Genomic DNA, 242,677 nt, shown 5'->3' on the forward strand with positions numbered 1-242,677 from the left:
ATAAGAGTAACGACCCTTAACCTTATTAAGATTTCATTTTTAAATTGTCTATTTTACGCTCGTTTCACAATAACTTGTTCGTAAGTTTTTGTCGCACAATCATTTAAGTACCGTTTTTTTATACAAGTTTTTATGGCTTTGAATAATTGAAATAAACCACTACTTAGTACTAATAAAAATGAATTATGTGACATGATTTCTTTGAAATATACATTCAAAATAATAATCTGCAATCTATTGTACAGTTATTTTCAATTTGAGTTATTCCAATTTAACATGCGACAAATCTTTATTTCTTTTGGTTTCTACGAAGATTGAATATTGGTGTTTGGAGGTAAAAGTTCAAAATTGTTAAAATATAGCAGAGCAAAGCGAGACAATTCTTTTGGATGTTTTTATGGATAAAAATTATATTTTTTATCCAAAGTACGCCATCTGAATCCGCCACTGCACACTGTATATGAATTCTTGAAGCGTGTAAACAATACGTGAGTTTTGGAGCATTACTGATTTAACTTAAATATCATCATATTCTAAGCATACATAAGAAACATTATATCAATGGGAAAGTCACAATTACAGATAAAAAAAAAACGCCGTCAAGAATAAAGACGGTATAAAGATGAAAAGTTAAAGATATCCTACATACAAACAAAAGATTTATTGATGCAAACCTTTTTAAGTAGATAAGCCCAGGAAATCCAGAATGGTCACATTCCTGCTTTCCGACTGATGACATCCATAGTTTTATGTTTTACATATGTTGTTGGAAGGGACATGACTTTTATTAAAAGCAAAGCTTAATCTGTGATTATTATTGTTGAACTATGCTACATCATGAATATTTTGTTTCAGGTTTGCAATCTTGTTTACATAGTTGAAATTGCGCCACGCTCTGTTAACAACTGTAATACAAGTGGGAGGTTTAGTTAGCTATAAAACCAGGTTTAACCCACCAATTTCTTAGAAAAATGCCTGTACCAAGTCAGGAATATGACAGTTGTTCTCCATTCGTTTCGTTGGTTGATAAAACCTTACGTTTAATTTTGTTAATTTTTATGGACTATCGTTTTTTGTATCTACCACGGTCATAAGAGCTCTGTATTTTGGTTAATACTTTTGTCAACTTTGCGTAAAGAACAAAAAAAAACCTTTTGTCGCCAGATTCATAACAAAAAAAATTGGCGTAGATTCGGTAATTGCATTTTTCCTTACATTATAGATCGACATAAAAGGCAGAGTTGAACATTAATCTGATTCATGTTCGTTTCGATAATTTATGTTTATAGCTAGTGTTTATGTTTGACAGTAAAGTGATTGAAATTTTGAAATGAAGAAAAATAACAACAACAAAAATTGAAAAAATTAAAAATGACTGTGTTTAAAATTGTGTCCAAAGTTGTCATTTTTGTTTTATTGGATCCTCTAGATTTTGGGGTCTGAGGCATAAAATAAAGACACAAAAATATTCTAAAAACTCTTATGAACTTAAATTATGGCGACTGTAGTTTACGTATGCCCAAAAGACACAATTCAAGGAAAACAAATAAAAATGTGGCTAAACCAAAAAACGTAAGTCAAATGTAAGTACTTAATTATCATTTTGTTAAACATTTAAAAACTTTTTTTACTGCATGTTATGTGTAGGTTATTAGGATATTAAACAAGAAATTAAATATGATTTTAATGTTCATAAAAAGAATTATTGCAATACACTTAACGTCTCTCTTCATAATATGGTTAATCATCAATAAATAGACTTGACAGAAACTAGTTTTACCCCGCCACATTCTGCATGTGCCTGTCCTAAGTCAGGAGCCTGTAATTTAGTGATTGTCGTTTGTTGCTGTATATCATATTTGTTTTTATCGTTCATTATTTTGTACATAAATCAGGCCGTTAGTTTTCTCGTTTGAATTGTTTTATATTTGTCATTTCGGGGCCTTATATAGCTGACTATGCGGTTTTACTCATTGTTGAAGGCAATACGTTGACTTATAGTCGTTAATTTCTGTGTCATTTGATCTCTTGTGGAGAGTTACCTCATTACCAATCGTACTACATCTTCTTATTTTTATATTGACAGGACTAGTTTTGACGTGTGTATTTTTTCTCATTTTCTAATCTATGTCATGAATACGCAAGTATGAATCTTTCTAATAGATTAATATCACGTATAATGTCAAGAATAACAAATACCAAGTTACTGAACTATGAGGTACTATCATAAAGTCAATGTCAGTGTCAAAAAGAAAGAAAGACAACAAAATAAGACATTTTTTATATAAATTTGATGCGTTTGAAGCCTATTTCCCAATTCACCTTCATCGATTAAACATTGAAAACCACAAAATCAGAAAGCTAAGGATTTATAAAAAAATAAGCTAGTTATAGGAAATGCAAAAGTACTTTTTTAAGAGTAAATCTTTAATGTGGTTAACCTAATTAGAAAGAAAAAATGCTTTGTGTATTTATTCATCGCACAAAATCTCTACTCGCGTACTTGTTTGTTTAAAAATAAAAATCCGATTTACAACGCATTACCAATACATGGAAGTCAATTTAAAAAAAAACACTGTCTCGACTTAATCATATTGAATTATTTTAGGAGCTGAATAACTAAGACTATAATTACAAAGGCTTTCATACTTCAATAGTTATTTCTGGAAATTGTGATAGATTAGGTAAAAATTAACTATATAGATAATTGTTGTTTCACACCAAGAATTTGTATTTAGTTAATTTTAAGCTTCCTTTTAAATGTTATTTCTTTCGAAATTAACTAAAGGAGATTTAAGCTCTTTCGTGATATATTTCATTGCCATTTTTTATTGATTGCTCACCACCTACATAAACATTATACAAATTGTATATTTTATATTATATTATACTTATTTTACTGCCCCTGATGCGCAGTTTGAAAATAAATATCTTCAGTGATGCTCGAGGCCAACATACATTAAATCCAATACCTAATATAAACGTGGAAGAGCTGATAAATAACCAAAAAGCCCAAAACTATGGCCAAACCTAGACAAGAATGCAAACCTATTCATTAGGGAGATATAATGCTTAATTTTCATTCGAAAGTTTATTCGATTTGAATGTCACAATGTAGCAGTAATATGGTGAAATCCTTTCAAAGTTATAATAACTATTACATAGGGAAAACAATGGGAAGGACAGATTCCAATCTTATTGACTTCAAAGTAAAACAATATTGACTGGTAGCCTAATCATTTACTGTTTTCAGTATCAATCATGATAATACAAACCGATGTCCATGAGCGATAATTTCTTGGACAAAACCATTAAGAATGTTCAATAGAACATTGTGGTTACCTGGATTAGACTACTATATACAGAGTAAACATTGAACGATATATGTAATTTTCCTCAGTATTTTTTTGAAGAAGCTTTTTTAGTTTAGAGTGGTGCTTAGATCTGATGGTCAGTTTCTATGATAGGGATGTTGTTAACCTTAATAGAAATTAAAATGAATTTTGATTTAGTAGTAGTTGTTTTACATTAAAGCTATCACGTTGATAGTTACACGTCTTACTTTTTTTATTATGCTTCCTTCGAAATATTCAACCGATTGAAACGTTAGAGATTAAAATAAAACTGGGAGGTTTGGTGATTCATATTTAAACAACTCCCCAGAGGGTGAAGGTGGGCGCCTGTTAAAACGTTTAAACCCGCTGCATTTTTATTCAATTATCCTAAGTCAGGAGCATGTTGCTCAGTGTTTGTCGTTTGTTGGTTTGGTTCATAAGTGTTTCTCGTTTTTCATTTTTTATATAGATTAGACCGTTGGTTTTCCTGTTTGAATGTTTTACACTAGTCATTTTGGGGCCCTTTATAGCTTGCTGTTCGGTGTGAGCCAAGGCTCCGTGTTGAAGGCCGTACTTTGACCTATAATTGTTTACTTTTTACACATTGTGACTTGGATGGATAGTGGTCTCATTGGCACTCATACCACATCTTTTTATTTGTATCAACAATAGATTACCTAAGCTCTTTTTGAAAAAACTTTCGGAATTAAAGATGCTAAATGTTCTTCAACTTCGGACTTTATTAGCTTTTTCACTTTTTTATTTGAGCGACTTTTTTAGACGAAACATTCGGCTGGCGTGCAAAATTATAAGCCTGGTATCTTTGATGAGTGTTTTGCACCAAGTCTCAAACAATTTAATCGGTAATTTGGTATAAATTGCCGATGATTTTGTACTTTGTATTTTCAACTTTTCTTGGAGTTAAAAAACGTCTTATTCATTATTCATCAGCTAGCAGAGCAAGTGTGTAACTGAATTCTGATGAAGTGCCTATTATCTGAACGTTTTATATAAGAGAGGGACGAAAGATACCAGAGGGACAGTCAAACTCATAGATCGAAAACAAACTGACAACGCCACGGCCAAAAATAAAAAGACAAACAGACAAATAATAGTACAGATGACACAACATAGAAAATTAAAGACTAAGCAACACGAACCCCACCAAAAACTGGGGGTGATCTCAGGTGCTCCGGAAGGGTAAACAGATCCTGCTACACATGTGGCACCCGTCGTCCCAACATAGAAAATGAAAAAAATCAAGGGAAGTTCATATGAAATTAAAGAGGAGAAGTTATTATTCTTAGTAGTTAACTGGTTAAGATTTTATATAAAATGAATTTAATTTTGCAAGATATATCATATATATTTATTAAAGTTAGAATATAAGTCATGACATATGTTAGACAGGTTGGTAACTTGAGTGGTAAACACCTATTCTGTTAAGAAAGAAACTATTATCAAATAAACCACATTGATATTTCAAAAGAAAAGTAATGCAACTTAATAAAGTTATTATATTCTTCATTGTGTTTGAAGCCTAAATTTAAAAATATCATATTTCTTGAAATTAAAACTCTACAACTCTTTGTCTCTGGAGTCTCAAAATACAAATAAGATGTATAATATGAAATTCTAACCACTTTAATACGGCATTCAACATTACATTGTTTATATAATTATTTAATTTTTCAAATACAAATGTTCAGAAATCTGAGAAATCTTAGTGACAATTTTGGTATTTAAATGAGAGCTTTTTAATGATAGAATTTAACATTCTGCAGGAAAATCATTTTGAGACATCCTTTTATCATAAACGTAAAATTTGCTATAGTATCATTAGCATTTGATATAACATATTAGTATAAAACAAAAAACAAACATATATATTCGAGTGCGACTGATAAGTCTTATGTAGTATAATTTTTTTTAAAAGGCATATATATTCGGGTGCCACCGATAAGTTTTATGTAGAGGACAAGTCTAGTATCGTTTATCAAGCTATGGGCATACGATACGATACAGAAGTAATGGCAGATACATATGCATCGACATTTAACGCTTTGGATTCGCAATTTTGCTAATGAACAGCATATAAAACTAGCGGGAAAATCACCCACGTCATGATAACGGTTGTGACGGGTGCCACATGTGGAGCAGGATCTGCTTACCCTTCCGGAGCACCTGAGATCACCCCCAGTTTTTGGTGGGGTTTGTGTTGCTTTGTCTTTGGTTTTCTATGTTGTGTCATCTGTGCTATTATTTGTCTGTTTGTCTTTTTATTTTTGGCTATGGCGTTGTCAGTTTGTTTTCGATCTATGAGTTTGACTGTCCCTCTGGTATCTTTCGTCCCTCTTTATGCAAAGTTGAAAATATTTGTAATGGAAAACGAATGTGATCTCCAGGATTTAAAAAACTCGATTTTCTATTTCTAGCTAAAAAATTAGTAAATGAACTCTCATGATTTTCTTTTGCAATCGACTATGTACTACTGCGAGAATGTTATATCAAAACTGCAAAAAAAAATCAAGGATAGGAATTTTTCTATATGCATTTGTATAAGAAAAAAATTGTCTGCAACTCTTCGACCTATTAGTAAAAAAACTGACAATGCTATGGCAAAAAACAAAAAAAAAAACATCAAAAGACAAACAACAGTATACAAAACAAAACGTAAAAAACCAAAGACTGAATCCCTCCAAAAAGCCGGAGGTAATACCATCAACAGTACAAATTGTACTGCTCAAGATGCACATTTCTACAATTCAAAGCAAAATTCAAACGATTAAAATGCTAATAAAACCAAACAGGACCAAGAGTAAAGGCCAACTCGGAAAAGGAATAAGAGCTATGTATGAACCCCCAGGATTTTCTTTTGCAATCGACTATGTACTGCTGCGAGAATGTTATATCAAAACTGCAAAATAAAAATATCAACGATAGGAATTTTTCTATATGCATTTGTTTTAGCAAGAAAATTGTCTGCTGCTCTTTATAACCGACAATTGTCTGATATAACAAAAATTTAAACGCAATAAACCTTAATTTCAATAAATGCATTACATGCTAGTAAATTAAAGATACTTTATAAAAACCAGATAATTTTTTTTTTTGGGGGGGGGGGAAGTATTGAAAAATGACATTTTGTGTTTTTTACATTTAAAACTGAAATATCTCGAAAAGTCAGTCATGATGGTATATATTATTTTGCATATTTCGATAGTACAAAATCTTAAAGCAATGCGATAGCAAAAAACAGAAACAAAAAACGATCAAAAGACAAACAACAGTATACAAAACACAACATAAAAAACCAAAGACTGAACCCCACCAAAAAGCCGGAGGTAATAACATTAACAGTACAAATTTTACTGCACCAGATGCACAATTTTGCAAATAATATCTCTAAAGTGATGATCGAGGCAAACTCAATGGAAAATTAAAAGCATAATTCAAACGTTGAAATGCTAATAAAACCAAACAGGACCAAGAGTAAAGGCAAACTTGGAAGAGGAATCAGAGCTTTGTATGAGGAAGATGCATTCCTTAATCAAAAATGATTTAGAAATTTTAAAACGGCACATTAGTTAATATCATTATTGCCAGTGAATCAACCATTCACCAGAGTACAATCAAACGTTATTTTATGAGTTATCTTTGTATAGCAGGGACTGTTTACGTTGTCAACGAAATGGTCTCACCCTGTTTGGAAGTCATGTAATTGCAATAGATGTCACTCTCATTCTTGGCTTCTCTTATTCTTTTTATTAGATATGAATAAAATTCAATTAGATTATCTTTACATTAAGTAAATCCTGATGTCTGTTATTCTAGTTATCTGAAAATGATACTAATACTAGATTTCATAGATCCTATAACACGGGGTGGGGGTCTCAACATGGGATTTTTGGTACAGAATTTCGGATAGGATTTCAAAAACATCCCAATTCATATATTGAAGACATGAAAAAAATCACATATATCCCATATACATTTTTTTTACCTATTAATTTTATGTAAAAGGATAACACAGAATATATACAGATATCTAAGAGAATAATGAAAATTACTGACCTATTCTCATTTAACTTTGGTGAAATTGCAACCCTTTGAAATATTTGACATATCAAAAAGGGGACCCATGCTAGTGGAACGTCTATGTATACCATTTTACAAAAAGAGACCCCCGTGTCCTACATACGAACATCTCTTACTAGCAAAATCTACAAGGGTTTGTTACTTACCTGGTCCAAATGAAACATCAATATGGTGCTTGTAATATATATCTGCAAATGCCACTGCTTTCTCATTGGGACTGCATCGTGGTCCAAAAGTTGTCCGTATTAAATTTAATTGGAATGTGTCGTTGTACATACTGTTCACTTTCTCCACTCCCATGAAAATAGCGGGAAGTTTATAGATACCGAAACTATCTTCTTGTTCCATCCCAAGAACGTTTATTATCTGCACACAACTTCCAGCATGAAGAAAACATACCCCGACAAGGATCGCACAAGTTTTTAAAAAGGTCATATTTCTGATGATTTTGCACCTATAGAACGAAATAATTTATTTAAAACAGTCTTTTAAACTCTGATATCAAAACATGGTTATCCATTTTCCCCAAAGACAATGTTAAAAAAGTTTGAAAAAATCAATACAAAGTTAAACATTTTCGTCATAAATATGCATCTTAAAATAATTTATACATATTAATTTCTTGTACAATTATCAAAAATTTAATGGACTTTTACAAAAGGAAAAATGGTTACTTGAAAACAAAATTATTTAAGTACCATGTTGACTTAAACAGTGGGCAAATATCGAATAATGTTCCAATATATTTATCGGTTAAACAACAAAATGTAAATGAAAAGAAACTTGCTTATCTCAGAATCTGCATACATTCCAGATCGGTATTGAATTTGATGTTATAGATAATATTGCAGTAACGTTAGAAACGAATGAATTGTCGACTAATGATGCGAATTCAAACATACCTTTATTTTTATTCAAATACGCATTTTCTGTCTTTCCTACAGTAATCAAACTCCAATATTTTCCCTTAAAGGCGATTAAACGGTTAGTAATCTAAATAGGAGAAAAACTACATCACGTGTAAATATATCATTGAAGTTAATCTGACTAAAATTCAGCATAATTATCTTGCTTTATCATTTTATTATTTGTTGTTGGGTAATGTCCATTTTCATATATATTTTCTCCGCATCTCGTTTCCTAATGGACATTCCCATATATCATGATCTTATTAGAAATTAAAATTTAAAGTATATTGACCAAAACCAACACCTGCCTGTCGTGGAAAACAGAATGCTGATCAAAAAACTTTTATTTGAGAAGGTTACATGCTCATTGACGGATATCTCAAAGGTTTTTATTTCAGAAGGTTGCATGCTCATTGACGGATATCCCTTCCAAAGGTTTTTATTTGAGGAGGTTGCATGCTCATTGACGGATATCTCATCCAAAGGTTTTTATTTGAGAAGGTTGCATGCTCATTGACGAATATCCCTTCCAAAGGTTTTTATTTGAGGAGTTTGGATGCTCATTGACGGATATCTCATCCAAAGGTTTTAATTTGAGAAGGTTGCATGCTCATTGACGGATATCCCATGTAAAGGTTTTTTTTATTTGAGAAGGTTACAAGCTCATTGACGGATATATCATCCAAAGGGTTTTATTTGAGAAGGTTGCATGCTCATTGACGGATATCCCATCCGAAGATTCTTATTTGAGAGGGTTACATGCTCATTGACGGATATCCCATCCAAAGATTTTTATTTGAGAAGGTTACAAGCAAAAAATATGAACTGTGAAAGATGCTTATGGTTTGGATAATAGCTATATATAAAAATAGGACTTAAAGGAAGAACTTATGATACAAATGATTCTACTTTAAACCCTTTAGAGTGATCGATGATGGCATGTTTAAACATTGACAACATTGCAACATTTATCATTTTATTGTTCTAAGCTAAAGGCCGTACGGCTGTGTGCTATGATATATATGTGTGTATATCCTTACGATTTCCAATAAATGTTTCCACATGTCAATGAAATAATTAGTCTGCTTAATAACTACATAACCTACTAAAAATCGATAGTATAAGTTATATGGTTTGCTATTGACCCCCTACGGATTCATAGAGGGTTATTAAACAATAGGGATAATGCCGTAGGCCGAATCCCCTATGGATTTTACTAACCCTCTATGGATTCGTAGGGGTTCAGTAGCTAAACGTATAACGAATTTATCGCACAGGGGACTTTTCCTGCCAATTTTTGTATAAAATGTTAAAATTAAACAATTCAATACTAAACAAATAGTGAGACCTGACACCATTTTGCCCCCATTAAATCTACAGACCCCTTTATGGATCCATAGGGAATAACCAAACGACAACGTTAAACCGATCACATCTTCACTAATTGTACAAGGTGCGATACATAACAAGAGATGTCTGTTTTGACCACAATTTAGTAAGAACAAGGAGAGATACAATAAAATTGAGAATGGAAATGGGGAATGTGTCAAAGAGACAACAACCCGACCATAGAGCAGACAACAGCCGAAGGCCACCAATGGGTCTTCAATGCAGCGAGAAACTCCCGCACCCGGAGGCGTCCTTCAGAGATACAAATCCACTTGATCATAAAAATAACTGAAGACGCCAACGATCAGATATACTTAATTGAGTTTGAACGTTTTAATAACTTTATGTATCTAATTTATGTCAGTTGTAAGCTGTAAATAAAATAAGAATGTTGGAAGATACCTATAATGGGCCTGTGTCGCTGACCTGAATCGATGTTTATTTTCAACAATGGCCACTATTTATTATTATAGACTACACATTTAACCTTTCTAAATAGGTAAGTAGTCCTCACAGTATCATACATTACGTCAACATGAAACAATTATTGTTGATCGAGTTCTTATTACGCATACTGTAATTCCATTACTTATCTTCCGTATTTAATATCTTCTCATTTCCAGGAGTTGTTCCAAATTTAGCTAATAGAACCTTCGCCACATCATAAGGCAACCAAAAACAGAACCGATATGTGTTAATTATTAATTTCAAGATGGCGTGAATATCGAATCAAACCAATAGCTGCGAACCGTGATGCGAGGCAAAAACATAATTCCTGACTATATCTTCATTTTATTTATCTTTTTTTCTGTGTTCGTGTTTTTCTCAGTCTTTTATATTTGTTTCCCCAAAACCAAAATAAAGGGCATACATCGTCTCTAAAGGAATAACTCCTATTGGAAGTGGAATGACAATTTTGCCAATGTTGACCTATTTCTAGATCTTGTACTGCTGAACCTATTTATTTTCCTGTTTCTCTCTATCTACAAAAGTGTTTATCGAAGGCGCAAATACTGGCCAAAATCGTCATTAAAGAGCAGTAACTATGAAAGGAAATAGACTGAAAATTTGTGCAATTTTCGATCGAAACCTTAGTTTCCAACGTTTTGTCTTTCTTTATTACATATATACTAAAATAGTTAAACTGAAAAAACGAACTCAGTGACGACTTATAAATTACGTAAATGTTTGTGGCTATAATATTTCATGCTTTTATATATATATATATATATTTGTACGACAGGTTTATGAGAAAAAGCATGTTTAAGTTCAAACTATTCAATACTTTTGTGTGGCATTGTTGGCATCCTATGCATTTGTACTTCTACAGAATATGAAACTTGCTTTGTCTCCAAAAATAACTTTTTTCGATTTTTGTATGCAGTTAAAAATGTCCTAGTTGCTTTCAAAATCTCATAAAAATCTATGAAATCGCACATTTACGTACATGTAACCTTAATAAAATATTGAAATTTATATATTTGTAACGTTTCCTGACTGCAGATAGGAATCAATTGGACTAATTCTATATTTTGAATTATGTTTGTCTAGATCGGTATTGCTTTGACAAGTCCTTTGGGCCGATTTCTCTATGTTTAGGTTCTTAATTGAAGTATTTAAGTTTTTTTGTTATTTAACTAATGGGTATTGAATACCTCAAAGTGTATATGTGGTACATTCATCTCTTTGAAGTTGATATGTTTAGATAATACATTATAAACAACCCTTTTTATATCCAAGTCAAAGTAACTTTGTTTCATCTCTATTATATAAGATGTATAGGTTTAAAGTTTCATTTGACGTAAGGATTATATCATTCTAAGGTTTCAAATCTATAGCCTATGGTAAATATAAGCCTTCATCTTTTCAGAATCTTTTTTCGTGCACTGATCTTACTGATAAATGAAAAAAAAATATATGATTGAAGTTCGGCAATGAGAATGACACTTTAGAAATGTTGTGCTTTCAAAGCGCGTTTATAGATTAACCATCATCAAGTTTAAAAGCATGGATCTATAAATACCTGAATAAGTGAACTCAAATGTGACCAAACCATACCTGAAAAAGAATATAATCAAACGACATAATATTAAAAAGATAAAGATTAACACACCCTATATAAGGTCCTTCATTTGAGACAACAGTAGTATGCCAATGTTCAACTCTCGTAATTCTATTTGGAACATAGAATTCAAGATAAAAACAAATACTGAGTGAATCAATTGAGCTCCAAGCAGAGCGGTATAGGGTGCATCTACAGGCCTAGTATGAGCATAATGCAAAAACCGTTAATTGGCATATTTTGGCGTGGGGATGCATGTATTTTATGCGCATAACCCCCACATACCCAAGGATTAAACTTTTGGCCCTTATTGTCAACACCGATTTGATTTTTTGTTTTGTTCAATAACAGTTGTTAGGGACTAGTTTATATGCAAAATTAGAAACGTTTTGACAGCTGTAACATGTGTAATATAGCAGAATACAAAACACCAAGACAAGTGCAATCAGGATAATTAGCAGAATGAATTATTCCAAAACAGATTATGTTAATTGTAATAATTTGACATTGAAAGTGAATGTAAATTGACTGAAGTTTACATTTTATTGATTTATGGTGTTTTTTTTTTTCCATAATCAATCGATCTTGTAACCAAGAATAGTTACTCTATATATTTATAAATGATTATCGACAACTTGCATTAATCTTGTTTGGTCCTGAACATTCATGAACTATTTGCAACTGGACGTTTTGCAAAAAACGATGAACATACGGTTAGAAATTGGAAGTTGACAATTGGAAAGCAAAACTAAGCTCGTATGACATAGGTTCTAGTTTGAAATCGTCCATTTGTGTAAATATCAAAGAAAAATGTCAATTGTGTATATTTATTCTGATATCTAGAATGGTATTTAACAACCTGTGCGGGTGTCACATGTGGAACAGGATGTGTTAACCCTTTCGGAGCACCTGAGATCACCCCCGTTTTTTGATGAGTTGTTATGCTCAGTCTTTTGTTTTGTATGTTGTGTTTTGTATACTGTTATTTGTCTTTTGATCTTTTCTTGCCATGGCGTTGTCATTATGTTTTCGACTTATGAATTTCAATATCTTTGGTATCTTTAGCCTCTCTTTGGTAAATAATCACAAATCAAGGAATGCTAGAATGGCACGTGTTTGTGTAGTACTAGTATGCCTGTTTAAGCCTTAATATGTCCTTTCAAGTACCTCCTCTAAATGTTAAGGTCTTTATAATCATATTATCAATCGTCCATTTGTCTTCTTTACTACAACAGGCACTGACCTATAATTTCGTAAACTGGACACAATTAAAGTTAAAACTTTGCAATCATAATTGTTGTTTGGAGTTTTAACTTTGCGATTTGCGTTTAATATTTACATTATATTTATATTACATTTATATTAAACGGAGACGCTTGATCAAGTGTGCGCTTTATTAAATTTATACGACTCTATCCTATGGCAAATACTCTATTACCCTTCAAGGACACGCTTGATCAAGTGTGCGCTTTATTAAATACGGATGGTTGTTATGTACGAGACGTCATAGTTTATTACTTTGAATTTGAAATTTAATCGACAGTAATAACAGAACATTCAGTATAATAAATTAAATAACACATATCTGAGAGGGTGATAGAGCAGATTGTTATCCCTCGAAAAGACATTGTCAACCTTGGCTTCGCCTCAGTTGACAATGTTTTCTTGGGGTAACAATCTGCTCTATCATCCTCTCAGCTATGTGTTATTTATATATCAAACCATTAACATAGTTGATCGCCTCTCCAGAAAAGTAAGGTAAATTACTTACGAACTTTTGGAACCCGAGAAATTTTATGTTGATCAATTAATAATGAAAACCTAAAAGAACGCTTAGAAAAATAAAGGTAGAAAAGATTTTTCATTTAATTAACATGAGTAAAGCTTCATAAAAGCTGTTTACTTCCGATTCATATATAAAGTATTGCTTAATTCACATTATCCAATATTTTCAACAAATCAAGTCTTGTTACGGTTTCTTTGATAATAATTTTGCAGGAAACACTCACTAATTTTAATCATATTCGTGTCTCAATACTGTTTTTATCAAGTTAAGAAAAGAACTTCTGTCCTTTATATGTAAATATATATTGAGGTGTCTATTTCAAATGCTAAAGGTGTTGCTAGTGAAGTAATTCCTTAACATAACTATAATACCTTCGCAAAAACACTATAAGTACAATCTTCCGATAATTTTCACGCACAAAATATTAGTTCAATCTTTTGATGATGTTCACACAAAAATATTAATACAATCTAATATCTTTCCCAAATCATATCCTCACTATTCCATAAACTGTTGATTCTGTTCTGAATAAAAATAGGTAACTTATTCTTGGTATTGTTAATTACTCAATACTTGAACCGTTCTCTAATTTTAAAGGCAAAAAAATAGCATATAAAGGAAAAACGAAACCCAAGTGTGCCGTTTATTTGAATGAAATGCCAGAAAATATACAAAGGGTATTTATTCAAAATCTCTTGGATCAAACCCGTACGTATCCAAGCTTTCTTTTCAGTATTTGTAAAACTAATTTCAGAAAATGATTTAACACTGCATTTTATGATGTTTATAAACTTCAACATATAGTTTCTGCAATGACAGGCTATTTAAGAGACAATGCAGTGATACTCTTTCATATATTTTTTTTACAGTCCCATCCTCCATTTTGAAACGGTGGTTATATAGTTCCGTTGAAAACTTCATATCCCTTCACACAATTGTCAGACACACAGATACTAAGTAGTAATCCTGCCTTGTATAATGCACACTATCATGTTCTAATCTGAAACTACTAAACAATTCTTACTAAAGAATATTCCCTTTAAATCATTATGACAAAACATAAGTACTTTTTTATATCATATACAGCTTAAATATGTGGATATATTGTCGGAATTTATTTATTCTTAATCAGAATCTAATCTTTATCGTTGTTAGATATTTAGATATGAAAATAGACTTCAATTTGTTCATTTACCGTTTGTGTCCTCTTCCGTATTTTGACATTTTACAGAGCCTGAATCGGATTCGCAAGGTCTAAATATATTACCTAATCTGTATTTGGGAAACCTTTATGACATGTATGATTTAGGTCCTCAATTGCACATCAACTTCGTACTATATTTGGGGTTCTTAACTTTTTTCTTCGGGTGTCACTGATGAGTCTTTTGTAGACGAAACGCGCGTCAGGCGTACAAAATCTTAATACCGGCATCACACATCAGCGTATAGCACCGACGTACGCCGATCGTGGTCAAAAACATGCATGCAGCCAATACGCTTGTAATTTTGGAGCCATTCAACTTATCAATCATATCTGTATCGTGTGTACAACGAGCAATAGGCGTACATAAGCGTTTATCAGGCGTTCAAGTAACGTATGTTGGCGTATATCTGGTGTTTGTCTAACGTAGATGAAATGCACGCCACGATGGAAAAACGTGCCGTGGACGTATTTGAAGCGCGTCCCGGTCGTACCTTGGACGATTATCCGTGCTTTCGGCGTGTCTGTGACGTGTAATTATGGGGTGTGTGTACTACTTCCGAATACACATGGTCTTGTGTTCCCATAACATTTCATTTCGCAATGCCATCCAAAGGAAGAGGCAGAGGTAAATCAGTTCCTGGTCGTGGGCTGAGACGTGGAATGAGGAGAACGTCAGGAACAATAATATTCTGGATGTGCCACAGGTAAAGTCGAAACGTTACGGAAAATAATCTTACGCTGCCACAACTTTTTGGAACGGCCTTTCAAACCAGTTCAAGACTGAAAATAGTTTTTCACATTTTAAAAGTCTTATTCAGTCCTGGAATGGTTTGGAATGTCGATGTTCTGCTTGCAGATAACTCTTGAGCTGTTTATTATTTATTTTGCTTTTTGATGTTGTGGACTAGTACTTATGTATTTCTTCATAAATTTTTTATTTATTTAAATTATAGTTACTGACACTTATTTCCAGAAATTGGGTAATCAATGCATGTTGAAAATATTTTGTTCTTTGAAATGTCTGTGTCTCGAAGCATACAAGTATACTATAGTAACTTTTTTATTTGATTTTTTAAAAAAATAATCTATTTATTTAAATAGTTACCATATTTTTAATCTAAATTTTAAAAACTTTTAAATAGAAAAAACATATAGATAAATGCTTTATTTCATTATAAATTTGCTGCTAAATTTTTTATTGCATGCTATGTGTGAGATTCAACTTTGTATTGCAGGTTGTTTATATCTTGGACTGCTTTTATGTTATGTATATGTTTTTACATTCGGTCAAAAGTTCCTTAGAGCTTGTGTTGTATATTTGGCTTATGCCGAATCTTAATAATTTCTTTTTATTTTATAAAAAGAGTGCAAGAAGAGAATACTGGGGACCAGATTCAAGAAGTCAGACTACCAAGTCTTCCAAGTTCAAGTCGTCCTGTTAGTCAAGTTGTCCCGTCAGTCCTGATAACCCACCTGTCATACAGGAAAACCAACCGTCATCCGAAATTGACAATGAACATGATGAAAACCCTCCAGTACAAACAGTTGTAAAATCTGGAAATCCGAAACCACACGCAGAAAAGCGAGATTGCAGTATCAAGGATCCTGATGTGGAAAATGATCTTGTTACATGGTATAGATATAACCCATTCTTATGGGACATGAAACATGTCGACTTTAAAGATAAAGACAAAAAAAAAAACAGAATCTCCTTGTTACCAAGGCAGCTGAATCTGGGTTAAACAATGAGATGTTTTTCTAATTCACTTAACTATAGAAAAAGTAAATATCATAATCAATATTAAATATAATTTTAAATATAACAAGTTGATTTAATATATCTATTATAAATTATTACTTTACAGAGGAAATCGAAATTTAAAATCACAGCACAACATTTTTAAACAGTAGAATATACCCCTTTCGATTTCGGAACAATTCCATTTGACGTTTCCAAGTTTTTGAACTAAGCCCAGCACGAAGTGTCAATTTTCTACTAGTTTTACATATATATTTCCTCTCGCAACTGGATTTTGTATACGACGCCGCCGTTCGTTCGTTTTTTACACGGTTTTTTTTTTATAAACACTCAGGAGTCAACATCATTCAATGGATTTTGACAAAATTTGATACTTTGTCCTTATCAAGATCTTTAACCCTATCGATTTTCCTGGTTAATGGTCAAAGGTAAAATCACATAGTTTATTGTTTTTATCAAGATCTGAAACCTACATGTAGTGATTTCCAAGGTTATAGCTACAGGTCAAAGGCGGAGGTCTCAATAGGATTAAACACTTTCTGCCTATACTGTTTGAATACTTTGGAATCTTAAACGTCAAAATCCAAGGTTACAGTTCTGAAAATTTGTTGTCCCAAAGAGCATTCGTGTCATCGCGTCAAACATGCATAGTCTATCATTATTGTTGTGCATGACTGTAGCATTAAAATGTCTATTTTTTTGTCAACGAAAATCTTAGATTTGCTGCAGGTGAGGGTATGCCACAATCCATTCTTACGTATGCATAGACCTAGTTTCGTAGTTCTTAGCTATGGTAAACTTTTTTAAAGCAGAGGAATATAATTGCAGACAATGAAGGGGATAATTGCAGCTGCCCAGGGTGTAATGGTGGACGAAGAAGGCACCGAAACGAATGCAAATCGATCCACCGGCAATAGGACGCAGACCCCTGTGTTCCCTCCTCTCTCAAAGGATGTGGCGTAGTACCACTCATATTTTCAACAGAAGGCCTCCGAATCTTCCAAATTGGCAAAGATGAATGAATCGAAGTTGTCAAGCCCTGATAAGGATTCGATGAGAACAGGCTTTGCGCATTATGTGAAATGTGCCTTACTGGATTTATCGGATTCGAACTTTAAAAAAGTCCGGAAAATAATTACCAGAGCGCTGGATCAGTTTATGTATTCATCGGAGGAGGAAGGCGATCTGCCGGATTTAAAGAGAACCCTACACCTGATAACAGTTGAGGACAATGCTATGTAAGTATGCCATGCTATATTTTTTTTCTGTTGTAAATTTGCATATAAATGCTTTATGTTGGGATCATAATTTATAGTACCAATTGTATAATGACAAGTGTCTACATAGTGCGAATAGAGGAGGTCATAATTATTAATGAAACAATCAATTCGATTTCAATATATTCATGTTTGTTGTTAATCAGTTTCAGAATTAAATTGGTTAACAACAAAAATGAATTGATCGAAATCGCATGCATCTATTGTTTCAACAATAATAATGACCTTCCCGATTCGCATATCGTAGACATTGGTACGTGTAAGTAAATAGTCTAATACTTTCCAGCAAGCTAACATTTTACATTATTCATGGTTATTGTTCTGGTCCATTTTGGACCATTTGCTACCAATTGATTTACACTTTCTACACTTTCGAGTTATTGATAGGTCCGTATTTATAATCATATGAACTCACCTCCAACTTTTAAACATTGATGACTTTGGTTAAGGATCAATCATTTTTTTCTATGGGGGTGGGGGTGGCTGGTATATCAAATTTCAAATAAAAAGGCGGGACAGGGTTTCTTGGTAAAAACAAATCCAGGATAAGCAATTAGTCAAAATTAAATGCTTCATTGACCCTGTTGATCCTTTGCTGTTCTAATTTGTGATACGATAACATATTTACTCAGCTACAAAGTACAGTATCTACATTGTGCGAATCATTATTGTTAAAACAATCGATGCGATTTCGATAAATTAATTTTTGTTGTAAACAAAATAAAATCAATATTTGTGTTAACAACAAAAAATAATTTAGGTTAATCGCATCAATTGTTTCCACAATAATGATTCGCTGAATTTAGACACCGACCTATATTATAAGGACTGCCTCTGGCTTACCTAAATGCCAAAACGAGGCAAACCCATTTTAATCCTTTTTTATTGCTTTCCATAGAGCTAGTTACAGTGGACTTAAAAAATCATCACACTGGTCATAGAGTGCAGCCTGGCAGCCGAATTCTAAGCACTGGCACTACAGTCTACAACCAACCCACTGGTTCCGTTTCGATTCGCAAGATCCAGCATATATGCAACAATAATATGGTAACATATTCCAAACTACTTCGTCCGTAAGACATAATCCATCCTTTGATCCAGTGACTCGATAATCAGACAGTCAGACGCTACTATTGCGTACTGATTATTTTACTTTATTCGTAACGACAGAAAACGGAAATTTTTTTAAGCCATAACAAAAATACCTACCGGAACCATATATATTGTTTGGAAACCCGATTTTGGATCCTCTGAAGAATTTCATCGTACATTTCTACGGGCATTCTCATAAAATTCCTGAAAGTGCTCTGATCTTTTTGTCTAAAGTTCAACTAATAGTTGGTCAAACAATCAGAACTGCTTACTCCGTGATACCCACGGCTGCTGCCATAGACGTCTTCGCTGACGCCTTCTAATGACTTGTAAGTACTAGTGCATGTTAAGGTGAATTTGGTCTACATGTTGTAGAGCCATGGTTAGAAAACATGCTCTCATGATTCTCTTCAGGCAATCCATTATAGCAAGTACCCAACCTTTTATACCATTTTATACATGCACTTGTATTTGTAAAATCACGGACATATGCCACTATAAATGTCAGAGCAGGTTTCGTTGAATGTCAGAATACGTTTTTGATACAACACGGGTGCGTTTTATACGTCCACGGAGCGCTGTAACTACGCCAGTAGTATGTTGCAAACACGCCCCGCATACGTCCAATTAAAAGTCGAACGATCTTGAGGCGTATACAATTTGCCCAAAACGTGTCTCAAACTTATCTGTAGCGTTTGTCAACGCGCTTGTAACGTATGCATTACCTGTATGTAGATAACAGGTATACGCTTGACAAACGCTAGAACTAGATGAAAATTGGTATACTGCTTAAAAATTTCCTGGAGTTTTAGCGTTCACCAAGCGTATACCTTTGCATTTCGACGTACTAACTTATGCAACGCGCGTCTAACGATTGTTTAGCGTACCTATTGCGTGCACTTGCGTGCACCTAACGTATACGGACTTAGTAAATTTTCTCAGTACGTCTGGTGCAGTCGATCTATACGCCAATGTGTGACGCCGGCATCATCTTGTTATCTATCATGAGTGTATTGAACTAAAATTAAATATAAACAGTTTAGAGATACATTTTACGTTCCAGCTTACAAAACATTAGCCTAGAGCCGACCTGAAAAAGTTCTTTTAAAACAAAGCGTTTAATGTATACCTTAATATGATAGAAGACAAGACAACTCTTTATTCACCTCATACTCAATAACCAAGGTTGACTGGAGAATAGAAATACATATATGGTCACTCTTGGTCGTCTTCCGACCAGCGGTAAAAACTTTGACAAAGTGGGTCGTCCTTTTGGCTGTGCGGGATGCCAAAGGACGTAGCCACGTCCAGTCAGACTTTAAAACCGATGCATCGTGGAGAGAGAGTTCCATGCTCTCTGCAGTTAAGAATCTTTGCAACAACTCTTTGAGGGGTACGTTGGTGGCCTGTTGCAAAACACAATCTATGTCCCTATCCAATTTATCCTCATTTATCAGTGACATTCAAAATTTCCCCCAACGTTCATCCCGGATGGCCTCTATTACAGGACCTACCTAATATATTTATTGTTGATTGTACACTTTACGTTAAGCAACCAACAATCTCTCAATCAAGTAGTCAATCAGTCTCTGTAATGTACAAGAGCAAATACCTACAATTAATATACATGATTGTATGAAACAAATCATCAACTATGATTTGAAAAGAAATTAAATTATGACTATGTTTGTTTCAAATATTTGTAAATCGAAACATTGGAACAATAATTCCTTATTAGCAGTCTGATGTAGTCTATTCCGTAAATATAAGTTTGAAAATTAACATCGCCGATAGTTGACTGAGTCAGTCCTCCAAAACAGATAAAACGATGATGATATTTTTTTAAATTTATGACGTTGAATTTAACCAGGAGAAATCGTCATACTATTGCACGTAATTGTTTGTTTATTTACATAATATATAATTGATATCGGGGGAAACTTGATGATAAGTTGAAAGCGTCTGGATCTAAAACACTTGACATATTGATACTTCATAACGATATCGTTCATCGTTTTATTGTTCCCTTCATGAACATTTATAATTCTGGTAAATATTCAGTATGATATGATCAAATTAAAATTGAGTTAATTTATCACTTTTTCGAAAGGGTTCATAATCATAGAGCTCAGCGTTATGTAAATAAATAATTCATCCGCTTTTATTAACTCTATTTTGTTTTCAACGCTATCCTAATACAGAATTTAATTAACTTACACATTGACCGACTGTTTTATATATGTCAGACTGGGATTTATTTTTGTACAATAAATTAAACGGAAATTAATTTTTCTCCATAAAAGAAAAGATATTCCTGTTTTATTTCAATGATCTTACAAAAAGGATTACTTAAGATAAATGAAAGGCGTTGTAAGATATACATCAATAAGGAAGCAACCCAACGGAAGACGTCTAGAAGCCAACAGAATGTCTTTGAAATTAGACGGGTGTCAATTCAATATATCATGTGCTTAATCGCTCTGAATTCAAAAGAAATGTGAAAAAATGTTATGCTAAAATATTTCAAAGAACTGCCATCAAACAACAATTCCCCAAAGACAAAAACATTAAAATATGACGGAATGTTTCTGTCTTGGTTGATTTAATACTAGTAGTTGGTTTCAATTATAAATCCTTCTGTAACTTTTTAGCTAATCTACCTCTGCTCTATATCACATTCTTGTTACTTGATGTCTATTATAATAGATATTATGATTGCCATATGTAAAACTGGAATTACACACTGGTTTTAATTATGAAGGTTAACACAATAATGAATACTGATTGAGGGTCTGGATAGGGGTTCCTTACAAGAAAGCTAATGCTGCTTACAAGAAAGCTAATGCTGCTTACAAGAAAGCTAATGCTGCTTTCAAGAAAGCTAATGCTACTTACAGGAAAGCTAATGCTGCTTACAAGAAAGCTAATGCTGCTTACAAGAAAGTTAATGCTGCTTACAAGAAAGCTATTGAACCAAGAGTTCCAAGTGTTGATGTTAAAAATCATCCATCTGAATATTTTACGGACGCCATCACGAGTTGATTGACCGTTATAGGATATCTGTTTCATAGATGATGACGGATATGTTCTAATTGTTGTTACTAGAATACTGTTCTCTTTTCCTCGAATTATACCTACCGAATTAGACTTGTCACCGGGTTTGTACTCACATAAGCAACACGATGGGTGCCACATGTAGAGAAGGATCTGCTTTTCATTCTAAAGCACCTGAAGTCACCCCCGGTTTTTGGTTCGTATTGCCCAGTCTTTAGTTTTCTATGTTATGTTTTGTGTACTGTTGTTTGTCTTTTCTACGTTTTTTTGTTTTTTGTCATGGCATTGTCAGATTGTTTTCGACTTAGGAATTTGAACATCCCTTTGTTATCTTTCATCTCTCTTTTCCTTAATTTTTTTATTATTTAACTTTTATTCCATTTTTCTCTATTCTAAGTTTACTATCACCGTTATTCTCTTTTCTATATATTTCAGAACCCCAATATTCTCTATTTTTTTTTTTGGAGGGCGGGGGGGTGGAGGGGGGATTTTTTCCTATAGTCTTTATATTTTTGTCCCTTTATTCATGTTATTCTGAACATTTTGTTCATTATTCTCTTCCCTGTAAGCCCCATTCAGACCCTATTGGCTCACAAAGTGATACATCCACATAAAGCAATAGCAGATTCTATAATTTGCTAAGGAAACCAAAATAATAATATAATTAGAATAAATGAATCAAGAGAAGGGTGCACAACGACATCATATAGGGAAGATTATGAGAGGGGTTCGCCATAAAGGGTGCCCTACAGAAAGCATTGACAAAGTCTATCATTTGCTAAGGGAAATCCCAAAACAATTCGGGAACAAATTTTAAAATAACGTGCACAATGGCACTATATGGTTAGAGTCTTAGAAGGTTTCTTATATTTCTTAATAGCAAGTTTCGGAGACGGAAAAGGAAACAAATGTGAACGGTACTGTTATAATAATGCCGTATCAAAGAAAACCCCATAAATCATTTAAAATTAATAAATGAAATAGGAGGGGCAAAGGTACATCATGTAAGTAAGATTGTATGAAATTTTCAGTTTTTTGTCAAATGGTTCAGCAGCAGATGCGCATACAAAAAAGGCAAAATGACGAATTGACGAATGAACGAACTCTTCATTACTATATACCGCTCATTCTGAGAGGGATGATTTTATTAGATTACAATATGTGTTTGAAATAAAAACAAAATATTTGAAATAAATAATTTTCAAAAATGTAGAGGTCAACATACGCTCTCACACAATAGACACATGTCCATTTAATATATCAAGTCCTAAACCATCTTTGATTTTTTTTCGGCAAAATGTTTTACCTAGTTTGATATAACTGGAATACAGATGAATGGGTTGTAATAGTTAACCGCACATCTTTAACCTTACGAAGCACCTGAGATCACCCTCTGTTTTTTTTATGGGGTTCGTGTTGCGTAGTCTTTGGTTTTTTCTACGTTGTGTTTTGTAACTACTGTTTGTCTTTTGATCGTTTTTCGTTTTTTGCAATGTCATTGTAATTTTTTTTACCATCTTGGTACTGACATGAATTATAACATATACTTATATAAAATTCCCCGTTGATAAATAAGAAAATTATTAAGAAACTAAGGTCCCAACTCCCTCAGGCGAAGTACAACTTAGATGAATATACCTATTCTGTTTAGGTCCTTTTTGATCATATAGCTCCTAACGTTGCAGCGTATGAACGCATACCTAGCTTTCAAATATATAAGTTTGGGTGCTCTTGATGAAGGTGAAAGATACACTTCGGAAATTTATAAAATCTTTATTTTACTTAATGAAAGGTTATTTTTCCATATATAACATTACTTCTGACTTGCCCTTCCTGCCATAGTTCATGGTTTCTATATTTTTTAACATTTCCACAGACCTTGAAGTTAATAATTTCATTATGTATTTGTTTGCATGTTTCTTTTCCTATTTTTAGTTTCGTTTTGCTGGTTTTGTTTTTTTTTATAATTCTAAGAAAGACATTGACCAAATACTGCGCAGACAATTATCATTTTCGCAAATTAAAATTTACACTTTTATGAGTGATGTAGACAACTACTAGTTATATTTTCTGAAGATAAATGAAATTGTGTACTCAGCATTTCCGTGGTATGATTTTTTTGTCTTGATACTTTCAAAACTTCTTTTTTTCCAGTTAGTCTGAACAGTATGTGATGAATTCAATTACATAGACGCACATGTGCAATGTTATAGATGGCATGTGTATATACTGCCATCAGTAGTCAGACCTTGCTAGTTTAAACAAGTTTTAACTTCAATATGTCTAGTAGCCCGTGTTTCTGAAACGCTTCATTCTCAATGATATCACCCACTGTAATACATATGCTTCAACATTGATAAAATATATACATTCATTTTGTTTTTTAAATAGGTAAAATATTGTTATTCTACTTTTAAATCAGTTAAAAAAAACTAAAGTTTTCATTGAAACATATAGTACAAATGAACGGCACTCTTTGAATCAATAAAATATTATTGGAAATTTGTTCAATTAAAATATATGTTTATAATATTACTTATTTCATATCATCCAGTATTATATACAAATTAAAGTATTATTTCATGTATTGTTTTATTGTCAGAAATACTATCTACAAACAATCGTGACTTAATCTTCCTTTACCAGGATTTTTCAATTGTAATAAAGGATGGAAGGAATTATTCTGGGCTTAACAATAATCAACATTATACGTATTCTGGTTATTTGAGCGTAATCTTTTCAGAACTTGACAAACTATGTGTGGCCAATTTAGAAAATATTCACTTCTCTAAGTAAAACAATTGACGTGATATTATCAATAAAGATAACCGATTAATGTATCGAGAAGCGATTTCACAAAATAGAATGATTTTATAGAGATTTCTTAATTGACTTTGATTTTACGCAGTTAAACGAATAAATCTTTTTTTTTAATACCAATATTATAGTAGAAATATATAATTGAGAGAAACATGTATATCCGATAAGCATGGTTAGATCTGAAAATATAAAACAGTGTTAAAATGACACTCAGATGATATTCAATAGAGTTTACCTTAAAAACAAATTATGAACATAATGAATAACCATACTTGTGTTTGAGGCTAATGTTCAATATTCAAAAGTTTTAAATACATTTTCATTTTATAGTGGAATATTCTTCTTCTTAAGAAAGATAAAATAAAATATCAATACTAATTGTTGGTGTTTTTTATGATATTATTTTGTAAGAGGTTAACCTCAGTCGATGCATTTATTTTTTTTTACTATATAACGAAACAGTGTAACGTTTGAATGATTGGTGGAAACAATCCCCTTTAAATATCTGCCACTAATGTGAACATATTTAAGAAATTGTATTTCCCCTAACAAAGGTACGAAAGTACCTTCCCCTAACAAAATTCAAGATTCTTTTTTTATTAATAAGTCAGGAGTTGTAGTGTACATTTTGAAAATTTTAGAATAAGAAATTAAATAACATTTAAAACAAGTACCTCTACAATTCTGCAATAGATGATCATTATGAATTTCAATAAAATCTGTTCTTTAAATTTCTTTTAATAAAGTAGTTATTAATAGCATGAAAATTAAAGGATGAACTAGCAAAGTTTTATTACAAATATTTGATGTTTTCATTCATGGGAGCTTTTTCCGTCTTCTTCTTTCGTTATAGATATATGCAACAGTAACAATGAGTAATTTACCAATGTTCAAGTCTCATAAATCGATTAAGAAGACAAATCAAAGAAACAAACACAAACGTATAGAATCGCAAGGACTCCAAAAAAAAAAAGAAGCGTGAGCGTCTTTGTCGGCAGGATAAGCGTCTCTTGCTTATTAGGGACTTTCCTTTTTGAATTTTCCTCGGAGTTTTTGTGATTTTACTTTTTGCTATGCATGGATATCCAAGAGTGTTAACATGGCGTTTAACACCAACAATTAATCAATTTGTGTCTTCTAGTTTTTCTTCTTCGTCATCGCTATCGTCGTCGTCGGTGTGTAATCAGTTAACAAATATATGAGATTATTCTTAGAATTTAGATGTAGTATAAGACAAGTGAAAAAAAACTTTTTATTCTTTTTTAGAACCAAAGCAGATATATAGGCCCAATTCTTATTTTTCCAAAGAACTTTTTTAGAGTTCCTCAATCTTTTAATCGAATTTTTTTGTATTGTTTTTTTTTACTATTGTTACCTGTTTTTTTATACTTAACTACATATGTCATCTTTTTTACTTGTTCATTTTAGGGGCCTCGGTGGCCGAGTCGTCTAAGTAGTTACTACTGTTATCACTAGCCGGTCAACACTGAGGTTGTGAGTTCGAACCCCGTTCATGCGGGTGCACTCCAATCTTAATTGACTAGGATTGTCAGTTTTCCTATCGAATGTCGGTGGTTTTCTCCGGGCACGTTGGCTTCCTCCACCAATAAAAACTGGCCTCCACGAAATAGCCTAAATGTGGTGCTTAAAAGTGGCGTTAAAACACCAACAAATCAAAATCAATACTTGTTCATTTTCTTACATTCTGGCCTAAGATCTGGTTTTATTACATCATTATCATAGGTAGAAGTAATTTGTTTTTATTGCTCCATGTGTTTTAGATTAATATTGAAAAATCATGTTTAATCGTCACTCAAAGTGTAATCCCTCAACTTGTTTGTCATCTTTGATAGCGAAATTGACCTGCAACCAATCAATTAAATATCTTTTGATTTAGAAAAAAAACACTCATCGGCATTTAACATATATCAACATTATTTAATTAAAATTTGCCTAAGGTTTATACTGATGTAATTACAATAAGTCACTTTTGGTGATTTAATTAATTTTCATATTTCAAATCTAATAAAGTCGTTGATCTTCGGTGTTATCAGAAGTTTAACCACAAACGCGAGAAGTGTGCTTCAATTTTATTTGTTAACAAAAGAATGGACAGATGGGTTTATATGTTTTGTTCAACACATAAAAACATATATGTTGGAAATTTATGCGTTCTTATGTAAAACCAGGGAATATCAGCAATCAAAACAAAGGACACGACAATGCCGTATTAATTCACGAGATTTTTTAAACTGTGTTCAACTTATTTTTTTTTACTTTATTTGTTTTCACAAGTAAAATTAACATGAAAATATGATGAAAAAGGTATTCTATTAAATAGCATTGATTTTGCTTTTTAGTCGACAAATTCTAAGGTCGTTATGTATAACCGTAGTTTTTCGTCAAAAGTAATATTTAATACATGATGCATTTTGTGTTAAAGTTGCTATTTTTTTTAATCCCAAGTGCTCAAGACATTCCGATCTTGAATATGCTCACTTTAGATAAAGTGGATAATTTTGGATATACTGTATTGACTGTCACCAATATGTCCTTAGATAGAGTGGACAAATTGTATGGAGATGTATTCAAAATAAACTATACATTTAAATATGCTGGGGAGAGATGTACTCCGAAAGGAAAAATGACGACCATAGCGGAGACTAAATATTCAATTGGAATAGACGTCTTCATCGGACCAGGTATATATACGTTTATGTTAGAAATTTGTCTGATTAGAAATGAAAATAAAAACAATCGTTTGATGACGTCACTTGCACGATAATTGCTGGAACGCAATAAGAATACACACGTTGTCTTGCTAAGCATATATTACTATTCGTAATTCAAAGTATCGGAAAACATGAAGGTGTCTTATCGATCCCAAATGCGCACACACATTACAACTTATCACTGTCAAGCGACTGACCAACTATGCAGTTATTCTTTTCAGCAGTTTTAAGGGAAAATGTGACGAATATATTGTGTTTTTTTATTCAAAATTTTTAGAAAAAAAATGGTACCGTCAATCAGGAAGTAGGTGTAGTAAGTAAAAGAAGACTGTACATAGTAACAATTCATCACCGTCAAGCTGCTGACTAATACTTTCAACTTTATATAATTATATCATTCCATAGAGAAAAAAAAATGTTCTCTAAAAGTTCGACTTTGAAACATTTACTCCATATCAAAATACAATTTGGCTTTCAACTTTTTTTTATTCGAGCGTCAATGATGAGTCTTGTGTAAAAGAAAGGCACGCCTGGCGTACAAAACATTATAAGCATGGTATCTTTGCTTAGTTTTTATACACGTACTGCGAACACTAATTTATTGCACAATTCATAATTGTTTGAGATTTTAGTGGATTAATAACGCATTATCCGATCATATTTGCCCCCTTTTGATACAGACTTTCAGGTTTTATAACGAGTGAGAATTAGATATCGCATATGTTCTTTGCCATAGACGAAATGTCGATCATCTTAATCTTGTGAAGTCATCAATGACCTACCGAATAGGCAATTGAAATGTCATAATATCGTCTCAACATGCTGGATTAGCCAATCAAATTCACGCACTTTTCGTATAATTTTTTCGTATCACACGTCGTGCAGTGTGATACGAGAAATATCTCTTCATGTAAGAAATAGATAACAGGCCACAACCATAAGAGAATACCTCTTATTATTCATTTAAATGAAAGGCACATTAAACTGATTTATTTGAGAATATAAAGTTCCTACTGTTATTTTATTCACTCAAATTTCCTTTATTTCTTTTGTAGTATGTGGATCCGATCTCGAAATCGCCGCTTGTATGGCGTCTTCATGGAATATACCTATCATATCCCCCTCTGGTTCCAGTGACTTAGTAACGAATAAGACAGAGTTCTCTACCCTTTCAAACATGGCTTTTACCATGGAGAAATTTGCATTGTTTTATGTTCGTATATTTAACTTCTATCGTTGGCAAGATATTGTATTAATTTACGAAGAAAAGCAGCCTTTACTTAAATTGCTCGCAACAAGTCTGTATGATGTATTCAGAAGAGCGAATATAACAACGACAATCCTACCATTTCAGGAAAGAAACTTTAAACCTTTATTGCAAGAAGGAAGCAAACATTCAAGAGGTACAAATTACTCTTGCGTTCACTTTTTTCTTAATTTTTAGTGATAACTCAGAAGCAATTTAAAAAAAAACAATTTTGTATTTATCGTGACGAACAAGTTTTTATGAAAAATAGGAATGTTTTGTTGGGGCTTTTTTTCTTCATTATACGGACCTCACAAGCAGGCGTTTGCTGTTGAAGCAAAAGCTGCTCAAGTTTTATTCAAAATCACGTGGGATAGTTTCAACCAATGATATGTTGGTTTTGCTATCAATATTTATATACTGTGTTACGAGGAAGAACAGCTAAAATCCACACCACACTAGTTTTACGGACACCATCATGATTAGGATGGCAAATTTACGATGTGTCTGTGTCTCAGCTCACAAGAGACAGGTTTTCGCAGTTATAGATCTTTAAATACCAGTAAAGTTGTCTGATCTGTAATATAAACATTTGTTACCTTTCCTCTTTTATGATTTTATGACGAAATATTTGTTTTTAGAGTGGGCGATGTAAATTAATGTGCATAAACAGTAACTTATACTCATGCTTCGCTATTTTTTTAGTATTTGCAACCATATCCACAGACGACGATTTTCGGAATCTGATTTTAGCTGCACAGTCGTTAGGAATGACAAATGGGGAGTATGTACATTTGTTTATTCGATTTTATGAAGTCGAGCACACCGGACTTCATAGTTGGGAAAGAAATGATGAATTTGATGAGGTATATACATGCTCCTATGATTTTTGTGTGTTAAATAAGGAGGGTTAATTATTTTGCGAATATTTAGGACAAGAAAACATACAAATAAGTTAGTAATCCAAAGTGTTTCAATTGAAATAAGAGGCGGAAAATTTAAACAGCTATTGAGGAAATAGGATATGATGTCTGCAGGCATTTTTTTTTAAACTGCAATGAATGTGTATAGAAAGAATATAAAAATGTGAAACCGATTTCAGTGAGTTAGACACGTGTTCCATGTTCCGTTACGCTCGATACCAAACGTTCAAGAGGTCAAATATGTTACACACCGTGATTATTAAAATCTAATTGCAACCTAGGCTTTGTAATATGAATTTTACAGTCAACATATATATATATCTTTAGAAGTCCATTCATTGTTATTTGAAGTGAAATCTGATGCTGTGTGATGGATAGCAAACAAAACAGAATTTTCTTTTCGAACCAGTGATAAATATATTTGTTTGTTTTCTAGATAGCTAGATCTGCTTATGATTCAGTACTTGTACTGCAACCGAGCAGACCAGAAAGTAAACAGTTCACCCAATTCGTGAAAGATGTTAAAGTGAAGGCATTCAACGAGTTCAATTATACAATGCATAACGAAGAGGTATGAATCAATAACTGTAAACCAACTTATTTTTGCGGATGCTTTATTTCAGTCGTCTTTCGCCCTTTCTAGCCCACTTCGCGGCGATTGAAGTTCGCAATTTTCAACTTGTTCTTGATATAATAGAATAAGGAAAGATCCAAGTTTTACATATTCGAGACGATTCATATTTGCTTTATTTTTTTACTAGCGAAAGTCGCAAACTTTCATAGCTCGAGAAAATAAATCGCTCGCAAAAATAAGTTGGTTTACAGTATTTAATGTACAAAATTAAAGTAAACGTGTAATATTTTCAAATATATATGCACGCTTTTGTATTTATTTCCCTTTGGACATTGCAATTTTAACCTTGAACTATCTAGGGGAAACAAAAACACGAGGGACTTTATAACAAAACGGGAACTTATGAAGATTACCAGTACAAAATAAACAGTAATTTTTCTCTATATTCAATAATATGTCAAGAAAGTGCATTGACATGTTTGTTCTATAATGACAAGATCTTATGTTTCCCAAAATCTGACAATGTCACTATATTTTAACTGTTACACGTCCCTTGTATATAAAAGTGCAAATAAAGCATGAAACAAACATAGGTTGTTAACTTCTACATCATTTGGTCATTGATGGAGAGTTGTGTCATTGGCAATTATACCATATCTTCTTATTTTTGTATAATAACAAAAATGAACTGCAAAAACTATTTAGCATTACTCTACAACTAACTCGTAACATTTCTCGGGAAAAAGGGATCAGTGTTTTCTGGCTTGAAAAGACACGTTATATTAAGTATGTGAAGGAGTTTAATATGTTTGTCTTTGTAAAGTAGAGCAACATCAAAAGAGATTGTTTTTATTCCGAAAGTGAAAAGTGGAATACGCTGGATTTTCCTCAATACATTCATTGTGCCATGGTTATAGATTTATCATATTTCTCGTCATTATTTTTTAAGCCGAGATATATCAGACTATGGTCAATCAAGTATTCTATAAAACTAATATAAAGTTGAAAAATTTATCTAAGCGAACTATCTATAGCGTCAATAGATGTCTCAGGTGTTAAATCCTAACTATTGAATAGTCTTCATTACATTGATTTCAATGATGTATCTGCAATTGGCAAAACGGATTTACGTGCAGTACTAAACACGATTATAAGCAATCCTTCTTTGCTCTGATGGCATTCTTAGCTCCAATGACCAGTTTGCCTTCGACGAAATGCGTGACTAACTGGTGGACTAATTGTAAGGCCTTTAGCCAAGTTAAACGACTCGAACCGAATACATCAGGCATGTTCTACATGACACCAGGAAATATTTTTTGTCCAATTAGGATGCTGCGCTTAAAGTCTTACATGAGACATTGACCATACTGATCCCAGATCAAACACACAGACGCCTTCTCATATGTGTTAATTTCTATTTGATCTGGCACAAACAAACACTATAATTAACACAAGTCATTTACAAAAACAATTTTTGTTATGCCTTCAGAAAGAAAATATTTGATACGTTCAACTTTGTTTCGGATCATATCAAATATGGCGAAATATCTGATTTTAAGCATCAGCATTTGTATTTTGAAAATTACACCTGAGTGACGTTTGTAACAAAGATGAGCAAAGAACAAAATAAAATATCTATTTATCAATACAATTTGTAATAACTAATTTGAGTTTGTTTATATGATGTTTTTTTTTATTATGTAGAAAATTAAAAACAGAAGATACAACGGAATATGATAATATCACAAATCGTACAAACAACAACAAGCAATCACTGCACTTAAAACTAATGATTAAGCAACACAAACCTCAACGAAAACCTTGAGTTCAAGCGCTCTGGCAACGTCAGTGTTTATTTAGATATTTACGATATCAGCCAGATATAGATATGTAGGGAGTTTCAATATTTTACACAAATGAAAACAACAAAAAGTGCAGGAATGTTGAGAGAAAAATATCCGATAGACCAATTTAGAAATACAACTTTCGTCCTCGTAAATACCTTTGTGAGCAAAAATATTACCTGATAATTAAACGTCAAATATTATTGTGTTCTTATACCAGGTAAATATATTCACAACTGCCTTTTACGACTCAATCTCGGTGTATGCTCAAATCATCAATGAAACATTAACCGACGGAGAAGATATCCGAGATGGTCAAAATATAAGTAGAAGAATGAAAGATCGAGTTTTTCATGGTAAGTAGTCATATGTTATGAAAATATTACACTTACCAAAATTTTACAGATAGTAATTAAAGTTAATTTTGATTTTTTGGCTTTATTTTGTGGTCTTTAAGTTGTTAAAGAGTATGAAAAAAGCATATGAAGTACTGAGGAATAACCAAAATATAAACAGAACATTACTTATCAGCATCAAAACAGTTGCTTGGTTTTCAAAGTCTACTAACATAAAGTTCACACTTTACAAGAATATAAGGACAGAATACACGATTTCAAATGTTTTCTGATGGAGTACGTTTTAAGAAATATTTATTGCCACGCCATATGAACACAATGAAATATATGTTTAAATCAGCGTGAAAGGGTTCACATTTTTCCTCCGTTCTTTCGTTAAGATTTCCAAAAGTTCGAGACGTTGATGCTACAAAGAAAGATTCACTTTTGTTTGATAAAATATTTTCCAATCAATATAGTAAAAAGGGTTAATTTGAGGAGTTTATTACATGCTGGGTAACTTGACAGACTCACTCATAAACTATATAAAGTTTGAAGAACGTCATAGATATAAGAAGATGTGGTATGAGTGCCAATGAGACAACTCTCCATCCAAGTCAAAATTTATAAAAGTAAACCATTATAGGTCACAGTACGGTCTTCAACACGGAGCCTTGGCTCACACCGAACAGTAAGCTATGAAGGGCCCCAAAAAATTACTAGTGTAAAACCATTCAAACGGGAAAACCAACGGTCTAATCTATATAAAAAACGAGAAACACTTATGAACCACATCAACAAACGACAACTACTGAACATCAGATTCCTGACTTAGGACAGGTGCAAACAAATGCAGCGGGTTTAAACGTTTTAATGGTACCAAACCTTCACCCTTTTTTGAAACAATAGTGTAACATCAAAACATAGAAAGACACACTATAAAATATCAACTGAAATAGCTTAACTCAATCAAAGGACATATTAACACCATTGAACATACACTGAACAAATAAATTTGACCTATGACACAATGTAAATACAAAATAAATAAACGTGTCTAGTTTGTGCGGGAAATGCAGATGTGGTAAACAGTATTGGATTATTTACAAATAGAATAAACTCCTTTCAAAAGCTCACTGATCATTGAACAGACGATTGATTTTCAATACTGTTGATTCATTATTATTCGTTGGATACCAATTTTCGTGGGTTTCGTGAATACAGGTGAACCACGAATTCAATGTTCAACGAATTTCAAATTTTCTATAGGCTTTGTATGCAGAGATCGACAAAACTACAAAATCAAATATTCACGAAAATTCAAGTTTTCCTAAATCCACAAAATTTAATACCCACGAAAATAAATGAATCCACAGTAGTTTAAGTATACTGCTTGCAATGATGACGAAATCGGTTCTCTTTTCATCTATATTGATTTTGTTGTAGTTCAGTGTTTCTGTTGTTCCGTTGTTTTCCTCTTATAGCTGATATGTTTCCCTCGGTTTTAGTTTGTTACCCGGATTTGTTTTTGCTTAATCGAATTACGACTATTGAACAGCGGTAAAGTACTGTTGCCTTTATTTACTAGGTATAAGTGGGAAAATTTCCATTGATAAGAATGGTGATAGAGAACCGGATTTCCAGCTTTTAGACATGGACATGGATACCGGTGACTTTGTTGTAAGTACATACTGTTTGTAGCATTTAACATCCATGTGTGCTTTTTTTCTTCCAATTCAAGCATATGCTATAGAAATTATCGTGGACGACCCTTGAAACATCTTCATCAAGCAGCAGTATGCAGTTGAGAGAAAAAAATCAAAATATACCCTCATTAATTTTACCATCCTCTTTTTCTTGCTTAACTTCTAATTAAGCTTACTGATCAATTAGATTTGATTTCCAGAAGGGAAATTTCTTTTTGTATATCCATGGCAACAATTGGCATTTTTTTGCTGCAAAAAACTCATCATAGATACTAGGCTTATAGACACGCGTTTCGTTTACAAAAGACTCATTAATGACGCTCGAATCTTAAAAGTTAAAAGCCCGAATAAAGTACGAAATTGAAGTTGACTGAAGACTCAATATTACGAAAGGTAATATATTCCTTGTGTAGGAAATCCTCAGTTTTTCAATTTATTCGAAGTTTTGTAAACAGAATAAACATTGCAAAAAGGGATGTCATATAAATCCCAAAAATATGGCCAATAGAAGAATTTCAATCCCTTTGGGTGATACCTTTTCCGAAACTACTTACATGTATCTATCAAGATATCAACTAAAATTCATATGCGTTTCGTGTCTTTTTGGTAAAATTACAACATAAAGTTCGTGTTAAAAAAGTGTGTTTAAATATCCAATAATGTCTTAGCCTGGCATCCTTACCAAATTCAATACTTCGTCGATAGGTGAGCCAGGATCCCAGGCTAATAATGTCTGAACATATGACAGGTACGGACATTAAAATACGGACTGTTAGACAGAAAATATCCCCTCCCCCATCAAACATATCAATTACAATCTTCCTGTTCATATAAATAATGATTTTTATTGCACAAAAACTTGCATCTAAAAAAAGCCACTAATATATGAAACCACACTCCTAACCGTCTCGGTTGACAACAAAACTTTTTGACGTCACAATAGAGATGATTTCAGCTTCCCAATTGTGAACTTTCCATTTCTATGTAGCAACATTCCAGCAGCGCCTGCATACGAAGTATATATCTCCCAGTTGATACGATATTCCAGGACTTGTATTTCCTATCATGATTTCCTTGATAGAGGGTTGCTCCTCACAATGAAGCTATTAAACCAAGAGTTCCGAGTAGTGAAGTTGAAATCATCCCTTCGTAAATCTTACGGACGTCATCACGAGTTGGATAACCGTTATGGAATGTCCGTTTCACAGATGATAACAGAGATGTTCCAAATATACAATCCCGTCCCCTTTTCCCCGAATGTGACATACCAATTTAGACTTATTACCTGGTTTGTACTAACATGAGCAACACGACGGGTGCAACATGTGGAGTAGAATCTGCTTACCCTTCCGGAGCACCTGAGATGACCCCTAGTTTTTGGTGGGGTTCGTGTTGCTCAGTCTTTAGTTTTCTAATGTTGTGTTTAGTGTACTATTGTTTGTCTGTTGGTCTTTTTCTTTTTTAGCCATGGCGTTGTCAGTTTGTTTTGGTATCTTTCGCCTCTCTTTTGCTATCTATAGTTGATAAGTTGTCGGGTACGAATGATCAATTCTGTTTTGATTATATCAATAAATAACTTTAATACGATAATTATTGAAAGCACTATTTGCTGAAGTGGAACTAAGTAAATCAAGAAAACATATAAAAAACCTCTTGTCCGTATTTAACTGAACACATCATAGTATTTTCATAAATCCAATATTCAATGCTAATAGATAAACTATTATACGGTATTGCGTTGGTGTCTCAATAACACTTTTTAAACATGGTATGACGGAAGAACTTGTTTGGATTTAACTTCATTTTTCTAACATTTCCCTTATATTGTCCGTCAGATATATTCATTTCCCAAACCTCATTTAAATACCATTTTGCAGTTCATCAGGTTACTTCAATTAATACCAATTTGCAGATTGTTGCAGAATATTTTGGCTCCACAGGCACCATGGCATTTACGAATAATACTCCAATACATTGGCCGTCAGATCGAGGTCCACCAAAGAACATTCCAGATTGTGGATTCAAAGGGGATAATCCAGACTGTAAAGAAAAAGGTATGGCTGTTATTTGATATGAACTTGTCAGAAAAAGCGACTTTTTAATAAATAGTATTCCTTTATATGAATTTATAAAAATATTGCGCATAAACAGAAACAGATGATGTCCTCTAAGGTTTTGTGTTGTGCTGTTGTCTCGTTCACAGAAACTCCACATATAAATTTATTCCTATTTTAGAGCATGAAAACCAAAAAGACAAAACTTAGAAAAATCCAGAATAGTCGAAGTCCATTTTGTCCACGGGAGATCCAATCATATGGTAGTTCAAGTGAATAATTTACACATTTAAAACTGCAATTACAATGCAACCTTTGAATTATGATAGTCACGCAGCATTGGTAACAGAACAGATGATATCCAAGAGAACAATAATGATATATATCAAGACAGTACGTTATTAAGGTAGATTCATTGCAAAGCATGGACGAAGAAAAATGAATCACTGAACATAATTGTTTGTATAAATATTTTCCTAAATAATTTTTTTTCAGAATTTAACTCCACCGGACTAATAGCTGGACTGTTTGTTATAGTATTTCTTATAGTAGTTGTAGCAGGATTAGTAATGTACAGGTAAAATATTTAAAACTAACACATAATGATTTAAAATTGTCAACGGAAAAGACTAACGTGCCAATATAAAAAAGTGTGAAGGACAACAAATGTACAATAAAAAACATGGGAAAAAACAGACAACACCGCGCCAAAAATCAAAGAAAGACGAAAAGACAAACTACAATCATCAAAGCACTTTACATACACCATACAAATACCAATACACATAAAGCAGAAATTATTGATTTTTTAATTTAAATCAGTTTATAGTGGAATACAATCTTATTTTTAAGTATTCCATCTTTGGTTTTTTATATCAAATATACGAAATGATATATCAATGAGATTTCTGGAATTTATCAGTTTTTAAAGAAACAGGCTGGAAACATGTGAAAATATGGAGCTGTCAAACTTAGAAAACGTACAATGCACACTTTTTCAATGTTATAATAATTTTAGATTGAACATTCAAAAGTAACATTCTTGTTTGCTTGGATTAACGCAATTGTATAATATTTGTCCATTTATTCATTATATTATTATTATTAATTTTGTCTTGTTTTTTGTTTTTTTTTGCTTTCTCAATCATTTATACAAAATTGTTTATTTATTCCTTGACCACATCGAACACTTACTACTGTTAGTCAGAAACACACTAAACACTTCAAAAACAACATCTTGAAGTCAATTTACAATCTTCAAAGACGTTCTTTTGTCTATACTATATGTGAAAATCCAAACAATAAAAAAAAAAGAATAGAAAAATGTATCACAGTGATCACGACGATAGACAAACAATAGACAACAATGAAAAAAGAGGAAATACAAAATCACACGTAATAAGGTATGATATGATTTATAGTAAAGATAAAGAATGTTCTTCTTATTAGGCATTCGTCGTATTTTAAGTAGGTGACAGGGCAATTAAAAGAAGGGAAGAATTAAAGGCAATTAAAATGTTTTATTGTTTATCTTTTAATTATCAGACGATTAAAAAAGGAGGCTGAATTGAAAAGTCAATGGTGGAATATTCGAACAGAGGATCTGATATTCAGGTCGCAAGTCGTTGGTAGTAGACACAGCAAATTTTCCATGTTGATGGTAGGATAGTTATCATGTACCATGGACATTTGCCTCTTTTGTAGATTACTAGCTTACATACCATTTGTTTTGTACTACCACTGAGTCGGTCCCACTGTTTGTGGACAATCAGACCCTTAAGGAAACATCCGCTAAGTAATCAATCCTTTGTTTGGTCTTCGTGTTATTTATATGAAAAAAGTAAAATAACAAAATATAAAAGATATAACGAAAACAGAACAATGAAATTTAATCCATTACTGAAGTCACTAAAAAGAAGTTTAGACGATGGAATAGAATAAAACATAATGCATTAAAATGTTGTAAAATTGTATTTCAAGAAATTTATACATATTATTATAATATATACATATATACCAGCAGCTGACTACTAACCTGTGTAATCAGTGGAATATAACAGGATACATCAAGAAAAGCTTGGTTTCTTGGTGTAACAATGTAACAAGCATATTTGGTGAATAAATATATAATGTCGTTAAAAAAAAAAAATAACAAAAAAACCAAACTCCAAGGAAAATTTAAATCGGAAAGTCCCTTATCAAATGGCAAAATCAAAAGCTCAAACACATCAAACGAATGGAAAACAACTGTCATATTCCTGACTTGGTATAGACATATGATACACTTTTTCTGTATATTTCAACTTCACAAAAGAATACAATCGTCCCCTTAAACGGTTTGATCACTATTTATAGGTCTTTTGCTGTTCTTTCGAATCATTAGAATATTTTTTTTCTAATTTTTTTCGCTTTGAATCTAGTTCCACGTATTATGCGTTCAGAATTCAAATTACATTTTCTTGACAAATATCATTGAATATTATAAAAATTGTGAAGTGCCTGCCAACGAGCTAACTAGCTTGAATATGAAAATGTCCAATTTGGTTCACAGCCTTTGAAGAAAAAACTATAACTTTTAATAACCGCTAAAACAGACTAAATAACTTATGAAATGATTTATTGCAAATGATTTTGAAAGAATGCAAGGCTTTTCAAGTGAATTAATGATAAGACAGTTTCCTGTTCTGGTTCAACTCAATGTAAGGTTATAATTTCTTAAGCAGGAACTTTTTCTTACTTTCATATTTTTTTTATAATTAATAGCATTTTATTTTTTCCAGAGTACTGATGAGTTACATTCATTGCAATATGAAATAACAAGCACCACAACTGACTTCACATCACATAATAAAAAACACGCTATATATAAGGTAAAGGTGTATGAATTTAATTTTTGGATTCGACAGGCGGATAAGGCATTGAAAGAAGGAGTCGTTTATTATGTCGAAATGTCAGGTCTCGCTATGCGTGGAATGTATGCGATTGATTCGAGTTTTCTCTCTCGGTTAACATATTTCAATGGATTCACGAATTTAAACATTTGTAACGTGTCTTCTTTTTTAGTTCGTGTGCTTAGCTTAAAATTGGGCCGATATAATGATTGCTGTAAATTTTGTTCGCACTCTCGTTTGAAAAAAACACAACATTAAATCTATTTTTCATTTATCTAAACGAGGTTAAGTTGCTTGTCCTTTGTGGAAAAGAGTATCATGTGTATGGTTTGTTTTCCTTGTGCTGTTGAATTGCTGTTTCATTTTTCATATATAACACTATTTACAGGGTACTTTAGTTGCAGTTTTGAAGACTAATTGTCTCAGAATGGTTGTTAACAGACAATTTCTGATAGAATTAAAAACGGTTTGTAATACTCATTATTTTGTTGTTGTTGTTGTTGTTGTTGTTGTTGTTGTTGTTGGGGGATATGTTTAGTATTTTCATCGTTTCAATTTCTTTGAAGGAAGATATGCTATGATTGCCAATGAGACAACTGCCCACCAGAGATCAAATGACGTAGACGTAAGTAATTATAGGTCATCTTAAAACCTTCAACAATGAATAAAACCATACTGCATAACAAGCTATAAAAGACCCTGATATAACAAAGGTAAAACAATTTTAACGAGCAATCTAATATTATATGCAGCAACAAACGACAACCACTGAACTACGGGCTCCTGAATTAGGACTAGCACCGCACAAACTATAAAAAAAAGGTTGAAAAGGGCTTAGCTCATTAGATCGATACAAAGCACATAAACATCTAACAAATACACTTAAGTGCAGATATGAGAGTAGCACAGTTACTCATAGCTAGTTCAAAACCAATTACAACTTACAAAAATTCTTGTATCTAAGACTTTAATATCAATGAGTGCATATCCAATTGATTTAGTGTAAAGAAGTCATAAATAGTCAAAGAAAAACATGATCTTGCGTTCCTCTGATGAAAAGTTCTGACAGATATTTGAAACAAAAGTAATTTTATTATTGCTTTTGCTGTCTAGAATAAATGCAAGTTTAACTTAATTCTGGACATTAAATAATGTTATTGGAAAAGCAAGTGAACTACATCTGAAATTCATGTTGAGTGTATTTCACTTTCACCTTAAGATAATACATTACTATTATTATTATACTGCTTTTTGGGTGTATACTAATAATGTTATAATAACGGGTGTCACATGTGAAGCAGGATCTGCTTACCCTTCCGGAGCACCTGAGATCACCCCGGTTTTTTGTAGGGTTCATGTTAGCTCAGTCTTTAGTTTCCTATGTTGTGTGCTGTGTACTGTTGTTTGTATTTTCGTTGTTTTTCTTCTTTTTTTGTCTCGTGACGCAGATAATCCTCAACACTCAAGTCGTCAGACTGGTTCTTTTTTACTTCAGATGAAAGACCTGCAGTGTAATAATTTGGTTAAATTTATTGGATTATACCGAACACTGAAAGGTGTATTCATAGTCATGGAAGATTGTTCTAGAGGTAGTTTACAGGTATGTCAACATTTCACTATAACGAACAAAATACAAGGCCTTTAAATGGGATGCTAAAAGATGCCCTGCGAAATAGGGATCATTACCTTGTTTTCAGGTAATGTCTAGTTTACAAGAAAAAAAGAAGAAACAGGAATATCAATTTCGAGATCTTGACATCTTATCATGTCATATCTTATCTTGTTGAATTTTGCTTTTCATAGAACATCACTTCCTTGCTAGGGAGAGGTTTAGCTAGCTATAAACCCAGGTCTAATACACCGTTTTCTACAAAAGAAACTACTTGTACCAAGTCAGGAATGTGACAATTGTTTTCCATTCATTTGATGTGTAAGAGCTTTTGATTTTTTCCATTTGATAAGGGACTTTCCGTTTTGAATTTTCCTTGAAGTTCGATATTTTTGTTATTTTACCTTTTGCTAACCTTCGGTTCCAAAATTTTCATCATTTTTGCCATTCATTAAATTTTAGTTTCTAGTTTTTTTAAACTGCAATATGGAAAATACCATGTGTATCTAATTAATACATCACAAATCTTCTTATCCAAAAAGTATTGAAATATATCTCCTATTCACTTATAATTTTTAAGGATCTTTCACTCGAGTATTTTGTATAAAAAAAACGTTTCGTTAAATTATTCATTACCATAAAATTGAGAATGGAAATGGGGAATACGTCAAAGAGACAACAACCCGACCAAAGAGCAGACAACAACCCGACCAAAGAGCAGACAACAGCCGAAGGCCACCAATAGGTCTTCAACGCAGCGGGAAAATCACGCACCCGGAGGTGGTCCTCAGCTGGCCCCTAAATAAAATTGTGTACTAGTTCAGTGAAAATGGACGTCACACTAAACTCCAAAACATATAAATGAATCAAAACTAATAAAAAACATACAAGACTAACAAAGGCCAGAGGCTCCTGACAGGCGCAAAAATGTGGCGGGATTAAACATGTTTTGTGAGATCTCAACCCTCCCCCTATACCATCAAGCAAATGTAGAATAAAGAAACACAAAGCAATACGCACTATAAAACTCAGTTTAAAAGAAGTCCGATGTCAGAATAGGTAACAAAAAAAACTAAGCAAAATGACAATGATACAAAAATGAACAAAAGGACTACTAGCAGTTACTGACATGCCAGCTCCAGACCTCAATTAAACTGATTGAAAGATTATGTCTTCATCATATGAAAATCAAGTACAATCCCTCTCGTTAGGGGTTTAGTATCATACCATCATAAAATATATGAGAAGAACATAACCCGTATCATATATTTTTTTTATCACATCGATTTAAAATTTTTCTCTTTCATACATGTATTGGAATGATGTTTTCTTATATAAAGCTGCAATGTATTTTTGTCCTATAACATAATATGATTGATAGCCAACCAGGAGCTTTATGACAATAAAAAAATATATGAACTACGTTTGTCAGCAGTTGTTGTCAGATAATTGGAAATATTTGTAAGATTTCATTTTCAGGATATCTTACAGAATGACTCATTACGTCTTGACTGGGATTTTAAAGCAGCTTTAGTTACAGACCTAGCCAATGTAAAGTATTTTCTTCACTTTTTTAAAGAACGGTATATGGTAATGGGCTTTATATATTTTGCAAAATATTTTGTAAACGCTTTGTAGTTTTCGTTAATTTACTACTACAATAACTTTGAAAAAATGTAGAAGATTCCAAACTATCGAAGGACGATTCAAAAAGCGAAATCTAAAAAATAAATACACGAACAAAACAATATCAAGCAACAGACAGGTATACGAATCACGAACAGACGAAGGAGAGCACAAAAATAGTTATTGGGTAATATGAAGTCCCATCAAAACTTGAAGTGATATCATGCGCTCTGGAATGGTAGATAGGTTATGCCTTCTTTTTGTTCAAATGGTAAAGTCGGTAATAAACCATATTCGATAAGATTCACATTGATTCAGTTAAGGAACATGGAGCACTGTAAAATATGTCTGTGACAAACTGTAAAACACTTGTGCTACCATCAATCGATAAATATGTCATGGCGACATTAAAATGCATGTTATCTGTTTAGGCTGAATATTTGTCTATCTGAGCAGTTTGAATTCTGTTGTAACGTCACTTATTTCAATAAAATGCACATGTAAAATACGAAACTATCACTAAATATATTTATCGCGTCCGAAGCGCTTTAATTGGGTTAACTTTCACTAGAAACGCTCAAAACTAAAAATCCGAAAGCTGGTGATGCATAAATTAGAGAATGAAAAATCTCTGGTCAAAATTACTGCAGAATGTACCGTATTATGAAGCCCTCAGAAGGTGAATAAATATTTTTGACTTGAACAATATTAATGGAACAGTATCTCTTGTTAAAAGGACACAAATGATTCCAACAGTTTTCTTTAGAGAATGGAAATATTTGAAGTTTTTACAACTAAATCTGTATATCGGTATTATGTTCTCTTTTCATGGCACTTTTGGTCAAGAAGATCAAATCAGAATTTTTTTTCAAAAATAGTATGGTCGACATTTTCTTTGTATGTTCACCAAAAGAAAAAGTCCATTACATTTTAATATAATTATAACATTTTGATTATGCATGTAAATATATTCTCCACAATGGTCTTGATTCTAAAATGGCGAATCGTGTTAATCAATCGATGCCTGTTTCCTCTATATGCATGTTTTTATTGTCATATTCAGTTTCAAATGTGCAAGAAAGAAAAGAATGGTTGGCGAGACATGTTAGAATAAGAACACATATATGCACCAGCTAAATGTATGCTATTTCTCAATTGAAGGGGATGTCATACCTACACGATTCACCAATTTTAGTTCACGGTCGACTGAACAGCGATAGATGTATAATCGACAGTAGGTTTGTCCTGAAAATATCTGAGTTTGGTTTGCCATCTATCTTGGGCAGCAATCATCTCGAAAGCGTTGAAAATGAAAAAGGTGAGAATATGTATCATCGATGTTCTGTTTAAATGTTAATCATAAAACTTAGTACTTCCTGAAAAAATATAGAATGAAAATTCATATGAGACTCAAGTACAGACATACGACCAGACATAAATATAGAGGTGAAGCACAATATATATTCATATGCGCGGGAAATGATAACCACGGTAAGAACAATTTACAAATATATTGCATGTTTGCAATGTTTTTAATATTTGTACTCAATGACTGTTTGATAAAGGAAAGCCTCAACCACACTTGTCCTTGCGTTTTCATTCAAGACATTGGCTAAAAAAAAAAGAAAATAAGCATAAGAATTAGATATGCCTAAACAATTCATGAGGTGTTGGATTTGTCACATTTCATTATTATTCATAAAAGTTTGTCTACAACAGCGGTAACTTTATTTTGCCATTAGATATGTTAAATGTGTGTCATAATCATGAATATGTCTGTAGGCAAATAGAATCAAGTATATCTGAAAAAGATCTTACAAGTGTGTTAGGCTCCAAGATTGGCAGGAGATGACTAGAACTTAGCTCATCCTTATTTTCAAATTGCTATAACACAATCTTCAAAATTATTTTGTTGCGTATTAGGACAAAATCATATTGTATGGTACTATCCCTCATGTTTTGTTGAAGAGCAATTCTGTTACCGACAGCCTTAATTTTTTTTAATTTAGTTTCCCGCAAGCTTTGCAACATCTTGAAACTGGTACGCGACACGTTTTAATTTAATTCCAGAATGTATATGGTTTGCCCCAGAATGTTTGAGAGGAGACAAAGTGTCCCAATCGTCAGATGTGTACAGCTTTGCCATGATAATGTTCGAGATTCTGACAAGAATGTCGCCATTTGAAGAGGAAGCGGAGAATGCATCAATCCACGGTAGATAAATGAGTTGCATGATTGTTCAAAATGTGGCTTTAATTTGCTTAGGCAAGATATCTTGATTACCTCCTAGTATTTCATTTAAAATGTTATTTACCTTTAACAAACTTATTGTTTACCATTTCAACAGACGTACGAACTATCATGTTATTAAAAACCAAGACATATCGATGAAGACTTACACGAATACAAAAATTATTTCAACTATTTTTTTCTTTATATTTTATTATATCGTAGATGTTATTCGAAAAATAAAGACAAAGGGCGACAAACCTTTTAGACCATCTCTCCCAGCAATGTCAGATGACGTGCCTAAGATGATTGATTTGATGCAAGCCTGCTGGGATGAAAGTTTATTCAAGCGACCAACGTTTCGTTCAATCAAAAAACAGCTGAAAGAAATTACCGGGTATGTACATTATTCAGTGTGATGACAGAAGTTGATGTGATTTACCGTCATCGTTTTTTTTTACACATATTAACGTTTTATTTCTAAATATATCCTGTATACAATTACCCTGGTTGTCCAGGTAAGGATCCCTGTTTACAAAATGAACCACATATCCAGGGGTAATAGAAGGCTAAAAATGTAGTCCACTTTTTTACTTTGGATTTACAATTACTTTCAAAAATATATCCACATGTTGCTAGAAGCATCTAACTCTATACCAGTCCTGAACTTCAACATAGTAAGTAATTAATAAGATACCCACACAAAAGATGTGCATTGAATGCGACATACATAGTAGGCTAACACTTTTATATCATTTATATATATATGTATATATTAATAAAATCTATAGTCTTCACAAGTCATGAAAACGTTGACTGTCCATGACGTTAAAACACTAAATCCCTGGGATGTGTTTTAGTTGATTTCTGATGCATGATGCATGATTTTTTATTTTTAATTGTTTTTAGCTTTTAACTAGCTTTCAGTAACTGCGAGTACTCTCAAATCGTACTTTCGTGTTAATTTGTATTTTATTTTTGTTATTTAATTTTTACTTATTCAGTGTTATATCTAGCGCCTATTAAAACATTTAAACCCGCTGCATTTGTTTGCACATTGTCCTAAGTCAGGAACCTGATGTTCAGTGGTTGTCGTTTGTTGATGTGGTTCATTAGTGTTTCTCGTTTCTCGTTTTTTATATAGATTAGACCGTTGGTTTTCCTGTTTGAATGGTTTTACACTAGTCAATTTTGGGGCCCTTTATAGTTTGCTGTTCGGTGTGAGCCAAGGCTCCGTGTTGAAGGCCGTACTTTGACCTATAATGGTTTACTTTTAAAAATTGTGACTTGGATGGAGAGTTGTCTCATTGGCACTCATACCACATCTTCTTATATCTATTATATAATAAAAGCATAAAAAATATAATTTCGTTTAGAGTTTATATTACACATATTACACATATTATTTCGAAATTGCTATCATAAGTTTTATTAAATTCAGAAATTAATGCGTGCATTTATTATTTCGAATTATTATTGTGTGAATTGTGTTTGTTTGTAATCATAACCTAGGAATATATTACTTAAGCTGTATTTGGCAAAATCTATCGAAACGCGCGTCAGGCGTACAAACTTTTAAGCCTAGTATCTATGATGAGTTTATCTCCTTAGTTTAAATAGCTTCAACATATGTATTTCTTAATCAACCATTCAATCGTCAACTATCTTTCAAGACTGCTAATTTGTTGTGTTTGTCTGGATTTTCACAGAATATCAGCTAGTCACAACATCCTAGATGCATTATTAAGACGTATGGAACAATACGCTAACAATCTTGAAGAATTAGTAGGACAGAGGACTGAAGCTTTTCTTGAAGAAAAGAAGAAATCTGATCAATTGCTTGAACAATTGTTACCAAAGTAAGTAATAAAAATATACATACAATTGAGAAGTACAATAACTGAATAAAGACGAAATATGTAAACTAAAAATTAGAACGAATCTCGACAACTGACCCAATGCTGTAATAATTTCAATCACATTATATTCATTGAAATGTCAAAACTACCAATTAGTATTTCATTACAGAACAGTAGCTGACAAGTTGAAGAACAACCAGATAGTAGATCCTGAGGCTTATGATAGAGTGACTATATACTTCAGTGATATTGTAGGGTTCACCTCTCTATCTGCAGAGAGTTCACCAATGGAGGTACATTATGCACCACTTGAAATTAAGAAATTAAAATCCAATCCTTGGAATTTCTAAAATTTGATAAGCAATCTACCGATACATTTAATTAATCAATATAGAATAACGTCAATTTACACATAATCTTAAAATGGGGATTTGGTATCCAACTGATTATTCATTTTGTATATCAATTAGCTTTAATAATTAATAAAAATAATTAAACATTATACGGTATATAAAAAGAAATGCAATTTGTAAAGCAGATTAACTGATAATTGATAAAAAAAAAAACCAAAGTTTTTAAGATGTGCCACTGGATTTTAGAGGTTCGCGATCACAGATTACTTTCACAAATGCGTTCATCATAACAGTTTTCTATTAATCAACGCACCAGGGACATTTCAACTTTTTCATACAGTCTTCATCGCCGGTATGTTAGTCTGATATTGTCATTGGCTTTTATACTAACCACTTGATATTAATCTGGAAGCGTTACTTTTCACTCTATTTGAAATTGCGATTGTTCTACTGAACATCGGTATTTCCCCTTGACATTACTTATATTCGGATATGTACTTGAGTTAGCAACACGACGGGTGCCACATGTGAAACCGAAACTACTAACCCTTAAGAGTTCGATCAACCCCGGTTTTTGATGGGGTTTGTGTTGCTCAATCTTTCGTTTTCTGTGTTATGTTTTATATTCTTGTTTGTCTTTTCGTCGTTTTTATTTTTTGGTTGGTTTGTTTTTATTTGACATTTGATTTTCGATGCCCCCTTGGTATCGTCTCTCTCTTGTGCCATTTTGTTTGCAAAATACAAAACTGTGGCCTTACTTAAATACTCTTAAAGTGACAAGACAGACAAACGAGTGATTTCAATAATGTAAAACAGATATATAAAGCACACAAGAGCACAAGTCAGGAACTTCGCCAGTAGTTGTCATATGCCATATCTTATTGTTTTCGTTATTTGGAGAATTTGATTTTGATGGCAAATTGTTTCTATTAAAAATATTCTCAATTTTAAGACTAGGAACTGTTTGGAGCTTGACATATTGTATAGACATCGGTCTTTTGTAGAATACTGTGTGTTGCCATCTAGATATATTTTGGTTATTTCTGTTGTTGGGTTTCTGTCTCATCGACTCCCTCTTCTTTTATTAATACTTACAACGAATGCCTCTTTACTATAGTATATCTGTATATATTAATATTTTTTATTAATACTTACAAAGAATGCCTCTTTACTATAGTATAAAATTGAGAATGGAAATGGGGAATATGTATCTGTATATATTAATATTTTATAGAACAGTAGTCATAATAAGTACTATTTCAGGTTGTGGATCTGTTGAATGATTTGTACTGCGTTTTTGACGCTATTATAGAACGGTATGACGTTTATAAGGTAAGCTATGGATCTAACAATAAACCGTTAGATGTTATATTATTCGAAAGAATATGCATGGAAATAAACACACTCCCATACAATATTTGCTTGTCAAATAATGCTTATTTTGTCCATTCTAAGGGAATTTCATTTGCTTATATAATTTTTAACTGCAGTCCACATATAAATGAACGAATAGAAGTATTCTAATATGACGTCTTTATTTTGCTTTGTAAACAAAGTCGTGTCTATCAGCACAAAATATATTTGACACATGCGCGCAAACTTACTGTTTACATTCTTGTTATTTTCATTTGTATCCTAATAAAATATATACATTTTAGCTGCTTACAGAAAATATATTATATATTGCTATTCAAACAACATATATTTACCCTGCAATCAGTTTTTAAACTTATCAAATATGAAAATTTAATTAACATACTTCATGGGGAGGAGACGGAAACAGTCAAACATTTGTAAGGTATTTTTGTACGCTTCGACCTATAAAAATACCGTTTTTGTCATATTAGAACCGAAATAATTCCTTCAAAAATATTGCCTACCCATGTTAAAATTAGCATAGAGCATGACATGAAAGAATTATTCTTTAATTCATCTATGAAACAGTCGCCAAAAGTAAGCAGACTTGACATCGTGTCTACTTTTTATTTCACAGTCAGATTTACACATAGTGTTTTATTTAATGAATATGTTATGTGTCTCTATTTGTTAGCCAAACAAACCGTAATAAGTTAAACTTTCCCAGCATTATTAACTTTAACAACCGAAGAAAATTTCCTCCGATTGAAGTTTTTTTAAATCAAAGCTGCATATCTATAAATCCATCATGCAACAAATTAACCTTTTGGAAACACTGTTGCTCCTGTTCAAATGTCAGAAAAAAAATGACAAAACTAGCCGATCCAGACATTTTTTTTCTTATATGCAATAGCTTTAGGTATATGAAAACAAATGCAAAGGAAAACTAATACGATTTTATTATCTGATCATTGAAGTATTTCTGAAACATTATCCAATATAAAAGCACTGCATTAATTCAAATACAAAAGACAACTCTTTCTCCAAAACAAAGCCAATTACACTGATATTTGCCTAATCTGCATAAATACTTCTTTACCATTTTGTAGGTTGAAACTATTGGCGATGCCTACATGGTAGTATCTGGTCTTCCTACACGGAATGGCGACGATCATGTTCGTCAGATAGCCATGATGTCACTAGAAATAGTTCAGAATGTTGGAATATTTAAAATTAGACATCTCCCTGAAAAACACCTGCAAGCTAGGATAGGAATTCATACAGGTATATTATTGGCATGTGGAATTTTTTTCCCCCTCCGTGTGAAAAACAACATTCAAGCGTATTTGTCCTCAATGTAAAAGTTAACCTACCAATAAAAAATTTAATTTTAACAACCAGTGAATGTCCATATTTAATCAGAGAAGATACGTTTTAATTCAACATTTACAATTTCCTATAATTTTTTTCCCCTATTCAACATTTTGATAATTTTTTGTGTCTTAAGTTTTTAATGTACGGCTGAGTTTTAATTAGACGAAACACGCGTCTGGCGAAATTATAAGCCTGGTATCTTTGATGAGTTTTTACAACCACTGGGTCGATGTAACGGATGGAGAACGTTTCGTCCCCGATGGTATCAGCAGCCTAGTAGTAAGAGCACATTTCTGTTGACATTAAAGATGACCGAGATTTTATTTTTATTAAAAAATTTACTGTCTATAAAATGTTGAATTATCCGAAACACTATCGATTGCCATAGTCGTATTCGGCACACTTTTTTGCACGGTTTTTATGCTCTTCAACTTCATATTTGATTTGGTCTTCTTATTGTTTCAATTTGAGTGTTACTAATGGGTCTTAGGTAGACGAAACGCACGTCTGGTGTACCATATTATAAGCCTGGTATCCTTGATGATTTTTTTTTGTTTTGGAGACTATTAAAAAGACTATTTTTTTGTTTAGGAGACTATTTTGAAAATGCCTGTACCACGTCAGGAATATGACAGTTGTTGTCCATTCGTTTGATGTGCTTTATCATTTGATTTTTCCATTTGATTAAGGACTTTCCGTTTAGAATTTTCCTCTGAGTTCAGTATTTTTGTGATTTTACTTTTAACTTTGTGTCATTTCGTCGTTTTCCGTTTGTAGGTATCTCCTTATTGCCTTGATTCTTCCGTTGGTTTCTTTCACCTCTGTTTATGCAATGATTACTTCATTCTATGACATTTAATTAACTTATAAAAAATTCCGTTGCAAAAATACAACACAAGACCTTTTATAGGACCAGTATGTGCCGGGGTTGTTGGAACCAAAATGCCGAGATTCTGTTTATTTGGAGATACTGTGAATACTGCTTCAAGAATGGAATCACATGGAGAAGGTATGCAAAAATAAAATATCAATCATTGATAAGCCTCTTGAAATTCAACGCCTGTTCAATTGTTACTAGGTGCCAATCCTGATTTTTGTTGTTGATTGAAAACGTTATACTGAATAAAAGATATTATGATGAAAAGTGTTTAGGTTATTAAATGAATGAAAATGCTTCTCATATGTTTCTCAATTCATCATTTTGTGTTCTATTTCTAACGATCACTCATCAAAAATACTTCTTTTTACTTGTTTTTTCTTCTTATGTCATTAGTGTTGAGAAATAAATGTTTCATAAGAGGTAGGGCCAATTTTTCCTTTATTTATTTCAAAGCAGGGCGTTTTTAAAAGGTCTTTCGATCTTTACTTAAATTCATACTATCAGAGATTCAGGTGTTGACTTTAAGTTCTAACATATTGAATGTGATATTTCTAAACAAATCACAAAATCATTAACGCATGAAACCAGCTCGAAACTTTTTGAAATTTTGAAAGATTATGGAAAATTTCCAGTATGTATATATCCCGAAAATAAAAAGATATGACATCCTACCAAAAATCAAAATTGTGTTGGGTGTAAATTTATGTATTGTCTTTCGTATACAAATCAATTAATGTTAACTGCAACAAAAAATGTATTCTAATTTTCTATTTTTCATTTAAATGTCTTCAACAGCAACATATAGCACTGATCACTAATTTGATATGGAAATATGTAAAACAAAAAAGTTGAAAATTTTTATAACATGAGATGCTCTTCATTGCTCAATTTCGAATAAGATTTGATAACTTTTACGAATACGATTTTGATCCTGTGAGTGAAACCAGAGACATTGTATATATGTCTCTAAGGAAACAAATACAAGGAATTTGCCTTCCCAAAGTTTGTGTAGGTAAATAGAACCACACTAATTCGATCCGGGTAAGAGAGTACATATATCAAGAAATTATACATATTTAAACAAAGTACTTAAATACATAGCTGAACTTTCAAAACAAAATATTTGGATAGTTTTGATTGGCATGAAATAAAGCTTAAGACCTGGAGTCACTGTTGAACTCTAGTTGAATGCTTATTTTGAATGACAAACAAAATATATGAAACTAAAATAGATGAGCATATGTGTTTGTTTCTCTGATCAGAAGTACCTCTTTTTGCACGTGCTAACTTCCGGGAACCAGTGCACTCTTATATGCAATTAAAGGTGTGTTGAAATTTTAAGCACAAGCCAGGGTATTGTTTTGACATGAAATAACTGTCGATTTATTTAAACATATAACTGACTGTGCAGTATGGGTATTACTCAGTGTTGAAGGCCGCACAGTGACCTATAGTTGTTAATTTCTGTGTCATTTGATCTCTTGTGAACTTTGTCTCATTGGCAATCATACCGCATCTTCTTATTTTTATATCTATATAAAATGGCTATGAATGCTGAGAACTGCAGAAATTAACTTTTAAAGCATGAGGCCATGAATTGGTGGTTTTATTCCTATAGGCATGTGACACATGTGAATTGCGTTTTTTTTATTATCTGAACCCGGAAATTATGCTCAAAGGTAAAATTAAAGTGTGAAGAAAAACTAGAGGCTGTGCTGCTCACCTTGGTCTATGTGCATATTAAACAAAGGACAAACATTATAGACAAGAATAGAATTCATGACAAAATTCTCTGTTTTGGTGATGGTGACTTGTTTGTAGATCTTTCTTTACTGAACATTCTTGCTATTTACAATTATCTCTATCTATAATGAACTTGGCCCAGTAATTTCATAGGAAAAGATTTTTGTAAAAGTTTACAAAAATTTACGAAAAATTGACTTTAAAGGGCAATAACTCCAGAAGGGGTCAATTGACAATTTTCATGTTGACTTATTTGTAGAGCTTACTTTGCTGAACAATTTTGCTGTTTACAGTTTATCTCTTATATCTATTATAATATTCAAGATAATCATGATAATAACCAAAAACTGCAAAATTTCCATAAAATTACCAATTCAGGGGCAGCAACCCAACAAGGATTTGTTTGATGCATCTGGAAATTACAGGGCAGATAGATCTTGACCTGATGAACAATTGTACTCCTCTCAGATTTGTTCTAAATGCTTTGGTTTCAGAGATATAAGCCAAAAACTGCATTATACCCTCATGTTTTATTTTTAGCCATGGTGGCCATCTTGGTTGATGGGCGGGGTCATCGGATATATTTCTTAAACTAGATACCCTAAGGATGATTTAAGCCAAGTTTGGTTTTATTTGGCCCAGTAGTTTCAGAGAAGATTTTTGTAAAAGTTAACGGACGACGACGACGGACGCCAAGTGATGAGAAAAGCTCACTTGGCGATTTTTGCCAGGTGAGCTAAAAAAAGAGAGAATATTTCGAAGCAAGTAATCCAAAGGGATTACAATTCATCTGCGATCAAGTTTGACGGACATAAATTAAAACGTTCGTAGAAAACTGCACTTATAACCTTACAATCTAGCAATGGTACGATCAATATTTATGAAAGAATTTTTTTAGTCATAACGTCTGTACTAATGCAAAACAGTAGTCAGGAGAGCACCTAACCAAAATCATAAAATATTCATTTCAGCCATGAAGATACATGTCAGTCCTGAAACAAAGAGTCTGTTAGACAAACATGGCGGTTTTGTGTTAGAGCCTAGGGGAAATATCGAAATAAAGGTAAGTTATTTCAAAATTATACCTATACTGATTTCCAACAAGTAAGCTTAGTCAAACCGACCTTTTAGGCATTATTGGTATATTTGATACCCAGAAAATTTAAACGCTTTCAAATAGCTACACTTAGCTTTAAAAAGTGTACTATGCAGTGCTTCCAGTTAAGGTTGGTACCGTTGACAACTTAAGAACATCGCACTTGATCTCTTTTCAAAAAAGTGTACGTGTGAAATACTAAAGAAATTAAGTAGCAAAGATACCAATGCATAAAATGTTACAGAGAAAAAAAGATTGATCAACAGGAAAAAGTAAAATCACAAAAATACTGAACTCCAAGGAAAATTCTAAACGGAAAGTCCCTAATCAAATGGCAAAATCAAATGATATAACACATCAAATGAATGGACAACAACTATCATATTCCTGACTTGGTACAGGCATTTTCAAATGTAGAAAATGGTGGATTGAACCTGGTTTTATAGCGCTAAACCTCTCACTTGTATGACAGTCGCATCATAAAACCCAATTTAATTAAAATACGGTGTTGTCAGATCCTTGTAGGCGAAGTGTTGATGCAGGATCTGTATTTTAATCAGATTGGATAAAAACCAATGGTGAACTGGAAGAGAGGGACCCCCAGTCATATTCTTTGAGGGTGGTAAAGGGTTATTTTCGTGCAACGTGATCGCCGTTTTTTATTTCATGTTCAACATGTTTTTACTTTTTTAGTTGACGTTCAGTCGTGCAAGACAGGTGCCTCGTTCCACGTGTTCTGCTTATTTAATTTTACGTGCATCGTGAATTTCAAATGCTTATTTTGCGTGCTCGGTATTTTGCAAATAAATTTCAAACACTAGACAGGGATCGTCAAGTAAAAAAAATGATTGAATTTTGGTTTTCGATAAAGCAGAAAGGCCTATGATGTTCCTTTATTTGCATTTTAAAAGTTAAGAAGATCGTTATATACTTTTTTAAAAGCCGTACACCATTTATATCATACATGTGTATACTTAATCCGGAATATTAAGTAAAACAGAGAGTTTTTTATATACAAGAGGACAGTGACTCAGTCACAAAAGGTTTAATCAAAGTTTGTTGTGTATTTTTCGTGCAACGTTCATGACAGAAATTATTTCACGTTCAACGTGAAATTATGTCTTATTTCACGTTTTTTCCGTGCAAGCACCCCCCTTAACCATCCTCTTCTTTGCATGGTTGTCATTTGTTCATGTCTGCCATATTTGTATTTCGTATATTGTATTATGAATTATGCCGTTAGTTTTCTCGTTTGAATTGTTTCACATTTTTATGTCGGTGAATTTTATAGCTTACTATACGGTATGCGTTTTTCTCCTTGGTAAACTATAATTGCTAATATCCACATCCTTTGAACTGTGGTGGATACTCGTCTCATTTGCAACCATACCATGCCTTCTTCTTCATGACATATAACATACTAGTATCTAAAATCGTCAGCCTTGCTCATTTCAATAACTGTATATCATAATCATGTCAGCTTTGTTGTATTGACAGCAGGCTTCGGGTAATTGTAATCATTAATCAGCTGTAATCAATTACAACTTTTCAAGTAATCATTGTAATCATTAATCAGCCAAAAATCTGATTACATTTAATTTAATTTAATCAACTTCTTTTCAAAATACCTTGTAATCCTGATTACTTTTTGATTACATTCTGATTACAATGAAAACAATTCTCAAATTGTGTTTATGGTCAATATATAACTTGTTTAAATAATTTTGTTTACTTTAAGCATTTTAATTAAGATATTATGAAATATGGACATACATGAAATTTGATACAACAAAATTTTATTTTAATGATCCTTTTTAATAAAACTTTTGTGAGGACATCATTACAGTTAGAAATGATTTGTGTAGCAAGTGAAACTCACTGGTATATAAATTTAGTTTCTCATTCCAAAAGCCTTTGACAAAAATATGCTCAAGACTGGCCATATGCATAGTGAGTTCATATCAGCATTTTTGACTAAATATGTGTAGTGAATTAGTAAATTTACATTGTGAAAAGGGGACCAGATATGTAAAGTAAAGTTATTATTTAATAACATATCAAATAAAATCCTTCCTCAAAAAATGCTACAGTTATAACCTTTATTTATTAACACCATTCAAATAGGTTATTTTGAAATTCATTGTAATCAGATGTAATCATTATTACTTGCCAATGTAATCATTAATTCAATTTAATTGTACAATTGACAAAGTAATTGTAATTTAAATCAGTTACATTGAAAGTAATCAGACCCATCTCCAATTGACAGGTCTTTAAAATATGCTTGTTTCATTAAAGATATTCTCATCTAGGTTATTGAAACTATTTCTATTGTTTTTATTTTATGTCTTTGTTTGCAGGGTAAAGGGTTGATGACAACACATTGGCTTATCAGGGAGATTAGAGAAAGTCAGGTCATCCCAAATCATGATCTAACAAAATACGATCCAAAGATCGTTATCACTGATGATGAAAGTGTGGAAATGCAGCCTCAATTTCTCAACATTGCAACGACTTCAAAACCATTAGAAGAAGATCAAAGATCTATATTCAACGGAATCATATAAGCAAACGGCAGCTCTTACTGGAACATTTATGCTTAAATATGTTTTGATTAACTATAAAGAAACCATTTTTTGTTATCATAGAAACTCAAATAGTGTTTAAGCAGTGGTTTTAGGATTTTCATACTTTCAGTATGTGTACAGATGTATAGACGAATGTTATTTATTTGTCTACATAATTATGCATCCCTTTCCTAACCGGTTAGGTTCATTGTGAACAATTCTTTTGAAATTATCTATTTATAGAAAAGCTATTCCTTTTTTATTTAAAGATAGTCAATATGATAAGTACCAAATGTCAAGAGTCTGTCTAACTCTTCCACCAGATATGATATAATCCTGTATTTCGTTGATGTGTTTGCCTTTGTTTTAATCTTCAGTGTTAAATGCCCACTAGCTTTGGTGTATGAAACTTTGAAAAGACAAAAAACTATTGTGTAACTGAACTAACATTCCTGAAATATAATCGGAGCACCAGCTAATGTTTGCTTTAAATTGCTTTTCAACTTTACAGTTATAACTTACAGCGTGGTCTATAATACCAAGTATAAACAAATAATATTTTCTAGTCAAATCAAGATGGTGTATCCAATCTTATTTTTTTAGACCATTCTTGGTCATATAGCTCTTCAACTGTTTCGGTTCCCATACATTCTTGTTTTTTCAAATATTCGGCTTTGAGCATTCCTGATGAAGGTAAATCCAGAAAAGAGATTTGGACGCATGAAATTTATAACATGTTGTTTTCATTTCTTATGTTCTACTTTTTAATTCCATGATGTTGTGTGTCCTATAGAATTTGACATCCATCCACTGAACACTTCAATTATTTTCAAAGACATTTTTTCAATTGTTGTGATAAAAAGGGCATGCTCAGATAGATGGACATCCTATTGAAGAGCAAACAATAGTTTATCACATTACTTATATCACTAACAGGCCAAAAAAGAAGCAAAGTTAACAGTTAAATGTGTTTATTATGATTAACAAATTATAAACAAACCATCATTAATAACAAGATAACAAAAAACTGCATCATTATCACAATATTGTATAGTTATTAAAGAGTGTTTTATAGCACTTATTTTGTAAAATTTGTAAATTTTTAAGTTCAGAAGTTTTAATTTTTTAAGAACAAGTCTAGAATTTTGAATCTAAATTAAGGATTTTTAATTGAATATGATAAATTATGGTGGTGAAAGTCAATATTTGAGCATAATTTGATTTGAAATGTAATATCATACATATAAATATCATATATATATTATCAACTTCACTAAAATATAGGTAATGTTGTCTTATATGTCTCAAGAAATTTTGTTTGTTGTCTTGAACTAAGTGAAAACAAAGACTATAATAAGTGAGTACGCACTTTTATAAATAATTGATATTCTGGATATTTTTATTCTATGTGATTTCTAGAACAAAAATTATTATTTAGATATAAAGTGTTATTTATAAGTAAAAGTCTTTCACTTCAATATTAGAGTGTTGTTTAATTGTAGCTAAGACATATCCTTAAAAAAATTATTCATATAAATCATATTCATAATCACATTGAAGAATATATTTAAAATTATGAATTCACATGGTTTTTTTTTATCAATAAATACTATACTAGAAATAAACGATATTCTTTTCATATCAACAACTTAAATAACTTAAGAGAAATTAACAACCAATATAAAATCCTTGTGTCCTGCACAAAAATAAAATCAACACTTTTTATGCAGCTTTAGTTTCTGAAAAAAGATTTTCCATCCAAATTTTATTCTATTCAATGTAGATTTCAAAGTAACAATTATCATAGCATTATAGCCTAATTTTTGCCTTTTTACATTTGTAGTACATCCCTCCAGACATTCAGTCATTTTTTTCTTCGTAGAAAAATGATACATTTCTTAATAGTTGTGTTACGTTCGTGCGGACATCAGCTGATTCAATGTGATTGGTGGAAATAAAACACTAGAGACACGTGAAATCTGAGTCAGTTCCTTTGGTAACTTTAGCTTCTCTGGAAATGCTTTCTTAATTTCTACTCTCGGAAGTGATGAATTCATTTTATGGCTTCCCCGAGTTTTCTGAAGAAAACAAAAAATAACTGGTTAAAGATACAAACTATACAGGCATCTGAGAATTATTCAGAAAAATAAGTTCACAAAGGACAAAAACTGTACTATAAATTCCAACTTGCAACTATCAACTATCAACATCACTTTAAAAAGAAATAAAATTGTCTTGAGGATGCAACATTTATTGAGCGAAAGAAATGCATATTGCGGTTGTAATGTCTTCACTGTAAAAATATATATTAAATTTTTTTATAAAATTAGTGCATCATAGCGAGTCTATGTAAAGTCTATGTAGAGCCATGCATAAATAAAGAGCAGTGCTTAGCTCAAGTCTGGTTATATCGTTTACTTTGTAAGTCTATTCCTTCTGTTAACATAACGTTGACTTTAAATGAATAGACTTAAGGATGTACTTAGGTCAGGTTTATGAATTTTTGTCAAATGTTCGGACTCCTTGGGTTTTTCCTACGATACAGGGTAAAATATTTTGCCCAATATCACCCACTTTTTTTCATAGGAGACTGCAACAGCTCATAAAAAGGTCATTACTAAAATTTAAGCAGATTCTAGATTTTTTTCTTACGATTTGAGATCCAAATAATGACAATGCTAAATATAAGGTAAAAGTCATGATCAGAGTCAGCCTATTCCCGCCATTTAATAAAAAAATGAATATCTCAAAAAGGAGTTCCATAACCTATCAATAATTTTAGCTTATTTTGTTCCTTAACTAATGCTCTTCTGACTTATAGTATCAATTTTAAATTCTAGATTTTTTTAATTTCACCTAACTATATCCTTAATGGAAAAAAAAGTTATCGGCCATCACTGTATAGTCAAATATGCCTAAATGGGCACTTACAATTACCCATACTGCAATTCACTGTCCAAAATACACTGTCAATGTAACTCTTCCATAAATACAGCTTTTGAAATAGAAATCATTTTAAATGGCACCATGTAACTTTTTTATCCCTTGCGTGTCTTTGTATAAAGATTTATCTTCAATACGGCTAAGTTGGCTGGAAATAACGATTCCTGGCCTAGCGGTCATAAAACTTTAGAGCATGATTATCATACTCAGACTCAGAAATCAACCAATCAAAATACTGGATTTGGTGTTTCTAGCACAAATTTTGTACTCCGAGTACTGAATAAGGTTTTATGACCGAGGGCCCTGGTGTTTTGATAAAAAGTAGTGTTTAATAACATGCAGTATAATTTGCATGCATTTTGATTTCCAGGTGAGCTAAAGAGTCCTTGTATGAATTAGGAATATAAAGAAAATAAAACACAAGAGGTACATCTGTGCCTGTATTGCTCATCTGGTTAATAACCAGTTTGCTAATGAAGACTTAGTATGCACATACTAGTTATGCTTTCTGTTGCTGATAATTTTTGAAATGTACATGTTAAACTAGCTCTTATAGTTTTTTAGAAAACAGTCAAACCTATAAACAAGAGGCTCTCAAGAGCCTGAATCGCTCACCTGTATTTCAGAGGAGAAGATTTTTAAATGTTAGCAAACTTGATGAACAAATTGTGTAAAATTGTCTTTAAAGGGCAATAACTCCTTAATTGGTCAATTGACAATTTTGGTCATATTCACTTTTTTGTAGATCTTACTTTGCTGAACATTATTGCTACTTACAGTTTATATATATCTATAATAATATTCAAAATAATAACAAAAAACTGCAAAATTTTGTTAAAACTACCAATTCAGTGGCAGCAACCCAACAATGGGTTGTTCGATTCGTCTGATAGTTTCAGGGCCAATAGATCTTGACCAATTAAACAATTTTACCCCATGTCACATTTGCTCTAAAAGATTTAGTTTTTGAGATATAAGCCGAAAACTGCATTTGACCCTTATGTTCTATTTTTAGCCATGGCGGCCATGTTTGTCGATGGATACAAACTTCGGATACAATTTATAAACAAGATAGCCTAAGGAACATTTAGTTAAAAGTTTGAAGGTAATTGGCCCAATAGTTTCAGAGGAGAAGATTTTTAAATGTTAGCAAACTTGATGAACAAATTGTGTAAAATTGTCTTTAAAGGGCAATAACTCCTTAAGGGGTCAATTGACAATTATGGTCATATTTACTTTTTTGTAGATCTTACTTTGCTGAACATTATTGCTGCTTACAGTTTATATATATCTATAATAATATTCAAAATAATAACAAAAAACTGCAAAATTTTGTTAAAACTACCAATTCGGTGGCAGCAACCCAACAATGGGTTGTTCGATTCATCTGAAAATAATTTCAGAGCTGATAGATCTTGACCAATTGAACAATTTGACCCCATGTCAGATTTGCTCTAAAAGCTTTAGTTTTTGAGATATAAGCCAAAAACTGCATTTGACCCCTATGTTCTATTTTTAGCCATGGCGGCCATGTTTGTTGATGGATCAAAACTTCGGATACAATTTATAAACAAGAAATGATTGTAACAGGATGCTGTTACGAAGTCTCCCAAACGAAGCTCCCATAATTCATTATTCCCAGGGTCGCCTGACATTGGACAAAGTCCTGTGAAAATTGGTTTGGTCCAGTAAAGTTATATGTATTAGTGATGCCTGGGGACTAACACTATATATCATTCAAATCATCTTGGCATGACAAACCAGAATATATATGGTTTAGGGGTGGGGATCTCGACCATTTACAAGATACAAGAACATTGGGGGTGGGGGAACCCCTGGGGACTGACCCTAAACGTCATTCAAATGTTCGAGACATGATGAACAGGAATATATATGGTTTAGGGGTGGGGATCACAACGATTTACAAGATATTAGAACACTGGGGGTGGGGGGAACCCCTGGGGACTGACCGTATACGTCATTCAAATGTTCCAGACATGATTAACAGGAATATATATGGTTTATGGGTGGGGATCTTGACCATTTACTAGATATTAGAACTTTCTCAAATGACAGGGGGTCGGGATGACCCCTGGGGACTATCCCTGTATATCATTCAAACCATCTTGGTATGACAAACCAGAATATATATGGTTTAGGGGTGGGGATCTTTACCATTTACAAGATATTAGAACTTTCTTAAATAGCAGGGGGTGGGGTGAGCCCTAGATGCTAACCATGTATATCAATCAAACCATCTTCGCATGACAAACCAGAATATATATGGTTTAGGGGTGGGGATCTTGACCACTTACAAGATATTAGAACTTTCTTCAATGGCAGGGGGTGGGGTGACCCCTGGGGACTACCCCTGAATTTCATTTGATGTGCTTTATCATGACAAACCAGAATGTGTATGGTTTAGGGGTGGGGATCTCTACCATTTACAAGATATTAGAACTTTCTCAAATGGTAGGGGGTGGGGGTGACCCCCTGGGGACTAACCCTGTATATCATTCAAACCATCTTCGCATGACAAACCAGAATATATATGGTTTAGGGGTGGGGATCTTGACCACTTACCAGATATTAGAACTTTCTTAAATGGCAGGGGGTGGGGGTGACCCCTGGGGACTAACCCTGTATTTCATTTGATGTGCTTTATCATGACAAACCAGAATATATATGGTTTAGGGGTGGGGATCTCTACCATTTACAAGATATTAGAACTTTCTCAAATGGAAGGGGGTTGGGATGACCCCTGGGGACTAACCCTGTATATCATTCAAACCATCTTAGCATGACAAACCAGAATATATATGGTTTAGGGGTGGGGATCTTGACCACTTACAAGATATTAGAACTTTCTTAAATGGCAGGGGGTGGGGGTGACCCCTGGGGACTAACCCTGTATTTCATTTGATGTGCTATATCATGACAAACCAGAATATATATGGTTTAGGGGTGGGGATCTCGACCATTTACAAGATATTAGAACTTTCTGAAATGGCAGGGGGTCGGGATGACCCCTGGGGACTAATCCTGTATATCATTCAAACCATCTTAGCATGACAAACCAGAATATATATGGTTTAGGGGTGGGGATCTTGACCACTTACAAGTTATTAGAACTTTCTTAAATGGCAGGGAGTGGGGGTGACCCCTGGGGACTAACCCTGTATTTTATTTAATGTGCTTTATCATTTAGAACATTTTCAATTAAAAAGATTGTGTCTATCACAAACGGTTTTCAATTTATAATCATTTGAAAATTTTAAAAAATAAAATCCCATAGGGTTCTATAGTAAAACCCTCCTTTCTTTTTGCCCCTCAAAGTACCCCTTTATAAACCCTATTGCACAAACAAAACCCTAATTGCACCACTTGACATGTTAGTCTAACATATTGTGAAACCCTAAGTTAATCTGTCAAGCGGTTTTGGAGAACGGGTGCGGACAAGTTCAAATTTAAAAGTGGCGGAAGAAGAAGAAGAATAATAATAATAATAAGAACTGAGCAAAACCAATAAGTCTCTCCAAACTTCGTTTGGGAGACTTAACTAGATACCCTAAGTAACATTTAGTTAGGTTGTGAAGGTATTTGGCCCAGTAGTTTCAGAGGAGAAGATTTTTGAAATAGTTTACGACGACGACGACGGACGCCAAGTGATGGCATAAGCTCACATGGGGCCCTTTGGGCCCCGGTGAGCTAAAAATAGTAAAATCAACATTTCAAAGGCAATAGCTCCAAAACATGTGCTCATTCAAAGATGCCTACATGCTGTATGTTGCATTCCTAAAATTCTACTTTGTTTGAAATAAACAAGATAACATTTTCTTCAGATCCAATTTGTTTTCAAAAGTGAAAACAATCAATTTGAATTTTAAAGGAACATCATTAAAACATACATTGGACATCTAAATTCCAACTATGGGTGGTTGTTTTTGTACAGTGAAACTGTAAGAGAAATTCTACAATTGACCCTATAGACTGTTACCTATTTCCAAGTACCTTCCTGGGGTACAATGTATGTTTAAATAGAACAGCCCCAACCTGTATGATAAAAATTTGGTGCGTTTCCAATTTTGAGAATGTTTAATTGTCATGAAAGTATTATTTCCTATACAAAATGTATTATACTTTTAACAAACTGGTTCCTGGCTTCAATCTTAAGGATGTATTTAGGTGAAATTAAAAAAATCTAGAACTTAAAATTGATGATATAAGTCAGAAAAGCATTATTCAAGGAATAAAATAAGCTAAAAATATTGATAGGCTACGGAGCTCCTTTTCGAGATATTTCATTTTATTTAAATGGCGGGAAAAGGCTTACTCAGACTTTTACCATATATTTGCATTGGTATTATTTGGATCTCAAATCGAAAGAAAAGAAATCTAGAATCTGCTTAAATTTTGGTAAATGACCTTTTAAGATCTATTGAAGTCTTATATGAAAAGAAAAATGGGTGTTATGGGGCAAAATATTTTACCCTGTATCGTAGGAAAAAAACCAAGGAGTCCAAAAATCTGACTCGAATTCCTAAACCTTACCTAAGTACATCCTTAAGTTCTTGATTGTCAATAGTGAAAGTTACTTAATTTTAATTTTGAAGCATTGTGCGAGATATACTTTTTAAACATACTTTATAAAATAAAAAGATGTGGTATGATTGTCAATGAGACAACTATCCACCAGAGACCAAATGATCTAGATGGTAGCAACTATATGTTGCTGTACGCCTTCAACAATGAACAAAACACTTCACCTATTAAAGAGAGGCACATCATTTCTTGGTGAACCATTATCTGATGAGATATAAAAACAAAATAGCTGAGTTGATATTACATTCATACATGTAAAACCAATCCACCTTTCTATGGGGTGTTATGTTTAAATTGAATAGCCCTTAATATGGTAATACATTTTTTCTCTTGTTTATTTCATTTCAAAGTTAGACATCTTTTTCCAATGCTACTCACGTTTATGAATTATGTAGAATTTCCACATTCCTCAAATATCTAGAAATCTTCAATATTAAAGTATATATCATCTTTGAAACATTACTGTCAAGTCTGGTAATTTTGATCATTTGGAAAGTGTGCAATTTCATAAACCCAATGTCAAATTCAATGCTGCATGTGATGGACAAAATGACCAGTCATTACAGCATGTACATTAATGTAGTTGAGAGGAATTACATGTGTCTAGATAAGTGTGACTAAAATGAACTTTTAAATGTACTGATGAGAGGCCAAAAGAGAGAACTGGACAGTCATACTGATGAGAGGCCGAAAAAAAGTACTGAACAGTCAAAATACTGTTAATACAGAAATTATTGCATGCATTTATTATTGCGATTGTTTATGAATGGACACAAATGTGAGATTAATTATTGTGACTTCAGGAGATGCTATGGAAATATAAAATGTGAGTTTTTAATTTTGCGAAATATATACTATCATTATTTTTTCAATAATAAAATTTCTCCATAATTTCTGAATTAACAGTATGAAACATGTGAAACTGACTGTTACAAGTTGAAAAAAATCTAATTACATTTAAACTCGCATTCAATGCTATCTATGGCATTAAAAATACAATCTTTTCAAGGGCACTTTTGCACACTTACACTGTCAATGTATATTTGTTCCGCCTAACAGAAGTTCCACTGGAAACTTTGTTATAAACAATGTCATAATATCTGTTCCTGTTGGAACAAATATTCTATACCATTTATTCCGTTAGGAACATTTACTGTAATATTTATTCCAGTGGAAATAATATTCCAGAATATTGTTTCCATTTGGAACTTATAATTATATTATGAAGGAACTTCTATTCCGTGACAACACGCTTATATTCAATAAACTTACTGATGTGTAATTTTGCATCTTTTTCTTCACTAATGTATAATATTTGCAGTATCTTTCATGTTCTTTCTTTATATAAGGTATACTGATCCGAGATTCCTTTGCAGGGGGTGGTGGGATGGGATAATCCCATTTATAGTCAGGAGTATAGATTCCTCCAGGAAGGTGAGGGAAGTCAGTCATCTCAGAAGTATCAGTCCTGTGAATAATAGTAAAATACATTTATTAATTGCAGCAAATAACTAAGTACATTCATTTTCCAGTTAAATTTTGAAGGAAATTTACATGTGATATCACCAATGTTCTCAAAAACTGGTTGGATCAGTCCAGACCACCAAAAATCGGGCAAGTCTATCAGTATCAAATGTAGACTTTGTCCTGAATGTAAATTATTTTTTTTTTTTTTGCTCGACATTGCTTATATTTCTACCTACTTTAACAGTACAAAATAAACTTAAGACCTGCCTTTAATGAAAGCATTTTGTCCAATTCTAGTACAGATCTATAGTGAAGTTATCCAGTTGCAATTTTTCGCAATTATAAAACTTTGCAAAAATTTCTGAATTTATATTATTGTCAATGCATCCCTAGTTACCAATAACAATAATAACATATCTTTCATTCTATAAATACCTTTCAGATCTTCCATACTTTTCTATAATAGCAGGGAGATGTCTTTTGGATTGAACTGACCGTACAGTGCTGCCACCTAGTTCAGAGGTTGCATCAGACATGCCAGACATGGCAGAATATCTCTCAGGATAAGGGTTATGTGACACAGGTGCTGGAATAGCTGTGGTCCATTGCATTTGTAAAATACCAAATTTGGATTGTCCCTTGTCCCTAGAAAGGAAAGAATCATTTTATATTCTCTGGTAATCAAAACACAACATAAACATTTTAGTCCAAATTACCCAAAGTTAGTATTTTAATACCAATGTTTTAAATAAACCTATGGCTTTTCAGATTACCAAACCAATCAACTTCAAACTATTCTATTGTAAATTTTTACTTAAAAAATAAATGGAGAATGTGTCCATGGGACACAGATGATGCCCCTGCTTGCACATTACATTATAAAGGGGCATATCTTGAGAAGGGTAAAAGTGACGCAACCTAAATTGGAACTTGATCTGTGTTTTGTGTCAATAAGCATTGTGTATAAGTTTCATAGCATTTGGTTCAGACAAACTAAAGTTAAAGAACAGAAACCAATTCTGGGACATACACACGGATGGACAAGGGTAACACTAATTGCCTCCTCAGGTGACAGCATAAAAAATAATCTGCGTTTGATCTTGTTAATCAGATATCAATATGCAACATGAATTTCCAACCATAAAAAATGAAAATAGTGAAGTAGGAATTAATCTGGCACAGCAAGAAAAGTTACAGTGATATAAAAAGAAAGCTAAAACACTTTCAGCTGAGTTTACAAATTTTTAACACTGCTGCCATATTTGCTATGATATGGCAAGTTCCAAATATTTGTTATAAAGGAAAACTCCAAAATAATTTGGATAAAAAATGATAGGATATGCACAATAAAATAAGGCATATGAAAGATTCTCTGAATGAGTCATTGAAATGCAATTTTTGTTTAGAAGCAGTGGATAAAAAGTGTGGATAGACAAACAAAAGGCCATAGAGATCTGCTTTAGTGAACAACTTGGGGCTATTGACTTTGGAAAGTAACATAAACCTTAAAAACAAATAAACATGTTCAAATTGATACATACTCATCCTTTGTATGAACACCTAGTTTCCCTGGTATAGATTCTATCATGTGATGTCTTTCTTCCGCTGGTGTTATAGAACCCTGAAAAAAAAAGACAACATCTATTAGCATGTTTATCTATTGTCTTAAAAATTTATATATCAAATAAAATTAGTAGATTTGGCTAACTAAGTCCTTATAATTGAATAAAGTAACATATTTCTAGTTGAAAATTGTTTTAACGTTCATTAAGCTCTAATTAATAAACTGTTGACACAGAGATATGTCTCGCCTGTCAGCATAAAATTCAGAAAAAGACAATCTGAATGGACAGCAACATTGCTAATTAATTCAAACTCGCTGGACCAACTAGTGGGTAGGGCCTCGAAATAGTTGACAAAATGAGATGTACAGACAGCAATGTAACTTTATAGAAAATATTGTCTATTGTAAGTAGTGACCCATCAAACTAATTTAATCAGAAAACTTGACATTGAAAATTGCTTATTGATTGAAAGTCACTGGACCATGACCTAGGGGGCAGTGCCTTGAAATAGTCATCAAATTATATGTACTGATAGTAATGCAACTCCACACAAAATATCATTGATCTATCACAAGTAATTCCTATCAATCTAACTTAAGCAGAAAACTTAACATTTAAAATTGCTAATTAATTCAAAGTCACTGGACCATGGCCTAGGGGGCAGGGCCATAAAATTTTTGTCAAACTGATATGAACTAAAAGTAATGCAACTTCATACAAAATATCATTGATCTATCAGAAGTAGTTCCTATCAAACTAACTTAAGCAGAAAACTTAACAATTGTTGACACCGTCATCTCAGCCGTCGCTGGAAAAGCAATCCCTATGTCTCGCTTTCCTCAACTTTCTTTACAGGCGAGACAAAAATTGTTTGCTATCCCCTTTTTGTGGTTAATGTAAGATAACTCTGGTTAATTTTCCCGTTAATTTTCCAAACATTTTATCACTATGGGGAGATAATATAATTCGGTTTTCACATATAGTCTTTTTCAAAAAAGTTCAAATGCTTTATGTAGGTTCCAATCATAATTTCTCACTAAAGCATTTGACATATTTTTGAAGTTTCTGGAATAAAGTGGTGGTTATGTTGTTCTGTTTTTGTGTATGTGAGTATGTGTATCTTGTGTGTGTGTGTGTGTTTGTGTTGGTGTTGGTGTTGGGTTGGGGGGGGTTACACAGCATGCATGTGTATGTCTAATGCTTTTACAAGTAGCAGGATCAATGCTGTTGGAGGTTAGACATTGCGGACAACTCAAAACAGTGTATTCTTGACAACAGAATGCTATTTTCATAATGTTACATAATTACCATGATACGGCTTTCAAAGTATACAATTCCAGGATTAGTTTGAGTAGATGCACTATCTAAAGTAACTTGATATGTAGCTAAATAACATTTATAAAACTATGAAAGGTTCTTTATATTGATATATAATAATTTTAAACGTTCCAAAACAAATAAATAATTATAGATATACATAATTTTCTTTAATAAACCAATGATAAATAGTAAGATCTGTTAAATTATAAATTTTGTTATGATTTAAAATTAAATCAAAAAACTATACTTAAAGATGAAATTCTGAACCTGTTCAAGGGAGACAATAAATGCATTATTTTCATTTACCTGTGTTTAAAGTTATTGCAAATGGATGGTATTTTTGTTCGAGCATATTGTTTTTCTTTAATTGTTTAACATTTCTTACCGATATAACATGTTACTTTTACTATTCTTCCCTTAGTTTATTTATTTTGTATTCAAAATTATTTATTTGGTAAAAATATTTCCTTTCTCTATTGGTACTGTACAGGTATACCTAACAACAAAATTATTTTCATTTACCTGTGTTCAAAGTTATTGCAAATGGATGGTATTTTTGTTCGAGCATATTGTTTTTCTTTAATTGTTTAACATTTCTTACTGATATAACATGTTACTTTTATTATTCTTCCCTTAGTTTATTTATTTTGTATTTACATTGTGTCATAGGTCAAATTTATTTGTTCAGTGTATGTTCAATGGTGTTAATATGTCCTTTGATTGAGTTAAGCTATTTCAGTTGATATTTTATAGTGTGTCTTTCTATGTTGTGATGTTACACTATTGTTTCAGAAAAAGGGTGAAGGTTTGGTACCATTAAAACGTTTAAACCCGCTGCATTTGTTTGCACCTGTCCTAAGTCAGGAATCTGATGTTCAGTAGTTGTCGTTTGTTGATGTGGTTCATAAGTGTTTCTGGTTTTTTATATAGATTAGACCGTTGGTTTTCCCGTTTGAATGGTTTTACACTAGTAATTTTTTGGGGCCCTTTCTAGCTTACTGTTTGGTGTGAGCCAAGGCTCCGTGTTGAAGACCGTACTGTGACCTATAATGGTTTACTTTTATAAATTTTGACTTGGATAGAGAGTCGTCTCATTGGCACTCATACCACATCTTCTTATATCTATTGATTCGATAGACTTTTTGGAATTGAAACATAGTACAAAGGGATTTCACTCTTGCATACAAATGACACATCAAATGAATTAATTAACACAACATTCATGCTCCAGCTTCAATGAAGATTCTAAATTATCAATATAACAAACAGTTGTTTATCTATAGGATAGTGACTGCTAACAAATGCTAACCCACATCAAAGTATACTTTTTTGAATTTTTTTTAAACCTACTCAGAAAAATGCACGAACTACTTGATTTTCATTGCTCATAATTAACATGTTTACACGTTAATATAATATAGTCATTAAACATTATTTGCCTCTAACAGTACAAGACACTATACAGATCGTATACTTGCATCAACTTACCCAAATAAAGATTTGATTAAAGCCTGAACATTTTGACATTGTTTTTTTTTTTTATCCGTTTTGGTTTTTTAATATTATCACAACTTCCTGTTAAGATTTGACTAAATACCCATATCTCGATATCGTCAGGTAAACACGCTACATTTATAGCAAAATTAAAAATAGCTCCAAAAATTTTCTTTCAAATCTCAAAACCAATATTTATATAACCTTCCTGCTTTTTTATCTATCATTTCTATTTCACAAAATGGCACCTGCATGTGTCTTGTTACAAATTAGGGGACAACTAACTTTAATCTTTCCTTCTTTTTTAAACTGTAAAAGTCATACATCTTTAATTTTTAGCCAAATTATACTTTTCATAAAAAAATATTTATTCTAAGATAATCAACTTTTGGTTGGCTTGTACTCAAGACTGTTCCATAATATCATAAATGGCACCCGTGGAATCTCAACTATGGGCAGGTGTCAAGTGCAGTGAAAATTAAAATGAAATTCTTAATTTGCCTCTACATAAAACCTGCAGCATAAAAATTAAAAATTTTACATCAAGCATAAAGGCTAAAATGTTAAACTCTACCTACAGTGTTTGGAACTCAAAAGGGATAAATATACTGTTACTAAGAAAGCCATTGGTTGCTTCATAATTTCAAGAATTCATACCTTGTGCCTACCCACTTTGACTGACTTCAGAAGTCTTAACCCTGCCTCACCAGGCAACATGGGCAGGCCTTCACTGATGTAGTTGACAACCAGAGCAGATCCCGGTTTCATCTTGCCTTCATTGAATTCTCTATTGACCATTTCCATTCTCTTTCTCTCTAATGCTGTGGGGGTCTGGAAAAACTTCATCCAATCTGGTTCTATAAAAATCACAAACACAAAAAAATAAGAATATAAAGTTTGCTATATTCAAAAATTTGTTATTTCAATGTTCAATCCCCTGATTTCTGCATCAAAACTCTTCACCAACTCTGTCATAAAAGAACACTTCAAAATATTTTTTTTTAAATTCACAAGAGTTTGTAAACATCCTCATTCTTAATATGGTTGCATGTGTCAACATTAAGAGTGTCATTGTAAGTTTTTTTTTTTAAACTGTGACATTATAATATAAGCTTTAAAATTTCAATCATGGGGCCCAACTGACAAAATGTGAAAAATTTGTATTGACCACAGGGGTTTATCTGGGTATTTTGGGAAAAAGGACCCTGATCAGTTTTGGGAATTTTTTAACGTGATTTTCAATGAAATTGGGAAAAACAACCAATATACCAGATGTTAGTTTTACTGTGTTTAGTTCATTAAAAATTTTCTTTTTTGGTGAAAATAAAGTAAGTAACTATATGAATGCTATTAGTAATTCAAGTTTCTGTTCCTTTTTGTTTTTTCAATTTAACAATAAGACATTCAAGTTTATTTCAGTATCAAAACAATGAGTTCTTAAAGCACACATGTGATACATATTTACCCCCCCTTTTTTTTTATATCAAAGACAGTAACACTAAACATGGTTAATATAATAATAATTTTTTTTTTTAAATCTTCCAGATTTTTACTGGCCCTTCAAAATTTAGAAGAAATTACCTCTTAGATCTTTAGTTATTTGTTTTCCTCATAAAAACATCTAATATCAACAATTTTAAGTGATAAAGAAAAGTATTGTCACATTTTATTTGATTTTGAATTTGTGAACTAAAATAATTTTGAGTTTCTGAATAAAATATTTCCTGTTTCTTTCTTTTTTTTTCATATAACTTTTAGTTTTCAATTTTAATGTTGCTATTTCATAGTTGTCAAAAACTGGATTTTTTTTATTAATTTATTTAGTGAATTTGATCGGCAAACCCGGAATTAGCCTTATCCGTTTCCGGAATCTGATCCAGTTTTGAAATTTTTCTTCAACTTCCTGTTTATGGCAGCCATTGATTGTCAATGTTGTTTTGTCAGTCAAATATGTTTTTACTCAGATTTACACATTACTTGTTGTCGATTTTAGGCCTAAAGCTAGCAGTTGAACAAAATAAACATCTCTGTAATGAATAATAAAGATGAAAATGAATTTTGTGATCGTTTGGGAATTTTGCTCCCAAAATTTGGAAAAAAGTAGGGTTTTTGCCATTGGGAATGGGTCGGAATACCGGACCCTGTGGAATGCTAGAAAAATCCATGGACCATATGGGAATATTCTGAAAAAAGTTAAGGGCCTAGTCAAATTTTCAGTAGCATTGGCAACTGGGCCCCTGTAAAGCTTATTCCCTGTAATATAAGGTCTCCGTAAAGGAAAATTAAATCAGTGATGTTCTTTATATGGCATTATCCTAAAACCTCCTCACTAAATTTGCATTTCTCAAATCTTTATTTCAAAGTGTGATATTTTGCACTCTTCTTTTGTTTGTTGTATACTTGTCTTTAGATGATGTGGTAAGTTTGTCAATAAGACATTAATCATGTTAATCTAAGGACAAGGATTTTTACAACTAGAGTTTTTGGGTTACTAGTAGTATCCCTTATTGGCCTTGAAATGACGAACACAAATATAATTTGTAAACAAAAAATCTCCAAACATGTTACTATATTAAGTAATTGACCAATTGTGTTGTCTTTAAGTGTAGAAGACCAAAGAAGATGTAAAAACTATGAAGTTATTAAATGTTTGCAAAGAATTTCATTGGATCAAATTCTGGATTTTTCAATCTGAAAAGCTGTATATATATATATATAAAGGGTTCTTTAGGCTTTGGTTTATTATGAAAAATTATTTATGGTACCTTGAAAATTGAACCACATATTTGTAAATGTCTCAGCTTCATAATGAGCCATCATACATATCCAAGTTAATGATATGGACAAATATCCAAGTTAATGATAAGGACAAATATCCAAGTAAATGATATGGACAAATATCCAAGTAAATGATATGGACAAATATCCAAGTAAATGATACACACAAATATCCAAGTAAATGATATGGACAAATATCCAAGTAAATGATACGGACAAATATCCAAGTAAATGATACGGACAAATATCCAAGTAAATGATATGGACAAATATCCAAGTAAATGATACAGACAAATATCCAAGTAAATGATATGGACAAATATCCAAGTAAATGATACGGACAAATATCCAAGTAAATGATACGAACAAATATCCAAGTAAATGATATGGACAAATATCCAAGTAAATGATATGGACAAATATTCAAGTTAATGATATGGACAAAGCAACTAAAGAAAATGTTACTATTACTACCTACCGGAAATAAAAAGCACATATGGACCAGATTTTAAAAGTCACTTGCATATTTCTGACATGATTTATTCTCTATTAAAATAAAAAGTCTGTAAGGAATCTCTATAGTGTCTCGTAAGTCTTTATAGGCTGGGTATTGATCTTTGTTTTAACTGTTTTGTGTATTGAACATGTATATTTACTTGTAAGATCAATATGTGACTCTTTTATAAAATAATCATTATCTTATCTTATCTATACCAGAGTGTATGTGCATAAAACGGAGTGCAATAAAATGGTCCAAATGCTTGAATTTCACAATAAATCTTTTAAACCAACCTTGTTCTCTTGGTGTTGACTTTGCAGAAGCTCCTCCAATAGTACTGTTAGACTTGACAGGTGAAAGGTTATGTTTTCTGTGGGACTCCACTCTTGGCCTATAAGATGCAGCTGGAATACATAAATTGGCATAATTTGTAATCATAAAATTCCTGAGTTAATAAATTCTTATTTTTCCAGTTTTTTTAATCATCTGACAAGTAAACAAGAATATTTCTCCATAGTATACCATGCCACATTTGTACCGTCACATTTCTGTGTTCAGTGAAGTGCAAAATATTGGTTAAAACCTTAATTATGCATACATTTTTAAAAGTTCACATCATTATGAATACGTAAACTAATGAAAAAGAACAAGGAATTAAATTATATATGATGCATCTACTTGAAAATGGATCTATTACCACTTCATGACAAATCGGCAATTCCAATGTTTTCAATAAATCCTTTAAAAAAAAAAAGGTCGTCAAATGTCAGCACATTCTCAGACTAAAACCAGTTATCTACCTTAAATTTAGAAAAAAAATTGAAAAAATCAAAATCAAAGTGTGATATTGTTTAAAATCCTGATCCTCAATACCCTGTACAAAACTGAACTGAAGGGCACACAATACAGAAAAGTTCTTGCATTGATTTTTCCTTAAAATTATGAAACAAAGTCAATTTTGATATGCACTATCAAATTAAACAAAGAAAATTATACCTCCTTCATGAATTACTTTTTAGAGGTATTTGATTTTGAAATTTGCATGTTTCATGTTAAAACACAAACTAGAGGCTCTCAAGAGCCTGTGTCGCTCACCTGTATTTACTGATGATTTGGAAATTATGTAAAATAAGGTTAAAATCATAATTAATAGTATTAGATATTAGATATTATAATAATATCTAAAGATAATAACAAAATACTGCAAAATTTTTGTAAAATTACTAACTCAGGGGCAGCAACCCAACAATGGGTTGTCGGATTCGTCTGAAAATTTCAGGGCAGATAAATCTAAATCTGATGAACATTTTTGCCACCTGTCAGATTTGCTCTAAATGCTTTAGTTTCAGAGATATAAACCAAAAACTGCATTTTACCCCTATGTTCTATTTTTAACCAAGTCGGCCATGATGGTTGGAAGGCAGGGTCATCGGACAAATTTTTTAAACTAGATACCCTAATAATTAGTATGGCCAAGTATGGTTAAATTTGTCTCAGTAGTTTCAGAGAAGAAGATTTTTGTAAAAGATTACAAAAATTTACGAAAAATTGTTAAAAATTGACTATTAAGGGCAATAACTCCTAAAGGGTCGACTGACAATTTTGGTCATGACAACTTATTTGTAGATCTTACTTTGCTGAACATTATTGCTGTTTACAGTTTATCTCTATCTATAATAGTATTCAAGATAATAACCAAAAACTGCAAAATTTCCTTAAAATTACCAATTCAGGGGCAGCAACTCAACAACAGGTTGTCAGATTTGTCTGAAAATTACAGGGCAGATAGAACTTGACCTGATAATCAGTTTTACCCTATGTCAGATTTACTCTAAATGCTTTGGTTTCAGAGATATAAGCCAAAATCTACATTTTACCCCTATGTTCTATTTTTAGCCATGGTGGCCATCTTGGTTGGTTGGCGGGGTCATCGGACACATTTTTTAAACTAGATACCCTAATGATGATTGTGGCCAAGTTTGGTTAAATTTGGCCCAGTGGTTTCAGAGGAGAAGATTTTTGTAAAAAGCTAATGACGACGACGGACGCCAAGTGATGAGAAAAGCTCACTTGGCCCTTTGGGCCAGGTGAGCTAAAAATGTAATTTAAAAAACAGAGATATTTCCCCCCATTTTTTTTTTTAGCAAAGTGTTCTTTAATTTATAGGCCTTTAAGTAAATCCCAAAAATGAAGGGTGAATGCAATCAAATTATTGTGAAATCATACAAATATTGGTCATATTTTTAAAAAAAAATTTCATTACCAATAAAAAATAAGTTGCAATTTCCATACAATATTCTGGAAGCATAAGATAGTAGATTTCAAAAGAATAAAATGGGAGTCCATGATTCATTTAAATTTTTAAAATAGCAGCATTGGGAAAACAATGTGTTAAATTAGGAAGCAATATTATCTGCCCTTGGTACTGCACCGTTTGCCCTCAATTTGAAACAATATTCTGATCTTTCATTTCATCAATAGACTATTCATTCAATACATCGCAGTTAATGGTAAATTTGCTCTTTTCTTTGAAAGCATACCTCTAGCTACAATCTTCTCTTTTGACAGGAATGGACTGGCTTTCTGAGATTTGTAGCTGTAAGTATCAGACATATCACGTCCAATTCCTGAGTCCTGGATACTAATAATACCTGAGTCATTAGTGCTTATAGTATCACCAACCTACAAAAAATAACACATTGATTAATTAAGTCTATTATATTTTATCAGATCTGATTTAAAAAAATTGAGACTAAAAATACCTGCTTCATTAGATAAAATAGGGAGAGGGAAATGCTTTTGGAAAACATTTTACACCCCACGACCCACAAATTTTATTTTTAGGTCTAACCCTTTCATAAATTTTTCCTGGAATAACCTGATACTAAATGTATCACAAATCCACAAAATTCAAATAAATGAACTAATCAATCAATTGTATATTCTATCCAATCGCCAAATCCTGGACACTAATAATTTTATTTTTAGGTCTAGCCCTTTCATAAATTTTTCCTGGAATAACCTGATACTAAATGTATCACAAATCCACAAAATTCAAATAAATGAACTAATCAATCAATTGTATATTCTATCCAATCGCCAAATCCTGGACACTAATAATTTTGGAGTCATTAGCCCTCAATGTTTCACCACTTGACAAATATCAATGCACTACTTAAATAGGTGTCAAATATATCTCATCTGCTTACAGTCCTATAACTGTCATTGAATGTTGTTAAGTTCTCAATTAAACACATAACTGGGAATGGTGTATAGTGCGATGGGAAATGGGGAAGAGTGTATAGGGTTGACACCTTTGTTATAAGTTATTATTTAAATTAAATTTGTAATTGCATGCTTTCTCTGTATATAAATTGCATTATGGGTAATTTTGAATGGTGCAATATCAAGTATGACTCAATGGTGGAGGAAGGTAAATGATGCATGGTAAGATGGAGTGTAAGGTGTCATGGAAAATTTTGTATGGTGTAATTGGAAGTGTTATATAGTGTAATGGAGAATGTTTTAAATCTATTTTTCAAGTCTGTTTTGTGACCTTACCTGACTATGGCTATCCAATGACCCAATTTGACTATCTGTATCTTCACCAGCACCAAGCTGGGTTTTACTGAATAATTTACTCATGTTCTTATAACCTGAATTGAAACAGAGAGGAATGTTCTAGCTTTCATGTTACAATTAATAGTACTACTAATTCATTTAATTATGTAGACTCCTTTTTATTGGCTAACTATCATGACACATGATACTGCCACTAGCTTTCATAATGTATGAAAACCTATGTGGAAGCATATACATCCATGGAACAGGTGTACTAGAGATTTACTTGTTGAAATGATATATTTAAAGATTTACAATATTTATCAGGTTTAACCACATGTTTGTGTATACTGTACCTTTTCTAAACTCAGGGCTCAAGACCATTTAAGAAGTCAATGTCCAGTGTTCAATTTATGATAATATATCACAAAAATGCAAAGGTAAATTAGTAATCAAAATCTGCATCTGGTGTAATCAATTTAAGTTGGAAAAAATGTATAAACAAGAATGTGTCCATAGTACACTGATGCCCCGCTCGCACTATCATTTTCTATGTTCAGTGGACCTTGAAATTGGGGGTCAAAACTCTAATTTGGCATTAAAATGAGAAAGATCACATCATAGGGAACATGTGTATTAAGTTTCAAGTTGATTGGACTTCAACTTCATCAAAAACTACCTTGACTAAAAACTTTAACCTGAAGCGGGATAGACGGACGGACGAATGAACTAACGGACACACAGACCGAAAAACATAATGCCCATAAATGGGGAAAAAAAATTAACTCAAGATATAAAAAAAAATGGAAACAACACATTATAAATTTCACACGTTTGAAGGACTTTTCTGGATTTACTTTTATCAGGAACACTCAAAGCCAAATATTTGAAATCCAAAGGGATGTATAAGAATCTAAACAGTTGAAAAGCTAAATGACAAAAAAAAAAAATAAAAAAAATAGCCAAATCCATCTAAGGTCAACTTTGCCTGAGGGAGTTCAAACCTTAGTTTCTTTATAATTTCAAAATTTATAAACATGCAGACAATTTTAGAAAGGATTGTTATAAATCATGTCAATACCAAAGTACTGACTACTGAGCTGATGATACCCTCGAATCTCAAACAAAATCAAATAAATGAGATAAATTATTTATCCGTAATGATTCTTTTCATTTGCTTTTCCTAATAATATTCTTAGTAAGTTTATAAAAAAAAGATCAATAAGTATTTTAATTAAATTTTTTACAATGAAAACCATATCACAATTTTCAAGTTTTATTAATTACTGAATTAAAATCAACAACAATAACAAAAAATTGTAATCTGACCTGCATTGAACCTTAATCACACAGTAATACAGAATATGTTAAGTTTTATTCTGAATCAATACAGATCTAGATCTTTTTAACATTAATCCTATCGAAATATTGATTGAACTGTTTGCAGGTTTATGTTATTAATTATCTGGTCTGTCGTAAAATTAAATCAACCTTCACTTTAAGTAAAACTTCCTTCCATATCTATTGGAAATTTCTTGTATTTAATTTGCAATCTATATTTCCTTCACAAATAAATCAATGTATCTATAATTTCAATAAAATTCATATTCACTTAAGAAAATGTCTGTATACTTTTAATATACAAAAGAAAACTGTAGTTTATCAATTTATAAACATGCAGGACATTTTATTTTAATCCAGAAAAGTAATACCATAATATTTTACAAATTATTAATGGCACAGGCAGTCATGTCCAAAAATGGTATCTATGGAGAAAGGTAAACTGATGTTCATACAATTTTACGGAAATTATAGAACGAAACAGTCCTTAACTGGCCTTTGGCCGAAAGTGACATGAATTATTTGTAATACTATACAATATAAAAGTATTCAAACAGGCAAACAGGTTTTACTTTTACAGAAATCCAAATTCATTCTTTTAATCATAATCATTAATGAGACAGCAACCCAACAGAATAAAAAAAGCCAAACAACATCTAGAGCCCACATTTTGAGAACAAGATTGCATTACAAATTTAAAACTAAATCAATGTTATCTACTTTCAAATATAATTTTATCTCAATTACAGGCAGAATGGATACTTTTTCGAGCATACAAAATGGGATGGAATTTAGGGATTTTATCACAAATATCAAGAATTAAATTTCTATCTTTTAAAAAAATCTTTTCAGAATTTGTTTACCAAAATACAATGATCTATAAGTTAAACTGATGTCACCTTATTTTTTCATAATGAAATTAAAAGTTTCAAATCAGTCTTCTTTTTGTGTAAGTGAAAATTACATATGTTTTCATTAATTTCATTTGTATACACTCCACTCTTTAATTTTCTTTCTAAACAAACTTTTTAATCTTTTTTAATCTATTTTCTCACAGTACGCTGTATATTTTAAAGTGACTTTACAAATAAAAAAAAGTTGATTTCTTTCACTTAATTTTGTTGTAGATCTTCACTAACTGTGATCATTTTCGTTCTTTACAGTTTCTCTAGATATGTATTAGTTTTTAAGGTAATGGCCAAAAATATATCATTTAAGGACATTAGCTCCCATGTTTTGCACAGTGAAAAAAAAGTTTGAGGAAACAAAACTATCATACAATCTTCAATTTCCAATAGGTCCTTAAATATGTTTACTTTAACAGAATAAAAAATCGTCAAAGATAAAATAATAATTTGGTCATCATAAGACTAATCAGTTGTGCTCTAACCAAAATATTTTAAAGGCCAAATCAATAAGTTGAAGAGTATTTGAAAATAAAATTTCAAAAGTTTGTGCCAAATACAGCTAATTAAGGCTTTGGGTAAAACTGTCCAAAAATTGAGATTTTTTTCATACAAAAACTAAAATGTGATCCAAAACAAAGTGGGTCTATTTAAGATTTGACTTACTGAATTTTCCATCAGTTTCTCTTTCTTTGTTGTACCTGTTTTTATAATATCTGTATAAACTAGGATCTCTAGGATCAAACCTGTAAAAACACATGAAATATATTAAAGGAGATATAGGGTTAAGTTCAATACACCTAATCGCTATTTATTCCATTCCGGATAAGTTCTAAAATTACACAACTTTTTCATCCAGTTGAAGCTATCTGGGGCCCTGTTTAAACAATGCACCATGCATGATACTTTTTAATGAGATCTGTTTAAAACATCGTAAATACTTCAAACAAAATATTTTTTTACTATAATTTGAGTTTCGAAAAAGTGGATCATAATCTATCAAAGTTTCGTATTGATCGCTTTCTAAATTTTTCCCTCCCTCAGCTCGTTACTGATGACCTTTGTTGTTTACCTGTTCAAGGCCTGGTGACCCAAACAGGAAGTTGTCTAAATGACTGTTTTTTCCGGATTGGACTAAATAGCGATAAGGTGTATGAGACTAAAAGAAACAAAAAAATTACATAAAAGATCATATACATCTATCTCGCAAAAAATCTGCATTTGACTACCTACCAAACTTTTTCAATCATTTTTGCAGAACCACAACAATCATATTGTTTATAAACAGTAAAAGAAATTTTTACAAAAACTCATATAAAGAAAAAAAAGTTTACTAATTGCAAGAAAAGTGAATAAATATCGTAGGAAACAGTGATAGTTACCATGTTTAAACTTTGTGAAAAGAGGTTTTGGAATTTGATATTAAATTATCACAGAGGTCTGTTATTAAATATCACACTGTGGTCTGATATTAGACTTCTACATAGTGAACAAGAAATGATTGTAACAGGATGCTGTTACGAAGTCTCCCAAACGAAGCTCCCATAATTCGTAATTCCCATGGTCGCCTGACATTGAGCAAAGTCGAGTGAAAATTGGTTTGGTCCAGTAAAGTTATATGCATTAGTGATGCCTGGGGACTAACCCTATATATCATTCAAATCATCTTGGCATGACAAACCAGAATATATATGGTTTAGGGGTGGGGATCTCGACAATTTACAAGATATTAGAACTTTCTCAAATGGCAGGGGGTGGGGATGACCCCTGGGGACTAACCCTGTATATCATTCAAACCATCTTATCATGACAAACCAGAATATATATGGTTTAGGGGTGGGGATCTCGACCATTTACAAGATATTAGAACTTTCTCAAATGGCAGGGGGTCGGGATGACCCCTGGGGACTAACCCTGTATATCATTCAAACCATCTTAGCATGACAAACCAGAATATATATGGTTTAGGGGTGGGGATCTCGACCATTTACAAGATATTAGAACTTTCTTAAATGGCATAGGGTGGGGGTGACCCCTGGGGACTAACCCTGTATTTCATTTGATTTGCTTTATCATGACAAACAAGAATATATATGGTTTAGGGGTGGGGATCTCGACCATTTACAAGATATTAGAACTTTTTCAAATGGCAGGGGGTCGGGATGACCCCAGGGGACTAACCCTGTATATCATTCAAACCATCTTAGCATGACAAACAAGAATATATATGGTTTAGGGGTGGGGATCTTGACCACTTACAAGATATTAGAACTTTCTTAAATGGCATAGGGTGGGGTGACCCCTGGGGACTAACCCTGTATTTCATTTGATTTGCTTTATCATGACAAACAAGAATATATATGGTTTAGGGGTGGGGATCTCGACCATTTACAAGATATTAGAACTTTCTCAAATGGCAGGGGGTCGGGATGACCCCTGGGGACTAACTTTGTATATCATTCAAACCATCTTAGCATGACAAACAAGAATATATATGGTTTAGGGGTGGGGATCTTGACCACTTACAAGATATTAGAACTTTCTCAAATGGCATGGGGTGGGGTGACCCCTGGGGACTAACCCTGTATTTCATTTCATGTGCTTTATCATGACAAACCAGAATATATATGGTTTAGGGGTGGGGATCTCGACCATTTACAAGATATTAGAACTTTCTCAAATGGCAGGGGGTCGGGATGACCCCTGGGGACTAACTTTGTATATCATTCAAACCATCTTAGCATGACAAACAAGAATATATATGGTTTAGGGGTGGGGATCTTGACCACTTACAAGATATTAGAACTTTCTTGAATGGCATGGGGTGGGGGTGACCCCTGGGGACTAACCCTGTATTTCATTTCATGTGCTTTATCATGACAAACCAGAATATATATGGTTTAGGGGTGGGGATCTCGACCATTTACAAGATATTAGAACTTTCTCAAATGGCAGGGGGTCGGGATGACCCCTGGGGACTAACTTTGTATATCATTCAAACCATCTTAGCATGACAAACAAGAATATATATGGTTTAGGGGTGGGGATCTTGACCACTTACAAGATATTAGAACTTTCTTGAATGGCATGGGGTGGGGGTGACCCCTGGGGACTAACCCTGTATTTCATTTCATGTGCTTTATCATGACAAACCAGAATATATATGGTTTAGGGGTGGGGATCTCGACCATTTACAAGATATTAGAACTTTTTCAAATGGCAGGGGGTCGGGATGACCTCTGGGGACTAACCCTGTATATCATTCAAACCATCTTAGCATGACAAACCAGAATATATATGGTTTAGGGGTGGGGATCTCGACCACTTACAAGGTATTAGAACATTCTTAAATGGCAGGGGGTGGGGGTGACCCCTGGGGACTAACCCTGTATTTCATTTAATGGGTTTTATCATTTAGAACATTTTCAATTAAAAAGATTGTGTCTATCACAAACGGTTTTCAATTTATAATCATTTGAAAATTTAAAAAAATAAAATCCCATAGGGTTCTATAGTAAAACCCTCTTTTGTTTTTGCCCCTCAAAGTACCCCTTTATAAACCCCATTGCACAAACAAAATCCTGATTGCACCACTAGACATGTTAGTCTAACATATTGTGAAATCCTAAGTTAATCTGACAAGCGGTTTTGGAGAACAGGTGCGGACAAGTTCAAATTTAAAAGCGGCGGAAGAGGAAGAGGAAGAGGAAGAAGAATAATAATAATAATAAGAACTGAGCAAAAACAATAAGTCTTCCCAAACTTCGTTTGGGAGACTTAATGAAAAGAACTGATTTTAAAATTTCACATTGGGGTCTATCATAAAATACCTCAGACAGGACAAAACTTATAAAATATTTCTACTCACATTGAAAATTTAAATTGACCATGTAAAGTTTGATGTTCAGTTATGAACTTATAGCACTCAATTCTCATATCAACTTTAACACAACTGAAGCTTGATATTTATTAACATTAATGCATTCTAGTGTCAATAAATCTAAGACACTGAAATTTGATAAAAAATATCAGAATGTTAACCAGATATTAGATATAAACACTAATATCTAATTATTACACTTAAAGTTATTATTAATTATCATACTAAGGTCAGATACTAAGCTATATACACTCTGGGCTACAATTAAATCATAACACTACTTTGAAATTTAATTTCACACTGTTTGATACTAAGTTATCACACTGAAGTCTAAATAAAATTATCCCACTATCAAATGATCACACTTATGTCTGATTTCAAGTTAACACAAGGAGGTTTGATATTAAATCACCCCACTGAAGTCTTAAAATTAAATTAGTACACCAAGGTCTGATTTTAAGTAACACACTGAGTTCTGTTTTTAAGTTACACACCGAGTTTGATTTAATTAACACATTGAGATTGATTTAAGTAACACACTGAGTTTGATTTAAGTTACACAAGGAGGTCTGATATTGAATCATCACACTGAAGTCTAACACTAAATTAGTACACCAAGGACTGATTTTAAGTTACACACTGAGGTCTGATTTTAAGTTATACACTGAGGTCTGATTTTAAGTTACACACTGAGGTCTAATTTCAAGTTATACACTGAGGTCTAGCATTTAATTATCACACTGGGCTAATATAAAGTTACACACAAAAGGTCTGATTTTAAGTTACACACTGAAGTCTAATATTAAGTTACCACACAAAAGGTCTGATATTAAATTTTCACACTGAGGTCTGATTTTAAGTAACAAACGGAGGTCTGATATTAAATTTTTTTCACACTCAACCATCCTACCAGTCCTCCTCCTCTGCGCTGTAAGATGTTCCTTCCTTAAGGTGTAAAATAGGCTCATCTCTTGCCAGGAAGCCTTGTCCAGGCAAATTTAATATTTCAGCCTGGCCGTTTCTAATATATAACAAGTTAATCAGTATTGTATTTACAATGCTTTATATTTCTGAAGACTATCTGCAGAATTTAGAAAAATTCCCTTGTTCAACAACAGTTAGATAATAAATATAATCCTAGATTCACAATTTTCTTCAACTTCAGCTTACATTTTCATTTTTAAGTTTCACAATACTGACTCTATAGATTTATGTTGTAAATGATATACTAGTTATCCTTCTTTCAATTCAATTCTCTATGGTATAACCATCCCAGTAAGCTTTATTCCTTTAAAATAGATGTTGGAGGATAAGAATGGTTTTTCACTTCAGCCTCCCCCCCTTTTTTTTCGCAACCAATGTATTTTCTTAGAGAATTTGCTTACATCAAATGGACAATAAAAATTAATAACCCACATCTCATGTCCCAAAAATATCATTCCCCTTCCTACCCTCCCATATTTCAATGGAATATAGCCCTAACATTTTCCCTAAATACCCCCCTATAATGGAATAGCCCCAAAAATTTTCCTAACCTACCTCCTATATATTTGAATGGAATATGCCTTACATTTTTTTAACCTACCTCCTATATATTTGAATGGAATATGCCTTACATTTTTTTAACCTAACCTATATATTTGAATGGAATAGGCCTAACATTTTTCCTAATCTACCCTCCTATATATTTGAATGGAATATGCCTTACATTTTTTTAACCTACCTCCTATATATTTGAATGGAATAGGCCTAACATTTTTCCTAATCTACCCTCCTATATATTTGAATGGAATATGCCTAACATTTTTTTAACCTACCCTCCTATATATTTGAATGGAATAGGCCTAACATTTTTCCTAACCTACCCTCCTATATCTTAATGGAAAGGCCTAACATTTTTTACTTACTTGACACTGCGTCTACTTCTATTGCTGGACCTACTAGATCTGTCTGATAACTGTCCTTGTGTTTTGATTCTATGAAATATACAAAAAAAATACAGCAATTTAAAGCACGAATTTAATGAAGTAATTTTCTGTCCGTCTTTCAGCAGATAAATGTACCAGCAGACTTTGTAGAACCTTCAGGGTCAAGTTTTTTGGGTGTGGTCAGAAGCCAGACAATAAGATGACTACAAATAACAATCACTAATTTGCAACCGAACGTGGTTTTACCCTTGTTTGTAACCAATTAGGTTATTCAGAAATACTTATATATATTTTCATCTTAACATAAGTAAAATAATCATGTGTAAAATACAGGTTTCTACTGTAATTGTATCTAAACTATGTTTAGCTGCTTTGGATATCTTATTCACATACTACACAAAAACCTATATCAGGTACCCAGAATAGCATGCCCTGCATTATGCTGTATATCAATACTCTAACACAAATCCTGTATCAAACTCCTATTTGAATTACCTCTAGATTGATCAAATTCAAATTTGTAATAAAGCTATACATGGTAAAATTTGTATGATATGCTGTACCATCCCTTGATCAATATCAGCCCTCGGGCCTCAGGTTGATACAGCTTGTCATACAAGTTTTGCCAAGTATTGTTCTATTTATACCATTCAGTTGGATATCTAGTTTGTAGATAAGAATTGGATGGGCGGGGTTGACAATTGTAAGTTACAAGTACATGCCCATCTTTAACCATTGCTCCCAAACTCAACAGAATAAATTCAGTTGCATTTTCAGGAAATATGAAAAAAAGTGGGTCCACAAGTTATACTCCAGAGAAAGATTATATGTTGGAGAATTCTTTTGATTTAAATTAAAATCTCTGAGAAAGCTCCCCAGTTTATATACCATGTGAATACCAATGAAAGAAGTTGAGCTCAGCTCACTAATGATATCTTTGCTATATTATAGTATTCGGTAAACAGGAAGTTCACGAGAGATGGAGGAAAAACAAGTAAAACTGTGAGCTACTGCTCACTGATGATACCCCCGCCGAAATACTTCAGTAAACAGGAAGTTGTTGAGTGATGAATCTGAAAACACATCACACGGTATAGCTGACTTATATAAACCCTGAAACCAAATTTCAGAAATCCTTGTCCAGTAGTTGTTGAGAAAAATGAGACGAAAATTTTCAACTTGGCTATCATGTGTAAAATAACACAAGTGTTCGGTAAACAGGAAGTTGTTGAGTGATGCATCTGAAAACGCATCACACCGTATAACTTACTTATATAAACCCTGAAACCAAATTTCAGAAATCCTTATCAAGTAGTTCCTGAGAAAAATGCAACAAAAATATTCATGGGCCAGACGGACTGACAGAAGGACAGACAGAGGTAAAACAGTATATCCCCCCCTTTTTTAAAGCGGGGATATAAAAACATCACACAATAAAGCATGCTCACTTGAAGACAGATTTAAATTACAGAAAAAAATGAAAACAACACGTTATAAATTTCATGCGTCCGAAGCGCTTTTCTGGATTTACCTTCATCAGGAACGCTCAAAGACGAATATTTGAAAGTCAAGGATGAAGAAAGTCTTGATTTGTTTTTCTTGAGAAAAGGGGGACAAAAATTTCATACACAGCGATTATGTGAAAGAATACATTACTATAAGGTAAACAGGAAGATGATGAGCCATGAATCTAAAACATGGATCACATGGTATAGCATGCTCACATGCATCTTGATACCAAATTCCAGAAAATCGGACTTAAATTTTACGAGACAAATGGGACCCAGGTTATACGAGATGGATAGACAGAAACGGAAACCAACATAAACCAGTATACCTCCCCCCTTTTTCCTTTGGAGCAGGGGTACAATAAATACAGGTACATGTATATAATCCAAATGTTTATTCTTAAAAAAGCTTTTGAGTATTAAGAAATAATAATTGACCGATTGAACATTTTGAAGGTGTCTAACATCCAATAGCGAGTACTACATGTATATTTTTGACAACAACATATTACATGCATTAATGAAATATGAATAAGAAATATTATATTCATTTCATAACAAATAATAAATTATGATTAATTTAGTCCTTCGGTCTACAAGAAGAATTCAAATACAATCAGGAAACAAAAACAACAAATAGAAAAAAAAATTTGCTCAACGATTAAAAAAGATATCATATTAATTAATTAAATCTAACAGTCAAAAACAAAACAATTAGAATTTTTAAACTTACAATATAGATCGTTGACTTCGTGTAGACATAATTAATAATTGTACAATTATAAACTCACCTTCACTGATCAATTAAAACAAAAGAATCATTTCTCACCTGGGTGGATTGGCGTAGTATATACATTCGCTTGAAGATTCCAAATAACGTAATATTTTCTCAATTCGAATTTCCATTTTTCTTAACTGAATTTAACTTCACACTTTTATTTCTTGAAAAGTATAATTTTCCTGCTCATTTGTCCATTTTTTAAATTAAGACATTTCACCAATATATCATCCAAAAAGGCAAAAAAATGTCCACAAATTTCCTTTAATAACAAATACATCTTTATACCCTTTGTTTAAGGTTTTTAACATATGTTCTAGTACTATGTATTGAATTAAATAGCCCAGATTTTATCAAGAATATTACAGATTTTGAGATAATTAAGGTGTTTATTTAAATACTTGTTCACAATTCTTTTAAACACACTCAACACTTGTAAATGTCCAAAATACAATACATAAAAGAGCTGATCAAAGTTTACAAAGATACAAAGATTCAAGTGTATTTATAAGTCCTTTTCCATATTTTTATAAAGAAACCTATTTAAACTCTGGTACTTTTGCACATATTATAAAGATTAAGACTTTGGCATGCAAGTGATGGTCAGGAAGTGCGCCAAAAACATCATTTAAAAAAGTTTGAGGATTTACTGATGTATGACTGCTTATTGTTCAGTAGAAAAAAAATTTAGGAAATGAAACATCATTAATGAGTAACATATGACAAGTTTGGAGGACATTTGACATTTTCCTACTAAACAAAAAAACTTTTGATGAATTACTACTAAAAATCTGTGCTTACCCTTCCAGAGCATCTCAGTTCTCAAAATGTTTTTGTCTTTTTTCTCTTTTAGTCATGGTGTGGAGCATTATTCTTCAAATTATGATGTTAATCCCCTCCACCCCCTCCTCCCTTATAACATCCATTTATGTTATGATCAATAATAGTATAACCTGCTAAGCTAAACAACTTTACATCAAAACAGAGATAGAAATTTTAATTTTTTATTTCAACCCCCCTGCAGGAAAAAATGTAACTTTAAAATTTTCTAAGCTGTTCCTGTGTTTAGACCCTTTCTGGTTTTATAGCTCCCAGTGGTGGATTTTTTTATATATAAATTTGTGTTTTCAAAAATTTTCATTACCCATGCCCACCCACACCCTTTTATTATCATCATATTCAAGAATCTCCTTTTCAAAACTTGTAGTTTCTATGTAAAATTTCATTTTCTACATTCATTTTCTCCATAAATTTAATGGTCGATTAATAAGATATCAAATATCTTTATTACTTAACTGGTTGATTTTTACCTATTAGTTCATATGTTACAAATCATCCGGAACTGTTAAAACAAACAGTGGTATAAAATTTCTTTCCTTTATGTATAAAACATATTTTCTTAACACTTTTGAAATCAGATATGTCATTAAGCATGCTTAGCTTTATATATAAATGTTGTATTTGTAAGTACTGTTTTCAAATATTTGTAATACAATAGGATGTATTGTATTTAACGAGTAATTTATACTGCTTTTAAGTAGAAAGCTAATATTGTATTCAAATTTCATATTATTCACAAGAGAAAAAAAATACAATTGTTTCATTAAACCATTCTTTATGTACTGTGTGAAAGTAATTTTCTATGTGACAAATTCACAACACAGGAACAAATCAAAGCACGAAAGCGCTGTAAAGGCAGTTAATTACAGGTTGTGTGTATTTGAAGTCCAGTTATATCATTATCTTGCATAGAACAGTGTACTTATCAGAGGTGGCTTTCAGTATTTAAGATTTAGAGTTCTCTAATGATATTGAATAAGTTTTATGAATGTCATATTCTGAGCACTATATGAAGGCGATTGTTCTCACTTGTTTATGAACTAGTGCATTATGTCCAGTTTGTACCTTTTTTATCTATGTTTATAGTCAAATTAGTTATCAAAGGTACCAGGATTATAATTTAATACGCCAGACGTGTGTTTCGTCTACATAAGACTCATCAGTGACGTTCAGATCAAAATAGTAACAAAGCCAAACAAGTACAAAGTTGAAGAGCATTGAGGACCCAAAATTCCAAAAAGTTGTGCCAAATACGGCTAAGGTAATCTATTCCTTGGATAAGAAAATCCTTAGTTTATTCATTGGCAATCATAACACATCTCCTTATTTATATAATGATCTATATTCAACGACCTCAGGTACAAAAAAAATGTATGTAACTAAACTATGATGGGAAACCTTTGACTTCTTTCTTTATATAAACTTTTGATTTGGTACCATAGAACTATGTAGAGTAAATGTACATTGCAACATGTCAACTCTTTCAACTCCAAGCAAAATTATATTTCCGAGCATAAAGTAATTTATGAATGAAATAAAATGCTCCGCTGGGGCGCAGCTTGATACGACCGCAGAGGTCGAACCCTGAACAGTTGGGGCAAGTATGAACACAACATTCAAGCTTGATTCAGCACTGAATTTGGATTGTAATTAAATATTTGACACAGCATAGGTTTCTGACACAGAATGAAAGTGGTCTAAGATACTTAAAAAAATTTAATTTACCTATTCAAACCATATCATTATTATTTGCTTTTATATATAAATCAGAAATAACCAATTTAAAATGGAAAATTTTAAAGAAAAAAAAGGAAAAAGAATCCCCCCCCCCAAATTTTTTGAACCCCCTTATGATTCATCACCCCAAAACTCAATCCCAGCCTTCCCTTTGTGGTATGGTACCTTGCAGTACAATTCCAGAGAGATCCATACACTTGAACACATGTTATTGTCTGGAAACTAGAAAAATGCTTGTTTTTTTGCCCCTTTTTGGTCCCAAATTCCTAAACGTTTAGGGCAATTACCCCCAAACTCAAACCCAGCTTTCCCTTTGAGATATGGAATCTTGTAGTACAATTTCATAAAGATCCATACACTTACACACAAGTTATTGCCATGAAACTAGAAAAATGCTTGTTTTTTGCCCCTTTTTGGCCCCTAATTCCTAAAATTTGGAGGCAATTACCCCCAAAATCAATCCCAGCATTCCCTTTGTGATATGGAACCATGTGATACAATGTCAGAGAGATCCATAGACTTACACACAAGTTAGTGTCATGAAACTAGAAAAATGCTTGTTTTTTGCCCCTTTTTGGCCCCTAATTCCTAAAATTTGGAGGCAATTACCCCCAAAATCAATCCCAGCATTCCCTTTGTGGTATGGTACCTTGCAGTACAATTTCAGAGAGATCCATACACTTGAACACAAGTTATTGTGTGGAAACTAGAAAAATGCTTATTTTTGGCCCCTTATTCCTAAACTTTTTGGGCAATTACCCCCAAACTCAATTCCAGCTTTCCCTTTGTGATATGGAACCTTGTAGTACAATTTCATAAAGATCCATACACTTACACACAAGTTATTGCCATGAAACTTAGAAAAATGCTTGTTTTTTGCCCCTTTTTGGCCCCTAATTCCTAAAATTTGGAGGCAATTACCCCCAAATTCAATCCCAGCATTCCTTTTGTGATATGGAACCTTGTGATACAATGTCAGAGAGATCCATAGACTTGCACACAAGTTATTGTCATGAAACTAGAAAAATGCTTGTTTTTTGCCCCTTTTTGGCCCCTAATTCCTAAAATTTGGAGGCCATTACCCCCAAAAATCAATCCCAGCATTCCCTTTGTGATATGGAACCTTGTGGTACAATGTCAGAGAGATCCATACACTTACACACAAGTTATGTCTGGAAGTTACAAAAATGCTTATTTTTGGCCCCTTTTTGGCCCCTAATTCCTTAACTGTTGGTACCATAACCCCCAAAATCAATCCCCACTTTCCTTTTGTGGTATTGAACCTTATTTTAAAATTTCATTGAGATCCATTCACTTTAACTAAAGTTAGAGTGCGAAAACTAATGTGTCTTCGGACGACAATGCCGCCAACGTCATACCAATATACGACCACAAAAATTTTTTTGCGGTCGTATAAAAAGGAGTTCTTAATTAAGAAATAAACTGATTCGCTGAGCGCAGCTGGATACACCCGCAGAGGTACTACCCTGAACAGCTGGGGCAAAAATGGACACAATATTCAAGCTTGATACAGGTCTGAATTTGGATTGTAATTAAATATTTGACATATTATAGTTTCTGAATAAATGTAGTCAATGAACTTGAAATCGGTTATATGAATTGAATTTATATTCAATTAAAGATTTCTTGCTGTTGTGCAATACACTGTGCTGTTGTGCAATACTTAATAAATCTGTTGCCAGACTATAAACAAATAAAGTTCAATTTCTTCTCAATGTCATATTTGAAATTTATGAAAATCAATAGGGAGATTACATCAATAGCTATAAATAATTCACCAAAGTTTCATGTGAACTGCTTAAAGCATTTTTGAGTTGTTGTCCAAAAACTGGAAAATCCCCCCTTTTTTAATGAATAAAACCCCATAACTCAGAAATGTAAAATCTAATTTATTTATAAAATTCTAAAGGGAGCTTACGGATTGATAATTTAGTCTTAGATGCAAGATTTTTTTATCAGTTGTTAGTGGCTTTGAACTAGCTGTCAGTAACGGCGAGTACTCTCAGATTTGTACTTAGTGTCTTTATGTTGTTTGGATGAACAACTACCCGACCACGTCCACTTGTATTTGTATTTATCCATCTGATGAGTTTAGCCTCTTTCAACTGATTTTTATAGTTCTTTCTTATATTGTACTGTTACACCACTGTCCCAGGTTAGGGGGAGGGTTGGGATCCTGCTAACATGTTTAAGCCCGCCACATTCTGTATGTACATGTATGTGCATGTCCCAAGTCAGAAGCCTATAAAAGTGTAATTCAGTGGTTGTCGTTTGTTTATGTGTTGCATATTTGTTATATTTGTTCATTTTTTTACATAAAATAGGCCGTTAGTTTTCTTGTTTGAATTGTTTTACATTGTCATTTCTGGGCCTTTTATAGCTGACTGTGCGGTATGGGCTTTGCTCATTGTTGAAGGCCGTACTTGACCTATAGCTGTTAATTTCTGTGTCATTTGGTCTCTTGTGCATGTGTGGAGAGTTGTCTCATTGGCAATCATACCACATCTTCTTTTTTATATTTACATCAACAGATATAAAAAAAATCACCAAAGTCAAGGTGAGACAACAAAACTTAGTTGTAAGATCTCTGAAATTTTTTACAGGGTACGAGTTTTTCTCATTGTTGGAGATTGTACGGTGACAGTAACACCTGTAACTGCTTAAACCCATTTCTTATGCACTTTAGTTTGATAAACTCACTGAATATCATACCACATCTCCTTATTTTTGTATGCATTACAATTTACATGTGCATGTAATTGTAAATATATATATATCAGAACAAAATTCATTGCGTCACTTTTATTTATGCATCCTTTGGCACAATACAAGTTCTAAAATTACACAACATAAAACAACTAAATGTTATTTCAGATGAAAGTTTTGTTTCAGTTCCATTCATAGGATTTATAAGAATTTTGTATGTTTTGCCATGTCCAAATTACACAACATAAAACAACTAAATGTTATTTCAGATGAAAGTTTTGTTTCAGTTCCATTCATAGGATTTATTAGAATTTTGTATGTTTTGCCAAGTCCAATAATTCGCTCTATGTGACATAGAGACATAGTTGACTAAACCACCAGGTGTCGAACATTCAAGAATTTTCAGTGTTTCTGTTTTTATTTGATGAAAAGGTAGCCTGAGCTCTAGGAGCTTTAGGTTTTATCACGGGATATTCTGTGCTGTCAATAATAATCCAAGTCGTAGGAAACTTTAATTTGAAGTTGGATGGTGAAAAATACCTGACTAAACCACTAGATGGCCAAGTGTTAGCCTCACACCACTGTTTAGACATAAAAACAATCCATGTATACACAATATTCTTAACACTAGATTCAATTTAGAATCTAGACAGTTCAAAGTTGGTTGTATGATGTCTCAATTTCATCAAAGTCATAAAAAAACTGATTTTCAACTGACACCCTATCAATTTGAAAATATATGTATCTCAAACAATGTGCTGCTGGACCAAGTGTGGTCAAAACAAATAAAAATTTAGTATACAACTCTAAACCGGTATAAAAATGCATGGCTGTGTCACGTGTCTTCATTTCAAAATTCTCTGTTAAAAACATAGGCATTGATGGTGTTTGCGTAATTCCATCTGTGAAGCTCAACATTAGCTCGGCAGTTGGTGGTGGACAGCCATAAATCCTTTCTGCAGTATGAATGACTTCTTCAGGAAAACCAACTTTACAATCAAAACTTTCCTCTAGATTTCTACTACAATATTCATCAAGTTTAGTTCTTTTGTTTTCACAGGAAACTGCCCTGATTTTTCTTTTTGCGGACGATTCAGTCTCTTGCTTGGTCCAGGAAGATAGGCTGGGAATTGCAGTAGACTTAAGTCTCTGTATGGTGGGTTTGCGCCCTGAAAAAGGTTATAAAACATTAGTTTTTTTATAATTAAATGAACTTCCATTAGCAATGTATACTTTGTACTACCTGGCGAAATATTAACTAGATTTATTCATTACAATCTGGATAAAACTATGTTTGCCTGATTCAATGTATGTTATGTAAATCCAAAGGACAAACAATGAGAGACTTATGCAACAAACGTACATTGTTTGTACCTAATAACTATAATATAGATGAGAGCATGTCATTGTTTTGTTCCTGTTAACATTGTCATTGATATTTTTCAAGAAAGTCTATGAGGCATAGCTTATGCATTCCTGTCATTACTGCATTAGCATAATTACTGCTAAAATAATTCTCAGTATGATATACCTCTTGTAAGAAATCATTATAATTGTAGCAATCACCAAAAAATCTCAAACAGATCACATTGAATCGTAATCCAAAAAATTATGACGTCTTGAATTACCACCCCCTTTTATTCTAAAACGATAATTGCGGTTGTAAACAGACTTTGGTTTATTCGCATGGCGATTACATATATAACTATATATTTCACAAAGAAAATAGAGTTTTACCATGAATAGTTTCCTGCACGTAGTATTTTTCAGTAAAACGTGCCTTGCAAACAACAGCTGATTGAGATGGACTCCACGATATCATCGTGTTCTCGTCCAATCTGCGTATGGGCCATGGCGTTGATCCAACTTTTCCTTCTTTTTAAGTCATTTGGAAATGCATGTCCTCCTCTTAAATGACATCCAGGTACACAACAACAAGTACTTGGCATCGTTAATTAAAAATATAACTGAAATAGTTGCACAGTGCAGAAACCGGAAGAAGAGGAACAGGATCCGCTACCACGGCGCCACCTATTCAGGAACGATAATTTGCTACTTTATATAACTGCGAAAATAACGTTAGACGGGTTCACGTGCATAAACAAAAATGCGCTTTAAATTGTATAATATAATTCATGTTCAGTCGACCTTTAATTATTATATCAACGACTGAAATGATTTATAAACATCTAGATTGCAGATAACACTCGAAATTAACCCGAGCTCTTTCCACACGGAATTCAAATAATTCTAGTTTGTCAATCGGTTGACTGCTTATAATGCAAAATACTAATATATCAAAAGTTTTTAAAACTAACAAAACACAATGATCGTTTCTCTATTTCCCAATGTAAATGAAATGAAACAAAAAACATTTTATATCGCAATAAGAAGAGGAGAGAATTCAACATTTCCGGATCTACTTAGAGTCTAATGACCCCCCACGTAGATAAGTTGGATATCGCGGAAGGAAGGATTAACCCGGCAACTAGAAAGGCATTAAAGCACTGCCTTTAAAAAACTGACTCCTTTCAGCTGGTGGGGGGAGGGGGGATAAAAAAAAATTTGTTTGGTCATTTTTCTATTAAGCTGACTAGCTGTATTTATTTTTTTTTGGTGGGGGGAGGGGTACTAAAGATTAATTCATCAATGTATTTTTTTTATCTTTGAATGATTGTTTGAATTATTGTCTTTATTAAACATATACCCCATTCCTCCTTTTCCTCATAACCAAATTCAAAGCAACTTGGTAAACTTCCATTTCCTTTTGTTCATGCATTTCAATTTCCACACCACACATGTACTTACTTTTCAAGATCTTCTATCCTTAACTGTTCTACATCATTCTCGTCTAATTCCTGTATAGGAGTACCTATAAAGAGATGTGGCAATAAATGTAAATCTGTCAAATATCATTGATATTCTTTATATATATAACACTATAGCATCCTAACACAAAGTATTTTTTTCATTAAGGTTTCCAAGTTTCCTATTTTTTTTTTTTTTCATTAAGGTTTCCAAGTTTCCTATTTTTTTTTTTTTTCAAATAAGTTTTCAAGTTTCCTACCAGTATATTTTTTTTCAAACAAGGTTTCCAAGTTTTGAATTTTTTTTTCAAATGAGGTTACTTTTCTTTTCTTTATTTTAAAAAGGTTACTTTTGTTCTTTTCTTTTTCTAAACAAGGTAACTTCTTTTTAATATTTTTTTTTTTAAATCGTTGGCCTGAATCATTATTGACTGTTTTCTTAAAGCAAAATTTTATTTGAAATAGTGAATAAATTGAAATAAAACATAGCAAGCCAGAATAAGTAATAAAACATAAGAGGAATAGTTACTATAAACCACTTCAACACTAAACCACACATCAATCTAAGTGGGGATCTACTTTGTTCAATATCTATATATATCGTAGTGTGTGAATTGTCACGGTAATGTCACCATGAACTAAAAAGACCTATAGTATTGTTTGAATAATATGATATAATCTTATCAATCATAAACAAAAATATTATTATCTATTAAGTCAAGGCTATTCGACTTGAAGATATCTTCTTTTTAACAGTATTTAAATGTCATCAATTTTTGTTTTGTTTCTTTTTGTTTTTGTTGAGACAAACATGCATCTTCGTCAAAGACAACTAGTTATATTCAATTTTTCAATCAACAAAATTTGAAACAAAAGTATTTAAAATGTTTAATTAATTGTTGTAGAAGTATCCATGCCTCTGAGTTGCAGGGAGCACGGTAGGTCCCTGTGGTCAAGTTTATGTCTTTGTTTTTGTAGTCCCTCCCCTCCCCTTATTGTTTACTTTTAAATAGCTAAGTATGTCTAGTTCCCAATGAATAAAATACATACAACTAAAAAACAGCAGATGTTAAGAAGCATACAAGAGGGTCTGGATGGGGGTCCTTCATTTTTCTACTCTTTATATTTTTTTGTCAATTATTCTCTATTCTTCAATTTTTGGGCCTATTTTCTCTATTCTTTATTTTAGATGCCCATTTTTCTGTAGATTTGGCCCATTATTCTCTATTCTGTAAACCCCATCAAGACCCTCATACAAAAAAGCTGCAAGATAAGAACAAATAGATGGGTAATGTGTCCATTGGACATACGTACATGATGCCGGTGCTTGCATATAACCTTATAAAGGGACATAACTGATCATGAAGAACAGTAAAAGTGACGCTACCAAAAGTTGTACTTGATCTGAGTTTTGTGGTAACAAGCATTCTATATAAGTTTCATAACATTTGGTTAAGGAGAATGAAAACGACAGATTTAGCAATTTTTTCATCTATAAAGGGGCATAACTCAAGAATGGTAAAAGTGATGCCACCTAATTTCAAACTTGATCTGTGTTTTGTGGTACTAAGCATTGTAAATAAGTTTCATAACATTTGGTTGAGGCAAACTAAAGTTTGAAAACAGAAATGAAAAATTCAGCAATTTTTATGTTTATAAAGGGACATAACTCATGAACAGTAAAAGTGACACCACCCAATTTCGAACTTGATAAGTTTTTTTTGGTAATAAGCATTGTGTATAAGTTTAATAATATTTGGTTGTGGCGTTTTGGTAATAAGCATTGTGTATAAGTGTTATAATATTTGGTTGAGGAAAACTAAAGTTAGAGAATGGAAACCAATTTTGGGGACGTACAGGATGGACAAGGGTAACACTTAATGCCCCCTTCGCCTAGCGGCGTGGGCATAATAAAAAAAGTCAGGCTTGTAACTGGTACTTTTCTTTGGACTTCAATACTCTTGTTATCCTTGGAAGAAAGAGAAATTGAGACCAGTAACAAATTTTTTAAACAAAAGAACTTATACAAAATAGCAAACAATTATAAGACAATTTTGTGTCAAACTGATACACAAAACATAACAGCAGTTGCAAGAGGTTTTGTAGGTCATTAAAATAAACTGTATCATAAAGGGAATTGCATGTTGGAAATGTCAATATTCTGAACATAGGTAATTTGAAAATAAGGGCACATAATAAAGGTCACAAAAAGCACAAGCAGTAATCATGTATTCTGATTCCAACTAGTCATTTAGACAAGTACAGAAAAACCGTTTAGCAGCCCACACATAACTAATTAAATTTGTGTAATGTCTGACAAACCTTGGCAACAATACTGCAGAATTAGAACATTACAAAGCATACACAATATATCTAAATTACACATGCAAATACTAAACACCAAGCAACATGCAAGCAAGCACTAAGGATTATAATTCTAAGCATTATCTTGTAGTAAGCATGCATCAATCAACAAGTAGTACACATGTAAGTCGCACGCACATGCTTAGATTCTGTATACCCTCTCGAGCAACTTGATCAGAATCCAGACCATTTGTTTTTTTCTGACTTTCAGAACTGTCCATTCCTTTATCAAATGTCTGTGTAGTTGCATCTTCCATAATGACGTCTTCAGTCATATCCACATTTGAGTTTGGACGATTTAAAACAACTTTATCCTCAATTACAATATCATTGATGTTCTCCATACTCCTCTCTTGAAGAATTTTATCACCATTTCCAAAATTTCCATCATTATTTTCCCTCATCAAATCATTCAAGAGTAAATTTTTAGTATATTCCGGGTCATAGTCTTCTACTATTAAACTTTGACCTTCCTGATCCCTTTGTTTGTAATTTGTCATGGTTGAGTGAATGTCAGCTTCCTCATCACTGTGTGAGTAATCTGACTGGTATTCATCATATCCACTAAGGGTACCAGAAAGATCAGTCAAACCTCTTATTGCTGGAAGAAGTTACACTTTGCATAAACTAACCATGCAAACTACATTTGCTCTTAATCACCCATGACAAATTAAGTATCAACTAAAATTGTTTCATGCCCTAATTATGGTACTTCGAAATGGGTTCAATAAAGCAGAAATCAAAAATTTATTTGTTCCTTGGGTCTCAAATTGAGGAACACAATTATTATCTCTTTTAAAACCTCTATTGGACTTGATGCCAGTTTAGAAGAATTGACTGAACTTGATCATTTCTACTGTTTTAAACTGCAGAGGACCAAATATTTTTAGTAGTAATGAACTATGAATTGTATGATAATCACAAAATTTTGATGTTTTCTGTAGGGAAAGTATGAGGTAATAAAATCTCCTGATGTAAGGTCCAACCCCCTTATCAAATTTACTTGGATTAGTCTGTTACTTCAATTAAAAACAAAAATAAAAGAAGAATGTATCTGAGGACACAAATGCCCCCACTCAAGCTTCAAACAAACAACTAGAGGCTCTAAAGAGCCTGTGTCGCTCACTTGCATCTTCAACAATGGCCACTTTTTAGTAAAAATCATCATTAAAGGGGAATAACTCTATTAAGAGTTAACTGACAATTTCAGTCATGTTGGCATATTTGTAGATCTTATCCTGCTGATAATTTTTCCTGATTAAAGTTTCTATTTATCTATTATAGTTTTCAAGATAATAGGCAAAAAACATTTAAAATTATAATTAAAGGGCAATAACTCCAATAATGAGTCAGTTGCAGATTTTGGCCATTGTGGCTTATTCGTGGATCTTGTCTTGCTGAAATGCAAAAAAAAAGTAAAAATCGTCATTATAAAGCAATCACCCTGATAAGGAGTCGACTAAAGATTACGGCCATGTTGACTTCTTTGTAGCTCTTGTCTTGCGAATCATTTTTGCTTATCAAAGTTTCTATCTATCTATTATAATTTTCAAGACGAAAATTTTGAAAAATGGTAAAATTCATCATCTAAGGGCAATAACTCCTACAAGAAGTTGTCTGACAGTTATGACTGAAATAAACAAAAGGTACAGCTTAACATTCCCAACATTTTCTGCCCTTGTCAGATTTTGTCTTTTCATAGGGGTTTTCAAAATAATATGCAAAACTTGCATTTTACCCCTATGTTCTATTTTAAGCCATGTCGGCAATCTTGGTTGGTAGGAGGGGTCATCAGACACATTTTATCAACTAGATACAATAATGATGGTTGTGGCCAAGTTTGGTTAAATTTGGTTCAGCAGTTTCAGAGAAGATTTTTGTAAAAGTTAACGACAACGACAGACAACACCAGACACCAAGTGATGAGAAAAGCTCACTTAGTCCTTTGGGCCAGGTGAGCTAATCAAAGTGCTTGTAAGCACAGAAGGGTAAAGATTGCTTTAATCTATCAGTGGGCAGTCAAATTAAACATTGCATTGTATAAAGCATTGGTTGTAGTTGATTCAACTACAATTATGGACAAAAGAAGATAACTCCAATTTTAAAGATTACTTTAACAATGACATCATTTTTAGAACAGATATTAGATTCCTGCACCTTGCACAAGTTATGTAATTGTCTTGACCAGTATAACATCATAATTTGTAACTTGAATATCTGAGCATATATTTCATTGATAAATTTCTGGATAGGATGTATAGAATGTCAGTACCATAGGGTTTTGATTGCATTTCATGCTATCTTTACCCAAAAATGGAACGGACAGAAAGACAGACCGTCAAGGTTAACACTTAATGCGCCGTCGCCTACGGCAGAGGCATAAAAAAAGACCCAACTCTTAAAGTATTCATCAGATTTATATAAGAAGTAATATCCTATTATATTTTTGATTTACACTCTCATATAAAGAACAATTTTTCTTTCAGAAGTTGAGAAATAAAAGCCTTAACAGCAATCTATATTCAATTCAAATAACTATGGAAAGAAATTCAGTGGGCTGTTCCCGAAATAATTGTATTGGGGGGTAGAAAGGAACTTCTATAAAAATTTGATGGGTTGCAGTTGAGGAACTCCATACATATCAAAAACTTATAAAGTATCTTATTCTTATACTGTTCTTACAAAGCACTGTGTGAAATATATATGTGCAGTGTAAGTAACAATTTCATCACAAATCAGCATGTCTTTTCATGCTGTTGACCCTCATAAATAATGAAAACTATAAAAAAAATCTCAATAAATAGTATGATATGTAGCTGTAACCACCATGCCTAACATCACAACCTTAAGGTGTATCCATTATATCTGAAACCCCTTTTTTTTTTTGCAAAATCCAAAATACAAACTAAAATTACAATTATCATAAACATTCCAAAGGAGTGTTTATCATCTTGTCTAGATTTTTTTTAAAAGGCTTGATATTTAAATATAATGAAATAAACCAAGATTTTTATAAGAATTACTCTTTGGCCCAGAGCAATTTCAAGGATATATTGGAAACTGGTTTTGAAGATGGCAGCTGTGAATACACCAAGTCTTATGATTTCATAAATTTTTTGGAAATTCTGCATACACTCACATTTGAACTAATAATTTCAAAACCCATAATTTTATATAATCTACTGTAAAAAATATTCTGGCCATTCTATCATCTAGTAGTATAAAAATTAAAGAGATGTGGTATAGTTGCAATGAGACAACTATCCACCAGAGTTCAAATGACATGGATGTAAGCAATTATAGGCAATCATACAACCGTGAACATTGAGAAAAACCCATACTGTATAGTGGACTGTAAAAGGCCCTGAGAGGGAAAATGTGAAATAATTCAAACGAAAAAACTAATGGTACCATAGATGGTTGAACAGGGGAAAATAAATACTTCATATAAAATTAGAAAATAAACACAATTTCAACCGCTTAAATATTGAAAAACAAAATTAAATATTAGCATTTCCATATGGCCAATACTTACGTGATCCTTTACTAAGGAAAGACAACTCTCTCATCCTAGTGGAAGCTCGACTGGCAGATTCAGTAAGGTACAGAGACTCTGGTTTCCACTTACGCTGTCTACCATCCCATGCTTTGTCTATATCATCCAACTACCAAAATAAAAACTGATATATATATTTTCACTATCAACTTATAGTCATTGAAGATACCAATTCATTTCAGACATATACAAAATTAAATGTGGTGTAGACATCAATGAGAGAGTAGTAAACAAAAAAATGAAGCAAGAAAACAAATCTTACAGGTAATAACAACAACCTGCCATGAATACCAAAGTTCATAAAGGGGCACTAGCTACCAGATACATAAAACATTTAAATTCTGATTTTTTTGGTTCAATCATTAATGAAAGTAAAATAATGAAATAATAATTCGCTTTTAGCAGCCAGTATGGTTCAATTTTGTCAAAATAAGCTAAGAAACATCGATGATGAATTCCCATCCCTAGTTTTTCCATGCAGCTCAACTTTTTCCATGAAAAAATGATGGAAACTGATGGAAATTTCGTTTTTTCCATGAAAGAAAAATATTCCATCACTGATGGAAAACTTATATGTGTCACTTATTCCATCATTTTCCATGATAAGATGGAAAACTTTCCATGGAATTCCATGGAAAAAATACTTTTTGGATGGAAAATGGGATGGAAAGTAGACTAATAAAACTTTTTAGATGGAAAAGAGGATGGAAGGTGGACTTAGAATATTTTTGAGATGGAAAAGAGGATGGAATCTTGACTTAGAATATTTTTATCATGGAAAAAAGGATAGAATCTTGACTTAGAATATTTTTGAGATGGAAAGAGGGTTGAATGGTGACTTAAGCATGGAAAAAATGTACACACAAATTATTTCCATGCATTAATTCTTTATCATCAAATAGACATGTGAGCCAGTGAAAGAAATGTAATGTGCCATCTGTTTTTCATTAATCTTTGTGTAGTGGACAGGAATTGATATGAACATACAGTGTGAGGCCAAATGTAGGGTAGCACATGGATTAATACATTTTTGTGCAATTATTATTACTTAAAACATAAAGATGGTAAATGAACAATAAATGGATAATCTTTTATCTAAGGAATGACTGTAATATTTTTTCTGTTTATGAAGAAATAACATCAAAAATGTGGTGCACACTAAATGACCCGCGTAGCGGGTTATTTTAAAGTGTGCACCACATTTTTTATGTTATTTCGAATAGACAGAAAAAATATTACAGTCATTTCTTATAATTTAATTCTTAATTCCATTTTAAACCGGGGTAAATCATGAAAAAACGTTGATGACGTCAAGGTCACATGACAAAATTATGTCTATGAGCTGATAAACAAAACAACGTCAACCAATCGGAAGACGCGTTACATCCAAAATTAAATTATTACAATATATATAAAATATTTGAGATATAGGTAATTAACAGTATTCAATTTGGGCACTTTTCAAAGAAATCAGATAACTCCTTATACAACCCCCAACACATTAAGAATTTGAACTTGCAATGGATATGCAGGCAACAAGCAAAATGTAAAATTAACATTTGATGCAGATGAAATAGTTCCAAATAGTTCTTGACATTAAATTGTGCAGATTTATTTTCTGATGACTTGCATTAACTGTTGGATTTAGGAGCATATCTTTTGGTAAGTACACTGAATTGGATTCCACCATTTTGAATGTGTGCAAGCTCCTTTAGTTCAACATAATAACATAATGAAAAGACCTACTAGATAGTAGATTTACACTTATGATTATGATGATTGTGTAAGACTGTATAATGTATTATAATAACTAACTAGATATCATTGAGATGGGAGCCATCTCTGTGGGCCCCGCTGTGAATAATGTGTGGTAAAAAATTTGTATCTTTATCATTGGACATGGGGTTGTCAACTGAAACTAAAGTTTATGACCTTGACCTTTGACCTAGGAAGTTGTACATAAATTATGACACACCCTCTGGTGTTGGTTTATATACATGTCAACTATAAACTTTGAAATCATAACGGTTCTCAAGATATAGAGCGGACACGATCTTTACCATAGGACACGGAGTTGTCAACTAAAACCAAAGTTTTTGACCTTGACCTTTGACCTAGGAAGTTGTACATACATTATGACACACCCTCTGGTGTTGGTTAATAAACATGTCAAGTATAAACTTGGAAATCATAACGGTTCTCTAGATATATAGCGGACACAATTTGTTACAGACGGACGGACAGACGAACGGACAACAGACTGATCACCATAGGGCGTCCGCCATTCGGCGGTGCCCTAATAATCCACTAATGAAGTAATTTGGTTATAAAATTTAAGATCTGTGGAATGGTTGCCAATGAGACATAGATCCATAAAATTAAAACAGTGTATCTTTATAACAAACTACAGATCAAAACTAAGATCTAAAAACATGGACAATACCCATGATGACATTTATATACAATGATTATAAAACAAATATTTAAGACAAAGGCCGGAACAACCTCTAAACTTCATGCACCAGTTTCTTGGAACTGGTACATATAACACAGAAATGAGGTTAAATGTATTCTACAGTTAAACACCAGTTGTGAATCCAGGATTTTGAAGGGGAAAAAATATTTTGTTAGACATCACACATTCCAAATAAACATTTTCATTTGTGATTAAACCGATTTCTTTTGATTGCATGAGTTTCCCCCATAAAATAAGTATCAAATGAACATATCACCCTCTAAAGTTGATAAGGACATTATTTTAAGAATATTTTATTATTTATTACAGTAAAATTATATTTTTAGGTATCATGAGGAATAAATGAAACTCCAAAAAATAATTAATGCTGTTCTACGAGATGGATCTACTGAAGCCATGTTGACAAAAGTGACATTTATAACCTTAATTTCTTGTAAAAAGGCAGTGCAAACATATATACCAAAGTTTTTACTTGTTTATTTTATTTATCATAATACGTCAAATTAATCTGAATTAAAGGTTAAAATGATGGTTGAGTTTTATTGCTTTTACTGACCAGTGCAAGACTCAAAAGACCTTACCAAACTGAAACAATGCATTGCACCTAGTTTTTTTTTATGTTCATTATTACAGATAAGGTTAAACAGGGTATTTTGCCAAAAGGTTAATTTGAGCAATCCATTTTAAATGGAAATGTTGGAAATATTTCCATGGAATTTTATGGAAAAAGTAACATCATGTAATATATTTCCATGGAAAATATTATTATTTCCTTTTCTCTCTTTATTTTTTTCCATGGAATTCCATGGAAAACAGGTTCCAATACTCCATGGAATTCCATGAAGTTTTCCATGATATATGATGGAAAATCTAGGGATGGGTAATATTCACTTGCAAGTGAATAATTCGACCTCATTGAATCCGTATTCATGTGAACTTCAATTTAACCCCTTAGCTAGAGATGGATAATGCATGATTGATGCATGTTAGGTTAATAAAATAAAAGAATGTCAACATTGAAAGTGAAACAAAGATAAAAATTTGATTGGCTGATTCGATCCACAAAATATCATTCTTATACAGGTAAAATCGAAAAGTAACTTATTTTTTAAACCTTAAACTTGAAATCAAACAGACATAGAAAAATCCTTTTGCACGATGGTTCATATATCCATTTATATTTATGTTTATGTTTATATCGTGTTATGTGACTGTCAGTTGTTTTTGGGGTCATCTCGATAGTTAATTAGATGGCGTCTAGACTAAACTACACAGGAAACAAAGCTACATATTATCGAGCCCATGCCCTGTAAATTGTTTATTTTACACTTTCTATAATTTGGATAAATGTTTTACATTGTTATAAATCTAATATGAGAATTTGAGTCAAATCGGTGAACATGAATTTGACAGCTAGAGCCCTTTAACAGCCAAAAAAAAAATACCAACCCATAATCATTTAGATAAAGGCAACCACTAAAGAGGCCTAAATTTAAAACAGGCTCTGAGAAATGAAAACAGCATATAAGCTCTGGATCTTGACTAAAACATTTTCTGTTTAATTTTTCATGCAAAACTAGGAGTCACAAATTCATACCAACACTCTCCCAGTTATACAGATATGGTATGTGCATCAACCTGCTGAACCAATTTGTTAGATGACTTGGATGAAAAAAAGAAAGAAAAAAATTCTCATATATGAAAAATTCATTATTGTCGAAGGAGTTGCAGATACATGATGCTACCTCTTTCAAATGACTTGGCAAAGTGTTTTGTAATGCAAAATTGTAAAATTTAATCAGATCAAAAACAGTTTAAAGACTCAAAATTCTGTGAAAGATTCCAGTCTCTGGTTAGGGAGGGGTTGCAGACTACAAATACCAGAACAAAGACAAACAGAAGATTAGACAAAATGATCACTAATATTAGATTTTGTTACCAATAACATTTAGGACACCAAATTTGCTGCCACCAGATGGGCATTTGGACAATTATTGTCTCTTCATTGATGCTCCACTTTTACTTGAAACATACCTTGACCTCTGGTTCACTATCATATATGGACGAGGCGTCATCTACCCAGTTGTTGATCCAGTCTGCAAAACTATCAGATCTGTACGGAACATCTAACCTCATGGCCAGCTCCTTCAATGCTTCCTCCTGGTAAAAGAAAATCTGAGTGTCATATCTGTAGGTTAACATGCAAGTTTGAACTTAGAATTGCTTGATTTATATAAAAAGAAAATTTATTATCAGCCTCTTTTTTATGACACCACAATCAGCATTAATTTCAATTTTCCAACAAATTAAAATGAAAACAGGCCAATTTCAATTTAAAGGACCCAAAACACATAACACATGAGATGCAAAAAAGACATGTAACATTGATAGTTATAACAAATAATAACTTGAATGTTTAGTTTGTGGTACCATGCATTAGATTATAAATTTGGTTGATTTCAAGGTGATTTTGTTAAATTAAACTAAAATCTTTATTTTCATTCTATTGTGAATCAAAGTGTCAAAGTTTCATAAGAGAAGTTATACAAAAGTTGTTCCATTTCACTTGCTCACTTGTTCATCAACTTGAACCACCCACTTTTATTTTTGACATAATAGACTCGTTATTGGGGGCCAAATCAGGCCCTTACTGCTCCAACCCTTTAGAGTGTTATTTTTATTTATCTCAAAGAGTAGTTGCAACGGATTTTAAATGTTTAAAGACATCGGCACTCTATCAGCATGAGGCTTTTGATATTACTAGCCCAATCTACCATGAAATTGCTGCATATTTATACATCCACCAGTCACACAGACCCCAAACCACCCCTGTATGGGTCTTACTGCAGAATTGAAGAAGTCCAGGTCAATAATATTTCCATACCTGAGATAACCCTTGGAACCTAAAAATCCAAATGATCCAATACTTTACCTCTGCTTCCTTGGTATCAAATTGTTTTGTCATTCCCAATGAGTTCATCAGTTCAAGTAATTCATCTTTATTCTCCACCCCACATAATGCAGCCAATACTTCCTTAGCTTGCTCTCTAATATCTTCCTATAAAAAAAAAAATATATATGAAAATAATAATACCATATTAATTCCAATAAGTTGAATTGATCTGGTCAAGAAAATTTTAAGCATTATTTTGTGTACTCCTAAAATTCAAACAAGAATGCACATGCTGAAATGTCTTGCTGCTTTACTGAATGAGGAAAAGGAGAAAAACTATATTATAACAATTATTTTTACTTATCCTTCTTATATATCTTGGTCTATCAAATAATTATAAGCAATTAAGATTTCATTTACAAATGTCCATATTTTCTAGGCAGATGAATGGCTTTTAAAATTTTTACTATCCATTAAAAAAGATGGCTTTGACATCTTCAGTTTTAAATTATCTATACTATTAAATGAGAAGACCTCATTTTGTGTGTCGCTTCTCTTATGCATATTAAACAAAGGACACAGATGGATTCATGACAAAATTGTGTTTTGGTGATGGTGATGTGTTTGTAGATATTACTTTACTGAACATTCTTGCTCCTTACTAATATCTCTATCTATAATGAACTTGGCCTGGTAGTTACAGTGGAAAATATTTTGTAAAAATTTACAAAATTTATGAAAATTGTAAAAAATTGACTATAAAGGGCAATAACTCCTTAAGGGGTCAATTGACAATTTTGGTCATGTTGACTTATTTGTAGATCTTACTTTGCTGTACATTATTGCTGTTTACAGTTTATCTCTATCTATAATAATATTCAAGATAATAACCAAAAGCTGCAAAATTTTCTTAAAATTACCAATTCAGGGGCAGCAACCCAACAACGTGTTGCCTGATTGGTCTGAAAATTTCAGGGCAGATAGATCTTGACCTAATGAACAATTTTATCTCAATCAGATTTGCTCTAAATGCTTTGGTTTCAGAGATATGAGCCAAAAACTGCATTTTACCCAATGTTCTATTTTTTAGCCATGTCGGCCATCTTGGTTCGCAGGCGGGGTCATCAGACACATTTTTTAAACTAGATACCCTAATGATGATTGTGGACAAGTTTGGTTAAATTTGTCTAAGTAGTTTCAGAGGAGAAGATTTTTGTAAAAGATTACAAAAATTTACGAAAAATGGTTAAAAATTGACTATAAAGGGCAATAACTCCTTAAGGGGTCAACTGACCATTTTGGTCAGTTGACTTATTTGTAGATCTTACTTTGCTGACATTATTGCTGTTTACAGTTTATCTCTATCTATAATAATATTCAAGATAATAACCAAAAACGGCAAAATTTCCTTAAAATTACCAATTCAGGGTCAGCAACCCAACAACGGGTTGTCCAATTCATCTGAAAATTTCAGGGCAGATAGATCTTGACCTAATAAACAATTTTACCTTTTGTCAGATTTGCTCTAAATGCTTTGGTTTCAGAGATATAAGCCAAAATCTACATATTACCCCTATGTTCTATTTTTAGCCATGGCGGCCATCTTGGTTGGTTGGCTGGGTCACTGGACACATTTTTTAAACTAGATACCCCAATGATGAATGTGGCCAAGTTTGGTCAAATTTGGCCCAGTAGTTTCAGAGAAGAAGATTTTTGTAAAAGTTAACAACGACAGACGACGGACGCCAAGTGATGAGAAAAGCTCACTTGGCCCTATGGGCCAGGTGAGCCTAAAAATTGTCATTTATGGGCAATGACTCCTATAAGAATTTGTCTAACAGTTTTGACAGAAATGGAAAATTGGTAGAGCTCATTATTCTGAACATATTTGCTCCTTTCAGATTTTCTCTATTTATAACGGTTAAAAAATAATGGACAAAACTTGCATTTCACACTTATGTTCTATTTTTAGCCATGTCAGCCATGTTGGTTGGTAGGCGTGGTCATCTGACACATTTTTTTAACTAGATACTTTAATGATGAATGTGGCCAAGTAAAGTAAAATTTGTCTCAGTAGTTTCAGAGGAGAAGACTTTTGTAAAAGATAACAAAAATTTACCAAAAAATTATTAAATATTGACTATGAAGGGCAATAACTCCTTAAGGGGTCAATTGACCATTTTGTAGATCTTACTTTGCTGAACAATTTTGCTGTTTACAGTTTATCTTTATCTATTATAATATTCAAGATAATAACCAAAAACTGCAAAATTTCCTTAAAATTACCAATTCAGGGGCAGCAACCAACAACGGGTTGTCTGATTTGTCTGAAAATTTCAGGGAAGATGGATCTTGACCTGATGAATATTTTTACCCCCATATCAGATTTGTCCTAAATGCTTTAGTTTCAGAGATATAAGCAAAAAACTGCATTTTACCCCAATGTTCTATTTTTAGCCATGGTGGTCATCTTGGTTGATGGGCGGGGTTTATTGGATATATTTTTTAAACTTAATACCCTAAGGATGAATTAGGCCAAGTTTGGTTCAATTTGGCCCAGTAGTTTCAGAGGAGAAGATTTTAGTAAAAGTTAACAGACAACGAGGGATGACAGACCCCAAGTGATGAGAAAAGCTCACTTGGCCCTTTTGGGCCAGGTGAGCTAAAACTAAGAAGATGTGGTATGATTGCCAATGAGACAACTCTCCACCAGAGACCATTAATGACATAGAAGTTAACAGTAAAAGAAATAGAACATTAATATAATGGAATATGTAGACAGCTCTCTCACAAGCAAAAAACCCTAACTGTAAAATATAAAGGTATACACTACAGGAACGGGGACACATTCTGTGTATTCTGTTGACTAAAACATATGCCATGTCATATCATATGTAAACTTGCATGTGCTGTCCTACATACTCGAGTAAATGATAGGTAAATCTATCAAAATTGAAATCAATACTTTTGCTTTTTGTCGAGCCAAAAAGTCTCAGAAAGCTCAACATAGGGATAGTGATTCGGCGGCGGCGGCGGCATTAACCAACGTCTTAAAAGCTTTATATTTTAGAAGGTGGAAGACCTGAAAATTTCATACTTTGTATATAGATGCCTTATGTTATGAAGTTTCCGTCTGTCACATGTCCATTGTCCTTGACCTCATTTTCATGGTTCAGTGACTTCTTGAAAAAAAAGATCAAGATTTTTTGTAATGTTAATTTCTCTCTTATTATGAGTAATAGGATAACTATATTTGGTATGTGCGTACCTTGCTAGGTCCTCATGTCTGTCAGACATTTTGCACTTGACCTCGACCTCATTTCATGGATCAGTGAACAAGGTTAAGTTTTGGTGGTCAAGTCCATATCTCTGATACTATAAGCAAAAGATCTAGTATATTTGGTGTATGGAAGGATTGTAAGGTGTACATGTCCAACTGGCAGGTGTCATCTGACCTTGACCTCATTTTCATGGTTCAGTGGTCAAAGTTAAGTTTTTGAGTTTTGGTCTTTTTTTCTTATACTATATGCAATAGGTCAACTATATTTGGTGTATGGAAATATTTTAGGATGTACATGTCAGTCTCGCAGGTTTTATTAGACCTTGACCTCATTTTCACGGTTCATTGCTCAGTGTTAAGTTTTTATGTTTTGGTCTTTTTTTCTTAAACTATAAGTAATAGATCAACTATATTTGTTGTATGGAAGGATTGTAAGCTGTACATGTCTGCCTGGCATGGTTCATCTGACCTTGAACTCATTTTCATGGTTCATTGTCAATGTTTAGTTTTCTTGGTTAAGTCTGTTTCTTAGAAACTATAAGCAATAGGTCAACTATATTTAGTGTATTGAATGATTGTAAGGTGTACATGTATTTCTCTTTGGTTTATATGACCTTGACCTCATTTTCTTGGATCATGTTAAGTTTATGTGATAGTTATAGTAAAGCTTAATATTTAGGACTATCAACATAATATCAATGGTTAGTAAAGAAGGCGAGACATTTCAGAGTGTGCACTCTTGTTATTATATATATACTTTTGATTTTGTTATATAAATTCATATAAACTGTAAATATAAAAATATAAGAAGGGTTTTTTCAAGAGCTTCAAATGATAAGAAAAATGCTCCAGTGCCGATTAGGATAACTACAATAAAGAAAAATATATAAATAGCTGAACTATGAACTAGTTGATCAGGTAAAAAGTTATAAATACATTTTAAACCAGGAAGTAAATCTGATCATAGGACAGGTTCATTTATTTTCAAAGGGTAATTCTGTTCAATGTCAGTTTATTCTTATTCTAAATTACTTGATGTCTATTACAAAAAAATTAAAATTTGTAGGATCTGAATTAAAATGAAAGAATGATTAATTAAAAGATTATTGAAAAAGAGAAATAAAACTGGAAAAAACTTTTCCGACTTGTTTCACCTTGTATTACATTAAATGATATAGATTATAAGGTACAAAGTCTGAAAGGCAAACAATTCATACGGTATAAAATGGCTCAGAACTTAATGGTTTGTCAATTCTGTGAAACTTCAAATGAACCAAAATATAAATGTGTAAATTGTGATTTAATTCTGTGTGAGGGATGTAAAATTAAAATTCATACTAAAATAAAGAAAACTGAAGTTCACCAGGTGCTTGATCTGAAAGAATTCAGTAACTTGGGAGCAAGTGAAACTATTCGTCATTTTGACCTGAAAGATATTCAATGTTCGATTCACAATGCTGAACATTGCATTATTTACTGCGAGGATTGTAAATTGTTGCTTTGTGCAGTCTGTCTACTAGAATCCCATAGAACTCATAATCTGACAAAAATTGATGAAGTGTATAACAAGAAGGTAAAAGAACTTCAGGAGTTGGATAATAAAATTCACCAGGAACTGCCTTTTTATTCTGACTTTGAAAAGGAACTGAAACAGATTAAATCCATTGAAAATGATCAATACAATGAAATTAAACAAAGTATTTTGAAAAAGGAAAGTGAACTAAAAGAAATCATCACTAAACAAAGATAGAATCTCATCACAGAATTAGACAAGCTGTGGAAGCCTAGGGAAGAAGAAATGTCAAGACAGTTGAAGGATACTGCAGAAAGATGTGACACCCTGACAAGAAACAAAGCTCAAATTGAAGAGACATTCCAATCCCACAATGCAACAGCTATTTTTACAGCTTCTGGTAAACTGGACAATGATTTTCCTACAAGACCAGTGAAAATGATATCAGAACAAAAAATATTGTTTTCAGAAACAAGAATTCTTGATGATAAAAAAGAAGTCTTCGGTACTATATTAACCATTCCAAAGTGCAAAATCACTGGATCATTTACATTAGATGCACCAAGCAGCATCCGAAATATTAAAACTTTTGAAAATAATACTAATATCTTATGTACATTACAAACAACAACACTAAAATCCTTTGAACTTAAAAGTTCAAAATGTATTACTACAAGTATAGCAAATGATACTGAAGTAGATATTATTGACATGACAAAAGCACAGGATAATAAATTACTGTTCACGGTTGTTGAATCATCAGAAATTAAATGTCTATCAACTTTCAAACCAGACAGTAAGATAGAAACTTTTACTTCTATCACACCACTTTATGCCAGAGGAATTCATGCAACTGACAAAAACATTCTAATAGGATTTAGGGATAATGGTGAACGGTTTCCACTACAAGAAGAAAGTAGAAGAGGAATATTTGTGTATGACTATACCTGTAGACATATGAGAACATATGAGTATGACACAAACAATCAGAGATTATTTTCCTTACCACATGCAATAGCAACAAATATAAATGAGGACATCTGTGTAATAGATCTTACAAAACAAATTCCTTGGGAAGGTAGGGTGGTTGTCCTTGGAAAACATGGGAACCTAAAATGGACTTACAATGGTCATACAAGCATTAACACTAAAATTAATTTTATTCCTATGGACCTTGTTACCACTTCAAAAGGTTTAATATTAGTGTCAGACTATGCCAGCAATGCTGTTCACATGTTATCTATGGAAAGTTGTCTAGTCACTTGTCTGAATGAAAGTCATGGTATTGAGAAACCTTGGGCTCTGAATGTAAATCAATCAGGCCAGTTACAAATAGGATGTTCTTATCAAGGAACAAAAGATGGGCTTGGTAAACTACACACTGTTGATATTTCTTCCTAAAGACAATCATTTATTTTATTTAAAGAGGTATTTAAGTGCTCCCTCAACATTCTTTTGTAAAATTTACAACCATAAAAGTATACAGGACTATCAATTCTGTCTACTTATTGCAAATTGTATCATTTCAAAACCAAGAAGGATTTTGGAAATTTACTATGAACGTAACAATGTTGTTGGACTAGTAAAATGTATACAAAAAAAAGGCCTCAAAACCTGTTCAAATGAAAATAAAATTGATGATTTCAATCTCACAAATCATATTTTTTAGTGAAGGCCATGTCTGCATATTCAAACTGGGTCAAAAGTTTCATAAAGTAATCCTGTAACACATATTTCCTCCCCAAAAAAATGCTCCGTGGGCACATCTTGATACGTAAACAGAGGTTGAATCCTGAACAGTTGGGGCAAGTATGGACACTACCCGGTACATCAACCTTGATATAGTTCTGAAAAATTTGAAATTGGTGTTTTGTCCAATATCCAATATCTAAATACATGGCTATGTTCAGCATATCCAAGTCCACCAAGAATTTAATCTATTTATTTATTAAAGGAAAATATTAGCTAAGTGTTTAAAATGCTCCATAAAGGAATTTAGTTTAAGCTGTTATTGGTATGAAACATTTTATTAAATTAATTAAAAACCAATTGTTCTCTGAACAATTGAAGGTCTTTCCACAAAAAAAACAAGTATTTTGATATGAAAATAGTAAAAAGTCGGTTTAAAATGTCATTAACAGCGTCAAATGATAGATTATAGTACGCTGATTCCAAAAATATATGGTTTCTATACAATATTTTTTAAATAAGGGAAATAATTTGTTACTTCCGGTTTGAAAAAGATTACTTCCTGTATTATTTAACTGTTTAATTGACACTGATTCCAAAAATATATGGTTCTATATACTTTTACATTCAAAAAGTACAAAAAAATAGCTACTTCCGGTGTACACAGGGTCACTTCCGGTTCCTTTTTCAAGGTCATATGGCTTGCAACTAAATGCAAAAAGTCCCATGGCTTTATCATGTATACAAACGAGGTAAAAGCAAAGATCAAAATCTAGAACATCAATTTAATCTATGACCTTGGGCTCAATTTCAAGGACATCAACCAAGGACCTCAAATCAAAAGACCCTAGATCTTAATTATATTTGGTTCATGAGTTATATCACCATATGTTATTTTTAAATAAAGAGGGGAGAAAACTCTAATTTTATGTAAGCACACCATTTAAACCAATATGTATGTGTTACGACATGTCGCAACTAACAATTAAGTAAAAATATGTTGTCGATATCTTATATCATGTTTGAAAAGTGGTGAAAATAAGCCAAAATCCAAATTCAGAAATGACCTTGACCTTTGACCTTGACCTTTGACCTTGACCCTATTTTCTTTTTTTTGGACCAAGGACCTCAAATCAAAAGACGCTAGGTCTTTATCACTTATGGTTTACAAGCTACAACTACATTTTTCTTATTAAAAATACAAAAGGGGAAATAACTTCCATATGTAGTCTCCGGACCGCTTTGGTCAAAATTATTTTTAAGATCCTGAAGATATAACAAGCAAATTGGTGAAATAATTTTGTCTTAATCTTAAACAGTTGTGAAGGAGGTTTGTACACAAGAAAAACAGTGTTTGGGGAGATAACTCTTACAATAAAAAGTGTTCAGCTTAAGGCGAAGTGTATGTAATTAACTACTCCACAGAATTTTTTTAAATTTTACATGTGGATTCTGCTTGTAAAAATACATCATACAATAAAATAAAAAAAGGGGGTAACTGTTTTCGTTTTTCAGATACAAGCTGTTGAAATTAACAGCATGATAAGCCAAAAATACAAAGGATATATAAGGAAAATCATAAAAATCGGCAGATATTTTTACTTTATCAAGATTTTCTAATTCGTTGCTCCACAGAATTTTTTTAAAAATCGATATGCGATTCAAAAATGAACGACGAACCCATTGGTGCAAAGAAAGTCCTTAGCAACCGTGCTAGTTTTCAAGCTATATCCTGTGGAAGTTTGATTTCTAGCGGAAAGAATAAAAACAATCGGCGACGTTATTGATGTCTACTGTAACGTCATCACAATTTCTACTTTATAACGCTATTATACCGTACAGTGTCGTAACAAAATCGTGAGTGTGTATAACCCATTTTCCTAATTATTGCAAATGCTCAAGCGTTAATTTCTGTGTCATTTGGACTCTTGTGGAGAGTTGTCTTATTGGCAATCATGCCACATGTTCTTTTTTTATATTGTATTGTTCTAATAATTATGAATCAAATATCAAGTTTAAAATTGTCCCAGTAAACACAGCGTTGACAGAATGATTCTATACGTATTTAAATAATCGGTTATAATATTGGGATCGCGTATACACGTCTTTTTCAAAATCTCATTTCTGCATGTTTGTATTTTAAAAAAGTGAATATAATTTGCTGCATCTTTCATCCTCACCATTTCCGGCGCTATTCGAGGGATTGCGCACAAAGCCCATTTTTTGTCAGGTTCACACGCGTGCACGTGACACAACTCTGCAATTTTATTTAAAAAATTTCCTGTCTCGATTGCTTTCCCTTTTCTTTAACTACATGACAAAGCATGATTTAATGTTTGCTGGAGATTTTAAGTAAAAAAGGAAATAATTTTTTGTTCCATAATTTGTTTAATATCCACATGCACGACTCCCAAAAAATAAGAAAACTGCATCTGCATATTATCTTGAGAATTTTTATGACTGTAATAAGGTCAAAAGAAGAACCCGCATATGAATTTTAGCAAAGTAAAACAGATCGGAGTTTTAACTTCACGTAGCACAGATCATTCCCAGTGTTAGCCTTAGCATTGCGTATATTGTGTATAATGCTAGAGCATTGTGTATTGTGTAATGCTAAAGCTTTGTGCATAGTGATATGCTATAAATTAATGTACTGGTGTAATGCTATAAGAATGTACCAAGAGCGATGCTATACAAGTTTACCTAGTATAGTGCCATACAAATTGTTCCTGTATATAATGCAAATGAATTGCAGTTTTGTTAATATAATATGAACATAAGGAGCTGTGGTATGATTGCAAATGAGACAACTATCTGCCACGTTTAAGGTAGATCGGGTGTCTTTTTCTGAGCGTCCGTTCTGATCATGTTAATTTTAAAACTTTTTTGTTTTAAAAATATTTTACCAAGTATCATTTAATATACAACAAAATACCTAAAACTTGAAGTTTAAAGATTGAACTATCAAGAAATTAAGTGTCGTAAAGTATATTTAAAATTAAAGGATGTGGATGTAAGCAATTGTTATAGGCAATCATGCGGCCTTCAACAATGAGAAAATCCATACCGTATATAGTCGCCTGGTTATAAAAAGCCCCGACATTGTAGAACTATTATTCTTCACCCCTACCCCTTCTTCCCCTTTATACTACTGCTGAATGATACACAAAAGCACAACAAAAGAGAAAAAATTTCGCTATCTCTTCGAAATCGGAATTTGATTAAGAAAAAATAACACGTTCTATTTTTATCATACATGTGTAGTTTCAGTTTCAACCATGGTTCTAAATTTAGATTTTACTTTCCCCAAAAATTGCGGACGGAATAGAAGACACCTGTTTATTTTCTGCACCTTGAAAACTGAGATTTGGATGACATAGATTTTACATATTCTGAGATAAATGTAATAGTGAACAATTCTTAGTTTCTGAGTGTGTAATGTTTTGTGGACGGAATCTGATGGGTTTTTTTTTTGCTGTTGGCTTTTTCTTCGGCTTATAAATGTTGTACTAGTGGTCGATTACCCCTTAGTATCTTTTATACTTTTTACATAAATAATAAAATATAAAAAGTATAAAATTTTCAATTGCATAAAAACGGACATGCCAACGTCTTTCTTGTTCAAGACACAAATTCACATGCAATATAATTATTCGTTACCTACAATTTTACGCTACAGGATCTACAGTACACTGTGCATTTCATTCAAAACTATGGTTTTTCAAAAAATATTATGGGGTCAATTCTGGTTTGATTTTAATGAATTTGATACGAATAGAAGCAGAATTGTCACTGGTTTATTTTTTATTTGGTTATAATTTTGTTGTTTAGGCGTTTTTACCTTCTGTTGAAATAAACACGAGTTGTATTGTGTACCTGCTCCTGCGTGTCTAAAACAAAAACAGTGGTAATAGAGTCAGACTAACTCACAATAGGATACTCAGATTTCTGATTGGAGTCATTCTAAATATTTCTTTGAAGTTTTGAGATAGCACATGAATACTTGTTTGAATTCATGATAGACCGCACTAAGTCATTTCTCTTTCATGTGCCCATTTTTCCTTTCTTGGAGTAGGGGAGATAACCCGCGTAACTAACGACGCACGTTTTTTATCCTGAATTCCGCTAGAGGCGTGCAATTACGTACACTTCGCCTTAACAGGGTCAGTTTCAAAATCAATAACTGTTCAATATCATATGCAAAAAATCTAAGCGACATCTTGCTAAACAAAAAAGCACCGTCAGAAAAAAGTGGCGGAAGAAGAAAAAAAAAAAAAATAATAATTAAAAAACCAATTGTTCAGAGAACTTTTGAAGGTCTTTCCACAAAAAAACATGTATTTTAATATGAAAATAGTAAAATTCGTTTTAAATTGTCATTTCCAGCTTCAAATGATAGCTTATTGTACGCTAATTCCAAAAATATATGGTTTCTATACAATATTTTTTAAATAAGGGATATAATTTGTTACTTCTGGTTTGAAAAATGTTACTTTCGGTATTATTCAAACGTTTAATTGACACTGATACCAAAAATATCTGGTTCTATAAACTTTTACATTAATTAAGTACAAAAAAAAAGCTACTTCCGGTTTACACAAGGTCATTTCCGGTTGGCTTTTCTAAGGTTAAATGGCTTGAAACCTAATGCAAAAAGTCCCATGGCTTTATCATGTATACATATGAGGTAAAAGCAAAGGTCAAAATCTAGAACGTCAATTTAACCTATGACCTTGAGCTCAATTTCAAGGACATCAACCAAGGACCTAAAATCAAAAGACCCTAGGACTTAATTATATTTGGTTCATGAGTTATATCACCATATGCATATTTTCAAATAAAAGAGGGGGGAAACTCTTATTTGATGTAAGCGTACCTTTAAACCAATATGTATGTGTTACGACATGTTGCAACTAACAATTAAGTAAAAATATGTTGTCGATATCTTATATCGTGTTTGAAAAGAGGTGAAAATAAGCCAAAATCCAAATTTAAAAATGACCTTGACCTTTGACCTTGACCCTTTTTTCTTTTTTTTTGGACCAAGGACCTCAAATCAAAAGACCCTAGGTCCCTATCACTTATGGTTTACCAATTACAATTACATTTTACTTATTTTAAATACAGATGGGGAAATAACTCTCATATGGAGTTTCTGGACCGCTTCGGTCAAAATTATTCTTAAGATCCTGAGGATATAACGAACAAATTGGAGACATAAATTTGTCATAATCTTTTACAGTTGCGAAGGAGATGCGAACACAAAAAAAAACAGTGTTTGGGGAGATAACTCTTACAATAAAAAGTGTTCGGTTAAACAGGGTCAGATTCAAAGTCGCAATAACTGTTCGATATCATATGCAAAAATTCTAAGCGACATCTTGCGAAACAAAAAAGCACCGTCAGAAAAAAGTGGCGGAAGAAGAAAAAAATAATAATCAGAAGAAAACCAATAGGTCTTTCCACAGAAAAGTGGAAAGACCTAATTAATAATTTTTTGGTGTTGTTTGATATTGCTACAAGTGGGGTACAGATGGGTGTGTATGGTAGTTGAGATTTATTTGTCATCTGGCAATGATTGAAGCTTTTAAACATAATGTAACGTTGGGTGATGGGCAAGGGGAGGAAATTCATTTTTCTTGACATTGTAAAATTGTTAGAATCTAGAAATTAAAATTGATAATTTAGCAATTTTAGGAATGATGATGTAGTGGGAATGAGATGCAGAATAAGATTATATCTAAGTTTTAAGGATAACAACATTTTATTGTAATGAATAGAAGATTTTTAGATATTTTGGCAAAAAAGGATAATAATATGGGATGAAATTGTGGAATGAAATTGGGCATGAATTGGTAATTGTTGTTTATGGGGTTTTTATTATAAGTGGTTGTGGTGTTATTTTAATATGATTTGTGAATTTGTGTTAGAATTGTTCTGAAAAGTGATAAAAGGTGCCATTAATGTTGTGTGTTTAAGAGTAGATTATCATTAAATTGTATTTGAGTTGTTTCCCTTTGAACAGAAATGTCAATATGGAGGATTGATTGATTGATTGTTGGTTGCTTAACGTCCATCAATATGGAGGATATGTGGGAGATGTTTAAATAATTATTGAAGTTGATTGATATATTTGAAAGAGAATGCATATAAATGGATATAAGTGGATACGACAGTAGCCCCCAAATTCAAATCTTACCTTTTTTGTGGTATGGAATCTTGTGGTACAATTCAATACAAATCCATACACTTATGTTCAAGTTATTGTCTAGAAACCAGAAAAATGTTTGCTTTTAGTTCCTTTTTGGCCCAAAAAAAGATATGACGTCATGTTATTGTGACATCAAATTATTGTGACGTCATAACATTACCAAGGAACTAATCTATAACATCTTAATGATTGTGAAAGCAAAATGTCTACCATGTAGTTAAGAAGGATAATAAAGAAACTAAAGTAGGCCAGTGGCTGAAACGTCTTACAAAATGGTGTATTTACTACAATAATATAATTTGTATTTATTAAATTAAGAATTGAATATTTTTTTATTTTTCCATTGTTTATGACAAATTAGCTTCAAAACAAAAAATCTTTGTAAACAAGGTGTGCAATTGTTTATTTCTTGGTACTTTATTGTCTTGTTGCAATGTAAACAAATATCTGGACTGTAACAGTTCATCAAAAAGATGCAAATTTGCCTAAATTTTTCCATTGCGGAGGGAGGTTGTTGAAATTAAGATAAAATTTAATAATACATTAAAATGAATTATTTAAACAATTAATGCTGTGGTCAACCTTGAAAACCACATTTTTCCTCTCTTAATCATTATCAATTGTTTTGGCCCATTTATTGCAACACGTATTTTTGTAGCTTGATTTTATCCCAATAAATTGTGGCCAAAACTTAAAACTGTTTGTTGTTACTCTTATTTTAAGGTATGGAAGTGCATTTCGAGATATGAACATAAGAAACTAAGGTTCTAACTCCTTCCAGCAAAGTTTACTTTAGATGGATTTGCGTATTTTTAAGGTCCCTTTGGGTCATATAGCGCTTCACATCTTTTGGTCTTATGCATCATCAGCTTTCAAATGTTTGGGTTTTGGGATGTTCTGAAACTTATGATGAAAGAAAACTAATGACTGGACCATTCATAAATGTTGCCACTCTGTGCCCATTCCCATAGTGGACAGTGAAAATGATAAAATCATGCAACCTGTAGGAAAGAATGGACTTCATGATTACACACTTCACATATGTTAATCATACACACTTTGAAAGATATGATTTGAAAAAGGCATCTACATATTGCCACTTAGCTCTTATCATGACATATATTTGCTCCAGTAGAAATGGTATAACTGACTTTATTTAGCCTATTGACACTACTGAATATTTAATTGGCTGATAAAATTGGTATTTGCATTTTATTCAAATAACACAAGTGTTCCAGTAGCTATTCAATTGAGTAAAGTTTCAAACATGTACCTCAGGAAAATGCACATGGTGGATACCAAATAGAAATTAAACCTAGGTTACAGATAGAATAAGAATACAGGGAATGTGCTAAGCATACCACACTCTATGGATCATTGGCAAGGTTGTCAACTGAACATATTAAAAGGACATCCAAATGATGTATCAAGTGATTGCTATAAGTTCACACAGTTCACAGGTTCAAATGAATGTTTAATCTTTTGTAAAAAATCAAATCAAATATTACGCAATATTATAATTGATAATGACTATCATCAGGGTTGATTTAAAATTCAAACAGGGTTTCAATCTAGCCAATAGAATATTTGGTACCTCAAGAAAATAACTGGTTACATTTTGAAATATATATATATTTGGAATCGTTCATTCATTCATTATAAAAATAAAACATGTGATGTGATTGTCAATGAGAGAACTATCCACCAGACACAAAATGACCTAGACACGGTACAGCCCCCAACAATGAGCTAAACTAGTTTTTTGAATACTTCACGTTTAGTTGATTGATTGTTAGTTGCTACACACTCAGCTGAAGGGCTCTGAATAAATAAGATTGTTCTTACTTTTGTAGGTTCTCCAAAAACAGCTTCTTTTTCAGGCATTTTTAACAGTAATACTATGTTTAAAACGGGAGAGCCGGTTGTGAAGTTCCCATTTCAAAAGAATTATTTTTATAAAATTGTAATAAAATGCTCCGCTGGGCGCTGTTTGATACGACCGCAGAGGTCGAACCCTGAACAGTTGTGGCAAGTATGGACACAACATTCAAGCTTGATACACACTGAATTTGGATTGTGATTAAATATTTGACACAGCATAGGTTTCTCACACAGAATGAATGTGTTCTAAGAACTTATAAATTATTAATTGACCTATTCAAACCATATCATTATTATTTGCTTTTACATATAAATCAGAAATAACCAATTTAAAATGGAAAATTTTAAAGAGAAAAAAAGGAAAAAAAATCCATCCCCCCAAATTTTTTGAACCCCCTTATGATTCATCACCCCCAAACTCAATCTAAGCCTTCCCTTTATGGTATGGTACCTTGCAGTACAATTTCAGAGAGATCCATACACTTGAACACAAGTTATTGTCTGGAAACTAGAAAAATGCTTGTTTTTTTGCCCCTTTTTTGCCCTAAATTCCTAAATGTTTAGGGCAATTACCCCCAAACTCAAACCAACAGCTTTCCCTTTGTGATATGGAACCTTGTAGTACAATTTCAATAAGATCTATACACTTACACAAAAGTTATTGTCATGAAACTAGAAAAATGCTTGTTTTTTGCCCCCTAATTCCTAAAATTTTGAGGGCAATTACCCCCAAAATCAATCTCAGCCTTACCTTTGTGGTATGGTACTTTGTAGTACAATTTCAGAGAGATACATACACTTGAACACAAGTTATTGTCTGGAACCTAGAAAAATGCTTATATTTGGCCCCTTATTCCTAAACTTTTTGGGCAATTACCCCCAAACTCAATTCCAGCTTTCCCTTTGTGATATGGAACCTTGTAGTACAATTTCAGAAAGATCCATACACTTACACACAAGTTATTGTCATGAAACTAGAAAAATGCTTGTTTTTTGCCCCTTTTTTGGCCCCCTATTCCTAAAATTTGAGGCAATTACCCCCAAAATCAATCCCAGCATTCCCTTTGTGGTATGGTACCTTGCAGTACAATTTCAGAGAGATCCATACACTTGAACACAAGTTATTGTCTGGAAACTAGAAAAATGCTTATTTTTGGCCTCTTTTTGGCCCCTTATTCCTAAACGTTTCGGGCAATTACCCCCAAACTCAATTCAAGCTTTTCCTTTGTGATATGGAACCTTGTAGTACAATTTCAGAAAGATCTATACATTTACACACAAGTTATTGTCATGAAACTAGAAAAATGCTTGTTTTTTCCCCTTTTTGGCCCCAAATTCCCAAAATCAATCCCAGCATTCCCTTTGTGATATGGAACCCTGTGGTACAAAGTCAGAGAGATTCATGAACTAACACACAAGTTATGTCTGGAAGTTACAAAAATGCTTATTTTTGGCCACTTTTTTGCCCCTAATTCCTTAACAAGTTGGTACCATAACCCCCAAAATCAATCCCAACCTTCCTTTTGTGGTATTGAACCTTATGGTAAAATTTCATAAAGATCCATTCACTTAAACAAAGTTAGAGTGCGAAAACCAATGTGTCTTTTGGACGAAGATGACACCAACGTCATACCAATATACGACCACAAAATTTTTTTGCGGTCAAATAAAAACAACTCACTCAAGTGACATGTGAAGCCATTTGATCACAAATTTTATCAATCCACATTATTAAGACCTTTTATTGACTGAGGGAGCTACCATTTGATTTTTATGGGGGGGTAGGATGAAATTTGAAAAAAATAGGCAGGACAGGAGTTTTGAGTAAAAAAAAAAGGCAGGATGAGACACTGGCAAAAAAAAAAGTCAGGATGACAATTTAGATAAAAAAAAGTCAGGATAAACTAAAAAAAAAAGGCAGGACCGAATAGAGTGAAAAATAAAAAGGCAGGACAGAGATTACAACTAAAAAAAAATGCAGGACAAAATTTTTCATCCTAGCCCCCCCTCCCCCATAAAAATCAAATGGTAGCTCCCTAATATCATCAAAAACCAGGTCATTTTTGTACAGTTCAGCATAAATTACCCTTAATCATTTAAGTAAATAAAAATTTACTTATCAAAATTATGAAAAAATTATTTGATGTTTGTCAGTAAAATTTATTTAGATAAGTTGTGTTTGCATTTTGCATTAGAATTGATCTATTTTCCCCACAACTACTGATTCTTTCTCTACACATAGCTCTATTAGTGGCATAAAGTCCATTCCATTTTGATGAAAACTTATATTTTGGGGTTTCCTGCAGTAAAAAATATGGGTAAAATTTTGAATTTGGCTATACTTTAATGTCCAATTTGGTCATATAGTTCCTCACATCTTATGGAAATTATGCAAACTTCATTACAGTATCTTATAATTAACTAAGTTCCATGAACACTAGACATTACAAAATATTGAAAAGTATAAGTTCCATGAACACTAGACATTACAAAATATTGAAAAGTATAAGTTCCATGAACACTAGACATTACAAAATATTGAAAAGTATAAAGTCTATGAACACTAGACATTACAAAATATTGAAAAGTATAAAGTCTATGAACACTAGACATTACAAAATATTGAAAAGTATAAAGTATTTCAATGGGCAAAGGGCATAAATTTAAGAATTTGTTAATAGACTAGGAGTTGTCTTATTGGCAATCATACCATATCTTCTTATTTTTATAGGATGCCCTATGTATATGTTGATCTTAGAATCTTACAATGTAAAACGTTGCATGGGTGCTTGCTGAAGTATATAGGAGGAGTTGCATTCATTTGTGCATACTCAATAGTAGCAAATTTTCAAAGTTCAGGGAGAGCCTAATTCAGCAGAAACTGAGTATTATCTGTAATTGTACAAAGTTTTGTTTAAGTCTGACAAAGACCTAAAAAGTTTGTTATGACAGACATGTTCCTTTTTCCATTTTTGAACAAGCACTGTTTGTCCTGAAATTAATAATCAGTCAAAAATTTTAATATAAAAATAGAATTCTTTTCCTATCTACCTACCATATTTTTTTCAGCATGCTGGCAGAAACTAGGTATCTTTTTATCAGGTCAAATGAAACCCCAATTTGTTTTACAGTCAGAGTAAGGTTTGTTCTGACATAGACTGATTCATACAATCATGAATATAACCCCCAAACTTTGATTTTTTTTATCCTTTCTATATATTTTAATTTTATTTTTTTCTAAATATTTATTAATATTTACTGTAATATAAGAATTGTATCAGGTTTAAGAAGTTTTAAACTATATGACAAAATGCTCTAGCACATATTAGGATAGCTACAATAAAGGATTTAAATAACTGATCTTTTTTTAAATCTAAACTAAAAATATGACAGTCATGTAAAAAGTTCTCAGTTATTGAACCAGGGAGTAAAATTTTTCAAAAGACTGGTCCATCTTTTTCCAAAGGGTAATTTTGTTTGATATAATTTTCTTTTTCAATTAAAGACTACATTTTGTATATTATAATATAAATAATTGTTAAGGATATCAATTAAAATGATATGGAAAATTTATCCACAGATTACACTAAAAGAGAAATACAACAGAAAAAGATACCTTTTTAACTTGTTTCACCTTGCATTACATCAAATGGAAGAGATTAGGTACAAAGTCTAAAAGACATTCATTTGATTGCAAACAATTTGTACCTTATAAAAATGGCTCAGAACTTAATGGTTTGTCAATTCTGTGAAACTTCAAATGAAACAAAATATAAATGTGTAAACTGTGATTTAATTCTGTGTGAGGGATGTAAAATTAAAATTCATACAAAAATAAAGAAAAGTGTAGTTCACCAGGTGCTTGATCTGAAAGAATTCAGTAACTTGAGTGCAAGTGAAACTATTCAACATTTAGACCTCAAAGATATTCAATGTTCAATTCACAATGCGGAACAATGCATTATTTACTGCGAGGATTGTAAACTGTTGCTTTGTGCAGTCTGTCTACTACAATCCCACCAAACTCATAATCTGGCAAAAATCACTGAAGTGTATCATACGAAGGTAAAAGAACTGCAGGAGTTGGATAGTAAACTTTGTGAGGAGTTGCCATTCTATACAGATCTTGTAAAAGAACTGACACAGATTAAATCCGTCGAAAACAACCAATACAATGAAATAAAACAAAGAATCCTGAAAAAGGAAAGTGCACTTAAAGAAAATATCAGTAAACAAAGAGAGAATCTTATCACAGAATTAGACAAGTTGTGGCAGCCAAGAGAAGAAGAAATGTCCAGACAGTTGAAGGATATTGTTGAAATAAGTGATGCCCTTACAAAAAACAAAGATAAAATTGGAGAGACCTTCCAATCCCTCAATGCAACAGCTATTTTTACAGCTTCTGGTAAACTGGACAATGATTTGCCTACAAGACCAGCGAACACAATATCAGAACAAAAAATATTGTTTTCAGAAACAAGAATTCTTGATGATACAAAAGAAGTCTTCGGTTCTATATTAACTGCTCCAGAGTGCAGAATCACTGGATTATTTACATCAGATACAAAAGACAGCATCTACAGGATTCAAACTTTTGAAAATAATACTAATATCTGCTGTTTTGCAGGGAACTCAACAATTAAATCTTTTGAACTCCAAGATTTGAAAAGTATCACTACAAGTATAGCAAAAGATAACGAAGTAAATATTATTGACATGACAAAAACACAGGATAATAAATTACTTTTCACAGTAATTGCATCCTCAGAAATTAAATGCCTATCAACTTTCAAACCTGACAGTAAGATAGAAACATTTACATCCATCTCACCACTAGATGCCAGAGGAATTCATGCAACTAACCAAAACATACTAATAGGATTTAAGAATAATGGACAAACTTTTACACTACAAGAGAAAAGTAGAAGAGGAATATTTGTGTATGACTATACCTGTAGACATATGAGAACATATGAGTATGACACAAACAATCACAGATTATTCACCTTACCAGATGTAATCACAACAAACATAAATGAAGACATCTGTGTAATAGATTTTATCAATGATAAATGGGAAGGCAGGATAGTTGTCCTTGGAAATGATGGGAATCTAAAATGGGTCTATAAAGGTCATCCCAACATAAACTCATTTGTTTTCAATCCCTATGATCTTATTTCAACTTCAAAAGGTTTAATATTAGTGTCAGACAGGGGGAACAGTACTATTCACATGTTATCTATGGAAGGTTGTCTAGTCACTAGTCTGAATGAAAGTCATGGTATTGAGAAACCTCTATGTCTGAATATAAATCAATCAGGTCAGTTACAAATTGGGTGCTCTGGCAAAGGCACAAAAAGTGGGCGGGGTACACTATTCACTGCAGATATTTCATGTTAAAGACAAATATGTTAATATGAGAGGTATGTGTGGCAATATGTGAGTGTTCCCTTAACTTGCTATGACAAACTTGAAAAAAAATTTAAAGACATTTTTTTATGATTTTCAAGCTCGCATATCAAAAAGTTCTTAATCATGTCTGCATGTTCAAACTCGGTCAAAAGTTTCAAAAAGCAGTGCTGTTACACATATTTTCTCCCTATAATTTTTAATCATCAATGGTAGAAATATCCCATTGTTTTATTTTCATTTTACAGTAACAGCTGCCACCGCTATAGGAATAAAAATATAGCTTATCTTTATTGTACATTTCTTTTAAATCAACCGTGTACCATATAATTAGAACTAGTGGCTCTCAAAAGCCTGTGTCGCTCACCTGTATTTACTGATGCTTTGGAAATCATATAAAATAAGGTTAAAATCATAATTAATAGTATTAGATATTAGATATTATAATGATATCTAAGATAATAACAAACAAGAGGCTCTCAAGAGCCTGAATTGCTCACCTGTATTTCAGAGGAGAAGATTTTTATATGTTAGCAAACTTGATGAACAAATTGTGTAAAATTGTCTTTAAAGAGCAATAACTCCTTAAGGGGTCAATTGACAATTATGGTCATATTAACTTTTTTGTAGATCTTACTATGCTGAACATTATTGCTGCTTACAGTTTATATATATGGGTAAAGCCAAAAAGGTGCTCCAAATTGGTCAAATAACCATCTGAAGCTTAAATCCCAATTTTAAAATATTTAATATATGTTATTTGATTACAACTTGTTATTGAGCATCAGTGACATGATGAAGTAGAAGATTTGATAAATATCAAATATCCGCTAATTCAATGTGTCTTGTTATTGAAGTTTGTCAAACGTAGATCTGTACGTTCCTGTGTCCCAAGCGTGACATGGAAACCCCCTTCTAACAAAAAATATACCTGGTTGTTTTTATGGGCAAAAGAAAAACGGAAAGTAAGTTAAATCGTCAGAAAAGTGTTGTTGCACTATAAATCCGTCAAAGTTTTGCGTGAAATGCAGTAAAATTAATCAAAGAAACGATTATTTCGACAGGGTTAGTAATGTTATATTGACAATAGACTACTATGGTAAAAATAACGCACGGGGTTTTCCGCGATATCGTCATCTGCGGAACATTTGATTGGTTCCTGTCATATTCATGCGCCGTCGTATCTCGGCTGTTTCAAATAGTTCTAATTTTGGTTTCGTATTCCGTTTTATAGGAAGCATAGAATGGCAAGTTTGTAATGTCAAAATACCGTATAACGTACGTAAATGTTTATTCCTTATTATTAACGGAAAGAGTTTATCCAGGGAGAAAAAAATACTTTGTTTCATTTCAAAATTGCTATATATACGAAACTAAATGTAAACATCACTATCATTCATGGATGAAAATGGAAGAAGAACTCGATGGTAAGTTTTTAGCAAAATGTCAAACTAATAACGACCAGGGCGTCAAACAAAGTATAACGACCAAACCATTCTGTCAAATTGACACTGTTTTATATAATTTTTGCCAAAATAATATGCTTAGAATGATAAGAACTAACGAATATAACGCATTCAAGCACCCAAGTCAAACCATTCGTTCACTTTTTACGGTAACATCGATATGACCGTTACTTGACCAATTTTGTCAACCCAGTCAATATAACACCTTGGATGTAGATGATCTTTGTAGAGATATACTGCACCATTCTTTTCATTTAACTTCTATGTCAACTTACAGATAATAAAGGGGGAAAGTTAATATACATTTAAAAAGGGTGAAGTAATTTTCAGTGCTTTTTCACAGGGTGTTAGTTGACAATTATATGCATAGTCAATATAACCAGGGTCATTAAGAGAGTTAGTTGACACCTTAATGTAAGGGTCAATATAACTCCTACTCCCTCAGTAGTCCTAAAGCTACTATTACTACTGAAATATGTTGACTTTGGCTTTTAGCCTACAAATCTCTTGTACAATAAAAAAATTAAGCCTTTTAATGAAATTGTAAGCATATTTCCTGCTTCTTTGAAATAGAGCATAAGTTGACAACTAAAGGATTCAAGTCAATATAACCATGGTCCAAAAGAGAGTTAGTTGACACATTAATTTTATAGATGTAAATACAGCCTTTTATCAAAAGAACATCAACAATAAACAAGAAAACAGAAAATTGTCACAAGACTATAACATGCAAGTTTCTGTCTTGAGACGGTGCAACAAGTTTGTTTTTAAGCACTCAACCTCCCCATACCCTTGAATTTGACAATAAAAACATGAATGTAGACACAATGCAAATCAATGTGAAGTGGTACTTATTTCCAATGCTGTTTTCAACATGGATAACATACAACATCATAAACATAAGAAGATGTGGTATTATTGCCAAAGAAACAACTCTCCACCTAAGACCTAAAGAAGTCAAAAAAACCAATAATAGCCTATAAGGTCACGTTATGGCCTTCAACATGGAGCCTTGACTCACATTTTCATTCATTTCAATTTAAAATCATGTATAAAACTATTTCAACTTTATTTATTTGCTTTTCAGATCTTTGAGATAAATCAACTGAGTATGAACAGTGAAATAGATAGCAGAATGAACTTTAAAATGTTTTTGATTTGTTTAAATAAATGATTTATGGTTTGATTCTTGAATAGTGGTTTAATTATTAGTATTGTCATACATTAATCATGTTAATGTGTTTCATACTTTACTTTCAAAAGTGTTGATTTAATAAGCTCTTGAAAAAAAATTGTTGAAAACAGTTGATCAATAAAGTCACCATCTGACATAGCCAAGAGTATCATAACTGTACATATTAAATGAGCAACCTTTGACCAAAGTACAAAGTCAGTTCAAGTGAGCCTAATTAACAATACTCCTAAATACCAACAGTAAACAATATGTTCCCCTAAAAACTGTGAGTAACTCATTAAGTGTCTGTTTACCATCAGGCTAGGCTAACTCTTGCAGTGCACCGGATAGTTTTATTGGGTTAAAAGTATGTCGGTTAAAAGCTCATTAGAGCTTATGTTGTCTCTGTTTGTATACCTTGCCGACTCTAAAATAAAGCTTATTTATTGGGTTTGAGTTGTTATTTAAGGTTTGTTCTTTTCTTGTTATTTATCTTGATTTCTCCTCTCCCTTTTGGATTTGTGAATTAGTGCACCTTTATTTTTCTTGCATTCTATAGTTGTCACTTTGATCTGATAGATCTCTGATAGTTTTGGTTATGAGCTTGTGACTTCATTATTAGCTGAACAATAATGAACATGAACCCCTGCATGCATTCAAGAATTAAGTTTATATCAAAATAAACATAATGGATCAAACGCTTTGTGTTCAGATGTTACACCAGATTTCCTGTTTTATTTCAGTAAGTTACTTGACATTGTGTCAATATAACAACCAAAAGACGGTAGTGTTGTGAGCAATATAAACATTCAATCATAATTTGGTAAAATGAAAAATAACCATCAGTTACCTAGACAATAGTAGAAAAAAAATCTTTAATAAAAATGATTTTGAAAAAGGTTAAATTTAAACACTATTCGTCAATATAACCTACATGTAAGATATGGTATACAAGATTTATAGTCATCTTCTTCATTTAGAAGATTAAGCTGTATTGGATACGTTTTCCCCTACTTAAAAAATCAGCTAGTGTTGCCCCCCTGTTTTTTGAGTGGCCTGTTTTAAAATTAAGGCAGAAAAACTATCAAAAAGGGTTATTGTCAAAATAACATACATTGAATTTGGATTTAATTATGTCAACGAAGATCTGGGTTTACAACAACTACATAAAATATTTCATTTGAAATATAATAATTATGTTTACAAATATAATTGCTGTTCAAAAAATGTTTTTCACAAGTTACTAGAAGAAAACTTTATTTTGGACATCTATAACATACTGATCTTGCTCAGAGCACTGACATTTCAGAACATCAGGGATATCTCTGTGAATTGGTCTATGATATAATGATGTTGAAAGATATTATGTGCAGCTAAGTATTGATACATTTCATTAATCCCATAAGAAACTATTTAAAACAAAAGATTGCACTATTGTCAATATAACTTACACAAAATATACAAGGAAGGTCAATTTTACAAAAACATAGCGAGACCATGGATTTCAAATAAAAAGAGGTAGTAAGATACAGATGGTTGCTAACAAAATAATGTGAATTGATAGAGATATCAAAAACTTCAATTTTATATCCTAATGTCACACTTTCCAGACCACCTTTATGGCTTTACCCATATCTATAATAATATTCAAAATAATAACAAAAAACTGCAAAATTTTGTTAAAACTACCAATTCAGTGGCAGCAACCCAACAATGGGTTGTTCGATTCGTCTGAAAATTTCAGGGCCGATAGATCTTGACCAATTAAACAATTTTACCTGTGTCACATTTGCTCTAAAAGATTTAGTTTTTGAGATATAAGCCAAAAACTGCATTTGACCCCTATGTTCTATTTTTAGCCATGGCGGCCATGTTTGTCGATAAATCAAAACTTCGGATACAATTTATAAACAAGATACCCTAAGGAACATTAAGTTAAAGTTTGAAGGTATTTGGCCCAGTAGTTTCAGAGGAGAAGAATTTTGAAATAGTTTACGACGACGACGACAGACGACGGACGAAGACGGACGCCAAGTGATGGCATAAGCTCACATGGGGCCCTTTGGGCATCGGTGAGCTAAAAACTGCAAAATTTCGGTAAAATTACTAACTCAGGGGCAGCAACCCAACAATGGGTTGTCGGATTCGTCTGAAAATATCAGGGCAGATAAATCTTAATCTGATAAACATTTTTGCCACCTGTCAGATTTGCTCTAAATGCTTTAGTTTCAGAGATATAAACCAAAAACTGCATTTTACCCCTATGTTCTATTTTTAACCATGTCGGCCATGATGGTTGGAAGGCGGGGTCATCGGACAAATATTTTAAACTAGATACCCTAATAATGATTATGGCCAATTATGGTTAAATTTGTCTCAGTAGTTTCAGAGAAGAATATTTTTGTAAAAGATGCCAAAAATTTACGAAAGATTGATAAAAATTTACTATAAAGGGCAATAACTCCTAAAGGGGACGACTGACAATTTTGGTCATGAAAAACTTATTTGTAGATCTTACTTTGCTGAACATTATTGCTGTTTACAGTTCATCTCTATCTATAATAATATTCAAGATAATAACCAATAAAATGCTCCGCAGGGCGCAGCTTGATACGACCGCAGAGGTCGAACCCTGAACAGTTGGGGGAAGTATGGACACAACATTCAAGCTTGATACAGCTTTGGATTTGGATTGTGATTAAATATTTGACACAGCATAGGTTTCTAACACAGATTGAATGTGGTCTAAGAACTTAAAAATTTTAAATTGGACATTCACCTATTATGGTCCAATATCCAAAATCTAAATACATGGTTAGATTCAGCATATCAAAGAACCCCAAGAATTCAATTTTTGATGAAATCAAACAAAGTTTAATTTTGGACCCTTTTGACCTCAATGTGGACAAAGTTGATAACTGGGCCCAAAAATCAAAAATCTAAATACATGGTTAGATTCAGCATATCAAAGAACCCCATATATTCAATTTTTGTTGAAATCAAACAAAGTTTAATTTTGGACCCCGATTTGGACCAACTTGAAAACTGGGCCCATAATCAAAAATCTAAATACATGTTTAGATTCAGCATATCAAAGAACCCTAAGAATTCAATTTTTGTTAAAATCAAACTAAGTTTAATTTTAGACCCTTTGGACCTTAATGTAGACCAATTTGAAAACGGAACCAAAAATTAAGAATCTAAATACACGGTTAGATTCGGCATATCAAAGAACCCCAATAATTCAATTTTTGATGAAATCAAACAAAGTTTAATTTTGGACCCTTTTGACCTCAATGTGGACAAAGTTGATAACGGGGCCCAAAAATCAAAATACATGGTTAGATTCAGCATATCAAAGAACCCCATATATTCAATTTTTGTTGAAATCAAACAAAGTTTAATTTTGGACCCCGATTTGGACCAACTTGAAAACTGGGCCCATAATCAAAAATCTAAATACATGTTTAGATTCAGCATATCAAAGAACCCTAAGAATTCAATTTTTGTTAAAATCAAACTAAGTTTAATTTTGGACCCTTTGGACCTTAATGTAGACCAATTTGAAAACGGAACCAAAATTTAAGAATCTAAATACACAGTTAGATTCGGCATATCAAAGAACCCCAATAATTCAATTTTTGATGAAATCAAACAAAGTTTAATTTTGGACCCTTTGGACCTCAATGTGGACCAATTTAAAAACGGGGCCCAAAATCCAAAAACTAAATAAACGGTTAGATTCAGCATATCAAAGAACCCCATGAAATCAAGAATAAAACCCCATTGAAATTGGTCAAGAAATAAGCAATTTATAGGAAGTATCTTCTTTTGCACAATCCTGTGCTATTAAACATGTTAAATATTTCTTGCTATTGCGCAATACTGTACAATTGACAATTTCTTGCTATTGCGCAATATTGTGCTATTGGATATTTCTTGCTATTGCGCAATACTGTGCAATTGAAGATTTCTTGCTATTGCGCAATACTGTGCAATTGAAGATTTCTTGCTATTGTGCAATACTGTGCAATTGAAAATTTCTTGCTATTGCACAATACTTATTATATAATAATTTACACATCCTGTTTGGTGTGTATCTCCTACCATATCATTATTATTTGATTTTAAATATAAATCAGAAATAACCAACTTAAAATGGAAAATTTTAAAAGAAACAAAAAAGGAAAAAAAGAAAAAAAAGGAAAAAAAAATAAATCCCCCCCCAAAATTTTTTGAACCCCCATTATGATTCATCACCCCCAAACTCAATCCCAGCCTTCCCTTTGTGGTATGGTACCTTGCAGTACAATTTCAGAGAGATCCATACACTTGAACACAAGTTATTGTCTGGAAACTAGAAAAAAATGTGTTTTTTGGCCCCTTTTTGGCCCCAAATTCCTAAACGTTTAGAGCAATTACCCCCAAACTCAAACCCAGCTTTCCCTTTGTGATATGGAACCTTGTAGTACAATTTCAGAAAGATCCATACACTTACACACAAGTTATTGTCATGAAACTAGAAAAATGCTTGTTTTTTGCCCCTTTTTTGGCCCCTAATTCCTAAAATTTGGAGGCAATTACCCCCAAAATCAATCCCAGCATTCCTTTAGTGATATGGAACCTTGTGGTACAATGTCAGAGAGATCCATACACTAACACACAAGTTATGTCTGGAAGTTACAAAAATGCTTATTTTTGGCCCCTTTTTGGCCCCTAATTCCTTTACTGTTATTACCATAACCCCCAAAATCAATCCCAACCTTCCTTTTGTGGTATTGAACCTTGTGGTAAAATTTCATAAAGATCCATTCACTTAAACTAAAGTTAGAGTGCGAAAACCAATGTGTCTTCGGACGACGCCGGACGACGACGACGACGACGACGGACGACGACGACGCCAACGTCATACCAATATACGACCACAAAAATTTTTTTGCGGTCGTATAAAAATATAGTGTCAAATCTTTCATATGGATTTTTTTGTAAAAAAAAAGATGCAACATTTGCAGATATTTTTACTGGTCTTCCTTTATAAATATGCATTTCTTTAAACATAATTTAAAAGCAGTGTAAGGGAAGTAACCAAAACGTTGTATTTTGATTACCTCCCTTACACTGTTTTAAATTATCTTTATTGTTCATTAACCATTACTTTATACATAATTTAAAAGCAGTGTAAGGGAGATAATTTCAATGATGTATTTGATTTATCTCCCTTACACTGCTTTAAATTATGTTTTGTACTAAAGTATTTGTCCATTAACCAGGACAACCTTGTTTTTCCCCCTTTTTTGCCCCTAATTCCTAAACGGTTTGAGCCATAACCCCCCAAAGCAAATCCTAACCATCCCTTTGTGGTATGGAAACTTGTAGTATAATTTCAGAGAGATCCATACACCGTTCAACAGTTATTGTCTGGAAACTAGAAAATGCTTATTTTTGGCCCCTTTTTGGCCCCTAATTCCTTAACTGTTGGTACCATAACCCCCAAAATCAATCCCAACCTTCCTTTTGTGGTATTTAACCTTATGGTCAAATTTCAAAAAGATCCATTCACTTAAACTAAAGTTAGAGTGCGAAAACCAATGTGTATTCGGACGACGACGCCGGACGACGACGACGACGCCGGACGACGACGACGACGACGACGACGCCAACGTCATACCAATATACGACCACAAAATTTTTTTGCGGTCGTATAAAAACTGCAAAATTTCCTTAAAATTACCAATTCAGGGGCAGCAACCCAACAACGGGGTGTCAGATTTGTCTGAAAATTTCAGGGTAGATAAATCTTGACCTGATCATCAGTTTTAGCCCCTTGTCAGATTTACTCTAAATGCTTTGGTTTCAGAGATATAAGCCAAAATCTACATTTTAAGCCTATGTTATATTTTTAGCCATGGTGGCCATCTTGGTTGGTTGGCGGGGTCATTGGACACATTTTTTTGAACTAACTACCCCAATGATGATTGTGGCCAAGTTTGGTTAAATTTGGCCCAGTGGTTTCAGAGGAGAAGATTTTTGTAAAAGCTAACGACGACGGACGACTGACGCCAAGTGATGAGAAAAGCTCACTTGGCCCTTCGGGCCAGGTGAGCTAAAAATGTATCAATACAAATACAGTTAACTCTCGTTGTCTCAAACTCGGGCGACTTGAGATTTCAGATGAGTCGAAATTTTCCTGTGGTCCCGAACTATTGGTATGAATTTCGACTCCCGATGAGTTGAAAATTTTGGACGACTCCAACCAAATTTACTGTCACAATGTTAACAAAGGCATCTAAATTGCGTTAATTATCTCGAACTTATCCACATGTCAAAACATCACCACGAGGATTTGAATGGATTGAAGAGTTAATCTGACAATACACCTGTAATTAATCTTGTCGTTGACCACTGTATTGATTGATGACATTCTTTTCTAACAAGTGTTTACCTAAGATTTTCGTTGATCACCATAACACATAATTAGTGATACATTGTTATAATCATGAAAAATTATTTAAAATGTCTGTAAGTTAATTAATCGTAATTAAAAAATAATGGGCGTGGTTGTGCATAAAGTGAACAACTCCAAACTACTCAATCAGCATCTTTAATCAATTGTATTTTCCTGCGGAAAAAGTTCAAAATAAAAGAAAATGAAAAGAAATATCAATTTTCTCAAATCTGTTGCATACTTGAATGAACAATGTTGTCAACTGAAAATCCCCCTAGGATCAATTGGAAATTATTCTTTCAGCTAAGAGACAAAAAAACATAATTTTATCATAATAATAAAAGACCAGCACATACAGATACATGGATCTCAAACCAGAATATTGATTCCCTAACCATATAAATCTGGCTTTATTAAAGCCTTACCAATCTAAGCAAGAGTTATGTCCCTAGGTCTGTCAAACTTCATTTGCTGGAGTCTAACTATGGGTATCTCGAAATATTTCTCTGGTCCGGATGACTTCGAGACAACGAGAGTCGACTAAATTTTAATTCATATAATTTATGACCATGCACCAAAATAGAATCGTTATCAACTATAATTCAGAACTAAATCACTACAAATATTTTTCAAAATTTTTGTATTTTAATTTACAATGAAAATGATCCAGACAGCTTTGGGCAAGTATAAACAAGTAAAATCATTAAAGAACAGTCAGTTTACGTCTTAGAGCAAGATTTCAGTTAAAACAGGTTTCACTGTTTATGATGTAAGTAAATTTCTACATTTACCTGAGAGTCTATAAGTCTTGGCAGTACAATAGCTAGAACATCCTGTCTGTCAACACCTATCACCTTCAAGGTTCGCAATGCATCCATTTTAAATGAAGAGTTATCTCCTCCTAGCTGTACAGACAATTTACTGATAATTCTGTCTAGGTAATGATCCTGTATACCTATATCCCTGTAATGCAATAAATAAATATTCTGCGATAAATTTTTTCTCCACTGTAATAGTTTTCCCTCTATTCGCACTTCTGATTACTCACCCTGTATGGAATTTGGACATCAGTGAAACAGTTAAAAGTGCCTTCCAAAAAAATAGCCAAAAACAAACTACCTATCCTTCCTAACCATCCACTTTAAAAACTACCCGACTGTATATATTTCATTTGTTCTCATCCTAGCCTGTATTTCACTTCTTCTTTCAGTTGTAATTTGAACAATTTGTTAAGGATTCACAACTGATTCCAAGTTGTGTGAACTTTGCAAAATGCAGGCCTTAATATGGATATAAAATTGTGGCAATAGCAACATCACACACACTTGGAAAGTTGTGGCAGTCATGACTTCACACAATTTTATCTCATATTCAGCTAATTCCATGTCTTTTTAAAATATTTTTATTATTGAAATATTATGATTAATAGGTTAAATTATTTCAAGCAAGGTTATCTAACCAACTTATCAGTGAATATATTTTCTGGATATGTGTGTAATACCCAGAAATAACTTCTCCATGTTATTTAATATCAGAAATATCTGAAATTGGCTAAACTGTATATAATTACCAATCAAGATATAAATATTAAAGTATTTTTTTTCTGTTACTTCTCTTTCTTTTATCATAAATATGCATACATTTGGAACATAATTTTCAGAATATAATGAATGTGTCAAGGAAAAGATTATCTTAGCTGTATTTCGCAAAACCTTTCAGAATTAAGGGTCCTAAATGCTCTTCAACTTCATCCTTTATATGGCCATTTTAACTTTATTGATTTGAGCGTCACTTACAAGTCTTTTGTAGACGAAACAGGCATCTGGGAAAAAAAATGTAATCCTCATATCTATGATAATTTTATTCAGTCTAGTTGTACTTTACATTGTAGCAATGTACAAATTTGAAATAACGATTGTCTAGAACTTCCTATTTTTAGGTTCAATTGGCATTAAGTACTAAATTGACAAATCAAAATTATTATTAACAGGCCCTACAATTTAAAATGCCAGGAACACCTCTCCTAATTATTACTAATTGTTTCGGCCCATTTATTGCAACAGGCAGTTATTGTAGCTTTATTTTGCCCCAATAAACTGTGATCTTAAACCAAGATTGAAGTGTTTGTTGTTAATATAATTTGGTATCAAACTATCAACTGCTTCCTGAGATAAAAACATTCTGAGGATCGATTTGATACAAGTTAAGCACATATATATATTTGGCCAATTATAACTTAGTCCAGGTCAATTATAGATCACCACTTGCTCCTGTCATCAATCATATCCTTTCTGTTTATGAATATTTGCAAACATGACTGAACATATATTAATCAGGAGATGTGATATGATTGCCAATTAGACAAAGATGAAAGATTAAAAGTCAAAGACAACTGCCTTCAACAATAAGCAAAAGTCATACTCTACAGAAGAATACATTGCTAGCATATTCACAGAATTAACTTTAAAACTAATCCACATCTCATTCTACTTTCTTCACAAGTTTGTTCCATCAGAAACAAAACCCTAGGGAAAATTTGTCAATGAATTTATACACTTATGAATTTACTCCAAATGAAAAGTATACTACTGGGAAAGATTCAATATTACACATACCTATGTATAGAAATGACATAATCACAGATTCTTCTATGGAGTTCCTCGTCTTCTGTATCCAACATTCTGATTAGATTCTGCAGGATGGAATCAAATGAGGCTGTGCCACGTAAATCAGGGAAAAAGTCATCCATCAATTGACGGATTACATCCATATCGACAGCTGGTAACATGCCTTTCCTGTGACCTGACTTACTGTCATCCTGTAATAATATATAATTGAACTGGAGATTCTCAAAATCCATTAGGAAGCAGGAGTTCCTTTGGCAGAATTTTTTCTTTAAGCAAGAATTACTTTCAGGCTTCAGACAAAATGTGCTTGGTCAATTGCATTTACATAAACTGAATCTTGCAAAATCAGAATTCATTTCTCAATTTAAAAGATTTCAGCCATTGCATATTTGTGATAATTGCATAAGAAATAAAATAACATTTTGGTAAACTATGGAGATGACAATGGAAAATTTTCATATTTCTTGATAGCATTTGTTTGCTAAGGTCCATCATACAATCAATAACTGAATAAGGTCAGCACCTCAGAATTGCTCCTACTGTGGATCCAATTATTTTCGTGGATACCAATTTCTGTGGATGGAGAAAAAATGTACTTTTCTTGATATTTGATTTTGTGGTTTTGCCAAAGTCTGCATACAATAGAAAAACAAAGGATATAACATTTGTACTTTGTTGAACCGTTAAATCTGTGGTTCAACTTTACCAACCAAATCCATGAAAAACCTACAATTAATAAGGTCAGCAACTCAGACTTGCTCCTAATAGAAAACAAACAATTGACAAGAAACTGATGCAATACACCAATTCAGAAATAATACTTCCATCACTTTAAATTGCCTCAGATTCCTTTAATTGTAAATGATGTTGAGATCAAACAAACTGTCAAAAACAGTTTTAAGCGTACATTATTTAAAATTCCACTATTCAGAATTTTCAGAACAGGAAATGTCCTAGTGCATTTATTCCTTCCAGTAGTGTGTTTATGCAGTCAGAAATAAAACTGTAGCCAAAAGTTGTCATGGAATTTTTACACTAGTGAATTTTTTCCAAAAAGACACTGCCAGAAAAGATTCACTGTTTATATATAATGACACTGCCAGAAAAGATTCACTCTTTATATATAATGACACTGCCATAACAAGTAAATCTGTGAGCTACTGCTCACTGATGATACCCCCGCCGAAATATTTCTTACCTTGAAATATTGTTCTCCAAGCATTACACAGTACTATTGAAGAATTTCTTATCTATTCAATAGTTTTGTAAAATCATGCAAGTTGTATTTGAATAGACCAGATGTTTACACAGGTGTTAATTGAGCTTCCTCTATAATGCTTTACTTTCCTTTTTATAGAAGTGCTATAGATTTGATTGACATCTTAACTGATCATGATAATTATAGTCACATAAACTGCTGAATAGAGACTACTTAAAAAACTCTGAGCATGCTTGCAGCATGCTCGGAGCTTCCTCGTAAGAATAAATCTATGATCCCTAAGTAAGTTACACCGTGTGATGCGTTTTCAGATTCATCACTCAACAACTTCCTGTTTACCGAACACTTGTATTATTTTACACATGATAGCCAAGTTGAAAATTTTTGTCACATTTTAGACACTGCCATAAAAAGATTCTCTGTTTATACACAGTGACACTGCCATATAAAAATTCACTGCTTATAGACAGTGACACTCACATAATACACCAAAATGATTGAATTGGTCCACTAAATATACTGTACCTTAAAAGTGACATTTGTTGATTGTTCATCTACAACCATATTGGTAAGTCTAAATGATGATTTAGTCCTCTCTCTACTCTTAGTACCTAATGACCTCCGCATCCTGTCTGGAGTCCCCATATCTAAATCTAGTCTGTGCAAATCAAACTTCTTAGCCTTTACTGAAAGATGAATAATCAGGATTATTGTACAAATTCACAGAGATGAGGAGGGGGGGGGGGGGGGTCTATTGCTATATAAAGGTATACATAGATGTGCCACTGGGGGGGTCACCTTTTTAGAATGTCAAATATATCAATAGGGTGTAATTTCTTCGAGGAAATATAACAATGGGTCATAAATATTCATTTTCTGTTGAGATGTCTGTAAAACTGTGTACCAATCTTTTTATCTAATAATTTGAATAACTTCATGTGGTCAACATCTAAATAAGATATCACATGTTGTAGGTCTGATAGGAAGGAAATATATAAATGGGTTAAGATTTTCATATGAAATATATGTATGGGTAGGTGTTTTCACAAAAATCAATATATGAATGGGGCGTGTTTTTTTAAACCCCAGCCGAACGTCTGTACCCATATTTGTATGCTGAGACCCTCTGTGGTCAAATTATATATTGTCTGCATGGAGGCTGTATTTTTTTCTTACAAGCATTCACTGTTTGAATACAGCTCATCAATGGTGGAAATGTTGGGATTTATGAAAAAACATTTAAAAAAATCAATGGTTAGAAACGTATTTAAAACAAAGATGTTAATTCTTTTTTTATGAGATAGCAACCAAACAATACAAGAAAGACATCAAGAAAGATTTGAATATACTGCATGTCTGTTTTTGCTCATATTATTAATATAAAATTTGCATAGACAAATTCTGAAAAAAAAACTGTGCAAGTTGTTGAAATGTCATATTGCATGCTCATGTTACCTTTTATGCTGAAGTTATGAGCATATGCTGTGGCATGAGCAAAATATGTGACATTAGCATATATGATATGAGCATAAGCGGTTACATAAGCCTATGATATGACATGAGCATACAGACCTTCTAAAATTCAAACTGAACATTATTCTGTGCGTTCATCGTGTATCGTGCGTGTAACAATTGTGTGTTCATCATTCATAGTTCCGTGTATTTTCCGTGTAACGTGCGTGCATCGTTTATTCTTAATCGTGTATCGTGCGCTCATCAATCATTCATTCTTAACCGTGTATTGTGCGTTCATCAATCATTCATTCATAACCGTGTATCGTGTGTTCGTCTATCGTGTATAACTGTGTACATCAGATAACGTGCATTTGTCAAACGTTCATCTCTTATTGTGTAAGGTTCATTCATTGCGGTTTTTATATGATAGTCGGTTATAGAGCTCATCAAAGCTTATATTTCATCTCACGGTTAAAGTGTATATATATGTTCCGACTTAAAATAAAATTTACATTCATACTTACTTTCTTGTTAACACTTAATTAACTTCATCATACAGAACGTTCTTACAGATTCATGACTTTTTGTGTAAAATTTATTTATCATCTGTAAACATTTCGTGGTTATTCAGTGGATCTTGACTGGGACTAACACATTTTAATATAATGATACATGTTCTACGTACAAACAATAACATGATGACATTTCTAGGACAGAACAGTTAAAATTGGAATTTCTATTCAACTTAGCGAAATGGGCTTAAAAATATACTGTTGGCCAACTGTTATTTGTTTAAAATATTCTGTCAATTAAAAACAAAAGTGCTTTTGCAAAATTTAGATGTGGGGTAGCTCCACTAAAAATAGAAACTGGAAAGTATGAAAGAAAAAGAGTCCACGAGATGACATGTGTTGTAGCTCTACTATTGAAGATGAACTTCGTGTCATTTTAAAATGCCAATTATATGTAGCATATAAATTATGATACATTAAGCTAAACATTTTAATGAACATTTTGAACTATAATTATCAGATAGCGAAAAATTTATATTTAGTATTTAATATCGACAATGTTGCTGCTATAGTTGCCAAAAACATCAACAATATTTTATTGAAAAGAAACGGCATTTTATTTCCCAGTTCTCAAAGAAAAAAAAAAGTTTTATTTTCATATAGTACAGGTGGACACTGTAAATTTTAAATGTAAATGAGTAAATATATTGTGTCTTAAAAGTCTCTCATTATTCTTTTTAAGATTGGTACATACAATGCAAATGTTTTAATGTTTTATGTTTATTTCTGTGATTCTCATTTTATGTGTGTATGTGGTGAGACTATATAATAAAATATTGAATCAGTATTGAATTAGCGTTCAACTTGAGTCATTTCTCCAATATTGAACTAGGCTAGATTATAATTCTTCGCTTATTTGGCAAATTCATATTCTACTAAGATATATTCAAACATTTAAGTTTTGATAAATACCATTACAAATATCATTTTTGTCTTAGTTTCTGATGGTCACATGCACGTTAGTTTATCCATTGAGAAAATACAATATACAAGATTATCGGGTAAATGTGGATTGCGGATTAAGATGTGAGATGTCAAACTTGAATTAACAAATTAAACTGAGATGAATTTAACACGAATATGTATTTTCTCTTCAACAGTGTTTTTATTCTCTGTTCTTTATTTTCATTTAAACTAAGCTAAAAATGTTTTGTGGAAAATTGAATAAAAATAAACATTATATGTATTTGAAGGAATTTTTTTAATTAAACAAGTATAAGATCAGTCAAATATATCACGTATTCCTTAAGAAGGATTTTAAATGGAGGAACTTTTTAAACTTGAAATAGTGTTTACGAGTTTAACATACATTCTTTTTTATTTAAATTTTTTGATGAAATAGTTAAATAAATGGTATTATCATAACAAGTCTTTATTTGAATGGAATACACATGGAACACTTTCACGGATTCACTTTTCATTGTGTTCATGGTTGCATATCAAGGACACCGTTTTTAATGTATGTCTAAAAGATTAATATCCGAAAAAATTATTCACAATAGTACTTTGTTAAACTTCTACATGTAGGATTATTAAAGAATGACGGATTTTTTTTTACCATGGGGGTATTTTTTGTTCCGTTACTGAGGACATTTTGTCCTTTATGAATCCATATGACAAATTCGACTCCAATAAGAATAAAGTTTGTCTCATAGAAAAATTGGTAGTTTTTATCCGATAGATTTTTTGTTCATTTTTATCGGATATAAAAGATTGAAAACTACAAACAATTAATTGAAGTTTCGTATGCATCTATCAAGATCCAGCAACTTTTGACTAGTATAAAGGGTTGCCTTGGTTTTAAAGCTCAAAACGGTATTATTTGTTTTGCTTTACATTGGGTTAAATAATGAAATGTATGTTTCAGAAATTTACACAAGTTTGATTTCGGCGTTGACTCCCGGGGACACTGTCGTTTACAGTAAAAGACGAAAATCTACACATGTACGTTCTTATAAAAAATAAGTTGTGGTATGATTGCCAATGTTCATAATCATATCATAATTATTATTGTATTCCCCCTAATAATCAATCTATAATATATGCCACTGGACGTTAAAAGATCAACTATTAATTCATCCATCTTATCCTTTTAGTTTTGTGATAATTTGCATATCAAATACATGAAACAACTGGCAGATTTTCACTAAAGTTAGAACGCCGATATTACTGCACATATAAAACTAAACTGGACCCCTGTTGTGTTCACTTATCGATGCCAAGCTATAGATAGAACGGCGGACCAGTTAAATATAAAACAGACAATAACATCGATCCCTACGTTTTGATCCCCTCACAAAACAACACTTTATTAATTTCATGCATCCGTAACACTTTTCTGGATTTACTTTCACTAGGAACGCTCAATGCTAAATATTTGAAAGCCAAAGAATGTATAAAATAGATAGGAGTGTACAGCTATATGACCAATAAAGGACCTATACACATTCACAACATTCTGTGTGTTTATGTGTCTGTCCAAAGTTAAAAGCACGTAGTTCAGTGGTTTTCGTAACATCAATTCTGTTATATACATGTATTGGGGCTTTTTTTTTGTGGCAAGATAGCTTTGAAATAAAGTAGGCCGTTAGTTTGCTCAATTGAATTGTTTCATATTTTTTCATGTTGGGGCGGGGCCTTTAATAACCCTTTTCAGTTTCCGTATTTTTTTCATTATTGAAGGTCGTATAGATATAACTGCTAACATTCCTCTTGATTTGAACTTTCTTGAATGGTTGACTCACTAGCAATTATACCACATTTTCTTATTTTTACATAAGCCTTCAATCCATCAAAGGCCAATTTAGTCTGCTGTAGCTGAAACCTACATTTCTTAAAAACAATCTAAATTCATATACTGACAATTTAAGAATGTTTGTCATAGATTTCTGTTCGTGATATAAGTATCAACATATTTTAGCTATGAAGATGTGTAAACCCTTGAATAAACCTTATTTCTTTTGGCAATACCTACGGGAATTCAAATAATAAAAAACACTATCAGAAAATTGGAATAAACGTGTTTGCAATTATTAAAATCAAGTAAAAAGAAGTGTATATATATATATATATAAACAAGTCTAAATTGAAAACAACGTTCAAACCTATGATTGCATTGGATAAAAACCGCAATTTTTATATGTGTTCATGCAAAACAAATTTCTTGTTAGAGGGGTCTAAATACAGCACAAACAACATTTTCCAAAAGACCAAAAAAGTGAAAAGGTATATTTTAACAAAACGCATTTGACTAACAGGTCGAACAACAAATGTTATTAAATCCTGCTGACTGCCATTGGTGATTGCAAAATAAACGGATCACAAGGTGTAATAAATGGATCTTAACTATAAATTTAATACCAAACAAAAAACAATAAACTTGCGGCAAAGATGGTATACCGCAAACAAAGGTGCAAAGATTTTTTGTACACCATATCGGGATTTCGACAATTAATGTCTCTTCAGTGATGTTAGGAATCGAAACCGTGTTTGGAAAACCATACAATTTACCTCAATTTAGGATAGACTCTTGAATTTTGAGAAGTCAAAATAGGATGAACTGATCATATAAACCCGAAGGCAAATATAATACAAGCCCAAACGCAAAAATATACAACAAGTCTAAATTGAAAACAACGTTCAAACCTATGATTGCGTTGGATAAAAACTGCAATTTTTATACGTGTGCATGCAAAACAAATTTCTTGTTAGAGGAGTCTAAATACAGCACAAACAACATTTTCAAAAGACCAAAAAAAGTGAAAAAGTATATTTTAACAAAACGCATTTGACTAACAGGTCAAACAACACATGTTCTTAAACCCTGCTGACTGCCATTGGCGATTGCCAAATAAACGGATCACCGATGTAATAAATGGATCTTAATTATAAATTTAATACTAAACAGAAAACAATAAACTTGCGGAAAAGATGGTATACCGCAATCAAAAGGTGCAAAGGTTTTTGTACACCATATCCGGATTTCGACAATTAATGTCTCTTCAGTGATGTATATATATATATATGTGTATGACTAGGAGGTGCAATGGAGATCATGAAGTTTGATGGTCACGGGTGAAGTGCGCTGGTCTTCGCCGAAGTGCGATGAGCTGTTCAATGGTGTGCGATGGTTTATATAACGCGGGATATCTAGATTAAAGTCTACAGATGTGCAATTATTTTGAGCAGTATATTTGTTTCCATATCAGTATATAAAGCATTTACTAGTGTTATTGTCAGTTAAAATTGCATACTAATTGAGAGATCGTCCTATTTGATGTTTTGCATGTGGAAATTATTCTTACTTCAACATGTATTTTTACTTAATTTGTTCCTCTAATGAGATCCTCATTTACCGTTTTATAATCATAAGAATAGTTTGTGGACCCTTATGTATTTAGGGAATGACACTCCATCGTACATAAAAACAAATTTTTCGTATATTTCCCATTCACAGTCCTACATGTATACATATTGAATTTTACTCACAACTCAGAAAGTTGATACCAGCGCGAGGTATGCTTAAACCTCTTATTCTAGATGTCAGGTAACTTACTTGTGTTTATGTTGGATAGCTATCTGATTGACGAATACCCGTCATTTTATATACATAGATTTTTTTAAATTTGTTTTTAGGAATGCATCAAGCTGCACCTTTTAATTTAAAATATATTTCCGTGACGTAACCTCAAAAGATAAGTCACTTCAATAAAAAGAAATAATGGAAATGAAACATCTTCTCGCATGTTGCACTTTGGGTAATTGTTCTCTTTGACAAAATACTGCCTTGAACTCAATTTTGGTATAAATATAAAGAAGCCACAATTTGGTTCTTAAATGGATATTTTTTGAAACACCTTAAGATAGGTAAAGCCTATCTCTTGATATAGGCTCTCAAATTCGGCAACATTTAGAGACCGACCGTGCTTGGGTTGTATAGCCAGTCAAGGGCGCTAAACTCTCATTATCCGTTTAGAGATTTTCTGAAAATATAATGGTTTTTGCCTTATTCGAAACTAAAACATTATCAAATATAACTGGTGGCCTTTGCCTGTCATCTGCTCTTTTCGGGTTGTTGTCTCTTTGACATATTCCCCATTTCCATTCTCAATTTTAAAATAACTAAAAAAGTATGATACAGTTGTCAGATCAAAATTCATTTAACAAGCCAGTGCGTTGATACAGGTTATATTCTACTGAATTTACTATATCCGTTATCATTACGTAATATGTATATTAGATTAGTCCTGTGTCCAGGTGAGAAATAAAAATATGCGATTTGTATGTCAGGTGAAAGTGACAACGGTTGGTATGTATACTAAAATGTTTATTGTCTTCCATTAAACATGAGGGTGTGGATGGGAGTTTATAGAATAGAAAATTATTAACAAAAAAATAAAGAATACAGAAAATAACTAGACAAATATATAGAAAAGAAAATGATGGAGGTCCTAGAATATAAGGAATAAAGAATGATCGGCAAAAGGTATAACGAATAGAAAAAAATGCTTAAAATGACAGAATACAGAAATAATGAATCCCCATTCAGACCCTCATAATCTGACAATGACATTTAGCTTTAGGACAATTATGGGCATGAGATACAGTTTTAGACCCACAGTGATTTTTTTACAAAAGTTCACATACAAGCTAATTTTTACAAAATCAATTTGTATATGTAATAAAAATTATATCTTCATGTGCTAAATTTAAAAGACAAATGGGTTTGAATTATTGGACATTCACTTAACATTTTGGTTTCTTGGACACTTCTGTCCTTTGAACAGACATCCTCAACTTTTTTGTTTCAAAAGATAAAGATATGAGGATTTGGGTAAAGAGATTAGGAATATCTTCGTTACAAAATTGGGCTCTACATTTGTGTAACAAATCTTTGTTAATAATTAATTTTTGTTAAAAGAAATTGATTTAAGAAGAAAAAATGGTATTTTTGTTGTATATTTATCTAGTTAAAAAAAGTCGGTAATTTCTTCATAAAAGTTGGAACGAATAATCTTCATACAGTATCAAGCCAAATGTCATTTCTAAAAAGAGGGGGTAACATTTTACGGCAGCAATTTTAAATGTGTCGATAAAATGAACGAATTCTTCAATATTATGTAAATTTCTGCAAAAATCATTATATAGGTAACTATTATTAAGGTCATCCGAAATGTGATAAGACTGATATTAACATACTAATTCAATTTCATGCAATAAGGTTTTAATGCTAGAAGTTTTAGAAGAAAGAGTTTAATGTCTGCTTATTTAGATTAATTCTGCGAATTGTTTTTGTCTGCAAAAACATCAAACAGAGAGATAAAGAGAATCACAACTAATTGAATAAAATGGAGGATTGAAATGGAGAATGTGTCAAAGCTAGAGACAACAATCCGGCCAAAGAGCAGAAAAGGGTGCGTCTAAACACGGCTAAAAACTCCTTAGTGCACTAATGACTTATAATATGCTACTAAGGACTAAAAGGGGTGCTATACCATGTAAACAAATTTCTTATCAAGATAGAGATTGATATTTAATGCATAAATTCAAATTTAATCAATAAAAAAATTACAAATGATAATTGAACAATGCATGTGCCGGTTTTCTTTGATTTTTCCGAAAAATCACTGAACCATAAGACATGTGTCAAATTACATAACTGACAACACTTTTACCTTAAAAAAAGGAAAAAATTAATTATTTGGATAAGAAAATAACCCAGACATTTAGATACATTTACCATAAAAATATTTTTTTAATTTTTATAAAATCATTAAATATTCATCGGTTTATGATTAAATGAAAAAATAAAGAAAATTGTTAAGTTGTTTTTAAGGAAGGAAAATAATGTTTGTTTCGAGAAAAATAGCCCCTCCCCCTATAAATGATAATTAATTAACCTAAGTGGGGCTTAAATTGGAGACCGATCGCGAGGCCTGACTGCAATAAACAACAGATAACGAACAGCAAACAGTGGATACACCAATTGATATGTATGAAAGACAACGACGGACACAAAATGATTGCACTGAATAATTTCAACTACCATTGAGATCGTTTTTTCAAATCTCCTTATCAAATTAGACATGCATTTTAAAAAACCTTTGGATATCTCTTACCGTTTGGTTTAAAATTGGAATTAAAAATTGCATTTTCCCAAAGTGTTTCAGGTAAAACCCTGAGATCACTGATTTTCGGCAATATCAAGGAAAAACCGGCACGTTCCAAATATTGTTCAACTACTCATTTATTGGTGGTTCTTTTTCTATAAAAATTAGGAATTTATGTATTAAAAATCTATCTATCTCTACCATAATATGAAAACAGAGTACAAGTAACACCTCCTTTCTAGTCTTTAGTGGCATATTATAAGTCCTTAGCAGTGTTTAGAAGTTTTTTTTTCCAATCAATGCATTTGAATGGGGACATAAGGTTAAATCCATCCCTTTTATCTAGGGTTGAGAACCCTCTTTTTAAAAATGGCTGGAATCGCCACTCTTTAAAATGTAGCAATTTATAAATATTTTTTATCTTATTTATATTAAGTAGAATTATAAAAATCAATGAGTTTTATAATTTGACAACACTCATTGATATTGGAAATACTATACTACAATCAATTTATTTAAAACATGGAATGTTTAGTAAAACTGTCGACCAATCAACACAGAAAGCGAGATATCTAAAATGTGTATACCCTTATATATTTTCATTATCATACATCAATTTTAAATGCAATTCCAAATAAAATGGCTTTGTGAACCGTGTATTAAGAGCTTATCGTTCATCGTCAATGAATCATTCACCGTGCGTGTATCATTCATCATTCATCGTGCGTGTATCGTGTGTTGATCATTCATCGTGCATCGTGCCTGTATTGTGCGTGCATCATTCATCATTCATTTTTCGTTAATCCTCTGTGTAACGCTCATCGCTCATCTTGTGTGTATCGTGTATTCACCGTGCATGTATCGTGGGTGCGTGTATCAGGCGAGTGGTCAGTTTGAATTTTAGAAGGTCTGTACAATATGACATTAGCCAAAGCTATAACACGAGCACAAGTAGTTACATGAGCATATGATATGACTTCAGCATAAAAGGTGACATGAGCATACAATATGACATAAACCAAAGCTATAAAATGAGCATAAGCTGTTACATGAGCATAACAAGAATGTGTCCATAGTACATGGATGACCCACTCGCACTATCATTTTCTATGTTCAGTGGACCGTGAAATTGGGGTCAAAACTCTAATTAATTTGGCATTAAAATTAGAAAGATCATATCATAGGGAATATGTGTACTAAGTTTCAAGTTGATTGGACTTCAACTTCATCAAAAACTACCTTGACCAAAAACTTTAACCTGAAGCGGGACGGATGAATGAATGGACACACAGACCGAAAAACATAATGCCCCTAGGTGGGGCATAAAAAGAGAGACGACGAGAAGACACTTAATAGAAAATCAGATTGAGCTACATTAAAAAATGGAGGTGATCTCAGGTGCTCTGGAAGGGTAGGAAGAAACTGCTCCACAGGTTACACTGAATATGTTGCTCATGTATGGTAAGTACATATTTGGTGGATGAGTCTCATTCATAGATGTCAGATTTGAACAAAAGCGGATGGGATTGTCTTTATGACAGTTGCCGAGTTGGAACATATCCCTTGTTATCTGTAACAGATACTTTTTTGTATTCTTGTCTTTCATTTTTGCTTATGTGCTTTGTCTATATGCCATTTTGACATTTTTACCTTTTATGTCTGTTTGTTTTGTTCACACATTGTTGTCAATATAATGGAATTTTATGAGACTATCATACAAGTGAGAGGTATAGCTAGCTATAAAACCAGGTTTAATTCACCAATTTCTACATAAGGAAATGCCTGTACTAAGTCAGGAATATGACAGTTGTTTTCTATTTGTTTGATGTGTTTGATCTTTTGGTTTTGCCATTTGATTAAGGACTTTCCGTTTTGAATTTTCCTTGGGAGTTCAGTATCTATGTTATTTAACTTTTTATAAAGGCCCACCTCATGATGGTGTCTATAAAACTTTCAAAGGGTTGACTTCAACTTTACTACTAGGAACAGTTGGTTCAATAGCTTTCTTGTAAGCAGCAACCCTTTATCAAAGCAATCAAAGTATGAAATGAAAGCCCTAGTATATGCTGTCACATGAGCATAAGCTGTGACATGAGAAGTAGCTGAGACATGAGTATAAGCTGTTACAATAGCATAAGATGTGACATGAGAACAAGCTGAGACATGAGTATAAGCCATGACATGAGAACAAGCTGAGACATGAGCATAAGCTGTGGCATGAGAACAAGCTGAGACATGAGCATAAGCTGAGACATGAGCATAAGCTGTGACATGAGAAGAAGCAGACATGAGTATAAGCCATGACATGAGAACAAGCTGAGACATGAGCATAAGCTGTGGCATGAGAACAAGCTGAGACATGAACATAAGCTGAGACATAAGCATTAGCTGTGACAATAGCATACCTTGTGACATAAGAAGAAACTGGGACATGAGCATAAGCCGTGACATGATAAGAAGCTGAGACATGAGCATAAAGTGTGACATTAGCATATGATAAACCTATCTCAATATCTGAGTTTAGAAACTTACGGTCATATTTAGGAGTTGTGGGTGTTGAACGCCTGTTCCCTTTAGGTCCTCGTCTGGAAGAGGATGTTGACTGATTAGATAAGGTAGAACTGGCCCTCATAAAGTTTGACATCTTTCTCCATGGTGTAGCACTATTAGTGGATCTACTTCCATCATCGTCTCCCCAACTTAATGGCCTGAAATCCTTAAATATTTAAACAAAAATGTATTTGTTTGTCTTTTTTGTGCGGACCATGCGAGACCCTCATGGGTAGTCATGGTCGTTAACTTAAACACCCCCCTAGTTGTTTTGTCTTTATAACATTTGTAATTATTGGATCTCTTGTAAAGTTTTGTTTTGGTTTTTCTTCCATGAGAGTTCAGCACTTCCAGTCAACTAAAAATTGTAAACCAAAAAGATTGAACAAGGAGGTACTCCTAACAGTGGAGGAAGATACTAAGAAGTAACATTAAGTGAATATACACCAGAAAACATAAAATTGCATATCAGTAAACTATTCTTTAAAATTTCAGCATATTTTCAACAAAAAAAAACACATTATTAATTCAGTATATTATTGATTTTTTTCTTTATTTAAAAGTACTTGAATAACATATTACATTAAAAGGTCCAGATAGAATTTGGATTCCTTTTCATATGTTCACTTTCAACAACATATAAACACCCAGATAGATTATAGACCTAAATAAAGAGCTGTGCCATGAGCACATGATACGCCCGTCGCTTTTTCAGTGTATAAAGTTCCATAACTCCTCAATGTCACATCAGAAATTTATAAAAAAAAAAAAAACTAAAGGGAGGTTATTTTAATAGATATAAACCAGTCACCAAAGTTTCATGAAAACTGCTCAAAGCACTTTTGAGTTATTGTCTGAAAACTGGAAAATCCCCCTTTTTTAATGAATAAAACCCAATAACTCGGAAACGTAAAAATCAAAAGGGATCTCACGTTAATAGATATAAACAATTCACAAAACTTTTATGCAAATTGGTTAAAGCGTTTTTGAGTTATTATCCGACAAGTTGACGACAGACGGACGGACAACGGTATACCAACATACGTCCCGTTAACGGGCATATAAAAACAGTGAGATAGAGAAGACAAAATGTTTATGATTACTGTACATTCAGAAATTTTTTAGATGCCTTTTTTATTGCAGAAATATGTCAGGATAGATTTCGCAAAAATAAAAACTTGCATTAAAGTTTTGAATATTTATAGCATTATTTGTATGTAGCATTTTATGAAATTGCAATAAATAATCTCACATTTGTTTCCTTTGAACAACAATCGTACTTAATGCACAATAAAATTTCTGAAATTACAGTATTAGATTTGGAATACATGTGGTATGTAAATCATCCTCTCACATATATACAGGGTCTATATCTCTCGAGTGAATACAATAATTATATTACCTTTGTTAAATAAAAATAATTTAGGTAAAGTTGTAATGGTCTATTCCCTAAAAAAAGTAAAACATCAGAACACATTGATATAAGCATCATATAAGCACTAAAGAAGCAGCGACTAATTACAAATAATTATTCTATATGATGCAAGTGCGATGCAGTATCTGCATATTGAACTAGTATCTGCATATTGAACCAGTATCTGCATATTGAACCAGTATCTGCATATTGAACTAGTATCTGCATATTGAACCAGTATCTGCATATTGAACTGACGTAATGTCACCATTATGAAGTCTTCCGAGTTACGAATCATTCACCAAATTTTTTTTTAATTCATTTCGTCTGTGCAGTTTCCCTCCTACTGCATACTTGAGTAGTGTGTATGCATGAATGTCTACTCATGCTTATGTAACTTGATAAGACTGTAGATATGAGGGTGTAGTGCCTTGACTACTTTCTAAAGTTTGTTGTGCCATCCCTCGAGATTATTGGTAGCTCTCAGATCATTTATGGTATATATGCTAGACCCAGTAGCTTTTCATGTTGTCTGTAAATCCAATTGTTGGAATGTTTATGTAAGCACTATATACTTCTTCAAGTCTTTTCATGGTATTTTTTATAAATTTTCATATGACCAGAATTAGCGTCATAAGCCAAATTCATTTCTTCCTTTCTTTACACTCACAATTTGGTTTCAATTCCAAGTTCATGAATTGGCTATTTTACTACAGGGGTGTCTTAAATGCTCCTAACAAATCTATTAAATAGGTGAAAAGATGTTTTAATTTTTGTGTGAATATGTAAGAAATAAATGAAATTTGTCAAAACAAACAGGATGAGGGTTCTACATCACAAAAAACGAACAAAATATGCAATGTTAGTATTGAGCACCAGTTTTTGGTGGGGTTCGTGTTGCCTAGTCTTTAGTTTTCTATGTTGTGTCATCTGTACTATTATTTGTCTGTTTGTCTTTTTATTTTTGGCCATGGCGTTGTCAGTTTGTTTTCGATCTATGAGTTTGACTGTGTCTCTAGTATCTTTCGTCCCTCTACAAGACTAAGAAATTAGAAGCACATTCTAGGTAAAGACATCCTCTACTTCCTAATCTTTACACACTCTCTTGGTCATCAAGATTTATCACATGATGTCATGACCAATGTCTAGTCAATTTTGTTGGGTATTAAGAAAAATTTGTAAGGGTTCCATGGAACCCAGTGTCTCACCTACTTTTGCTGTTAGTCGCAGGCTCAACAAAAATGGGGAAAAAATTATTAAAAATTTTCCTCTAGATACTATCTTTTGATTGTAAGAAGTTCTGTTCAAGTTTGGTAAAAATCCAAGAAGGTTTATGAATCTAATAAATGTTTTAAAAACTTAGACTGTACGTAATGTTAGCTGGAATAAAACTAAGTCCATTTATAAGTAATATACAGAAAAACAAGAAATAAATTTTTACAAAATTTCCTTCTAGATATTAGCTTTTGATCATAAACAAGCTTCTGTCCAAGTTTGGTACAAATCCAGGATAGTTTAAGAAAGTTATTAAAATTTTGAAAGCTTTAAATTAACCACCGAGTGAATGTTATGTTAACTGGCAGAAAAACTAAGTCCATTTATAAGTAAAATACGGATAAACAAGATTTTTTTTTAACAAAATTTACTTTTGAATGCTATCTTATGATCACAAACAAACTTCTGTCCAAGTGTGGTACAAATCCAGGATAGTTTAAGAAAGTTATTAAAATTTGAAAAACTTTTACCACAGAGTGAATGTTATGTTAACTGGCAGAAAAACTAAGTCCATATATGAGTAAAATACAGATAAACAGGATTTTTTTTTTACAAACTTTTCTTCTGGATACTATCTTATGATTATAAACAAGCTTCTGTCCAAGTTTGGTACAAATCTAGGATAGTTTAAGAAAGTTATTAAAATTTGAAAAACTTTAACCACAGAGTGAATGTTATGTTAACTGGCAGAAAAACTAAGTCCATTTATGAGTAAAATACGGATAAACAGGATTTTTTTTTTACAAAATTTACTTCTGGATACTATCTTATGATCATAAACAAGCTTCTGTCCAAGTTTGGTTGAAATGCAGTATAGTTTAAGAAAGTTATTAAAATTTCAAAAACTTTAACCACAGAGTGAATAATTTGTGGACGCCGCTGCCGACGTAATGTAGGATCGCTATGTCTCGCTTTTGCGACAAAAGTCGCAGGCTCGACAAAAAGCTATAGAATTTTCACAAGTAAATGTTTTATACAAACTTTTGACAAGGTAATGTGTTATACAAACTTCGTTGTCTCTTTGACACATTCCCCATTTCCATTCTCAATTTTATTTTGAAAATAATTTTTAGACAAACAAATGCCCACTATAAGAAAATGTGTTATACAAACAAACAATACAAAGTGCAACCATGAGCTTGTGTTAAAGCTACAACAAACACACTTTTGACAATAAATGTTTAGACGAACAAATCATCATAAGAAAATGTTTTAGAGCTATTTTCCTAATGCTTGTAGTTTAAAGGTTTGGTTGGCTTGCTTGCTTTGCTTTTATAAATGTTTGCTCAAGCATTGTAATTAAGATTGACATCTACAATCAATAGATAGGTGGGGCTTCAGCTTGTATACATTATACTCTGCATTATTCTTAACATCCAATAACATTTAAGTATAATGTATACAAGCTGAAGCCCCGCCTATCTATTGATTGTAGATGTCAATCTTAATAACAATAGTTTAAGCCCTGCCTATCTATCAAGCCAACCAAAACTTTAAACTACAAGCATTAGGAAAATAGCTCTAAACAAACAATGACTACAAGTGAAAGCATCAGCTTGTGTTAGAACTACAACAAACACACAAACACACTCCAATACCTTCAAATCAGAGCCAGCACGTAACAAAGAGTATGGACCTCCGACAAAATCCTGACCGATCTCGGCCTCGTAACCAGGAGGAAAGATATCTGTATCTTCCACTGGCTCGCTATCATCAAATTCAATGTCGTCGTCATCACTATCAACAAGCCTGACCTTCTTTTTGCCACGACCTCTGCCAACATTACGAGGTCTAGCGCCACCAACACCTTGCCGAGGGTCTTTGTTATCTCCCTCTAATTCACTATCATCAGATGAGGAAACTTTGTCATCCTCACTGTTATCATCCAGGAATTTCAGATACCTGGCCTTAACCTGTATTATTAACATATTTATCTTAACCTGAATTATTAATATATTTTTACTTAACTAGTAATATTTTTATATTTGACTTAACACTCAAATACTTGAACTTAACTGGTAATATTTTCATATTTTACTCAACCTGAATTATTTTAAATAAATCTTATCTTTACCTGTATAAGTCACTAAACCTGTTTTATTTATATTCTAATTAATAATTTAACTTAACCTGTATCATTAATATATTTTAACTAAGCCCGTATTATTGATATATTTTAATTTAACCTGTATAATAAATACATTTTAACTTAACCTGTATCATTGATATATTTTTAACTTAACTGGTATTGGCAATATATTTGAACTTAGTCTGTATTATTAACATATTTGAACTTAACCTGAATCATTAATATATTTGAACTTAACCTGAATCATTAATATATTTGAACTTAACCTGAATCATTGATATATTTGAACTTAACCTGTATTATTAAGATATTTTAACTCAAGTGCACTTAACCTGTATTATTTATATATATATCTTAACTTAACTTGTATTGTCAATACCTTAAAATTTAAAAATACTTTTATGTTATGTATTGAAAGTTAAGTTGCATTGATATAAATTAATTAACCTTAACTAATACTTTCATCAAGATATCTAAGACAACCTGAATTATCCTGAAGACTGAGAAATCTTTTCACTAAATTTTCAAGGTATGTAGTCCTAAATCTAATTCTAATAATATCTAAAGGACTAAATTTTTAACCTACATGACCAAAATACACCAAAAGTCATATTATCAAAATCAAAAGATTAAAAATATTTCAAATGCAAATAAAATCAACACTGCAAACAATAGTGAAAACATAATCCACTCATTTAAAACTCTGCTTGGGTTTAAATTCAAAGTTTTGCTTGTGCACAAATTTTGTGAATTCAATGGATTTAAAAGTGTAACTGTGCTTAAACACACTAAATCTTGGTGCTGCATGTGTGTACTGTATAGTCATGACAATGTAAAAATAAGAAGATGTGGTATTATTGTCAATGACATAGAAATTAACAACTATAGGTCACCATACGGCCTTCAACAATGAACAAACCACATACTGCATAGTAAGCTATTAAAAGTGCAAAAATGACAAACTTTAACAATGAGAAAACTAAAGGCCTGATGCCTTCTATGACTCAATCACCACTATGAACTAATCTTCTTGCTACTAGTCAGTTCAATTAGAACAGGCTTCCCCAAGAGTGCCAAACCTTTGGACAAGTCCACTAATTATGTTGTCATGCAGACAAGATTGACAGCTCACTTGTCCAAGTGTCCATTAAACAAAAATGTATGGTCCCATATTTAGCAGCCAAAATCAAATTAAAACATTCAAATATCGTTTTTCTCATCACCATTAATTTGATTTAACCTTGAACATTGCATCTGCTGACTTTACTATTCGGGATTTTTTTATGCAAAACAAGGCATAATTCTTTCAACTTTGAAAACTAGGTAATTGAATATTACCTAGAGCCAGTATTGAAATCTTTATTGATAAGCTGAAACACAATTTGCTACAGGTGACTTTACTTCCCCTTTATCAAAGTTCCACCCAAGATGTTTTGGCTTCAATACCCGATATTCAAAAACAGCCTTTCTTAAAATAGAAGTGAAAGGTTGCAAAAACTTCACACTAAATTCTGTGCATCTAAATTCAAGAAATAACCAAAAAAATCCTTATACCATTCTACCCAAACCTAAGATTTGTGACTTTTTTTATCAAACAGTGTGTGCTAAACATCAATGTAGTATAAAACCTTTTATTTTTTCAATAATATTGATATTTCGTGCTTTGTGCAAGAAATACCTTTTTATTTGACCCTGATCTTTGTCTGGGAGGTTCCGGTTGAACAATTTCCAAATCGTAACCATCAAAAATATCAGCATCAGTTATATCCTCGCTATCATCAAATTCAAGGTCATCATCACTATCGTAAACCCTGCTTTGTTTTTTCCCACGTTGTCTGCCATTATTAGGGCGTCCCCCATATCGAGGTGGACGAGATACTTCATGTTCTGATTCTAATTCAGTCTCTGACTCATCCAAAAATTGTAAATATCTGGCCTTGACCTATATCATCGAAATTTCAGGAAACAAATTTTTTTGTATATTGTTTTTACCATTTTACATGTTACCTTACTTTATGCTTTTAATATCTAAATAAGTTTATAAAATGCTAACATAAACAAAATAATAATCATCTTTTATTTAAATTCAACACTTTCTATAATTTAGAAAAAAGAATATAAAATTCTTCAGATGTCAATACAAAGGAGATCTGGGAGAGGGTGTTAAGATTCACTGAGACAGCAAGCCAACAAAAAAAGTTCACCAAAAACATGTAAAATTCATTAGATGCCCTAACAGGCAGCTGCTTAGATATAAGAAGATGTGGTATGAGTGCCAATGAGACAACTCCCCATCCAAGTCAAAATTTATAAAAGTAAACCATTATAGGTCAAAGTAGGGTCTTCAACACGGAGCCTTGGCTCACACCGAACAGCAAGCTATAAAGGGCCCCAAAAATTACTAGTGTAAAACCATTCAAACGGGAAAACCAACGGTCTAATCTATATAAAAAACGAGAAACAAGAACATTTATTAACAACATCAACAAACGACATCTACTGAACATCAGATTCCTGACTTAGGACAGGTGCAAACAATTGCAGCGGGTTTAAACGTTTTAATGGTACCAAACCTTCACCCTTATCTGAAACAATAGTGTAACATCACAACATAGAAAGACACACTATAAAATATCAATTGAAATGGCTTAACTCAATCAAAAGACATAATAACACTAGTGAACATACACTGAACAAATAAATTTGATCTATGATACAATGTAAATACAAAATAAATAAACTAAGGGAAGAATAATTAAAGTAACATGTTATATCGCTGTGAAATGTTAAACAGTTAAAGAAAACAATATGCTTGAACAAAAATATCAGCCATTTGTAATTACTTTAAACACAGGATCCATCTTTTCAGATCATGTAATTATTAGAAGAATAACTGTATTTCATGGAAGCAAAGAGTAAATACTTGTAGGATAGGATCAGACAAATATTGTATTGTACTCAAAATGTTTTTGTCGATAATCATAACAGGGGACTTGTAACATGGCGAGACAATTACCTCTTCCCAATGAAAATCATTACATGGATCCAGTAACAAAGGGAGACAATTTAACAACATATATGTGTTGCGTCTAACAGAAGTTTCCCTGCAAACTTCGTTATAAACAAATATTCTATATCCTTTATTCCACAAGGAACAAATTTGATCCAGTGGAAATAATATTTCATTATGAAGGAACTAGTATTTCCTGACAAATTACCTCTTCCCAATGATTATTATAAAATGTATCCAGTAACAAGGGAGACAATTACCTCTTCCCTATGATTATTATAAAATTTATCCAGTAACAAGGGAGACAATTACCTTTTCCAAATGATTATTTTATCCAGTAACATGGGAGACAAATACCTCTTCCCGATGATTATTATAAAATTTATCCAATAACAAGGGAGACAATTACCTCTTCCCAATGATTATTAAAGGGGTAAATTCAGTAAATAGATATACGTCATCAGGGACCGCCCATTTGGGGGAGAGCTTTCTGTACAAAACTGAAGTCCTGTGCTCTTCTGATTGGTAGATAATGTTTGTAATAAATATTTTTTGATAGATGGATCAAAACTAGAGTTAAAAAAAAATAAAAAATGAATGCTGAATGTACTAATTTTTTTACTACAGGGTTGAAAAGTAATGGGGGCCAGTAAAGGAATTAAGTGTGAATCTTCACTGTTTGTAAACAAGGCCATGTGAATGCCCAAAAATGTCACATGACCCTATGTTTTTATTGTTGCAAAAGATAGGGCTACATTTGTACTTTCATGAATGATATATGAAAGCTTCCAATTTCTTAAGGTAAATCAGGTATAAATTTAATTCAAGACATAGATTAGCATTAAAGTCAATCGGAGATTTTTTACTGAAATTACCCCTATAAAATTTATCCAGTAACAAGGGAGACAACTACTTCTTCCCTATGATTATTATAGAATTTATACAGTAACAGTGGAGACAATTACCTCTTCCCAATGGTGATCCTCTTTTGCCTGTTCTTCTTGTGTCTTGGCAACCGGTTGAGTCGAGGCTGGTACCTTTATCTACCAAAAGAGTTTCATTAGGTTACTCAAAATCAAGCAAGTTGCTTTTATATATAGTGGCAATTTTATTGAGTCCTTTTACTACACACATACCAGTATGTGAAACCTACATAATTTGTTTTATAATGCTAATGACGTTAATTAAGAAAAGTAAGTTACAACTTACAGCAAATCCATTTTTGTTACATTAAGGCTCTGTTATTCTCATGCATGATTTCTGTTTAGCGTGTTTAATGAGAAACTATCTGTATGAAGCAAGATAAAATAATGGTGTATATCTGTCAATTTTATCACAATAAAGCTAAATGCCTTCTTTTAAAAAAATGCTCCTTTACAAATGTACAAAAAATAATAATTAGTATATATTTAGTAACATCTCTTGTGCACAGTAACCATGATTATAATAAACATTAAATAAATTTCAGCTTCCATGTAACATTTGTTCAAGCTCTAAAATTACTTTTTTTCAATGAGAGTTTTAAAAGATAAACATATAAACATGTAACTGCGAGTACTCTCAGATTTGTACTTAGTGTCTTTTTTGTTGTTAGGGATGAGGGATGGATATACCCTACCACTTCCTGTCTGTGTTTTAGTTTGATGTTTTTCTTTGTAATGATCTGATGAGTATCTATATATAACGGTTTTCAAAATAAAAGACAAAACTTGCATTCTAACCCCTATGTTCTAATTTTAGCCACGTTGGCCATCACTATACATATAATGCTGTCAAAATCTCAAATGCAAGTTTCGATATTTGCAAAACATACCTTGCCACAATTATTGCAAAAATGTTTAAATTTACAGTAATTGAAAAATAGGACTATTTGAAGGACTGCTGGTAAAAATGAAAGCATGGTGTGGGGCAACCATTCATAAATGCTTTTTAGGGAAAGCATTATCATTTTTATCATTAGAAAGGAAAATATACTAACAGATTCTATAGTCCAAGTATCTTTTTTCTTTCTAAGTGGTGAAGCTGGAGTTACATATCCTAGTTCTTTCCTTACAGCAGAGTTTGGTATGTACCCTGATAAAATATTAAAAAAAAAACGCTCCTTTACAAATGTTCAAAAAATAATAAACAGTTATATATTACTGACTGTCTATTCCAGCTGTTTCCTGACAATTGATTTTAGAGGTGATATGATGAAAAATGAAGGTGCTATGAACTTGACCCTGATGGACAATCTGGTTGGCATACTAATATACTCAATCAAAACAAAACCTGTAAAATTTAACTTAAATACAAAATCAACAATACAAAACCTGTAAATTTTCACTTAAATACAAAATCAACAAAACAAAACCTGCAAAATTTAACCTCAATACAAAAGCAAAACCTGTAATATTCCATGTCCATCTCCCTAAACTTTGTACGTTTCATGCACATTTACATATTTTGCACAACTATAGCATTATTATGGACATGTTAAAACAATATAAACTCTAATTTTGTAGAGTGGGGGTATAATAAAATTACTTTAATGGCAATACTGAAAATGAAAGACAAACATTGATTTTTAAGTATATAGTTGTCTGACAACTCACCATCTGGGGCTATTATTGGCTTCCGTTTGAACAAGTCGCGTTCCCATTGGGATAGTTTCTCAAAGTATAGCGTGTCACTCTTTCCTGTAAAAATAGAATACTATCAAAACCACTACATAAATTCAATACCATTAAAATAATTTCTGCTAAGATTTGAAGCTATCAAACACTCTAAATAAAGACATTTAAACTGGAAATTTAAAAAATTTTCATTGTGAAAATTGCAACAGGATAGGTTTAGCTAAAATAACAAGAGGCTCTCAAGAGCCTGAATGGCTCATCTGTAATTTTTTGCTTAAATCTTTCATCAATGATTATTTTTGCTTTTCAATATATATTAATGAGTGGCTTAAAAATGCCATTTAAATGTTCTTTGTATCTGTCATATTTTCTTCAAAAGCAAAAAAATGCATTTTACCCCTATGTTCCATATGTGTCTATGTTTCTTGACGTACAAGGAAATAAAAAACAAAATTTATACCAGATACTCTGAAACTCATTCAGCCCAAGATAGGCTGAAATTGATTGAGCAGTTTCAAAGGAGAAGATTTTTTAAAGTAAGCAAACTAATGAACAAATTGTGAAAAATTGTCTTTAAAGGATAATAATTAACTCCTTAAAACAAGGAATTATTTGAATCTGGAACAATTTTGAATTCTGGAAAATTGATTAGAAATGTATGATGAAAACTAACCCAACTAAATAGGGTTAGCCATGCCTGCATGGCTGAGGTTAATTTTACTTTCACTATCATTTCAGTATGAACTAACTAACCCCCCTTAGCCAGGCGCACATGGCTAACCCTATTTAGTTGGGTTAGTTTTCATCATATATTTCTCATCAATTTTCCAGAATTCAAAATTGTTCCAGATTCAAATAATTCCTTGTTTTAAGGGGTCAATTGACAATTTTAGTCATAATAAACTTATTTGTAGATCTTACTTCGCTGAACATTTTTGCTGTTACAGTTTATCTTTATAACAATATTCAAGATAATAACCGAAAACTGCAAAATTTCCTTAAAATCATCAATTCAGGCGCAATAACCTAAAAATCAAATACCCGATTTGGCTGATAATTTCAGGGCAGGTAGGCCTTGACCTAATGAATACTTTAACTTCTTGTCTGATTTGCTCTAAATGCTTTAGTTTTTTAGATATAAGTCAAAAACTGCATTTTACCCTATGTTCTATTTTTAGCCATAATGGCCATGTTTTCTTACGAAACAGAAAATAAAACACAAACTTTACTCTAGATAACCTAAGAGTCATTCAGCTTAAGTTTGGTTTAATTTGGTTCAGTAGTTTCAGAGGAGAAGATTTTTTAAAGTTAGAAAACATGATAAACAAATAGAGTAAAATTGTACTTAAAGGGCAATAACTCTTTAAGGGGTCAATTGACAATGTTGGTCATATTAAACTTATTTGTAGATCTTACTTTGCTGAACAGTTTATCTTTATCTATAATAATATTCAAGATAATAACCAAAAACTGCAAAATTTCCTTAAAATTACCAATTTAGTGGCAGCAACCCAACAATGGGTTGCTAGATTCATCTGAAAATTTCAGGGCTGATAGAACTTGACCTAATGAACATGTTTACCCATGTCAGATTTGCTCTAAATGCTTTAGTTTTTTGAGATATAAGCCAAAAATTGCATTTTACCCCTTATGTTCTATTTTTAGCCATAGCGGCCATGTTTTTTTGACAAAACAGAAAACAAAAGACGGACGTCAAAAGATCGCAAAAGCTCACATTTCCTTTGGAAAGGTGAGCTAAAAACTAGCAATCTAAATTTTGATAGCCTTATTTGCAATCGCAATAAGTAATCTAGCATTTCTAGTGAACGAAAACAATAGAAAATTCACCCTTCTTATGATAGTACGATAGAGTCGAGAATAATCAATAATAAAACAATGCCGATGACAACATTGATCAAAAGTTATTTCTAAACAACAATTGTAAATTTTAAAGAAATTATTTGTCAAAATTAGAAATATACATGCAAATACATGATGTTATATGTTCAGTGTTTATCGAGCTAATTGAATTAGTAGCTTGAGAGACTGAAATCTAAAAGTGTTAATCTTTGCTGCATATTGATAAAAAAAATTTAGAAAAAATCATGTACACCAATTTTGGAGTGTTCCACAAAGTTCTTAGCATGTTACAATTTCCCAAAATATACTAATTTTTCACATCTAAATTTTCAATTACACTGATCTGCTCTTGTCACATGAACATTCAATATAGAAATATTGTCTTTTCGTTTATTTTTTTAGTATTTTTTATACAATTTTAAGAAAAGGTCATCTAGATTTTTGTACATGTATTTGCGGTCTTCTCAATCTATTCACATTCAATGTTTACATCTGGAAAAGGTCCGTTTGAATTTGCGTAGTAACAACAGTCACAGCATACAGTATACAGCCAGCAGAAAAATAAAATGAAATTGATACTCCTAGAATTTATTCGCATAGCAATATTTTAAACCAATTTAACATCAAGCTCCTATAGCCTGCTGTACTCGTCGTTTGCTATATAAGGAGGGAAAATTAAATTAAATATTAAATGGAAGTTTCGATTTTATTTCAACTTATTTTTATTTTTACTATTTACCAGAACGTTTTCCCTTGAATCTATAATAGAAAGCGTCCTTGCTTAAACAAGACAAACATTGAAAAGATCTAGTTTTCTGATTGAATTCTGTCCAGCCGTTTCAAAATTTTCCAAGTAAACCAAGTGTGCATAGACAATGAAAAAGAAGATAGAATTGATACCTCAATGTCTCTACAGCCAAACAGTGTCTGGTGATATACAATAAATGTTTTGCTTATCTTGTCCAAAGTTTTTTTAAGGAATAAATATATCACAAAATTTGTGAATTTACAGTAATACGAATTGTTTCTTATTCCATACTTCTCTCTTCTCTTGCTTTTTCTATCCTCATTCTTTTAGCAGGTACAGGTGTTGGAGCTGAATAACCTCTATCAAACACTGAATCTGAAAAAAAAACAGGACAAAAACATAACTAGACATCATTGAGATGGGAGCCATCTCTGTGGGCCCCGCTGTGAATAATGTGTGGTAAAAAATTTGTATCTTTACCATAGGACATGGGGTTGTCAACTGAAACTAAAGTTTTTGACCTTGACTTTTGACCTAGGAAGTTGTACATACATTATGACACACCCTCTGATGTTGGTTAATATACATGTCAAGTATAAACTTTGAAATCATAACAGTTCTCAAGATATAGAGCGGACACGATCTTTACCATAGGACATGGAGTTGTCATTTAAAACCAAAGTTTTTGACCTTGACCTTTGACCTAGGAACTTGTACATACATTATGACACACCCTCTGGTGTTGGTTAATATACATGTCAAGTATAAACTTTGAAATCATAACAGTTCTCAAGATATAGAGCGGACACGATCTTTACCATAGGACATGGGGTTGTCAACTAAAACCAAAGTTTTTGACCCTGACCTATGAAGTTGTACATACATTATGACACACCCTCTGGTATAAACTTTGAAATCATAACTGTTCTCAAGATATACAGCGGACACGATCTTTACCAAAGAACATGGGGTTGTCAACTGAAACCAAAGTTTTTTACCTTGACCTTTGACCTAGGAAGTTGTACATACATTATGACGCACCCTCTGGTGTTGGTTAATATACATGTCAAGTATAAAGTAAGAAATTATAATGGTTCTCTAAATATAAAGCGGACACAATTTGTTACGGACGGACGGAGGAACGGACAGACAGACTGATCACTATAAGGCGAAGCACCATTCGACGGGGCCCTAATGAACACTCTTTCAGCAGCATACAAAAATACAAAATTATGGTCATAGTTAAGGTATAACCAGATCCTTATTCTATTTCTTTCAAAAATAATAACCAAAAACCAGATTGTTTTATCTTTTTTTGTATTCCTTTTTTTAATTATTTATCAAAATAAACCAATACTAGGTTTAAAATAAACATTTTTCTGTTAAATGGCATAATAATAAAAAAAACAAGGGCAGGCATTTTATGTTGGAGGCATACTAGGATGTCAGTCTAGGATAGTTTTGTTGTCAATTCAACAAAAAATAAACACAACCAATTTCAGAGATAACATCCCCCAAAATAGTTAACAGTATTTCGATACCATCAATGCAATGTTTTCATAAAAACCTAAATTCATGCTATATTTATCGAAAAAAAAACTGTCTTAGCAAGTCACCCTCATGCTGTCCCTCTGTAGTAATAACTATGCATTCTAAACCTCATTTCAGAGGTTATCTTTCTTGTAAGGCCAGTTTTCTCTAGTCCCAAGGGTGACCTTCATATACAGGTTTCAATGTATTTAAAAATATTTTTAAATAGATGTGTATGGTGTGGTGTGTTTCTACTTTGGCTTTGGAGGGTTTTACAAGTTTGAAAGACAATTACTGTGGAGTCATTATTATTCGTGGGATACCACTTTTCATGGATTTCGTGGTTACAGGTGAACCACGAATTTAAATGTTTCAATGAAGAACAAATTTTCTATAGGCTTGTATGCCAACCTTGGCAAAACCACGAAATCAAATATCCACGAAAATACAAAGGTTCTTCAATCCACGAAAATTGGTACCCACGAAAAAAAATGAATCCACATTACTTTGTGAAATGTAATACTGTGGATTCATTATTATTTGCGGGATACCAATTTTCATGGATTTTGTTGTTAAAAAGGAAAAACAAATTTATATGTTCAATGACGTACACATCGTCTTTAGGCTTGAATGCAGATTTTTGCGAAACCATGCAATCAAATATACACAAAAATACAAATTTTTCCCAATCCACGAAAATTGGTACCAACGAAAATAATCCACAGTACGATATCTACAAAAATAACAAAGAAGAACAAAAATGTTCTTACCTTCTTCTTCTTCCTTTCCTGTCAGTTCTAATTTCTTTTTTTTTTCTTTATAAATTTCCTTTTGAACTTCTTTAACATCTAGATAGAAAAAAATTAATGGAGACACAGATGATACCCTCACTTGCAATTTTTCAATTTATAATGGGACATAACTCAAGAAAAGTAAAAGTGACGCCACCCAAATGTCTTTTTTCCAAGATAGTAAGCAAAAACTTAAACAAAAGAACAATGTGTCCATAGTACACGGATGCCCCACTCGCACTATAATTTTCTATGTTCAGTGGACAGTGAAATTGGGGTCAGAACTCTAATTTGGCATTAAAATTAGAAAGATCATATCATAGGGAACATGTGTACTAAGTTTCAAATTGATTGGACTTCAACTTCGTCAAAACTTACCTTAACCAAAAACTTTAACCTGAAGCGGGACAAATGAACGAACAGACACACAGACCGAAAAACATAATGCCCCTCTACTATCGTAGATGGTAAAAAGTATAAAGTTTCTTACATGATGCCTGAAAACTTTTAGTGATGGCTGGTATTTCTATGAAATCTGGCTTTACTAATTCTTCCTCAATTTTAATATCAGGACTACACTGTGGTACCCTGGGGGTTAATTCCAAATCTTCTAAAATGTCCTCTTCTTCAACTGGTTTCTTTTCTTCTGTTCTTTTAGTAAGTGATAGAGAAAATTTTGGCAAGGCTTTTGGATCAAACCTGTGAATGACAAATGTAGAACAAATATCTAATTAGTATAAAATAATGAGATATTTCAAATGAGACAACTATCCACCAGAGACCAAATGACCTGGATATAAGCAACTTTAGGTCATGCTATGGCCTTCAACAATGAGCAAAACCAATACAGCATAGCAATCTATATAAGGTCTTGGGACAGGCACATACAGAATTTGGCTTGGTTAAACATGTTAGAGCTGTTTCATATGTGGTCAGGCTAATGCAATTGAAAGTAGTATTAATGAACCTTTATTTTTTGCATGCCAACAGGTCAAATGTAAAATATATAAAAATATATACAAATCTTTGCATACTTGTTTTAATATGAAAAAAAAAGAAAAAATCATTTAGCTTTACGCTTATTACTGTGGATTCAATTATTTTCGTGGGTACTTATTTTCGTGGATTGAGAAAAACTTGTATATTCGTGGATATTTAATTTCGTGGTTTTGGCAAAGTCTGCATACATTCCTTTAGAAAATTTGTATTTCGTTGAACATTTAAATTCGTGGTTCCCCTGTATCCACGAAATCCACGAAAATTGGTATCCAACGAATAATAATGAATCCACAGTAATAAAAAATACAGTGAAATTTTGCATTTGAGTGTACAACTTCAAATAATGTATAAAATTATCTTCATAAAACACAAAATACATCTTTAAATAAGGCAACAGTGACCTACATTTAAATGGGGTGGGGTGTACAGTCTGAGGCAACAGTAGTTTACCAATATTCAACAAGTAAGAAAGTGCCTAACTAAATTGTACATACCAAGGTTTGATTCTATGGTTGTAAGCTAAAGGAATTTCTCGGACTTCATCCTGAAAAACAAAGTTCATGCATGAAACATTCCAAACAAATGCGTATATTTGTTAATCTATAACAAATGTATATATGTTTTTTCGTCACTTGGAAAAACACCAGTTAATTCTTCATTTGCAGTATTTCTATGGAAAAATATGCTTTTTTATTAGCTTTTAAATGTTAAAATGATTTCTGAACACATGACCAGTGGATGTAATACAAAATTACCAAAAAAACATTTGCAATATGTTATTAACCAGCAATTGAAAAATAACATGTATATCATAAAAAAAAGTTTGGTGTGAGTGTGTACATTTTTTGTTTTTTAATCTATAACAAATGTATAAGCACATAAAGTTTGTAAAAATATCATTCAAAGCAATGAACATGTAAAGTTCTGTTAAAATTCATCATAATTAACAGGGACGGATCAAGGAAACGATATTAAAAGAGAATCAACACAACAGGACACGCAAAAAGTATGCAATTATTTCCATATGATCTTAAAACTGCCTTTTTTCTGTTTATCATTAACTTCATAATCTAAAGTCCCAATTACTAGCCAACTTATAAGGACATTGATTTTTTAGAATATATTTTGAAGTTTGGTATATTCCATATACTCAGAGCTTGCCATAGGTTTTGGCACTAGTAAATCAAAGTGAAATGTCTATTTTTGGAAAGCTAACGTTGCTGGGTTACTGTGTTGTAGAAATTTACTACCCATCACCACAGATCTTACAATAAACAACATTAACGGATAGATCAATAAACCTGTGGCAATGTTGAAAATCCATTGATGTATGTTTCTCACCTTGAACTCTTGTCTTGTAATTCTTTCTAAGTAATTCTTTGGGAAATAACTTGTCAAGGGAATAGTACTGTAAAAGACAATACATTTTGATATACTTTATCACACTGAAAAAGAACTATTTACCAAGTTATACATCAGACCTCAAATTGATAATAAAAGCTAAAAAGCCAAATCTTAGTCTAAATTACAGTAGATTCAATTTAATGGACAAAATACAAACTAACATGATATTTACGTATAAAATTTAAAAAAATTAATTTAAAGCCACCAAAACAAACATTTTTCATATACGTGTATATCTATCAGTCTCAATTTTCAACAAGGTATCTTTACAGTGAAACAAACTGATTGAAAGATTTAAATCACTTTCTTCCTTCAATAAAAGAAACTAGAGGCTCAAAAGGTTCTGTATAGCTCAGGATCGGACTATTCCATTAAATGAATCTCAGAGGGTAGGAGATGAAGTTAATTTTTGGACATGTATTGGGGGTCATTTATGGTACTAATTCCATTTATTGTATGCAAAATAACGCAAAATATGTTGTTTATAGGGGAAATTTGAAAGTCCCTTCCTACTATCCCCATCCATTTTAATGGAATAGCCTTTATATGGATCTAAGTCAATTGTAAAGAAAGAATCTGCCATTCTCCAACCCTATAGATCAGACTTAAATTAACAAATTAAAATTCAGGCACACTAAGGATCCTTCAAATCAAGCTAAGACCATAGTTTTAACCATGAGATTTTCTGTGAAGAGATCTACAGATATTTTATAATTGGTACAGATTGATTGATTGTTGGTTGCTTAATGTCCAGTGGAAAATATTTCATGCATGTTCAAATATATATATTAATTATCTTAGTTTTATGTGTGGATTCATCATTATTCATTTTGATACCAATTTTGTGGATTTTAATCAATTTTAATGTACAACAAAGTAAAAATGTTCTATAGGTCTGCATGGAGACTTTGGCCAAACCATGAAATCAAATATCAATGAAAACACAATTTTTCCTCAATCCACGTTAATTGGTATCTACAAAAATAAATGAATCCGCAGAAAATCAATCCTCTACCCGATACATTTTGGTTCATTTCCAGATCGATAGAAAGCGGATTCATTTTGAGGATTTATTTTTTTAGCAGATAAATTCCATAACTAATTTTATACAATAAGTCCAATTTTTCATTTGTTTCCTTGACAAAAAAAAACTATGGAGTAAAATAAATATTCAGAAATACTGTAGATTCAGAAATTATTGCGAGGTTTTTATTAATGCCAATAATGTAACTAGTTGAGTATCGCAATAATAAGAACTCGCAGTCTCATATCTTATATGAATATCTGTAGGCAGATTTTCCTGAAATCGCATTAATTTATCTCGCATTTTTGTCCATTCTTCAAATATCGCAATAATAAATGCACGCAATAATTTCTGGATTTACAGTATTGAAAAGTATTGGGTCAATAAATTAATCAACATTATCAATCTATAAAAGCTATGAGGAACCCAAATATACAGTCAGAGGTCAAGAGTGTTCCACCAATTAAAAATTATACTCATACATATTTCATTATTTTTTTACCAAAATGTTATTTCAGGTCTGATTTTGATAAAGTTTTAGTGTCAAGCTCATAAATATTTACAATATTTTATGGTTATAATAAAATATTTCAATAATGTGTAGTTACTGTGAAATCAATATTTTAAACAAAAATATTGAAATTTGTTTGATATACTCATACATTTTTTATCGTGCAAGAATTCTGATTTGTCATTAAAACAGTGATTTCTTTAAAAGATTAATTTACACGGTATAACAACATTTCAAAATTAATGAAAGAAACTGCAGATATTTCTGTATTTATTGGTAAAATTTTAATCAAATCGGATTAACTTAAGAACATTTTTTCATAAAAAAATTTTTATATGAAATATATAGTGTATTTTTTGAGTGATGAAACACTTTGACCTCTGGCTGCATATATGCAATGCTTAAGTAATTGTACAATTTGAAACACAATACTAAACTACTAACCACCATTTTAAATATTAATTGCATGCATCTTACCTCTAACTCTAATGAATTAGTCCTTGAAAACGATAAAATATTAGTTATACAATTCTATATTTATCACTAAAAATTGTTGAAAATATCATATTTTACAATAAATGACCATCTAACCTGATTTCAAGAAAATAATCAGTCTTCCCTTAAACTGAAAATCCAACAATTTTTTTTTTCAAACATTCACCCTACTGTTAACAAGCTATAAACTTTATTCTTGTAATTTGAATAAAATATTAAAACAAATATGTACATTTATTAGTAAACTGTATCCATTAGAACTGTAACAAAATCCCCACCCAACCCACATTCCTAAAACAAGAAATACTAGTAATACAGTGAGTTTAAATTTACTATGCAAATCTCATCAACTATTTTAAATTCAAGTTTTGAAATGATTAAATTTCATAAAAACAATATATAAGCTGCGTCGGATAGAAATCGACCTTATGCAAATGAATATCAACACTTCTGTTAACCTATTTCGGTTTGAAAAAATCTCTATAGAAAGTCTGGAACTGTTTCAAAATTGAGTTGTTATAAGAACCATACAAAACAGACAAAAATTTATCTTTTATTTCGTATTTGAATGTTCCAAAATCAATCCAAGTCTTATACTTGCATTTGCACTGTTTACAAAACTTTGAATTTTTGAAATACTAAAGCTTTCCTACCTCAGGAATAGATTACCTTAGCTGTATTTAGCAAAACTTTTAGGAATTTTTGGTCCTCAATGCTCTTCAACTTCGTACTTTATTTAGCCTTTTTAACTTTTTTTATTCGAGCATCACTGATGAGTCTTTTGTAGACGAAACACGCGTCTGGCACAAATACAAAATTTCAATCTTGGTATCTATGGTGAGTTTATTTGCATAATGTCAATTTCTTTGCGACACAGCTCATATGTAAACATTTTTTGTCTTGTGATTGCATTGAAAATAATACACAATAAATATGTTTATATCATCTTAATATTGATAAATTTCTAAATGTTCTCCTTAAATATAAAGACCAATTTAGAACACTGCATTTTATGTATCCCCCATGACAGAAAATACATGAATTTTTGTTCGTCACTTGAAAAAACACCCATGTAGTGTTCATTTGCAGTATTTCTGTGGAAAAATATGTTTCTTTAAAAGCTTTAAAATGTTAAAATGATTTCTGAACACATTACCAGTGATATAATAAGTACAAAATAACCAAAAAAACATTTTCAATATGTTAATAACCAGAAATTAAAAAGCAACATGTAAACCATAAAAAAAGATTGATGCGAGTGTGCAGACAGTTTAAACTTTAGATGATATATAACCCAGATCTGTAAATGTTAGATGAATGGGCCATTAAGTACCAGTTATTTGCAAAATCTATAGTGTTTGGACATACACAGTGGTTAAGAGAACTCAAATTCTCTCTGCAGTCTTAGACAATTATAAACAATATTCTACGATATATTTGAACTGTGTGTAGTTCTGACATTTCATATCAAAATAACATATATAAATCTACTGATTACAATTAGATATTTAAACTGATTGATCAATTTGACTGATAGGTGTCTATCAGTCACCTTATCTGATTTAACCAACAAAGAAACATTTAAATGCACGTAACCTGATATCGTAATCAGTTATTTACTAATTCATTTCATTTATGCCTTGTGCTATTATGTACGTGATGTAAATGTACTTATTAGGAAAAATATAGAATATGTTTGTCAAACATGGACCATAAGAATGCTGTAAATTATGAAAGTATTGGGTGCATTTTTTTTATTGGGATTCAGGAATAATAGACAAATAGATGAAATTTAATTATAAACATTTCTGGAAATGCTTCATACAAATACTGTTATCAAAATCTAAAATGCAAGTTTTGTTTTTTTGTGAAAACTATCTTTTTGCTTTTTTTTTTACAATCATAAAATCATGGCAAAAGTTTCTAAATACAGGCATTAGAATTTTATATCTAATTTAGATGAAGTAAGTAAGAAAGCAGTCAATACTTAATTTGATGAGCTAAAACAACAGACTTGACTGTGTAAGAACTTACCAGATATGGTTTTGAAATCCTATCAATATATCTCCTCTAACGTTGGCAAAACACAGACCATGCATAGGTTCACCAAATCCCATCTCTCGGATCAACTGGTTGTGACGATTCCAAATCTGTACAATTATAAATCATTTATTTGCTAAAAACTTTATAAAAGTACATTGTTGGTCAGAATCTCTAAGAGTCTTCCCATGTACAAAATGTATCCATCTGATGAGTTAAGCCTTTTTCAACTGATTTTTATAGTTTGTTCTTATGTTGTACTGTTACACCACTGTCCCAGGTTAGGGGAGGGTTGGGCGCCCGCTAACATGTTTAACCCCGCCACATTCTGTATGTATGTGCCTGTTCCAAGTCAGGAGCCTGTAATTCAGTGGATGTCGTTTGTTTAATTTCTGTGTATCACATTTGTTTTTCGTTCATTATTTTGTACATAAATTAAGCCGTTAGTTTTCTCGTTTGAATTGTTTTACATTTGTCATTTCGGGGCCTTTTATAGCTGACTATGCTGTATGGGTTTTGCTCATTTTTGAAGGCCGTTTGGTGACCTATATTTGTTAATTTCTGTGTCATTTGGTCTCTTGTGGAGAGTTGTCTCGTTGACAATTATACCACATCTTCTTATTTTTATATTAAGATTGAGGAAATGAGGAAAATATTTCAGAATGCTATTTTTCAACTAAATAAAGCTTACAATAAAACTATATGTATTTTGACATGAATGCATATCGTTTTTTCTCTAATCACAATGGTCAAAATTTCTGAACAACATGAGTTTCCCTTATAATAGTTTGTCAAAAGAATTGTACAAATGATCCAATATCCCTCTTCTTATTCCACCATTTTACAATCACTTACCTTAATATAACCATCTTCACTAGCAGTAGCAAACAGTCCCAGTAGAGGGCATTTATCAATAGCAGTTATCTTAAAATAAAATTACTTTATTCATTTGGTTTATTTACAATCAAAGCCTTAAAGGCTGTAAAAGCAATTGCTGCCATGTTAATGTTTTGGGGACCTTTTCATCCACATATACATGTATATAAGAATTAAACCTGACAGGAGTGTTGTCTAGTGAGAAGTAAGAAGGTTTTAACTTTATATCAATAAAAGACTTTAGCAGAAAGTCATTTTTGATATGTTTTATATTCCACAAGGAGACAACACGTTTACCAGGCTAAAGTTGGGGTCAAATTTACATGTGCTGAAACATATAACTCAAAAAGAAATTATCCCCTGGTAGTGTTTGTAACTGGACAATAATTTCCTTTATTGATTTAATTTTAACAATTATCATAATTAATTTAAATTTAACCATTCAATTAAAACATTTCAACTTTCCAGACGCAAATGTTGAAAAACGGGAAAGAAATAAAATATCTTACAAGACATAAACATGTAAAAAATAAATATATATTTCAGCTTACTAAAAATATTTTCATGTTACTTTGTCTTCATTTCTTAAAACTAACTCCCAAACATTATTGCTCAGTTGATATGTGTCATCCTCATGCGGTACGAGATAACTATAATTCTCATGCAATCCCGAAAAGGGGGGTCATCACAGACAAACATGACATTAAATCGTCATTATACGAACAAGAACAAACAGCTCTTCGTTGCTTTGATATTTATCAATTTTCAGGAAACATTGCGAAAAATGATCTTCAATAATTCGAAAACATGTGAAATAAAACTGCAAACATGGTGGACCGTCGAGTGTCAACACATGTAGTAGACTCGTCCACTGGAAAGACGAGGATAATGGTTTCATCATTTGTCATGCATACCCAGTTTTGATTATGATATCCAAAAGGACGTACTTTTTTTCAATCTATGCAACTAGAAAATTCCAAATTGTAAATATCTCTTCATCTGGACTTGGCATCTATCACGTTTTGACGGGTCCATTTCATTAGTAAGGTGATCGATAAATCTTACGGAGTTATGACAAAAAAGGAAAACGAACTTATTGTTATGTGTTTTTAACAAGGGTTTCGTTCCGCTAAATTATTTGCGCAAACAAATCAACAAAAGAGGTCAGTTAAGTTTATCTATTTTTAGATTACAGGTAATCATTTGACACTACGTATAACCTGTGTAGTGATTTTGATTTTACGATAAATTTATGAATGAACGATAATTTTATGAAAGAACAAGAGCACCTGACCTCTTTCTTAGAGAAACACCAATTAAACATATAAAACCGTATTTAAAAAGAGATAATTCAGTAAATTTTCAATACTAAATCAACAACTGAAATGATTCGATATTTTGTTGAAACATCGTACGAAAGGAGAACGGAATCGCAGGTATAAAAGTGCACTTTTTTTCACTCGGACTTCTATGTTTTTTGATAGTCAAACAGTTGTCCCCCTAAATATAAAAATACATCTACAAGAACATATGCTGAAACCTCTTAAATCCACTAATGTTTTTCAAAAGTTTCAAGCTATGTATTACATTAGAAAACATACATGGGTGTTTAAGAATGACAGACCAGGAGCCTGTTTAACAAAATACTATGGCTTGATCTGGGCGGAGTCTCTGATTTGCGTCACAAAGATGGCCATACACGATGGCATAAAAGCAATTGCTTTAAAAACCTTTGCTTAAATCTAGACATGATTCTGTTGAAAAAAGAAAAAATAAGAATGTGTCCATAGTACAAGGATACACCACTCACACTATCAATTTTTATGTTCAGTGGACTGTGAAATTGGGGTCAAAACTCTAATTTGGCATTAAAATTAGAAAGATCATATCATTTGTACTAAGTTTCAAGTTGATTGGACTTCAACTTCATCAAAAACTACCTTGACCAAAAACATTAACCTGAAGCGGGACAGACGGACGGATGGATGGTCAAACAAACGGATGCACACACCGAAAATCATAGTGCCCCTAGGTGAGGCATAAAAAGAGATCCACATACATGAATCTATTAAATAACAAGAAATGATTGTAACAGGATGCTGTTACGAAGTCTCCCAAACGAAGCTCCCATAATTCGTAATTCCCAGGGTCGCCTGACATTGGGCAACATCCAGTGAAAATTGGTTTGGTCCAGTAAAGTTATATGCATTAGTGATGCCTGGGGACTAACCTTGTATATCATTCAAATCATCTTGGCATGACAAACCAGAATATATATGGTTTAGGGGTGGGCATCTCAACCATTTACAATATACTAGAACATTGGGGGTGGGGAGGAACCCCTGGGGACTGGCCCTATACGTCATTCAAATGTTCATTACATGACAAACAGGAATATATATGGTTTAGGGGTGGGGATCTCAACCATTTACAAGATATTAGAACATTGGGGGTGGGGGGAACCCCTGGGCACTGACCGTATACGACATTCAAATGTTCGAGACATGACAAATAGGAATATATATGGTTTAGGGGTGGGGATCTCAACCATTTACAAGATATTAGAACTTTCTCATATGGCAGGGGGTCGGGATGACCCCTGGGGACTAACCTCGTATATCATTCAAACCATCTTCGCATGACAAACGAGAATATATATGGTTTAGGGGTGGGGATCTTGACCACTTAGAAGATATTAGAACTTTCTTAAATGGCAGGGGGTGGGGGTGACCCCTGGGGACTAACCCTGTATTTCATTTGATGTGCTTTATCATGAAAAACTAGAATATATATGGTTTAGGGGTGGGGATCTCGACCATTTACAAAATACTAGAACATTGGGGGTGGGGAGGAACCCCTGGGGACTGGCCCTATACGTCATTCAAATATTCATTACATGATGAACAGGAATATATATGGTTTAGGGGTGGGGATCTCAACCATTTACAAGATATTAGAACATTGGGGGTGGGGGGAACCTCTGGGGACTGACCGTATATGTCATTTAAATGTTCGAGACATGACAAATAGGAATATATATGGTTTAGGGGTGGGGATCTCGACCATTTACAAAATATTAGAACTTTCTCAAATGGCAGGGGGTCGGGATGACCCCTGGGGACTAACCCTGTATATCATTCAAACCATCTTCACATGACAAACCAGAATATATATGGTTTAGGGTGGGGATCTTGACCACTTAGAAGATATTAGAACTTTCTTAAATGGCAGGGGTTGGGGGTGACCCCTGGGGACTAACCCTGTATTTCATTTGATGTGCTTTATCATGACAAACTAGAATATATATGGTTTAGGGGTGGGGATCTCGACCATTTACAAGATATTAGAACTTTCTCAAATGGCAGGGGGTCGGGATGACCCCTGGGGACTAAACCTGTATATCATTCAAACCATCTTAGCATGACAAACCAGAATATATATGGTTTAGGGGTGGGGATCTTGACCACTTAGAAGATAATGAACTTTCTTAAATGGCAGGGGGCGGGGTGACCCCTGGGGACTAACCCTGTATTACATTTGATGTGCTTTATCATGACAAACCAGAATATATATGGTTTAGGGGTGGGGATCTCGACCATTTACAAGATATTAGAACTTTCTCAAATGGCAGGGGGTCAGGATGACCCCTGGGGACTAACTCTGTATATCATTCAAACCATCTTAGCATAACAAACCAAAATATATATGGTTTAGGGGTGGGGATCTTGACCACTTACAAGGTATTAGAACTTTCTTAAATGGCAGGGGGTGGGGGTGACCCCTTGGGACTAACCCTGTATTTCATTTAATGGGCTTTATCATTTAGAACATTTTCAATTAAAAAGATTGTGTCTTATCACAAACGGTTTTCAATTTATAATCATTTGAAAATTTAAAAAAATAAAATCCCATAGGGTTCTATAGTAAAACCCTCTTTTCTTTTTGCCCCTCAAAGTACCCCTTTATAAACCCCATTGCACAAACAAAACCCTGATTGCACCACTAGACATGTTAGTCTAACATATTGTGAAACCCTAAATTAATCTGACAAGCGGTTTTGGAGAACGGGTGCGGACAAGTTCAAATTTAAAAGCGGCGGAAGAGGAAGAAGAAGAAGAAAAAGAATAATAATAATAACAAGAAATGATTGTAACAGGATGCTGTTACGAAGTCTCCCAAACGAAGCTCCCATAATTCGTAATTCCCAGTGTCACCTGACATTGGGCAAAGTCCAGTGAAAAAAGGTTTGGTCCAGTAAAGTTATATGCATTAGTGATGCCTGGGGACTAACCCTGTATATCATTCAAATCATCTTGGCATGACAAACCAGAATATATATGGTTTAGGGGTGGGGATCTCAACCATTTAAAAGATACTAGAACATTGGGGGTGGGGGGGAACCCCTGGGGACTGACCCTATACGTCATTCAAATGTTCGAGACATGACGAACAGGAATATATATGGTTTAGGGGTAGGGATCTCGACCATTTACAAGATATTAGAACTTTCTCAAATGGCAGGGGTTCGGGATGACCCCTGGGGACTAACCCTGTATATCATTCAAACCATCTTCGCATGACAAACCAGAATAAGTATGGTTTAGGGGTGGGGATCTCGACCGTTTACAAGATACTAAAACATTGGGGGTGGGGGGACCCCTGGAGACTGACCCTATACGTCATTCAAATGTTCGAAACATGACGAACAGGAATATATATGGTTTAGGGGTGGGGATCTCGATCATTTACAAGATATTAGAACTTTCTCAAATGGCAGGGGGTCGGGATGACCCCTGGGGACTAACCCTGTTTATCATTCAAACCATCTTTGCATGACAAACCAGAATAAATACGGTTTAGGGGTGGGGATCTTGACCACTTACAAGATATTAGAACTTTCTTAAATGGCATGGGGAAGGGGTGACCTCTGGGGACTAACCCTGTATTTCATTTGATGTGCTTTATCATGACAAACCAGAATATATATGGTTTAGGGGTGGGGATCTCGACCATTTACAAGATATTAGAACTTTCTCAAATGGCAGGGGGTCGGGATGACCCCTGGGGACTAACCCTGTATATCATTCAAACCATCTTAGCATAACAAACCAAAATATATATGGTTTAGGGGTGGGGATCTTGACCACTTACAAGGTATTAGAACTTTCTTAAATGGCAGGGGGTGGGGGTGACCCCTTGGGACTAACCCTGTATTTCATTTAATGGGCTTTATCATTTAGAACATTTTCAATTAAAAAGATTGTGTCTTATCACAAACGGTTTTCAATTTATAATCATTTGAAAATTTAAAAAAATAAAATCCCATAGGGTTCTATAGTAAAACCCTCTTTTCTTTTTGCCCCTCAAAGTACCCCTTTATAAACCCCATTGCACAAACAAAACCCTGATTGCACCACTAGACATGTTAGTCTAACATATTGTGAAACCCTAAATTAATCTGACAAGCGGTTTTGGAGAACGGGTGCAGACAAGTTCAAATTTAAAAGCGGCGGAAGAGGAAGAAGAAGAAGAAAAAGAATAATAATAATAACAAGAAATGATTGTAACAGGATGCTGTTACGAAGTCTCCCAAACGAAGCTCCCATAATTCGTAATTCCCAGGGTCGCCTGACATTGGGCAAAGTCCAGTGAAAAAAGGTTTGGTCCAGTAAAGTTATATGCATTAGTGATGCCTGGGGACTAACCCTGTATATCATTCAAATCATCTTGGCATGACAAACCAGAATATATATGGTTTAGGGGTGGGGATCTCAACCATTTAAAAGATACTAGAACATTGGGGGTGGGGGGAACCCCTGGGCACTGACCCTATACGTCATTCAAATGTTCGAGACATGACGAACAGGAATATATATGGTTTAGGGGTAGGGATCTCGACCATTTACAAGATATTAGAACTTTCTCAAATGGCAGGGGTTCAGGATGACCCCTGGGGACTAACCCTGTATATCATTCAAACCATCTTCGCATGACAAACCAGAATAAGTATGGTTTAGGGGTGGGGATCTCGACCGTTTACAAGATACTAAAACATTGGGGGTGGGGGGAACCCCTGGAGACTGACCCTATATGTCATTCAAATGTTCGAGACATGACGAACAGGAATATATATGGTTTAGGGGTGGGGATCTCGATCATTTACAAGATATTAGAACTTTCTCAAATGGCAGGGGGTCGGGATGACCCCTGGGGACTAACCCTGTTTATCATTCAAACCATCTTTGCATGACAAACCAGAATAAATATGGTTTAGGGGTGGGGATCTTGACCACTTACAAGATATTAGAACTTTCTTAAATGGCATGGGGTAGGGGTGACCCCTGGGGACTAACCCTATATTTCATTTGATGTGCTTTATCATGACAAACCAGAATATATATGGTTTAAGGGTGGGGATCTCGATCATTTACAAGATATTAGAACTTTCTCAAATGGCAGGGGGTCAGGATGAACCCTGGGGACTAACCCTGTATATCATTCAAACCATCTTTGTATGACAAACCAGAATATATATGGTTTAGGGGTGGGGATCTTGACCACTTACAAGATATTAGAACTTTCTTAAATGGCATGGGTTGGGGGTGACCCCTGGGGACTAACCCTGTATTTCATTTGATGTGCTTTATCATGACAAACCAGAATATATATGGTTTAGGGGTGGGGATCTTGACCATTTACAAGATATTAGAACTTTCTCAAATGGCAGGGGGTCGGGATGACCCCTGGGGACTAACCCTGTATATCATTCAAACCATCTTTGCATGACAAACCAGAATATATATGGTTTAGGGGTTGGGATCTTGACTGCTTACAAGATATTTGAACTTTCTTAAATGGCATGGGGTGGGGGTGACCCCTGGGGACTAACCCTGTACTTCATTTGATGTGCTTTATCATGACAAACCAGAATATATATGTTTTAGGGGTGGGGATCTCGACCATTTACAAGATATTAGAACTTTCTCAAATGGCAGGGGGTCGGGATGACCCCTGGGGACTAACCCTGTATATCATTCAAACCATCTTAGCATGACAAACCAGAATATATATGGTTTAGGGGTGGGGATATTGACCACTTACAAGGTATTAGAACTTTCTTAAATGGCAGGGGGTGGGGGTGACCCCTTGGGACTAACCCTGTATTTCATTTAATGGGCTTTATCATTTAGAACATTTTCAATTAAAAAGATTGTGTCTTATCACAAACGGTTTTCAATTTATAATCATTTGAAAATTTAAAAAAATAAAATCCCATAGGGTTCTATAGTAAAACCCTCTTTTCTTTTTGCCCCTCAAAGTACCCCTTTATAAACCCCATTGCACAAACAAAACCCTGATTGCACCACTAGACATGTTAGTCTAACATATTGTGAAACCCTAAATTAATCTGACAAGCGGTTTTGGAGAACGGGTGCAGACAAGTTCAAATTTAAAAGCGGCGGAAGAGGAAGAAGAAGAAGAAAAAGAATAATAATAATAACAAGAAATGATTGTAACAGGATGCTGTTACGAAGTCTCCCAAACGAAGCTCCCATAATTCGTAATTCCCAGGGTCGCCTGACATTGGGCAAAGTCCAGTGAAAAAAGGTTTGGTCCAGTAAAGTTATATGCATTAGTGATGCCTGGGGACTAACCCTGTATATCATTCAAATCATCTTGGCATGACAAACCAGAATATATATGGTTTAGGGGTGGGGATCTCAACCATTTAAAAGATACTAGAACATTGGGGGTGGGGGGAACCCCTGGGCACTGACCCTATACGTCATTCAAATGTTCGAGACATGACGAACAGGAATATATATGGTTTAGGGGTAGGGATCTCGACCATTTACAAGATATTAGAACTTTCTCAAATGGCAGGGGTTCGGGATGACCCCTGGGGACTAACCCTGTATATCATTCAAACCATCTTCGCATGACAAACCAGAATAAGTATGGTTTAGGGGTGGGGATCTCGACCGTTTACAAGATACTAAAACATTGGGGGTGGGGGGAACCCCTGGAGACTGACCCTATATGTCATTCAAATGTTCGAGACATGACGAACAGGAATATATATGGTTTAGGGGTGGGGATCTCGACCATTTACAAGATATTAGAACTTTCTCAAATGGCAGGGGGTCGGGATGACCCCTGGGGACTAACCCTGTATATCATTCAAACCATCTTAGCATGACAAACCAGAATATATATGGTTTAGGGGTGGGGATATTGACCACTTACAAGGTATTAGAACTTTCTTAAATGGCAGGGGGTGGGGGTGACCCCTGGGGACTAACCCTGTATTTCATTTAATGTGCTTTATCATTTAGAACATTTTCAATAAAAAAGATTGTGTCTATCACAAACGGTTTTCAATTTATAATCATTTGAAAATTTTAAAAAATAAAATCCCATAGGGTTCTATAGTAAAACCCTCCTTTCTTTTTGCCCCTCAAAGTACCCCTTTATAAACCCTATTCCACAAACAAAACCCTGATTGCACCACTAGACATGTTAGTCTAACATATTGTGAAACCCTAAGTTAATCTGACAAGCGGTTTTGGAGAACGGGTGCGGACAAGTTCAAATTTAAAAGCAGCGGAAGAGGAAGAGGAAGAAGAATAATAATAATAATAACTAAGCAAAAACAATAAGTCTTCCCAAACTTCGTTTGGGAGACTTAATTAAACAATAGTTGTAAACTCAATATGGGTTATTCCAGGCAAAAATGTATTTAGGGGGAGGGGTGTGTTGACAATATCTATTAAATACTCCACCACTCATAATTCTTATTTTTATTCTTAACAGAATTGTATTTGCTTCCATCCCTATTAAATATCCACAGAAAAAAATAAAATATGTCCAACTCTCCCAAATATGTTTTCCTGTAATAACCCTAATGAAGTACATGTCATTATGTGTCTGCAGGACACACTATCAGTGTTCAATGAACCTCGAGATCTGGGTCAAAGTTGACATCATAAAGAGCATGTGTACTAAAGTTCAACCGATTCATATCCTTTTCGGTTTGATGAATTTAATATCGACATATTTAATGCATTCTTTGTCCAGGGTGTGCTGAAGTGTTGTTTATAGAACAAAATGAATGTTTAAGTACATGTTGCATGTAATCCATATCCTGTGAATATTTAAATCATTATTTCATGCATGTGCATTAGTGTGTTGTGTTTTGTATGTTTAACAAACAAGTTCAGAGTTGCTTTTGTCATGTGTGTTTTGAGTTGAGACTTGTATATGATACTAACATGTTCAGTGTGATCTTCGTCTTGTGTGTGTTGAAGTGTTGTGATCTGTATTTCTTTACTTTCCTGTCCATCCAATCTATACATGTGCAACTTGCTGTTAAACAATTAAACTGATTAGGCTAAACAAGAAGAAAACTGATGTCAGCACTGGCCCTGCTATCACATTTTTGTTTGAGGCACAAAAACAAATAATTAATACTGATGCAAGCACAGCAAGCACAGCAATTCATATTCATGAGGTACAAAATTTCTTATATCATTATACTAAGAATTTATTCATAGTCTGACCTTTTATCAATACAAAATGTTGGTAAATTCAATTATTTTGACAGTCCTTTCGTAAAAAGTGGACAACAAATACTCTTTGACAAAAGGAATCAATTTCTTAACATCTAAGATTTTTAACGACCTACGTCCCTCCGAAATTATTACAATTTTCACATTGTATATCAATTTTGAATTGCATAATTTTTATAACAATGAGGGGCCTGATGGGTTATTTTCGTTCTTCGTGATCGGCGCATTTTCGCTATCGTGGTCCGTTTTTCTACAGATTTTTTTTTTTTTTATATTTTCGTGATCCGTGATCATGGAAATTTATTTTCTGAGAATCGTGATTGACATAAAAATCAACTCGTGAATCGTGATGAGACCCCCCCCCCCCCCCCCCCCATCAGGCCCCTCAACAATTATTTTTTACATTCAAGCACAAGTCAGAATGTTTCTCAAAATTTCAAAATTTGTCATTCTTTAACAAAAATAATTGTTTTTTCATTTATTTTTGTTTAAATCATCCAATATTGAGCCATCTGAACATCACTATATATTAAAACTTACCCCTTGTCTGAATCATCAGATGTTGACACACTTATTGTGTTCTCATACATACATATGTGTTCTGGCATCCCAACACATGGTATCTAGAAAGAAAAAAAATATATTCTTTGAACTATTGTCTGATATCTTCCTTTTATTTCAAATATAAATTTGTTTTTTCTTTTATTCTCAATATATTTGTTTCTTCTTTTTTTTTATCAATTTAAAGTTTTAAATAAATACCCAAAACAATTTCACTGCCACTGGAAAATGAGATTATGTTGGATAAGGAAAGAAATTTTGTCTTGTATAAGGGCATCTAAGGATCCCTGAGAAAGTTGTTACCGTTAAAAGGCTTGTATAGTCCATGGTTTTATTCTCCAAAACTTAACCTGCCAGAAGGGGTGCGGACAATAGAGTACAATAAGCAATTGAAAATTTAACTGTTTTTCTGTGGAGTAATATTGTATCACACACGATGCAGCGGTCAAATCTATATTTATTTAATCATAATCAATTTGCCTGATACAGTTTAAACAACCAGCGAGGAATTCACCATTGAATTAACAATGTATAGGATTGTGGGTTATTTGGTTGTATACCAAAATAAATACACCATTGTTTAAGATGCTGAAAACCAATCAAAACCTTTTGGTGTACTCTTTTAAAAATATAACCCAGATAGACAAGACCACACAATTATTATTTACCCCACCTTCAGTAACCAAGGGTATACTTAAAGAGTTATTTATCAATTAAATCTTTCCTTCTGCAAAATTTTTAACCAGACTTAACCAGAATAATACAGTTGTTACATTCAACTGCTCTACCTTGGAAAGTTGGATACATAAAAACTGAAGGCCTAGTCAATGAAAAATCATCAATTTATTATTTTCAGAATAAGCTGCGGATATACAAATCTCGATAAGATTAAGCTACCAGCTGATTGGATCTTTCATCCAGAGAGCACCAATAAAATTCCTGGATTTGTGATATATTTTATGGTATAAAGTGTTGAGGCCTTCGGTGTGGGAGAGTTGGTCATAAGGAGGGACTATATCTATTCAGTTTTAATCTGACTGGAACTTGTGATTATAATTTTTATCAGAATACCTTATCCAGATGTCTGGTATCCATACCTTTATCAAAAGCTGTATAAAAATACTGTCAAACAATTGCCCTGCCTTGACACCTATCTCCCAGATTTTGATGAAAAGATCATCACCACCTGTTGCCATTTTTCTATTGGTCTCGAGTAGTTTGAAACCAGTCATCCCAATATCTGTAGCTCCTTCCATGCAGGTGATGGTACCAACATGAGCTTGGACATTTTTTATCATTACAGACTGTGCAGCTTCCAACAAGCAAATCTGAAAAGTGAAGAAAGCATTTAGGTCAGAAAAAAATCTTCCGCTTCTCAAGCAATGTCATAAAAATTCTTTAACAGTCGTTTACTACTCAAATATTATTAATATTCGAGCTAAAATCCATTTTGATAAAATTTATAAAGTAAAAGATTGGAAGAAATAAATATAAATGATTTTCATTATTTTAAATCTAAATTTTCCTTTGCAATCAAGAGCATTTTTACCTAAAAAAAAATTTCAACATTACCTGACCATTGCGCATCCCTCCCAGAATAACTGTATCTGTGACAATGGCCTCTTCCTTCTCATAAGCCTGTCATGAAATAAACACTTATTTTAAACAAGAAGATCATTACAATTAATGATGTAGTTAGGTGAAATTAAAAAAATACTATAAGTCAGAAGAGCATTAGGGCTGTTCAATAAAAACATACATGGGTCCCAGGGAAGGCACTTCCAACTCCCAACTATGGGTGGGTGTCATCTATGTTTTTGCTACTAGTTGTATTTTTCACACAATACTGTAAATTTCGCTAGCAATTTATTTTAGTGACTCTCTAAGAGTAGAAAAATAACACAAATATTAATTGACGCGAAAATGTATAATTTAGGCCTTTTCTTATTTAACTATATCAAGTAAATTTGAAAATTGCAAAATTAAATAGCTGTGACTTAAAGGTTAAACGCGAAATAAAGAATCTGCGAAAATAAGTTGGTTTACTGTAATTCTATTATAGTATTTTTTGGTATCATTGAAAACTTCTAGATTGAATCTAACTGATACCTACAAGAGTTAACTGTACTATCTGTAAGACTTCCTCATCAGTTGTTTGTGGGATCCAGACTTCTACAGCTTTACATGGATTTGTATCACAATTAAATAGCAACACTGAAAATAACAGAACAATTGTCTCTCTGAATGTTCATTTTAATTGAAATAAAACAAGATGACTTAGTATGAATTGAATGTCCAAACCTGCAGTCTAATCTCGAAAGAAATGCAAACTCGACCTGCAAGTCATCATATTATACACAAATATAAAAAAAATCAGCTCCAGATTTACATTTAAAATTAAAAAAAATGACAGAACAATACAATTTTCTTGTATTTTGCTAATTCTAAGGAGAAGGAATAATCTTACCAAAAGCTTAGTATGCCAAAAATAAAACATTTTCAATGCAAACTTCCAGGAAAACTTATAAATTATCTCCCTTGAATGGATCAATTTTAAATACCTTATATTACAACTGAAAAGAATTTGAATAAATACAGGCATTTAATCCATTCTATCCTTTGTTACATGTCATTTTAATTTTTTATACAGGAAATGTGAATACCACATACCTTCTCCATTTTGTAAGACTGAGTGAAGTCTGTTTTTCTCTCGACTATAAGCAAAGCATGACAGTACCTGAAATAATACAGAATGCCGATCAAACAGAACGGCAAATTAGTTGATCATCTTAATCATACCAACAGTGCATGACAAAAAAAAGTTAAAATAATTCTACATGTAGAACTGGCTGAGTGACTCTAACAAAATACCTCCTCGATTCCTGAGTTTGTTAGTCCCAAGTTATTCAAGTCTGTGTGACTTAATTAAACACCACCTTACTTCCAGTTTTTGTTTGCCCAAAGTTGTATTAAAATACTGCATACTGAATAGTATAAAAAAAAATAAGTTCAAGAAATTATCAATACAGAAAAAAAACTTCATGCTTCAAAGATTACACAATAATCTGTTATTGGACAAAGTTTGGTTTAAATTACAAAAAAATATCAAAACGTTTGTTGGACAAGACAGGATGAATCTTATACATCCCAAAAACTTTAAAGGGAGCATGCACATAAGAATTTTCAAAAATGGTAAAATGTAAATGTAGGTTGTTATCTATGATGTAAGTAAAATATCTCAACTTATTCTCGAGTACTGTCACAAAAAAATAGATCCAAGATTTTTTTCCCTATGTAGTAATATTAGCATGTTCCCAAGAGGGAAGAAAACATTACTAAGAAGGTAAAAGAAGAAAAATAATGGGTACCAGAAAGACTGTAATGATGGTAAAATGTGCTGATGAGGGATTATGTTTAAAAACTTGAGTTTTTTTCCATTTACAATTATTGTTAAGTGGCTGTCTCATCTCTGTTTCCCCAAATAAATCAAATTAAAATTAATTTCAAACATTTTTTTGTTATCTTTATTTATGTTACCCTTTTTAGATTCATTACTCAACTTACCTGAAAGGTTGGCATTGGATAGATGATAGTCAGTGTTGCCCCAGTAACAGGAGAAAATAATCTCACAGAGCCATCCTGTAAAATTAAGAATAAATGTTATTTTACTGATGCCAAATATGCAGCTGGGATATCTTTTAGTTTTGATTGTCTATTGTAGGGAACTTACAGTTCAAAACTATCTTTCAATAGTTTATTGTCAGATAGTTCATTTTCAACAGGATGACCATCTTACTGACAAACATAGCTTCTTAATATTGTAATGATGCTTAAATTGTTAACTTATACATTGATATAAACTGCATTTTCAAACTAGCTTTACTTAAGGGTTTCCAAACAAAAACTTGTACAAGATATGTCACCACTAATTATCCAATTATATAAGACTTTCATACCTCAGTAGAAGCGATGATCCTGCTAGGATGACCTTTGACCCCTGAGCTGAGCTGTAACTTGTAAACAGATGATTCTACTGGAGCAAAGAGGTTGTAAAACTATTAAAATAAAGAAGGAAAAATTAATGTTCTCGTATTTCTAGTTGATGGTACTTTGGATTTTGAGATATTTTGGAATTTTTCCAGTGAATAGTAGTTTCGACTTTGAAATGCTTTAGAAAGAAGCAAAAAATATGAATGAGTTGAAATCTATTCTCTATTTTGATTTTGACTGAAAAGTCTGTGAAGTCTCAAAAAAGACAATATTAAAAAAAAAAAGACAACATTTCATTGGAAATCCCTTGCATTAGCAAGCAATTCATTATAAAACTTGTAAATAATTTCCACTTCGAAAATTTTTGTTCTCTTAAATGCAGTTATTTTTTAAGAAAATTGCTTCTCCAATTGATGCAAAGAACAGACTAGAGTTCAAACATATTGCAATTCACTGTTCAAAATTTGGAATTTATAAATCACATTTTAAATTTACAATTAGCTTCTGGTCATCTTATTTGAAAAAAAGAAGAATTTGTCTATGGAAAAGGATGCCGCCATTCAAGCCTGCCTATAATACGTGAAAACACTTTTTACAAGCATTTGATGTCACTGCTAGTTTTTTAAGAGTTCTTTTGTTCTAGTCTTAGGTATTTTTGTGTTGTGCATTATTTTCATATTTTCACTATTTGGTTTTTATTTCTTCTAGTAATAAGTTTTCTGATAAGTTCTGTTGTGTCAGTGCTTAGCATTATCATTATTATTATAAAATTTGCATGAGGCACACTTCAGTTAAGGCGCAGAAATGAGAAAATTTGCAATTTTTCAAGTTATAAAGGGGCATAACTCTAGAACAGCAAGTGACTCAGAAATTCGAACTCAGTTCTTAGCATTGTGTAATATGCTGTTTCATAAAATTTGGATAAGGAAAACTCAAGTTAGAGTGCGAAAAAGAAAATTGGATAGATAGTCAGACTGAAGAACGGACAGTCAAGGGTAACACTTAATGTCCCCTTTGCCTAGAGGCAGGGACATAAAAATATCAATTCTAGGCCAACCTTAAAAATATGTTTGTTTGCAGTTTTCCGACTGTACCTTCAGACTGCAGGGTCGGTAGGTAGGAAAAATATTTTATTTTATCAGCCAGAATAAAGTTTAAACAAGCAGTTTAACACAAACCAAGTTTCTTGTGAAGAAAAAAAACATTTTAAAACAACAAACACTGAAAACCAACATGAAATGAACAGGCATTTTCAGGTAAACACCATTTTAACCAAAACTGAAACTCAACATAGTGTCATTATACAATTTATGACATAAAATTATGGTATTATGAAATACTGGAACACTTATAAACAAGAAATGACTAGTATTGTTGTAAAGAAACATATTCACTGACATATATGCATTTTTACCAGAATGTTTTCATGAATAGAGTATTTGCATCAGAAAATGTAGATATTAAAGATAATTTAGGAGTGTGTTAAAAAAAATCGACCATTGAATCTTCCTCAATTGAAAAAAAGACAACTTAAAAAAAATATATTAGACATCTGACTGTTATTAAGGTTATATTTGGAAAGATATGTTGATGCCAGGCTTTAATAATAACAAACAAAAATCTTAAGACTAGCTTTGGGGTGAAATCCATACCACCCCATTAAAAGTAAATGGTCTGTACTGAAATGTTTTGACTGCATAAAAAAAATCAGAAGCATAGCTCCTAGCTAAGGACATATATCAATTAAATTTACACAGGCCACACAGTTTGGGTACTGATATTTAATACTGTAAGAGAGAGAATAATTGCAATGAGTGGGACAGCCCCCCTTATCCTAAAGGAGCATACTCATTGCAATGGATGATAGATTTGATACAGAGAGAATATATTTATTTCTCAAGCCAACCATTCATTTTCTCTACATCTTTGTGTAGTTTGTGTGGCTTCTTATTGATTTAACATTTCAAATGCGTCCTTCCACCGTACAGGCGTGTTTACAGGTATCCATGAAGTCACGGAGGAGTGGTTTCATCTTTGTCGTCTTCACGACGATTTAAAAAAATATGGCATACTTCAGGCTGCTGTCAAATTGTTGAACCACTGATATTGCATTTGGTTCCATAAAGTCAGTCTCAAAAGATTCTGTATCCGATTCGTTTGAGACAGAAACGGTTATCGTGTCGGTTTTATGAATATCCGCTGCATCATCGTCAATGATATCTGACATCGAAGACATCATTCCGTGTGCAATTCTGCCTGAATCAGTATAAACAGTTTACTATGAAACTTATCTGTGTATTATCTGTCTTAAAATTGACAGAAGACAACAGAATAAAGTACTCCTCCATGACTTCGTGAATACCTGTAAACAATCTCCATGTGCTTTACCATTAAAGGGTCCGATGTACGCTTGACAGGAAGGAAAGAAAAACCGAACTTCAAACATGTAATTGACCTAGACTCGAAATCAATTACGGAAACGACCCGAAATTCCGGATTGAGTCAATAGAAGTATTAAAAATAATTTCTTCAAATTAAAAGCAATAAAATGTTCACAGTCGGGCGGATTTTCGAAGGTCGGTCGGTAAACTGCAAACAAACAATATTTTAATTTAAGCCTTACTTAAAAACAAGAATGTGTCCATAGTACACTGATGCCCCACTCACACTATCATTTTCTATGTTCAGTGGACAGTGAAATTGGGATCAAAACTCTAATTTGGCATTAAAACTAGAAAGATCATATCATAGGGAACATGTGTACTAAGTTTCAAGTTGATTGGACTTCAATTTCATCAAAAACTACCTTGACCAAAAACTTTAACCTGAAGCGGGAAAGACAGATGGACTGACGAACGGACACACAGACCAAAAAACATAATGCCCCTAGGTGGGGCATAAAAAATTCTGAATAATCCAATTCTGTATATATCATTCTAAGTTATTTTTTATGAACTGGTTTTCAGTCTCAAATTTATATAAAACTGATTTTCATTTGATCAAATGTGACCTAAATTAGGCAATAGATTTTAGTCATGTGATTTAAATGTAATTTCTTCTAAGTCTTACCTGATTAAGACTATAGATTTTGATCTGGTTTTCTGTCTGACAGTAGAATTCTTCATCACCAATAAGTTTCATGCTGTATATCTTGTCTCCTAGATCTAATCTCATGAACTACAACAAATTATTTAACCTATAAAGTTCGTCAAAACTAACATCATTATCTCATTTCTTAAGTAAGGAATATATTCAATAGTTCCTTGAAAATCAGTTACCATTCAATCTGTATTAACAATTGCTTGCTTTTATAACAACACATCCTATACTTATTGTAATAATACCAATGTAGGGCTTTTATTGTAAAAACTATCCATTAAAAGGTCTAAATTAATGGAGAGGGTATGGTAGCTTTCCAAGTATTTCCAGAGCTATATCTTTGCCAATTTTGACTTGAGACTTCATTTCATTAAAAAGAAAAATTGTCAGCAAAGTAAAAAAAAAGTCAATCTCTGCTCCTTTGTATCAAAGTCCATGTTATGCAATGGGATACCAAAACATTTCTCAGTCCAAAAAATAAAATAAGAAGTCTACAATGCCATGACATTACTAAAATTTATCAAGAAGCTGCATTGAAATCCTGTAACTGGCTTCGAGTTGTAGATACAAAGAGGATGAATGAATGCACACACAAATCTGCAGACACAGTGATCTCTAAATAAGCCCTACTTTCCTATGCAGTAGGTGTAACAATTCAAAAGAAGATTTTCAAGATTGTTAATAATTATTAACCAATACATTGAACAATACATTTCATTACTTTGTTTACCTTTGAGAAATTATCCATTCTCCATATTTGTACACTACCATCTAAAGAAGAAGAGAACAGCAAAGGGTCTGTTTTGTGGGTCTGCAGAGCTGAAAATATACAAATACAATGCATGATACATAGTCAACAAGCCTATTTAAATGTTTGTTGTAGAGTACAAAAGAAAAAAGAAGTTGTGTTATGATCTTTCAGCTTTCAGACTTTGAAATGTGTGATAAAAAAGTTGACCTAGATTTGATAATTTAACGACTTTGATGCTTTGTGATAAATGTGTTTTTATTTTTATCTTTAAAAAACAAAAGACAAAATTTTAACACCTGGATTTATTTATATGACAATGTAGAGTACTTTTTAAAAAAATGTATGTTTACCTGTTATGACATCATGGTGCCCATAAAACACATGGACCTGAGTAAATACAACAGCATTCCAGACCTGTAGAAGATAATTCTCCAATTTAGAAACTTCTCTTTACAAGACAGACTAAGGAGATAAATCTTAAAGAAGAAATCTCATAAATACTTAAATCACTTGCATTAACTGTTTTGTAAAATTAGATTTAAGATTCATACTTTTATCAAAGGTTGAATCTGCAGTTTTAGAAGTAAAAAAACATGATTTTATTATTTCAGGTGAATCTGTTCTTGGTGATATTCTAACTTTTGGGTTCGAGAGTACCTGATGATAGTTAATCTAGAAACTTTTGTCATTTTTAGAAAATAGGATGATGTTTGTGCTTTATAACATTTACTACATACACCAGTCTTGCACTGTTCACTGAAAATATCTTTTCTTTTTTCACAGAAAGTAAAGGAAAGAGAAAGTAAAGAAAAAGTATAGGGTGGATAACTCTTGTGGTACAAAGGGTAAATAACTCTTACCTTGATGGCTCCATCACCTCCTCCAGTAATAAAGTATTCTCTGTCTTTATAGAAACAACAACTAAAAATTATGAAATGAGTATCATTTTAGTTGTGAAAATTGATATTCATCCTTTTTAAAATATACTGAGAATCCAAGGAATTTAATGGACAGTTATACTTAGCAAAAGAGCAAATTTATGCTGGAATTTAAAATTTACATAACAGATATCCTTAACACATAGAAAAACAAGAGTGCACACGCTGAAATGTCTCGCCTTCTTTACTAATCATTGATATTATGTTGATAGTCCTAAATATAAAGCTTTATTACAACTGTCACATAAACTTAACATAAACCAAGTAAACTAAACATTGACCAATGAACCATGAAAATGAGGTCAAGGTCAGATGAACCATGCTAGGCAGGCATGTACAGCTAACAATTCTTCCATACAACAAATATAGTTGACCTATTGCTTATAGTTTAAGAAAAACAGACGAAAACACAAAAACTTAACACTGAGCAATGAACCTTGAAAATGAGGTCAAGGTCAAATAAAACCTGCGTAACTGACATATAGATCATAAAATATTTCCATACACCAAATATAGTTGAACTATTGCATATAGTATTAGAAAAAAAGACCAAAACTCAAAAACTTAACTTTGACCACTGAACCATGAAAATGAGGTCACGGTAAGATGACACCTGCCAGCTAGACATGTACACCTTACAATCATTCCATACACCAAATATAGCTGACCTATTGCATGCAGTATTAGAAAGAAAGACCAAACCTCAAAAACTTAACTTTGACCACTGAACCATGAAAATGAGGTCAAGGTCAGATGACACCTGCCAGCTAGACATGTACACCTTACAATCATTCCATACACCAAATATAGTAGACCTATTGCATACAGTATAAGAAAAACAGACCAAAACACAAAAACTTAACTATAACCACTGAACCATGAAAATGAGGTCAAGGTCAGATGACACCTGCCAGTTGGACATGTACACCTTACAGTCCTTCCATACACCGAATATACTAGACCTATTGCTTATAGTATCTGAGATATGGACTTGACCACGAAAACTTAACCTTGTTCACTGATCCATGAAATGAGGTCGAGGTCAAGTGAAAACTGTCTGACCGGCATGAGGACCTTGCAAGGTACGCACATACCAAATATAGTTATCCTATTACTTATAATAAGAGAGAATTTAACATTACAAAAAATCTGAACTTTTTTTTCAAGTAGTCACTGAACCATGAAAATGAGGTCAAGGACATTGGACATGTGACTGACGGAAACTTCGTAACATGAGGCATCCATATACAAAGTATGAAGCATCCAGGTCTTCCATCTTCTAAAATATAAAGCTTTTAAGAAGTTAGCTAACGCCGCCGCCGCCGCCGCCGGATCGCTATCCCTATGTCGAGCTTTCTGCGACAAAAGTCGCAGGCTCGACAAAAATTACATAAAAAAATTGTCCTTAAGATCTAATTTTTTTTTTTTTGGTATGGCATTAAATAGTGTTTTAAATTTCGCGAAAATCCTGCTGAGCACTTCAGGGCTATTTCAAGAAAAAATGTTGAGGGGAGTAGGGTGGACAACACTTCTTTTATACCCAGTCACACATTATTTTTATTTTCATTTGTTATATAATCATATTTGCTTCCACCCTACTACCCACATAATAATATCATGTGGTGTCCAACCCTCCCATACATTTTTTTCTAGGAATAACCCTTTACATTTCTGAAATCTCAGGATAAACTTTTGACTTAACAGTATCTGACAAGATCTAAAGCATGAAAAGGCTTAAGGTCAGTAAGACATAAACTTTGAACACATTTTACTTTTCAAAATGAAATGTTATACATACCATCTTAAAGAATTCCCATGTCTGTTTTCTAAGTGATGAGTCTGTTTCATTGTCTGAAGAGAAAATGAAAATCGTACTTTGATCTACACAAGAAAATTATGCTTAATTCAGGGATTTACATAAAGGACAAGGTATGATAAGGGCCGTTTCTGGCCCCCCTTTTTTCGGAATTTTGAAACTTTGAAGTTGAAACCCAACCCGCCTGTGGAATGAACTATAGTATCTGCTCGTGCACGTAGCACCTTACTTTATTGTTTTATGTGCTCAAATCTGTGCAAACTTAGACCTTGAAAAGGCTATGAACAACGAAAAGTGTAAAAAATCTACAATTTTATTCATGTTTGGAGATGAAATTTGACATCAGCGCCAACGTAGACCATCCTAAAATTTTTCAACCATCAACTCTACTCTTATGTATCTTTCATTTAATAAAATATCACGGTGGTCTACGTTGGCGCTCATGTCTAAAATTTAAAAAAATAATCCGATTGTTTACAATTTTGACAAGTCCATATAATACATCAAACGAAACGGCACGGGTTACGAGATTATTCCGTGTCCACAATTAATAGAATATCACGTACGAATAGCTTTTACGTCGTATCCAGTAATCAAGACATGTCACTCTCTTAAAGATAATGTGTTATACGTGTAATTTAACCCAGGCAAAAAAGGTCTATCACGGTGCAAACATAATAGAGTGGTGTCCATTGAAATATGGTGAATTAATTTCCAATCATTATTATTTTCAATTAATCAATTAAATCTTACAAATGAATTTTATAATAAGGTCTGCATACATTTAAACTCTTTTTGTAATTCTGAAGTAAATTGTTCATTTCCTCAAGTATATTTTGCACTTGCAAGTTTTCTATTTTACCATCTACAGAAAAATAGATTTATATATATTGATTTCATCTACTTTCTTTTTACCGACAGTTACCGACCTTGACGAGCCGAAAAACCAACCGTGCAAGGGCTGTATAGCCAGTCAAGGTCGTTAAAAACTTCCATATATTACCAACGGTGCAAGATCCTCGTTGGTAGTCAAGGTCGTGAAAAACTCCCCTCGTCATCTTTTCGAATAGACAAAATCGTTGTGCAATGTGCAGATAAAAATAAAATAATGTAATAATATAAATTACATTCCATGTAAAGTGTAGTTGACACTGAAAGCAAGTTCATGAAACTTCTTAACCTCTACTGTATTTTATATATTGACACCCTATTTATATATCGGTACAATTTCTTTATATATGTATCAACCTTTTGACAAGTTGTATTCATAAAATAAAAGTAACATTTCATTCTCTTAGCTCCTGTTTGGATTTTCAAAGAAAAGATACTACAAAAAAGGCTTAGTTTCAACATATTTTACTTGCATGAATACAAATTGGACAAGACCCAGGGCAAACAGACTAATGAAGTCTGTGCTAAGTATGTGTGAAGAAATATGTGTATTTATTTTTGCCATTTCAAACCTTTATAGATATTTTGTCTAAAGTTCTATCTAAGTGACAATCATTTCATGCAAAACCTATACCTTATCCCGGACTGCACTGGTTCCTAGAAGTATTGTAGTACAAAACAAATACTTCTGACCTGATCAGTCTATAGGTAAACTATGCCCTCTTATTTCAATTTCATATTTGTATGCCCCCCGTGAAAAAATGTGGAGCGGGCATATTAATTTAGACCTGTCCGTCCATCCATCCATCCGTGCTGTACACATAATGGAAGCGTGTATGTCCACAGTTTTTTTTTTAAATACCCTCAGAATGCCAGGTATTTTGACTTAGTCATTTTTTTTGTACTAAAAGTCAGAAAGGGGTAGATGTTAGATATTCACAAAAACAGGGAGTTGAACTTGTTTTCCTTCTCACTTGCTATATAATTGAAAACATGATTTGCACTACTACAGTTTAATGTCCCTAATACAATAAATAAGATTTTTTAGTACTTTCAAATATTTATTCAATACCCGTATCGTCCATATCTATGGTTCTATATCTGTAAAAGCAAAGACTTGTCATCTCTGAGTCAGAAATATGTTAAGGCTTTATGATACCTTGTGAAGTAGCTCTCAAATGTTCTGATTCGAACGTTTGGTTTGTACACAGCACACTTTAATTTTTTTTCTTGTGCTTATATGTATGATATATTTCCGATTGCAGTCATCATCATAAATATGGGCAACTGGTGCAACTATATGCACTTTCATAATAACAAGAAATATGTTAAATTATATCATTTTCTATAATTTGATTTTAATATTTTAGTCCTTTAAGAAGTTGCACTGATGACACTTTTGAATTTCTTAACTGGTTTTTGATGTCTTTGATCAGTTAATCTATATTTTTCTGAAGAAACCACTTGATGGCTTTGTATAAATCAGGACTTTGCATGGTTGTGGTTAAAAGTGTGTCCTGTTACTGTTTCCATTTTCACTAATACTAATTAGCCGCAACTTTAACGTTTTAATGAAGTATGTGTACGTTTCTAATCAAATTCAAATATTTTTGGGTTTCATAAAATATTTCTTATCAAGAACATATGTATATGTTTCCATATAAACATTAGCGTCACATTTTGGATAAAATAAAGAGATGTGGTATGATTGCAAATGATACTATTCATCAGTGATCAATGTGTTAATTTCAGGAAATCTATCGTAGAAATAATGAATTTTCAGAGAAAGTTGAAAATGTTCATAAAGGTCGCCTTCTTCCGTCTACACATCTTTGTGAGTGTTTTTAACTCTGACCTCAACGAGAACTTTGAACTTTGTGTTCAGTATTACTTTATTTAAAATATTGCTTTAAGTGTTAAAAAGTCACAGTATAGGATACTTAAACTGACAAACAATGGCATTGCACAAGCAACACGTATTTGTCATAATTACTTAAACCGTATTAATAAGATACTGATTTTCAATAGTATTTTTAACCGCTTTGTGGTTTTTTTTAATGTAATCATCATGTAAATGTACTGCTAATGCTATATTCATAACTTCTACTATTATTTATGAATATAAGTGTCACTATAAAGCTTTTTTTTTTATTTTACCTAATTTGTTAATGTAAAGATTGTTCATTTCCTACTGTCTATTTTTTGACAATCTGATTTGCATTTATGCATTTTTGTCAAATAATCTGACCAATTCCTTGGTACCTGTCTTTGATTTAATCCTGTTTTTTTCTGTTGTGGTTAACAAGATATGAGTTAATATGCTAGATATTGACTTCATCAAAATAGAATAATGATGCCGAAATCATACTTCTAGTAACAAAAAAAAACATAATTTGACTGTTGCTAAGCACTATTTTGGTTGCTAAATTGTTGATAAGCATGATATACAATTGAATTACTTTCATTTCTTACTGCTAGTTATTCTTATAAACTAATCTGATCTTCTTTTATTCTAATTTGTACAATAAAAAAAAAGTACTTTTGTAGTTAAATTTAATTTTATCTTTTTTGGCTGTTGCTAAGCAAATATAGGGTTGCTATGCTAAATAAGACTACTTAAAAAAGAATAATGATGACTCAGACATCATATATGAATGAAAAATCATTTATGGCAGCTAAATCTTCAAACATTGCTATATTTATACCTCATATGGCAGAAATTACAAATTTTTAACCGTTGCTAGGCAATATTTTTGTTGCTAGGCTGTTGCTAAGCATTTATTAAACTGAAATTGAAGTGACTATTCATTTGCAACTTCAAATTATTATTAAACAAACAACATTATTTTGAATTATGCTAATTTGTAATGAGAAAGCAATGCATAAGTGATAATTTGGCTATTTAATAAAACCATTGCTAGGCAACCTTGCTTTCACCGGAACAGAAAAAAATCCTGTTTTGTCTAGTTTCTATACAAAGGCTATCAATGATCTATATATAAACTTATTCTGGAAGGGGGCCAAAAACGCCCCTTATCATACCTTGTCCTTTGTGAAAAATAGGATTTCAAAGTATGTGAATTATTAGAAATCAGACTTTAAAAAAAAAAAAAATCCCAACAAAGAAATGTTTTACCTTTTTTTTACAATTCTCTACAATGAATTAACACCTTTTATCACAATAAATATAAAGCGAAAGATAATAAAAAATCTACAATTGCATACTTTACTTTAAAGATTTCTCTAACAAAAACAATTCACTGTATATATATCTTGCCCATAGGAACAATCATTTGCTAAATAAATTTTTCTAATTCTTTGTCCATTTATCCCTTTCTGCACCCATTGTATAAAAAAATTTAATCAACGTGTGGTTCGTCTGATGTCAGTTCTTTATTGGTTAAAATCTGATTATGACATCAAATTTACTTGCTTTCCTCTGAATTTCTTATTGTGACAGCATGAAAAAAGGCGACCATGCCTGATGACGTCACATAGAAAGAACACATCTTTTTACAGATCATTCGAAAAGATGGAATAAATTTGCCTGCATATTGTTTGAAAATCATTAGAGAAACAGATTCCACCACCAAATCTCGTGTAATACGATATTTATCCACTCTCGACAGTTAAATTTTAAATATTTAAAACGCTCGACGAGCCTCGCGTTTTAAATTTGAAAATTTAACTGTCTCGAGTGGATAAATATCGTATCACACTCGATGCAGTGGTAGAATCTATATATACCTCATAGTTGACAACATATACTCCTTCGTAAGTGACGGCCATTAACTGTTTATTTCTTGTATCAACTTTGATGTCAATCACCCACTATAAAATAGAAACATTACACAAAGTTAAATGATATGGAGAGGGTCTGAGACTAGATGTAAGATGTGAGAAAACAAGGAATGCTGTTGCTTAGCTTTTAATGAGGAAAAATAATGCATCCAGGACATGAAGGAATGACCAAATTTCAAAAAGTTACCACCTGTTTCTTTTTTTAATTTATGCAATAAACAGAAATTCAAACAATTAGGATTTTTCGTCACACTTAAATTTCAGGATTTTCTTTCAACTGAGTTTTTTCAATATTTTTAGGTTGCTTAATGCACAATTTATTATTTTTTTTATGAGTACAATAAAATGCTTCGCTGGGGCGCAGCTTGATACGACCGCAGAGGTCGAACCCTGAACAGTTGGGGCAAGTATGGACACAAAATTCAAGCTTGATACAGCTATGACTTTGGATTGTCATTAAATATTTGACACAGCATAGGTTTCTGACACAGGATGAATGTGGTGTAAGAACTGGAAAAAATTTAATTTACCTATTATGGTGGAATCTCCATAAACTAAATTGTTTGTTAATTTCAATATATCAAAGAATATGTAGAATTCAATGTTTGATGTAATGTAATAAAGTTGAAATTTGGACCGTTTTTGTTCAATGTGGACCAATTTGGTAACATGTATAAATAATCAAAAATCTAAATACATGGGAGCCCATTTAAATACATCATAAAGGTATTAAAATAGAAAGTGACATCATAGTCATGGCTAAAAATAAACAAAAATCCTTAATCAGCAACATTTAAAGTAATATCTAAAAATAAAATTCCTTTGTAACCATAAAAGCCCATTTAAATACATCATAAAGATATTAAAATAGAAAATGACATCATAGTCATGGCTAAACATAGCAAAAAACCCTTAATCAGCATCATTTAACAGTAATATCTAAAAATGGAAATTACATCATAAAGGTATTAAAATAGAAAATGACATCATAGTCATGGCTAAAAATAAACAAAATCCTTAATCAGCATCAGCAACATTTTATAGTAATATCTAAAAATAAAATTCCTTTGTAACCATAAAAGCCCATTTAAATACATCATAACAGATATTAAAATAGAAAATGACATCATAGTCATGGCTAAACATAGCAAAAACCTTAATCAGCATCATTTAACAGTAATATCTAAAAATAAAAATTTCTTTGCAACCATAAAAGTAAAATAGAAAATGACATCATAATCATAGCTAAAAATAAACAAAAATTTTTTTTATTGGCAAATTTTAAATGGAGTTTATTATACTAAAACAATAAATTTGCAACCATAAACATGATAAAACCCCATTTAAACACATCATAAAAGTATTAAATAATTCAACTACATCATAAGGCTATAAAAATAGAAAATGACTTCATAGTCAAGGCTAAAGGTAAACAAAAAACCTTCATCGGCAAAATTTTATATTGGCAAATTTCCAATGAAGTTTATTACACTAAAATTGTTGGCAAATTTCCAATGCATTTATTAACAATAAAGTTATTGGCAAATTTCCAATTTACATAATTTAAAAGCAGTGTAGATGAGATATTTAAATGAGTTTGAATTACCAACCTTACACTGCTTTTAAATAATGTTCTTTACTCAATTATTTGTCTATTAAAATGGAAACCCTTGTTTTTTAACCTTTTTTCCCCGTATTCCTTAAACATTAGAGCACACTAAAAAAATCCTTATTTTCGACCAATATTTGGCCCCTTATTCATAAATGTTTGAGCAATTAACCCCAAAACTCAATTCCTACTTTCTCTTCGTGATAAAAAATAACTAACTTAAAATGTAAATTTTAAACAAAAAAAAAAGGAAAAAAAAAATTACCTCTTTTTTGACCCCCGCCCCCCTTATGATTCATCACCCCCACCCCCCTTTCCCCCCAAACCAAGCTCAATAACAGCCTTGCCTTTGTGGTATGGTACCTTGTAATACAATTTTAGAGAGATCCATACACTTGAACACAAGTTATTGTCTAGAAACTAAAAAATGCTTATTTTAAACCCCTTTTTAGGCCCCTTATTACTAAACGTTTTGGGCAATTACCACAACACTCAATTCCAGCTTTCCCTTTGTGAAATGGAACCTTGTAGTAAAATTTCAGAAAGATCCATACACTTACACACAAGTTATTGTCATGAAACTAGAAAAATGCTTGTTTTTTGCCCCCTTTTGGCCCCTTATTCCTAAAATTTTGAGGCAATTAACCCCAAAATCAATCCCAGCATTGACCCTTTGTGATATGGAATCTTGTGGTACAATGTCAAAGAGATCCATATGCTAACACACAAGTTATGTCTGGAAGTTACAAAAATGCTTATTTTCAGCCCCTTTTTGGCCCCTAATTCCTTAACTGTTGGTACCATAACCCCCAAAATCAATCCACACCTTCCTATTGTGGTATTGAACCTTATGGTAAAATTTCATAGAGATCCATTCACTTAAACTAAAGTTAGAGTGCGAAAACCATTGTGTATTCGGACGACGACGCCAACGTCATACCAATATACGACCTCAAAATTTTTTTGCGGTCGTATAAAAATAATTTCATCATACAACTTCAGTAAATACAAAATCATTCTGTTATATGTTGGCCACATAAATCCTCAATAAATTCCAATGTTGTTTTTATTTCCTAAATGTAAAACATAAATTTGTAAAAAGTCCCGCCTTCTACCTCGCCAAGAAAATTTCATAGGCCGATGCGGCTCTCCGAAGCAGGGGCTAAACTTTTTGTCCGCCTGCAGAACCCTGTGTCGACTTGCCTGCAATTGCTGCTGTCAGTGTAAAAGTGTAATGTTGATCATCAAAACTAAGTTTATTTATCAGTAAAATATAGTAAAAAGAATAAATATTTTCGAACTTTAACACTGAATACTGTCTTTTGATCTTAAAAAAAGATTCTGTTTAAATTTTGGAAAATTCCATAAAGGTTTGACAATTTTATTGATATCTAAAGGATTTAAACCACAGACTGAACCTTAATGCTGATGTTGTGGACAAAGGAAAGTAGGATCGCTATGTCTCCTGTCCCGGACAAAATGTTGCAGGCTGATAATAATTACAGATTTCATGGAAGATGACACATATGTCCTAGAATAACTATAAAAAAATGTGACATATGTGCTTGAGAACAAAAACAAACAAATATTGTGAAGACCATCAAAACCAATAGAACAGATTTTTCCAATATTTGTACCAATTGTTTTGATTTTCCTTCTAACAAAGTGGGAGAACTTGCAATAAAGTAGAAGCATTTAAAAAACAAGACAAATCATGCAGAATGTAGCAATACTCATGCCTCTAAATCATTGCTGTTTTTACTCACCTCGTCTTTTTGCAAATCAGTGTTGAAGACGTCTCCAGGTTCTGCTTTGGCTGAATGCTAAAAATAGACAGATAAAGGCATGTAATATGTGAATGAAAATATATACATAATCTCTATGATCAAATTATTTGTCCTCTGTCTAATACAAAAAAAATAACAGTCTCTATGAACAAATTATTGTCTTGTGTCGGTTATAAATATATGTTAATTTGCCTGACTGTTTTCATTATACTCTACTGTGCAGTAAAATTGTAATAAAATTTGCAAGTCATTTTTTTAATATACAGTGATGACTTCAGACATCCAAACCATATATTCCATAGTATGTTAAAGAATAGCGCAAAAATACCCAAAATATACCATAGTGCAACCAATAGATACTAAATAAGATATCATTTTCTTCATTCTTCAAAGGAATTAAATTTTTGCAGATCATTCAAAAAGAAACCCTTTATAACCCCATGTCAGCAGTGGATTTGATAACAAAAAGAAGCAAAAGAGCATCAAATAAAATGAACATCATCTAATACAAAAATTCCAATAACTAATTTTTGAGGAGAGGATATTTTTTGTGTACTACAATTGTCTATCTTATACCTCTGCTCCACTAATCTTCCATTTCTGCAGAACTCCAACACCTCCGACATACACATCGTCTGTCTCCCTGTTGTAAGCCATACTGTTCAAATACAAACAAAAAATGTAATTAAACCTTTAATAGTAAATAGAATAGAAAAACAAAGGATATGGGGTATCCATCCATTCATTTCATACGAGTTGGATCACTTGCACATACTTGGGAAAAAAACAGTGGTATTCAAATATAAGATACTACTTAGAGCTCACATAATACTGTAAATTCAGAAATTATTATGAGGTTTTTATTAATGCGAATAATGCGACAGGGTGAGAATCGCAATAATAAGACCTCCCATTCTGATAACTGATACATATAGCTTTATGCAGATTTTCCTGATATCGCATAATTTAGTCTTGCCTTTTTATAAATTCTTCAAAAATCACAATAATAAATGCACGCAATAATTTCTGAATTTACAGTATATATTTCTGGAATAACCATTATCTGTAAACAGTTTGGTCATTGTGCTTCATCATTCTTTGCTACTTCTGTATCACATTTTTTAATCAAGTTATGGTCATTTGTTATCATGATTATACAGACTAAATCTAATTGGGTCAATATCCCTAATGCGCCTCAAATTGAGGAAAACAAATGTAGTCTGTAAACAATCTCTGTGTTGTGGACCTGTTTCAATCTTTACAAGTGACTGAGCACTACCATTTGTGCTGACTCGGAGAGCAGAGGACTATACAAAAAAGGTGTAAAAACTATGGAGTTATCAAATGTATGCAAAGAACTAAATTTTAAAAGAACTTATTGTGTGAAAAAAAGGATTTTTTACCTCGAGATGCGGCATCTCAAAAGGCTTTTCGAAGTTTGCTAAATTATGGAAAAACTAATCTCACTTCATACCCCGAAAATTTAATCACAGATGTGAAAAAGTCTCAGCTTCAAAACGAGCTATCATACATAACCAAGTTTAGGATATGAGCCAGAGAGGAATTGAGGAAAAGGCTACCATTACCGCCTACCTGAAATAAATTGAGCATCTGTACCCAATTAAGGTGGTACCAAATACCTCGACTAAAATTTATTTGGCTTCATTAATTTTCATAAAATTTTGACAAAATATTTACTTTGACCCTTTAACAAAAATATCAAAATTTCAAAAAACTTGAACAACACACTTTATCAGAAAAATTTCATTGGATACATAGTAGTTTGACAAAAAATTAATTTTGATCATTGAGAAGCTTAATATTTCCTTAACAATAGAACGTGATTAAAACGTTCAGCTGATTTTTACAGAGTTTTCTCCCTGTAGTGTTATGTACCACCTTAAGTGCTGTCTTTTTATTTAAATTTTCATTAGGGCTGTTCCAAAATTGATCAGTTGTGGGAGGGAAGGCACTAAAATTAATCAAATATGGTTGGTTGCATTTTCTTTAGGATTTTGTAATATCATATAATAAAATTAAAAAAATTAAAGAACCTTTGTGAGCAAGCTCACATACCCCACGCCCCCACATTGTCACTGGACAAACAAAATCTCACCAGATTTCTAAGTTCAATGACTCATAACTCTACAAAAGTCAACTGATAAAAATTTTCTTGTGGATATGCACATTTACATGTCATGTCTTCATTAACTACAAACTTTCATGAAATTCTGTTGTGTGGTTTCAGAGAAGTTGCGATTACAAACTGTTGCAGTAGTATATATAGGCCAAAATTCTAAGTTCAAAGGGCATAACTCCTAGAAAAAAATTCAATAGTAATTTCCTGTCGATATGCACATCTACATAGTATGTCCTTATTATATACAAAGTTTCGTGAAATTCTGTTGGTCATTTGTTATATAATCAGATGTGAAAATGTCTCGGCTTCAAAAGAAGTGGTTTCAGAGAAGTTGCGATGACAAACTGTTGCAGTAGTATAGTTTGGCCAAAATTCTAAGTTCAAAGGGGCATAACTCCTAGAAAATCAAAGAGCTTGAGAGCTCTGAGGGAAAAGACAGCCTTTGTTTCTATTTTTTGGGGTATCCTTTGATAGTCTTCATACAAAGAATGAGCAAAAGAACAGCTAGAACATGTAGAAAGGTTGACAATATTGAAATTAATTGTTGTTTAATGTACATGTAATTTCATTTCCTTAGTCAAGAATTAATCATGGAGTCAATTTGGACAAATGGAAGAGATCAGCACCTTCTTAATCAAAACATTTGATTAAAGTTGAAAGATAATTATTATGCTGGGCAACACAAGTTCACAAATTTGGTAGTATATACTTTTTTCGTGTAAAAATTAATACTCAGTACTGGCTATATAAACCGATAAGTATTTCACAACATGGAAATTGGAAGCAGTTAAAATACTGTATAAAAACAAGGTTTGATTCAATAATTGTCTTAAAGAGAGCCAGGAGAGGCCAAAGATACCAAAGGTACAGTAATGATTTAAACTCACTAACTATGACAGCTTTTAGATATAACAGTTAATGTGACTTGACATTTTACTACAGATAACAAATGCATCATTTATATATAGATATGTTGAATGAAAACATTCAGTATATCAGTATATATATATATGAATAGTTTTAATTTATAAATACTCTCTATTAGGTCACAGAAAACAGCATTGGAAATGTATATTCAGGTTGGAAATAAAGCACTTGTACTGTCAATTTTAGCTTTATCTAATAATCTTTACAATGTCCTATATCTTTGAATTAAAAAAAAATACTAAAGTTCAAAAAGTATTTATAAAGTTAATAAATTAGTTATATGGTTTAATAAATCATGTGAAAGAAACAAAACCTCAAAATATTCTCCACTGAGAGGCAACAAGGTATTTCCTATATATACAGTCTGCTCTAAGGAGACTAAAACAAACAAAGACTGTTTTGCATGTGTAGAACTGAAAGAAATAGCCCCCTACGTTGCATGGAAAACAAGTTGTCAACAATGCACATATATAATCAATGTAAGATACCCAATTGTGCATTGGGTAACATAATTCAAGTAGGTTTTCAAAACTTCTATATAACAAAACATTAAAGAACATAAAATGTGCAAGTAATAAAACAGTGAAGTAGTAAATTTAATTAAAGGGTCTTGTTTTAGATAATATCTCAATATTTCGAGAGAAACAAATGCATTAGTTAAGTTAAGCTAGCCACCGTGAAATATTTTGAATTTCATTATGGTGGACGAGGTCAGATAATTAAAAGTCTTTGTGAAGGCAACTTAATTTATACTCACAAATAACTAACTTAATGAAATGCAACTAAAATGACAACAAGAGTGCACATTCTGATATGTCTCTGCTGCTTTACTTGATTAAATTAAATTTCATACCATACATTGTACACCAAATAAAGTTGGCCTTTTGCATATACTCATGATACGGTAAGCCAAAGGGCAAGAGAAAAAGACCTGATTGCATAAAATTGAACATTGACTAAATTAATGAACCATGAAAATGAGGCCAAGGTCTGATGAACTCTACCAGACAGACATGTACATCTTGCAATATTCCTTACAACTAATATAGTTGACCAATGGCTTACAGTATCTGATAAATGGACAAAACCATGAAAACTTGCCAGAGAGACATGTCTACCTATTAACAACCATTCCATGATATATACCAATTAACATGAAAATAATGGCCCTATGGCTTATAGTATCATAGATTTAGCCCAAACAGGATATTTTTAAAACATTATCCAATGAATCCCAAAAAAAGGTAAAGGTCAGATGAAACCGGTAAGACGGAAATATACACCTTACATTCATTCCATTACCTAATCTTTTGTTTATAGTACATGTATCTAAAAAACAGACCAAACTACAAAAGCACTTATAACAAAAATAGTGCGGAAAACTGATTATTTGCGTGAATTTTCCAAGTCCGAGGACTCAAATGCTGCAAACAAATCATCCTAACCGAACAAAATTTAAATTTCAAATTTGATCTGTAACTGGTCATGATAAAACTATATACCAAATATCAAACCAATATCTTCCAACACGGAAGAAAAATAAATGGGGAATGTGTCCATCATACACAGATGATGTCCCTGTTTCAGAGATGCAAACAGTTTTTTTTTTTTCTGTCAGACATTGGGGCCTACAGGGTAGCAAGTTTTGCCAGACCTATCAAGTTTTTGACAGACCTACATTTTTTTATACAGTAAGGGAGCAAAGATAGGATGTCTTTACAGTGACAGGTGCTTTAGTGGATTGATTTTAGAAAATTCAATTGAATTCTATCATTTAATAACTACTAAAATATACTTTTAATTTTTTTGATGTGTACCACTGAAATGCAGGCTAGGGCCATTCTTAATTTTTTGTGACGGTGCTCTTAAAATTTTTAATTGATTACAACTTTCTCAGGAAAGTGAGGACTGAAAAGTCTATTCAGTTTTAAATTTCCCCCTCACAGGAATACATGTACCAGGGCTCACACTACTTCAGAATCATAGGGAGAAGTGACTTCTCTTTTTGAAACTGATAGGGAGAAGTGGTGAGATTTGAAAGAGAAGTGCTCCTTCGCGCGCTGCGCTACAATGTTTTGATTTTACTATAGTGTACAGGGTCATATATTAATAATGTTCTTTTTATATTGTTCAATTCATATCTGAGTATACAATTAAATTAACAGTTCAAATTCAAAGTTGTTTAAGTTTAGGTTCTTGTGAGAAACTACCAACTAAATATCTAGCACTAAAAAGAATTTTTTTTATGTCAAAAAGGTAAAGAAGTTATAAAATTTGAATTACAATTCAATTAAAAACTTGTTTATCATGTTTATAAAATTCAGTGTTTCTCATCAAAAGATATATACAAAGTTAAGCTGGGCCATAATATATTGATATTAGTGGTTAAGCAACTTTAATCAATATTTTGAAACAATCCATATAAATTATATGGAATTATATACATTAATCAATTAGATCTAACCAAAAGTCTCTTAATGCGCGTGGAATGCGTAATTTTTCCTTTTGGGTTCAATATTCTTCAGTCAGCTGTTCCATTCATGCATCGACCGTAGTGATTATTGTAAAAATACGGATTTCCGTCATAGCTGGTCCGGTTCCGATCCGTAGTTAGATAACCGTTAATGGCGGACGAAGAAAATTTACAAAAATAAACGATGTTTGATAAGCTATTTGGAAAGGAATATGACGTTTTTAATGCAATAAATGGATCAAACATTTACTGGAGGCAACTTTTATCACTTTCAAATGAAGTAACAAACTTATTTTGCTGCCGAAAGTTAGATTGATGTACGCTCTCTGAGTAACAAGTACCGGAAGTGCATGCAGTGATAAAAAGTTGTCTTTTTATTAAATACCACCTACAACACACGGTAAATTCAATGCTTAAACCTCGTTTCTTAAGAAAATGAATCGTTTATGTATGCATTTCTTTAATAATCAATAAAAAATTGATGTTTTATCAACTTGGTAAAAATTGAAAATGTCCAATGACGAAAGCGACTGAAAGCGAGTATCGTCAACAACAGGCCGAATTGTTTTCACTTTTGAGGGTCGGGCAAAGCGAAGTGACGGACGGGAAAGCGACTTCTTCGCCCTAGTCGCCAGGTAGCGTGAGCCCTGATGTTCTTACAAAAATCAATCTAATTGATATAAGCTGTCTGCAGCTTGTTTCCAGATCTAAAATTTTTTTATCCTTGTGTATTTTGATATATTTGTAAATTTCATGAATAAATATGTTTAAACTACAAAAAGCACCATTTGGAAATTTTATAATTTTTTACCATTTTCAATGATTATGTTGGTACACAAAATTTTGTTTTAATGGCAGACTACTTATCATATACTAAATGTCACATTTTAAGTGTTCAGATACATCATCAATAGAGGTGCTCCTGTGTTGGAGGAAGATTCGCAATACAGTTACAGAAAAAATGAAAACTGTCATTTCTCTCCCCAATCTCATGTATCCCCATTGTTTACCGCGAAAGTTGACCTACAAATTAAAGCATTGATGTTTGAATCATCTGCAGCAAACATAATTATGTTTAATAAAACAAATACCGATTTTAAAATCGTACCAATTTCGGTGAATGATTTTACGAGTAAAGGATATCCCTGCTTCTACGTAGTGTGGAATTCCAACCATGACGTCACTAGGTTTGATATATTTAGAATATTTCGTAATACTGATTTTTCCGGATTGTAAAAGAAATGTAAATAGTGTAATGGAGAGCTCTAGATACGATAATTTCACGAGAAACAGAAGGGAAATGTGTAAAAAAGTGTTTTAAAGTCAATCTGTTCATTTGTTTATCTCGATCTCATCAATTCAGTATGATGTTTTGAGGTGTTTTTCAACTATAAAAACAAAATGATTGACGTGAGAGGCTTGGAAGTCTGGCCAACCAAATAGGGAATTGACGGCTTTCCCCAAAAATTGAATCGGAATTTCCTGTCGATATGCACATCTACATCGTATGTCCTTATTATCTACAAAGTTTCATGAAATTCTGTTGTGCAGTTTCAGAGGAGTTGCGATGACAAGAACAGGACTGACGGACGGACAGACAGATGGACGGACAGACGGACAGGTGAAAAACATTATACCCTCCACAACTTCGTTGCATGGCTTTCCCCAAAAATTGAATCGGAATTTCCTGTCGATATGCACATCTACATCGTATGTCCTTATTATCTACAAAGTTTCATGAAATTCTGTTGTGCAGTTTCAGAGGAGTTGCGATGACAAGAACAGGACTGACGGACGGACAGACAGACGGACAGGTGAAAAACATTATACCCTCCACAACTTCGTTGCATGGGGTATAATTATCTTATTGGTGGTCAGGGTCTTAAAAACATGGCCCCCATGTGTTTAATTTTCAAGAACATCCCTTTTGTGTATTAAACTGTATCTTTATTATTTCTAGTGATGGAAAGACATGTTAAAGAGACAGGGTTAAGAACTGGAACAAAATACTATAACTCATTCTTACATGGCTAGATATCTCATTATCAGTGGCTGTCAGGGGATATTCAATGTTTCTTTGTTTATTGAGAATAAATTTTGGTGTCAGATAATTGGTAGTTGCTGTTCAATTCCTTTACAAAACTTGGCTACATTTTTGTTGATTTATAGCCTGCAATATAATGTGCAAGTCTTTCCAATGTTGTATATTGTATCATGACCTCTAGATGTGTAGTTTTGTGAACTAGTTTAACCTGGTCTCATATTAAAGCACATGTACCAAGTCAGGAATCGCTTTAGTGGTTGTCTTATGTCACATGTAAATGTTTGTTTTTTTCTGAATTTGATGTTGAAGGAAGATCTATCATGGTTTCTGTTTAATTTATTCACAACTTTAAGAAACTCTTGAATATTTTGAACTTCACACATTGTACAGAGACCTGTCTATTGTTGAAGACTGTATGTTGCCTTCTAGATCTATACCATTTGGTTATTTTTGTCATAGGATTGCTGCCTCAGTGGTGCATACCCTAGATCTCATTTTATTCATATTTGTGTTGATGGCTTGCTCTCCTTAAGCTGTTTACTATGTCAACGTATATTTGTTCCGCCTAACAGAAGTTCCACTGGAAACTTTGTTATAAACAATGTCATAATATCTATTCCTGTTGGAACAAATATTCTATACCATTTATTCCGTTAGGAACATATACTGTAATATTTTTTTTTCTTTTGGAACTTATATTATGCAGGAACTTCTATTCCGTGACAACCACACCCTCCTTTATGAATGCAGTGCTCTTGAAAACTGGTGGTCTGTCTGTCCTTACTACCAGAAATGAGATAAGTCCACCAATTTCAATTGTAGCGGTGGTCCTGATGTTTAACTAAAAGTTTGTGATGGTTTTATTTATTCTTTTATGTTCTGGTATTAAGTATAGCTCCTTATTATAATGTATATCAATATTTGATATGGAACCAGATAATTATTGTGCAAACCGGCCTTATCTCATCTACGAGGGTGTGGATGCAAGAAAACAGAACCACCAAATTTATACTCATCCTGGGACCTACAGATTTGTAGTCTTGGTGGTCCAAACACTAACCAGACTAAAAAAGATTTTGAGAACTCTGTGTATGTCCATGTAAACGCTAATCACAAAATCTTAACCGAAACAAACATAATCAATGATGGTACATACATACAGGTGACCACTATATAAAGGTGACTTACCATCTGACAGTGGTTACATTGTTTGGACCACGATTCTGAACAGTTTGAGTGGACATCAGTGTACATTCTCATCACAAGATTAGAACAAAAGGGTGACTTACCATCTGACAGTGGTTAGACCTTGTTGGGACCACAATTCTGTACAGTTTGAGTGGACATCAGTGTACATTCTCATCACACGATCAGAATAAAAGGGTGACTTACCATCTGACTGTGGTTAGACATTGTTCGGACCACGATTCTGAACAGTTTGAGTGAACATCGGTGTGCATTCTCATCACAAGATTAGAACAAAAGGGTGACTTACCATCTGACAGTGGTTAGACATTGTTGGGACCACAATTCTTTACAGTTTGAGTGGACATCGGTGTACATTCTCATCACAAGATCAGAACAAAAGGGTGACTTACCATCTGACAGTGGTTAGACCTTGTTGGGACCATAATTCTATACAGTTTGAATGGACATCAGTGTACATTCTCATCACACGATCAGAATAAAAGGGTGACTTACCATCTGACAGTGGTTAGACCTTCTTAGGACCACAATTCTGTACAGTTTGAGTGGACATCAGTGTACATTCTCATCACCGATCAGAATAAAAGGGTGACTTACCATCTGACTGTGGTTAGACATTGTTCGGACCACGATTCTGAACAGTTTGAGTGGACATCAGTGTACATTCTCATCACAAGATCAGAACAAAAGCACATATAAGCCTAAAATGTACAAAATTATATCTTCTTTATTATTCAGGGGATACCAATTTTTGCGGTTTTCATGGTTACAGGTGAACAACGAAAATTTAAAATTTTCAACTAAGTACACATTTTTTTATAGGCATGTATGCAGACTTTTGTAAAACCATGAAATCAAATATCCACAGTTTCACAAAATGCAGGTTTCCATGTAAATTTATCATTTCATTATTTACATAGGTTTCTACCCAAATGTTGGAGATCTTCTTCAGGTGAAAATCACTTTTCATGATATTTTACCTACTGTAAATTCAGAAGTTTTCTGATGTTTTCATCACTAAAATTGCAACAGATACATTTGGCAAGAACTGTTAACTTGTATATTAAATTTTGAGAGCAATATTTGTATGTATCTTTTTCTGGAACAGAAATAATTAATCTCAAAAATAAATATATACAAAAATTTCTGTATTTAAGAACTTAAAATTGGTTATATGATTTGAATTTATATACACTATATACACTATGCTGTTGAATATTAACCCCCCCCCCCAAAAAAAAAAAAATTTTTGAAGAAATTTTCTTTTTAATTTCTGAAATCTGAAATGAGAAAAATTGTAGCCACCCCACAAATTCTTATTTACCCCCCCCCCCCCCCAATTTTTTTCAACTCCCCTTTCCCTTATTCCAAAAATTATCTCAAATCAAATTTCTAATGGAGTTTGCAACCATAACTACTCATTTAAATACATCATAAAATATTAAAATAAAAAATGACATAGTCATGGTTAAAATTAATATCAATTAATAGTAACTTTTAAAAATAAATTTACAGCTAATCATCTCAAGACAATCATTTCTTAATACATAATTTACAAGCAGTGTAAGGGAGGTAATCAAACATATATATAACAGTATCCTTTAAATGGATTGGATTACCTCCCTTACACTGCTTTTAAAATGTCTAAATTGTCCTTAAACCATAAAAACCCTTGTTTTTCCCCCTTTTTTGCCCCTAATTGCTAAATGGTTTGAGCCATAACCCCCCATAACCACTCCTTTGTTGTATGGAAACTTGTGGTATAATTTCAGAGAGATTCATACACTTAAACACAAGTTATTGTCTGGAAACTGCAAAAATGCTTATTTGGGCCCCTTTTTTTGCCCCTAATTCCTAAACCTTTGGGACAATAACCCCCAAAATCAATCCCAACCTTCCTTTTGTGGTTATAAACCTTGTGTTAAAATTATATTGATTTCTATTTACTTATACTGAAGTTATTATCCGGAAACCATCTGTCTTCGGACGACGCTGATGACGACGACGACAACGTGATACCAATATACGACCAAAAATTTTTTAATTTTTGCGGTCGTATAAAAATTAAAGGTATGACAAGGCAACATTTTTGGCCCCTTCAATTTGAAATCACAAAAAGGTATTAAAAATCTACCAAATAACAGCCTTCAGATGTTCATAAAACCTGTCGGACATTAGTATTTGTATATTTGAACTAAATTAACAAAATTTTGAAAGGTTATCACAATTTTACTATTTTTCAATTCGCCTTTTCGGAATCTAAAGGACTATGGGTAATCTCAATTTTCGTACCCCAAAATGAAAATAACGTTGCATCATTGGTTGAATTTCCATTGTTTAGAACGTTTTAAACCAATCACAACGTTTTGGTGTACACTTTTGAAAATATTACACAGAATACATTAGATTCTAAAAGGGCGAATTACAGGGGCCAATAAAATTGCCACTACTATACCTCTTCATTTGATGAAAGATAATCGGATGAAAAAATTCTAAAACCCTATATCAACAATGATTTTTTTATATTTTAGCCTTCTTACCCTGTGTTTAGGTATAAACAGGAAAGCCTTTACTTCACCAGTGATGTTAAACCTAAAATATATGTAATAAAAAATATTGGTGGGAGCACTTTCCTCATAACAGGTCATTAATGGATAAAAGAGATCATCAACATTGCAATAATTTGCATAAGCTTGATTTTTTTTACCATATTGACAAAACAAATGCATATGTCTATCTGGTATCAAAATATTTGACAATGTTGGAACTGCAAAAATGTCCATTTGGGAAACAGCAATTTCGAACAAGGCATTAAAATGATATTTTATATAAAATTATTTTTAGGACTTTGAAAGGTGAACAATGGGCTAACTTCATATTAGCTTATTTTTCATAGGGTAATTAAATCAATTCTTGCTCCTTAAGGATATTTTAATGCTTTTGTTGGAAATTGCTGTTTCCCAAATGGACATTTTTGCAGTTCAAACATTGTCAAAAGAAAAATTGAACATCATTTATAAATGTTAATGTAACAGGTAATATTAATTTGCATTTTAAAAAAATAAAGTTATTGGCAATTAATACTGTGTTAAATATAGAAGACAAACATGGACAAACTGGGAAAAGATTTATATTTACCATGTAGGGACCCAACCTGCTACAGTATGAAATATTAACGTAACCACTAAGAAAATTTAGGGTCCTGCTTAAAATTTAGTAGTATGGGCTACTGGGTCCCTGCAAGCCTAAATTGATGAAGCATGAATGGTGTTTTATTGATATGGCACTAAAAACATTTTTATAAATTGGTCATTTCAGAATCCATTTGTTTGATGTTCTGTTGAGTTGTTGGGTCAATGAGTCAATGAGGTCTACCCCACATTTCCTTTTAATCATAAAAATCTGCCCATTGACATACTGTTAATAACAAACGACCTAACCTTTGGTTTTCACATTTGGCTACACGTTCAACTGATTTGAGTGTCCAAACACTAAGCTGATCCTGAGTTCCAAGTCTGTAATGGGACACAAAATTCTCTCCAATGTTGGATGTAAAATGGGTCATACATTTGATGTGAGCTGGATGTCGTAATGTGTGATAAAGCTGAAGATAAAAAAATCATGGTTTTATTAAAAAAAAATACACAAGCAATAGATGGAAGGTAATGATATAACCAGTAGCTTTTTTCACTTGTGATCAATTTTAAGGTGGTACATAACACTACAGGAAGATAACTCTGTAAAAATCAGCTGAATGTTTTAATCACGTTCTATTGTTAAGGAAATATTAAGCTTCACAATGATCAAAAGAAGTGTTTGTCAAACTGCTATATATCCAATGGAATTTTTCCAATAAAGTGTGTGTTGAAAATTAAACAAGCCAAATTAATTTTAATCAAGGTGTTTGGTACCACATTAATCTTTAGATTTATGGTGAAAAGGCCAGCAGATGATTTATTTTAATTTGGGAACTGAATTACTCTGAATCAATTTCTTTTCTAATCTAACAACAAAAACATTGTGACCAAGTTTTCATATGGGATAACTTCAGTATCAAACTTGAAAGTCAATTACTTTAGCTTGGGATCAACAATCACTAAATGAAATATTATTTGTTGTTTAATACATAACAAATGTAAAAATGTACATAGAGGACATATTTTAGTATAGATGTCTGCATTGATTGAATAATTTCCTTAACATAATTTCAAGAAGCTTGTTTCATATGACTTTAATTAGTGTCATTATAAAAGCAATTACGGGCCATAACTCCTGAATATATATATATAGCAAAGGAGAAAATTGTGAAAACCATTTTGTCATTAGAAACAACATATTCAAATTTAACAGGATTTAGACCAAGCATTCTCAAATCATTGCATGAACAGTAAACTGCTTCACCTAGCGCAGATGGATACAACCGCAGAGGTCCAACCCTGAACAGTTTGGGCAAAAATGGACACAATATTCAAGCTTGATACAGGTCTGAATTTGGATTGTAATTAAATATTTGACACATTATAGGTTTCTGACACAGAATAAATGTAGTCAAAGAACTTGAAATTGGTTATATGATTTGAATTTATATTCAACTAAAGATTTCTTGTTTTTGTGCAGTACACTGTGCTGTTGCGCAATACTTAGTAAATCTGTTTTCAGACTATATACAAAGAATTAGCAAAATAAATTGTGACCCCCAATTTTTCTTGACAATTTCTTAAATCTTGAGGAAAAAAAATTGACCCCCCTGAAAAAAATACTTAAACACAAGTTATTGTCCTAAAACTAGAAAATTCTTGTTTTGGGCTCCTTTTGGGCCCCTAATTCCTAAGCGGTTGGGAGCATCACCCCCAAAAACATTCCCAACCTTCCTTTTGTGGTATCGAACCTTTTGATTAAATTTCATAGATCCATACACATAAACTAAAGTTATTGTCCAGAAACCAAATGTCTTCGGATGACGACGCCAAAGACGACGTAATAGCATTATAAGACCCCAAAATTTGTTTGCGGTCGTATAAAAACCGCTGTATTTCAATTAATGAAAGACCATTACTCATGAAAGACAAAAGTGAATATCTTCATTATTGAATTCAACCTCCATTTTGTCATGATTATGTTTAAATATTTGGAAAACATTGATTAAACAGGTTCTCAAGTTATTTCAAGGAAAAGACATAAATTGTCATTTACCATTAATCAACATGATGAAAGACCATAACTCCTGGACAGAAAAGTGAATATCAAACTCAAACCCCTTTTTGCTATCATTAACAACATAAAATTTGAAAACCATTAGGTAAAATTATTGGAGGGAAACACCTGGAGCCTCCCATTAGAAGCCTGCTGTAGAACCCCAAATCATAAAATTGATTAAATGGGCATTTAAAAAGTCGGAATACGAATATATATGTTCAAACTCTTTTAGGTCATTTTTTAGTAAAAACAAACAAAAGAACTATGTCAATTGGACCTGCTTTGATACTTTAACTGCCCTTGAATTTTTACTAGATAACATTTTTGTTCGCTATGGAGATTCCGTATATCGTCAGGTTATCGGATTTCCCAGGGGGACTAACTGTGCACCACTTATTGCGGACCTGTTTCTGTATTGTTATGAGTTACAATTTATGACTAAAATCAGCAAAGACCGATCGAAACTACATCTGATTCAAAAATTTAATAACACTTTTAGATATTTAGATGATATATTGGCTCTCAATAATGACGACTTCAGTATGTACACTAAAGAGATTTATCCTGCCAAACTGACATTAAATAAAGCAAATACTAACAATGAACACTGCCCTTTCCTGGATCTTGGTATCTTTATCTTTAGCGGGAAACTTAATACCAAAATTTATGATAAAAGAGACGATTTTTCATTTCCTATTGTCAATTATCCATTTTTAGATGGTGACGTTCCCTTGTCGCCATCTTATGTTGTTTATATATCTCAACTTGTTTGATTCGCTCGTGTATGTAACAACATATTTGATTTCAAAGAAAGAAATCTCTGTATTACTGAGAAATTATTACACCAGGGTTTTCGATATCACAAACTAGTCAAAACATTTACTAAATTTTATCATCGGTACAAGGACATCATTCATAAATATAAATGAACATGCAGACATCTTATACGTTCAGGTATTTCACATCCAATATTTTATGGTAATATTCTTTACAAAGCACAAAAAAGTCGGCATTCACCTTAAAAGCTAACCAAACCTTCAAACAGACTTATTCGGAAAGGATATAGTTATGATACTGTTGTCAAGTCATTAAGGATTGCATATTTTGGTATTAATATTGATTCACTCATAGGGTCTTTGAATCGGAAATAAACACATCTATTCTAAAACCAGTTTTTGGCATGATACGGGTTATGTTCTTCTCATATATTTTATGATGGTATGATACTAAACCCCTAACGGGAGGGATTGTACTTGATTTTCATATGATGAAGACATAATCTTTCGATCAGTTTAATTGAGGTTTGGAGCTGGCATGTCAGTAACTGCTAGTAGTCCTTTGTTCATTTATGTATCATTGTCATTTTGCTTAGTTTCTTTTGTTACCTATTCTGACATCGGACTCGGACTTCTTTCAAACTGAGTTTTACTGTGCATATTGCTATGTATTTCTTTTTTCTACATTGACTAGAGGTATAGGGGGAGGGTTGAGATCTAAAAAAAACATGTTTAACCCCGCTGCATTTTCCGCCTGTCCCAAGTCAGGAGCCTCTGGCCTTTGTTAGTCTTGTATGTTGCCTGAAACTGAATTTGGCCTGTATAGATGATTTTTACAGGCCCGACATCCATTTTTATAAACAGGACTGGTGAGCCTGTGGTTGATCGTGAAGAATGAACAAATTCATTTGAGAGAGGTCTGAACAAGGGGATAACTGACGGCATCACTACTGAATTAACCAATACAAACCTGAGGCCCATAGTACAGTGTCATGCTGTCATCAAATTTTTCCACATTTTTCAGCATTTCGCCAATGTCTTCCTGCACTTTATTCCAGCTTTTCAACTTATCCCATTTACCCACTTCAAGATCCATTCTTTCTTCCTTAATGGAGCTATTGACAACCTTCATGGTACTATCTACAAAATCAAAACAGAATTCTACTTTGATTGATTGTTGGTTCTTATAGTTCAGTGGCAAACATTTTACTTTGAAAATATGTACATGTAGGTATTATCTTTTCAAATCTCCAATTTTTTTGGAGGAAGATTTGTTGTAGAACTGATCAGAAATATTTTTTTCATATTTTATCTTAATCCTTGTAGCTTGCTAAGTATGTGCATGTGCCTTTCAAAAGTCAGGAGCCTGTAATTCAGTGGTTGTCGTTGGTTCATATCTGTCATATTTGCTTTTCATAAATTGTATTTTTATATATTAGGTCGTTAGTTTTCTCTTTTGAATTGTTTCACATTATTAATGTTAGGGTCTTTTTCAATTGACTATACAGTATGCGTTTTTCTCATTGTTGAAGGCCGTACATTGACCTATATATAGCTGGAATTGCTTATATCCATATCATTTGAACTCTGGTGCATAGTTGTCTCATTGGCAATCAAACCAAATCTAATTATTTTTTTATATATAGACTATTTGTTCCAACAGATATATTATAGCATTGCATTTATAACAAAGTTTCAGAGGAACTAGTGTCAACGTAGATTTGTTCCGCCTAACAGAAGTTCTCCTGGAATCTTTGTTATAAACAATGCCATAATATCTGTTCTTATTGTATACCCTTTATTCGGTAAGGAACAAATTCTGTAATATTTGTTTCAGTAGAAATAATATGATACAGAATATTTCTTCCATTTGGAACTTATATTATGAAGGAACTTATATTTCATGATACTTCTATTAGGAGGAACAAAATATATTTTGACATTAGCAAGGCCTGTTTTATCTAACATGTCCAAGTGAAAAAGTAAAAAAATATTTTTTTCAACGGAGAATGAACATGCAATACACCATGTACACACTGAAGACATGCAGAAACAAACATTTATAAATTTAAATTAAATCCATTTTTTTAAAGTAAAATGTTATTGTATAATATCCTGTGGAAAGTTTATCTTTTTAAATTGAAAAAATAGAACCGACATTTCTTTAACATTTTTAAAGACCTTCTTAAATCATTATACAGACTAAATCAACACTTTTATAATACTCACTCCAGCCTTCACAGAATCAATACTAAGCCATGTTTAGCAAAAACATCTGTAGCTCCGAAAATAGACCAGCATCCAATCTGTTGACAGAAATATGTGTACATGTTAATATATCGTGACCTATTTCAAGTTAAAACTTTTAAACATTGCAGACAGAACAAGCAATGAATTGGATATGCATTGAAAAAGGCCAAGTAAAAGTAATTACGCATTTACAGTAATTCCAACTTGAGCCATTATTTTTAACCATATAAGGCTAGTGTCGCCTTTTTAGTTCGAAAGTATGTATATCATCAACTTCACAATGAAACTGAACATGCTGAATGTGGTTTCGTGACCACTTTATTGCAAGAACTCAAAATTAAAAACAAATTTACATGTAGTTCAGATATATATAGAACTAAAACATCAAATGGGCTAATGGGTTGTAACATTTTACTGGACCAGTCAGTATCATCTTATAATTACTTGACTAGGGTTGGGGAATAAATATGAAATTGGATCCATATTGGCCATTAAATATCCTTTTCCATATTAGAGCTGTCATTATTTTAACAAAAACATTTTCATTCTTAGCCTTTAAAATTAAATATCATGGATTAACAGGATTACAGGATTAATGTTTGATCTCAATACAGTTTTTACGCAGTACAGCAATACCCTTACCTAATCTAATATTTTATTTCAAATTTCTTTATGAGGTTTAAAGAGAATTTAAAGTACACCTGTAAGACTGAACAGCAGACAAGACTGAATCAGTGATCATTTATGATAGAGATGTTTCAATTAGGTCTAAGACTACAAATAATTTTTTCTAGCAAAACGCAAATGTACTTTTAATTCAATTCAATAATATCATTGTTTAAATCATTTATATTGGATAAAGGGTCAGCATATATAAATCCTTTACCAAACTACAAATAAAAGATGGATAGAATAATAATTGGTTTGTACACACTAAATTAACTTTATACGTCACTGTGAGTCAGGGGGGGGGGGGAGGCAATACTCCCTCGTCTGACAATTCATTACATTAAAGTACTTTTTGGTCAGGTAGAAATTGTCTCTATTGTGGCATGTTTTCTCTTCACCTAATTACATGTACCTGCTTCTATAGTTCTAGAAAGGATTTTTTGCATTTCTTTTCGTATATAACATGAAAAAATACTATGATGCAGTCCGGTAAATCCGCCCACATAAGGCTTTGACCGTATGTATTTCTGCTTAACTATATGGGTAAAGCCATAAAGGTGGTCTGGAAAGTGTGACATTAGGATATAAAATTGAAGTTTTTGATATCTCTATCAATTCACATTATTTTGTTAGCAACCATCTGTATCTTACTACCTCTTTTTATTTGAAATCCATGGTCTTGCTATGTTTTTGTAAAATTGACCTTCCTTTTATATTTTGTGTAAGTTATATTGACAATAGTGCAATCTTTTGTTTTAAATAGTTTCTTATGGGATTAATGAAATGTATCAATACTTAGCTGCACATAATATCTTTCAACATCATTATATCATAGACCAATTCACAGAGATATCCCTGATGTTCTGAAATGTCAGTGCTCTGAGCAAGATCAGTATGTTATAGATGTCCAAAATAAAGTTTTCTTCTAGTAACTTGTGTAAAACGTTTTTTGAACAGCAATTATATTTGTAAACATAATTATTATATTTCAAATGAAATATTTTATGTAGTTGTTGTAAACCCAGATCTTCGTTGACATAATTAAATCCAAATCCAATGTATGTTATTTTGACAATAACCCTTTTTGATAGTTTTTCTGCCTTAATTTTAAAACAGGCCACTCAAAAAACAGGGGGGCAACACTAGCTGATTTTTTAAGTAGGGGAAAACTTATCCAATACAGCTTAATCTTCTAAATGAAGAAGATGACTATAAATCTTGTATACCATATCTTACATGTAGGTTATATTGACGAATAGTGTTTAAATTTAACCTTTTTCAAAATCATTTTTATTAAAGATTTTTTTTCTACTATTGTCTAGGTAACTGATGGTTATTTTTCATTTTACCAAATTATGATTGAATGCTTATATTGCTCACAACACTACCGTCTTTTGGTTGTTATATTGACACAATGTCAAGTAACTTACTGAAATAATACAGGAAATCTGGTGTAACATCTGAACACAAAGAGTTTGATCCATTATGTTTATTTTGATATAAACTTAATTCTTGAATGCATGCAGGGGTTCATGTTCATTATTGTTCAGCTAATAATGAAGTCACAAGCTCATAACCAAAACTATCTGAGATCTATCAGATCAGAGTGACAACTATAGAATGCAAGAAAAATAAAGGTGCACTAATTCACAAATCCAAAAGGGAGAGGAGAAATCAAGATAAATAACAAGAAAAGAACAAACCTTAAATAACAACTCAAACCCAATAAATAAGCTTTATTTTAGAGTCGGCAAGGTATACAAACAGAGACAACATGAGCTCTAATGAGCTTTTAACCGACATACTTTTAACCCAATAAAACCATCCGGTGCACTGCAAGAGTTAGCTTAATAGCCTGATGGTAAACAGACACTTAATGAGTTACTCACAGTATTCAGGGGAATGTATTGTTTACTGTTGGTATTTAGGAGTATTGTTAATTAGGCTCACTTAAACTGACTTTGTACTTTGGTCAAAGGTTGCTCATTTAATATGTACAGTTATGATACTCTTGGCTATGTCAGATGGTGACTTTATTGATCAACTGTTTTCAACAATTTTTTTTCAAGAGCTTATTAAATCAACACTTTTGAAAGTAAAGTATAAAACACATCAACATGATTAATGTATGAGAATACTAATAATTAAACCACTATTCAAGAATCAAACCTTAAATCATTTATTTGAACAAATTAAAAACATTTTAAAGTTCATTCTGCTGTCTATTCCACTGTTCATACTCAGTTGATTTATCTCAAAGATCTGAAAAGCAAATAAATAAAGTTAAAATAGTTTTATACATGATTTTAAATTGAAATGAATGAAAATGTGAGTCAAGGCTCCATGTTGAAGGCCATACCGTGACCTTATAGGCTATTATTGTTTTTTTTAGGTGGAGAGTTGTTTCTTTGGCAATAATACCACATCTTCTTATGTTTATGATGTTGTATGTTATCCATGTTGAAAAAAGCATTGGAAATAAGTACCACTTCACATTGATTTGCATTGTGTCTACATTCATGTTTTTATTGTCAAATTCAAGGGTATGGGGAGGTTGAGTGCTTAAAAACAAACTTGTTGCGCCGTCTCAAGACAGAAACTTGCATGTTATAGTCTTGTGACAATTTTCTGTTTTCTTGTTTATTGTTGATGTTCTTTTGATAAAAGGCTGTTTTTACATCTATAAAATTAATGTGTCAATTAACTCTCTTTTGGACCATGGTTATATTGACTTGAATCCTTTAGTTGTCAACTTATGCTCTATTTCAAAGAAGCAGGAAATATGCTTACAATTTCATTAAAAGGCTTAATTTTTTTATTGTACAAGAGATTTGTAGGCTAAAAGCCAAAGTCAACATATTTCAGTAGTAATAGTAGCTTTAGGACTACTGAGGGAGTAGGAGTTATATTGACCCTTACATTAAGGTGTCAACTAACTCTCTTAATGACCCTGGTTATATTGACTATGCATATAATTGTCAACTAACACCCTGTGAAAAAGCACTGAAAATTACTTCACCCTTTTTAAATGTATATTAACTTTCCCCCTTTATTATCTGTAAGTTGAAATAGAAGTTAAATGAAAAGAATGGTGCAGTATATCTCTACAAAGATCATCTACATCCTAGGTGTTATATTGACTGGGTTGACAAAATTGGTCAAGTAACGGTCATATCGATGTTACCGTAAAAAGTGAACGAATGGTTTGACTTGGGTGCTTGAATGCGTTATATTCGTTAGTTCTTATCATTCTAAGCATATTATTTTGGCAAAAATTATATAAAACAGTGTCAATTTGACAGAATGGTTTGGTCGTTATACTTTGTTTGACGCCCTGGTCGTTATTAGTTTGACATTTTGCTAAAAACTTACCATCGAGTTCTTCTTCCATTTTCATCCATGAATGATAGTGATGCTTACATTTAGTTTCGTATATATAGCAATTTTGAAATGAAACAAAGTATTTTATTTCTCCCTGGATAAACTCTTCCCGTTAATAATAAGGAATAAACATTTACGTACGTTATACGTTATTTTGACATTACAAACTTGCCATTCTATGCTTCTCATAAAACGGAATACGAAACCAAAATTAGAACTATTTGAAACAGCCGAGATACGACGGCGCATGAATATGACAGGAACCAATCAAATGTTCCGCAGATGACGATATCGCGGAAAACCCCGTGCGTTATTTTTACCATAGTAGTCTATTGTCAATATAACATTACTAACCCTGTCGAAATAATCGTTTCTTTGATTAATTTTACTGCATTTCACGCAAAACTTTGACGGATTTATAGTGCAACAACACTTTTCTGACGATTTAACTTACTTTCCGTTTTTCTTTTGCCCATAAAAACAACCAGGTATATTTTTTGTTAGAAGGGGGTTTCCATGTCACGCTTGGGACACAGGAACGTACAGATCTACGTTTGACAAACTTCAATAACAAGACACATTGAATTAGCGGATATTTGATATTTATCAAATCTTCTGCTTCATCATGTCACTGATGCACAATAACAAGTTGTAATCAAATAACATATATTAAATATTTTAAAATTGGGATTTAAGCTTCAAATGGTTATTTGACCAATTTGGAGCACCTTTTTGGCTTTACCCATATATAAATTGTATCAAATTTAACATAAATCAATTCACTGACAAATCAATTTTGAGTAGTTTATTTCATTTCCCAAAAAATATCTGAAATAAATTTTAAAATCAACAAAACAAGTGGGTCATCTGTGTTTTTATCGGAAATGTGTTTTTCCGGTAAATCCGCCCATGGGCAGTAAATATGAATGGAGGGCCAGTTGATCATATATTTATGAAAGGAAAAGGTGATCTATTAATAAAAAAAAATAAAAATTTCAAGGCAGCAACGAGTTTTGCAAGTAATAATGGATTATCGTTAGCTTTAGGAACTGTATTATATATATCACTAGATATTTTCATAATAAAGGAATTTTCTTTAACATTTGATATGCAGTAATGATAAGTACAGTTCCTATGAATAAAATAGCAGACAAAATATTCACGGAAGTGGCTATTATGGAAGTAAATGGGAATGGGCGGGTTTATTGGACGGACGGAATTACCGGACACTACTGTATTGTAAGCTGGGTAGGCATAATTTCAAGTACATAATTATAAAACCACCCAATGTATTTCTTCTTCAGGTTCTTGTGCTTTTTTCTTTAGAAATAAATTACTCATGACAAATTAAATCATAGGATTGTTGTGCTTGTGTGCACTACCAGTTAAAAAGATAAATGAAGATAAAATGTCATATAGAGCTACATGTATACTCAAACTATCCTCAACCCTAACTTACCCATACACTAGCCCTAAACCTAACCTAGAACATCCCTAACCTAACCATAAATGAACCATTACGTGAAGTAAAGGGACCTCTAAAGTAAAAGAAGGCCCTAGGCCTGTCAGACCTATTTCGAGTTCGTTGCATTTCCGTCAAAAACTTTGGTTTTAGTGAACATCATTCGTGCGTTTCAGGGCATCGTCACTTCCTTCCCATGTTGGGGGAGTAGTTGAAAAAATATGATACTATATTGCACGAATTGTTCAGCTTAAATTCTTAAAATTGATAATCAGGCACTGTCATTATGGAATTGTGATTAAGTACCTACTGAACAAATATTATTTCTAGTTTATCCTGCATAATGACAATCAGGATGAGGCTTGATTAACTTTAATAGTGAAGGGATACAGCCAGTCCCCTCTATCTTGTAAATGATGTCATAAAGGCATGCACAATTGATGAACTTTTCTGGTGAAGGACATAACTTGAAATTGATCTATTATTTTTTTTCTTCTTAAAATCCTTTTTATTACAATTAATTTAAAGCACCACCTATAAACAAAAGATTGAATACAAGGGAGATGACAACACATACCAGACAACAAAAGCACATTAGAGACTACATAATTTGTTGTAAAGACACAGATAAGATGATTAGAAGATAGTGGTTTCAAAAAAATCTCTGTAGAGTGGAAACTGCATGTGCCTCGTTTGATTTTTTCGCAAAATAAATACAATAAAATAAATCGTTTTTCCTGCCTGCCGACCCATTAAAATGTTCTTGCGTAACTAGTGGAAACCAATAAATGTTTCATTTTATTATGGCCATGCTTTACTTTCTAGTACAAAGATTAATTGTAGACAACTTGGTGTCTGGTGATCAAAGACTGTATAGTACCCCCATGTTCCGTCATACTTTTATTTGTTTATTTCTGCATACTGCTCACAACGTCTTGTAATAGCTGCTACATTTTTCAGTCTTTGTGCTGCTGTGCTGATGCGAATGATGTTGAAAGATGGCGGGAGATTGTGACGTTGCGAGGGCGATAACAATTTTGTCCCGAGTACGGTGATCAGTTCCGCATATTTAATTTTGATCTTTGTAGGACCTGGCAAAATATGTATTTATAAGCGAAAACAATTTGATTATTTTGTGCGTGATAACAAGGATTTGTATACAAATCCTTGGTGATAAGTACATGATATTCTAAGGGGAAAACCATTTTAAATATCCTTGCTTGGAAAGAGCTGAGAATTAATAACCTTGCATAGTTAACATGGTTAAGTACCAGTGGCGGATCCAGAAATTTTCATAAGGGGGGCCCATTGACTGCCATAAGAAGGGCCCGCTTAGTCATGCTTCAGTGAATCCCTAAATAATCATTCAAATTTTTCCCATAAACAAAGGGAGGGCTGGCACCCTGACCCCCCCCCCCCCCCCCCCCCCCCCCCCCCCCCCCCCCCCCCCTAAATCCGTCTATGAGTACAGGTTGAAAAAGAATATTCTGCAACACACAATAAAATTAAAATACAGGAAACAGGAAACAACTGTGTACAAGAGTGAAATAAATTCGCGCAAAGCCAACGAAAAAATAAGCATGCCTAGCAACAGATGAAAATGAATAATCCTATGAAAAAAATCGACCCCTCTCTCCCGAATATCAAATGGTCGTCCACTTAATAGCGAGGAGAACATTCAAATCAACAAGATAATACTAATGACCCGGACTAATGATCACTAATCAGAGATCACTAATCAGAGAACTTTAACAAAGTAGGTACCTTATTCAACATGTTAAAGCTGCATTTAATGGATCTTCTTTAAGATTAGTACCATATTGTGATTTAGTTTCACATTTATGCAAACACCCCGGCATGGTAACTAAATAACTGTGTCAAAATGTGTCGGTAAATCTTGACTTATTGATGTTCACAACATATTAATATCTGTACAAAGTTGGAACATGAACCATTTTTGTACGACTTGAAGTGAACAAATTTAGAATTCAATTTTAGGGTCCATGCACTTCGCGATCCGCGTTTAAACTATGTAGATTTCTATGAAAAATGTTGAAAAATTAGAGACAACTATTTGGAATTAAACAACTAAACCATAAAGCGCCGGGAGTACATTGCAGGATAAAAACAATTAATGTACATTGTCGGAAATATAAAAAAAATCGATACAAAATCTTGAATAAATTTATTTTATATTTTCCGCATATGTACATCACAGGCACTTGTCTCTGAAAAAAAATCCCATATACCTTAATATAACACATTTAAAAGGTATATAGGATTTTTTTTTCAGAGACACTACTGTGCCTATAATGTACATATATAATTGTACATGATTTACATATATTAAGCAGGTTGTAATAGCCCGAATGTATTAATTTACTGTGCTAAAAATTTTAATTTTTTAATTTAGCAAAAGATTTAAAAGTGCATTTCTATAGGTCAATAGAAGCAACTTTTGGTGGCGAATTTTCCTGAAAATTAAGAGGCTGCTAGTCAGTTGATCCCTCTGAAAAACAGCATTACCAAGGGATCAAACTCAAACAACCAAGTATCAGAGGCGGATTTGATTTAGGGGTGGGGGGGGGGGGGGGGCAGGGGGCCCGGGCCCCCCTTTTTTGGGAAAAATTTGGATGATTATATAGGGAATCACTGAAGCATGTCTGGAGCGGGCCCCCTCTTAGGCAGTCAGTGGGCCCCCACTTATGAAAATTTCTAGATCCGCCACTGAGTATTCAGAAAAGTCGCTAACCAAAAAGTTGCCTATTATGTAATCATTTGCACTTTGAAATATTCATAGGCGGATCCAGTGGGGGCCTGGGGGCCCGCCCCCCCCCCCTTTTGTGGGAAAAATTTGGTTGATTATAGAGGGAATCATTGAAGCATGACTGGAGCGGCCGCCCCCCCCCCCCCCCCCCCCCCCCTTAATGAAAAGTTCTGGATCCGCCACTGATATTTTCCCTTAAATAGAAAAATTTTGCACAGTGAATTTTGCCAAGTAACTCATATCCCAAAAAGTATGCTATAACCAATTTGGGGGATTGTTCCCAACCTGTACACTACATTTCTCTCTATGACAGTCCTTGTACTTTTGCAATGACCATTGTTATATTATAGTTCGTTTCTGTGTGTGTTGCATTTTATTGTTGAGTTTCTGTTGTGTCGTTGTTTTCCTCTTATATTTGATGTGTTTCCCTCAGTTTTAGTTTGTAATCCGGATTTGGTTTTTTTTTCTCAATCGATTTATGAATTTCGAATAGCGTGACTCTTCATTTTACATTTAAAAGAAAAAAATACAATATCTCTTCATTTTACATTTAAAAGAAAAAATGTCATATACTGGTAAGGACAGTACACTCAGGAGTACGTAAATTCATGATTTCAGTCATGATGGCATTTTCGAAGATTTTGTATTGCTGGTAATTTTCACTTTCTTGTATATACATTTCAAAATATTAGCAATTGCTTGCATTATATTTTATTTAAGGCATGGTGACCAACATATATAGTTGACCTTTTATTCATTGCACCTACGGACCTAGTTATGACACTGACCCATAACCAGTGACTCTGAGGATCTGCTCACCTTGCATTCTTGCATAAAATTGATATAACGCAACAAGAATATATACGATTGTTCCTGGGCATGTCCTGTATAAAGTTGAATGCTAATTTTGACCATGTCAATTTATTAGGAGAAATCTACTGTAGTTTCAATAACAAAACAGAAAATGTGTTAAAATAGTCTTTCAAGGGATGTAACTTCTGTAAGGCGCCTAGCTACAGTATTGAATATGAGAGTTCATATGTCACTGTTCATGCTCACTGTGACTAAAATGAATATTCTAAGTTTGAGGTCCCCTGTAATTACATGGCCATATGGATCATATCTAAACGTCGATGTTTCACAGTCTCATGTCGAAGGAGCATTATTTTCTATACTGACGTCTGATGCAACTGACATATAATTAAAATTAAACTTACACTGTTTTTTTTTATATGAATAAGAAATTGTAGGTGGCTCTATGTTATCAAAATATGGAGGTATAAAGTTTTGAACCGTAGAGTCATGAAAAACACTGGAAAATTAATTAAATCAGTACCTCTATTAATGTATTTTATTTTTATCTTCATCTTTTTTTCAATTTGAAGGAACAGACTATGGTGAACAAACGTGTACACTAAATTTTGGACTGAAACACGATATTGGATCACACTCGTTATAAATCGGTGCTTTGCTTTTGCGCCAATTGGCATTTTATTTGGACCAAAATAATCTGACGCCTCCGGGTGCGGGAGTTTCTCGCTGCATTGAAGACCCATTGGTGGCCTTCGGCTGTTGTCTGCTCTATGGTCGGGTTGTTGTCTCTTTGACACATTCCCCATTTCCATTCTCAATTTTATTATTTCATTTGCGCCACAAACCATATTTCATTTGCGCCAAAATAAAACATTTTATTTGCGCCAATAATACAGGTAAATAGTATAAAAAATAGTTTTATTCAAAAGAGACTTTTAATAACAACTTTAAAACACAGTGTTTGATTGCAAAATGAAACAAATTCCTCCAAAATCAGTCATCGTAACCATAATGAAAGCACTATACACTGATAAATTGTTAATAAGATACTTTTCCTAATAATGTTAAAACACAGTTCTTTTATAAATTAACGAGATCATAAAAACTAAAAAAAGGACTATACACTGGAGTAAAACCAAAAGTTTGTTCTGACACAGGACTTATAAGCAACGGCTAGGATGTACTCATTTACACTGGATAAACTATGTGTGGTCATAACATACAGAATTACAGACTTATTTCCTCTATGTAAAAATAAGGAGATGTGGTATGATCATTGCCAATGAAACAACTATCCCTAGAGTTCAAATGAAGTGGACGAAAGCCACCAAAGATAACCGTACGGCCTTCAAAAACCCATTCCGTATAGTCGGCTATAAACGGCCCCAACATGTAAAATATGAAACAATCGAATTCTGAGAAAACTAACGGAAACTTACTCAGAATTGACAATGTCCATCTTGACACCTCAAACATGTGTGAACACTATATAATTTTAAACATAAGTGACTTGCAGTTTTATATTAAACAATAGGTATGACCTTTTTAAAAATAGTTACCCAGGGGGAATACTTAAAAAAATCATCTTATTCACGATGTAGCAATGAATATTTTAAACTTTTCCGTTTTCAGTAAAATGGCGCAAATGTATTTTTTATTTTTTTTTGGCGCAAATGAAATATAACCTTGTGGCGCAAATGAAAAATTGGATTTTGTCAAAATTGGCGCAAATGCAATGCGCCCGTTATAAATATTATGTAATTTACTAATTGGCATTTGACCCAGTTACACAACAGCTTGCCATATACAAGAACGGAATGTAACATAACGTGTTAATAACAAAAACTAGACAAACACACAAATTGTGAGAAAAAGTTTCAAGAAACTATATCACAAAAATAGAATAAAAATCTATCCACAAATATTTTTTTAAAGTTGTATCGGAGGACCAAAATCAGCCGGGTAATTTTTGACCAATTATCAAGCCATATTTGTAAAAAAAAGGACCGAAATCCAACAATAATTTAACACTTTGTGAAGATGTAAGAAAGTAAACGATTTATCCAAGCAAAGACATATAATGCATTATATAGATATAAGAAGATGTGGTATGAGTGCCAATGAGACAACTCTCCATCCATCCAAGTCAAAATTTATAAATTAAAGTAAACCATTATAGGTCAAAGTACGGTCTTCAACACGGAGCCTTGGCTCACACCGAACAGCAAGCTATAAAGGGCCCCAAAAAGTACTAGTGTAAAACCATTCAAACGGGAAAACCAACGGTCTAATCTATATAAAAAACGAGAAACGAGAAACACTTATGAACCAACAAACGACAACTGCTGAACATCAGATTCCTGACTTAGGACAGGTGCAAACAATTACCGCGGGTTATGTATTTATTTCAAAATGAAGCCAATAATATTGGTAGTGATAAAGTTGCAGCACCTGAATGAGAACATCAATATATATGTTGTGTACAAGTTGTAATTTCGTACAAATTATAACTTGTACAGGGTTTTTGTACAAGTTATTAGTATTTTGACACACACCTTCTTTCCCCAGGTGATACAAGTTTATCTTTAATAATTATCCAGTTCGATGTTTTGCTCACAAATTTATATACTTCAACATAACATTAAGCACTGTCCTCTGTGTCATAAAACTACAAACAAAGACACCTGATTGGTTTAGAATATACATTTTATTTTTTGAGATTCACAAAATACTGTTATCTTGTACAAAAATAATGTACAACTTATAATTTGTACAACATTACAATTTGTACACAACACATATATATGATAAATTGAAAGAAATCTCTGTATTACTGAAAAATTATTATACCAGGGTTTTCGATATCACAAACTAGTCAAAACATTTACCAAATTTTATCATCGGTACAAGGACATCATTCGTAAATATAAATCAACATGCAGACATCTTATACGTTCAGGTATTTCACATCCAATCTTTTATGGTAATATTTTATACAAAGAACAAAAATGTCGTCATTCGCCTAAAAAGCTAACCAAACCATTCAGCAGACTTATTCAGAAGTCATATAGTTACGATACTGTTGTCACGTCATTAAAGATGGCATATTTTGTAATTAATATTGATTCGCTCATAGGGTCTTTGCATCGGAAATAAACACATTTATTCTAAAACCAGTTGTTGGCATGATACGGGTAATGTTCTTCTTATATATTTTATGTTGATATGATACTAAACCCCCATAACGGGAGGGATTGTGCTTGATTTTCAAATAATGAAGACGTGATAATCTTTCAATCTGTTTAATTGAGGTCTGGAGCTGGCTGGTAACTGCGAGTAGTCCTTTATTTATTTATGTATCATTGTCATTTTGCTTAGTTTCTTCTGTTACCTATTCTGACATCGGACTTCTTTTAAACTGAGTTTTACTGTGCGTATTGCTGTGTGTTTGTTTATTCTACATTTGCTAGAGGTATAGGGGGAGGGGGGAGATCTCACAAAACATGTTTAACCCCGCCGCATTTTTGCGCCTGTCCCAAGTCAGGAGTTTAGTGTGACGTCAATTTTCACTGAACTAGTACACATTTTTGTTTAGGGGCCAACTGAAGCCCGCATCCGGGTGCGGGATTTTCTCGCTGCGTTGAAGACCCATTGATGGCCTTGGGCTGTTTTCTGCTCTTTGACCGGGTTGTTGTCTCTTTGACACATAACCCATTTCCATTCTCAATTTTAAATTATATGCAAAAGAGATTTGTAACTGAAGATAATATGTTCAAGCCAGTCGGTAAGAAATTTGTCAGCATCAACATTTGATATTCCTTTTAGAGCCCTTTTTGTCTTATAACTCTGAACGTTTCTACCTATTTATACATCCCCTACTTTCAAATGATTAAATTTGAGCAATGCCCGCTGGTGAATGTAAATCGAGTAAAGCGCACGAAATTTGTCAAAAGAGATGATTTCAGCTTCCCAATTGTGACTTTTCCATTTCTATGTAGCAACATTCCAGCAGCGCCTGCATACGGAGTATATATCTCCCAATTGATACGATATTCACGGGCTTGTATTTTCTATCATGATTTCCTTGATAGAAGGTTGCTGCTCACAAGAAAGTTATTAAACCAAGAGTTCCAAATGGTGAAGTTGAAATCATCCCTTCGTAAATTTTACGGACGCCATCACGAGTTGGTTGACCGTTATGGATTAACCGTTTCACAGATGATATCGGATACGTTCCTTTTGTCGTTACTACAATACCCTTCCCTTTTCACGAATTTGACCTACCGAATTAGACCATTTACCGGATTTGTAATAACATAAGCAACACGACCGGTGCCACATGTGGAGCAGGATCTGCTTACCCTTCCGGAGCACCTGAGATCACCCCCAGTTTTTGGTGGGGTTCGTGTTGCTTAGTCTTTAGTTTTCTATGTTGTGTCATCTGTAATATTATTTGTCTGTTTGTCTTTTTATTTTTGGCCATGACGTTGTCAGTTTGTTTTCGATCTATGAGTTTGACTGTCCCTCTGGTATCTTTCGTCCCTCTTTTTTGTCAAGTGTTACTTCGATTTATTTTTTAACAAAAATGTTAAAAAGAGGCTTTTACGTTCTTAAAGATACCATGCATGCAACCTTTAGATTCATAATTACTTTCATCAGAACTATCAGCTATACAGTTTATGTCTCCCAGAATTTCAGACCTGTCATATTCTACTGTATACTATTCCAGCAAGTCGAAAGCTAATGTAAAAAGCAAAACTTGTTATCTTATTTCTCTTATCATATACATTTTTATATAATTTTAAATGAACTTTTAAAAGACAGACGGAAAGCCACACATGCCCCCTTTCCACAGAAAGGATACATCAATCAAAATCAAACCAAAATGACAAAATGTCCATTTATGCATGCAATTATTTGCCTCAAACTACTCTCTTTTTTTGAGTTCTCAAACCTCTGCAAAATCGTAGGTCAGCTGTGACACATACTGTTATTTGTACATTGCACGATTCTGGTATTAATAATGAATAAAATGTAACAGTCAATCAGACAGCAATCCAATCTACACGAATTTACAAGACAGATCATGAACATATTGTTTTCTTGGTGTAGAAGAGACATGAATCTTACGATTGATTGATTGTTGGTTGCTTAACGCACAGGAATCTTATGTAATATTAAGATATTTGCAGCATATAAGAAAGAAGCAATGGTTTTATTACTGTTTTGAAAACTATGAAAATGAAATCAAGGTCGATGGTCCCTGCAAGACAAACACCATACAACAATTAAATTTCACACACCAAAACAGAGTTATATTTCGTAAATTATCAAAAACTGACCTTACAACGAAGAGATAACATTGACCAATGAACCATGAACATGAGGTCAATATAAATAAGATGTGGTATGAGTGCCAATGAGACAACTCTCCATTAAGTCACAATGTATAAAAATTTAACAATTATAGGTCAAAGTACGGCCTTCAACACGGAGCCTTGGCTAACACCGAACAGCAAGCTATAAAGGACCCCAAAATGACTTGTGTAAAACAATTCAAACAGGAAAAACCAACGGTCTAATCTATATAAAAATGAGAAACGTGAAACACATATAAACCACACCAACAAACGACAACCACTGAACAACAGGCTCCTGACTTAGGACAGGTGCATAAAAATCAAGTTCAGTTTAAACGTGCCTGATGGACATTAACACCTTTGATACAATTTCAAGGTCAGATGAACCTGATAGATGGATCTGTACACCATACAACCTTTCAATCAATAACAATAGTTGACCTTGACAACAAAAAAATAACCATGATCATTGATCCATGAAATTGGGCCATTGCTGAGAAAAATGTAACAGAAATGAGTTATCGGCAGAAGTAATCTTGTACCCCCTTCCTTTGAAGCAGATGTATGACATGTATAAGGTTCTTTATTCAAGGGCTATAACTCCTCACATAGCTATCAGACAAGAATAAAATCGAACATGAACTGATACTGCATGTGTCAAACTTATTTTGTATACCAACTATAAAATTGATATATCGAGAGGTTTAAAACAAGAGGCGTTATAGCGGGCCTCATCGCACGGGTCCAATTTGCCCACCTGGCAAAATATTGCAATCGGTTGTTTGCTTACTTGTAGAGGTTATTTTTATGATAATTGTCGCTGTTATCTCTGTATCTTATATATAGTTTTCAAGATAATTACAGAAACAAACATATTGGTGGATAATTGTCTCATTGGCAATCATACCACATCTCCTTATTTTTATAAAAACTGATAAACATCGACATTTAAGGGAAATAACTCTTTAACAGTAAAAAATGACAAATTTCGGTGGTGTTGACTTACCTGTTGATCAAGTTACAGTTTCTCTTTATCTTTTCTACTTTTCAAAATAGTGCAAAAAAAAAGTTAACACTACATTTAGGGGCAATAACTCTTTTAATGAGACAACTGATCATTTAGTTATCTTGACATATTTGCAGATCTTTTTTTACTGTTCATTATTTGGCTTTACAGTTTCCATCTATCTGTTATAGTATTCAAGATAATTACCAAAACAAGCAAAAAATTGGTATAAATCTTTAAGTGCAAAAAATCCTAATGTGGGTCATCTGATCAATTTTGAGAAAAATGGGAAGTAAGTAGAACTTAATATCCCGAACAGTTTTGTGGCCTCAAATTTTCTCATCTGTTATAGTTTTCAAATTATTAGACAATTACTTCAATATTATTTTAGCCATGTTGGTTATTCCACAGGATAAAAAAAAAACACAAATCTAATACAAGATACCACATGAGTTGTAACTTGTTGATTTTTTGATTGGTGTTTAATGCCACTTTCAGTGCTATTGGCTCTTTTATTGAGTTAAACCACTTAGCCACCACACTCCATTTTCAAGAAATTTTTGGTTCAAGAAAACGCAATTTTCAGAACGTCTTCAAATTCATGAATGAAACAGAAAAATGAATAAAATCAAGATATATAAATGAATACGACAAGTTTGACAAGATTTTCATTTTGATGACATCATAAATACATCATTTTACGATCCAGTTCCTTAAAATTTAAGAAAAATGCCGTTTTCAGTCCATATTTCCTTTCTAGAAAAAAATTGTGCACAGCCAAACAGCAAAAACAGTTTAGAAAAGTTTTGTTTAGAGCTTTTACCAAATATTACCAAACATAAAGTTGTATATTGGTGTCCATATACTTTTTAAATCCGAAATATATCAAAAATTGATGTTAATAGTTTTGTCATGGCTTATTTGCCATGGTGACGCATGTAACATGAAAGTTGATTTTCAACACTAAATTTAAGACAAAATATGGGCCTCTTTAGTGTTGATTACAGACCTGGGATAGTCTAACTTTTCAGATTGTAGGAAATTAAGAGCTTGAGACAGTATATTATATTGACATGTTAATCTGCTTACTGTTGGACTCTATGTCTTTCAGTAATTTGTGTCTTTGGGTTGCTGCCCCATTGATGTTTACCTCACATCATTCATAGTTAAATTTCACAAAATAACCATCAGTATATGGTGACGAAATTCCATAAGGAATTACAGCTCCGACTACAAGACAGTATGAAGTCAGTCTCTAGCCTATGATGAGAGAAGAGCTGTCATAATACTTTCTCTATATACATATAAGAAGATATGGTATGATCGCCAATGAGACAGCCTTCCACCAGAGACCAAATGATGTAGAAGTTAACAACTATCCGTCATTGTACGGTCTTCAACAATGAGCAAAACCCATACCGTATAGCAAGTTATAAAAGACACTGAAATGAAAAATGTATAACAATTCAAACGAGAAAACTAATGGCCTGATTTACGTACAAAACAATAAACGAAAGTATAGCCTATGACCAAAGAAGAGCTGTCTCATCACAACATGGTAAAGTAATGATATGGTTTGATTTTATATACAATGTTTCATTTGGGATTTTATTTTTGATATACATGTACTTTTAAATTCAAATTTGCATTAGGTAAGACACAAAAGAGGTAAAATCATCAACTTGACTATATCCAGACAGGAAGAAATCCTTCTGATATTGCCAAAGTAGTACATGTTTCAATTCAGAATAAAGATGTTTTTCTTACATAAAAAATAAGGAAATGGGGTATGACTGCCAAAGAGATAACTATCCATAAAGACCATACAACAAAGATGTGAACATTTAACAGTCATATTATAGCAAAGTGCCCAATCCTTATTGTATAAAGCTGACAGTGCGAGACCCTCATGGGTAGTCAGGGTCGTTAATCAACCATGTATCACTAGTATATTAAGCTTAAGCTTATTTTTCATCACAAAAACTGATAAAAGACAAACAGATATTGTTTCTATAGTCTCTTTATTACACAGGCATATATCACAATTCTTGAATTTGTACAAAAAAAATTGCAATTTATTTATTGTGGTAATATTCAGTTATCTTGATTTCTTCTAATGGAAATCATATACACTACAGTCCATGTGGATTATGTTCTTTCTACCTTCCAGCATGGGAGAGGTTCTGATGGAAGTCCCATGTGCCTAACGTTAAGATTTGGAATGCTATCATTTTTGTTTATCATAAGAATTTAACCTTATATTCATAGGAAAAATGATGTAAGTTTTGAATCAAATATTCTTTAATGAAATTTTATGGTTAAATTGACCTGTTAGAAGTGGGCTGCCCACAGTGGCCAGGTGAAAATGACAGAATCCACCGTGAGCCGCAGTGTATGTCACCTGTAACATATAGCTTATGAATATCTAATTATTTTATCTTTTATAAATTTTGTTCTCAAAACTGGATGCAGTGATATTCTGATTGCCGTATAATAAATAGCATGCAAAATAAACTGTTATTTATTAACAAACTCCAGAGGGTACTCAAAGAAAATTTACATTATTTTTACATAACTTATTTTGCAAATTTTCACAAGCACAACATATTAACAAACGAAACCATTATGAAAATTAACTGCTGTTGAAGGGTTTAAATAATCCAATGCAAAGAGCAGACTCAGATTGTCCCTTCTATTTGAAAAGAACATATCTCAAGAAGGTTTCATAAGATTTGTTCTCTCAATGGCTCTGAAAGCCTCTTGGAGAAGGTTGAAAAAGAATAATTGAATTATTTCTTAGCATTTTTAATCTGACCGCATTTGAGCCGCGTCAGATAGAAATCGACCTTATGCAAGTGCACATATACATGTACATGAATAAGACTTTGATTGATTTTGAAACATTCAAATACTAAATGAAAGATAAATTTTGGTCTGTTTTGTAGGGTTCTTATATTAACTCAATTTTCAAACAGTTACAGATTTTTCATAGATATTTTTTTCAACCCAAAATAGGTTACCAGATGTATTGATATTCATTTGCATAATGTCAATTTCTATCCAACGCAGCTCATTTGTTTAATAGCATGAAAAGACCATGCTAACATGTATGATTTCCATAGAAAAAAACACACACAGAAACATCATACCACATTTTTTGTTTACATAATTGACAACAAACAAACAAAAAGATATGTATGTTCTTAATGCAAGATGAAAATCACAAACACCAAATGTAATTAAATGTATACTAAAAATGTAGATTTATTTACTTCAAATACTATGTAAATAAACCCTTCCTATTAAGTATGAAATGTTAAATTTTCAAAATAAAAGAATTTCATGCTTAAAGTTTATAAAACAAAAGAAGGGACAACACATTTGAGAATTTGAAAACCCATATTTACTTTTTTTCCTGTGCAATTTAAAGTCTCTTAATTCAATGGAAAAATCATCTACAAGGTAACAGATCAACCGACTTAAACATCTTGCATTAATCACTAAAAAAACTTTTAAATAATTTAACTAATTTCTGCAGCACCTGCTTCGTTGTCGACAGCAAATTAACGAGTGCCCGATACGGGAATTCCAAAATTCAGATTCCACCTGAGAGCGCCATCTATGGCCATGCCAAATATGGCAATGAGCTAAAGGCTGCAACACCCACACACCCACACACCCACACACATATTTGATTGAATTAAACCAGATTATTGAAAATATAAAATTTTGATAATCTCTATTATAATTTAACAAGGCAATTCTTTTAGTCATTATAATCATATCAGTTATTAAGGCATAAGACTTCAATGACAAACCATCAATACATATTGTTATGTCACCATGTGACAAGCTAAAGATAATGTGAATGCCATAAATGACAAATCAACAACGGAAATGAAGTAGCTTAAGAGTGAGACACATATTAAATGACTAAAAGTGAATATCAGGAACTTGTAGTTCAGTGGTTGTCGTTGGTTTATGTCTTGTCATATTTTTTTTTCTCCATAAACTTATTAGTTATAAATTAGATTGTAGTTTTGTCAATTGAATGATTTCGTATTTTTCATGTTTGTGTATTTTATAGCTGACTATACCATATGTTTTTTTCTCATTATTGAAGGCAGTACAGTTGCCTTTAAATCCTGACATTCACTTCAAATGAACAATTTTTATGCGTGTCTGTTTGGCAGATGGATTAATTGCTGTCTCAATGACAATGATGTATATTATAACTAGAATCATATAATATGATTGGTGCAAAAGAAGGAAAAGAGGGATGAAAGATACCAGAGCGACAGTCAAACTCATAGATCGAAAACAAACTGACAACGCCATGGCCAAGAATAAAAAGACAAACAGACAAATAATAGTACACTGGTCGAGTTAATCTAGACCACAGATCAAAAAGGTTGGCGTTGATCGGGAAATGATCGGATATTCGTCGAGCAAAGGTCGAAATGATCGAGTACTGATCGGTAAAATATTTGTATTTCGACCAAACTCGATCTCTGCACGATCTTTCCTCGATCAATTCGACCGCTACTCGACGAAATACCGATCTCTTCTCGAGTAACTGGCTTCTGGGTCCTTACTCGATTGTTTTTGACATGTCAAAATTTCTCGGGTAGAGAGTCAGATCAATGACGATTAAGGTTGACAACCCGAACATTCTTTTCGATTGAGTCAGACCAGTCTCCCGATCACTTAATCTGTCTTGATCGGGATTGATCGAGTTGATCTGATCGGCAGTGTGAACCTATCTTTACATACACAATTACTTGGTTTAGTGATTGCAAAGTTCATGGTGCGAACAGTTTTCAGAGGAATATTGAACCTATTAATTCGAGTTTTGAAAAGGCGTAAACCTAACCCATGGAACACTTTTTGTTTAAAAACAACCCCCATCATTATGTAACGATTGCAAAATGACTACAGCTACACATGGATAGATGGGCACTAAATGTACAGGAGCAGTTATTACATAAACACGCAGGCTGAAAATATTGTTATATGTTTAAATGGTAAACATGTATTCAGCTTTTACAAGACCAGCACGCTGAGTTTTAGGGTAAAGTTCTACCTTTTGATATAATCCTGCTCCAAGCATCTTAACCAAACTATGACAAAATCACTGTACTAAACGCTTCTCGATATGACGAGGTTACTACCCGTGGTGTTTGTGGTTTACCATCTTTGTCGCAAGTTTATTGTTTTCTGTTCGGTATTAAATTAATATTTTGTTACATCTTGTGATCAATTTATTTGACAATCGTCAATGGCAATCAGCAGGGTTAAAGAACATCAGTTGTTCGACCTGTTAGTCAAATTTTGTTAAAAAAATACCTTTTTACATCGCGATGACCGTGAGGGCATTCCAATGTACTGTTATCGCCTAGATTTCCATTACGTAACTTTCGTTTTGGGTTTGCAACCGACCTATAAACATGATGAATACGCGCACATTAACGAGTGCAAAATAACATTCCTTATCGTTTGTTATAAATACATATCTTCTGAATACTGAATGAATACTGATAAAAATATTTTTGTTTAGAACATAAATTAATAATATGAAAATGTTTTGTCGTTAGATATATATATATAAGTAAAAAATCATTGATAAAATCTATGCACACGTACCGAAAAATTGTGTTAACGCATGCGGAAGAATATCTCAAGAACGTTTTGCCGCAATCCCCGTAAGGACCGGTAACTCTGCATGGAATATTGGTTTTGCGGGAAAATATGAATGTCTACTCATATCCAATCTTTTAGAAAAATCGAATTTTTAAAGAAGAGTTTCCAACATGCACTTGCATTGCACTATTATTATAATAGTAGAATAGAATGATATACAAATGGATAAAAATTATATAAACATGTAACTGTTATATTAATATAATATATAACCAGTGTATACTGATTTGTATCACTACAATATAACAGTTATAACGGTGAGGTTGAATTTCCTGTCATTTATTCATCATCCACGCACGAACTTGTCTCAGAAAAAAATATATCTCTGTACATTAACCTCAGTTTCAGGTATAGGGATGTGATTTTTTTCTGAGACAAGTGCTTTTGACCATTCACAAGAACTTGCGGTCATCCGATGTTCAGTACTTCTGAATCAGTACTTTGATTACTTTTTTGGTCTTTTGGAAAATGATGTTTGTGCTGTATTTAGACCCCTTTACAATAGAAAATATATATATATATACTATTTGGTATGAATATTATTTTGTATACAATAGAAAATATATATCATAACTTTTACAATGTTTTAGATTTGTCAGTTTCTACGGTATTGTAAGCATCAGAACCACTATAGTTGGTGTACGAGATGTTTGTACCGGTCTGTATGGCATGGTTCATCTGACCTTGACCTATTTTTATTGATCATTGATAATCTTAAGCGTATGTGACACTTCTAGTAAAATCCTTACTATTAAAGATACTATCACAAGTAAAGCAGACGAGACATTTCAGCATTTGCGCTCTGGTATTCTTTAGTCTGTAATGTATAGTTATCTCATTGGCAATCATTTCACATCTGCTACGTTGTATATAAAGATACATAGAACTTTAAAAAGTATTGTAACACAAAAGGTTGCACGGTTATCGTTCAATCTCAAATTGGTAATGAAAGATGTTGTTTTCGCTATTAGATATGGTAGATGATCAACCTTTTGTGTTTAAACGTTGCATACCCATATTATTAGCTAAATAGTGGTGGTAAGTAGATAGGTCTGCCTGAATTGTACTACACCCATTCTCAGAGCTGAATTTTTCACACGCAATATGAATAAGGTATGATATCGCTAGACATACCAGTGCAGATTCGAAAAAGTCGTAACGATTGAGAATCGAGCTTAATCGGTTAAATAACAGTTCAAACTGGGCATCCCACCCGAAGTAAACGTTGAATGAATCCCATAGACATGTATTGCGCCTTTGTGATCTCATTAAGTACTGCATATTTCTTTGTCTTATTGCACAGTATTGTTGAGAAAGTTCAATCATTTTGACAGACACATTTGTTTTTTCTGATTTGTTCCGCGTTTTGAAAATTCAGCGATTATTTCACATATTTTGAGGTAGAATTTACATTTGATTACATTCACGATCCGGTATACCAGATCTTTCACGATCCAATCGCAATACTTGACCACCGTTAGGTATTCTTTCACGATCATTTCTCTCGATAAACCGAATGACACCCGTGTATTGGTACCAAGTTGATTGAAATTCAACTAGAAATGACTGCATAAAATTTATTGAAAAAAAACCGAGACAACTCTCCACAAGAGACCAAATGACACAGAAATTAACAACTATAGGTCACCGTACGGCCCTCAACAATGAGCAAAGCCCATACCGCATAGTCAGATAAAAAAGGCCCCGAATTGACAAATGTAAAACGATTCAAACGAGATAACTAACGCCCTTAATTTATGTACAAAAAATGAACGAAAAACAAATATGTAACGCATCAACAAACGACAACCACTGTATTACAGGCTCCTGAATTGACACAGTGGTGTAACAGTACAACATAAGAACGAACTATAAAAATCAGTTGAAAAAGGCTTAACCCATTAGATGGATACAAATTGAAATACATCTAACAAAAAAACAGAGTGGACGTGGGAAATGAGTTTCACTTACAAAAAAAGCTACAACATTTTTACTCAATCCAACAAATTTTCAACAGGGACGTCTAGTCCTGAATACCATTTTAATTCTATCTATGAACATATATGTTCAAGAAGATTTAAAGTATATGATATTGACTAGAAGTGCAACATTTCATTTTCAGTACGATCTAAATACCATTATATGTTGGCCCTTTGAGAGAAACAAATACAGGGGGAAATATCCCTACTCCTTTGCTATACCACACTGAGACATAAGCTTCTTCAAGATAAAGAAATAGGTTTCAGAGGAGTTGCGATGACAAACTGTTGCGGCAATATATTTTGACCAAAATTCTAAGTTAAAGGGGCGTAACTCATAGAAACAAATTGAATCATAATTTCCTGTCAATATGCACATCTACATAGTATTTCCTTATTATCTACAAAGTTTCATGAAATTATGTTGTGAGGTTTCAGACGAGTTGCGATGACAAGAACAGGTCTGGCGGACGGACGGACGGACGGACAGACAGACAGACAGACAGACAGATGGGTCAAAAACACTCTCCACAACTTTGTTGCTTGGGGTATAATTATGACTTGGATGGAGAGTTGTCTCATTGGCACTCATGCCACATCTTCTTATACAGTATCTATATATGATAGAGCCTCTTTGGTACCCATTGCAGTTTCATTAACTTGCAAATAATTGTCTCCATCAATG

At 32.7% G+C, this 242,677-nt stretch overlaps 3 protein-coding genes and 3 long non-coding RNA genes across 6 annotated transcripts; 3 read left to right on the forward strand and 3 right to left on the reverse strand.

Annotated features, from left to right (window-relative positions):
• The first annotated feature begins 43,715 nt into the window (after positions 1–43,715).
• LOC127719124 (atrial natriuretic peptide receptor 1-like) lies at positions 43,716–55,884 on the forward strand. The gene is made up of 10 exons (XM_052225148.1): positions 43,716–43,815; positions 44,395–44,538; positions 44,779–44,950; positions 46,263–46,412; positions 46,582–46,705; positions 48,029–48,097; positions 49,231–49,405; positions 50,406–50,504; positions 53,090–53,181; positions 55,575–55,884. The coding sequence occupies exons 1-10, from the start codon at positions 43,716–43,718 to the stop codon at positions 55,779–55,781; spliced, it is 1,332 nt and encodes a 443-aa protein (XP_052081108.1). The 3' UTR covers positions 55,782–55,884.
• An 851-nt stretch (positions 55,885–56,735) lies between these two features.
• Positions 56,736–218,910, reverse strand: LOC127718345 (uncharacterized). Its single transcript, XM_052224342.1, has 53 exons — positions 218,835–218,910; positions 217,576–217,745; positions 214,074–214,237; positions 213,174–213,225; positions 211,231–211,334; positions 202,420–202,501; positions 201,823–201,879; positions 198,394–198,477; positions 193,738–193,790; positions 191,862–191,922; positions 191,352–191,415; positions 190,981–191,069; positions 190,221–190,328; positions 187,118–187,216; positions 186,726–186,800; positions 185,832–185,898; positions 185,275–185,375; positions 184,734–184,799; positions 184,259–184,489; positions 183,141–183,223; positions 182,304–182,397; positions 173,011–173,079; positions 172,150–172,265; positions 168,023–168,089; positions 167,176–167,225; positions 166,173–166,381; positions 165,662–165,739; positions 163,653–163,736; positions 160,733–160,816; positions 160,117–160,211; positions 159,104–159,181; positions 156,807–157,070; positions 154,638–154,952; positions 150,333–150,516; positions 139,190–139,350; positions 137,434–137,636; positions 135,610–135,781; positions 105,790–105,915; positions 104,892–105,017; positions 100,361–100,490; positions 96,983–97,426; positions 94,463–94,526; positions 84,044–84,112; positions 83,047–83,157; positions 78,923–79,002; positions 76,011–76,105; positions 74,990–75,131; positions 72,743–72,853; positions 69,830–70,029; positions 66,335–66,414; positions 65,229–65,438; positions 64,599–64,794; positions 56,736–57,859 (listed from the first exon to the last, which is right to left on the reverse strand). Exons 2-53 carry the CDS (start codon positions 217,735–217,737, stop codon positions 57,692–57,694), a joined length of 6,477 nt encoding a protein of 2,158 aa, XP_052080302.1. The 5' UTR covers positions 217,738–217,745; positions 218,835–218,910; the 3' UTR covers positions 56,736–57,691.
• Positions 91,736–94,452, reverse strand: LOC127718347 (uncharacterized). Its single transcript, XR_007989751.1, has 2 exons — positions 93,392–94,452; positions 91,736–92,823 (listed from the first exon to the last, which is right to left on the reverse strand). It is a non-coding gene; the product is annotated as an uncharacterized LOC127718347 (long non-coding RNA).
• On the forward strand, positions 110,721–114,813 carry LOC127718344 (uncharacterized). Its single transcript, XM_052224341.1, has one exon. The coding sequence runs from the start codon at positions 110,829–110,831 to the stop codon at positions 111,942–111,944; it is 1,116 nt and encodes a 371-aa protein (XP_052080301.1). The 5' UTR covers positions 110,721–110,828; the 3' UTR covers positions 111,945–114,813.
• On the forward strand, positions 127,010–128,393 carry LOC127718346 (uncharacterized). The gene is made up of 2 exons (XR_007989750.1): positions 127,010–127,160; positions 128,287–128,393. It is a non-coding gene; the product is annotated as an uncharacterized LOC127718346 (long non-coding RNA).
• A 2,335-nt stretch (positions 218,911–221,245) lies between the features above and the next one.
• Positions 221,246–223,653, reverse strand: LOC127718348 (uncharacterized). The gene is made up of 2 exons (XR_007989752.1): positions 222,897–223,653; positions 221,246–221,786 (listed from the first exon to the last, which is right to left on the reverse strand). It is a non-coding gene; the product is annotated as an uncharacterized LOC127718348 (long non-coding RNA).
• Between the last annotated feature and the right edge of the window lie 19,024 nt (positions 223,654–242,677).

The sequence above is a fragment of the Mytilus californianus genome, unplaced genomic scaffold (genome assembly GCF_021869535.1).
Source record: "Mytilus californianus isolate M0D057914Y unplaced genomic scaffold, xbMytCali1.0.p SCAF_10, whole genome shotgun sequence".
NCBI classification, from domain to species: Eukaryota; Metazoa; Mollusca; class Bivalvia; order Mytilida; family Mytilidae; genus Mytilus; species Mytilus californianus.

What these genes read in the sequence shown, in the direction of transcription:
- LOC127719124 (XM_052225148.1), top strand. Translation starts at nt 43,716, where the DNA reads ATGAAAATTCATATGAGACTCAAGTACAGACATACGACCAGACATAAA. An exon ending in CAGCTGAAAGAAATTACCGG is followed by an intron (nt 44,951 to 46,262) that starts GTATGTACATTA and finishes GGATTTTCACAG; the next exon opens with AATATCAGCTAGTCACAACA. An exon ending in AATGGAATCACATGGAGAAG is followed by an intron (nt 50,505 to 53,089) that starts GTATGCAAAAAT and finishes TATTCATTTCAG; the next exon opens with CCATGAAGATACATGTCAGT.
- LOC127718344 (XM_052224341.1), top strand. Translation starts at nt 110,829, where the DNA reads ATGTCAAGACAGTTGAAGGATACTGCAGAAAGATGTGACACCCTGACA.
- LOC127718345 (XM_052224342.1), bottom strand. Translation starts at nt 217,737, where the DNA reads ATGAAGGTTGTCAATAGCTCCATTAAGGAAGAAAGAATGGATCTTGAA. An exon ending in GGAAGATTAGTGGAGCAGAG is followed by an intron (nt 201,880 to 202,419) that starts GTATAAGATAGA and finishes GTCTATTTTTAG; the next exon opens with CATTCAGCCAAAGCAGAACC. An exon ending in GAGGTGATGGAGCCATCAAG is followed by an intron (nt 191,416 to 191,861) that starts GTAAGAGTTATT and finishes TATCTTCTACAG; the next exon opens with GTCTGGAATGCTGTTGTATT.